Raw genomic sequence first — 274,427 nt, forward strand, 5'->3', positions numbered from 1 at the left:
CTCATTCAGTATGTGATGTTGTGGCGACACACGGTCATCAGTCAGATTAGCACCAGATGAACGCATTACACAGTAAACAAGGGGAACGAATGGGCACTGCCACGAAAGCCCTGCGGCTCAACACCTATTTTTAATTCCATATTTGTACACTTTTGATTAAATCGATTTGAAAGGCCTGCTCGAAACCACACAATGGCACATCACACAATCCTAGATGTACTTACAGCTAATTGCACAAAAGCCCGTCCAAGAGCAGCGCTTCAGTGCCAGTGCTTGTTTTAATGCCGGCCGGAGACGCAGCGAAGCCCCGACAAATGTTTTGACGGCCTGTGGGAGCCGGAGGAAGGGCTGCTTGTTTTCCGAGTGGGGAATCCAACACTACAGATAAGATAACGCATATCGACTGAGCGATTGGCAACACATTACCACACTTAACAGATCATATGGGAATGTAAGTATTAAAGTCTCCCACACTTTAAATGAAGATCATTCTGCTACTAATTACGACCACATGTTAATTTGAGTTGCTCAGGGTTTGTTTGTGCATGTGTGTTGGTGTGTGTGTGTGAGCTGAAGGAGGTGGGACTCAGTCGAGCCTCCTCGGCTTTAAGACCCTCCCAGCAGCGACCACATATCAGTTTCTCTCTCATGGAGCAGAGAATCAGTTCTGCATGGGACCAAAGCGCTGTGAATGCATGCGGATAGTGTGTGCTATGAGACGCGGTTGATGCTTTGACACTGGAACACAATGACTCTACTGGGATCTGAACATTCCATTCTGATTCGCAGCAAGTTTAAATCAGGTGAGATCTTTGTTTCACCTCCGAAACAAAACAACTTATTAGGAAGTGTTGATTATTTACTAATGCATGATGAGTTACAATTATCAACGAATGTCACATAAGAATGACACATACACTTTACTATTTTTGTTTTGTACCTGTCGATCGTTGCATACGCTTTTAGCCGCACTGCTTCAAAAGCCTCAAGTGCTTTGATACAGGGGTCAAAGGTCATCAGGTATCACTTAACCTGTGCAAAAACATGATTTTAAGTATTTTTGTCTTGTTTTAATACAAATATCTAAACATTCTTAGAAATATTTACTTGGGAAAGAACAAATGCATCAAAAGAGTTTATGCTTAAAATAAGAAAACAAAATATCTCAGAAATATATATTTTTGTTTTCCCTTTGAATTAGTGTATTTTTTCTGAGAACATTTGCAGATGTTTTCTTGTTTAAAGCATAAACACATCATTTTGATACATTTTTTCATTCTCATGTAAATGTATCTTTGTTTTAAAAAATGTTTAGATATTTGTACTGGAAAGCAAGACAAAAACACTGAGGAAGGAAATCATTCGGTGTAAACATAAACTCTTACATCTGGGCTTTATTTACTTCACACTTGTACTGTTTGCTACTATTCACCCTTTCTGTTTCTTTCAAACTCATCTGCCTCTCTAAATCTTCTGAAGCTGTTCAGTGTAACATGTACATGTACTGTGAACAATGCTGCCACCTTTCTGATGAAAGCGTTACTGAATAACCACAATGTCAGAGTCTCTGAGAATCTTCTTTGCTTCTGTCCGCCAAACATCAAGAATTATGGCCCAGCAGACAAACTGTAGCTCAGCTTTCCTCATTTGATTTCACAGCAGCGCTCTGGTTTGGCACAGTAATGGCTTACCACTCGAAATTACAGACAAAATTGAGCTCTTCCTTCAGCTAGGGGAAATGAGCCCTATGCTCAAGGGAAGTGGACACATAATGCTGTTCGACACAGTGGCATGATGGGAGAACTTAAACATTGGCGTGTTGTGAGCAGCACACATTAGCGCTCTGATGCAGCACAGATGTGAAGTTTGTAGCCGTGTGTGTTGGCCAGTCGGCGAGCAAGTATGTATGTGTGTGTTTGTGTGACTGAGCTGTTCTGATAGGAATCATACAGTATGTTCCCTGCGGACGTGTTTGGCTCATTGAGGTTCTTCAACAGGACATGGGCGGCATGAGATTACATAACCCGTTTAAACTCTTTCTATACTCATGCATCTGAGGTCAGGGTTTTGAATGGTGTCATTGTGCTTTTAAAGAGAATTACAGACACGTTTAACCTGTTAAAGCTCACGGGCTACCAAAAGCTGTAAATGTTTTTGGGTGACAATAGAAGTTTTTAATATGACTAACATACACATTGTAAGAGCTTTTGAGAACTTGCCCAAAGTGTGGTTGTGGTGGGGCAGTTTTAGTAAATGATAGGTAAAACTCTCTATTGTCTTTCCATAGTTTTCATTGAATGGGTCTATAAAGATCAAATTGCCATATGTAAACCATTTATATGTAAAAACACTTTTAAAGATAAATGCAAGTGTTACTGGGTTAGATTAATGTAAATAGAAAACACTTTAAGTGTTACTTTTTAACATTCAAAATTGCACATTCATATGGAAAATGGCAAACAGTGAAGAAATCTGGGCAGTAATTGGTTAATTTCCTGATGCGAGAAAGAGTCTGTACAATTTTGATCAATGCTGCTGTAAACTATAGGTAAAAGCCCTTTTTATCTTCTATTATCTTCTATTTCTATAAGTGTATGTGCTCACAGGTCACTAAAATCGCCATATTTATATTGTCTTTATGTGAAAAATCTGATCTAAAAGATAGAAACACACTTAAAGTCTCATCACATGCAAAACTCACTTTTACATGTTGTTTGAACATAAATGTGTGCTGGCAGTGTGTGTACACAACCACCCTATTATGATAAAAATCCACCCAGTGGTATTTTTGTAATCTTCATAAGAAATCAAGCCATTCTCAGCTTCTCAGGCCACTCCCATGATAGTTGATTGACATGACCATCTTACCTTAGACCCGTCCTGACTGAGCTGTAACAGTCCGACTGCCATTGTGTCTACTCTGGTGCAAGGAAAGACAAAAACATCTCTGATTGAGCGATTGAGGTGTTCTCATTTACTCCCGACATCTGAGCCACTGAAGACGCAGAGTATTAGCGTTACTTTTGTTTTAGAAGGAAATGAGCCCAGCAATCTACATAAATGCGTCTATGTTTGCGTGAATCATTCGTGATGCAGCTTCACCTACAGCAGAAGTGAATATAAGGGTTTTTATGCATCTTTGCAAATCTCCTTTCTTAATAATGTGCTAGTTTAGCTAGTTTCACGTCGAAACGCGGCTAAATGCGGCTAAAGTAAACAGACCGGCTTGTCACCCCACAGTGGGGTAAAGGAACATGCAATAGAACGTCTATTTCTGAACAGGGCTGATTTTGACAAGGTAAAAAGGGTGTTTTTTACACTACCACTGAGACATTTTAACCAAAGTATGTTATAGACTTCTCATTAAGACCCTAATGAATCATATCAGCTTGTGGAAAATGGGCATCCGATGACCCCTTTAATGCATCGGATTAGAAAGGGTCTGAGCAATGGCTTTGATAAATAGTTTGATAGGCCATTTTCCGTTCTGCACGAAAACAGAACGGAAGTTAAAGAGCCATTGGTGGTTCCTGATTGCTCTGTGTTTGTGTATGCATTAAAACTGAAAGTGTTTGTACTCAAATCTCCCAACATACCTTACGATCCCTCCTCACTCACAGAGAATCAACGTGATGATCTTCAGAGCTGAAATTCATTTTAAAAAAGCCAATCAAACAGGTTTTCTTGATGGACATATGACTATTTAATGCAGACACTCTTAAAAATGGGTGTTTTATCACAGTGATGTCAAAGAATAACCACTTTGTGTTCCCCAAAGAACCTTTTAGTGGTCAGTTCTTAAAAAGAAGAACCATTTTTGTTCTAAAGAACCCTTTCCACTATAAAGAACCTTATGTGGAATGAAAAGGTTCCAATCACCACGATGCCAAAGAAGAAACCATTTTGGTTTTTCTTAGTGTGAAAACATTTTAATGATTTAAAGAAGCTTTAGTGGATTGTAAAGGTTCTTCAAGGAACCACAGATGCCAATGACAAGCTTTTATTTTTAGTGTATATAAAGTGCTTCATGTCTGAACTCTGCTCCATGTGCCTCGGAGTCTGTCTGAACGTGCATGTGTCACGGCTGCCTGTGTCATGTCAAGATTACAGCCTTGCTATTTACAGGCAATGGAGTTAACATCAAAGTTCAGGGCGTTTGTCATGCAGTGCCTCTGATACAGCTCATGACATTTGAGTTTAATAGACTTGCGCAACCCAAACAAGACGAAGTGTGCACGCTAATTTGTCCTGGAGTTTAAATGGGGATATTCTAACATAGCATGTGTATTGTGCAATTGTATAATTAATACGTAATTGCCCTCATTAGGACAAATTATACAGGGTACAAGTTGTTTTTGCAGGTATGTGCCTTGAAGACAACGGCTGCAGCTATTTTTGTGCTATTGAGTCAGATCATCTGGTTTTGATTGTGGAGGGTTATGTGATCCAGTTTGTCTGCAAAGCTGTGATAATTCTTATTGAGGGGCAATCACTGAGGGCAATCATGGGTCTGGTGCTTTCGTTTGCCCTGCTAAAATGTTTCACGTTGCCAGAAGGCATTTTTCCCACTTGGGCCTTTTATGAACTCACCTGTTTCTGGAGAGCAAGCGTGAGGTCCAGTGACTGTTCTTATAGCGAACAAACAGCATTAAAAGTTTGATCTAGATTGGTCCAGATTAAGTTTCGTTCCATCTGCCAAAAAACAGACTGGCACTGCTTGTCTCAGTTCATATCGGCGATCGCGAAAAAGCTGCTAGTATTGTTTGTGCGTGCGAGGTCGTGTCGGTGTGCCAGAGCTTAACATCATTAGATTTCTCTTGTTTGTCCACATACTTGCAGTGCATGACAGTTGCTGGCGCTGGACACAGAAGCGCAGGTTGAGTGACCTAAACCAAAGCAGATGTATGCAGATAGCTGGTGCATGATCTCAGCGCTACGGAAACGTGGCCATCAGTCAATCCGCCTGCTTGTGTGTCGACGGCACAATTATGCAGCCGGTTGATTGATTGCGATGATAAATAAAAGAACGAATGGAGGATCAAATGAACATTGACTAGTACAAGAACCGTTGCATGTCCACACGTAAACTAACACTTGTACTTCGGGACTGGATCTAAACAGTATCTCATGATCAAGAATGTTATTTAACTGTAATTGTAAATGATGTTGTTGTACAGTTCAATAAACATCACTGAGTAACTTACATTTTTAGACACAATATTACCATTTATTTTGTTTATTTTTTTTTCTCTGCCAATGAATATAGTTCCAAACGAGAAGAAAATATGAAATATGAGGTGAAAACCAGGTTTAAAATGAAAAACAAGGCAAAAATACAGTCAACAGTCACCATTTTCTACCAACACGCACAGTAATTGAATTAATTGCTTGAGTGAATGATTTAATGACTCACTCATAAAGACAATTACTTGTTTTGTTTCTGAATAAATAAGGGTTTTGAAGAAAAATTGCTTGAATAATTGATTCAATGATTCACTCACTCATCAAGATGAGTACTTGTTTGATGTTTTGCTTCTGAATGAATCAGTGTTTAAACAAAACACTGTGATACTCATAAAGATGATTATTTGTTTCTGAATTAATCAGTGCTTTAGAATAATCGTTGAAGTGAATGATTCAATGATTCGCTTATAAAGACAGTTATTTGTTTTGTTCCTGAATAAATCAGAGTTTTGAACAAATCGATTGAGTGAATTATTCAGTGACTCACTCATAAAGGCGATTACCTTTTTTCTGAATTATCAATGCTTTAGAAGAATAAAGCGAACTATTCAATGACTTTTATTAAGACAGCTACTTGTTTTGTTCCTGAATGAATCAGTGTTTTGAAAAATCGCTTTAATGAATGATTCATTAACTCTTAAAGACAATTAATTGTTTCTGAATTAATCAATACTTTAAAAGAATCGTTGAAGATTCAATGACTTGCTCATAAAGACAGTTACTTCTTTTGCTTCTGAATGAATCAGTGTTTTAAACAAATTGCTTGAGTATGATTCAACGACTCTTTCATAAAGACTTGTTTTGTTCCTGAATAAATCAGAGTTAGAACAAATTGCCAGAGTATATGATTCAATAAATCACTCTTAAAGACAATAACTTGTTTAGTTTCTTAATGAATCTGTTTTTTGAACAAATCGCTTAAGCGAATGACTCATTAACCCACTCATAAAGATGATTACTTCTTTCTGAATTAATCAGTGCTTTAGAAGAATCGTTGAAGTGAATGATTCAATGACTCACTCATAAAGACAGTTACTTGTTTTGTTCCTGGATAAATCAGAGTTTGAACAAATTGCTTGAGTATATTATTCAATGATTCATTTACAGACAGTTACTTGTTTTGTTTCTGAACAAATCAGTGTTTTGAACAAATCCCTTTAATAAATGACTTATTAACTCAGTCATAAATACGATTACTTGTTTCTGAATTAACCAGAAGAATTGTTTAAATGAATGATTCAATGACTCACTCAGAAAGACAGTTACTTGTTTTATTTTGAACAAAGCAGAGTTTGAACAAATTGCTTGAGTATATGATTCAACAACTTTTTCATTAAGACAGTTAATTGTTTTGTTTCTGAATGATTTAGAGTTTGAACAAATTGCTTAAGTATATGATTCAAAGATTTACTCATAAAGACAGAAAAATGAATACTTGTTTCTGAAATAATCAGTGCTTTAGAAGAATTGTTTGAGTGAATGATTCAATGACTCACTTATTACAACAATTAATTGTTTTGTTTCTGAATGAATCAGTGTTTTTAACAAATCACATGAGTGATTTTTTTTCAATGCCTTTCTCATAAAGACAATTCCTTGTTTCGTTTTTGAAGGAGCCAGTGTTTTGTACTAATTTCCTTGAATGAGTGACTTAATGACTCGCTCATAAAATCAGTTGCTAGTTTTGTTTCCGAATGAATCGGTGCTTTGAACAAATCACATAAGTGAATGATTTAACGACTCTTTCCTAAAGACAATTCCTTGTTTTGTTCCTGAATGAACCAATGCTCAGTGTCAACAAGCCGGTTTAAAAAAGCGAGACTGAAACATCCTCAACACTAAAGCTTTTAATAACATCTGTCTGTAACACATTCAGAGTGAAACAAACAATCAAATGCCCCATTGCTGTTGAACTAAATGTTCGTAAAAAATGTAATTTATAAATCAGCGAAGCCATTTTTCCACTCATTTTCCTTAGTCTTCCATACAGTAGATTGTGCACAGACGTTTATACACGGGCGCTCGTGCAGTGACAGCGTAGATTGCCGTGATGAGAGACACACCACCCAAAACAAAGACAAAAATGAAGCAACAGACCCACAAATATTTCTTAAAACAGGATGTAGGTCTATGATAAACACAGCTCCTGGCTTTAAACAAATCTTCCTTCAGTGTGTGGTCCTCCTGAAGTCTGAGAGGAGGGAGGCGCTCATAAACGTAAGAGGTGGCCCGTTAATGTGTGTGTGTGTGTGCGCAGCATCTGCCTGTCCGTACGGGATGATGTGTTCCTTCTCCGGACGCAGATTTCTGTCTGATTTGTCCAGCTTCTCTCATGATGATTCATTATCTGTTTCCTCCTCCACCCACAGTCCTGCAGCTGAGACTCCAGCAGAGGAGGACGCGAGAGCAGCTCGCTGACCAGGGCATCATGCCTCGTGAGTAACACCTCCACTCCTCAGACTACATCACACTGCATTATGGATATCTGACAAATGACTGAACCGCTTTCACTGCGCCGTCGGCTAGCGAGCGTCACGTGAGCTGAAGATCTGCACTACAGTCACACACTCCACACCTGTTAACATTTACATAGAAGAGCCCGGTTCACACAGCCGGATCTGGCACACACGCGCACTGGGCACAGAACACGCGCAGAGTTTATCTGCCCATTCAAACTGCTGTCAGCTGATAGGAACGATAATAAACAGACGATCAGGCAAAGCAGCTTTGCTTTATACCTGAAAATGAGATCAAGGACATTCTGAATGCTCAAGGACTTTAGTAGTTTTCAAACTATTGGCAATGACATGTAAGTCATATATGTCGTCATGTCTTCATTTTTTGGATCATGTTAATTTAGTATGGTTTTCAACAAATTCTATACAATTTTTAAAGAAAAACTTCTATTTAACAACTATTTAAAATGTACCTGTTGAGTTAATCCCGCTAATATATTGTTCACCTTACAAAAATGTGTGTAGAAATCTTTCAGTATTTTTTTTTCTCTAAGATCTCTATGACATAATTTTATTTGTATTTATTTTATTTTATTTTATTTTATTTATTTTTTTTGTTTGTTTTGTTTTTCCTGTATGATTTTGCACCACATAACTTTGTGTTAAAACTTTGTGCACAAAAGTTTTTTTCTTTGTTTCTTTTTTTTTATGATAAATGGGCCTTGGAAAACTACTTACATTTCAAGAATTTAATTATTTAATGGGCTCATTCATCATCATGATTTCAAAATATAGAAATGAATTTAATTCGGATACTACAGAAGAGGGTCTTTCAAGTCATTCTATATATGAAATGCATTTTCAATGTATTTTTTTGAACATATGTATATATTCAGTATATATATATATATATATATATATATATATATATGTGTGATGTGTGTGTGTGTGTGTGTGTGCGACCCTGGACCACAAAACCAGTCTTAGGTAGCACAGGTATATTTGTAGCAATAGCCAACAATACATTGTAAGGGTCAAAATTATTGATTTTTCTTTTATGCCACAAATCATTAGGATATTAAGTAAAGATCATGTTCCATGAAGATATTTTGTAAATTTCCTTCCATAAATATATAAAAACTTAATTTTTGATTAGTAATATGTATTGCTAAGAACATCATTTGGACAACTTTAAATGCAATTTTCTCAGTATTTTGTTTGGGGGGTTTTTTTGCACCCTCAGATTCCATATTTTCAAATAGTTGTATCTCGGCCAAATATTGCCCTATCCTAACAAACCATACATCAATGGAAAGCTTATTTATTCAGCTTTCAGACGATGATCCCCATATCCCCATATAATCCCTATATAAATGACCTTGATCCCCATCAAAAAATTTTCCCTTATGACCGTTTTTTTTTTTTTTTTTAAGCAGTGTAAGATGATTCATAGCTACACACACAAATATATTAAAGAAAACAGCTTATATACCACAGCCTTACTGGTGTATCTGAAACTTTCGTTTTAGGTTTTTATAAATATACCAGTATCTCTGATCAAATATAGTCATAATTATATTTTTCGCTTGCGATTAGGTGTTTTAATTGAACTGTTGACCAGTGTGTTGATGTAAGAGAAGAATCAGCCACTGGAGTCTGTGGATTTCAGCAGGTCTGCTGGAGATAAACCACACAGATCTGTGACTGATCAGTTCTGAGCTCCTAAAAAAGACTTTCAATGGCTGTTTATCTTTTTACGGCAGACAAAAGGTCGGCAAACTCCGATAAACACTTTTTTAAACATTTAAATAGGTGCTGGTCTAAATACATAGCATAGCTGTACTATAGTGTTTCGAAAGTGCATGTTTACTTTGGTTTTTACTGCCTGTTCGCTGCATGTTTTCTTCCTTGTGACTTATGACAATTGTTCTAGTGTTTGTTTTATTAATGTATGGCAGTATCTCGTGAGGAGTTCGTCCAGCAGAAAGCAGGAGATCTAATGCTAAGAGCTAGAACTATCTCATAAATCGTAATGCACCTTACATTTCAAAGGCTGGAATTATGCAATTGGTTACATTCTTCAGTGGAGGTGATATTTCAATCTCCACTGTGGTTTTGCACGTATGTGGTGTGTGTACATTTCTCTGAGCACATCTGCTCCTCATTAGACAGTCAGAGCAGCGGTCAGGCGTGTGTCTAAGGAGCTGCGTGTGTCTTGAGAGTCTGCTTTTCACAGCCTCTTTTCTCTGACTTGGATTTTCTCTTCTTTTACTTCTGTAGTAATGTAAGGATACTGTATGTCTGTGCAATCTTTTTAAGAACCATTGAAACAAAAACTGACACAGAAACAGAAAGTAAAACTAAAGGTGTAGCATTATAAACCTAATTATTAGAGCAAAAAGTGACAGAAGTCCAACATATCAGGATAATTTTAAAGATAAAAACATAATTTTAAATTAAATTTGCATATATATATATATATATATATATTGTACATACATGTTGATAAAATATATGCCATGATCTGCATTAAACAAATAAATCATGGAATTATTTTTAATTAGGTTTAGAACAACTGGGAGAGTAAATTATGACAATGACAGTTATTTTCATTTTTGGGTGAACTATCCCTTTAAGTTACATTGACTTGAGATGAAAAATTGCATAATATATTAAAGTTTTTTAGAGGATATATCAGATAAAAGTTTCATAGAATAGATAGTATTTATCCTTTCCCATTGCCTTTAAAAATAAATACATTTAAAAAATAAATAAAAAAAAATTGTTAGATTTATGCTTAAAAATACCCAGTCTTTAGTTAAATTAATTAATTAAATGATATTGAGTTAAAATATAATAATTGAATATTAATTCTTTAATTTTTACAGTGACACATTAATGTGATGAATAGAAGAAAGAGTGATGAAAGAGTGATGCATTGCAAAACTTGCATTGCAAAATATCAATTGTAAAAATTATATTTTGTAGGAAATTAGTCCTGTATATCGTTTTCATGTGTTTTTACAACTGACGGTACCCACTGACTTCCGTAGTATGGAGTAAATATTGAACTAAACAGCTGTTAACTTTCCATAGTATGAAAAAAAAAAAAAAACTATATATGGAACCAAACAGGTGACGGTAGCCATTGTCTTCCATATAAAAAAAAAAAAAAAAAAAAAAAAAAAGTTAGATTTATACTTAAATAATACCTGGTCTTTAGTTAAATTATTCATTAAATTATATTCAATTAAAATATGATAATTGAATATTAATTCTCTAATTTTTACAGTGACACATTAATGTGATGAATAGAAGAGTGATGCATTGCCAAACTTGCTGTAAAAATAATATTTTGTAGGAAATGTTTCCTGTATATCGTTTTCATGTGTTTTTACAACTGACGGTACCCATTGACTTCCATAGTATGGAGTAAATATTGAACCAAACAGTTGTTAACTTTCCATAGTGTGGAAAGAAAAAAACGATATATGGAACTAAACAGGTGATGGTAGCCACTGTCTTCCATAGGAAAAAAAAAAAATTGGAACATGGTAGCCATTCACTTCCATAGTATTGAAAAAAATATATAATAAATTAATATGTAAAAAAAAACAGTTGGCGGTAGCCATTGACTTGCAAAGTATGGAAGAAATATTGAACCAAACTTCCATGACTTCCATAGTATGGAAAAAAAAAAATGGAACAAAACAGTTGATGGTAGCCATTGACTTCCATAAAAAATAAAAAAGTTAGATTTATGCTTAAAAAATACCCAGTCTTTAGTTAAATTAAAAAATTAAATTATATTGAATTAAAATATAATAATTTAATATTAATTCTTTAATTTTTACTGTGACACATTAATGTGATGAATAGAAGAAAGAGTGATGCATTGCAAAACTTTATGTAAAAATGATATTTTGTAGGAAATGTGTCCTGTATATCGTTTTCATGTGTTTTTACAACTGATGGTACCCAATGACTTCCATAGTATGGAGTAAATATTGAACCATACAGTTGTTAACTTCCATAGTATGGAAAAACAAAACTATATATGGAACCAAAAAGGTGACGGTAGCCATTGACTTCCATAGAAAAAAAAAAAATATTTGGAACAAAACCGCTGATGGAAGCCATTCACTTCCATAGTACTGAAAAAATAAATAAATGAATGAATATGTAACCAGACAGTTGACGGCAGTCATTGACTTTCATAAAAAAAAAAATAATAATAATAAAAAAACATCTTAAAAATAAAATGTAAAAAAAATAGTTAGATTTATGCTTAAAAAAATACCCAGTCTTTAATTAAATTATATGAAATTAAAATAAAATAATTGAATAGTAATTCTTTAATTTTTACTGTGACACATTAATGTGATGAATAGCAGAAAGAGTGATGAAAGTGTGATGCATTGCAAAACTTTCTGTAAAAATGATATTTTGTAGGAAATGTGTCCTGTATGTTGTTTTTATGTGCTTTTAAGATGTTCTTTAGTTGTCTGAATCCTTTAAAATTGTTTAATGTTGGTTCACCACTGTCTTGTGTCAGTTTTAATTTCTTGATGTCTGTGATGTTTGATTAGTCTTAGTTTATTTGTGTTTTGCCTGTTCCATGTTTTCTGGATTCTAGTATGCAATGAGACACACCTAAGCAGAACTACTGTAGAAAACACTATAAAAATTCCCAGTAACATAACAGTAAGTCAGCCGTGTGTTGAATGTCAATGTCAGACCTCAGATTACCCAACAGCTGTGCTGTTCAACAACAGAATAGTCATACATTTTTACATTTTTTGAAGAAATCATGAATGATGCTGACCTGGGCAAAAAAATCTAATGTGGTAGTTGGTTATTGGTGAAAGTCAAAAGAGATTTTGGTCTTCAGATGAAGTGCTTATGATTTACTTTTACTCGTTTTATCATTTGCAGTAAGAAAACAACTTTGATAGCAATGAGTTTGTCTGTCTGTATCAGTCAGACGTTTGATTCAAGACTAAATTCAGCTTTAGCAGAGAAACACAGGGCAGATCAGACGCTGGCAGAGATGATTTATGTAAGATTCACTGACTGTGTGTTCACAGATAAATGGTCGCATTTACTCAGTTTCTCATTTGTTTTTCCAGCCTTGAAGAGTCCGGCTGCGTTCCACGAACAGAGGAAAAGTCTTGAGCGATCCAAGGTTAGAAGAACCAAACAACGATATCGCAAAGAATCCTTCACAAACAAAGTCACGCGGCACACGCTGTCAACGACTTCTGCCACGCGAGAAATAATTTTGACTGAGAAATAGAATCATTTTCTGACACCAGTACTTGTTAGTTGTCTTGTCCTGCTCAAATCAAGTCATATTTATTTCTATAGCACTTTATGAAATACAGATTGTGTCAAAGCCGCTTTACAGTTATGAATAACAGAAACAATGATGAAGCAGTGAAACATCATCATATTAATTTAATTTAGATCAGTTCAGTTAAAAGTTGATTGAGTTCAGTTTAACCTCTGGTGTTGTTTGGTCATTTTTGACATCAATTTTGACTTCATCGGAATGGTATGAAACTCGGTAAAGGTTTTGGCACTTGCTACGAGAACACAGCCACAATCATTTCATGTTAAAAAACTGTTTATCAGGTAATAAATGGTTTATAACTTTTCCGTAAATACAATTTAGTAGCATTAAATCCCTTAAAAATGCAAATTATTAAATTAAAAAACATCACGTTACTAAAATGTTGTACATTCGTTTCATTAAAGAAATAAATTAATAAATAAAAAGGAAAAAAATTTCTGAAAACAGTCTTTCAATTATGAAACTAATTTGATTCAGTTATAAATCAGCTCTACAGAATTATTGTGAAAGTGTGTAGAAATCCAACTCATTAAATGTAATGTTTTATAATATTTGATGTTGCAGACTGGAGATTATTTAAAACACAAAATCAGAAGTCGACCAGAGAAATCAGAGCTTGTCAACATGCATATTCTACAAGGTAAGAGCTTTAAAAAATAAAAATAACATTTAGAAACTCAGAAATTGCTTGTAAATTTCACAACTACAAAGAAATAGCAAGTAACACATTGAATTGAATAGTATTTTACTGTGAAACTACCTTTAATAATCTGTTTTACTTACAGTGTAAATAAATGATTCAGATAACATTATAACATTGACTTGATTGCATGCTGTGAATGTATCATGTCATCAGTGTGTTGAAAGCGCATGTTTTCTGGCCGTCGGACTGTTTGCAGTACTGCGTTTGACGCTTCGATCTGAGCGGCGTGTGACACGATAACTGGTTATTCTCAGCGCTGCATCATGTGTGTGTTTGACTGAAGAGCTGCAGTACTGGATTAATAGTGTGTTTACTGCAGAACCTGCCACTGAAGGTCCCGCACACGACTCGCAGACGAAACTGAAGCGAGCCAGACTGGCCGACAACCTGAATGAGAGAATCGCTCTCAGACCGGGGCCACTGGAGCTGGTGGAGAAGAACATCATCCCTGTTGATTCCACCGTTAAAGAAGCGGCTATGAAAGGTATCAGAGCAAAACTCATTCATCTCATGGTCTTCACTAACCACTGCTATACTGCAAAAAAATCGGTTCTTCCTCCAGTATTTGTGTCTGGTTTCATCTAAACATTCTTAAGGTATAGTTCACCCAAAAATAAAAATTCACAATTTTGACAATTTTGCATGTTTCTGTATGAATTTCATTTTACTGTTGAACACAAAAGAAGAATGTGGGTAATCAAACAGTTGACAGTAGCGACTGACTTCCATAGCATGGGAGAAAAAGAAAAGAAATGAAATGGTACCAAATAGTTGACAGTACCCATAGATTTCCATAGTATGTAAGAAATATAGAACCAAACAGTTGTTAACTTCCATAGTATGGAAAAAATATATATATATGGAACCAAACAGGTGACGGTAGCCATTGACATCCATAGTATGGAAGGGAAAAAAAAAATGATATGGAACCAAACAGTTGAGAGTAGCCACTGACTTCTATAGAAAAAAAAATGTATGTATATATATGTGGAACAAAAATGCTGACGGTAGCCGTTCACTTCCATAGTATTGAAAAAAAAAAATATATGTAACCAAACAGTTGACGGTAGCCATCGACTTTCATAGTATGGAAGAAATATTGAACCAAACTTCCATGACTTGGAAAAAATATAAATTTATGCTACCAAACAATTGACAGTACCCACTGACTTCAGTAGTATAGAAGAAATATTGAACCAAACAGTTGTTAACTTCCATAGTATGAAAAAATATCTATCTATCTATCTATGTATATATAACCAAACAGTTGATGGTAGCCATTGACTACCATAGTGTGAAAGAAAAAAAAGAAATTATATGGAACTAAACAGTTGACGGTACCCATTGACTTCCATAGTATAGTAGAAATATTGAACCAAACAGTTGTTAACTTTCATAGTATAGAAAAAATATATATGGAATCAGACAGTTGACGGTAGCCATTGACTTCCACAGTATAGAAGAAATTTTGAACCAAACATTTCTTAACTTTCATAGTATAGAAAAAATATACATTTTTGCTACCAAACAATTGACGGTACCCATTAACTTCCATAGTATGCAAAAAAAACCTATATATTTATGATACCAAACAATTGACGGTAATCAATTACTTCCATAGTATGGAAAAAAAAAAAAAAAAAAAACCTACATATAGAACCAAACAGTTGATGGTAGCCATTTACTACCATAGTATGGAAGAAACATTGGACCAAACAGTTGTTAACTTCCATAGTATGGAAAAAACTATACATGGATCCAAACAGTTGACGGTAGCCATTGACTTCCATAGTATGTAAGAAATATTGAACCAAACTTCCATGACTTCCATAGTATGGGGAAAAAAATGGAACCAAACAGTTGGCGGTATATTATTACCAACATTATTCAAAATATGTTCAAAATTTTCATTTTTGGGTGAGCTGTCCCTTTAAATCAAGATATATTTAGTGTTAATTACAACAGTACCCACTGACCTACAAAGTATGAAAGATAAAAAAAGAATTTGATTGAGCCATTGACTTCCACTAGTTGGAAAAAAAAATATTTGAAAAAAAAAAAAGTTGACGGTAGCCATTGACATCGATAGTATGAAGGAAAAAAAGAATTTGATTGATGAAATATGAAATATATATATGAAGGTCAATGGCTACCGTCAACTGTTTGGTTCTATATATAGTTTTTTTTTTTTTTTTTTTTTTTCTTTCTCCATACTTTGATCACCAACATTCTTTCACATGTGTTGACAATTTTCATTTTTGTGTGAACTATCCCTTTAAATCAAGATACATTTAGTGATAATTAAGTCAAAATTAAGTTGGTTTTTGCTTAAAAAACCTGTCTGTGGGGTTGGAAAAATAAACTTAATTCTTATATAATATTTAAGAAATAAACTTAATATCTAAACTTAATTAGTTAAGTTAATTGTTTTTTAAGGCCTGAGCACTGCAGTGCGAGAACCCTATTGGAATTGCTCCGTTTATTGATTTATTTTTTTACTTTTTTTTTTGCTGTTACATCACTGACTCCTGAATTCACATCATGACTTTTTGTTGCATCTTTCTGCATCTTCTTTGCATGAGTGCATTCCTCACTAGTGATGTTGAGCAAGATTCCTCACAATCCTCCCAACCTCTGGCTCAACAAACACAGCTTGATTTAGGAGGCCGTCGGCTCTCGCTCACGGGCATTAACTCGCGCTGTGTTTACTATGTCGTCCGACCGCAGTATGTTGTGCGCTGAGATCCAGTGTTTTCGGACATGCCGAAAGTAAACATGTCCATGTTTCCCCTGAGGCTGCGACTGAATGTGTTGCATAAGCCGCGTGAGGCTGGGGGCGATGGTTTATATTACCTCTGCTGGAAGAGCAGCATGTTTTATTGAGACAAACAGCAGCTGTATTTAGATCCACCCTGTTCGCTGGAGATCAAATGAATGTCCCCCTCATTCTCTGTTTTGACTCGACGTGATTTATGTGGCTCCGTCGAACCACCTACAAAGGTGTTTGAGCAGACAGAGCCGATGTGACCGTCTGAGACGCCCTGCCCAGAATGCTCAGCTCACCGTTAGGACGGCTAGACTTCTGCCGTTTCAATTTAAAATATATATATGTTGAACAAACTTCTCTCTGCAGTCTGCTGTGTTGTCAAATCGACTCTGAACAGTCTCTTTTCAAATGTGCATGAGATGCATGACATCTGCCTGTTAGTGCACAGGATAAAACTTTCCATTAGAGTTTTTTAAAATTGCTTACACACGAGAAGTCGTAATTGAGGCTCATTTAGTGAAACCATTCACTCATATAACGATTCTACAAACCAAGTCTGCAAACAAATTATCTGCAAGCAAATTATCTGCTTTAACATTTAATTTGCAGTTATAAAACCGACCTTTTGCAAAATGTTAAACACAGTTCTCTACATTAGACACATAGTTCAAAACAAACAGCTCTTGTGTTTCATTTGGGGAAACACTGCGTTTTAAAAGCCATGCTTATTTACTGATTACCTACAGCCAATGATAACATGTCAAAACATTCAGACATCATTTGTCACTCAGAAATCAAAACTCAATGTTTTGAAGAAGAGATAAATGATTTTTACCCCCTTGCATTTCTTTTTATAGAGCTAATATAGCTATATTGATCACTTAGAAATCAAAACTGTTTTATGAGAAACAAATACACTTTTTAGCGTTGCATTTTTGCATGCAAGTCAAGTAACCTTTATTTTTTATCACACTTCATACAATACAGATTGTTTGAAAGCATAAGAAATTCTGCTTTAAAGCAGCAGCTGTAAAAATGATTCATATGTGCATACATGCTGTTAGGGGTGTAACTGTACACAGAACCCACGGTACATACCTCGGTTTTGGGGTCGCGGTTCGATACGAGTTCAGTACTACAGGAAATGTATTTGTTCATTTATTTTGAACAGACAGTAGCACTACATACATGTAGCATGAGCAGTTGTTTTTTATTTGAATTACTCGAACAGTAAGATTTTTAAAGAATTCTCTTATGCTCACAAGTCTGCAAATTTCTGATTAAAAAATACAGTAAAATAGTAAAATATTATTTAATTTAAGATAAGTGTTTTCTATGTAAATATATGTTAAAATGTAATTTATTTCTGTGATCAAAGCTGAATTTTCAGCATCATTACTCCTCACATAATCCTTCAGAAATCATTCTAATATGCTGATTTGCTGTTCATGAAACATTATTATCATTATTATTATTATTATTATTATCAATATTTAAAACAGTTTTTCAGAATTCTTTGATGAGACAGATCCAAAGATCAGCATTTATCTGAAAGAAGTCAGTATGTATATATATATATATATATATATATATATATATTATTTATTATTATTATTATTATTTTTTATTTTTTTTATTTTTTTTTTTTTTGTTCGTTTGTTTGCTTTTTGGGAAATAAATTATAGAAATTAATACTTTTATTTAGCAAGGATGCTTTAAATTGACCAAAAGTGATGATTAAGACGATTAAGTGATGACAAATTTATAATGTTACAAAAGATTTCTTGTTCAGATAAATGCTGTTCTATTCATCAAAGAAACCTGAAAAAATTGTACTTGGCTGTTTTCAACATAGTTTTCAACATTTTTTTTTTTTTTTTTTTTTTCTTGAGCACCAATTCAGAATATTAGAATGATTTCTGAAGGATCATGTGACTGGAGTAATGATGCTAAAAATTCAGCTTTGAAATCACAGGAATAAATTACAATTTAAAATATATTCAAATAGAAAACAGTTATTTTAAATGGTAAAAATATTTCAAAATTGTGCTGTTGTTGCTGTACTTTGGATCAAATACATGCAGGCTTGGTGAGCAGAAGAGACTTTAAAAACATAAAAAAAATCTTACTCAAGATTCAAACATTTCTGACTGGTAGACTGTATTACTTAAGGATTTTAAGCAAAAAACAGAATAGACTTCCGATTTGTGATATTATGCTACACTGAACACCTGCACGAAACAAAATCAGCAGACGGACTGAATGAAAATGCAATTTTGTTCGCTGACAGCAGGTGGTGCTTATGGAACAGCTTTCCTGGTTACCACTGTAAACAAATCAGCTGTGCTGAAACACTACTTTAATATGCATTATGGGGAGGAAAAGAAAGTACCATCTAAACATTTCTGAAGATGGTCAGTTCCTCGCAGAGGTACTTTCATATCAACCCCCACATATTTGTCTGCATAGTACAGTATTTTCTCCTCTTTACAGATTTCATAAAAATTCTGCACAAATTAAATTTTTGGGAAATGATTGCAAATCGAGTTTGTGTGCAATTCAAGGTCAGCCAAAATAAATCTAAAAACTGGTTCCGAATTATAGCCAGTAAACTGGTGCATCTCTGGCCATTCTTGTTCTCGTGGCCGTTCTTGTTTTTTAACCTGAACCGAACTATGATGTCTGTACTGTGACGGTTCGGGGCGAATACATGTACCATTATACCCCTGCATACTGTATAAACAGTGTATTTTTGCACATACATACACTGCCACTCAAAAGTTGGTCATCAGTAAGACTTGTAATGTTTTTTAAAGAAGTCTCTTATGCTCATCAAGACTGCATTTGTTTATTGTGATTTATTTGATCAAAAATACAGAATAAAAACAATAATACTGCAAATTGTTATTACAATATAAAACAATGTTATTTATTTTAATATACTTTAAAATATAATTTATTCCTGTGATACAAAGCTGAATTTTCATCAGCTGTTACCCCAGTCTTAAGTGTCACATGATCCTTCAGAAATCATTCTAATATGCTGATTTATTATTAGAAATGTTGGAAACAGTTGTGCTGCCAAATATTCTTTTGGAACCTGTGATTCATTTTTCAGGATTCTTTGATGAATAACAAGTTAAAAAGAACAGCTTTAATGCAAAATATAAATCTATTCTAACAATGTAAATCTACGGTATCATGTTTTATTAATTTAACACATCCTTGGTGAATAAAAGTTCTGAACAGTAGAATAAACTTTTGAACAGTAGTGTATATTGTTAGAAAAGATTTCTATTTTAAATAAATGTTGTTGTTTTTTTACTTTAAAAAATCACAGGTTCCAAAAAAAATTAAGCAACACAACTGTTTCCAGCACTGATAATAAATCACACTTAAGACTGGAGTAACAGCTGATGAAAATTCAGCTTTGCATCACAGGAATAAATTATATTTTAAAGTATATTAAAATAAAAAACATTATATTATATTGTAATAACATTTTTTCTGTATTTTTGATCAAATAAATGCAGTCTTAATGACGGTAGTGTACGTGTTAGTGCTGTGACAAACACCTGTGCACTAAACAAACACATTACAGATAGTAGTGGTTTACATTTGTTGTATCGATGTGTAGTTTGGCATGTGTATGGCTAATCATTCTATGTTTGTGTATAGAGTTACTATGCAAAACACCATTTTTATAAGAGTTTGATAGATTTGAAAGTAGTAGTTTTTTGTTTGCAAGAGATGCGTAATGTTTTGCATCTTGTGCAAGATGGTTTTTGCAACTGAAAGCAAAAAAAACTGTAAATAAAGAAATGGCATTACACAGATGAGGCATTTTCAAAGGGCAAACACTGTTTCAGATGATCTAAGATAGAGTAAGTGGGCAGTGGGGAGCTCAATGGACCTCATCAAAACACTACAACCGTCCAACATCAACATGAGAAGGAAATAACTCACACATTAGAGTGAGAGAGTGTGTGTATGTGTGTGTACCCGGTATTCCCTACATTATGGGGACCAAATGTCCCAACAAGGATAGTAATACAAGCAAATTTTGACATTGTGGACACTTTTTTTTGTCACCATGAAGAAACAAGCTCATAAATCATACAGAATTAATTTTGTGTGAGATGTAGGTTTAGGGTAAGTGGATAGAAAATACAGTTTGTACAGTAGAAAAACCATTACACCTACAGAATGGACCCGTAAAACATGGAAACCAGTGTGTGTGCCTGTGTGCCTAACTGAGAGAGAGCTTGTGCTGATTGAAACCAGTCCCTGCACTGCTGCTGCCAGCTCACATGCTCAGATATCACACACACACACACACATACACACAGTGACCTCTCGTGACCCCTTGTGTGACCTGTGCTCTATCAGGCTCCTGTCACTGCATCACAAGTGTTCAACTCTGTGCACATGACAAACGGTGACGCACTTTCAGCACTGGCACACGCATCGGTGTTCTGGCACGCGCTTAGCACACACACACATGCATCAGACACAAACAGACTTTCAGTCAAATATTTACACAGACACGGAGTTCAGAGGCTGTAATTCTGTCAAACACTGCTGGCGTTGAGATGTTAATCAGTCTCGTTCACGTTCGCTGCTCTCTGTGCATTTGTTTTCCTTATCTTCTCTTTGTTTTGCTGTTGGATTGATCTTCTCTGAGTTTATCTGACTGTGTTTGAGTCTGTATCTCCCCTCTCGTATCTCCGCAGTGAACCATGGGAAGTTCCCGCAGCAGGAGGACTCATATGCGTTTGAGGAGGACAGCAGCAGTGAGAGTCTGTCTCCAGATCAGCCACACAGTGAAGAGTCACAGAGTTCGGCGGAAGCGCTTACAGAGAACAAGAGCAGCGGCTCGAGCTCTCCGACACTTACCAACACTGAGCACGTGAGTCACCGTACAAAGCACAGCAAAAACAAACAACGAGGACACCGCAAACAGCTGGAATGAATGAAGAAATTTAAAAGTGTTATTATGTTGAAAACAGCTGAGTAGAATTTTTTCCGGTTTCTTTGATGATGAATAGAAAGTTCAGAAGAACAGCATTTATCTCAAATAGTTATCTTTTGAAACATTATAAATGTCTTTATCACCAATTTAAAGCATCCTTGCTAAATACAAGTAAAAAAAATACTATACTCACGCCAAAGGTTTTGAATGGTATAGTGTATAATGTTACAAAACCTTTTCATTTCAGATAAATGCTGATCTTTGGATCTTTCTATTCATAAAATAATCAAATAAATGTATTAAACTGTTGATAAATTGATAATAATGTTTCTCGAACAGCAAATCGGCATATTAGAATGATTTCTAAAGGATCATGTGACACTGAAGACTGGAGTAATGATGCTGAAAATGTATCTTTGATCACAGGAATAAATTACATTTTAAAATATATTCAAATAGAAAACAAGTATTTTAAATAGTAAAAATATTTCACAATTTTACTGCTTTTGCTGTACTTTGGAACAAATAAATGCAGGCTTGGTGAACAGAATAGACTTCTTTAAAAACATTAAAAATCTTACTGTTCAAAAACTTTTGACTGGTAGAGTACCAAATAAATAAATAAAAACATATAATAAGATATTGTATGTTATTATATGTTCATAAAACATATAATTACCGTTTTATTGCTTTTTTTCTTATATGGTTGAATACAGAAGAAAACAATAGCAACAAAAAATATACATATAATAAATTATAAAACACTGTTGGTCATATGTGTGACCCTGGACCACAAAACCAGTCATAAGGGTCAATTTTTGAATTTGAGATTTATACATCATCTGAAAGATGAATAAATAAGCATTCCGTTGATGTATGGTTATGATAGGACAATATTTGGCTGAGATACAACTATTTGAAAATCTGGAATACGAGGGTAAAAAAAATAAAAATATTGAGAAAATTAAGAAAGTTGTCTTAATGACGTTCTTAGCAATGCATATCAAAAATTACGTTTTGATATATTCACGGTAGATAATTCACAAAATATTGTCATGGAACATGATCTTTACTTAACATCCTGATGATTTTTGGCATAAAAGAAAAATTTATATTTTTGACCCATACAGTGTATTTTTGGCTATTACTACAAATATACTCGTGCTACTTATGACTAGCTTTGTGGTCCAGGGTCACATACAGTAGTCAACATTTGAAGTGGATCAAAACCAAAACAATACCTGTTCTTGTCTTACGACATCTTTGCTGAACTTTTTTGATCCACTTCAAATGTTGACTACTGTATAGACTGCTGGTTTAAAGTTTGGAGAGTAATTGTTTTGAAAGAAGTCTGTTCTGCTCACCAGGTCTGCATTTATTTGATGAAAAATACAGCACAAATTGTGAAATATTATTAGAATTCAAAATAACAGTTTCTAAGTGAATATACTGTAAAATGAAATTTATATCTCTGATCAAATCTGAATTTTCAGCATCATTACTCCAGTCACATGATTCTTTAGAAATCATTTTAATATGCTGATTTTCTGCTCAATTTCTAATTATTATCGGTGATGGAAACAGTTGTGCACCTTCATATTTTTGTGGAAACGTTTTTTTTTTTTTTTCCCAGGATTCTTTGATGACTAGAAAAAACAGCATTTCTTTAAAGTAGAAATCTTTTGAAACATTATAAATGTCTCTTTTGATGAATTGAATACATCCTTGTTGAAATAAAACAATTAAAGCAAACTTTTAAATGGTAGTATTACTATTCCAGTGGAAAAAACAACTGTTTGAGATTTTAATAATATCTCACTATTACTGTATCTACAATATTACTGTGTCTCTGATCAAATAAATGCATTTAAAAAATCTTAACTTTTCCAAACTTTTGACTGCTAGTATATATTGTAAGTCTAATCAATTGAATTGAATTGAAACAAATGAGTTGAAGTCTGAATGCACTCCTGACTGCTGATAGTGAGTCCAGCAAGTGTATGCGTGTGGTGTTAGTTGTGTATTTTAGTCTTTTAGTCTTCTGCCCCCTGTGGTGATCCGGTGAACTGCAGTGTTCTGCTCAGGCTCTGGAGGAGCCGTTATTTTCTGACAGCTCTTTTGACTCAGAGCCCAGATCAGCATGCCAGCATGTTTCTTACACACTCAAAAGTGTATTGTGCTCTCTGCTGTTCCAGTGTTGCTCCAGGCATCAAAATGATTGCCCATTCTCTGGCAGCAGGAGTAATAAACCATCGGCTGAGGCTGTCAGGAGACCTGGCATCAAATCATCATGACCTATCGCTTAGATCACGTGGAGCAAAAGCGTGTACAAGAAATATTTATTTAAGCTTTGTGACTTGTGAAAGTTGTAAATTATGTACATGTTTAATAATAATCACCTTGTGTGTGGGGTTTTTAAATGCAGAGTACTTGGGAAATATATATCGATCTTACAAACACTGTCAAACTTATAGAAACTCAAAGGTTTGGAGTTTGCAGAAATGTTTAACAGAGTGTTGCATTTGTTTAACCCTACATGAACTGTATCATTTTTGATAAGCAAATTCTAAACTTTGCTGGATCAAATATGATCAAAAATGATGCAAAACATAACATTCTCACTTTTTTTTTTGTCTAAAGGTTCAATAAACTGCAGTTTTTCTAGCTATTTTTTCATATGTCAAGCTTTACAGAGTTAACACAGGCAAAAACAATCAGTCATAATGAATGATTTAATCATAGCATATTCATTTGTTATTCAGGGGTCTCAGAATAAAGACAGCAGTGCTCAAAACCAGGAGGAGAACATGACAAACAGCCAAGAAACTCCACCGATTCCCGTTCCTGCAATAGTCAAGGTAAGACTAAACATCTCGTCCGTTTCAAATCACTAAACACAAAGCAGACGATAGTAAGCTATTGTAATACTAACATCTGAAGCACTCACATAAATCTAATATCAGCTCGTTTCATGAAGTCATTCAATTACTCTGCAGTCCAAAATGTCTGAGAAGAACCGCCACAAGAAACCCAAAGATATCAAGCCTAAAGTGAAGAAGCTGAAGTACCACCAGTACATCCCGCCGGACCAGAAGGCGGAGAAATCTCCTCCGCCGCAGATGGACTCGGCGTACGCGCGTCTCCTGCAGCAGCAGCAGCTCTTCCTGCAGCTGCAGATCCTCAGCCAGCAGAAACACCAGCAGAATTCACATTCACACTCGCATTCGCATCAGCAGCAGAGCTTCAGCTACCAGACCCTAAACCAGAACACGCTCAACAAGTGAGTCCAGCACAATGTCTCTTTCAGCATTTACCTCAAACAATAAAACATGTTCTGACTATATACACTCTCTTCACTGACTCTGATAAAGGGGAAACTTGAAAACATTTTGGCACCTTCACCTGAATCTCCTCAGATTAAAAGTGAAATTTTGTTATGACTTGACCTCACAAACCTCAAGTATTTGAATAATAGTGTGTGTGTATATATATATATATATATATATATATATGAGGTCAGTAAGATTTAAAAATAAATCAATAAATGCTTTTTTTTTTTTTTTTTTTTTTTTTAAATCCACTTGCTTAAGATGTGGGCTTGTGTGCGGGGGTGTGGGTGTTTTTCCTACAGGTTATCTTAAGGTTTTTGTTTTCATTGTTGTAATTTTTTACCTTTTTTATATTTAAAAAAGAAACTATATATAAAAAGGTGGCATGCAGTGCTTCAAACAATAGCATAAAGCTATTCAAAACATCATTAAATGTAAATTGTGATCATCATAATTAATAATCGCAATTATAATTTCAAGGGAATCATCGACAATTATGATTTTTGTCATAATCGTGCAGCCCTAATCAAGGATACATTAAACTGATCAAAGTAAAGGCAGTAAAGACATTTATAGTGTCACAAAAGATTTCTGTTTCAAATAAATGCTGTCCTTTCTATTCATCAAAGAATCCTGAAAATAAAAATTTATCACAGTTTCCACAAAAATATGAAGCAGCACAACTATTTTTAACATTGAATTAATCAGAAATGTTTCTTGCGCAGCAAGGACCATGAGACGCTGAAAACTAGAGTAATGATGCTGAAAATTCAGAAAATAAATTACATTTTAACATATATTCACATAGAAACAGCTATTTTAAATTGTAATAATATTTTACTGTTTTCACTGTATTTTTGATTAAATAAATGCAGCCTTGGTGCACAGAAGACGCTCAAAAACATAAAAAAATCGTACAGACCCCAAACTTTTGAACAGACGCGTATATAAAGATGTTTTTAAAATTCCATTTTAATGCTATTTTTATTATTTAGTCAATGTTTTGACCATGATATGTGTGTGTAACAGGGCGTCCAGTGAACAGCAGTCATCATGTGCATCCAGCGTCCAGACCAGCAGCAGCTCCTCATCTCCAGTGAAGAGCAGTTACTGCAATCCGTCCATCAGCCCCGTCAGACCCGGACCACTGCCTGCCAACCTGGATGACCTGAAGGTCAGTGCTGCGCTTTTCTACGGTCATGATGTGATGAAGGGGTTAAAGATCTGGAATGGAAACCAAAAGTGTGTCGTTTAAGGCAAAACACTATAGGTCTAACTAATAGATATCTAAACCAGCTGATTAATCACAGTACATTAAGACAAATGTCTTAGTAGAAGATTTCTGAAATGTTGTTTAAATATGCAAATGATGCACCGTCTTATTAAATATGCACTAATTTGCATACATTTCCAGAATAGAAATTTGATTAAATTCAGGTTCAGAATTCTGGTTTGATTTTGGTGACGTTAAAGGGATAGTTCGCACAAAAATTAAAATTCTGTCATTAATTGCTCACATTCATGTCATTCCAAACCTATAAGACTTTTTTTTATCTACTGTAAACAAATTAAGGCATTTTTCAAGTAATTCAAGAGCTTTCTTTGCACACAAAAAGTACTCTTGTAGCCTTATAAAATTAAGGTTGAAACACATGGATTAATTTAACGATGTTCTTTCTACCTTACTGGGCCTTGATTGTGGTAATTGTGTTGCTGTCTATGCAAGGTCAGAAAGCTCTTGGATTGCATCAGAAATATCATGAATTAATTTTTGTTCTGAAAATGACAGAAGGTCTTGTGAGTTTGGAACGACATGAGGGTGATTAATTAATAGCAGATTTTTTATTTTTGGGTGAACTATCCATTTAAGATTTCAAAACTCAAAACCGACCAGTACATAAAAAAAAACAAAACTTGGCAAAACTTATTTATTTAATTATGTTCGTTTTTTACACTTATTTGTAGGATATATAACAATTTATATTTTTTTGTTTTGCGTGTTTATGCAAGTAAACTTAATTTATTTTGTTTACAAACTTTTCAGAGTAATATTTGTCGCTCTGTTAGAAATAAATATGTAGATTTCATACATTTGGACTTTTTTTTTTAGCAACCATGAGTTGTAAATTCAAAGGTATTTAATTAAATCCCATTGTTGTTTTCAAATGTAGCTACTACTGGTAATTTTAAGACTATATACTCTTATAAATTACATACAATGATATATTCAAACTAAATTTCTTATCAGTACTGAAAAAAATGCTGTTGTTAATGTGTAATTTAAAATTTCAAAGAATTTCTCAATTTATTTAATAAAAGAGGGGTAATAGATGGTAATAACATTCAAAGATGCAGTATGATTAATGCATTTAAAATTATTCTTTTGGACCCAGAAAGTGAAAACAGTATCCAGATTTCGAATGCATTATGAGGACTGAACATTTAACGCAGCAACAAAACTTAAGTTTTGTTAAGGACTTAAGGAACCCTGGGTATTAATACTTGTATGGCTAATATAATGTAAATGATATCTCTTACTAAAATATAAAGTAGAAACCCCATTAAAAATGTACATTATTTTAAATATCCACATTGTTCTAAACATATGTTTGAACTATGAGGGGCATCATTATCTTGATGACATGAAATTGTTGCACTTGTTGAGCTTTTGACACTACCTGTTGCTGTTTTTACCGTAACACAAAAAACCCCAGACACAAATAAAATACTGATAGGATGCCCACAGCTAAGCACAGGCTTAACTTAAATGCCGTACCATTGATTTTTCCCCACAAGGAGTCTAAACGTCAGATATTGAGTGAAAACCACGCTGAGAAACTCCTTTAGTGGCCGCAGCGTCATGACAAGTGTCGGCATGTTTACATCCTGCCAGGATGGGATCTAGCATTTCTTGTCTCTGCCATTTGTAAGATCTTTCAGTAGCTGTTGTCTACTAAAAGCATCAGAACTAAAGTGAGAGAGAACAAAGATGCAGGTCTTCAAGAAGTTTTATTTATCCACAGGCATCTTCCCATTCTTTTCTTCAGTGAAGACTTACATTGTTTCTCATGTTGCCCTTCGACTGAAAAGTACAACCAAAAGCCACACTATGTGGCATTGTGTCAGTATTTTATTTTCTGAGTTGTGTTGTGGCATAAATAGCAATAGGTAGCGCCAGTAGCTCACCGAGTGCAACCATTTGACGTCATCAAAATAATATTGAGTGAAATCAATAGTCCGAAATATGTATAAAATGATGTGGACATCTTTTATGGGTTTTCTACTACAGATTTCAGTAAGAGAAGTCCACTTCCAGAACAAAAATTTACAGATAATATACTCACCCCCTTGTCATCCAAGATGTTCATGTCTTTCTTTCTTCAGACGTTTTTCTCCATATAATGGACTGATATGGTGCCCCGAGTTTGAACTTCCAAAATGCAGTTTAAATGCGGCTTCAAACAATCCCAAATGTGGTTGTAAACGTTTGGTTATTTTCATAAAAATAATACAATTTAAATACTTTTTAATCTCAAACACTCGTTGTGTCTTGCTCTGCCTGAACTCTGTGTATTCTGGCTCAAGACAGTTAGGGTATGTCAAAAAACTCCAATCGTATTTTCTCCCTCAACTTCAAAAATGATTCCAAAATCATCCTACATCGCTGCAGAAGTACCGACCCAGTCTTTGCAAAGTGAACATGCAAAGATGATCAAACACTCTTAACAAAAAAGGTAAAACAGCGATATAAGACAATTTTGAAGATGAGGGAGAACATGAGATGGGAGCTTATCGACATACCCTAACTGTCAGGGAGAGTAAGACAAGACAAGCGTTTGAGATTAAAGAGTATATAAATTGTATTATTTTTATGAAAATAACCAACCGTTCCGCTAGATAAGACCCTTCTTCCTCGGCAGGGATCTTTAAAAACGCATTTGGGATCGTTTGAAGCCGCATTTAAACTGCATTTTGGAAGTTCAAAATCGGGACACCATAGAAGTCCACTATAGGGAGAAAAATGCTGAAATGTTTTCCTCAATTTCTTTACGACTGCAGAAAAAAAGACATGTTGGATGACAAGGGGGTGAGTACCTTATCTGTAAATCTATGTTCTGGAAGTGGACTTCTCCTTTAAGCCATACGAGTCTTAATCCCCAGGGCTCCCTTTAAGTTGAGCTAGTTGGAATTTTTGCTTTAAAACACACTCCACTGACTGTTTTGTATGTTGTCAGGTATCTGAACTCAGGCAGCAGCTGCGTATTCGTGGTCTCCCTGTGTCTGGCACTAAGACGGCGCTCATAGAGCGACTGCGGCCCTTCAAAGACTCCAGCTGCACTTCTCCAGCCACTTCCACAGATGTCAGCACAGCCGCATTCCCCGTGACGCCCACCGGATCGCTGTCGTCATACCAGTCGCACGGTGCTGGCTTCTACCCCTTCTGCAGCAGCGGCTCCACACCGCCCATCTCTCCAGCCTCATCCGATCTCTCCGTCAGCGGATCACTGCCCGACAGCTTCAGTGACGTCACCATGTCCTCGCCGCAGTTCGGCCTGCAGCCGTCGCCGGCCCAGCTGAGCGCAGACGAGGGCGCGCTGGGACCAGACGCAGAGAAGGACAAGATGCTGGTGGAGAAGCAGAAGGTGATTGAGGAGCTGACGTGGAAGCTGCACCAGGAGCAGAGGCAGGTGGAGGAGCTGCGCATGCAGCTGCACAAGAGGAAGCGTATGCAGGACTGTCCCGCCCCGCCGCCACCACCGCCGCAGCACATGATGCATCTGCAGCCTCCTGTGCAGATGCAGCAGTTCTACGGCGTGTCCGTGAAGCAGGAGCAGGTGGCGTCCAGCTGTCCTCTGGCTGCCAAGCAGATGAAAAGCAGCGCGAGCAGCAACTGCATGGCTCACTGCGATCTACACACTGCGCCGCACTGCATGGAGCCGCCGTCGTCTGGAAGTCCCGCCGGGCTGTCTGCGTTCCTGAGCCCTCAGTGTTCTCCTGAAGATTCGCCTGTCACCAAACCCTCCAGCAGCCCCTCATCACCCGGCCAGCCGTACCTGCTGAGAGACTCACACACGCTGCCTCAGAACGCAAGCAGAGCCACACGCAACATACAGGTGATCATGCACACATCTGCACACGCCTCTTTATACTCACATTGAGTTCTATAGCAATTTATACAATACAGATTGTTTCAAAGCAGTTATAGACAAGAAAATAGTGATTCAGTAATGCAAACAGAATTCAATTTATCTGTTCATTCATTCACAACATGATTATTATAGTTAACTACAACTAAAACATTACTTGAAATAAAATAAATCTTAACTGAAAATAAATATATAAAAAACTTCAGAGTGAGTTGCCAAAACATTTCTCGTTTTTATTCAGTTTAACTTAATGTACTAAAATAAAAAAAATAAATTAAATTAAATAAAATGAAAAATAAAATTTGCACAACAAAAAAGGGCACAACAAAACTATTAACATTTTAAATAAAAGTAACATGAAAACAGAAATGATAAAAATCTAATTCTAAATAATAATCTAATAAATAAATCAAAATAATTTATTATAAAAAAATTATGTTTAAAATAAATGCTTATTATTTGACAAACTATTGTTTGCTAAATCAGTCATGACTGACATAAACAAAATTATAATATTAGAGATTATTGTATACATTATTATACCTATAGAAGCAAGGTTAATTCAAGTTGTGATATTAATAAATTAATTATTTAAACATATTTATATCTGCTAAAATACTTAATTTTGAAAGTGTATTTATTTACTTGATATAATATTGTTTAAAGTTTAATAACAATAGTAATAATATAAAGTCAGTTTAATTTCACAAATGCTTAGTATGCCTTCCTGAAAACATGACATTTTTAAATTATTAATATTATGATTTTTTATTATTCATATATATTGTTATTTAAACATTTTGATGATATTTAAAAAAAAAAAAAAAAAAAACTTTTATTATGAAAAATATATTTAAATCATTTTGATGTGTACTTTCACGTGTTGAAGATTTAACCAAAACAAGTTAGTTTTAACATAATACTTGTGCAACATTTTATTGTAAAAGTCAGTCAAATTTTAGTTAAACATATCTGTATAGCACTTTTCACAATATACATAATTTCCAAAAAGCTTCATGTGAAATCATGAATGGTTATAACATCTTAATATTATGCCTTATAGTCGCATTTATCCAATTAGAGCTGGACAATAATATAGTTAGAAATGAAATTAGATGAATTTGTAAAAGATTCTTCCTGTTCTTCATCATGGATACTGAGGTTTGTCATTATAATGACTGGAGTCTCTTTTAGTTACAGCAGAAGAGCGCAGGACAGCCGGCGAGTTGCTCGTTTCCGTCAGATCAGAGAAACCTGCAGCCGCTTTACCATCACAGTCCATCAGAGAACAACATCAGCGCCAGAGGATCCACCAAAGCCAAGAGCGGCAGCATGCAGCAGAAAGTATGTGAAGAAATCAAACTCGCTTATCTAATTCATCACTCACAAAAACTCGCCTCAAAATAAAACACATTCTGATCTGCTCCTGTAACAGTAAGTCTCAATTCCACTGGGCTTCTGTTAAAAGAGGTTTCAATCATGTTTTATTACATCAGTCATCCGTCTCAATCAATGAACAATAGATTTTTAATGTTTCTCAAAGAAGTCTCTTCTGCTCACCAATGCTGCATTTATTTCAAATACAGTAATATTGTGAATTATTTACTACAATTTTAAATATATGCTTATTATGTAAATATATTGTAAAAAGTAATTTATTCCAGTGATCAAAGCTGAATTTTCATGCATTACTATTCAAAAGTTTGGTGTCAATGAAAAAATAAAAAGACAAGGATATAATGTTCTATTTAAGCTATTTTAAACAGTAATAATATTTTGCTATTTTACTATATTTTTGATTAAATAAATGCAGCCTTGGTGAGCAGAAGAGATTCTTTCAAAACATTAAAAATCAAATGATCATGTGATGTCTGCACATGCCCACACACAGACTCTCTCACAGCATCTGATGTGTTTATTGTCATTGGGTCAGAGGTCATAGGTCACGCCGTCCTGCTGAGGAAGCGTCTGATAGATTCGGTGCTGCCGCACACACACACACACACACACTGATCAGAGAGCTGGGCTCCTCTGGCTCATCAGAGGTGTAACGTTTGGCCCTGTCTCCTGTAGGAGGCTCTGTCTCTCTCTCCGCGGCACGTTGAGCCCAAGTCTCCCACATCCAGCACTGCCTTCTGTAGCGCAGATCCTCCTGCCTCCGGCAGTAAAGGGCCGCCGTGTTATGAGGATGCTGTGAAACAGGTAAAGCAGCTCAGGATCGGCTCATGCGCTCTCACGCCGCTCACGCTCTCAGAGCTTCTGCCTGCGTCTCTACAGCTTTACTGACAGCGGTCGCTCCGTCAAAACACACAGAGCTGCATTAGTGCACTGCAGGGATTCCCAAATGCTTCTGTCAGCTAATTTATTATTATTAAGTATTATTATTAAATAATAACAGTCTTCTGATGCATGTTAGACTCACATACAGTGATGATGAAAACACCGAATCATGAGCTGATGGCTTGAACACAGGGCCACACTTCACTCTGAAATACGCAGCACATCACAATATGCACATATTGAACTAAATCACAGATTTTGATTTGATGCAATCACTGATTATCATGCAGCCCCATTGATGTATTCTGATTTTACATACAATATAGCATTTTATCAACCCAGGATCTCTATTTGGGAAACCCTGTTGTGCTTTCTAGAGATTATTGTCCTTGAAATCGCCTGCAAAAAGAAACATTTGCCAACAAGTCTGAGCATAGCCAATTTTGTATGCACATTTGAATGCCGTCAGCTACAAAATCTGTTCATACATTTAACACTCAAATAACCCTCATAATGCATTCAAAATCTGTGTACTATTTTCATATTCCATGTCTGTTGGGACCCAAAGAATTTTTATTTTATAAAAGTGTCAAAATTTAGTATTTTTCAACTAAAACTATATTAGATGTGATCAGCAATGTCTCATTAATTAGTTAATGTAAAAAAAAAAAAAATCAGCATTTTTTGTTATGTAATGTTATTACCATGTTATTACTGCATTTACCCGTTTTTAAATTAAAAAATGTTGAAAAATTCTTTAAAATATTAAATTACACATGAATCACACTTAAAAAAGAAGATATATATATATATATATATATATATATATATATATATATACACAACATCAAAACAACAAATGAAAATGCTGCAGTGGTTCATTAATAGACATACATATTCATTTCTAGCAACAAAATGCAGTCCCAAAAGTGAGAGAGATATCAGGAATTACAAAAATTACTAAAGTTTTCACACACTAAAATAACTTCATAGATTGTTTTACAAAAAGTATTTTTGACACTAATGGTACTCCATATCAGAGGTCGCGTTAACCGAAAATTGTCCGTTTTGACGGAATTATTTTATCAGTGACAGAAAAAACAGAAAGCCTTCCGTCACTTTGACAGATTACACTGAGGGTGATCTATTGTAACTTGTAACTGTAATTCCCACCCCTGTCCAGTTGGTGGCAAGTGCGCTCCAGTGTGTCAAAATGCATAATCCTATCATCCTGTAGGTTTATAATTAAAAATGAAAATGTGATCAAAAATAAAAGCAATTAAATGTGTTATTATAATTACAATATGAAAATTAAAATGACAGGAAAAAATAGATTATGACAAAATTTTTACAACCGTCAGTCAAAATGACGAACAATGTTAAAGTCTAACGCAACCTCTGCTCCATACATACCCGGATCAAAATGACCCGAATGTGAAACGTTTTTTTAAACAGTTATATCTCTTTAAAAAAAAGGACTGTATTCAATCTGGCACACATAAAGGATGTATATGTTGAGGGTCTTAAAGGGACAGTTCACCCAAAAATGAAAATTATCCCATGATTTACTCACCCTCAAGTCATCCTAGATGTATATGTATATGTTATATTAAAAAAATGTCCTGGCTCTTCCAAGCTTTATAATGGCAGTGAATGGCCGTTTTAAAGCCCAACAAAGTGCATCCATCATAAAAAGTGCTCCATATGGCATTTATTGAGACTTCAAATCTCAACAGCCATGCACTGCCATTCTAAAGCTTTGTCAGAGCCAGGACATTTTTTAATATAACTGATTGTATTCATCTGAAAGAAAGCCATACACGCCTAGGACGGCTTGAGGGTGAGTAAATCATGGGGTAGTTTTTATTTTTGGGTGATCTTTCCCTTTAAGGCATTTGAAAACTTTCGATTCCTTTCTAAAAACGATGCCTATTTTTATGCATCTCTTTCGGATCAAAGCAGACCTGAATGCGTTATGAGGGTTAAAGCAAAGGCATGGAATGTGTCACAAATGTGCTGACAGCATCAAATACTAACACGACTAATTGATCCTATGATGTTGTTACAGCAAATGTCACGCAGCCAGCAGATGGATGAGCTTCTTGACGTCCTCATCGAGAGCGGAGGTGAGTCGCTCCTCATTAGCTCATAGAATAGTTCACGCAAACATTTAAATTCTGTCATCATTTACTCAATCTCAAGTTGTTCCAAACCTGGATGAGTTTCTTTCTTCTGTTGAACACAAAAGATTATGAAGAATATGGGGTTACCAAACAGTTGATGGTAGCCACTGATTTCCATACTAGTCAAGTCAGCAGGGACCATAAACTGTTTGGTTACCAACATTCTTCAAAATATCTTCTACAGATTTGGAACAACTTGATGGTGAGTAAATGATAACAATATTTTCATTTTTGGATGAAGTGTCCCTTTAACCCTAAACGAAACTTTAACAAGGCCTCTTATTTCACCCAGTAACCGCCCAGCTGTTATTGACTATTAAAGTCACTGTTTCTGGTGTCATTGTCTTGTTTTAAAGAAATGCCAGCTAACGCCAAAGAAGAGAGGTCTCCTGTAACCAAAGTTGTGCCTCACCTTACAGTTTCGCCCAAGTTCCACCGACACTACAGTCACATGTCGCCCTCCATGCTCGCGTACGATCACGCGGCGGCTCACGGAGATGCTCATCTGGAGGCGCTGCTGAACCCCATGAACCGGACGCAAGGAGACGCGCCGATCCTGAAGATGCCCGCTGAGGACGGACGCTTGGAGGAGCCGGGCGACGGATTCAACAGCCGCGACATGATGGACACGCCCGTATCACCCACGGCCGGAAAGATCTCGGCGGTCGCCGCCGAGGGTCACGGCCTCGGAATGACCTTCGCGGAGTCGCCGTGGGAGACGATGGAGTGGCTGGATCTGACTCCACCCAGCTCCGCCACCGCCTTCCACAACGGCCTGCCTCCGTCCGGGCCGAGTATCTTCAACACGGAGTTCCTGGACGTGACCGACATCAGCCTGAACTCGGCCATGGACCTGCACCTGGAACACTGGTGAGGAAAAAACATCACGTCCACATCCAGATCTCCAGATCCAGCTCTGACGCTCCAGCAGCATAGTGTTTAATACTGTTTATCACGTTCCATCAAAACTTGAATTGTTCTGACTGTGGATTCTGGCAAAGAATGTTTTGATTACTGGAAACAGAAAGACGCTCCAAGTGGAATTGGATTCAAACAGAGACATCCGTACCATCCGTCTGTAAATATACGAAAACAACTCAATACTTTTTTTATTTTGTCTGCACATTTGTGGTGTGGGAAAAACACGTATTAATGCATCACACTAGTATATCACGTGTACTCTCTTGTGCTGTTGTAAATATGAATTCACACTTGCACCTTGAGCTTACCATAGAATGTGTCACACTTTTTATGAACATTTCATTCCTTCCTGTCATCGTCAAGTCATTAATTTATTTAGAGAGCGCAAACCTTTGGCTTTTACATGTGATATGGAAGCATGTTTCCGTCATGAGATTAAAAAAAAAAAAAATTGTGACTTTTTCTCTAAAGTCTGAGTTTACAATTTTTCTCGTAATTGAGTTCATATTTACAATTCCAACGTTGCATTTTGCAGTTCTGTTCTTTTCATCTTGTAATTCCGACTTATATCTGGCAATTCCCATTATCTCACAATTCTAATTTTCTCTCATAATTCCAAGATTATATCTTGCAATTCCAACTTTCAATCGCTTATATCTTGCAATTCTGACTTCCCATCTCATAATTCCAACTTTCAATCTCACAATTCCGAGTTTATATTTTGCAATTCCAACTTTCTCTCACAATTCCAAGGTTTTATATTGCAATTTCGACATTGTCTCGTAATTCAGAGTTTATGTCTCGTAATGCAGAGTTTATATCTTGCAATTCTGACATTTTGTCATATAATTCCATATTTATGTTTCGCAATTTCCACATTGTCTCGTAATTCTGAGTTTATATCTTGCAATTCTAACTTTCTATTGCATATATCTTGCAATTCTGACTTTCTCACTATTCTGAGTTTATACCTTGCAATTCCGACTTTATATTTCGGAATTCTGACTTTCTATCTCATATTTCCGAGTTTATCTCTCGCAACTCTGTATTTATATCTCATAATTCTGACTTCCTATCTCAAAATTGCAAGTTTATGCCTCGTAATTCTGAGTTTATATATCACAATTCCGACATCCGGTCTCATAATTCCAAGTTTATATCTCACAATTCTAAAATTGTTTTGTAATTCCGAGTTTATATCTCACAATTTCGACATTCTGTCTCATAATTCAAGTTTATATCTTGAAATTCCGACATTGTCTCGTAATTCCAAGTTTATGTCTTGCAATTCTGGCTATCCTGGAATTGTGACTTTCTATCTTTTGGATCTTGCCATTCTGACATTCTGTCTTGTAATTCCGAGTTTAAATCTTGCAGGTTCCGACTTTCTATCTCGCAATTCTTAGGGAAAAAAATTACAAATTGTGAGAAGTAGCAAATACCTTTTTTTTTTTTTTTTTATTTCATTTCAGAAACAAGCTTCCATAATGTGATGCTCTACACAAAATCTCAACTCTTCAGTCATTGAAAAATTTGAACTGTATTTTAGAACGATCAAGCCTTGTAATCTCTGGTCAAAAGATCAAAGCAGATGAAGTACTTAAAGAACTTTCTCATATTTCGCTCATTTCTTTCCCCAAAGTCTGTTTTGAATTCTAGATTATTATTATTACTGCCACTTTTGTTATTTTGAACGTTCATTAGCTCTTTTTTTTATTGGTTGTTTTTATTATTTTTGGATCTTACTCTTCTGATGTATTTATTTCAACCTTTTCTTTTCATTGGCATATTTATACATATTTATGAGACATTCCTTTTCATTAAAAACAAAAGTTAGAGTAAACTTGCTCGCGAAAAGAAAGAGTGATTAAAACAATGTGACACCAGTGTGAAAACAAATCATGTTTACTATAGCATTCGGATCCATCATTTAATTGTATAAAATCATCCTCCCTTATCGATAGTTTTCAAATGACATGCACTGGTGACATTTTCTGACACACAAACAGTAGATTTTTAATACTGTCTGATTGATTTGTTGACTTATCGTCCCTGTTTCTCATTGAAACCTCACATTGTATAAATCGTAAATGACAATCAAAACGTCCTGAAGCAGAAGCAATACGTCACTAACTGTGATGCCCATTTTTACCAGCACTTGTGAAGAATGAAATCTAATATATAACTGTGAAACTGTACTGTGGCAAATTTGGGACCTGACTTTTTTAGATCTTTTGTTTTAAATAAAATCTTTAGTTTTAGATTTTAATACTGGTCACTGATTTCGCAGAGCAATTTTTATAAATAATATTTAGCTCACCAAAAGCTGTGAATAGACTTTTTTTTTTTTTTTTTTCATTAAATGTTTTTATTTTCTGGTTTCTAATCATATTTTGCGCCACTGAATGCTTTTGTACAGATCTTTACCGTGCCTTTTCTAGAGCCGTGAGGCCTTACAATAGAAATGAAACTCAAAGCATCATTCAGACAATCCATTTTTATATAAATACACTTTTGTAAGAAATAAACCCTGGGTTTTAGTTCACTGAATAAGCATTAAGGGCATTATAGACCAAGAACAAGCTCTGTTTTATATATTTAAGACACAGTAGAGTATAAAAGACTCTATTTTTACACATGAAAGTTTCAAACAGTACCTTTAATACAGCCAGCTAAGATATTAGGTCTATAATCAAGATGAATTGTGTGTAAAGTTTTATGTTGTGTAAAGAATGTCACATACTCCTGTAGATTTTATTTTTTTATGTTTGATATTGGCCAATGAACGGAGCAGCCCGGTAGAAGTGACTCTGCAATTTTGTATTTTTTCCCGTTATATAGTTTTGTTTTTTTATCGAATGTAAGCTGTGGTTCCTCCGATCCTAATGCCGCACAAATGTTCACTATTTCTCTTCACCTCTGTGGAAAATGGAGGTTTTGTTTTATTTCTTGTTCTTTCGTTTCTCCTGGGGAAAATATATACGTATGACAGAAAGCTTTTGTATTGCTTGGCCACTGAACAACGTTACAATATAAACTGTCCCAGTATTTGTCTCCACCGCTGTATTACTCTACCAGAGTTCAATAAACAAACATAAAACGAACAAACCGACTCCATCAGTCTTGATGACTACCAAAAAAACTCTTCCTTTTGAGCTTTTTAATGATTATTGTTTATACTGTCAGACTGTGTGCACTAGTAAATGATTTTTCGAAGAATATCAGAGTACGTTTTACAATAAAATGCAATATCGGTCTTCAACATTTCACATTCAATTCCACGTTTACTATAAATTTCTGAGTGATGAATAAATGTGAGACGATGAATGGCTGAGTATTGGTTTTATTCTAGCATTGAGCCCATCGTGTGTTCAGATCTAACAGAGCAGAATGACAATAAACCGCTGACCTGCAGGCAAACACGCTCATCATATTCATAACACCAGCTGATGTCCTCGTTAACCGTGACGTGTATAAGACAAAAAGCTGTCAGAGGTTAATATATATATATATATATATATATATATATATATAAACCTGAACCTGAACATATAGTACGCTGTATCCCTGCACATTTCCTTTTACAATTTTTACAGATTACTCTTCTCACCGTACACGTAAAATATTTTCACAGTGATTTTTTTTCTGTACATAGTTTCCACTCTGGATACAATATAATAATACACATCGCCCGTAAAATTATTTCACCCCACATTCGTGATTTGCCACGTGCACACTATTCTTTCTTAAACTGCATTTGAGGATTTTCTGCCGTGAAACCGGAGTAAGAAAGACTATTAACGAGGAAATGACATCAGCTTAGCTCAGACCTGGGCAAACTTGGTCCTGGAGAGTTTAGCTCCAACCCTGATAAAACTCACCTGTTTGTAGCTTTCTAGTAAACCTGAACACACTGATTAGCTTGTTCAGGTGTGTTTAATCAGGGCTGGAGCTAAACTCTGGAAGGACACCGGCCCTCCAGGACCGAATTTGCCCAGGCCTGTCTTAGATCAAAACATGACGCTCTCTGAACACTATCCGGCGCCTTATTGTTATCATACAATCAGATGTTTGATAAACGTTGTACGTAAGTGACCTATGGATGAATTATCGGCCGTATCCCACGCAAACTCATGCCAGATCCTCTGATAACATGCCGAAAGCGAGCTTGTGGGAACTTTGTGAATCCTCTATTTTGATGACGTGGAAATGAAAGGTCTGTATAAATACACATTTACAGTGATGAGCAGCGCCTGCATTCAGACACCAGACTGGATTCTCTTTGACAAAGTGAAAACCATTTGGATCATCGTGACATTATATTGCATATTGAGCGAGTAAAGCTACTTTAACACACGTCATTGATGCAGAACAACACCTTTGCATACCGATTCATTAAATAAAGAGAGAGTAACGTGATGTGTCTGTACACGTATGAAGAAAGACACCAGTACGGATGCGTTTCCTCTTATGATTCATTTTGGTAAGCACATCAACTTTATCTGATGGTCTTTGTCTTAAATGAGCAAATTCAAGTTTTGCTTCTTAATATTTTGAAATGATTCCACACACTCACTCACACACACATGCACACGAACGTAGCATGATGCAATGAACCCAAAAGGCTGTTTTGCTAAATCTGAAGCTTGTTTACACACCATGATGTAAATGGCTTTTAAATGAGAGCCGATTCTTATTGCACAAGATGTTTTTGGGGAAGTATTTCTCTTTAAACGCAATCACTTAAGTGAAAGTACAATTACGGTGTCTTGCAGAAATACTCAAGACCCTTAACCAGGACTCTCATTTCACAAACGAGGAACAAATCCTACACACAACGTTTGTTCTCCGACTCCGATTTTGCAAAAGCCACATTACAGCACAAAAAGTGGCACGAGTGTTTTAATGTGGCACTTTGAAATAGAGTTTCAGTGCTTTGAACTCTAGGGTCAAATGTTGAGAGCAGGATGTGCTGCAGTAAAATGCAGTGAAATGAGAGCTGGTGAAGGGCCGTGTGTTTCGTGTGAGGCGCTGTATGTACACCAAATGGTGGCCGGACCGTCACGTGTTCCCAACAGGCCGCTCACCATCAGTCCACATACATTGGCGAGCTGGGAGACGCCGGCATTTCACCCAGAATCCTGCAGACATAACTGGCCACGTCCACGACCCGCTCTTCATACATCAGGATGAACGGATGCTTCTGCAGGAAATACAGAAGCACAAACACATGTTTAGGGAACAAATCACTATTACAGTTCTAGACAACACAGATCATTATTTTCATGCTATAGTAAATACCCGATAAATCGCTGATTTTAAAATGCTACACTATTTTGTCAAATCACATTTATTTCTACAGCGATTTATACAATACAGATCATTTCAAAGCAGCTTCACAGCATTAAACAAGAAAATCACTGTTAATGTCAATGTTAATTTAATAAAATCAATATAATAATAAATATTATTAATACAATGCATCTTTTTTTTATTATATCCTTTCTAGCATTATTTATAATAATCAAAGAGTGAATGATAACAATAAAAATAAAGATAATGTATTGTTTTATATGTTTTATTGTAACAAAAACATCATCATTATGCAGAATAATAAAAAATTGAACAATAATAATAATAATATAATGCATTGTTTTTTCAATTCAGCTGAAAGCAGCTCTACAGAAGAAAATATTAGCATTATTGTTTAGCGTAATTCAATTTAAAGTTGATTCAATTCAGTTCAATGACTGTCAATGTTGCAAAATATTCTGAAATCTAATATTAAAAAAGTTAATTAAAAACAAACACTTAAAAAAAATGTTATTTGTTATTTGATTGTGGTAAATAACAGTAGCAGTATACATCAAATATCAGTGTTATTAAAATTTTTGATTATAAAAATTTTATGTAAGCAGCAAAGGTCAACAATGTGAAACAAGGATTTTGTAAATTAGCATGTACAATTAGCTGTAGTGCAAAAAACAAAAAAGACATAATAATAATAATAATAAAAAAATTAGGGCTATGAAAAGATTAATCGCATACAAAAGTTTGTCTAATATATGTGTACAGTGTGTAATTATTATGTGTATATATAAATAAACACAAATTAATGTATATAAGAGAAATATGTACAAAATAGTTTTATTTTTATATAACAAATTTTAAAAATATATAAGTAAATACATATACTTCTTAAATATATATATATATATATATATGAATGCTTATTATGTATTTACATATACATCATAATTACACACAATACACACATATATTAGGCAAACTCAAACTTTTATTTTGTATGCGATTAATGACGATTTATCTTTTGACAGCCCTATAATAAATATTTTATGTATTATTAGTTTTATTATAACAAAAACTGATATTTAAAAAAAAAAAAAAAAAATCTAAAATTGACCAATAACCAGATATTGGTCTAATATAGCATCCCTAAAAATTAAGTCAGGCATGCATTTTCAATTAAAAACTTTTTTCACATGAAATCAATATGTTCAAAGGCTGTTATTTAAACATTTAAACAAACGCAGGTTTGACATACCAGCAGTTCTCTGTACTTTGGCCTTTTTGACTCGTCCTTTGTAAGGCTGGAAGACACATGATCAAACAAATACATGTCACATGACCAGGTTAGCAAAGAAACATGCTTGTTTTACACTCATATTCCTTCAAAGCACAGGAAAACAGCTCAGCCACATGTGAACGCACCATAGATTGACAAACTGGATGAATTTGGGTGAAAACTGCCTCTCCTCAGAGTTGCTGAGCTGCGGTGGGTCTCCCTTTACCACCTGCGTCAGCTGATCAAACACGCTGTTCCATTTGGGGTACGGGAAGCGTCCTGTCGCCAGCTCATACTGCAACACAAGCACATGTTGGAATGAATCGGTTGAGTGAATGATTCAATGACTCACTCATTAAGAAAGTGACACACTGCCACCTACTGCCGCTTTAGTATTGCTTTATTTAAAAAATAATAATAATTTCAATAATAATCTGAAATAGCATTAATTCCCACTTATTATCATTATTTATGCTCAATCAAAATATTTACTTCTAAAGCTTTCTGTAATCTCTATTCAATACTTTTCTCATTTAACAATAATAATTAAATTAATTTGCAGTTAATTCGATTTTGTAATCGGCACATTATTTAATTAATTTTTTTTTTTTTTATTTAATTGCTTGACAGTCCTAATTATTACATGATATATGTATGTGAGGGAGAAAAAGAGATAAGAGATACGAACCAGCGTGATTCCCAAACTCCACACATCCGAGCGGACGTCATAACCCTGTCTGGAGGCGCTGGGGTCAATCCGTTCGGGCTATAAAAACACAATAACATCATCATATGCTGTAAGTGCACATAATGTTTATTAGAGGAGCAGAATATGACGCTCACAGCCATGTACGGTCTACAGCCGGCATCTCTGGTCTTGGCGATGGAGTCGACCAGCTGCCCGCTGATGCCAAAATCGCACAGCTTAATGTTGCCGTTTCTATCCAGGAGAATGTTGGAGGGTTTGATGTCTGAAAAACACAGTAAAAGAACATTTCAAGCCTTCACTTCAGATTCTGACACCGAGCCTCTGAAAACTCACTGCAAAACCTGTATTCAAAATGCTAAAATTGATTTAATGGTGTAATTGCTTCAGCCAGCTGTAAATGTGTTGATGCTTGGCCACTCACCTCTGTGGATTATTTTCAAGTTTTCTTTCAAGTGATTCAGTGCTTTCACAGTCTACAAAAAAAAAAAAAAAAAAAAAAAAAAAAATGTCAGCTGAATGTGACTACAACAATAACAATAATAATAATGATGATAATAATAATAATAAACATATGATTTGTACAATCAATTATATTTAGGGGTGTGACGAGACACTTATCCCACGACACGAGACAGGGTTCATGAGACCGAGACGAAATGAGATTTTTAAACTTTTCTTAAGAAATCCTCAATGATGACATATATAGGGAAAATAGGGATAATATATTAATATGTTTGTCTTTCCAGGCGGAAGAGGATAAGCGTTACTATACATACAAATGTTAAGACACTTTTGTTTTGGGGTGTTTATACCCAAACTAAAAACTTTTATCCCAGTGCTTCTATTATTTAAATGTCTGTTACACAGAAATAATGATTATAATGTGGTTGAAAAGACTGTTTGTGTTGCTCTTTCTGCGTTCACATTTACCCCGACCCTCTGATTCATTAACATGGGCAGCAACAAAACGTGCTTCTCACGTGCAGCTCTAATGTAAACACCGCAAAACGTTTTGGGAGGATATCGTCACGAGATCTCGCGAGATATGACTGGTCTCGTCTCGTCACATCCCTAATTATATTAATAACAAAATTATTTATTATGTTTAATAAATTTAATTATAACAAAAATATTACAATAATTTATTATAATCATTACTTATAATAATTATTATCATTGTAGTTGTTAAAATTATTAATAAAAGTATATTATATATGTCATTATAAAACGTATTATTGTTATCATTATTTATAATAATAATAATAATAAGTATGTTTAATAAATTATTATAACAAAACAATATACATGTATTACATTTCATAAATTATATGTACATTTTGCTCTAATAACAAAAATATTATTATAATCATTATTTATTATAACAACAACAACAATAATAATAATAATAATATAATCAGTATTATAGTTAATAATAATAATACAAAATAAAATATATTTTATTAATTTTATTAAGAAAGTATTGTTATTATGAATAATATTGTTTTTACTACTAATAATAACCATTAAATATAAAAATAAAATGTTTGTTACATTAATAATAATAATAATAATAATAATAATAATAAATGTATGTTGTAAAAATCAGTTATATTATATTTTAAACATTTAATTATAACAAAATATTTTTATAATTGTTCATTATAATCATTACTTATAACAATAACTACTATTATTATCATCACTGTTTTTTTTTGTTGTTAAAATTATTATTATTATATTAGGTTATTACAAAAGTATTCTTGTTATTATGATTTATAATAATTATAAGAATATTATGTTTTATTAATTAAAACAATTATTATAATTATTATTTATAACAATATTAATGATAATAGTAATATGTATATTTAATAAATGTTTATAAAAATATAAACGTTTAAAATACTACTACTAATAATAATAAAATATGTGCATTATGTGTTTAAAATTATATATACACATCTTGTTCTAATAACAAATGTTATTATAATAATTATTTAGATTATTAGATTATTAATAATAATAAACAGTATTAGTAATACTTATATATTAATAATACAAAATATTTTTTAATTTACTATAAATGATGATCATTATTTAATATAATAATAAATTAATTTGTATTCATTAATTTTATTTAAAAAATACTGTTGTCAGTCTATAATATTGTTATTAATATTAATGATAATTAAATGCAAATTTGATTTTTTTTTAGCATACAATTTTGTTACAATAATAATAATAATACATATGTATGTATTATGTTTTATACGTCTCCTTATAAAAAAATATTATTATTATTATTACAATACATAAGCTTTTGTTAATATATGAGACCGGTGACTTACTGCTAATGTAATTTTGCCTAATATTTCCTCTGGAATGACATCATCTAATGCACAATATACATATTTGTAGAATTTGTCGAGGGAGGTAGACATTAGTTCCATACATATCCAGCAGTCACCCTGAAGACACAAATACAGTCCTGTTAGCAAATAGCAAATGCAAAAACAATCAATCAAGCATTGATGATGAGAGAAGAGCAGTGTGTTTGCGTCACCTCTCTGAACAGGGCTCCGTAGAACTGGACAATATACGGGCAGTCGCTGCTCCTCATCACTACATCTAAATCCATCAGAAGCTGTTTCTGCTCCTTCTCATCCACAGTGGAGCGAATCCGCTGCAGTGAAGGCAAGAAGACTGAGGTCAGATTCATCACAAATACCTGCTGACAGATTTAATGCGTGGATGATCAAACACAACCGACGCTCCTCAGAGATCCTCGTCATGTTTGATCCATGCAAGTATTTCTTAGCAGAAAATGGTCGAAATTATAATGAAAACCAGATCAGATTTTAATTGCTTATTTTCCACCCTAAAATTCTAATGTAGGTTTTTCTGAGTCTCACTCCAGCCACTGCAGTGATGCCTGTCTGACTCTAGGTGGTGCAATCACACATTTGATAATATTATGACAAACACATGGACTTGGTTTTAGTTCTATCAAATCTATTGGCCATGGTTTTTCTATAGTGCATTAGTGCCATCCACTTTTTCAACAACACTGGTTCCCAAAGTATTGTTCTGTTTTGCTTTATCAATAAGGATTAGAAAAAAACTCTTTGTTAAAGCGTAAAAGCCATAAACCAAACAGCTATGAGAAATTTGAAAATTGAAAATCAGACAAAAAGACAAAGATACCAGACTGTGAACTTTTTTGTGAACAGTTTCAGCAAGGAAAAGAACTACAATCTCATGAAGCATTGCAAACGACATCATCTATATATATATATATATATATATACATACATACATATAAAATATATATCTAAAATGTGTGTATGCATAATGAAAGGCTGTGGATCCTCTTTGCATTGTATGTATTATGTTTATTTATATCTCAGTCCTTTGTTTTGGATTATATGTTCATCCCTGTTTTCTTCTCACTCTTTTCTGTCTTTTTTTGGCGTTTTTATGCTGTTATTTAGATAGGACAGTGTAGTTGGACAGGAAGCGAAGTGGGAGAGAGAGAAGGGGGTGGGATCGGGAAAGGTCCACGATCTGGGATTCGAACTCGGGATGCCCGCAGCGCAACTGTGCTATATGTCAGCACACTAACAACGAGGCTATTGGCACCAACACTCTTTTCTGTCTTTAATCTTATCTAATTTTTATCTCAATTAAAAAAAAAAAATTAAAATACCGTAAAGAGACTGACTCAGTTACATCATTCATGGTGCTTCATGGGAGTGGGCAGAGCTAAAAATCTCTTTTAGTGCACTTTGCTCACCGTGACACTGATTGGTGGAATTTTCGGTACAACATTATGGGTAATGTAGTTTCTGACCATGAATTCTGCTATTAAACAATTATTTAAACAGAAATTAATTTTATATGAACTGATGGGTCCTTTAAAAGTTTATCACTTACTGCTAAAAATTAGATTCCCTAAGGAGAAAACGAATGGAGTTTCGGTACCAAAACATCAGTATCTAAAAGACTTTCTACTGTTTTATCATTTTAATAATTACAAAAAAAGGTGTATGAATTATTCCATTTTGATACTTCAAAAAGTGATTATAAAGCACATATAATGTAAATCACCTTGACAGCCATGATCTGTCCACTGGGTTTGTGCACCATCTTGTTGACGGATCCGTACGCTCCTCTCCCAATCTCCCCCAGGTCCTTGAGGTCCTCGGCCGTGAAGTCACAATGCTGCTCTGGAGAAATCTTCAGCTTCCCTGAGGACTCGATGCTGTGTGTCCGCAGCCGTTCTCTGAAACGCAAAAGTGGCACTTTTACACAGAGAAAAACAGCATAAATTGAACTGCCAAAATAATGACTGTTGCCACACAGTTTCCCAAACTCTGCCTATCTGTCATTGGTTGGTCAAACAGATAGTCCCACCCCCAATATCACACCATTGGCTGAGCCAGTGCTGGAGTGTCAGACTACAAACAGCCATGATTGATCCATGTTTTTAACACATTACTTACAGTTTCTCTGCATATTTAACATAAAAATGACACACGTGACCTTTAACGAAATATTAGCAGTGAATGAAATCTTAAATGCGATGCACTCACATGTGTGGATTCTGGAACGGAGGGTTAGCCGTCGTGATGGGGAGTCGTGCGGTCGGTTTGACTGGCGGATTCGCAAAGTTTAACTTAAGTGCTTTGCGTTTACCTGTAAAAGAGAAAAACGTTAACTTCAGATTGCTAAGGGTAATGAATACCTTTTTATGATTTGTATTTAAAAACAAAACATTTAAAGAATTTAATTTAACAGAAAACATGCAGAAAGAAAAGAATATGAATATAACTGAGAATCAAAATATGAGATGATTTCAGAAAACAGCTCAAACTGTGTGGCTTTTTAAAGAGAAGTCTGTTTATCTTCTGCAAGGACAAAAAGAGTAAACTATTTAGGGTATTTTATTTGTATGTCATTTTGGTCTTAAACTGCATCTGTAGCAGAAAGCACACTGGCGTTAAATGAAACAAATCATTATAACAGCACAGAAAATCTGCTTACTTTGGGTTACTCCAGACAGATTGATCTGAAATCCTAAAGAAAAAGAAAAAAAAAAAAATGCTGAAAATCCATGCAACTGATGATAAAGTTATGGATGCTTATTTGTGAAACAAAATAAAATAAACATTAAATTAAAAAAATAAAAAGGAAATTGTAACTTTTTATCTCATAATTCTGACTTTGTATCTCACAGTTCAGACAATTCTGAGATATAAACTCATTACATTTTAAAATACCTTTTTTTTTATGGTGGAAACAATATATATAGATATAAACTCGGAATACTCAGAACTGTGAGACAAAATGCAGCAATGACCTTTTTTTATTCTGAGGTGGAAACAAGCTTGCACATAAACTGAACTGATGATGGTGTAAATAAGTGTGTAATGTGTTTGTGAGCTGCTTTACCTGTTTCATTCTGACACCTCCAGCATGTATTGGAATCTGAATGAGGAGGGGAAATCATTCACTTACTAATAACACAAACCACCAGACCACAATCAGACTGGACCTGACCTGTTATGATCATCTTAAACCAAATACATGAGATATAAACGGCCACTATTAAACAGTCTTTGGGCTCCTGTAATACATTAGTATGCCCAAAATTGTCAAAAACTGACTAAATAAATAATAATAAAAAAAAAATCTAAATTAGAATTTGTCACATACATAGTATCAGGGTTATTATAGTTAACTGAAACTAAAATCATAAAAAAATAATAATAAATAAATGCATGCATACATACATACATACACACACACATAAAAAATAAATGCTTGAAATAAAATAAATAAATAAATATAAAAAATAAAATATAAAAAATAAAATTGATTTATTTCAGCTAGCATTAACTAAAATAAAAAAATAATTATAGACATATCTAAAAATAACAAAAAAGAAAACGAAAAAAAAAAAAATCACATCATAAAATACTAAAACTTTAAAAAATTAACACACGTAAACACACGGAATATAAAAAATTTAAATCAAATCCAAAATATTAACAAAAATATAATTAATAAAAATGACAAAACATATAAAAATACAAAAACTTCAAAATTAATATGGAAATAAAACATCAGTGATATTACACTAACACTGAATAGAGTGCAGTGAAATACTTTTTTCACTTAAAGGAGAAGTCCACTTCCAGAACAACAATTTACAAATAATTTACTCACCCTCTTGTCATCCAAGATGTTCATGTCTTGAAGAAATTATGGTCTTTGAGGAAAGCATTTCAGAATTTTTCTCCATATAATGGACTTTGATTGTTCCCCCCCATTTTGAACTTCCAAAATGTAGTTTAAATGTGGCTTCAAAGGGATCCCAGCCAAGGAAGAAGGGTATTATCTAGCGAAACAATTGGTCTTTTGGAAAAATAAAAATTTGTATACTTTTTAAGCACAAAAGCCTGTGTAGCACAATGCTCTGGGATGCGCGTTCATTACGCTACGAATCACGTCTAAGTTCATTGTTTGTGTACTCTGGCTCAAAAAAGTAGAGTATGGTGAAAATCCATCTCATTTTCTCCTACAACTTCAGAATCGTCCAACATTGTTGTACCTTTTTGTTTGTAAACAGCGTTTGACTTGCTTGCACTTCCTTAGTCTTTGCGCGTTCGCTTTGTAAACACTGGGTCTGTCGTGACCTTTCAACATGATTCAATAGTATGTAGCGTCGTGGACGCGCATCCCAGAGCCTGTGCTACACAAGCTTTTGTGCTTGAAAAGTAAACAAAATTTTAACTGCATTTAAACTGCATTTTGGAAGTTCAAAATTGGGGCACCAATGAAGCCCATTATATGGAGAAAAATTCTGAAATGCTTTCCTCAAAAACCACAATTTCTTCAGGACTGAAGACAGAAAGACATGAACATCTTGGATGACAAGAGGGTGAGTAAATATTTAGTAAATTGTTGTTCTGAAAGTGGACTTCTCCTTTAACCTACAAACGAAATATCCACAACTTATATATGAATATCAATTAGAACTATCATTTATCTATAAAACATCAGTACTGATTCTATTACAGTGGTGATAAAGAGCAAGAGTCGTGTAGAGAAGCCTAGCGAGCTGTCTACATAGCGCTTTGGGCCACCAGAGCAGCACATCTAGCATGGATATGATGCCTAGAAAGGCTGCATGAGCCACTGCACAGGCCTACAGCCTCAGTACAACACACCAGCTCAAACACCAGCAGTACAATCTCATACAGACGCTTATGAGAGACATTATCATGGAGCTTCGCGTTCATGTGACACTGTAAACACTGAAGCATCGGCGCGGGAGCGCGCGGCCTAAACGCGTTCCGCTGCGTTCGCGCCGCACCAGTGAATAACGGCTCATTAGCCGCTTCACACTGTATTTGTGTCTCTTACCCTGCATGTTGCTCATTGTCGTTAAGTGTTGCGTGTGTAAGGCGGATCCCGCAGCGCTAGTTGGTGAATTGGTGCTGGGACTGGGAGTCGCCATTGTGGATCTGTTTGATTCCAGCAGCGGCTCTAGCGGCTGCAATGAGGCGGATTGACCCTTCGGACACTGGATTCACGCTGGACACTCAACACACGCGACTACTGCAGCGAACCGACAGGCTTTCCGCACCCCATTCGGTTAAGTTTAGAAGCGAGGGGGTTAAACGGTCGTAAGGCGGGACAGAACAGCCAGCTTCAGTTAGCAGTAACGGCACCTCAGTCTTTCGCTGCTGAGCGCCAGCGCTGGCTTTGGGGTTGCCAGGTGCACGATAACTCCCCGCTCAAGGGGGATTCGTGAATCGAGGGTCATCCAAGAATCACAAAAAAATTACATTTATGTGAAATAATAAAATATTAAATTAAAAAATAGACGTTTATATGTCAAAATACAGTATATAAAAAAAATAATATACATACATATATATATATATATATATATATATATATATTAATTAAAAACAATTTTACATCGATTTCCTCCTCATATAGAATATATGCAATGTAAAACCTGTTTTATTCATTGCATATTATATTATTTTTCCCATTTTTTGTTTTGATTTCTGTTGCTCTGAAAATCTAAAATCTAAAATTATACTAATAAAGAAGTATACATATATAAAATTAAATTTTATTTAATTACATACATACACTACGTATATAATAGAATAAATTGAATTATTTAATTCATATTTATGTAATATTTATATACTAAAATTACATGCACATTTGGTTTTATATTTAAATTGTCGCTGATGAAATCTATATATAATTGATTTTCTATTTATTTCCTCTTCGTATAGTCTATATACAATGTAAATGTATTCATTGCGTGTTTCGTGTTTATTGTCGCACGTTTCTAATATTGAAGTAGAAGTTCGCCGATTTTCAGCCAGCTTTGCACTGTTACAATGTCGGTATAAGTAAATGAACAATGTGTATTATCTGCACCAAATTATTCCCGTTTATTTGTCAGCAAACGTCTGCTGGATGACGTAAAACGCGTCACTTTTGACAGCTCCAGGACTTTTGTGAAAACTACAGATCGTACTTCCGCATTTTTGTATCCCGCTCACGGATCGTCAGATCGACCCCAGTGCATTATGGGTGCTGTAGTTTTCCTCGCTATGGCCCTGTTTTATGTTTCTATTGCATAGATGGCCAACTTTTATTAAAATCCCAGCTTGTCAGCAGTGAATTACCCCATTATGTTTTGTTGTTTTTCATTTAATTTGTCAGTATTTATGTAGCTTTTGTTGGTAACAGTGTTACATATGAAAACATCTGAATAGGTTTACAAATATCAGATTTAACATTAAATGGAAGCAGAAACTAAGATGATCATACAGAAGAGTGCTTGTTTATTATTTTCCATTCCATTCTTCATTGACACTAATCTTCTCCCCTGTCAGTTCATAAATACTTTCCACTCATGGATACTTGAGAACCTTGTCTGATATCCTTCCGCTGCCCTTCAGAACCATCTGGTCCTCATAGACATAAACTGTCCCAAAGGCATTACTGTCTGGACGTGTTTCAATCACCCCCTCCAGCGTGATGTGGTGAACGCCAGACTCATCAACGTAATATCCTCCATCATGATCGTGTCCCGCCATGAAGCAAACCACACTCTTATGAGAGCGCAGCATGGACAGCATGGCCTCGTAGTTCCACGCCAGACAGATGGGGTCTGTGGCATTCGGATGAACGGGAAGATGACCTGCACAAATGCACAATATACAGTATTAAGTTCGGGAGCATGATTTTTAAATGGCTTGAATGACGTTCTGCTCACCAAGGCTGCATTTATGAGCAAAAACACAGTCAAATTATAAAATATTACTGCAATTTAAAATAACTGTTTTCTATGTGAATATATGTTAAATTGTAATTAACTGCTGTGATCAAAGCTGAATTTTCAGAATCCTTACTTCAGTCAACAGTGTCGTCGTGATCCTTTAGAAATTATTCTAATATGCTGATTTCTAAATTTCCTAATTATTAACACCTCTTTTAAAACTGCAATAATATTTCATAGTTTTTACTGTATTTTTAATCAAATAAATGCAGCCTAGGTGAGTAAAAGACATTTGTTTTGCAAAAGGTTGATTAGTAAAGTTACTAAGTACTGTAAAGACCTGAGAAGATTTTAAAAGCATATAAAAAGAGTATATACTTACTAAAGACGGTTACTCTCTCCTGTTTCTGGTCAGCAAGAGTTAAGACTTCATCGAGCCACAGCAGCTGCTCTCGGCTGAATCCGCCATTAAATTTCACAAACCTTTGTTCCAAGCCATAAAACACTGTAAGAAAGCACATAAACAAGCTGTACTCAGTGTGTGTTTAACTGGCTTTAATTCACCCCAACAGCACTAGTTGTTTGTTTACACACTGAAATGTTTCACCATGACTATGTAAAGTAAACGTGATAAAATTGCATGTCGAGCCGCTCCAAACAGTCTTTTCTGTAAAACTGATTCGACATCACTCACTAATGTACTTCTGAAGTCACGTCTTGATCACGCATTTTTTCCAGGATCTATATTCGGCATTCCATCACCTGCTCACCAATGTATCCTCTGCAGTGAATGGGTGCCGTCAGAATGAGAGCCAAACAGCTGATAAATACATCACAATAATCCACACCACTCCAGTACATTATTTAACGTCTTGTGAAGCCAAAAGCTGAACGTTTGTAAGAAACAAATCCATCATTAAGACATTTTTAGATAAAAAGATGAAAAGTCCATAATCCATAAAAATGCTTTGTGTAGTTCATAATGTTCTCTTATTATGACGGCACCCATTTTTAGTGCAAAGGATCCATTGGTAAGCCAATGATGGAATGCTATATATATATATATATATATATATATTTTTTTTTTTTTTTTTTTTTTTTTAATGGACCAGCATATGCTTCAGCTGTGCATTTCCCAATGCAATTCTTTAAAATATAATTCACATGTTATCTGTTCATTTTTTGTTCTTTGTTTAATTTTCTAGTTTCACTGTCTTTCACTAATCACACACAGGTTTGGCTGCAGCACCTGGCGGGTGGTTGAGATCAGGGTTGTCGTTGTGTTCCTGCAGGAGTTTCAATGATCGTTTGTATTTCTCGCTGCTCTCGTCTCTCCCGATCAAGCTGACGTCATACGAGTCCAACACCACGAACCGAAACCCAGGGGCGGGGCTGAACTCGTACGCGTAAATGTCGTCAGCCATGAGGTCACTTCCGCATCCGGCTTTCGCCGCGCTGTTGAGCGAGGAAGCGAGTAGAGTTTCCCTGCAGAAGTTGTAAAACTCGTGATTCCCCCATACGTGATGTACATCCGCCGAGCTCTTTTCAAACTCCTTGATAACTGTGTCTAGAGCCTGTTCTGAAGCGTCATGACGCTTATTAAACCCATCAATAATGTCCCCCAGCTGAAGGACGCACTTGACGCGCTGCTCTTCCCAGCGGCGCGTTGCGTTGCGCAGCAGCTGAATGCTGTTCCTATAGAAGCGTTTGCGCGTTCGTAGAAAGTTTAAACCGTCCTCTATATCCGCGTACTGTATGTCCGCGATGATCCCGAACGCGAACACCGGCTGCGCGCCATCCTCCATCGCTGCTCTCCTGATGGGTTTGTGCGCAGTTCCGCTGGATAAATAGATCAATAATTTCCTAGAAATCCTGAGCATACAGTTTAAACGCAGTCTATATAGTGAGAGTTGTCATGTAACCATAACTAGCGCATGAAAGCGAATGCTTGGCGTCCTTTGACAGCTCTTGGATCGTACCATCACGTGTTTGCGGGGGGGTTTCAAAACAAATACTGTAATCCATACTGTAAGCGAACTATAGAAGCCCAAGTAATAATAATAATAAAAAAGAAAATAACGGGGATTTTTTTTTATCTTACAAATTGGACTGTTTTTTTTTTCCCTTCGCAGATCTGAGGGAAAAAAAATAATTACGAGACATAAAATTTCGACATCGAAGAAAAGTCAGAATTGTGAGAAAGTCACAATAACTTCTTTTTTTTTATTATTTCGTGGCGAGATGCAAACTCAGAGAAACATAGAAAAATCCAGAACTGCGAGATATAAGCTCAGAATTGTATTTATTTATTTATTTGTTATTCTGAGACAAAAAAACAAAACAAAACAAAAACAATTGCGATAACAGACAACCGAGATCAAGCTGTCCACATGATTAATATATTTCCATTCTGTTTTTCTCGCAGTTCTGAGGGGAAAAAATAATTGCAAGACATAGAATTACGACATCGAAGAAAAGTCAGAATTGTGAGGTAGAAAGTCACAATTACTTTTCTATTTTTTTTTATTCTGTGGCGAATAAAATAATTGTAAGATGTAAACTTATGAACTCTGCGGGGAAAACTTATAATTGTGAGATATAGCTCAGAATTGCAATATTTTTTTTATTCCGTTGAGACAAAAATAAAAAATAATAATAAAAAAAGTGAGACAAACTGAGAAGAAAGTCACCATTTGTAATTATGTGGAGGTAACGAGCTTCTATACAACACAAAGCCCGACGGTTTTATTATTTTTTAACGCGGACGTAAGCCGTTTTCTCTGAATGTGCGAGACTTCCGGTTTATTGGCCGCTGTAGAGAGATAGGGAGAAGAATAACAAAGTGCAGTAAACAGTAAAACTGTTTGCACTACAAATCACTGTGATCATAAATAAGATAATACACTAAAATAATAAGACATTCTAATATATATCAAGCAGCAAAACGAGCTGTTTTGTACAGCTAAAAATAGCTGGAAGCGGATGGGACCGGAAGCCGTCCACATAAAATTTACAAATCCCCGCGCCCACTCAGGAAAAATAAGGTGGATAACACATCTGTAACACAATACGTCCGCTTTAAAAAGTTCAGAACTCGTGGTGTAGGCCTATGTCACAAGAACACTACAGTTCTCTGACCAAGCTGGCAAAGTGATTAATATATTTCCATTCGGTTTCACATCGGTAGCTCCTGTAGGCTAAGTGTGAGTTAACTTACATCATTTGGACTTTTCCAACAGATGAATATTCATTTCGTGAGCAGGAAAGTACGTAATGCTTCTCTATGACACACAATAACCATGAAAACCCATCACCCACATCACAGAAACTTTATAGATAGTCCTTCGTTTAAAGTAAGCCATGGTCTATTAATAGCCAACAAGACTAGAAAACCACATGGCTACAGTAATGTGCAAAATATGGTAGCTATTGTCAACACTGTGAAAGTGTCTAACACTTTTTAATTACAGATAAATGGAGCTGAAAATCAGTTTGAGTTGTGTTTTCAATTCATTTATATTGAAGTGAATGTTGAAATTGCTATTATTTATATTGTTTATAGTATATTTTATAAATATTTGTTTTTCTTCAGAGTTGCAGTCCATTTTGCCCATGTACTTAAGAATCAGTGCATTAAATCTATTCCAAAGGCACAATGTTGCGTTTATTTAACGCAAGCAGGTTGAATGTATTCAGTTACTTTGATGTTTGATGTACACATGCTACATATACGCAAAACATATGTAAACGCCTTACCCTAAACGTCACCCTAACTCTGAGTGACCTGTCAGTGATGACCAGCTCATAATAAGGGCATCCCCATATTTCATTTGGAGAAGTGTCTGAACTGTCGCAGTTCTTTGTGATCTCCTGTATTAGATAATACAGATATTTAGTCACATTCATCAGGCTTTTCGGAGTGAGGCAATGCGCTGAATGAGCTCTGCTGTCTCTAAACATGACGATGTGTGTGAGTGGGTGTGTTCACTCCAGTGCCATGCGCTGCGATCCTTACAGCATTCACATTACAGTCCACACCGACCATGAGAATGACAAACACGGCTTAAGCTCTCGGGCGAGTTTGGAGTCATTCGGATTACAATTTGGAGACCTTTTGGAGATTTGACTCACCACCTGAGGAGTTTACGATGTCAGGCTCATTTTGTCGAAGTTTATACGCCTATAACGGGGATCAGCATCAGCAGGGACTAAAGTTTGAGGCTGGGGAACTGATCAGAATAACGCAAGCTCTGGACGGAGGCTGGTGGGAGGGAGAGAAGGACGGAGTCAAGGGATGGTTTCCCTCAACTTACGTGCAGGTGGAGGTAAGATCATCATCACAGGTGTGCGTGCGTTTATCGTGCTCTAAATGAACCATCGTGTCTAAACACGTTAACTGTATCGGCTACCTTACAGGTGTCACATTGGGGTTATAAAAACGTTGTGGGAATATTGTTTCGAAACGTTGAAATGTCCGCGTTTCTTGTCGTGGTTAGAACGTTGTTTAAATGTTACAGTAACGTTTCTTAGAACGTTCGGGTAGGCTACAAATAACATGTTTACAACGTTCCAAGGATGTTCTGTTAAGAGCGTTCGAATAACATCATAAGCAAGTTCCAAAAATGTTGACATCAGAACGTTTTCTCTAAACGTTATGTCGCATGTCAAATATTAATAAAGTTCTAATAACGTTAATAATCAAGTTCTAATAACTTTTAAATATTCTTAGTGAAAGTTGTGAGAACGTTCCCGTTAGCTGGGCAGTTCTTCAGAAATCCTGCGAAAAATCTTCTGAGTAATTTAGGGTGTTCAGTGTGAAATCTGGTTTTCATACACGTAGGATTGGTGCGAAATTTCACTCGCACATCGAAACGTTTCAAACCGGTTCTGAATGTTCGCGTTTATGTAAGACGGGCATGACTTCAGTTTCTCTCACGATGGGCATCTCTCTCGTATTTTCTGTTGAAGTGATACTGCGTTATCTGCTCGAGACTTCCTCGTTTCTCAAGCTCTGTCTTTTCATATCGATAGTGTTTTGTGTAAAATATCATTGAATGTACACTTAACATGTCAGTTTTGTAGAATAAGATGTTTTAATCTACACTGTAAAATCTAATTAGTTGGGCTTACTTAAAAAAAGCATGCAAACCGATTGCCTTAAAAAAACTAAGTAAAGTGAAATAAGAATAGTATGCTGTACTGACAAATGCTTAGTTAGTATAGTTTACTTACACGAGAGTTCTAGTAACTAAAAAAGAACTGTAGGGGGTACTTAATCATTTACTTTAGGCTTACACTTGACTTAGTATAGCTACTCACTGACTCCCAGAGTGCATTGCGGCATGAATAAATTATGCAATTGCTTTGTTTTGCTGTTGTTGTTTTTATTTGCTAATTTTATTTACTGACTTGTGTCAGCAGTAACACAACAAAAAGAGAAAATAAAATAATATAATGGTTATTGTCACAATTAATAAAAATAAATAAAATTGAATTGTTACCATTGTTGTGATTCATGTGCTGAATGTTCAAGTTCGTGACTTGAGCACGTTATCACAAATATTAAAGGACTGTCTCAACCCAATAACGTTTCTCAAGGTGTTTATGAAGAACAATAAAATTGTGAAAGATCATTAATAAACATAAAAAATATATTTGCTAAAGAATTGGAAAGATTTAGCTAATTGAAATATCAGAATTTGAAGGTTACCTTCTAAAAGCAACCTACTTACTACTTTTCTTCCCTTGAAATCAAAAACTATGACTTCTTGTTGCATTGCTGCATCAATAGGAAGAAAATTATAATAAGAAAAGCAAAGTTCCAAGTGCCCAACCAAACGGAACATTAATCACTATAATGGTAAGTAAAAAAAAAAAAAAAAAAAAAAAAAAATTATAATAATAATAATAACAAAAAAATAAATAAATAAAATAAGACACACCAACAACATTTTACGAAAATCAACATCAATTTATGAAGTCAGCTTATGTGATGTTCTCTCAAATATATAGTTGTATTGAAACAACATTCAAGATGACTTTGGGAAATGAGTGAAGGTAACTAGTGAAAAATAACTGCATATTAACAATTGCCACCTCAAAAAAAAAAAATATTTTCTTCTTCTGTTGTTATTTTGCAAATTAGCAACATATTAGTGCACTGATGCCTCTCACTGGTTTATTAATGTCATTGGTTTCTTTGTGGCTACTTGAATATTTTAAGTAAGCATCATTCAAAGTAGTAAGTAAACTGTTTTACTCGCTTGAAAGTAGCTGTAACTTAATAAAACCTAGTAAGTATAGCAACTAAGTAAAGATAACTAATTATATCTAAGTAAGGTAAACTATTGGATTTTACAGTGTACTTGGAGAGCCCATGCCATCACCTGGGCTTCACATTATGTTGTTTAAAAAGTTACCACTAATAACAACAACAATAACAACGCGCTCAAAACGCTTTACAAAAAGCATAAGTGCATTTAAACACTTGTGTAATTGGAACGATAAGTCAGTCTTCATTTTCTTTATTACAAGACCCAATTATGATTCATAAGGTAATGCTTCAGTTATTAATCAATTCAAGTTGTTTTCAAACAAATATTGCATTACATAACTGCAGCACAGGGTAGGAGTGAAAGATATGACCAAGACAATGAGACATATCTTATTCACAATATGAGATAATTTATTTCAAAACAACTATAAATATCACTTTATAGTTTTGTTACAAAAAATAAGAACAAAGATGCAAACAACAAACAATAGGGCAAATGCAAAATAAGATACAAATGAAATAAACAGTGCTTTATGTTTTAGGTTTAACAGTAGCATTTAGGTACAAAATGCTACAGAATATCAATATCTAGTATGATTAACATGCCAACCCTACTGTACTTCACGCTTGACTAAGGGACGCTAACTCATAGATAGATAGATAGATAGATAAGATTCAATTATGATTCATAAGGTAACGACTCAATTATTAATCAATTCCAATTGTTGTCAACAAACAAATATTGCATTACATAACAACATGTCTATTTTTCAAGTTACTCAGCAGTATGTGTAAAGACATAAACTGCAACACAGGTGGAAGATATGACCAAGACAAGGAGACATATCTTATTCTCAGTAGGGGATATTTTGTTTTAAAACAACTATAAATGTCACATTATAGTTTTGTTATAATGCAAACAACAAACAATAGGACAAATACAATATAAGATAAAAATGAAATAAACAGTGCTTTACATTTTCGAGAAACAGTAGGTTTAACAGTTGCATTCCAATAAGAAATGCTACAAAAATTAATCAAATGTAAATAAAACATTGTATTCACTGTAAGAATTAAATATAGGCTACAGATTCTTGTTAAAGCTTCTAAAGTTTTTCAGTCAAGATTAGTGATTCTAATTCTTTCCCTGTTTACACTGCCCACCAAAAGTTTGGTGTGTTTTTGGACGTGTCAGCATAAATCCTTATCATTTTTTGGTGCAAATGCATTAAAGTAACTTGACATTATCATTGACGAGCAGCAATAATAATTTTCATTTTGATTACATAATACTGGCAATATATACATGTCAAAGTCAGACATGCCCCTTTGCCAGCTGTGATGCCTGGTTACTGGTTTAAGCTTGGCCCAGGTTTTTAAAAGATTTTTGGGTCAGCACACCTTAATAGCTTCAACAATTGATTGCCAATTAAGTTTAGAATACAATGAATTTAGGCCCAGATTATGCAGAGCTGTAATAGCTGCTAATGGTGGATATTTTGGTGAATCGGAAATGTACGTTTTTTCTATGTATAAACTGTTTATGTAATAAAATATGTTCGTAGTTTGTGTTGTCCCTTATCAGTGCAAAATTATCACAAATTAAAATGGATTCATGCCAATATTGTCCAAAGCCCCACTTTTCTAGGGCGTTTCCAAACTTTTGGAGGGCAGTGTGTGTCAACTTTAAAGTTGTTGGAACTAATGAGGCAGCTAGAGTTGCATGATTTTACTTTCACTAAACCAGTTCAGTGCAAACCCATCTGAAGATATCAGTGGTCATGCCAACCACAGTGCTGATTGTCTACAAAACAATTCTAAACAAATACTAACGCCTAACCCTAACCTAAAACAGATCCGCTAATCAGTCAGTTCATCCATGATTTTCACAAACTATGAACTTTTCGTGACAGGTGACCATGTGATTAAGCTGACCAATGAAATCGCCTGAGGGGCAGAGTTTGGTAGATAGATAGATAGATAGATAGATAGATAGATAGGTAGATATAAATATCTAGTATGACTAACATGCCAACTCTACTGTATTCACGACTAAGGGACGCTCACTCGTCTGACGTGTTTCTCATTCTTTAATCTCTTCCTCTTTTTTGGCTTTCATTAGAATCTAAACATCTGAGTGTGTATATAGTTCCTCTGATCTGTTCACCTATACAGCATCAGTGTACTAAGGTGCATCACCTCACTTTCTCACTTCCTGTGTTTGGTGACAAAACAAATGTGCAAATGCTGTGATAAGTATAGAATATCTATAAATATATGCCTTAAAGTAATGCTACCCTGAGAAATATACACTACACCAAACAGTGTTGACAACTAACCCCACTCTCCACTAACCTCTATATAACAAATCATGCATGTTTTTAAATGGTGTGAACAGCAGATTCACATACAGTATCACTGTACAAGACAGTGAGAAAGTTCACAGCAGACCAATACATCAACACCATATGAACGGCAATGTTATTTTACATTGCAGTGCATTAAAAAAATAGTTTAGGCCAAAATGAAAATGTGCTCAACCCTCAGGGCATTCAAGATGTAGATGAGTTTTTTTCTTCATCACATTTGGAGAAATTCCATCACTTGCTCACCAATGGATCCTTTGGAGTGAATGGGTGCCGTCACAATATGTGAGTGCAAACAGCTGATAAAAACATCACAATAATGCACAAGTAATCCACACCACTCCAGTCCATCAGTTAATGTCTTGTGAAGACAAAAGCTGTTTGAGTTTAAGAAACAAATCCATCATTAAGACATTTTTAACTAAAATACGAATCATAATCCATAATGACGCTTCCTCCAGTGGAAAAGTCTGAAATCTGCACAGGTCAAGCACTGTTTACAAGCCTAAACAAATGTTTTAATGTGGTTTTAATGTAATTTTGACAACAGGAGATGGACTTTTTCACTGGAGGAAGGCATTGTTATGGATTATGGATTATGGATTTGTATTTTAGTTAAAAACATCTCAGTGTTGGATTTGTTTCATACAAACACGCAACTTTTGGCTTCTCAAGACGTTAATTGATGGACTAGAGTGGTGTGAATTACTTGTGGATTATTGTGATGTTTTAATCTGCTGTTTGGACTCTCATTCTGACGGCACCCATTCACTGCAGAGGAATGAGACACATACTTGTTTCTCAAATCAAACAAACTTTGAGCAAATACATCAGCCAGATGATCTGCGAATAGATTGATGATGTTCTAAATAGCTTTCATGTTGATAATAAAGTTGCTCACCTGCTATAACAGATTAATTGATAAAGCATTAGTGTCAGTGACTGACGGTGACAAACACTGAATGAATGTTTAGTGAGTAACAGCATCGCTCTGGAAAGATTACAGAATGGCTGACAGGCTGTAATTAACAATGGAAATGTTCTGCTAACCAGAATGAATTTTGTCAGACATTCGTTCACTGGTAGAGCTCAAAGAGAACGATACAAGCGAGTTGAACATGAGGTGAAATACAGAGGGAAACTGTACAAAACAGGCCTTGTTATCAGTGTAGCCGTGGCTGGAGTCACACTGATAACTATTGTTTGCCATCTCAGTCTGTGGGAGTTTCATGCTTCTCATCTGAGATCAGCTGTGACGCTCCAAGTTTTACATCTGGAGAATCAAAATAAAGTCCAGAGAGCCGTTCAGTCGTGCAGGAACATGTTGGTTTACATGTTTTCAGTCTCTGGCTGCTCTGTTTGGGTCTGGAAGGGACGTTTTACCCTCAGCGTCTTAACCTCTGCTCTTGGCGCTCTCGGAAATTAGTTTGTAAGCTTGCGTGAGAAATTACACTCCACATACAGTGTTCTTTCGCAGACCACTGACCAACTGATCATTATCCTCTTCAAGATCCTCTTTTTCTTTATATACTGTATATACATTTTTTTTTTTTTAAAGATGAGCATAACAAATTATGCGGGTTGGTCTGTCCACAAAATCTGAGAGGTGTTGAAGTGTAAATGTGAATTCAGAGTTAAAGCAGTGCTCTGTCACTGAAGGCTGTTAATAAGCATGAAAGTCAAGTAATGGATGAGTGAATAATAGGAAACAGACACTTCCCTTATTTGCCCTGATGGCCTGAAACTGCTGACAGCGTAAAATAGGGGGGAAAATTCCTGGCTTAAACACACTGTGTGAGTTTGCTTTCTAAAGCAACTATTTTTGCACAATTTTGGAGAAAACTTTAAACTCATAAGGAAGAAAGCCTGGCTTTTAATTATAGCAGTAAAGATGTTTTATCTTTATGAATAAATTATTGTTTTTTTTTTAGATCATTATTTTATTACTTTCAGAAAATAATATTAGTATTAATTTGTTATTATTGTTGTTGTTGTTATTAGGAATTGTTATTAATAACAAGATTATTGATAATCACAACGTTTTTACTAAAAAGTTGTGTAACTTTTTATTAATAAGGATTAATAAGACAACAAGAAAGAGTTAAATTTTAATTATATTAGGATTTATAGAATTTATATATTTTTTAATTATGAATAAATCATTTTATCACTACTACTACATTTTTATTTTTAATAAATAATATTAGTAATAATATTAAACAGCAGAAATAATAATAATATAATATATAATAATATAATTAATAACAATAATACATCTGTATAATAAAATAATTATTATACAAATATTAAACATTTTTATAAATAAAAAAAGACTAATGAAAAAAACAATAAAGATCTGGCCTTTTAATCAAATTGGAAGTCTTTTTTTATTATAAATAAATAATTTTACTGTTATTACTACATTTTTATTTACAATAAACAATATTAGTACTATGAAGTTCTTATATTATTATTTTGGTTAATAATAACAACAATAATAAAAATAATACAATCTTGTCATAAAAATTTGAATATTTTTATTAATAAAAAAGATTAATTAGAAAACAAGAAAGATCCTTTAAATTTGATTTTTATTATTATTTTAATAAATAATTTTATCGTTATGAATAAAATTTATTTTCAACACATATTACTACTATTATTTAGTACTTATAATTATGGCTAATAATAATATTATAACAATACAACAACAACAGTAGTACATCTTTTTTTATTATCAGCATAAGAATCTTTTTTTATTAAGAGGCAAAGCCTAGGTCCCTTTAAGGGAAGTCCTAAGCTCATTCAGCAGCATCTCAGCAACACCCATCAGGCCCTAGAGTGCTCTGTGTTTATCCAGTGCTGTCACACACTCACACACATATGTTGGGTGGATCCACATGGACGGGTGCTTTTCATGAGGGTCAGGAAAGCCTGACTCACACAGAGCTCATTCATGACGACTGTGATTCTCTGAAATGAAACATGCGGATCTGGACTGATGGAGTCACACTGACTCACAATCACGTCTGACTGCGGCCTTTCTCAGCAACACTAGAAATGTCTTAATGTTCAGCAGAGTTATGAAATTAAGTTCCCGTATGAATGAGTGCAGACAGTAGCCAGTCAATATAATTCAGATCTGTCAGATCTGATGATTGACACACATATATACAAAATGTTATATTTAAGCAGCTGTTAAATCAGACTGAATGCATCCGACGAAGAGAGAACAGACCCAATGAAGGTCATGACAGCTCAAATCCACAAGATTCAGTACTCCAAGCATTCTTTCCTGAAGCGCTTGACGGATCATTCCTGATTTTCCGAGCAGGACGCCAGAGTCTGAATGAGGCGTGAAGAAGCGTGGCTGTGGGAACCGTGTGTCTCCTCGAACAGACACAAAAACAACACAGCACGACTTCTGCATACACTTACAGAGAAACACCAGAGGCGTCTGGTATCATACCGCTATCATATTCCATAGGGATTGAAGGCATGTATGTTGAGAGCATAACAAAGGGTCTATATTTGCCATTATTGATCAGGGTTGATGAGGTTCTGGAGATGCAGGCCGTCTGTTTGTGTCCACAGGCACATTTGGCGTCATCTGAACCATCCATCTGAAACATGCATTATTTAATCATACATATGTCAGGACAAGCCAGCACATATGTAACCCAGATCAGAACATGAACCAAAGCATGAGTTTGAGCAACATACAGCGTTAGGGTTAAAGAACAGGTCATATGGGTTTTCAAAAATTTTTTTTTTTTTTTTGCAATTTGTTACACATGACATACTGTCTCTCAAAAGACAAAGTTGACTGAGAATCGCCTTAACGAGTCATCATATTTTCAAATCTTTAACCTGTTAACGATCTGTGTCACTAGGTCACATATTAGCATAATCCCCACCTGCCCATGAAATATGATTAGTCTGACCTGCCCACAAACACTTCTGCTAGTTTTGCTTTCATTGCTGAAAGATGATGTGAAGAATCAGTGGTTAAGTTCTTTCTTTCCACCATACCACAGCAATACAATTCGAAGCTTTTGTTGTGTGCTCATCATTTTACTGAGGGCTGCTTGTCTAATCTTGACTTTTATCTTCTTTGGCTTCTAAAGTTTTTTATTTGGACTAACAAGCGTCTTCGAACCACATGTACATTCTCAATGGAGTGCTCAAAATACCGTTTTTTTCATGCTAATATGTGATACATACCTAGTGCAGCTTTAAGTTTCCAAGTAAACCACAATTGTTCTGACTACTTCGTTTAATAATAAAGAATGTAACTTAGACATATTTTGTTTTACAAACTGTGTTGTTTCATTGGTTAGTCATGTTAGCACTGTGCTAATGTATCCACCATTATTGTTTTGTTAGGTGTTTACAGTTTAGCAGCTAAACTTTAGCTGTGGGCACAATTTGCTTGCAAAAGTGTAATACAAAATGTTCTTATGTCATTATGTTAAAGAAGAAGTCTACTTCTTCTTTAAAAGGGTCATCGGATGCCCATTTTTCACAAGTTGATATGATTCTTTAGGGTCTTAATGAAAAGTCTATAATATACTTTGATTAAAAATTCTCAATAATAGTGTAAAACAACACCCTTTTTACCTTGTCAAAATCAGCTCGCCCCGCCCCTCTCTTCTCTCTGTGATGTGACGAGTCTGTTTAATTAGCTGCATTTAGCCGCGTTTAACTAGCACATTATTAGTAAAGTCGATCGCAAAGATTCATAAAAAAAAACCTTATGCTCACTTCTGCTGTAAGTGAAGCTGGATCACGAATGTTTTGTGCGAACGTAGACGCATTTATGTAGATCGGGAGGTTCATTCCCTTTACAAACAAATGTAATCTACTGCATCTTCAGCAGCTCAGATGTCAGGAGTAAATGACGTTATTATATAAATATAAATGTCATTATTACATCCAACAACACAACACCTCAATCGCTCAGTCGGAGATATTCATGTCTAATTTACATCATTGCTCCGGCATTGAAACAAAGAGGGCGGACTGTTACAACTGATCTGAGGTAAGACGCTTATGTCAATCAACTATCGTGGGAGCGGCCTCTGTGGGTGTGACACACCGACAGGCATCTGAGAACGGCTCAATTTGAAAACGGGGATATTATTTTTACAGATTTAAAAAAACACTCCATGGATTTTTATCATTATAGGGTAGATTTGTACATACACTGCCAACACATATTAATGTTCAAACAGCATGTAAAATTGAACTTAGCATCCGATGACCCCTTTAAGATTCGCATATAATACACTCACCCCCTTGTCATCCAAGATGTTCATGTTTTTCTTTCTTCAGTCGTAAAGAAGTTATGTTTTTTGAGGAAAATATTTCTGCATTTTTCTCCATAAAATGGACTGATATGGTGCCCGATTTTGAACTTACAAAATGCAGTTTAAATGCGGCTTCAAACAATCACAAATGCGGTTGTAAATCCCAGCTGATGAAGAAGGGGCTTATTTATCGAAGCGATCGGTTATTTCAGTAAAAATAATACAATTTATATGCTTTCAAATGCCAAACTCTCGTCATGTCTTACTCTGCCCGAACTGTTTTTGTTCTGGTTCATGACAGTTAGGGTATGTCCAAAAGCTCTCAAGAACTATCTCATGTTCTCCCTCAACTTCGAAATCGTCCTATATCGCTGTTTTACCTTTTTCCTTAAGGGTGTTTGATCTTCTTTGCATGTTCACTTTGCAAAGGCTGGGTCGGAACTTCTGCAGCAATGTAGAATGATTTTTAAATCATTTCTGAAACTGTTCAGGGAGAGAAATGCAAGACGAGCATTTGAGATTAAAAAGTATTTAAATTGTTTTTTTAAAATGAAAATAACAGATCATTTCGCTAGATAAGACCCTTCTTCCTTGGCTGGGATCGTTTACAACCGCATTTTGGATCATTTGAAGCTGAATTTAAACTGCGTTTTTGAAAGTTCAAAATCGGGGCACCATATCCGTCCATTATATGGAGAAAAATGCTGAAATATTTTCCTCAAAAAACATAATTTCTTTACGACTGAAGAAAGAAAGACATAAACATCTTGGATGACAAGGGGGTGAGTGCATTATATGTGAATCTTTGTTTTGGAAGTGGACTTTGGACTCCTTTAATACTACTAAAATAACACTGACCTAAAGCTGCCTTTTTTAACAATTTACTGTTTACATATACAATTGTATATTTATTTCATATTTTAAATTATATCAGGACATTTATCAAAGCAGTGTTTTTAATAGTCACTTTATTGCAGTCATATTGGTCTGTGACATACCATCTGACAGACATGAACTGAACAGAGTCTCAGAAAATGAATGAAAGTAGTTACATGTCTGCTTTACAGGAAGCAAACACTTAATTTAATTTAATTCAATTTAATTTAATTTAATTTAATGCAGCTGCATCCCAGAGAAGCAATAATTATTTACAATAGAGATCCATCAAACTATGTGTGAACTATGTGATAAAAAATGCTTGTTTGCATCTCAGAGGAAAACCAGTTTCAGTCCGTATCTCTGACATAAGTCGTTTCAGTCAAGATTTCAGTGATTTCAGTGATCCATTTCCCGTTCCTGAGTGAGTGAATGTCTTTCTAACCACAAGAGACTTCTGCTCATCATTTCCTAAAAGGCAAAGATGTTTCTCAAAAAATATTAATTACTCCACAATCCACTTACTTACTGTTTCCTATTATCATACTTATTGCATGGTCTGATATAAATAGGTACTGTAATACTACTCTAATACTCTAATAAATGATGAGTTGGTACTGACTCCACAAGTTGGTATGATTCTTGGTATGAGGGCGTTCATGTAATGTCTGCAACATACTTTGGTTAAAATTCCTCAATGGTCGTGAAATAAAACACCCTTTTTTCCTTGTCAAAAATAGCTCTATTTGCTGCAACCTGTTTTGGTGCCTGTCTCTTTAAATGATAATGAGCGACTGCTCACTCCACCCTTCTCTTCTGTTTTTTGTATACTGAGTGGTGCGTTAACATCAAAAACCAAAAAGTCCACTGTGTCCTCAGTGGCTCTGATGTCAGGAGAAAATGAAGGCTTTTATGTTCACGGTCCAACTACAAAACACCTGTGTTGCTTACAAGACATTATTGTCGCTACAGCTGCTTGAGCGCAAAGAAAATAGTAGTGTTCAACTGGCTGAGGGTGGAGATATGCTAATACAGAAGAGTCTGTCAGTGATTGTGGGCGGGGCTTGAGCAGTATGACGTATCAAAACGGCTTGATAATTGAGTCTGTTCAGGTGGGGATTAAAAAAAAAGAGAAGTAAATGGATTTTTGTGATTGTAGTTTGGTTGTGTCCACATACTGCTAAGACACATTTATATGTTTATATAACACCTTGTAAAAGTAAATTTTGCATCTGATGTCCTCTTTAAGATGTCAAAGTCGGCTCTGGGATGGGACGGTCTGCTTCTACATACCATGTTTGATTTAGTATAATGAGATGGAGAGCACGTTGACATCTGGCACCAAAGCCTTCCCACACATTTCCAGCATTCTCAACTGGATGAAATTACGAGTGAGAAAACCTCAATGATCTAAATGCTGGAGAAACACTGCCAGCGGCTTCAACACAGCAGAGATTCAGATCCAACAGACACACAACAGCCAACAATACACCCTGTATCCCTCATGTTCTGTGTGACAGAAGCACAAAAACAACTGACTCATCTCCAACATGAACATTTTTTACCCAAACTCATAATGCATTCAAAATTTCTATGCTATCCATTTCAGTGAAAACCATGCTGTATCTGATTAGCAACTACTCATTAATGAGTGACTGTGAATTTTTTATTAATTTCTTTTATTAATTTTTTTTTATTAATTAGAAAATCTTTTAAATTTCAAATTCCAAAAAGGCAGATGCCTTATATATATATATATATGTGTGTGTGTGTGTGTGTGTGTGTGTGTGTGTGTATATATATATATATCCAATATTGATGAGAAATTTTATTTAAATATATCATTGTATTAAATTTATAAGAACATTTATCTTAAGAATTACCATTATTATTAACATTGGAATGTATGGAATTTAATTCAATTTCCTCATGTTTGCTCAAAAACAGTCCTGATGTATCAGTCCTTTCAAATGAAAATCAACAAAATTCAATCCCAAAAATGTGGGATATGAGAAAAAGACTTTACAAAGGTTTTTGACACTAATATAACTTCATAGATAACTTTACAAATCATTTTTGACTCTAATGGTCATACATACCTCGGTCAAAATAACCCAAACAAGGAACATGTAACATTTTTATTTCATTAATGGTTGATGAATATCAATCTGAAATCTGAAATAATAAATTTAAAATAAAATAATGAAAAAAACTAAATAAATAAATAAATCAAGACTTGTAAAGCATTTGCAAAGTTCTGTTTGCTTACTAAAAACTATGCTTTTTTTTAATGTTTGTTATCACAACATAAAGAACCATTTCTGTGGAACATTTTTATAATATAAAGAACCTTTTTCCACTATAAAGAACCTATACTGGTTTCATGGATGTTAAAGGTTCTTTACAGAACCATCGATTCTAATAAAGAACCTTGATTTTTAAGTGTAGCAGTCGGAAATCTTTTTGAATCACTATATTTTGTGCTTTTGAAAGGGTGTCAGTGGAAACAGACGAAACAGACAGTGTATTTTAGCACTGAAGTGAAGCCTCTTCTAAAGCACTGACATCATTTATTCCCCTTGTGTTGCAGAAACTGTCCTCAATGTCTCCTCTGGACGAACCGCTGCCCAGAGACTGGAAGTGCTACATGTCACCACAGGGACGCAGATACTACGTCAACACCGTCAGCAATGGTAAGAACCTCCAACCACCATGCAATCAAACAACAACGCTGCTAAATCTACACAAACTTTTTAACACAAAGGGCCAAAAATCCAACCTGAATGAGGACTGTGGGCCATAAGTAAATGTTGCATTATATACAACTATATTATATATTAAGATAAATTAACTTATGTATTTTTATATTTTAGCTTATATATTTTTAAATAATCTAAAAATTGTATTTAAAACTAGTTATTTATTTAAAATTATGCAAAAATAAAACAAAAAAATTAACGCATAAATATATATATTTTTTTTCTGCTCGTCTTGGCATGGCCAGTGGCCAAATCAAAGGTGATCACGGCTATCTGCACTAGACCTACAGTTGTGCAGAGTTTCTCTTTGGTTGTACATGATGATGCTGTTATGTGCAAGACTCTGAGACACACTTAACAATAGCTGTGAATGTCTGCAGACAGTCGAGCAAGTCTGGCACAGGCTGGTCTGATCGGATCAGAGGATCGGTACTGATATCTCCACTTCTCATTGTGCCCAAACAATCAGCATTGTTCCGATCCGAGTTTACGTCCACAGTGCATTCTGTAAAGAAATGCTTTCAAAAATTGCTCTTCTCGCCTCCGTTACCTGCTATAACATCTCTGGGCACTTTTCTCACATTTTAAATGCGTCTGTGAAGTTTTCATGCCCACGTTCTGCAAAATTCACACTAGCATTCATACAAATGTGTTGCTAAAAGAAACACCATCACTTCTGCTGCGAGTATTCAGCAGCTTACATTTGTCTCAGCACATTTATACAGCATTTTCAAGAAGTCTCATTACATTTTACACTGTTTTTGCTTTGAATGTGTGAGCATATCTTAATTATTACCAAAAGAGGTTTAAAAAAAATTAAAGTAAAATGTGTTTTTTTTTTACAAATATCATAAATTAGTTTATAAATATCATGAGTTTATCATGACTTCATTCCTCCCAAATATATAAAAATAAATGATATTAAAAATGCTCATCATAGAAGTCAGTGTACAGTATGTATTAATTGGTTGTATTTTTGAATAAATAATATTGTAGGGGAAAAAAAGCAATGTCATTGATGTTTTTTTTTTTTTTTTTTTATAAAATGTAAATATATTTTTTAAATTTTATATTAGTTTAAATTAAATTCATTTATTTAGTTTTTCACATTTCAATGCAGTTTACTGTAAAAACAATATTCTGAAGTTCCACAAGAAAATACTTAGTATTTCTATTTGAAAATGTATTTAATTTAATGTGTTTCTTTGTATTTTTTGTTTTTTTGTACTATTATTTGTACAGTATTTTATTAGCGATTTCTGTGAAAATCCTGCACCAGTTTTTGGAAGAAAAATGACTTCTATACTGATTTATAGGCTTGAATATTCACATTTAGGTACTTGACATTTAATAATGAACACATTCATCTTCCCCATAATGAATTTCTTACCATTACATCACTTGCATTTCCAAGGTTGCCAGTGACACTTGAAAACAGCCCAACTCCACCTATGGAGTGGGCAGTAAAGGCCACATTCACTCCTCGTTATTACTTGAGCTAAATTGTGAAACTGAGAGAAGGCGTGAGTTGTGAAAGCAAGAAAACAAATCAGTCTTCTAACCAACCAATTACAATAATCCTACAAAGTCTGTGAGTAAGAGAAACTGGAATCCACCGAGCATTTCGTCATGCCATCCAGATCCAGTCCTGCCTGATTAATGATTATTAGGACGTTATTAACTTCTCTGGGTCCGTTACTCATTCACACACAGTCTGTCTCACACAAACATCCCGAGAGTCTTTTAAGCTCCTTGGTTTTGGCTTGATTTGTAGTTTGTGTTGAAGTTCATGTGGATGAAACAGAGGGTTGTTGTGTTGTCTGATCGCCATGGTAACATGTGCATATGTGTGTGTATGTGTGCGCATATGTGTGTGATTGTGTGCGTGTGTGGTTTCCTTCCTCTTCTTGGCTGTGGTTTAGTGAATGTGTTTTCTGCTGGGGAACACACATGAATATGAATAAATAAATAACTAAACCGCTTGTTTCAGATCAACCTCACTAACCTGCAGGTGGAGAGTTCCGGAAACCCACTGAGATCTAAAAGAGATCGATGAGAAGGACGTAGAAATGGGAGTTAAATTTTAAAAATGTATACATTTCTATTGCATTAGTATGGAAGCTCGTTTCCGCCATGGGACAAAAACTTAATTGTGTAAAAATGCTTTATATCTTACGATTCCCTCACAATTATGCATATATATCTCTCAGTTTAGAATTTTTCTCTCGCAATTCTGAGAAAATTAAAATGAAATATATAGTGAAATATAAACTGAGAATTCCAAGAAATTACCAAAGAAATGCAGAATTGCGATAAAAAGTCTGAATTGCGAGATATAAACTTGCAGTTGGGGAAAAAAATTAAGTTGGAATTGTTAGATAAAAAGTCACAATTAAGGTTTTTTTATATATTCAGTAGTGGAAACAAAAGAAAACAGAATTGCAAGATTTAAACTTAAAATTGCAAAAAAATGTAGAATTGTGGAATATAAATTTAAAATTGTGATTAAAAGATCTGAATTGCAAGATGTAAACTTAGAATTGTGAGATATAAACTTGCAAAAAAAAAAAAAGGAAGTGTGTATCATAATATTAAATATCGCAATTATGTTTTTTTTATTTCATGCTGGAAACAAAAAAAAAATAAACAAAAAAATTGAGAGAACTCAGAATTGCAAGACAAATGCAGAATTGTGAAAAAAAAGCCATAATTGCAAGACATAAACTTAGAATTGCAAGATATAAATGCAGAATTGTGGAAAAAAAGTGTGAATTGCAAGATATAAACTCTCAGTACTTAGAGGAAAAGTCTGAATTGTGAGATATTAACTTAGAACTGTGAGAAAAAGGCAGAACTGTTTTTCTTTTAGTGGAAGAAATTACTCCCATAGATTAATATCACTGAATTTTGCAAAAAAAAAGTAATAATTGTTATCAAACAGGTTTTCTGAACAGGTTTCCTGTCATTGATCAAGACAACCGATAACCCTGCCCCAAACTCACACCATTGGTCAAGCCAGTGTTGCTGTTGCCAGGCAGATTGAGATCCACAAACTCACCACAGAAATCACTACAGAAAATCACCACAGTACACACAGTATTTACACTTTCGGGAAAACAATCAAATTGTATTAATCCGGTATATTTGAATATTGACAGAAATTTATACCATTAAAGTCCCCATGAAAACAACATTGAAGTTTCTTGGCTTTAGTATGAATATGTTAGCCTTAAGGTTACCTATAAGCTAGTGTGCTCCAAAACAATGACAAAATTCGCATTTAGAAGGTATAAGCATTCAAAACTTACAGTCTCTTACTTCCACCAATATGGATCAATGATTTTAATGACATCACCCTGGCTTCAGCTTCTCAACAAACTTTCTGTCCAATCAAATGCTCTCTAGAATGTGAAAAGTCCCGCCCCCTACACTATAAATAGTGTTGTGGCTGAAATCGGTCACATGATCACAGAATTAGTATTTGCTTTATGGTGAATCAATGGTATTTTCAAGTAGTGCACTAGGGAGATAGGGAACGATTCAGACAGTGTAAATATGCACTCAGTGGACCTTTAAGGTTTTAAAAATCAGAACAAATTTCCAACCAATTTGTCCTTAAGAAGTGAATGGAATGATCAATGAAATATTTTAGATGCATTTTTAAATTTTCCAAAGTTAAACCTAAGTTTCAGGTAAAACAGAGCAGATCAGTTTGAGTACTCAGACTGAATTCAATGCCAGTAGTCAAACTGTGACGTTGTATGTGCTGCCATGTCCTAAGATGAAACCTGTTTCCTAATTGTTTGATTCAACACTCATGACTCGTTCAGTAGCTGGAGGAACAACAGAGCCGGTACAGATGGTGGTAAATTAAAGATGAACTACAGAACACAGAAACTAGGCCATTATTCATCACCCATAGAGCCGAAATACAACATTCGTCACAGATTGGAAGAGCGTGACACAGTCCCGTTCTGGCCGGAAGATCGGCCGCTGCTGAGCACAAACTACAATAATACAGTAGATGTCGAGCCCAGTCCTGTCTGTTCAAGCGCTCACGGCTCGTTTGAAGTAAATAATTAGACTAATCAGCTTCTCAGATGCTTGTTGCTTAGTAACAGGCTTCTCTGTTTCATAGTCGTAGCTCAATCAGATGTTCATCAGGCTGTTTCCCAACTTACTTCACGATTGCATATGCACAGAGGACATATGTTATGATTATCCAAGCAGGATTAAAATGCAGTTCTGTATCAATGACAACAATAAATCTAATCAGATGCATGCATTGCACTTTATTGAGAAAACGTTCTGTGCAATGCTTTATTTATGAAACTGTATATGCATGTCTAATGTGTATTATTATTTTTAATGCTTCTGCATTTGTTTTCACCATGTCATTTGAGAGTCGTTAGTGTTAAATCTGAGAAATAATAATACTTATTACTTAAACTTCAGGCTAGTTATGTATGTAATACAGTACAGTTTACCTGGAAACTTTTAAAGGAGAAATACAGTAAAATGACGTATGATTTGATTAACTGTAAATTACCAAAAATGACACACAGAAGACATCTGTACTTGCTAAAACAGGTTTTAGTAGTCGATTGGTACTGAGGATTGATTTGTGTCTGTCTGTGAATATCTGATACGCCCCTGTGAGAGCATCGTGCATTAAGTTATTACCGATGTGCCGTTTATTGAGCATTACCTCCCAACAGAAGAAAACAGATGATGTAATTAACAGGAAATGGCTTGATTTTGATTTTTCAGAGACAACATGGGAGCGGCCGTCCAGCACGCCTGGCACCCCGAAAACACCAGTGAAACACAAGAACTCCATCCCAACAGGTAGGAAACGCACCTTTCGATATGAAAATCACCATGTATAGAGGCTTACATGTTTGATGTTTAAATTCAAATAGATTGCAAACAATGCCCACACACTATGAGGTTGAAAAAAGACAAGAAAAATGCAAAACTGCAAATTTTTCAGTTACAACATGACCTTCTCCAGTGCTTAATTAATGTCCAGTTTATAACTGCTGTTTTCTGATAAAAGCAGAAATGAAAAGGCATGGATGATGTGTCCAAACTGAACTGAGAGCATTGACTGTCAGGACTTTTGGCCAGAGGCGTATTTGAATGGCAGGGAAACCACAGCGGCCTCTGATTACAGATTTCCTGTGTTTCAGTTTTATCTGTGTTTGGAATGCTGTCTGTGGGAATCTCTACCAGCGGATATCAACAACAACATATATATTTATAGTTTTGATCGCTCAGGTTACATTAAAGGAACAGTTCACCTAAAAATTAACTTTTGCTGAAAATGAACTCACCCTCAGGTCGTCCAAGATAGAGATGAGTTTGTTTCTTCGTCAGATTGACTTGAGACTTGCTCTCCAATGGATCTTCTGTAGTGAATGGGTGCCGTCAGAATGAGAGTATAAACAGCTGCTAAAAACATCACAATAATCCACACCACTCCAGTCCATCAATTAACATATTGAGAAGCCAAAAACTGCGTGTTTGTAACAAACAAATCCATCATTAAGATGTTTTTAACTAAAATACGAGTCCATAATCCATAATAACACTTCCTCCAGTAGAAAAGTGGTTTGGTCTGAATCAGGAGAGAAATATGCACAGATTGAGCACTGTTTACAAGCCAGAACAGCTCTAAACAAATATGTGTGTGGATTTTGATGGGAGAGGACAACAGGAGATGGACTTCTTCACTGGAGGAAATGTTATTGTGGATTATGGACTGGCATTTTAGTTAAAAACATCTTAATGATGGATTTATTTCTTACAAACACACAGCTTTTGGCTTCAAAAGATGTTCATTGATAGACTGGAGTGGTGTGGATTATTGTGATGTTTTTATCTGCTGTTTGGACTCTCATTCTGACGGCATCCATTTACTGCAGAGGATCCATTTGGTGAACAAGTGAAGGAATGCTACATTTCTTCATTTACAAATCTGTTCGGCCTGAAAATGTTAGGAAACACAGAAAGAACCAGTGATTGACTATAAACAAGTGCTTTTTTCAGTATCAAAGCATCTACCTCCTTAGTAAATTGTAGTAAAGCATCAACAGAAAGCAGTGTGTGATACACACTCATTTATGATTCACAACTTTGCTGTGTGAAATCTGTTGAATAGTTGAAGTTAATGATTCACCTTAGCATACAGACCTGCTCTCAACACCAGCCAATCAAACTCTAGTTAGTTTTGGCTATCTAGGAACAGCCTTTCTAGGTCAGCTGCTTTAGTTTCAGTCTAGAGATTTTGTCTAGAGACTGGTCGAATATTTGAGAAGTTGGATTAAAAAGGAAAATGAAAGTCAAAAGTTCTTAGCTGTTGTAGTTTGTCTTTTTTATTTGTTTTAAGTCTCCTGCATCATTTTGACCTTTTTCACCTCAAAACATTCTTTACATCCAGGTTTAAGTTTATCTCAGACTGACACTGTGCTCTCAGACTTTCGGACCCCACTGTAAATTACTATAGGTCAATGCTTGTCCAAAAGCTTTTCCTCCTCCATCTATCCACAAATCAGCTAATGGAGAATCTACTGTCCCACCTCCGTCCTGAGCTCCGTTTAGTACTCTAGATTTGATTTGCAATGGCTATCAGCATTTTACAATGTCTAGCAGCACATCTTAATGATAGATGGACAGGATAATCGCGTCCACCAGAGATCCAGCATGTGGACGGCACACCATAGAGCAAATGACATTATGAGCCAGCTGAAGAGAAATGAGTGTCATTGCACACGGACTGAGGGAGGAAACAGTAGACATGTTCAGGATGAGCACATCTCAGCGGAAAGCCTGTCTCATCACTCAGAAGGATCCTGCTCTACCCTTCCTGAACAAGTGACCAACTGAGACTTTGTGCTGTTTCTGATGGAGACTGATTCATGGAAAATTAGGAGCGTTTTAATGTGCTTCCTATGATGGATAACTGTAATAAAATCACACTTGAAGGGTAAATCAATAGTTCAAATAAACATTTTCTGAAAATGTCCTCACCCTCAGGTTATGCAAGATAGAGAGTAGATAAGTTTGTTTCCTCATCAGATTTGGAGAAATGTAGCATTCCATCACTTGTTCACCAATGAATCCTCTGCAGTGAATGGGTGCCGTCATCTTCATGAGTCGTTAATTGCTAGACAGGTATGGTGTTGATTACTTGTGGATTATTGTGATGTTTTTATCAGCTGTTTGGACTCTCATTCTGACGGCACCCATTCACTTCCATTGGTGAGCAAGTGATGTAATGCTACATTTCTCCATATCTGTTGAAAAAACAAATTCATCTACATTTTGGATGACATTTTCAGGTTTTTATTGTTGGTTGAACTATTGCTTCAAAGCATCTCTCAGACTTATTTAAACTAATTGTTGATAACTAGCATTGTTCTTAGGAGTTTGAGCGAGGGCTTTTTGCTCTGACATTTGAAATGACCCTCCCTTGATAAAGCAGAATGGAGCAGCTTGTTATCGCACGTAGACCATCAGCATCAGAACAGCCTCTTTTGTTCCACAAATACAGTCAGGCTGTTTATAATTAGACCGAGTGCAGGAGGTGCTGTAACACGTCTGGAAGGCTGGAGATATTGGTGTCTCAATGATAAAAGAATCATTTTCTTCTTCAGGTACTTGCTCTCTGACTACTGTTGTCCTTGGCCTGCTCACTGGAGCTATTAGAGGAATAGACTACACAAAAATGTGAAGTTAAAGTAAAAGTTGTGCCACATAACTGCTACCGATTCTGAATCTGAATGACTCATACGAGCAGATTCTTTTTAGTGAATCAAAAACATACACAAACAGTCTGATTCCTGAACGACTGGCTCTTAAGAGCCAATTCTTTCTATAGTGATTCACAAACATAGATAACCAGTGTAGTCAAATTCCTTAAAGAATGACTCTTATGAACTGATTGTTTTTAGTGATTCAAAAGCAGTGTAGTGATACACAAGCAGTGTAGTCCATTACCTGTTTGAATGACTCTTGTGAGCTGATTCTTTTTGGAGAATCAAAAACATACACAAAAGAGTCTGATTCCTGAACGATTGACTCTTATAAGCCGATTAATCCTAGTGATTCAAAAATGTATACAGCCATTGTATTCGTCTTCCTAAAAAGGAATGATTTTTTTGAACTGATTCATTTTAGTGACTCGAAAGCATACACAAGCAGTGTAGTCCAATACCTGTACAAATGACTCTTATGAGCTGATTCTTTTTGGTGAATCAAGAGCAGTGTAGTGATACACAAGCAGTGTAGACCAATACCTGTTTGAATGACTCTTATGAGCTGATTCTTTTTGCCGAATCAAAAACATACACAAAACAGTCTGATTCCTGAACGATTGGCTCTTATGAGCCGATTAATCCTAGTGATTCAAAAACAAATACAGCCACTGTATTCGTCTTCCTAAAAAGGAATGGCTCTTTTGAACTGATTCATTTTAGTGAATCGAAAGCATACACAAGCAGTGTAGTCCAATACCTGTACAAATGACTCTTATGAGCTGATTCTTTTTGGTGAATCAAAAATATACACAACTATTTAGTCTGATTCTTGAACGACTGACTCTTATGAGCTGATTCTTTTTAGTGATTCAAAAACATAGTCAACCAGGGGTGCATTTCCCAAAAGCAACTATGGTCACAAGTTCTGTTTTTAAGAATCGAGTTCAGTGGAACTTGCGACCACATTTAACCAAACAAGACTTTTGGGAAATGCACTCCAGTGCAGTCTAATTCCTGAAACTCTTTTGAACGGATACTTATAGTGATTCAAACCATACAAAACAGGGTAGTCCAATTCCTGAACTCATGACTCTTATGACCCGATTCTTTTTAGTGATTCAAAAACATACACAACCATGCAGTCTGGTTCCTAAACGATTGACTCTTATGAGCCGATTCTTCCTAGTGATTCAAAAACATAGACAACCAGTGTAGTCAAATTCCTGAAAGAATGACTCTTATGAACTGATTCCTTTTAGTGATTTAGAAACATACACAGGCAGTGTAGTCCAATACCTGTACAACTGACTCAAATTAACTGATTATTTTTAGTGATTCAAAAACATACACAAGCAGTGTAGTCCAATACCTGTACGAACGACTCTCATGAGCTGATTCTTTTTGGCGAATCAAAAACAAACACAACCATGCAGTCTGGCTCCTGAACGACTGACTCTTATAAGCAGATTCTTCAAAAACTTCACCAGCAGTGTAGTCTGATAGCTGTTCGACTGACTCTTATGAGTCGATTCTTTTTAGTGATTCAAAAACATAGACAACCAGTGTAGTCAAATTCCTGTTCAAATGACTCTTATGAGCTGATTGTTTTTAGTGAATCAAAAACATACACAACTGTGTAGTCTGAATGACTGAGTCTTATGAGCTGATTCTTTTTAGTGATTCAAAAACATATTCAACCAGGGGTGCGTTTCCCAAAAGCAACTATGGTCACAAGTTCCGTTTTTCACTGCAGAGTTTAATGGAACTTGCGACCACAGTTAACCAAACAAGGCTTTTGGGAAATGCACCCCAGTGTAGTCCATTTCCTGAAAGCATGACTCTTATGATCTGATTCTTTTTAGTGATTCAGAAGCATTCACAAGCAGTGCAGTCCGATACCTGTACGAATGACTCTTATGAACTGATTCTTTTTAATGATTCAAAAACATACACAACTTTGCAGTCTGATTCCTGCACGATTGACTCTTGTGAGCCAGTTCTTTTTAGTGATTTAAAAGCATAGTTAACCAGGGGTGTGTTTCCCAAAGACAATAGTTAGCTAACAAGGCTTTTAGGGAATGCACACCAGTGTAGTCCAATTCTTGAAAGCATGACTCCTATAAACAGATTCTTCTTAGTGATTCAAAAGCATACACAATCAGTGTAGTTAGATTCCTGAACTCATGACTCTTATGAGCTGATTCCTTTTAGTGATTCAAAAACATACACAACCATACAATCTGGCTCCTGAACAACTGACTCTTATGATTTCTTCCTAGTGATTCAAAAATGTAGATAACCAGTGTAGTCGAATTCCATAAAGAATGACTCTTATGAACAGATTCTTTTTTGAGAATCAAGAACATATGTGGTCTAATTACCGAACGCATGACTGTTATGAGCCGATTCTTTCACTGATTCCAGTTCCTAATCGCATGACCAAATAAGTTGGCTCTTTTTGGTATATCAACAAACTATATGTGTGAATTCTTCTTTTAAGGCAGTGTCATCTAGAAAGCCGCCTTGGTGCAGTCAATTCACAAGCGGAGACTTGCATTGATTCTGTACACAATAGTTCAGCATTCTGTTAATTACACACTGGTTTGTGTCTTTGTTAAATGACCTTGCGAGAGGAAAAGATGTTGATCTCTCCTGGCTCTAAATCAAACTCATCTCAGTGTTTTCTTCCTCTCCAGTGAATGGATTTCACGGTAACGGCAGCCCGTTGCATCAGACTGAACCATCGCATGTACTGATGCGAAAGACCAGCACAGATCAACAGGTACGGCTGATCTCTCACATATGGACTAATCCTCATGTATTCATTTAACAGATTCCCCTGGACAAGAAATCTGATTTAATGCAATAGCTCAACCTCAGCTTCCAAAAGTAATTTTTTCTCCATCTCTCCATCTGCATCACTGGCATTAAAACAAGGCATTAACTGAAACTCAAGCTGAGACTTTATGAACTAGTTAAATTTACTGCATATTGATTTACTGATGATTCAACATATGATTGATATGATTTTTTTGGAGGGATTATAAAGCATTTTCTCAATCTGCCAAAATCTTACATAATCTGACACACAGGTGCTTTTTATCAGTCCACCAGGAAATGAGTCACTTTATCGTAGCAAAATGACTGTTTTTCAGGATGAACCTGAATTTAATTTATCCAGTTTGTTCTCTGATCATCAGTATGTTTTCGAGGCAGTCTGCAGAAATCAAACTAAATATCCATGATCAAATCTGATTATTCATTTTTTTCTTAAATAAATGAATGCTTTTATTCATCAAGGATGTGTTAAAGTGATCAACAGTGACATTAAAGAGATTTCTAATCTTATGAAATATTTCTATTTCAAATGAATGCTGTTCTTCTAAACTTTCTATTCATAAAAGAATCCTGAAAAGTAAAATGTATCACAGCTTCAACAAAAATATGAAGCAGCACAACTGTTTTTTACATTGCTAATATTTAGAAATCTTTCTTGAGCAGTACATAAGCATATTAGAATGATTTCTGAAGGATCATGTGACAATGAAGACTAGAGTAGTGATGCTGAAAATTCAGCTTTGATCACAGCAATAAATTACATTTACCATAATATTCACATAGAAAACAGCTATTTTAAATTGTAATAATATTTCACATTTTTACAGTTTTTACTGAAAAAAATGCACTGCAAAATCTTAATTATTTCAGATGTTTTTCGGTGAAATAATCAGCCCTTATTATTTTTCCCCACGCCAATCTGTCATTGCTGAGCTTGAGTGCTCTATGGGTTGGTCAGGCATTTTCTTCCTGTTTAAGTGGGCGATTTTTGGCCAGAATCATCTGTAATTTGCTTATGCTGTTAATCAAAGGTCTGGCTTTACAAGACTAACTATTAGTAAGCCATTCGAAGGCTGATTCTCCTGAAAACGCCTGTGTGCTGCTCTCAAAACATTGCATCCCGACACAGCAACATCCGCTCAACCAATAGCATGCATCTGGGGGCGGGCCTATGTCAGTCCAACCAATGGAAGATGGGGGAAGTGTTCTGAAAAACATGTTGCAGTGACACAATATCACCTTTTACTGAAGGTGCGGCAGATGCCATCTGTGAAACCCAAACACGAGAGAACCAAGGGACTTTTCTTTTCTCTCTCCCTCTTCTCCTTTTGTTCATCCGCCCTTGCTTCTGATGAGCACAGGGTGGAGATGACAACTCTCATCACACAAACAAACACTGCAGCATTACTATGATGTCTGACGCTCAGTTTTGTGTCTTCTGTCAGAGTCCCGGCTCGACTTCACCCAGCAGGAAGCAGGAGTGTGAATCCACAGTAACTGTGAGTATGATAACTAAACAAACACACACACTGATCTCAGATGCTTAAACTGCATGACAGCAAAGCACATTCAAGTAAACAGGAAACCCAAGTGGACACTGTTTACATTGCTAAAGCATGTTTTTGGTTTTATTTTGAACAAATTTTTGGTGCATGCTTTTATAATGAAAACAAAATGTTATCTTGAAACAATTTGTTCTAACTTGCGCTGCCTCTGCAATGACTTTCCTTATCTTCTGACATCATGCAGGCCATTGGATCATGTTAACCAATAGGCAGATAGTTACAGTTGAGGTCAAAAGTATACAAACACCTTGCAAAGTCTGCAAAATGTTAATTATTTTACCAAAATAAGAGGGATCATACAAAATGCATGTTATTTTTTATTTAGTACTGACCTGAATAAGATAATTAACATAAAAAAAGTTTACCTTAGGTTGAATTTATACAAATGAGCCTGTTCAAAAGTTTACATACACTTGATTTTTAATACTGTGTTGTTAATACTGTGTTTTTTTGTTTGTTCATGAGTCCCTTGTTTGTCCTAAACAGTTAAACTGCCCGCTGTTCTTCAGAAAAATCCTTCAGGTCCCACAAATTCCTTGGTTTTTCAGCATTTTTGTGTATTTGAACCCTTTCCAACAATGACTGTATGATTTTGAGATCCATCTTTTCACACTGATGACAGCTGAGGGACTCAGCTTTTCTGTCTAAGACTCTTGGACAGCAGATGCTAAAGTGAAACCAGGATAAAGTGAATTATCCTGAATATATTCAGCAGATGATTTTACAGTGGTTTGACAGCTGAATATATTGATTTGTAGACTAATAATAATAATAATAATAATAATAAGACAGTGTTCACACTTCAAGATTGTGTTCACACTCAAGTTCATCAATCTATAGCGATGGCTTTTATAAAAACACATTAATATGTGTCTGAAAGGACTTATTCACCAGTAATGAACTCATGTATGATTGATTGGCTTGTCACATTAGGATTTCTTTTTTAAAAACTATTTTTTATTTTAAAACCAGCCTGAGAAGATTTAAGTCATGATGAAATATGGCACTTGCACTTTGTTCTGCTACCTATTATTTTCACCTTGTAAGTGTAACAGAGTAAAAGTACACATATTGGGTTTTAACAGACCTCAAAAGTACAGCAGTGCATTTAATAATCCAATCGATTCATAATTCCCATTTCTTGTCATTAATATACTGTTTGACTATATTGAATATATATGGCACATTATAGTATTGTGCCCAGTGTTGGGGGTAACACATTACAAGTAATGGGAATTAAGTAATCAGATTACTCTTTCAAGTAACTAATAAAGTAACACATTACTTTTACATCAAAATATTTGAGTTTCTTTTTCAAATAAGTAATGGAAGTTACTTTGTTTTCCAATTTATTCACTGACAGCTCTCCTGTCTCCAAGTTAAATTTGAAGTGAGGTGCAGACACACTTCCTTTAGCATGAGGCTTATTATTCTCATTTTTAGTGTGAAAGGGAAATATAACTTTTTTTTTTTGTAAAAATAAATAAATAAATAAAATAAACAAGCCCAGCCCAGGTGACAAAAAGTAATGCAAAAGTAATTAAATCCATTACTTTCCATATAAAGAAAGCAAGTAAAACAGTTAGTTACTTTATTATGGAATAATGCAATATTCTAATGCGTTACTTTTAAAAGTAACTTTCCCCAACACTGTTTGTGCTATACAAGAATTTGGAGCCCCAAAGTGATTTCATTTTTGCCTGACTAAATATACTGATTATTAAAGGAGAAGTCCACTTCCAGAACAACAATTCACAAATAATTTACTCACCCCCTTGTCATCCAAGATGTTCATGTCTTTCTGTCTTCAGTCGTAAAGAAATTATGGTTTTTGAGGAAAGCATTTCAGGATTTTTCTTCATATAATGGACTTCAATTGTGCCCCGAATTTGAACTTTAAAAATGTAGTTTAAATGCAGCTTCAAAGGGCTCTAAATAATCCCAGCTGAGGAAGAAGGGTCTTGTCTAGCGAAACGATCGATCGCAACATCCTATTAGGTTTTGTACTGGAATTAGTTCACCTGTTTCAAATCTTCAGGTTTTTTGAGTCGTTCGTTCATCTTATGGGGCTGTCAGATGATGCTGATTTTGCTAAATGACTCGAAAAAATGATTAGTTCATTTTGCTGAACGAGACTCAAAGGTCAGAGTCGGTAAAATGATCCCAACTCCCTATCACTGCTACGAATCATGTCTAAGTTAATCGGCGGTGTACTCTGGCTAAAAATGGTAGAGTATGGCGAAAAACTCCATCTTATTTTCTCCTACAGCTTCAGAATCGTCCGACACATTGTATCTTTTGGTTTGTAAACAGCGTTTGACTTACTTGCACTTTGTTAGTCTTTGCGCGTTCGCTTTGTAAACACTGGGTCTGTGGTTCCGCCTACATTCGGCGTGACCTTTCGACAAGATTCAATAGTATGTAACGTCGTGAACGCGCATGCCAGAATCTGTGCTACACGAGCTTTTGTGCTTAAAAAGTATACAAATTTTTATTTTCCAAAAAAAATTACAGATTGTTTCGCTAGATAAGACCCTTCTTCCTCAGCTGGGATCGTTTAGAGCCCTTTGAAGCTGCATTTAAACTACATTTTGGAAGTTCTAAATCGGGGGCACAATTCAAGTCCATTATAGGAAGTACAATCCTAAAGTGCTTTCCTCAAAAACCATAATTACTTTACGACTGAAGACAGAAAGACATGAACATCTTGGATGACAAGGGGGTGAGTAAATTATTTGTGAATTGTTGTTCTGGAAGTGGACTTCTCCTTTAACACCAAGCTTTTAAATATTAAATATGACAAACAACAAAAGCTAATAATAATGAATCAAAACATTTCTCTTTCTTTGTTTTCATGTAACCAATTATTGCAAAACACTAAATCTGGGTTGCAAATGTACTGGTGCGACTACATCCACGTTCCTCTGCATCTGGTGTAATTATCATAGTTGCATCTGTGTTGTGCAACACAAACAGATCAGAAACGCACACCTGTGACGCATTACAGATCGATGATGAAACCACATCCAGCAGGAGGATGCTTTGAGTGCTATGACTGTTGTAATCGATGAGATGAAAACAGAGATGTATGTGCTCAGTTAGCGTGTTATAACGGGACAGCGGTGCTGTTTCACGAGCATCAGAACGGCAGAGACACACTGTGAGATGTTCAGTGTCTCTGAGGATACGAGTAACGTCTTATGACTTACAGAAGCAATATCAGCCATGCAGCTTTGATAAGCATATTTCTTATGTGAAGTTTTGAAATTACATAAACTACAAGGCAGATTTGAATCTTATTTGATGTGTAACTATTAATGGATTTTTAAGTTGATCAATTTGCACTGAACAACCATAAGATGCAGCATTACAGCAATACAGTGTTACAGGAGCCTAAACATGGTGAAATTAAAGGAGAAGTCCACTTCCAGAACAACAATTTACAGATAATGTACTCACCCCCTTGTCATCAAAGATGTTCATGTCTTTCTTTCTTCAGTCGTAAAGAAAGTATGTTTTTTGAGGAAAACATTTCAGCATTTTTCTCCATATAATGGACTGATACGGTGCCCCGAGTTTGAACTTCCAAAATGCAGTTTAAATGTGGCTTCAAACGATCTCAAATGAGGTTGTAAACGATCCCAGCCAAGGAAGAAGGGTCTTATCTAGTGAAACGATCGGTTATTTTCATAAAAATAATTCAATTTATATTTGCTTTTTAATGTGAAACGCTCGTCTTGTCTTTCTCTCCATGAACTCTGTATATTCTGGCTCAAGACAGTTAGTGTATGTCGAAAAACTCTGATTGCATGTTCTCCCTCAACTTCGAAATCGCCCTATATCGCTGTTTTACCTTTTTTGTTAAGGGTGTTTGATCTTTTTTGCATGTTCACTTTGCAAAGACTGGGTCGGAACTTCTGCAGTGATGTACGATGATTTTGAAACAATTTTTGAAGTTGAGGGAGTTTTTTCAACATACCCTAACTGTCGAGTGTTTCAGATTAAAAAGTATTTAAATTGTATTTTTTTAATGAAAATAACCGATTGCTTTGGCAAGACCCTTCTTCCTCGGCTGGGATCGTTTACAACCGCATTTGGGATCGTTTGAAGCTGCATTTAAACTGCATTTTGAAAGTTCAAACTCGGGGCACCATATCAGTCCATTATATGGAGAAAAATCCTGAAATGTTTTCCTCAAAAAACATAATTTCTTTACGACAGAAGAAAGAAAGCCATGAACATCTTGGATGACAAGGGGGTGAGTACATTATGTGTAAATTGTTCTTCTGGAAGTGGACATCTCCTTTAACTGACTTGTTCTTCGGTAAACAAACTGAGATTTATTATTGCAGGCTAGACTAGTATTAGCCTGACTGTCAGACATGAGTCACTGTCTGAAACGTTATCAGGGACACAAAGAGCTGTTCATAAGAGTTATCAGGACTTTCAACAACGTTAACAACGGAAAAAAATCACAATTAAATGTTAGAGAAATGCTGAAAATGACTCTTGACTTACTGCAACATACTTGACTTTAAAAGTTAGATGTGAAACTCTCTAATTTGTTACACCTTCATATGATTGACAGAATGAGAGTTTCTTGTGCAAAATTCTAGTTATTCAGGTTTAAGTTTAGTATCTGCATATCAGTATAGTTAGGTTTTAGGTACAAGTATTTATAGATTCTCATAAGACTGCTATCATTATGCTGATACAAGCAAAAGTTCATGGGGGAAACTGAAGTGTCACACACACGCATTCATTATATGTGTAACGAAGCGGAGATGAGACGAGGATCTATGTGCAGGAGTTTATTGAACATCCAAGGAAAACAACAAATAATCCAGAACGGGGAACACTGAGAAACCAGGCAAGAACAGGGAGCAACCATCACAGACATTAAACAACTGACAAAATACAGGGGAAAGACAAGGACTATTTATACACAGGGTGAGGTAATGATCTAATTGGTAACCGGGGTAACTGATGAGGGAGTGGGTGTGGTTCAATGAAGATCCATGGCAACAAACAAGGGAACAGAGGTACAGGGAAGCAGGGAACAATAAGACACAAAAACTACAAAATAAAAGTCCTTAAACACGAATACAGAAGACAAAGACCAGGCACATGACATAACCCCCCCTCAAAAGAGTGGCTTCCAGACACTCCAAACAGAAATACCAGTCCAGGAAGGGGGAGGAGCTCAGGCAGAACTGGGGAAGGGATGGAGGGCCAGGTCCATGTAAGGGGAGATAAACAAGGGACTGAAGCAGAGCAAGAGGCCAGGGTGGAGTCGGCCAGATGGGAGGAGCTGAGGACCACCAGATCATGAGAGAAGACCTCCACGGCGGAGCAGGCGGTACCCAGCAGGGCGGAGCAGGAGGCTCAGGAGCCCTCCAGGGCGGAGCCGGAGGCAGAGCAGGTGGCGCTAGAGCCCTCCAGGGCGGAGCCGGAGGCAGAACAGGTGGCACTAGAGCCCTCCAGGGCGGAGCCGGAGGCAGAACAGACGGCGCTACAGCCCTCCAGGTCGGAGCCGGAGGCAGAGCCAGCGATACTAGAGCCCCCAAGGGCAGAGCCGGAGGCACAACAGCCCTCCCAGGCGGAACAGGAGGCGGAACAGGAGGCGCAGCAGCCCTGCGGGGCGGAACAGGAATCTGCATCACGCTCTGGGACCTGGGGAGAGCAGGGACAGAGGAGGCAGACAGAATAGAGGGAGAAGGCGCAGCAGCCCTCCAGGGCGGAACAGGAGGCGGAGCAACCCTCCGGGGCGGAACAGGAGGCGGAGCAGCCCTCCGGGGGAACAACAGGAGGCGGAGCAGCCCTCCGGGGCGGAACAGGAGGCTGCGTCATCGACTGGGACCTGGGGAGAACAGTGACAGAGGATGTAGACAGGGAAAAGGGAGAAGCAGAGAGTTTGGTGGTTAACGCCCCCTCCGTAAGAGGTTCTACGGCTGGCGCCGACACCTCTGGAGGCATTGGCGCAGCTTCTCCGACGGGGAAGGCCTCTGGAGCAGACTTGAGACCAGACGGGGCCTCTGGGGCAGACTTGAGACCAGACGAGAGCTCTGGTGCAGGCTTGTGATCAGACGAGAGCTCAGAGGCTGACCTGTGAACAGGCGTGACCTCAGGAGCACAGTGTGTAGCCCACACACACCACATGGCCACTGCCATTAAGGGAAGAGCAGCAGCGATAACGTCACTTGGCTTGTGAAGATCTGCTGTAACGTGGCTTGACTCGGGAACAACATGGCTTGACTCGGGAACAACATGGCTTGACTCGGGAACAACATGGCCTGACTCGGGAACAACATGGCCTGACTCGGGAACAACATGGCCTGACTCGGGAACAACATGGCTTGACTCGGGAACAACATGGCTTGACTCGGGAACAACATTGACTTGGCTTGACTCGTGGGGAACAGCTGCTGTAGCTTGACTCGGCCCTGTAGCTTGACTTGAATCAGGGGTAGCTGCCGCAACAAGAGGGAGCGCCATCTTAGCTGTCCGTACAGCCATTAGGGGTGAGTCCAACACGTGGGTCATCATGTGGCGTGACTTGGAGACAGCGACCATCTTGTGGACTGGCTTTGGCGTGGCGGCCATCTTTGCGACAGGCTCTGGCGTGGCGGCCATCTTTGCGACAGGCTCTGGCGTGGCGGCCATCTTTGCGACAGGCTCTGGCGTGGCGGCCATCTTTGCGACAGGCTCTGGCGTGGCGGCCATCTTTGCGACAGGCTCTGGCGTGGCGGCCATCTTTGCGACAGGCTCTGGCGTGGCGGCCATCTTTGCGACAGGCTCTGGCGTGGCGGCCATCTTTGCGACAGGCTCTGGCGTGGCGGCCATCTTTGCGACTGGCTCTGGCGTGGCGGCCATCTTTGCGACTGGCTCTGGCGTGGCGGCCATCTTTGCGACTGGCTCTGGCGTGGCGGCCATCTTTGCGACTGGCTCTGGCGTGGCGGCCATCTTTGCGACTGGCTCTGGCGTGGCGGCCATCTTGTGCAGTGGGTCTGGGCTGGCGGCCATCTTGCAAGGAGACTCAGGAGTGGCGACCATGCTGTGAATTACCCTCTCTACTTCCTTAACAGAAAAAGGGGATTCACAGAACAGCAAAACAAAGTCTATATACTGTGACAGGGTCCAGCTGGGGTCCTCATCCGGTAAGTTTAAACTAACCTCTGGATCGAGTCCACTCCAGAAACAGTCCTTTATTTTGGTGTCATCTCCAGGCACTAGCTGGCTGTAATAAAGGAACTCCTCCACATAATATTCGATCGGTCGGCCGTTTTGAAAAATTGAGCAAAGAGTGCTCAGAGGGTCGCGATAAACTCCTGCTAGATCCATAGTTGGTCAGTTGTTCTGTAACGAAGCGGAGATGAGACGAGGATCTATGTGCAGGAGTTTATTGAACATCCAAGGAAAACAACAAATAATCCAGAACGGGGAACACTGAGAAACCAGGCAAGAACAGGGAGCAACCATCACAGACATTAAACAACTGACAAAATACAGGGGAAAGACAAGGACTATTTATACACAGGGTGAGGTAATGATCTAATTGGTAACCGGGGTAACTGATGAGGGAGTGGGTGTGGTTCAATGAAGATCCATGGCAACAAACAAGGGAACAGAGGTACAGGGAAGCAGGGAACAATAAGACACAAAAACTACAAAATAAAAGTCCTTAAACACGAATACAGAAGACAAAGACCAGGCACATGACAATATGAATGCAGAGGGGAATATTTTTGTACACTTATTTTTACTTCACTGTCACCTTTAGGTACTAAACAGCAAGGCTCATCATTCTGTCAGCTCCGGCACTGGAGAAAGGGGCAGACAGACTAGAACATACAAGAAAAACTAATTGTAAATTTGTTCTGTACTAAAATACTATTTAAATTGACTACATGCAATGAAATGAAGTTATTAATGACTAGGAATTATGTTGCATTAACTCACTATAATGAACTAAACAGAACAGAAGCAACACAAATCATTTGTTTTGAGTGTACCTGCATGAAAGGGATGATGATACTAGCAGATCTCTTTCTGTCATTTTCTCATTCTGAGAGTAAACTAAATCATGAGAGAGGAAGGACAGAGGAATTGTAAAGCCCTGAATAGCCAAAATCGTAATGCGCTCAAAAGGGTGACGTCTTCATTTAAACACAAACCGCCATCTTCCCTTCACATTACTGGGATATTTGCTGACATGGAGATCAGATAGTTCCCATCATGCCGACAGTGACGCAGACTCTGACCGGTTTGAGATTCATTACTTCATCAGAGTCAGTGCAAACACATGTGGAGGCTCGTTCTGCTCCTCTGTTTCTCCTCACATCTTCCAGTTTCAGCATAATAGCATAATAAGCCTTTCAAAGTTTCAGAAGGATCAGTGTGTGGATCCTGAGGAACTTAAGATTGTTGTGCAACCAGTCAGTGCACACGTTTGTTATGTTTGTCCAGAAAAATCCAGTTGCAGATAAACCAGAAGTGAGACAATAGTTGCACTATGAGGCCAATTTTGTGCCATTTCCTCATTTGCTGTGATGCAGATTCAAACATTAGGCAACACAGGAGTGATATGAGCTCATTCAAACCGAAAGGGAATTTCCTTCGCCACCAACTCAGAGTCAGCATCATCCTCTCCAGGACAGCATCGTCAGACCTCAGAAACGTTCATGCATGTCATTCTGCGTCTATACAGAGTAATAGCTGTGTATTAGGAAACACTAATGGAAAATTACTGCTGAAATCACTGTATGTATTGCAGCAGTTAAGTTTTAGTTTTTACACTAACTTTAGTTACTTTAGTATTTATATATATATATATATATATATATATATATATATATATATATAATTTTAGTATTTCACGTAATTATTTATTTTATAGTTCTAGTGTTAGTTTAAATTAACAATAATAAACCTGATATATATAAAATAAATGTCACTTTTAATATTTTCTTAATGCAATGATGCTTAGATAGTTATAAGCCTACAGTAGGCTAACACATAAAAATGTAAGCCCATAAACTGGTGTAGGCTTTGATAAGCATCAATTATTAGATGGTCAGTAGGTTTTTGAGTGTTACAGTCCTCATGTTTTCTTTGTTTAAAGTGCATAAACAGCTGCTGGAGCTCCACACTAATTGATCAACAGCTGCTGCTTATTGAGTGTTTACAGTACAGGACAGATCATCGCACACAAGCTCATGCATTAACATTACAAGCTGCTTTAACTCTTAAACTTGCACAAAGTACTTCACACTCCACACTGTATTATCATACATAAGGGGAAGGACGTTGACATCATGTGACCAGATACCTTTGACTCAAAATGAGTTACTAAAGTATGACAAAAATGCCTGCATATTGTATTAGTATTTCTACATAAACTTACAGTCCATAGCACACAATCACATCCTAACGGCCAGCGACAAATAACTACATTTATTTGATTCAAAGTACAGCAAAAACAGTAAAATTTTCAAATATTTTTACTATTTTTAATAACTGTTTTCTATTTGAATATATTTTAAGATGTCATTTATTCCTGTGATTTTAAAGCTGAATTTTTAGCATGATTACTCCAGTCACATGATCTGTCCGAAATCATTCTAATATTCTGATTTGCTGTTCAAAAAACATTTATTATTAATATTATTATGTTAAAAAAAAAGCTGAGTAGAATTTTTTCAGGTTTCTTTGATGAATAGAAATTTCAGAATAACAGCATTTATCTGAAACCAAAACCTAACATAAATGTCTTTACCATCAATTTTGATAAATTTAAAGTATCCTTGCTAAATAAAAGTATTAATTTCTGTAATCCCCCCGCCCCAATTATACTGACTCTAAGCTTTTCAATGGTATAGTATATAATGTTACAAAACCTTTTTATTTCAGATAAATGCAGATTTTTTTGTATCTTTCTATCAAAGAATACTGAAACTCAACAGTTTTAAATATTGATAATAATAATAATAATAATAATAATAATAATAATGTTTCTTAAACATCAAATCAGCATTTTAGAATGATTTCTGAATGATCATGTGACACTGAAGACTGAGTAATGATGCTGAAAATTTAGCTTTGGTCAAAGCAATAAATGACATTTTAATATATATATTTAAATAAAAAGCAGTTATTTTAAATAGTAAAAAATATATTTAACAATATTACTGCTTTTGCTGTATGTTGGATCAAATAAATGCAGGCTTGGTAAGCGGAAGACAATTCTTAAAAAAAAAAAAAAAAAGCGAAATCTTACTGTAAAAAACTTTTGACTTGTACGTTTTTCACCTTTGAAAAGAATTTTCCTTCACACCTGACCCCAACCAATAACGGATAAAAACGATCAATGATTGCGATTGTAAAACAGCAGGTAAATACGAAATAGGTGATACAGAATGTAAACAAGCAAGTTAGTACTGAGTAACTTACATTTCAGATGCAATATCAGGTGCTTTTTACAAACGAATTCTACAGAATCAACAGTCGAGTGTCTCCGAACACCTCTGGTGAATCATTCTTAACGAATCAGTTCAAATCAATGATTGAGTGGCTCACTCGCCACTTGCCTGTTTCGTTCTGAATGCATCAGTGTTTAGAACGAGTCAATTTCAATAAATGAATCAATGACTAACTCACTGAAGCCACTCACCTGTTTCATCCCTAAGTGAATCGGTATTTTGAACAAGCGGCAACCTCTCGGTCTCCCTCTTGAAGCCAACACGGAAGTGACTAAAACTGCAATTCATCGACTGGCGCCAAGAGACTGGCTGTCAATCCCATAGACTCCCCATGTTAAAATGCCCAACTTCACAGCAAAAAAAAATATGTTTACAGCCTGGTACAAAAAATGTTTTTGGTCTATATAGCTAATTTTGCCCTTCATGTCAACTGTGAGGGGGGTGATTTTTTTTTATAACTCATCCGTTTAAATTATATTAAGCCTTGAAGTTCTGCATAATTTAGGGCGTGGCCACTTGAGTGACAGGTGGATTGCCGCTGCTGTCACCACCGTCGCGCTAGGCGGGCATGGTTTCAGCAACCAGCTCCACCCACGTCCCGCCTCTTTGCCCATTTTCGATTTTTTAAGTCTTTCCTCAGCAGGCTCACTTTCTCTAAAATAGTCCTACAACAAGAGAAAATGGAAACGCTTATAATATAAAGAAAGGTTTGCAGTCTTAACATTATAAAACATGACAAAGCAGGACATGTATACAAAATGCTAGTGCTAAAGTTTGTTTACTTACATTTCAATGTGAATTCCCCAACAGAACTCTCACCCGTCAAGTTCTTTGAATATAAATTCCATCGTCATCTGCGCGCAAGTGATTCTGGGATATGGTAGGGTGCGAAGTGTCCATCAGATGTGGGCTGCGTCCGAAAGCTCTAAAATGCTGCCTTCGAAGGCAGCATTCCAAGGCAGGAAGGCATCAAGGCACGTCCGAATTCTAATTCTGCTTCACTTCCTGTCTCCGGAGGTACCTTCTTCTGATGGAATTTTGAAGGCAGCATAGATGTATCCTTCGCTGCCTTCGATTTCCCACAATCCTGTGCGTGTGCGTCATATAGTCTATATAAATTGTTCTGTCTATATAAATTGTATATAAAATGTTCTGGTGAAATTAGACTTGCTACTTTATATAATAGATGAGATCTTGACCATGATATACTTTATGAATCGTAATAGTGTAAAAAGCATAATAAATAATATTGTTTGTAGTAATAGTATTTAATAAAATGTTAAAAGGCTTCAAATGAGTAGTGAATAAGAATAATATTTACAATATACTACCAATAATAACGAAACAGCCACTAATAACAATGACCTGTTCTGCAATATTACTTGCATCAGTGCTTTTATTTTTTTTAAGCAAAAAGTAACTGCCAGTCGTCTTCTCCGATGCACAGACCTTTGGTGGGTAATGACATTGAGGTCTTTATGTATTATTATATAGGCTTTCGGACGCAGCCGTACACTTCATTTTCCTGGGAATCGGAGACCGCATTTGAAGTCGCCTTCGCCGCGCTGCGGTGACGCATTCGGCCTTGGAATGCGCACTTCGGAGGGTGCATTCTGAATTGGGACAGCTTACGTCGTGACGCTGTGACGCATTCGCACTTAAAATACGCACTTCGGAGTCCGCGCACTCCACTTTGGGACACAGCTTATGATTTTGAACGAATCCGTTCAAATTAATGATTCAGTGACTGAAAGCCTGAATGAATCAGTGTTGTTGAACGAATTGGTTGATTTAGTGACTCATTTGTCGCCACCTATTGGCGTAGAATTGTAACGGCAGAAAGATTTATATTTAAAACTTCCTCCACTAACTGTTTAAACAGTACAAATTAACTAGGGTGAATCCAGGTAAAAAAAAAAAAAATTACATTTGAGTATGGATGATTGTGTTTGTTTATGTTTATGGGTTTGGATTGTTGACTGCTCCTCTAATTTGGAAGTTAATGATGCCCGTTATATTATACTGTTCATCACTGATGGCAGCAATAAATTAGAACATGTTCTAAAGCTAAACTTTTACAGTTTTGTAAGTTGCTCTGTATTAAGGCTTGGAAATGTTTGTCAGTTTCTCGTTCTGTTCTTCACGTCCTGCTGTGATCCGATGTCTCTGGATGATTTCTTTCTCTCTGTAGATCAACTGTGTGACGTTTCCTCTTCCACTCCACATGTCTGAACAACAGCTGCTCAAACCAGATGAGTGGAGCTACTGCGATTATTTTTGGGTAAGCAAGTACATCTAACCGCTGACAAACCACAAAGATTTACTCGCATAGTTTAGAAAAGCCTCACAAACACTGCGAATGGCAATGCTTTTCATACTGTTTAACAGCATGAATGTCATCAAATTCATCAAGTCATCTGGTTCGGCTTGTAGTTTTGATTGGAGAAGATCCTACTGAATCCTTGTTCTGACACTTTCTCACGCTTCTGTGCACATGAATCCGCCTTGTGTTTTGTCTGTGGATCCAGGCAGACAAAAAGGACCCACAGGGAAGCGCCACCATCTCAGGATTCGAGGTGCTGCTACAAAAACAGCTGAAGGGAAGGCAGATGCAGAAGGAGATGGCCGAGTTTGTGCGTGAGAGGTAAACGTCAGACTGTCATCCAAAACTGAGAGCTACAATATTCCCCTTTAGAAGCTGATACTAAATTCACAATCACAATCACAAACAAACATCAAGTAATACGTTAAATTAAACATGACTTTTGAAGTAAAACAAAGCTGAAATAGTATTTTCCTGGAAGCCTGTTCTTTTTATTTATTTAAGCTTTATTTATTTTTTTCTGTGTAAAAGATGAAAAAGAGGATAAAAATGATCATTCATAATTCATTCATTTAAATTCATTTATTCACTTGTTCATTCATTTGTCGATGTATATATTTATTTAGTTATTTATTTATGGGGTCAGTGTTTACTGTAGTAACTATAATTTGCTATAGTAACTGTAGTACATATAGTATTAATTTTTAAAAATTGTATTTTATTTATTTATGCAAGTGTAGCAGTTGTATTTTATAATTTCATTTTCTTTTTTGCAGTGTAAAAGATATAATGTTCAGGAAAAAGTGGACAAAATTGTGGATAATAATTCAATAACTTTAAAAAATGTTTATTTATTTATTTATTTATTTATTGGGTCAGTGTTACCCTACAAACATTTACCATGGTTTTACTATTAGTAACTGTATTATTTATAGTGTTTTGTCAAAAATATACACTTTATTTATTTATATATTTATTTATTTATATACGTATGGCAGTTTTAGATCATGTAAACAAATTTCAGGCTACAAATTCAGGCTACTGAAAAAGTTTAAAATAGGAAATGAAGTCACAATTGTGACATATAAGGTCACAGTTATGAGAAACAAGTCACAGTTGTGAAATATAAAATCATAATTGTGAAATTTAAAGTACCATGTCACAATCGTAAATGACACAGTTGAAGTCTCAACTGCAAGACATAAATTCATAATTATCTCATTTGTAGAAGTGGACGCAGCTATAGTTTCTGAATGTCTTTATGTTACTATATTTAATAGCACAATAGCTGATCGATGTCCAGAGAGCATCGTCACACTGATCTAGCCATGACAGTAGTTGTGTGTGTGGTTACTAAGGTCTTACAACAAATATGGTTATGGTTATTGCATTATCTATGTTGGTGACATTGTGTAATATCTTGATATAGCAGCTGTTATTTCTGTTGCCTTGACTAAAAACTTAAAAACACAACAACATAGCACATGTTGCACATAACAACATGACTTCCTGTAGCTTATTTCCTCTATTTCATGAATAGTTTTTAGAAAGCAGAAAAACAAATGATCTCAAACACATTCTTTTTTTAATGTTACGGCTCTTCTTCGGTTATGTTTGCGGAGAGCTTTGGACTGAATGAGCTACAACCAGGGTTCACATGAAGTCTGTCTGTCCCTGAGGAGAAACATTTGAGTCTGGGAAGGAAATGACCTTAGTGTGTGAAAGTCAGGAAAGACATCTGCGCTCAGCCTCTTCACATGCTCTACATGTGTCACTGATCCATGTGCTTTGCTCTATCACTCCAGCACAACTAAAATTCATTTCTCTATGTGGACAGGATCAGGATTGAGGAGGAGTACGCCAAGAACCTGTCGAAGCTCTCTCAGATCCCGCTGGCGGCACAGGAGGAAGGGTACGTCACCCAGGAACAATGGCAGACGGGGAATAATACACCCTCTTTTCTTCTTACAAACTCAGAACCTCCTAGAAATCTAATGCAGTGACCTTCAGAAGAATATAATGCTTTATAAACTGACTACAGTCATGACTGAATGGATTCGGTTATGTTCTTAAAGGAATAGTTCACCCAAAAATGAATGTTTTCTGAAAATGTGCTCACCCTCAAGCCATCCAAGATGTAGATGAGTTTGTTTCTTCGTCAGATTTGGAGAAATGTAGCATTTCATCACTTGCTCACCAATGGATCCTCTGTAGTGAATGGGTGCCGTCAGAATGAGAGTCCAAACAGCTGATAAAAACATCACAATAATCCACAAGCAATCCACTCCAGTCCATCAATTAACATCTTGAGAAGCCAAAAGATGTGCTTTGTAACAAATAAAACATTTTGATCATAAGGACATTTTTAATCTCTAAAATATGAGTCCGTAATCCATAATAACGTTTCCTTCAGAGAAAACCTCTATCCTCAGTTGTCTCTCCCATAAAAATCCACTCACAATTTTGTTTAGAGCTGTTTTGGCTTGTAAGTGCTTGATCTTTGCAGATTTCTCTCCCGATTCAGACGTTATTATGGATTATGGACTCATATTCAGAGCTGGGTAGATTACTTACAAATGTTTACCTGAACCGTGAACATGCAAATGTGATACTTAATTATTAACACATTTAATAAGTGTGAATGTCCGCAAAACTGGACTTTCTGAGTGTATATAAGCGGTAGACTATTTTAGAAAGGAAAATTTAAAAGATAAAAAAAAAAGAGGAATTAGAGAGAATCAATAAATGATGAATAATTTACTGCTATATCATGTAATCAATAAAATAGTAACTGTAGTCTGATTACGAGTATTTTAAAATGTATTACAATACTTAATTTTTGGAATCTGATTACGTAATCTAGATTACATGTAATCTGTTACTACCTTGCTCATATTTTAGTTTAAAAATTCTTAATGATGTGGAGTGGTGTGGATTACTTGTGGATTATTGTGGCGTTTTTATCAGCTGTTTGGACTCTCATTCTGACAGCACCCATTCACTGCAGAGGATCCTCTGGTGAGCAAGTGATGTAATGTTACATTTCTCCAAATCTGATGAAGAAACAAACTCATCTACATCTCATATGGCCTGAGGGTGAGCACATTTTAATTTTTAGATGAACTATCTCTTGCGTCACAGATCAAGTATATCAAGTGTCCATGTTTTTTTGTAAATTACCGTCAGCTGCTTCACTCTTTTAGGGTTTGGTATAAGCACAACTGCCAGTGATTTTTTTTTCAGCAGCACGTCAGTCTGGTAGAGAAGGCTAATTGTTTCATATACAATGCGAAGCGTGTCATCGAGCGCCGCCCACCGTCCCACAGGCAGACCGCACAATCCCGCCATTCTTCTGGCTCTCAGCCCCCTCTGTGTCGTCGCTTGTAATGACCATTGTTTTTTTTGTCCAGCTCCTACGTCTGCGCTCACAACCTCTTGTTTATTCCTGAATTTACCGCTTGTGTGGCTGCTCTGCAGAAATCATTGTTGCAGAATTGCAGGTCGTGACCTTTTGGCTTTGCATTTTTGCCGGTGTATGACTGGCCTCTGGATGTGCCATTAGTGTTGTATGCTGTGTATATATTATATACACTATTGTTTTTTTTCATCAAGGATGCATAAAGTTGATAAAAAAGTGCCAGAAAAGACATTTATAATGTTACAAAAGATTTCTATTTCAAATAAATGCTGTTCTTTTGAACTTTCTATTCATCAAAGAATCCTAAAAAACAAAATGTATCACAGTTTTAACAAAAATATGAAGCAGCACGACTGTTTTCAACCCTGATAATAATCAGAAATGTTTCTCGAGCAGCAATATTTAATGATTTCTGAAGAATCATGTGACACTGAAGACTAAATAATGCTGAACTAATGATGCTGAAAATTCATCTTTGATCATAGGAATATATTACATTTTACCATATATTCACATAGAAAACAGCTATTTTAAATTACAATAACATTTCGCGATTTTTACTATATTTTTGATCAAATAAATGCAGCTTTGGTGAGCAGAAGAGACTTACTGCAAAAACAATGAAAACTCTCAAATAGTAGTGTGTATGTGTGTGTGAATAATAATTGAAAACATGCTCAATTTTTAAACAAATAACTAGATTTTAATCTAGAAAGGCAATTCTAGCTGTTCCAACTGAAATGATGGCTCCTCTGGTACATCAGAAATAGATAAATATGAAAAAGTCAAAATCCTGAAAAATATATTTATGTATAATAGCTGAATTGCCCACCTCTCAGTAAACAGGAGATGCAGGTCCAGGCCGAATCAGAATTAAAGGTGAACAGGATGGAATCTGATGTCTGAGGAGCAATGACTCATCAGATGTATTTTTTTTTTTTTAATGTATTTTTATATTATTCCCTTACCAACAGTGGGAAAGAAAAGTACTGATACTGAGTCTTGTAGATCTGACTCAGCTAAAGTTTAGATTGTTAAATTCCACCTACGTCTTTTATTGAAAGTGCTCCTTTGAATCGGTGCGTCAGTCCGAAAGGAAAGGCCTCAGAACGGCTCAGTCTAAACATCCGAAGCATCTCAGGAATGAGGTGGTCGAGGCTGATCTGCTCAACATTCAGCACTCATCACTGCGGCATTTATACGCAAGCAAAGAGAAAAAAAGTGCAAGAAGGATTATAAAAATAATTTTAGAAAATGTTTTATTTAATATAAATTTAAATACATTTAATTAAATATATTTTATATGTTTTATTTAAAATGTTGTATTCAGGTTTTGCATATATATACATATATATAAATACATTTTATTAAATATATTGTCCCTTGTTATCTTCTCAGCACGCTTGGAGAAGCTTGGGCTCAACTGAAGAAAAGCCTGGCAGATGAAGCAGAAGTTCATGTCAAGTTCTCCTCCAAGGTAAGATAAGAGAAAGACTGCATTCAAACACAAGCCTGTAAGATTCATTCTGATCCGGGTCTAAACGCACAGCTGGTCTGGAGGAATGTGCTTTGTGCTGATGTTTCGCTCTCTTAAGAATATGAGAGCAGATGTTACACACGCACTGTCAGTACGGTAGAGTTACAATGCATCACTAACAGGAGAGTTACAGTCTGATACTGGGGCAATAAAAAGACATTATGCATGACAGTCCTTCTTACTTTTGTATTTAGTGTCTTGCAGCCTTCTACAATAACTTACTGTCTACATTCTGAATGACTACCTGTAGCTCTGTATTTACCTGTTTGCCTCTAATATCATTCAGCTTCAGAGTGAAGTGGAAAAGCCTCTGCTTTTATTTCGAGAAAACTTCAAGAAGGACATGAAGAAGTTCGACCATCACATGGCAGATCTCAGGAAGCAGCTGGCCAGCCGAAACGCCGCCGTGGAAAAGGTACTGACTGCAAAACATGATTCATCCCTGATGTCATAAATATGTGGCCATATTTAGTCTTCATATTTAGCCACTTCTAAAGTTACAGGGATTTTTCTCATGCATTATTAAAAGTCCAGCATGTTTTCTGAAGAAGTGGACCGTTTCCGTCTCTGGAGCCCGTTGGGTTTCTATATATAATCTCACGCCCTTCAAACCAATGACCTTCTCATAGAGACCTTCTATTTACTGGGCAACAGGAACAAAACAATTTGCTGTCTTTTAAAGAGACAGCGCACTCAATACAAACAGTCATTATTTACGCATTCGCACTATAGACCAATTATAGGTTTGTAAACATTCGGGATCCGCGCACATCATGGTTGCAGAAAACCCCGGAGAGATAGCCTTTATGGCTAGAGAATTACACGGACATGGTACAAAATAGTTAAACTTAAAAAGATTATAGCCCATTTTGATTAGATGTCATTTTAAAAATGTTCTCTGCGTATTACAAGAGCTTCTCACCCAGCGATAAGCACTGTTATTCAACGAAATTGACGAAACAGGGATGACGATTTTTGTGGGTGGAGCCTATCTGGTGACAGAAAATGACGGTTTTCAAGTGGCAGTCTATAGAGCCATGGAATAAAATAAAAAAAAAAGGTACATTTGATTTTATATTTCAAAATTCTGACTTTATTCTTGCAATTCCAAGATTATATCTCACAATTCTAAAAACAACTCGTCATTCTCTCTTTTTCCCTTGGCTCAGATTAGGAGTTTATATCCCACACTTCTGGCTTTTTTCCCTCACAATTGACAAACTCACTAATTTTGAGTTAAATCGTGTTATAAAGTCTAAATTAGGAGATAGAAACTTATATTTGCGAGATAAAATAAATAAATGTTATGTAAAAATATTAATAGCAATAGGTTTAAATAATATTCATGCTGCAACTGCAGGGCTAATACAATACGTCACCTGTGAACAGCATGTGTGAATATTATGTAGACCTATTGTTTAAATCAAATTTATGCTTTTAAAGTAGAGTAATCATAGCAGTTCTCAGCTTCAAATGGTGTCTTTGATGACAGTATTCAGTAGAAAATATTTGCATTCTGATTTTGATATCAAAAGGCACAGAAACAGTTTTCTTCTACTGTGAGTAAACTCAGTAACTTTCAGTTTTTAGACAAATAATTACAGATAATGTACTCGCCCCCTTGTCATCTAAGATGTTCTTTCTTCAACTGATAAGAAATTATGTTTCTTGAGGAAAACAAATTCAGAACTTAAATGGTGCCCCCAAGTTTGAACTTCCAAAATTAAGTTTAAATGCAGCTTCAAATGGCTCTAAGCCGATCCTAGCCGAGGAAGAGTGGTCTTATCTAGCAAAACAATCTGTCATTTTTGAAACAAATTAACAATTTATATACTTTTTAACCTCAAACGCTCATCTTGTCTAAGTCTGCGTAAACTCTGTTGAGGTTAAAAAGTATATACATTGTCAATTTGTTTCAAAAATGACTGATCGTTTTGCTAGATAAGACCCTTTTTTCTCAGCTGGGATCGTTTCGAAGCTGCATTTAAACTGCATTTTGGAAGTTCAAACTTTAGGGCACCACTACATGAAGAACACTCCTGAATCTTTTCCTCAAGAAACAATTTTTTTTATTGACTGAAGAAAGAAAGACATGAACATCTTGGATGACAAGGGGGTGAGTAAATTATATGTAATTTTTCATTCTGGAAGTGAACTTCTTCTTTAACCAGCATTTTTTGGAATATCGTGAAATACGTGAAAACAAAATGAGGGTTATTATTAGAGTTTATTTATCATCAAAAATGAAAAAGTAAATATATATCTTTGAAGTGTCTTAATCATCCACATCACTGTACAATGGCAGCTCTGATTTATTCAGGAGCATCTGGATTTCAACATGCAACAGCAGATGTTTATAAACTCGCAGCCTGATCCAGCTCTAGATTGACATATGAATAAAACACATCATGCTCATCTCACATATTCTCACGTTCTTCCTCAGGCACGTAAAGCGCTTGCAGATCGGCAGAAGGATCTGGAGTTAAAAACCCAGCAGCTGGAGATCAAACTGAGCAGTAAGATCGAGGAGGACATCAAGAAAGCGCGCAGGAAATCCACACAGGCCGGTCAGTGCAGCTTCAGCAAAACTTTGAACCGTCCATTTCAGTAGACACCTTCTTATTGAATGTGACACATCTCTGAGAGCAACATGAGGGATTATCGGATAATAAACGAACACCAAAACACACCTGCAGAGCTAAAGCTCTTCCACAGATGCATTCAATCCATCAGACCACCAAATTACAAGATATATAAGGCCTGTTCACACAAAATGTTACAAATTTAAAAACTCACCCAAATTAAACATGCAATGTCATAACACAGCAGTGAAATACAGTTTCAAATGTTTACCCTAGAATAATGACTACTGATTCACATACTATTTAAAAATAATAATAGGCAATTTTCAGTAAGTAGTAAGTGAGAATTCTATTGTGAACACAGACATACTTTCTAGGAGTTGAATAGACAGCAAACCTGGAGGAATATTTGAATTTGCTGACATCTAGTGTTACATTATGGTTATTAAAGAAAAAATGAAAATAATAATCCATGGGACATGATGTATGATGTAGTTCTGTTACTCATCAAACATCACATGCAAAGTTTTTCTTGTTTTTAAATATTTAAGATTGCATTTGTTAAATATTACATTTACTACATGTACTACTAATTGTTACTAAAATTATCGACTTTAGAATAGGAATGACACAGATCCTTTCTGACAGGAGAGTCAAATAACTGTCTTCAGAAAAAAGTAAAACAGAAAGAAATCTACATGTAGTGTTTGCACACTGAAAAACACATTTGGAGTTGTTCTATAGAAATATATAAGTTTTTAATATACAGTATTTTCCTTCTCTTTTTCCTTCATAGTGTTTTTTTTCTTGCAAATGAAGTACATTTTAACATCCTCCTGTTATCCTCATGAATCAGACACGTGCATTCAAGGCACATTAGAGACAGATGAATAAAATATTATATATGTTACATAAAATATTATTTAACTGGAGCTGATGAACAGAGTGAAAAAAATCCCAAATGTTAAAACATTCCAGAGTGATTGTATGCATTTTAACACTTTTTACTGATACAAATGTACTGATGTGAATTTACAGATGTGGATTATTACTGCACAAAATCAATGCTGGCTAACATTCATGTGACGGAAAGGAAATATAAATGAAATAAAATCAGAAACAGATGCCAGTGAACTAAATCATAAGCTCATGTGTTCAGTGCTTCTGTTTCTTGTCACTCTGCACATTCCCTTTATTCATCAGTTCAACACAGAATCTGTGGAAACTCTGGATTGAAACAAAAACACTTTAAATTTAGTAGTATTAAATTGTCCTACATTTGCTTTACCAGGTATAATAACAACAGGTCATGTTCAACACCACCATCATGAGTTTCCTTGTTTGTTAGTAGCAGAAGCACAGACAAACACCAGTTTGTGCTTCAGCTTCTGACAAACAGGGAAACTTTTTAGCCCAATGAATTAAAATGCAAAATATGAGTTGTAGCCATGATGATGTGTAACTCACACTCTGTATTTTCAGGTGATGATCTGATGCGATGTGTTGATCTCTACAATCAGGCCCAGTCCAAGTGGTTTGAGGAGATGGTGACCAGCAGTCTGGTGAGAGATTCACTGCATAAACAAGCACACTTTCACAAATGCCAATAATAGTTCTGGATATACACATATGTGACACAAAACCAGTCATACGGGTCATTTTTTTGAAATTGAGATTTATACATCATTTGAAAGCTGAAAAAATAAACTTTTCATTGATGTATGGTTTGTTAGGATAGGCCGAGATGCAACTATTTGAAAATCTGAAATCTGAGGGTGCAAAAAAAAAAAAATCTAAATATTAAGAAAATCACCTTTAAAGTTGTCCAAATGAAGTTCTAAGCAGTGCATAATACTAATCAAAAATTAAGTTCTGATATATTTACAGGTAGGAAATTCAAAAAATATTTTCATGGAACATGATCTTTACTTAAAGAGGTCATCGGATGCCCATTTTCTGCAAGTTGATATTATTCTTTAGGGTCTTAATGAAAAGTCTATAATATACTTTGGTTAAAAATTTTCAATAGTAATGTAAAACAACACCCTTTTTACCTTGTCGAAATGAGCTCTGCAAAAATCAACCCATTCTGATGGATTGTTCCTTTAAATGCAAATGAACTCTGCTCGCCCCGCCCCTCTCTTCTCTCTGTGGAGTGATGAGCTGTGCTCGGAGAGATTGTTTACTTTAGCTGCATTTAGCCGCAAAACTTGCTAACTTGCACATTATTAGGAAAGGTGATTGCAGAGATTCGTTAAAAAAAAACAAAAAAAAAAAAACCTTATACTCACTTCTGCTGTAAGTGAAGCTGGATCACGAATGATTTGCGCGAACATAAATGCATTTATGTAGATCGGGAGCCGCATTCTCTTCACAAATAAACATAATTCACTGCATCTTCAGCGGCTCAGATGTCGGGAGTAAATGACGACCACTATGTTCATTATTACATCCAGCAACACAACACCTCAATCGCTTAATCTGAGATATTCTTGTCTAACTTGCATCCCTGCTCCAGCAGCGAAACAATGGAGGTCAGACTGTTACAGCTGATCTTAGGTAAGACGCTCATGTCAGTCAACTATCGTGGGAGCGGCCACACACATCTGAGAATGGCTCGATTTGAAAAAGGGATATTATTTTTACAGATTAATTAAAAACTACTGCATGGATTTTTATCATTACAGGGTAGATTTGTACATACACTGCCAACACACATTAATGTTCAAACAACATGTAAAAGTGAACTTTGCAACCGATGACCTCTTTAATATCCTAATGATTTTTGGCATAAAAGAAAAATCTTTAATTTTGACCCATACAATGTATTATTGGCTATTGCTACAAATATACCCATGCTACTTAAGACTTGTTTTGTGGTCCAGGGTCACATTTATGGATCATTCTTCAGATATTGCCACTTCTGACTGCTTAAAATAGTCAAATGAGAGATGGCAATGATGAGTTTTAGTTTTTTGTAGAAAAACGATGGATAAAGCCATGGATTAGCTACTGTCAATTCACTTTAATCTTACAAACATAAAAAGAATTTCATTTCATTTCAAGTGTCAAATACAGGTTTGGTTAAAAAAAAAAGCTACTCAATGTAATAACTTTTACACACTTTTTTCCTCTTTTGTGAGTCGGTTTGGATAAAAGCATCTTCTAAATGCATAAATATGAATGTAAAATTTGTGCTATCCTTGTTTAAATGTAATTACCTTATGTTATCTAATGGGACCATATTGTAAAGTTCTAGCATTTGTATAATAAAGGAGAAGTTGTGCAATGTAGGACACAGTACAAAATAGAGAAATTCTGGCAAACTTGGGCCCGGTTTCACAGACAGGGCTTAGCCCTGGAAATCAGGATTAGGCCATACACTCTTAAAATTAAAGGTGCTTCACAATGTCATAGAAGAACCTTTTTTGTCTAAATGGTTACATAAAGAACCTTTAACATCTGAAGAACCTTACTGTTTCAAAAAAGGTTGTTTGTGGTGAAAGAAGGTTCTTCAGATTATAAAAAGTTAAGAGATCGTTCTTTAAAGAACCTTTGACTGAATGGTTCTTTGTGGAACCAAAAATGGTTCTTCTATGGCATCACCTTTATTTTTAAGGGTGTAGTTTAATTAAGACAATTAAGCAACACTTTACTGGTGTGCATCTTCTGACAAAACAAAGGCACTGATATATTTTAAGATCAGTCAGTGCATGTTTCTTTCAGCTGAAACAGCTCAGACGTACATTTTAGTGTAGGACTAGGCTTAAGCCTCGTCTATGAAAGAGATCAAGGTCACGTCTCTGGTTAAAAAAACAAAAGCATTTGCTCTTAAAACTCAAATAAAATAGAGAATCTCCATATGTCTTGGTTCTGACAGGAGCTGGAGCGTCTGGAGATGGAACGTGTGGAGATGATCAGACAGCATCTGTGTCAGTACACCACGCTACGACACGAGACTGACATGTTCAACCAAAGCGTGAGTCAAACAGCCTCATTCACACTCATTTATACAGTATGGTTTGATGTAGATCATGAGTAATGACAGCCTGCTGTTTGATCTCAAGACCATAGAGCCGGTGGACAAACTGCTGCGGAGCGTCGACCCCACCAGAGACAGAGAGCTGTGGGTCAAGGAACACAAAACGGGCGAGCTGAGACCGGTGGACATGAACATCTGAGACTCGCTTTTGTTCCCTCGTCTGGCTGCTTTAGAGACGCTGTAACGCAGCACTGGCTGGAGAGAAAGCGCTCGTGTTGTCCTACTGTGGGTTTGAGCTCTCAAAAACCCTCTGAGGCCTAAATCAGTGGAGAACGATCATGGCTCAAACCAAGCAGAGAAAGAACCAAGGTCATACACCATGACCTTCCCACAAGCCAGACTGAATGGAGCATCTGACGTGTGGAAGAGACTGTGTGAATATCTGCAGGAATATGACTTGGGAGAACAGACGTGTTTGTCAGTATCTACTGATGCAATCATGTCAATAGGATTCAAGATTGAACTGAGTTCATATATGTGAAATAGTACTAATATATACTGTAAATGCTGCTGCTGCATAAACTATTACAACTGGTTTCAGTTCTGTGACTAGTCAAAGCGGTCGCTTCCCTTAAAGGGACAGTTCACAAAAAAAAGTTAATTTACATCAATGTTATGTTGTTTCAAACATATATGAGTTTCTTTATTCTGTTGAGCCCAAAAGAAGATTTTCTGAAGAATGTTGGTAACCAAACAGTTGATGCTAATCACTCACTTCCATAGAATGGAAAAAAAAATAAAACAATTGATGGTAGCCATTGGCTTCAATAGTAAGGGGGGAAAAAAATGTAACTAAAGACTGATGGAAAAAATGATGGAATCAAACAGTTGACGGTAGCCATTTACTTTCATAGTTTTGAAAAAATATATATACTTATGGAACCAAACAGCTGACAGTAGCCATTTACTTTCATAGTATGGAAAAAATATGTAACCAAACAGTTAATGGTAGCCATTGACTTACATAGTAAGGAACAAAAAAATATGTAACCCAACAGTGGATGGTTGCTATTGACTTGTATGAAAAAAAATGGAACCAAACAACTGATTGTAGCCATTGACTTCCTTGGTTTGGAAAAAAATTACTTATGGAGCCAAACAGTTGATGGTAGCCATTGACTTCCATGTATGGAAAAAATGTGGAACTAAACAAGTGATGGTAGCCATTAACTTCCATGGTATGGGAAAAAAAGTAACACTTTACAATAAGGTGTCATTTGTTAACATTAATGTATTAACTAACATGAATGAACAATACATTTATTACACTATTCATTAATCTTAGTTAATGTTAGTTAATAAAAATACAGTCGTTCATTGTTTATTCATGTTAGTTCACAGTGCATTAACTAATGTTAACAAACACAACTTGTGATTTTAACAATGCATTAGTAAATGCTGAAATTAACATTCACTAAGATTAGTAAATGCTGTAGTAGTATTGTTCATTCTCAGTTCATGTTAACTAATGAACCTTATTGTAAAGTGTTACTGAAAAAAATAGGGAACCAAACAGTTGATGGTAGCCATTGACTTCCATAGTATGAAAAAAAAAAAAAAAAAAATGGAACCAAGCAGCTGATGGTAGCCATTCACTTCCATGGTATGGAGAAAAAAATAGGGAACCAAACAGTTGATGGTAGACTTAATAAAACAGAAAAAACTATGAAACTAGACAGTAGACGGTAACCACTGACTTCCACGGTATGAAAAAAAAAAAAACTAAAGAAGTCAATGGCTACCAGCAATTGTTTTCATGTTCAACAGAAGAAACAAACTCACACAGTTTTGAAATAGCTTAAGGGTGATAAATGATGACAATTTTTAATTTTTGGGTGAACTATCCCTTTAAAGTCAACATGAACCAACATAAAGCAACATTTAACTGCATAATGTGATGTAATTCTGAATAAAATCAGGATATTCAATGAGAGAAAAGAAATGTACCTGTCAGGAATTATAAAAAAGAAATGGGAGTTACTTACCAGAACAAACGTAGAAAGGAAAGCTGATTCAGGTGAGAAACTCATTACATTTTGATGAAATTACCCTTTTTTCCTTTGGAAAAACATTTATGAGTCGTGCAAGACCAGAAACTTGGATCAGCAAGTAAAGAGGGTCAGTGCTAATTTCAGCTTATGCAGGATATTATACAAGTCAATGCAAAATCATAAACATATCCATGTCTGGAAGGCAAAAATGATCTGGTATATCAATATATAGTTTGAAATGAGTACAGCTGCTCACAGTCTCACACTGCCTTGACGGACTCAGGGTTTACATCACTTCATACTCAATTAACAAATGAACACAATCACATGTCAGGATGTTTTATTTTCTGTCTGTTTGTTCAAATATACAGAAGTCTCAAACAGGCATTTTTTTTGGGCCCAATATTGTTTCCCCAAACCATTTACTTGATAATGAGAGAGCTACAGAGAACACATGTAAATGATTCTGCACAATGCTTATTTTTATACCAAACCAATTAACACATTTTCTAAATGTTTAAACTGGATTCCATTGTTTTTTCTGAAGGTACCGGCTTATGCATTTAACACATTTGCATTACTGATGTACATGCTCAAATTATTCTTATCTCCCTGTTATACAAGGATGTAAATGAAGAATAACTGCTGAATATTATCCATTTATTATGTTTTCTGTAATATAAATGACATTAAATTTAATGTTTAACTAAACAGGATTTCTCATTTGCACTATTTATGTAGCTGTCATCAATAAATACAAACTAATGCAAACGTGACACTACTGAGCAAAGGAATAATGATTATAGTGAACAAAGTTTTACTCGTTTCTTGATAGTAAAATCATGCTGATGATACCAAATGTAATACTGAACATAGATACTTGCTGTAATAAAAAGATTTATACGTTTAAAATTATTTTTAAGACAAATCCAAATTGATCCAAATGATTCTAATCGATCATGAGTTTCTTGATTGAATTCAAGTACGTGGGAATGAGAGAGCTGATGGACTCGTCGTCATCAGTGACCTTCTCACCTCTGCCCTCTGACCCCACAGAGCTGGGCGACCTCACCAGGCCAGGGTAGGGAGTGCTGTAACCCTGTGTCAAACACACACAAGAGCAGAACGTTACTGACGCCTGCTGGAGACGGATGGCGTAACATTTTGCCTCACAGACACTCACTGATGAGTAGCCTTTGCCAAAGCTGCCTCTGTGCTTGGTTCTGATCTTGGTGAGCGCAGACTCGGCGATGTCGGCCCGCTCTTCTGCGTCGTCCAGCTCATGAACCGTCTTCCTGTACTTGGCCAGATTCACATTCGCCTGCTCCTCCTGTGCAGCAACAACAGCAGATCAGAGAAATACATGCCGTATGAGTGTTTCACTTAATAATTCACAGTTACACTTCAAAATAAGCTCAGTTTAACATTAATTAATGCATTCATTTTTGAATTTGTATTCATTAGTTTTCATTGCCGTATCAACATCAGAGGCCATATTCATTACAATAATAAAACACATGCAAATAAACCAAATACAATTAAATTCCTTACACTACATTTTAATTGTTACAAAATGCATGGAAGCTCATTTAGCCACATATGAAACAAAATGCTTTGGCAAATCATGATTATAATTACATTACAAAGTTTAAATTAAAAGTCAAAGTTGCAAGAGATAATTATGACAAAGATTTTTTCTTTTTATGTCATAACTATAACTATACACAGTTTGTCACAATTAGGTTATCATATAAATGACTCCACTTTGAAATTCTCATAAATATGACAATGTCAATTTTGACTTTTTGTAAACTATAATTTGTCCATTTCGACTTTTAAACTCATAAATATGACTGTCAACTTGTATTTATGACATCATCATATAAATGGCTTAGTAAGTCATAATTTTGACTTTTTGCCATGATTATGACTTTATTAACTTAATTAATAAAGATGTCATCATTTTTACATCATTTTGATGTCATAGTGCGTCCTAACCCTAATATGACTTAGTATGTTATTATTTTGAGTTATTTCATAACTATAACTTTTGTCATAAGGACTTTATCTCAGAATTATAACTAGGTCGTAATTCTGACTTAGTATGTCATAATTTCATCACATAAATGTCTTTATGTCACCAGTATGACTTTTTTGTCTCATAAATATGACTGTGAGATTATGAGATGTCATTATTTTGAGTTGTTTATTTCATAACTGTAAATTTTGTAACAATTAAGAATTTTATCTCATAAATACTCATAAAAACCTGTCAATTTCGACTTATGTCAGTTATGATTTTTCATATATTTTCATTTGTCTTGTCATAATTATATAATTATTTTTATCTCAAATGACTTAGTATGTCATTATTTTGACTTTTATTTCATAACTATAATTTGTCTATGTTGACATTTTATGACTGTCAATTTACATATTTATCTTTTGTCTTGCTGTCATAATTATATATTATGACTTTTTATGTCATAAATGACTTAGTATGCCATTATTTTGACTTTTTATTTTGATAACTATTTGTGACATGATTTTATCTCATAATTTTAAATTAGTATGTCAATTTTAACATTTTGTCAAAATTATGACTGTCATAATTTACATAATTATTAAAATTTTTGTCATAATTATGACATTTCCATCATATATATGACTTAGTATGTCATTATTTGTAACGTAACTGTAATGTTTTGTCATACGACTTTATCTCATAACTTTATCTCCTGACTTTTATGATTAAAAGCCATAACTGGCTTTTAATCATAAATCCCTTTGTCATAATTATACTTAATATGTCATTATTTTGACTTTTTATTTCATAACTATAATTTGTCTATTTTGACTATCTCATAATTACAGTATGTCAATTTTGACATTTTGTAATAATTATGACTGTCAATTTACTTAATTATTTATCTTTTTGTCTTGCTGTCATCATTATATACTATGACTTTTTATCTCATAAATGACTTAGTATGTCATTATTTGGACTTTCTATTTGATAACTATTTGTCAAATGATTTTTTCTCACAATTTTAAATTGGTATGTCAATTTTGACATTTTATATCATAATTATGACTGTCAATTTACTTAATTATGTATATGTTTTTGTCATGTTTTAATTTGTCTTGTCATAATTATGACTTTTTATCTCATAAATGACTTAGTATGTCATTATTTAGACTTTTTATTTGATAACTATTTGTCATATGATTTTATCTCATAATTTTACATTAGTATGTCAATTTTAACATTTTGTCAAAATGATGAATTATGTCATAATTTACGTAATTATTTAAGTTTTTGTCATAATTATGACATTTACATCATATATATGACTTAGTATGTCATTATTTGTAACGTAACTAACTTTTTGTTTAACTTAGTATGTTAATATTTTGACTTTTTATTTCATAACTACAACTTTTAAGTCATAATTAAGATGCATTTCATAATTATAACTTCTCATTTTTTAATTTTGTCAATTATGATTTTTCAACAAATAAATATTTTAATGTCATATTTCTGGCTTATCTCATAATAATAACTTAGCATAATTATGATTTAACCAAAGCAGGAATTGTATTCTTACGTGGCAGAAATGGGCTTCCAAAGCAAGGCATATTAGTAGGCCTATATGTAGAAATTAAAAAAAGTTTTACAGGGGCCAAAACTATGTAAAAAAAATTAAAAAGTCAAATCTAAGTTAAAATCCTTATAAAAATCCTAAAGTGTCTGGTTATGCTGGTTTGCAATGAGTCCTTAAGACTTTGCATGGCTTTTGCGCAGAAACCCCATGCTGGATTGACTGGTAGTGAAGCGAATGTGTTTATACCAGCACTAACCAGCATAACCCACACTTATGTTAACAGCAGCAGTGTCTTACCGCCTCCTCCACTTGTCTCTTGTAGGCTTTCATCTTCATCTGGAGTCTCTCCACCAGCTCCTGCATGCGATGCTGATTCTTCTGGTCCTCCTCGGACTGGAAGAGCAGCTCCTTCAGACGCCGCTCGTTCTTACGCAGACTCTTCACCGTCTCAGTGTGTCTCTTCTGCTCGCTGTCCAGCTCCAGCTCCAGCTCCTTCACCTTAACATTTACAACAGAGACCATGTCAAAGAGTTCAATACACCAGAGACTCAGGATCAGCGCTGGATAAACCATATCATATGGAGATTAAATGTATATGGAAAACAATGAGAACCTCTGGACATTTTTGCAGTATATGGATGAATCTATCAGGCAAATCTAACATGAATCAGTGACGACAGCAGCAGTCAGTGCATGTGTTCAATAAGTCTGCATGTTCTACTAGACAAACTCAAACACACGTGGAACCAATCACAAGCAGCACAGGTATATTTGTAGCAAGAGCCAAAAATACATTGTATGGGTCAAATGCTAAATTTCCTACCATAAATATTTCAAAACGTAATTTTTAATTTGTAGTAATATGCTTTGCTAACATTTTCATTTGGACAACTTTAAAGGCAATTTTCTCAGTATTTTGATTTTTTTGCATGCTCAGATTCCAGATTTTCAAATAGTTGTATCTCAGCCAAATATTGTCCTATCCTAACAAACCATACATTGTTATCATTAATTATTTATTCAACTTCTTTCATGATGTATAAATCTCAATTTCAAGAAATTGACACTTATGCCTGGTTTTGTGGTCCAGGGTCACATTTATACATTTCTGATGTACAGAAAAAAAATCCAATATTTTGTTGTAAATTAATTGTTATATTTTCACTTGATTACATTTTAAAAGACTGATTAAATTGATAAAGCTGTATTAATTCGTTAAACACTATTTTTGCATTAAATTTGTTTTAAATCATAAAACAGAGTTCATACAAATTAATACAGCTTAATTTAGCCTGAAATATTGAAATGTATGGAAGCTCATTTTAGCCACATAAGAAACAAAATCACACTTTGGCAGATCATAATGATTCATATGATCATATGATTATATGACATTAAAAAAGTCGAAAGTATGACAGTAATTCATGAGATAAACAGGTCATAATTATAAGTCTTTGTATGTCATAATTATGACTTTAATCATATAAATGACTCAACTTTGAATTTGTCTCATTTTTGACTGTTTGTCGACTTATAAAAATGACATAATTTTGTCTTAAATTTATGACTTTTCAACATTTAAATGATTTAGTATGTCATTATTTTGACTTTTTATTTCCTAACTATAAGTTCTGTTATAATGAAGACTTTATTTAATAAATTAGTATGTAATAATTTACTTTTCTTCATATAAATATCTTTGCCATCATTATGACAAATCATCATGATTATTATCGCATAAATACAACTTGGTGTTTCATTACTTTTTTTTTTATTTCATTACTATAACATCTGTCATACTCAAGACTTTTTATCTCATAATTTTAACTTTGTATGTCAATTTTGACTTTTTGCCAATTACGAGTTTTCATATAAATGTCTTTTTAAGCCTTATTATGACTTTTTATCTCATAAATATGACTTATGTCATTATTTTTTGTAACTTTTTATTACATAATAATAACTTTGGTCATAATTACGACTTTTTTACAATCAGAAATATTGACTCTTTATAAGTTCAGACTCAAGTCTCACTTGTTCAAGCTTGCATACCTTACCTAACTCTATTTTACTTGTACTTTACTCTGTTTTAGTCTTTTGTATATGGTATTTCTTGTTTTTCTTATTGCCTTGTAATTTTATTGTGCGGTGTCCTTGAATGCTGAAAAAGGCGCCTATAAAAAAAATATGCATTTATTCATTGTTTAATCTCATAAGCACAACTTAGTATGTCAACTTCAAATCATAAAACAAATAATGCAGAAAAATAAAATGGAAAACACAAAGTTTGGTGGAAATAAAATGGTTTCATGGGGCCCAAAATGAAAAGGAAATCTACTCTGCGGAGTTTAATTGTGAACAGTGTTTGCATGTTATTTACCCGTCCCTCCAGCTTCTGAATGATTTTCTTCCCTCCCTTCATGGCCATCTGCTCCGCCTCCTCCAGTCTGCCGCTCATGTCCTTCATCTGGAGCTCCAGGCTCTTCTTGACGCGCTCCAGATGCATGATGTGCTCCTGCTCCACACGCAGCTCCTCCAGCACACGCGCCGTCTGTGGAACCGGCAGCACAGCGTCAGACTCAAAACAGTCACAGGCCTTTCTCTCAGTGCTGTGTGTTTGTGTGTCTGTACCTCACATGCAGACTTCTTGGCCTTGTCGTTGGCTGATCTGAGTTCAGTCTGCAGCTCCTCGTGTTCCTGTGTCAGCTGTTGGACGTCCACTTCCAGCTTTCGCTTCCCACTGGACACACACTGGTACTGAGAGCACAGAACATCTCTGTTTAGTTCAGTTCACTTCAAACAGTAGATAGTTCCACATTAGCAGGTAAAAACAAACAAAAAAATAAAAAGGCAATCATTTGCATATTTAAAAAAAAAAAAAAGACAAACAATCTGTTTCTTGTATTGCAATTCAATTCTTTAAAAAAATATAAATACAAAAAAATGGTACGGCAAAGTTATAGTTCTGTAATAAGCACTGAATTATGTATAAAATACCCACACGTAAACACACACAAAATAAAATAAAATAAAATAAAACAAAACAAAATAAAATAAATAGATTGAGGCACTGCAAAGTACAGTTCTATAAGAAACACTGAACACTGTTTCTTGTATTGATATTATTCTTTAAAAAATATAAATACATAAAAATGGCACGGCAAAGGTATAGTTCTGTAATAAACACTGAATTATGTCCAAAAAAACAAACAAAACACAAAAACACAAATAAAATAAAATAAAATAAAATAAACAGGTTTTAGGTTGGTAATCCACGTTAGAAATTAAAGTTTTATATTTGCCCTGGAAATAAAAACATTTGATTGTCGCAAAATCATTTTCACTACATAATTATTGTGGCCAAAGAATTCATGATAGCAATTTTATTATATTTACAGAAAAAAGCAAATTATTAATAAATAAAAAATATTTATTTGATTTATTATTATTGAGTACTCAGTGTACCAATGTCATTTTAGTATCATTACAATACTATTAGAGTTTTTGATAATATTTTGAATTAGATTTTATTTGAATATTTTCTGGTTCATTTTACTTTAAGCTTAAGTCATTCTGTTGTTAGTTTTATTTTATTTTTTTCAGCTTTTTGTTGGAATATGTCTATATAATTTTATTCACTTTAATTACAATTTTAGTTGTTTTAGTAAGTTAAAATACATCAAAATGAGAAATGTTATCTTGGAAACTAGCTGAAATAAAAAGTTTTTTATATTTAATTTCAGTTAACATTTATTTTATGATTTTATTTTATTGATTTATGGTTTTAGTTTTAGTTTACTATAATAACCCTACTTTGGCCTTGTTCATTTCTGAGTTTGTGAAAGTATTCCAAGGGATTCACTGAGAAGAAACAAAGATTATGAAAGATTCAGAGGCATGAAATTTCTAACTATTTGAACGAGCATCATTATAATAACATTTTAAATGACTGATATGATAGAGTTAAGTGTGTCATCGTGTCGAGTCCATCAGCACCTGGCTGTCGAGTGTGTTGTATTTCTCTGCCGTCTCATGCAGCTCTGTCTCCAGGCTCTTGCGAACTCTTTCTGCTGCCTCCAGCGCGGCGCGGCTCTCCTCGCCCTCAGTGACCAGCAGGGTGCAGCGGCGCTCCAGCAGCGTCTGCTCCTCTCTCAGCTCCTCCTGCACACGCGCCTCCTCCTCCAGCTGAGCCTGGAGCTCCTGCAGGAGACACACAGAACCTCCGTTCATACATGTGCATGTAAAACACATACATCAGCATGTTCTCCTGCAAGAACTTGCACCTTGATCTGCTGCTGCATCTTCTTCACGGTCTTCATCAGCTCTGCATTGTTCTTGTTCAGCTGGTCCACCTGAACCTCCAGTTCATTCACATCACTCTCCATCTTCTTCTTGACCCGGGCTGCCTCCGTGCGCGCCTTCACCTCCACATCCAGACTGGCCTGCAGAGATTCCAGAGCCCTCTGGTGGCTCTTCCTGAAAACAACAAACTGTTTGACTGCCTGAACTGGATGTTTTGGAAATGCTTTATTGTTACAAACACTGCTTAAAAAAAAAAAAACAGTCTAAGCTGGTTTGGTGTTCTTAGTTGGTCTGAAGGTCGTTGCTGATAGATTTTAGGTTTTCAGAACTGAGAATTGTAACATTGAAACCATTTTTATGTTGCTTTTGAATTTAACTAAACTGAATTAAACTGAATTGAAATGAGAACTAACCAACCAGCTAAACAAACTGGACACCAACCAGATCAAGCTGGGAGACCAGTTTAAACCAGCAAAGTATTTCTAGTAGGTCTGCAAAATGATTAGTTGCGATTAATCGATTCAAAATAAAAGTTTGTTTGCATACTATATGTGTGTGTACTGTTTGTATTTATTATGAATATATTAGTGCTATTAGTCAAATCGATTAATCACGATTAATTGCATCTAAAATAAAACATTTTGTTGACATAATATATGCAAATGTGTGTGTACTGTGTATATTCATCATGTATATATGTATATATATATATATATATATATATATATATATACACACACACACACACACACATACATGCATGTATATTTAAGTAAAATATGTTCTTTATATACTAAAAATATTTAAATATAATATCGAGTATATGAATATAAATATACACATGTAAATAGATGTTAATATTTTCTAAACATATACTGCATGTATAATGAATATACACGGTATAAATCACATATATGATGTAAACAAAAGCTTTTATTTTTGATGCGATTAATTGCGATTAATCGTTTGACATTTATATGTAAAATACTTATATATAATATAAATTATATACAAGTGTTTACATACAAACACATACAATACATACAAATAATGTATTAAATATAAACATATATGTGTGTGTATTTATATATCCATTATGTACAATGTACACAGTACAGACACATAGTATGCAAACAAACTTTTATTTTGAATTGATTAATCTCGACTAATCAATTTACAGACCTAATTTCTAGCTGGTTTTAGATGCAGAAATAGAATTCTGTAGGAGACCATGAATTATGTGAAACAAAACCAAACCAAACCAATATATATATATATATATATATATATATATATATATATATATATATATATATTACAATATATATATTGCTGTTAGAATGGCCAAAATAATTCACATTAACAATATTATCAATATCAATAATGTCTATAAACCTTTTTTTAAAATAGAATAAAATAGCATAAAATAAAATCAAGCAATTCACAGTTAAATTTATATTTAACCTTGTTATTTTTTTCTCCTTTCTCCCCCCAATAAATCACACTCAGAATACTGTTTTAAAAACAAAGATTTGGAAGCTGACAGGTTTAAGTTGCATTAGAAGAGAAATTCGCAATGTTTTAGGAACCAGATAAAGTTACTTACCATAGGAGTTATCCCATGTTAGTTAAAAGCAGGAAATAAAGGATGAAATGTGAAGATGACATTGCTGATTAAAGGCAGAAGACATTTTTTCACAGAGATCATATCATGCAATTTTCCGAACTACCACCATCTGCCAAACCCTTTAACACACACTCATCTCAGTGATATCTCAGTGATATCATGATATCATGTTGACAGAAGTAGGAAGCACTGATCATACCTGGTGGCCTCAAACTCCTCTTCTTTTTCCTGCAGTCTGCGCTCCATGTCTGATTTAGCCTGAGACACTTCCAGCTGAAGACGCAGAACCTTCGTCTCCTCGGCCTATAGAAACGCACAGACACCACACCTGAGTCTTCTCTGAACCACTAGATGGCACCAAACTCACAACAAAACTTTTCCTAAACGCATGCTTTTCACTTTTCAGGTGGAAATTTGCAGACAGATTCTGTGCTAATTTGATCTGAGACTGAATGTTATAGATTTATGTGAAAAATTCGAATTTTTCAAATTAATTAACATATTTCTAGACAAAGGTTGTTCAGTTTTGTTCAAGGTAATGTAAATAAAAGCAAAAATTAAATAAATAAATAGAATTTAGTATGCAACTTGATTTAAAAAACGCAATCACAATTTAGTCTGCAAATATGATCATTTATAATAACAAAATGCTGAATTATTTCTAAGTAATATTACTACAATAATTCCTCTCAGCCACTGCCTATACTTTTAGAGGCTGAAAATGACTACACTGCAAAAAATGCTATTCTTACTTAGATGTTTTTGTCTTGTTTCCAGCCAAAATATCTAAAAATTAAATCAAGATGCTTTTCTAGACAAGCAAAAATTATTGTCTTGTTTTCAGAAAAAAGAAGACAAAATTGCTTAGAACAAGCAAAATAATCTGCCAATGGGGTGAGCAAAATAACCACATTTTAAGCAGAAAACAAGATTATTTTGCTTACCCCATTGGCACATTATTTTGCTTGTTTTAAGCAAAAATGTACCTAATTTTGAAATCTTTTTTGAAAACAAGACAATAATTTTTGCTTGTCTTTGCTTGCTTGTCCTTCTTGATTTAAGAATGAGCTGGAAAGGCTGGAAACGACAAAAAATCTAAGTAAGAAAAGCATTTTTTGTAGTGAAAAAGAAAATATAATGAATTAATTCCTACATATGTTCAAATCTACATCTTCAAATGGATAATAAACATATCAAGAGTTTCTTAACGGGTTCCTCTGCAAAAACACACACGCTTCTAAGTGAGACTCAAGCAGATGTAAAGCAGCGCTCCTCCATCTGCATGACCGTCATCCATCACTGCTGTCAGCTGGACGGCCGACAGACCACACAAGCGGAGGTCGCGGGGTCAGCGGCCACGTCATGACATGTCATTCTCAAAAACACAGACTTACCACAGCTCCACTTATCATCAACTGGGATCTTAAACCTAAGTCAGAAGGTGAACGCTTCTGCAGTAAAAACATGACAAGCATGACAGGATTCTTTCATATTTACTCTGGAGACTCGCTGGTGCACATCCTGGTGATTAAAACTGCTTAAGACTGCTTTGGTTGTTGGAAAATAATGCCAGGGCTTAGTAGTGGTTTTAATAGTGCCATTATCGCTGGTAACAGTGTGCTGTTTTAATGGGTTTTTGTAGGCCAAAGATCATATTAGCTCAGTGTTTCTGAACACCTAGTGAGTTGAAATCAGTCTTTCTGATTAAAATAGAGACTGTGGGTAAATCTCATGAACATATGTGTGGGTTATTTTTCACCAAAAAAAAAGGGGAAATTATATTTTAAATAAACTTTTGTCTTTTTAAACAAATGCAATGAATATGTAACAAATGCAAATTTGATTATAAACTGAAAGAAGTCTCTTCTGTTCACCAAGCCTGCATTTATTTGATCGAAAACACAGTAAAAATTGTGAAATATTATTACAATTCAAAATAGCTATTTTCTATGTGAATATACAGTAAAATGTAATTTATTCCTGTGATCAAAGCTGAATTTCAGCATCATTACTCCAGCCTTCTGTGTCACATGATCCTTCAGAAGAACTAATTTGCTGCTCAAAAACATTTCTGATTATTATCGATGTTGAAAATGTTGTGCTGCTTCATCTTTTTGTGGAAACCGTGATACATTTTAATTTTCAGGACTCTTTTCGTGAATAGAAAGTTCAAAAGAACTATTTATTTGAAATAGAAATGTATCCTTGACGAATAAAAGTATGTAATTCTTATAAAAATGTATTTACATTACAGTAATGTATAGCGTAATCATCGAACAGAAAAAGGAAAATCAGAGTATTTCTCCAGACCTCTAACGCTGCCTCTGACTCCTCCAGCGACGCCTGCAGCTCTTCTTTCTCCATCTCGATTTTCTTCTTCATTTTCTGAAGCTCATGGACGCTCTTCCCTCCATCTGACAGCTGGTCGGTAAGATCCGCAACCTCCTCTGAAACACAAATGCACAGAAAAATCAAACACAACACGATAAGGCAGAATTAGTTGATTTAGTATTTCAGGAGAATTCTGTGCAGTTGCTGAAGCATCCATTATTGAGCCATTCTCTCCATCCATTATTGAGTCAGCTTGTTTCTGTTGGACTGTCTTCCTCAACTAAATATGGTCTGAAAGCCACAGCTATTCAAACCGAACCCATAATGACAGACAGAGACTGACAGTCCCACATTATGCTGGCTCAGCTGTACCGTAATCTGTTTATATGAGCTCTGTCATGTTTGCACAGACCGTCACACATGCATCTTCACTAAAAGTTTGAAACAAACATATTGGGTAACAATGAGACGGTGACAGACATGTCAGCGTTACCCTGTAAAGCCTTGTTTTCCCTGCGGAGAGCCTCGCTCTGCTCCATGGACTCCTCGTAGGCGGTTTTAAGCTTGAAGAGCTCCGCGGCATGTTGTCTGCTCTCCTTCTGACAGCTCTCCACCTCCGACACCAGCTCCTCACACTTCTGCCTCCAGTCGCTCAGCTGCTTATCCAGCATCCGCTGCTTCTTATCCAGCACTGCGGCCACATTATTCGCCTGCAGGAGGAACAGTGCAGAATTGCTTGTCAAAACCTCCTGAAAGTCGACGTTCATAAGACCAGTTAACAGCTGAGGTAGTGAGGTCTTTCATGAAAAACTATCTTAACAAGATGTCTTTCATGAAAAACTAACTCGTGACTGTCTGGAGTCAGGTCTCTTATCAGACTATCAAACCTGTTAGATCCCTATATAAACAAACCTTAAAAATTTTAGATAAGAAATCAATCAGATGGCATCATTGTAACATTTTACAAAAATACAGTTTGCTTAGTTTTGACAATTTTATGAATCTGTCTCTTGTTAAAATGGTTTTTAAATGTGTCAATAAGCTTGCTCCAGATGTTATATGCCAATTAGTAGTAAAACAGAGTAGTAGAGGGATCTCTACAAGAGGTGCAACTACACAGAACTGTATGGTGCCTAAAAGAAAAACTAAATTTGCTCAATCCACGTTTTCAGTTAAAGGGACACTGCTCTGGAACAGTTTGCCACTTGAACTGAAAATGCAAACAGAGTTGAACATTTTTCTGAAAAATATCAAAAAATGGTTCAAACAAAAACAGGTTTGTGAACATTGATGGCGTTACACAGTCTTCGATTTCTGTTATGTTTATTGAATTTGTAGTTGTTATTTATTTATTTTTTTTAAATTGTATTTTAAAAGCCTAACCAGGCACTGGGGCTGCAAATTAGCCATTGGCTAGAAGCCTGTATGTAGAGCATCTGTAATGTTATTCTGCATTGTCCCTGTTAAATAAACAACTAAATAAAAAAATAAATATTGTGTTTTAAGTAGAGTGGGATGCCCACCTGGTTTTGGCTGCTGGTAGATTCACTGAAAATATTGATTTCTCAGTTTTAACTGATTCTCATTTTGATGAACTAATATTGATTCTTAAACTCCAATTTATGCCATTTTTAGTGGATGCATGAACAAAACATGTTACTTTTAATATGAAACAGTCTCAGCTTTCATATATTATGTCAATTTGACAGATGGCTGTAGTAAAGTGATCATCTCTTCCTCTTTACTACTAGTTATAGTATGAATGAGCATCAGAAGAAACAGAATAACTTAATGAAATGAATCATGAATCATGTAATCGATCAATCAGTGATTCAAATGCCGAAAGATGTCAATAAAACAGCTTGAGATCAAGCGTAATGTCACCTTTACCTCAGAAAAGACATTTAAAGGAGAAGCTCACTTCCAGAACAAAAATGTCTTTCTTTCTTCAGTCATAAAGAAATTATGTTTTTTTGAGGAAAACATTTCAGCATTTTTCTCCATATGATCAATTAATATGGTGCCCCGATTTTCAACTTCCAAAATGCAGTTTAAATGCGACTTCAAACGATCCCAAATGTGGTTGTAAACGATCCCAGCCGTGGAAGAAGGGTCTTATCTAGCGAAACGATTGGTTCATTAAAAAATACAATTTAAATACTTAATAATCTCAAACGCTCGTCTTGCCTTTCTCTCCCTGAACTCTGTGTATTCTGACTCAAGACAGTTAGGGTATGTCAAAAAACTCCAATCGTATTTTCTCCCTCAACTTCAAAAATCATTTCAAAATCATCCTACAAGCTGCAGAAGTACTGACCCAGTCTTTGCAATGTGAACATGCAAAGAAGATCAAACAAAAAAGGTAAAAGAGTGATATAGGACAATTTTGAAGATGAGATGAGAGTTTTTCGACATACCCTAACTGTCACAAACTGAAACAATTTTCAGGGATCATTTGGCAGTAAAAAGTATATAAATTGTATTATTTTAATGAAAATAACCGATCATTTCGCTAGATAAGACCCTTCTTTCTCAACTGGGATCGTTTTACAAGAATAATGCTGAAATGTTTTCCTCAAAAAACATTATTTCTTTACAACTGAAGAAAGAAAGACATGAACATCTTGGATGACAAGGTGGTGAGTAAATTATTTGTAAATTGTTCTGGAAGTGGACTTCTCCTTTAAGGTGGTAGTTCAGAGAAACTAAAAATCTGAATGCATCAAGTTACATTGAATTCAGTTATTCAGTTCCTTTTTTACAGTGTATGTGTGCAGAAAAGGTGTTTGCTATTAAAAAAAATGTGAATATTTCACCAGTGTGCAATTATTTCTGGAGGGCTTTTGTAAGCATGGCACTGCTTAAATTGCATTGACGTGTCATATTTATGCGTGACAGTTTTGTGTTCATCTGTGACGGGCTCATACCTTCTCCAGATCCACACACAGCTCCTCCACCTCTCCCTGCAGTCTCTGCTTGGTTTTCTCCAGACTGGAGCACTTGGCCTGCGTGGCCTCCGCTGCCTCCTCGGCCTCCTGCAGACGGGCCGACAGCTTCTTCCTGCAACAGACACTCGTTACACACATGCTCTGTCTGAACAAACTGAAGGTGTTTGGTGAGTGCTGGTCAATTTAACATCATCTACAGAAGAACGGCCTGCGCCTAGATGTTCAAAAGAAATCTGACTGGATGTTGTCTACTGGATTTTTTTTTTTTTTTTTTTTTTTTTTTAAATCATGCAGCCCTTCCCTATTCCCATCCATATTTTTATTCTCATATCCCTGAACCATTCTAAATGTTCCTACAGGAACAACAAAGAAAATCACTGTTGAGTAATGCATACTTGGCTTCTTCCAGCTCGTCGCTGTGCTGGATGGCATCAGCCTCATGGCGGCTCCTCCAGTGTGTGACGTCGCTGTTGAGTTTGGAGACGAGACGCTGCAGCTCCTGTATGCTCTCCTGCTCCTCCTCCAGCTGCTCCTTCAGCGTGTCACACTCCTGCCGCAGCGCGGACAGACTGCTGCTCAACAGCGCTTTAGCCTGACGACAGACCGAATGTCACATAATCACTCAGGCATCTCTGCAAAACAAATTTGCTTCATTTGAGTTAGATTGGTTAACTGCACACACCTTGACCTCCTCATCAAACTGTTTCTTGAGTTCCTCATGTTGGGACATCAGCAGAGCTTTGGTTCGGCTCAGGTTGCTGCCCTTGTTGTCCATCTCCTCCATCTGCCTCGTCAGCTCATTGTTTTCAGCTGCAAAAGCAGGTTTGAACATTTCGAAAGCATTTTTTAAAAAAAATAAGTACAGTTAACAACTGTTTAACCAGATTAAACAGCCCATTAAATCAAAGTTGGAGTGGTTTGCGGCTTTAGTTTGTGTGTGTTACTTCTGAGGCTATACTAAAAGTGGACAAAACTGATTTTACACTAATTTTACACAAAATTTTGAGTCTTGTCGGTGTCAATAGCCAACCTGGATCGAACACGTCCCATTCTCTTTTTATTGTCTGATCATAATAAAGGCTAAAATGGCCAAAAAAAAAATGTAGTCTTTATGTTTTGTTAAAATGTTGATGACTCATGTTGCACTCAGGGGCGTGTCTAAATTGTTGTCCAATCAAATCATAATGAAAATGTCCCCTCCTCCTAAAATCATCAAGCAACCGCAAATTCATTTTGCTGACTGTGTAGACTAAAGTACATAAAATAAGTAAATAAATAAAATGGGTAATTCCGGGATATAGAATTACATGATATAAACCTGCAACTGCAAGACATAAAGCCATAAATAAAAGAAATACAGTTGAAATTGAGAGATACGAAGTTGCAGATACATGAAATAAAGTTCAAATTATACAAAAATATTTTTTTAATTTAAATTCTCTAATTATATGAAATTGTGGTATTCTACCATTCAAAAGTTTCTGTATGATTTTTTAAATGTTTTGATTAAAGCCTCTTCTATTCAGCAAGGCTGCATTTTTTTTTATCAAAAATATTGTAAAAATTGTGAAATATTATTACAATTTTAAGTAAGTGATTGCTATGTGAATATATTATAATCTGTAATTTATTCCTGTGATCAAAGCTGAATTTTCAGCATCATTACTCCAGTCTTCAATGTCACATGATCCTTCAGAAATAATTCTAATGAGCTGATTTGCTGCTCAAGAAACATTTCAAATTATTATCAATGTTGAAAACAGTTGTGCTGCTTCATATTTTTGTGGAATTGTGGAATTTATTTTTCAGGAATCTTTGATGAAAAGAAAATTCAAAATTTATTTGAAACATAAACTATCACTTTTGATCACTTTTAATGCATCCTTGCTGGATGAAAGTAAGTATCAATCCCAACATGTGAAGTGTAGAGTGAGATCTTCATTAGTGACCTGTGAGTCTGTTCTTGGCTGCTGTAACCTCGTTCACAGTTTTCTGCAGGTCTTCATTTCTAGTGTTCGCATCACAGAGCAGCTCCTCTAGTTTCCTCATCTGAGTGTCAGTCGATGCCTGATGTTACATAAGATCATACAGCATGACATTAGCTTTGATCAGTGGCTCAGCAGCTCACCCATGGTTTACCTGCTCATGTCACACAAACCTATGAAAGGCCTGAGATGAGACCAAACAAATCCTACAGCAACGATTTACGGAGATTCAGGTATAAGTTTAGTGGTAGACATTTATGTCTTTCAAGCAAATGAAGCAAAATGAATTTAAAATTGTCCTTGCTGAATCAAAACAGATTTGAAGAAATGTAGCATTACATCACTTGCTGCTCACCAATGGATCTTCTGTAGTGAAAGGGTGCCGTCAGAATGAGAGTCCAAACAGCTGATAAAAACATCACAGTAATCCACAATTAATCCACACCACTCCAGTACAACAGTTAATATCTTGTGAAGCCAAAAGCTGCATGCTTGTAAGAAGCAAATCCATCATTTAGAGGTTTTTAATTAAAATATGAGTCCTTAATCTATAATAACACTTCTGCCAGTGAAAAAGTCTGACATCAAAATCCACCCACGTATTTGTTAAGAGCTGTTTTGGCTTGTAAACGGTGCTTGATCTGTGTAAATTTCTCTCCTGATTCAGACCAGACCACTTTTTCACTGGAGGAAGCGTTATGATGGATTACGGACTCGTATATTGGTTAAAAACGTATTAATGATGGATTTGTTTATTGTGTTGTTTTTATCAGCTGTTTGGACTCTCATTCTGACGGCACCCATTCACTGCAGAGGATTCGTTGGTGAGTAAGTGATGAAATGCTACATTTCTCCAAATCTGATGAAGAAACAAACTCATCTATATCTTGGATGGCCTGAGCATGAGCACATTTTCAGCTAATTTTCATTTCTGGCTGAACTATTCCTGTCTTCCAGCCAGGCCAAGCTGGTGTATTTGGTTCAACAGCTGACATATCCCAAAACCCCTTTAAAACCAGTAAAACAGTCCAACTTGTCAAGATAAGTTCTCATAAAAGATTTTTTATTGTGATTTTTGGTGCTCAGAGCATCAGGAGAGTCTGAACGCTGTACATCTGCAGCAGTAAATGCTCTCCTGAGGAACTGAGGGTGTTTAGAGCTGACCTTGGCTTTCTGCAGCGTGTCCAGTGAAGCTGCCAGATCATCCACCTCCAGCCTCAGACTCTGTTTTTCTTTCTCCAGTTTGGCCCTGGTTCTCTGCAGGCTCTCGCACTGCTCTCCCAGCTCCGACAGAGCATCGCCGTGACGTTTTCTCAGTGCGGCAGACACCGCCTCGGCCTGCACCGACGACTCCTCCAGCTCCCGTCGGAGACGCTGCAGCTCCAGCTCACGTTTCTTATTCATCTCCATCTACACACACAGAATACGACACAAAAAAGTACAACTGCATGTTTTATACTAGCGTTCAAAAGTTCGAGGTCAGTAAGATTAAGAAATGAATACTTTTATTCATCAAGGACGTACTAACTGATCAAAAGTGACAGTAAAGACGTTTATAATGTTACAAAAGATTTCTATTTCAAATAAAAGTTCCTTTGAACTTTCTATTCATCAAAGAATCCTGAAAAATAAAATCACTGTCACAGTTTCCAAACAAATATTGGCAGCACAACTGTTTTCAACATTGATGATAATCAGAAATGTTTCTTGAGCAGTAAATCAGCATATTAGAATGATTTCTGCAGGATCATGTGACACTGAAGACTGGAGTAATGATGCTGAAAATTCAGATTTACATCACAGGAATAAATTACATTTTACACCGTATTCACACAGAAAACAGCTTTTTAAATTGTAATAATATTTCACAATTTTTACTGTTTTTAAAGTATTTTAGATCAAATAAATGCAGCTTTGGTGAGCAGAAGAGACTTCTTAAAAAAAAAAAAATAAAAAGTAAAAAGTAAAAATAACAAAAATCACACTGACCACAAGCTTTTGAACAGCAGTGCATAAAACAAATCTTACTTTCATATTTTCATAAGTGAAACAAAAATGTGATTTTATTATGAAATCCAATTTCTGCCTCAACAGAGTATAAAAAATACTGAAGAATTGAACGGGTGTGTGTTTGAAGCATGTAAAAATATACAATTAAATTTGATTTACTTTAAAAATTGGTTCAAATATTCCATTTATGCAGCTATAAACAATCATAAACAGTGTTTTCTGTACCTGAGAGGCCGTGGCTCCTCCTGCTTCCTCCAGTTTGTCTGTCAGATCGTCCAGTTCACGGTTCAAATCAGCGCGTTGCTTCTCCACCTATGGAAAAACGCTGTACATTCACTCCCAAGCACAACAGTCAACAGTCATCATTATACAACAACATCCAGCTTGCATATGTAATAACTGCAGGTACAAATACTAAATCTATATGCTCTTCTTTGAACAGAGATGTTTTAGAGACGATCCACATGCAGGTCGGAACATGAGTGTGTATGAAGAGCTAAAGCAGCCCTGATGATAGATGTGGGGAAGTGATTAGAAACAACCATAACAGAGTCTAGTCTAGACCCTCCTAGTGTCTGGATCACTTACATTACATTACAGAGGGCAAAAATCAAAAACATTAGATCTTTAGTGGATCCAAGAGCCTAAAGGCAAATTCATAACACTTTAACAAAACACACATGAAGGTTTGTTTGTTTTCAAATCTAGAGCTGAACTTGTTGTTTAACAGCAATAAAAATCCTCACTGCTGTTCAACAGATGCTTAAAGCGAACAAACAACACATTTGTTTATGCTACAACACATGAAAGCATATCTTGAACGCAAAAACAGGTTTCTTCATTTATTCTCCAGCTGCTTGCGATATAATAGCCTGCTGTGTCAGCTCAAACGACGAGAATGAGAATAAATATAAGCACGCAAAAGTGATTAATGCGCTAAAAGAGACAGAATCTGTCAAAGGTGAAATGGTGAGAGGAATCACAGGCCAGAACAGAAGCTGGTGATTTGACATATTTCACCGCAATAATGTAGGTCAAATAAAACAATTATGTTAACACGCTCAGCTTTGAGATACGAGATAAACGCTGCACTCCAAATAACTAGCACAGCCACTGAGTGTCCAAATAAGTTTATTATAAATTAACTTTGGAATATATTAGTTTCTTTATCATTTCGAAACAATGTTTTGCTTGAAATGTGTGTTTTAAAGTGCCTCTATTATGCCATTTTGAATACTGACTGAATCTTAGAACTGCTTTGAAGACTCCCAAACCAATATTTGGAACCTTAAAAATGGCATAATAGGGGCACTTAAAAAAAAGCCTTTTTTGTGGCAGATTTTAGATATAGTTTATGTTATATATAGTGTTTCCAAAGTCTTGGAAATATCTGGGAATATCTAAAATGTGATTTCCAGGCCTGAAAAAGTCATGTAAATTATTACAAATCTTAAATCCAAATCTAAAATCAAAACGTTTCTATTCTCAGTTTCAAAATGTTACTGTTTACTGGAAATTACTGTTTGTGAGAGCTAAAAAAAAAAAAAAAAAAATCAAAAAAAAAAATAAAAACACTGGAAAAAACATTCGTTAGTCAGGGTTCTGTCAGGGTTTCTGCAAGTTTTATCAAGGTACATTTAAGACTTTTGTCAATATGTTCTTGCTCCGAAAACCAGTCATTATCTGGTGTGACCACCATTTGACCACCATTTGACACATCTCCTTCGCACAGAGTTGATCAGGTTGTTGACTGTGGCCTGTGGAATGTTGGACCACTCCTCTTCAATGGCTGTGCGAAGTTGCTGGATATTGGCAGGAACTGGAACATGCTGTCATATACGCCGATCCAGAGCATCCCAAACATGCTCAATGGGTGACATGTCCAGTGAGTATGCTGGCCATGCAAGAACTGGGATGTTTTCAGCTTCCAGGAATTCTGTACAGATCCTTGCAACATGGGGCCGTGAGTTATCATGCTGCAACATGAGGTGATGGTCGTGGATGAATGGCACAACAATAGGTCTCAGGATCTTGTCACGGTATCTCTGTGCATTCAAAATGCCATCAATAAAATGCACCTGTGTTCGTTGTCCATAACATACGCCTGCCCATACATAACCCCACCGCCACCATGGGCCACTCGATCCACAATGTTGACATCAGCGAACCGCTCACCCACACAACGCCATACACACTGTCTGCCATCTGTCCTGTACAGTGAAAACCGGGATTCATATGTAAAGAGAACACCTCTCCAAAGTGCCAGACGCCATAGAATGTGAGCATTTGCCCACTCAAGTCGGTTACGACGATGAACTGCAGTCATGGCGAAACCTCGATGAGGATGATGAGCAGGCAAATGAGATTCCCTGAGATGGTTTCTGACAGTTTGTGCAGAAATTCTTTGGTTATGCAAACCGATTGTTGCAGCAGCTGTCCGGGTGGCTGGTCTCAGACGATCTTGGAGAGGAAGATGCTGGATGTGGAGGTCCTAGGCTGGTGTGGTTACACGTGGTCTGCGGTTGTGAGGCCGGCTGGATGTACTGCCAAATTCTCTGAAATGCCTTTGGAGACGGCTTATGGTAGAGAAATGAACATTCAATTCACGGGCAACAGCTCTGGTGGACATTCCTACAGTCAGCATGCCAATTGCACGCTCCCTCAAAAAAAATGCCATCTCTGGCATTGTGCTGTGTGATAAAACTGCACATTTTAGAGTGGCCTTTTATTGTGGCCAGCCTAAAGCACACCTGTGCAATAATCATGTGGTCTAATCAGCATCTTGATATGCCACACCTGTGAAGTGGAAGTAGTCTTAGATCTTTGAGTTCAGCTCATGAAAAATGGGGGCAAAAACAAAAGTGTTTCGCTTATAATTTTGGTCAGTGTAGATAGATAGATAGACAGATAGATAGATAGCATATTGTTAGCATGTTGCTAGCATGTTTCTAGCATTATTAACATGTTGTTAGCATGGTTTAACATGAATAGCATGTTGCTAGCATGTTTCTAACATGATTAGCATGTCACTATAGCATGTTTTAGCACGACCAGCTTGTTGTTAGCATGTTTCTACCATGATTAGAATGCTAGCATGTTTCTGGCATGATTAGCAAGTTACTAGTATGTTGCTAGCATGTTTGTAACATGATTAGCATGTTGTTAGCATATTTTTATATAGCACATAAGTCAGATCAGTTTGAAGATCTAGGCTAAGTTTGGAGTTTGTAGAGTTAAAGCTCTGGAAGGAGTTAGAATAATAATTATATTCTAGAATATTCTAGAATAATAACCTAGAAGAAAAAGAATAACAATAATAAGTTTAAATAGAATTTCAGTAAGTAATCTTTCTCATTTTTCAGTGCAGACATCAAAAATCAGAAATCAATAAATGTTTTACTTGAGAAGTGCAATGACAGACAATAAGAAGTCTTGTTTTCTGAGAAACTGATCCAAATGAATGAGTTTTTGATTAAAACAAGAACAAATATCTGCCAATGGGCTCAAGTTTTCATTCCCCATTGACATATTTTTCTTGTTTTAGGCATAAACTCGCTTCATTTTGATCAATTTCTCAGGCTTCATATCTTCATTTTGCATCTCAGGTAAATGTATCTTAATTTAAAAATGTTTAGATATCTGCATTGAAAAACAAGGTAAAAATATTTTTTTGCAATGCATGCAGCATTGCTATAACTTTATGAATTTAAGCCTTTCTGCTCTGATTTAAGATCTTCAATTGTGAAAGACTTTTTAAGCCTTGCAGAACCCCTGTCTGTATATGTAAAGACATTCATATTGTAAACATTCTGAAGCATCATACTGTATGTGTTCGGTCTAACAGTGATATATATGTGTCAGGACGCACATGTGTGTGTTAGCAGTAGATGAGGGCTTGAATTCCTCTGTGGAAACCTCTGGAATACAATGCGATGCGACTGATGCTATCTGAGAAAACAATGGCGCGTCTGTGTCGGATCCTCTGGAGTTCTATGGAGGCAGACGTGTGATAAACGCACGCATGTCGGTACTTGACTCTCACACTCGCCACCCAACATGAAGACATCTTCACATCCACAGCCACGGGCCATGTCACTCCGTCAGACAATATTCCTGCTCTGGTTTATGAGGCTTTCTGTAGCTTACAGCAGAAGATCACAGTGCTGAATAATGTGACCTTTAACAGGTTTCTGTCTCCGGGAGCTCAACACGAGAGGCTGTGAGTGCTGGAGTCAAGCCATCGCTTCCTATTGACATGAAGCCCGTATGTGTATGAGGTACAGTGCTTTTATTTTAGGACATGTACAGGCATCACTACCCTAGAAACCGCTGAATGAAAATTAATAACTTCAATCAGGAAATAACAGCCTTCAAGGAGTCGGAAATATCATATTTATGAGTGCACAGAACATGAATGATCAAACGAAGTCAATTTACGAGTAGGAAATTTGAAATTCTAGATGATACACAAGATGTGGTGTAAAAGTGGTGTGTGGATGTGAAATGTGCTGCAAATTAATCTGTAATTTTTATTCTGCAAAAAATATCACTGATACAAAATTCTTGATTATTTGACATTATAAATATTATTTTTCTGAGTGTGTAATGTCATAATAACGTATAATATTTTTTCTAAAAGAATAAATTTGTAATAATAAATATTGTTTTTTTTTCTGTGTGATGTCATAATAATGAATACTTTTTTTATGTGATGTCATAATAATGAATATTATTTTTCCTGAAAGTGTGATGTCATAATAATTAATAAGTGTGATGTCATAATAATGAATATCATTTTTTCAGAAAGTGTGATGTCATAATAGTGAATATAGTTGTTTTTTCTCAGTGAATAATGTCATAGTATTATATTTTCTGAGTCTATGATGCCATTATAAAGATTTTTTTGAGTGTGTGATGTTATAATAATGGATAAATATGGATATATTGGATATATATTTAACAAATATAAATTTTATTTGAGTGCATTACGTCATAATAACGAATATTATTATTTACAAGTGTATGATGTCATATTAAATATCATTTTTCTGATTATGACATCATACTAATTTTTTTTTGTGTGTGATGTGATGATACTAAATATTTTTTTCTGAAAGTGTAGTCATAATAATAAATATAGTTTTTTTCAGAGTGTGTAACAAAGATTTCTTCTTTGTTTTTCTGAGTGTGTGATGTCATAATAATTTTTTAAGTGTGTGATGTTGTAATATTGTATATATTTTATAGCAACATTAAACCATATTTTCTTTTGAGTTGGTGATTTCATGTCACCTCAGTGACAAAGGTCAAAGATCAGAGTTCAACTGCATGCAAATGAGCATCACTGCAATACAGCAACTGTGCAGTCGAGTTGAAAAAATAGACTGAGCAACATAAAGCCTGAGACCTTCAGTGCATTTTTCATGCTGAATGCGATCATACGCTGACAGACTGCTTGAAGAGTTTGACTGACAGGAACCAAGCGTTGATAACGCTCGATAACCCTGGGCTGATCTGTTATTCCAGGTGCAGTTGATTTATACTGAAGCGGAGGTGCCTCTGCCCCGAACACAACACAAACCAATGCCAGACTCCGTCCACATGTGCCCTGACTCCGGCCGATAGCTGATACTCGACAGATCTGCTCAGGATTACACACACACACACATATCACCGGATCACAGCACAGACCTGCTGTCCAGCACGTTTCATTCATTTCCACACTGAGTTCAGGCCTTCACGAACGAATCGTTCTTTTGAGCAGACTCACAGAGATTCTCAACATTAAACTGAATCGAACTTTAGTTCACTTCCAAAACAAAGATTCACATATAATGTACTCACCCCTTTGTCATCCAAGATGTTCATGTCTTTCTTTCTTATGTCGAAAAGAAATTGTTTTTTGAGGGAAAAATTTTAGCATTTTTCTCCATATAATGGACAGATATGGTGCCCCGAGTTTGAACTTCCAAAATGTCGAGAAAGAAGATTCTTATCTAGCGTAACAATCGGTTATTTTCATAAAAATAATACAATTTATATACTATTCAATGCCAAACGCTCGTCATGTCTTACCGTGCCTGGACAGTTTTTTCCAGTTCATGACAGTTAGGGTATGTCCAAAAACTCCCATCTCATGTTCTCCTTCAACTTTAAAATCGCCCTATATCGCTGTTTTACCATTTTTGTTAAGGGTGTTTGATCTTCTTTGCATGTTCACTTTGCAAAGACTGGGTCGGTACTTCTGCAGCAATGTGGGATGATTTTGAAATGATTTTTGAAGTTAAGGGACAAAATACGATTGGAGTTTTTCGACATACCCTAGCTGTCTTGAACCAGAATACACAGAGCTCAATGAAAGCAAAGCAAGAAGAGCATTTAAAAATAAGAAGTATTTAAATTGTACTTTTTTAATGAAAATAACTGATCGTTTCGCTAGATAAGATCCTTCTTCCTTGGCTGGGATCGTTTACAACCGCATTTAGGATCGTTTGAAGCCGCATTTAAACTGCATTTTGAAAGTTCAAACTCGGGCCACCATATCAGTCCATTATATGAAGAAAAATGCTGAAATGTTTTCCTCAAAAAAACATCATTTCTTTATGACTGAAGAAAGAAAGGCATGAACATTTTGGATGGTAAGTACATTATCTGTAAATCTTTGTTTTGGAAGTGGACTTCAATGAAGGTCAGTGGCAGTGTGACTTAAAGAAATCAAATGATGTTGTGATGTTAATAGTAGCCAAATAAAACATTTATAATCCTACAGATCTTTGTTTTTGGGCTATTTTGTCAAAATTTTGAGATTCACACTAGAAGTAGCCATTTTACTTGACGACATTACTAATTGAACGTATTAATAACATACACAGAATGTATGGAAGTTTCTGCCACTCAATAAAAAATGAAAAAAAAGGTAATTAAAACTGACTTTTTTTTTCGGAATTGCATGAGATAAACTTGCAACTGTATGTTATAAAAGCAAGATTTGTGAGATATAAACTTGCAATTACAATAAAATGTCAGAAGTGTGACTTTTTTTTACTTCACAATTGGACTTTATAACTCACAGCTGGAAGAAAAGACAACAAGCTACTAACAAAAATAGTTAACTATACTGGAGCTACTTAAGAGGTCATATCTTTTAAATTTCCTGCATAAACTTATCATCTGATTTATAACTTAGAGAGGCCATTTTATGGCTCAAAAAACATTAATTAATTAATTTTTAATTAAAGAATGATATGAAATGATAAATTAACTAGAAAAAAACAGGAGAAACTAATAACTACACACTCAAATTTACTAAATAAAGTCAAAAACAGCCATAAAAGCTGCATTCAACTAAATATTTATCTTTTAAAACTTCTGCATTCACTTCCATGAATCAATTCTGTACAAATAAGACTTTCTTATTGTGTTTGATTATCAGCTCAACTCACAGCGTTTGTCAAAATACACTAATACTTGCTGAAAAAAACTACAGTCATGCTATTAAAATATGTAGTTTAGTTAAGAACTGAAGTTTGGCCTGTAATTGTTTGCAGGTACATTTAGGTGCCACGATCAGTCAAACTCCCAGATAAGCTAATGGAGTCTCGCTTATCTGGCAATCCTTTGGAAAAAGATCTAAGCTTGTGTGTTTAGGGGATGCTGGTCATTGAGGGCCGTTCACAGTCAGCAGACGCTCATTATGTTAGATTTCTGTGTCGTACCTTTGCTCGTAAGGCTCTCTCAGCCTCCAGCTCTTCCTCCAGCTCCTCAATGCGGACCTGTGGGGCGAGATAAGCGTTACAGCGTTACAGAAACCAAATACAATCATACATACTTGGTATAGTGGACTAAAATGAATAAAATAAATCCATACTCTGTTAACCTTAAAAAGAAAATAAACTTTTATTTAAATGTATATACAGAAACTACTGTTTCTGTTCTGTGTGATGTTTATTAAAAAGTGATTTATTGGATTAAAATACTGAATAAATTGTGAAATATTTTTCAAGTTCAAACAGCTGTTTTGTATGATGTAAATCTAATTTTCAGCATCATTACCCCAGTCTTCAGTTTCACATGATTCTTCAGAAATCAATCTAATATGCTGCTCAAGAAACATTTCTGATTATTATCAGTGTTGAAAACATATGTGCTGCTTCATATATTTGTGGAAACTGTGATACATTTTAATTTTTCAGGATTCTTTGATGAATAGACAGTTCAGAAGCGAAGGACTTATTTGTCTTTACTGTCACTTTTGATTAAATTAAATTAATGCAGCCTTGCTGATTAAAATTATTTCTTAAAAAAAAAAAAACTTACTAACTTTTGTAAAGCTGTGTGTATAAATATTTTTACTGTTTAATGAACAGAATATAATCAATTTAGCATCAAGATCTTTTAAAATGAAAAACATTTAAAGACATTTTAAAAACATTTGAAATAATTGCATAGTATTCCATTTTTCATGTTACATTACAATAAAGGTTAAAAAGAAAAAAAACCCTCCTTTGGCTTTCTTTCCATAGTAAATGTGTCCAAATCTAAGATAAGCTCTCCAATCAGTGTGACGCCATAATCACACAGTAACAAACCACGGAGGAAGAGCGAACGTCCAACTAGATGGGACACGCTGGAATTCTTGTGAAAATATCACAAAGCAAACACTCTGGGTCAAAACCTTGAACCTTTTTCTGTGCACACGGCTGAGACAAAAACGGTCAAGTTGTTTAACAAATCTAATGATCTTTCAACTTCCTTAAGAGTTATATAAACCACAAAATACCACAGTGTCAAAAACATGACATTAGGAAATGTAAATTGGCCAATGCAATTCCTACTGACAGAAATTTATGACTGCAAGTGTGGAAACAAAGATGAACTCCTCATCCGCATGTCTTGTGGCACATTATATCTTATGAATGATCTTGTCTCTGTCACGGGAAGGAAGTCAGTCTGAGTTGAATCGCTGGAGGACACACATGCCGACAACCTCAGATCCAACACACACACGCTCTGTAAGACATTCAACTTGAACCCAAAGGCCTTAATGACTCACTTCCATTAAAAAATTGCTGAATTAAAGGTTACTTTACAGATCAAGCTATTGATGTTCCACACATGCAGGGGCAAGCAGAAATGTGAGAGATACAGAGAACAACAACCGCAAGCGAATGCAGTGAAGAAGAAGAGCTCAGGAACTCACATGCCAGCGAAGGACTTCAGCGGAGAGAACAGCCATGAGCAAACAGAGACCGAAGCAGACTGACACACACGCACACACACACCACCTCACCTCAGACTGAAGAGAATCCACACCCCCTTCACACACACACTGAACAAATCAGCCTTCCCTCCAGACACACACACAGACTCACACACTGAAAAGATCAGCCTGCTCTCCACACACAATTAGTGATAGTTTATAACAATTAATCATCATTTACTGTCTCTCATGTCACTCCAGATTTTATTTCTTCAGTGGAACTTGAAAAGAGTTCTGAAGATTGTACTGCCTCTCTGTTCCATGCAATCACACTGAACTGAAGCAATAATAGTACTGGATCACAAATCATGACGATTTACATTTTGCAGCACAGAACATTGTTTTGAACAATGTCAATGGCTGGCAAAAAGTGTAAATGCAGACAGTATCACTGGAATACTTCACATGCATAGTTTACTCCACGATGGACTATTAGGGATGTAATGATGCACCCTCAGCCAGCTGTAAATCAATAAAAATATCTGATGATTCAAGTCGGTTGAGATGTTAAACGAATCGTTTATCTCAATGTGCCGTATCTCTGCCGGGAACTGACTGTCTTCTGTAATTTCGATATTTTTTTTTTCATCTTGTCTCTGTATAATGCATTTTAAAGTAGTATAAGTACAGCAATGCTTTGTTTACACTGGTAACCATGGAAACACTGTATCACTGCTGTTCCATTAGCACCACCTGCTGTCAGAGAGAGAATGGACCCTTTTCACAAGACTGTGATGACGCGTTTTAATGGTCATCATCATAAATCTTTGAAATTGTTTTAGATTTTGATTTTTAAAGGGTTCACTTTTACATGTTGTTTGAACATTAATGTGTGTTGGCAGTGTATGTACAAATCTACCCTATAAAGATAAAAATCCATGCAGTGGTTATTAATTAATCTGTAAAAATAATATCCCCTTTTTTAAATCGAGCCATTCTCAGATGCCTGTCGTTGTGGCGTCACACCCAAAGAGGCCACTCCCACGATAGTTGAATGACATGAGCGTTTTACCTCAGATCGGCTGTAACAGTCCGACCTCCATTGTTTCGATGCCGGAGCAGGGATGTAAGTTAGACAAGAATATCTCCGATTGAGCAATTGAGGTGTTGTGTTGCTGGATGTAATAATGAACATATTGGTCCTCATTTACTCCCGACACCTGAGCAGCTGAAGATGCAGTAGATTACGTTTGTTTGTGAAGGGAATGCGCCTCCCGATCTACATATATCCGTCTGTGTTCACGCGAATCATTCGTGATCCAGCTTCACTTACAGCAGAAGTGAGTATAAGGGTTTTTTTATGAATCTTTGCGATCGTCTTTCCTAATAAAGTGGCTAAATGCGGCTAAAGTAAACAGGCTCATCTCTCCACAGAGAGAAGAGAGGGGTGGGGCGAGCAGAGCTCATTTGCATTTAAAGCAGCCTCGACCAGAATGAGATGATTTTTGCAGAGCTGATTTTGGCAAGGTAAAAAGGGTGTTGTTTTACACTATCATTGATAATTTTTAACTAAAGTATATTATAGACTTTTCATTAAGATCCTAAAGAATCAACTTGTGGAAAATGTGCATCCGATGACCCCTTTAAGAAAATGTATGTACATTTATAACACTATTCTTTGCATTACGCCACCTTTTCATTAAGTTACAAAAAAATAGTTAACACTAATGCAAGGGTGCTTCTAATGCCACGTCTATGGGAGGGACGATAAAATTGACATTGTTCTCTCTTCTGACTTCCAATATCAGTCTCTCTCTATTTTATTCCTTTGAATGAAAGTCGTGAAAACACTATCGTTTTTCTTTTGTTTGTTATTTGAGCAAATGAGAACGCTAAAAATATATTTGTGGTACTCTCCCGTACACTGCTCTCGGATTTTACCCAACTATGACGACTTCCGCTAAGAGAATTCCGGAAATGTGAGGTCCACTGGCGTTTTCATTTAGCACATTTGCTGTTTTTGTTTCATGCAGGTGTTTTATGTAGTATAGTGTCACAAAGCTACTGTCACAAAGTCAGACATTCTGTTTTCGATTCAAAATCTTATTAAAATCAAAAACTGCTCATGCTGCATGTAATCAGCATCTTTGTTTTTGGATCATGATTAAAATGCCGTGGTTGAATCTAATTTTAAAGAGCACAGGCGAAGCCCTTTTTCATTTATATGAAGACATTTCTTTTATTTGCATTATTTATTTGATTTAGGATTTTTTTTCTAAATTTCAATTTAGTTTTATTATTTGACATATTTCAATTTCACAAAAAAAAAATGAAATGTGACCTTGGACCACAAAACCAGTCATAAGTGTAAATTTCTTGATATTTAGTTAGCATCTGAAAGCTGAATAAATGAACTTTCCATTGATGTATGGTTTGATAGGACAATATTTGGCCAAGATACAACTATTTGAAAATTTGGAATCAGATGGTGCAAAAAAAAAAAATCTAAATATTGAGAAAATCGCCTTTAAAGTTGTCCAAATGAAGTTCATAGCAATGCATATTACTAATCAAGACTTATGTTTTAATATATTCACGGTAGAAAATTTACAAAATATCTTCATGTAACATGATCTTTACTTGATATCCTAATGATTTTTGGCATAAAAGAAAAATCAATAAATTTGACCCATTCAGTGTGTTTTTGGCTATTGTTACAAATATACCCGTGCAACATAAGACTGGCTTTGTGGTCCAGGGTCACAAATAAAAAAGCACAACCTTTAATTTATAATTTTTCTTAGATATCATTTTGTTAAAAAAGCATGAAAATTACATCCCTAATAACTATTTTTACAAAGCATTAGAATCATTAATTTCTCCTTTCAAAATATTGTTTTTCTAAATTAGTGAATTGTTATTTATTTACTCTTGTTAATGTGTACTTGCGTTTTGCGTTAAAAGAAAAAGATTTACATTTTGATTCACACAAAGCCATTATGTGATTTCAAAAAACTTGTAATATAGTGAATGAGTCATATGGACTACACTTATGGTTTAGTGGTATTTTTGCACCCTCATTCGCTGTAATTGCATTAAAGAGAGTGACCAGCAAACTCTTGATTATGTTCTCTTCTGTCTTCACCTGAAGAAATAAAGTCACAAGTTTGAATCGAAATGAATAAATGACAGAATGATCAATGCATTCCTAACAAACCTGATAAAAAAAAAAATGATTGCAGACAGTTTTTTTCTGAAACACCCAGTCATTTCAGTGTCAGTTTGCAAGAATACACATTCCTTGTCTTTCATTCTTAACCTTTCAGAGATTTCTCAGCATCATGAAGGACTATACACTACCATCACATGTGAGACACAGAAAGCAGCAGATTACTAACTATCTGCAGCTATCTGGCAGAGGTAAAAAGCTCAAACACCATTACTGTACACAGTACCAGTCCATCTCAGTTCACCCTAACCTCACTGTATCTACTGACCTCCTCACTGCCTCCTCTGGCTTATGATGCACACAAACTCAACTTTCATAACCTATGAGATCTACCACTGCCACACTCTATACAACATTTTTGCTTATTATTTATATACACACACAGATAGATTATAGTTGTCATACTCTATGAGTGAAGCTAACAATCTCTTAGTAACTGTGTAGTGGACACAATCAAACCACACATTCATCAGGGCAAGGAGTGCCTATACATACACTTGAACCGTGAGGTTAAACTGTGTTCTCAAGGTATTTTGTCAGATTTTTACTGAGACAAGTTGCCACAAGCCACAATTTGTACTAATTACAATGTGTTTGCCAAAACCAATATAATCTTTATCCTGCTCTTTATTTATATTAAGTGATGCATGAATTGTCATGCATTTCATAATTACTTTAAAATTTACACTACCGTTCAAAAGTTTGGGGTCAGTAAGACTTGTAATAGTCTTTAAAGTAGTCTCTTATGCTCATCAAGGCTGCATTTATTTGATTAAAAAAAAACAAAAAAAAACAGTAATATTGCAAAATGTTTTTACAATATAAAATAATGTTTTTTATTTTAACATACTTTAAAATAGAATTTATTCCTTTGATGAAAAGCTGAATTTTTATCAGCTGTTACTCCAGTCTTAAGTGTCACATGATCCTTCAGAAATCATTCTAATATGCGGATTTATTATTAGAATGATCAATGTTGGATAATATCAACAGTTGTGCTGCCAAATATTTTTTGGAACCTTTTTTTTTTTTTTTTTTTTTTTCAGGATTCTTTCATGAATAACAAGTTTAAAAAGTACAGTGTTTATTCAAAATATAAATATTTTATAACAATGTAAATTATTTATTATTAACTTTTAATAAACTTTTAATTATTAACTAACATCCTTGGTGAATAAAAGTATTAAAAAAAAAAAAAAAAAAGAAACAATAAAAATGTACTGACCCCAAACTTTTGAACGGTAGTGTATGTGAAAGGCCTGCCATAGGTTGTTTAATATAACTTACGCCTTATAGTACTTTTGCCCATTGGGGCATGTTGTCACAAAAAGTCAAGATGTGTTTTTCAAAAGTCAACTTTATATTTTTTTGTGGAGCACTAATGAAACTTAGAAAACTCAAAATGTTGTTTTATCAATACTTTATGGAAGGGTTTTTCAAACAGGGGTTTGTGAGCTGATGCAAGATAACAATTAATTTAATTGGGAGAAAATGTAAAATTAAAATAAATAAATAATTTTAAACTAAAAACAATCAAAATAACACTGAACACAGAAATATGAAATATTTTATTTGTTTACCTGCATGCCATGTGACCATTAACTATCATCAGAGAACTGTGAACATGCAATTATATTGTGAAATTACTGAATAATAACTTAAAACCTCACTGGGTTTTTTTTTTTTTTTTTTTTTTTTTTTTTTTTTTTTAGGACAAAGGGTGTTTAGCTGACAAAAATGATCTAGAGCCCTAAAATAATAAACATACCCTGAGAAATGTTCACTCAATCACAGTGTGACAACTAGCCCTGGTTACACTCTTAAACAAAAAAATATTCATAAAGATCAAGAGACTACGTATTAGTTTTTTGCAAGGACATTTAGGAAATATTTTTAGAATTTTTTTAAATCATGCCAGTTTGTTAATGAAAACAGATTCTTTGATTGGTTGTGTCAACGTGACATGAGCCAGATATTTACATCATGTTATTACTTGGCTAAAACTGACCCTCATTAAGATGATCTGTCTCTCTACCCACAAAAGTTGCCCATCTCATAATGCTCATCTTCTGATTAACAACAATCGCCAACCAGCACATCAAAACTTCACCTGAAGCGACCCTACAGAATAACCCAGTGCTCTTCGGCAGGCATGTCACATTTGTCTTCATCTCCACCTGTGTTGTAATTAACGGGCAGACGGAGCCATAAAGCATGCTTTGTGTGATACGCTGAATGCCCTAGCTGAAAGTGAAAACATGTCCACCCTCACCAACACAAGGATCAACTTTCAACTTCATTATAGCAGACAAGCACGAGAGACAAAGAGCGACTGTGTTCTCTAAACAAGCTTGAGTCCGTGGTGAAACTGTCTCCTGTCTTGTCCATCTCAAGTCTTTTAGCTTTGCTGAAGCTTGGGAAACAAAAGGAAACTGAATTACCATTACTTTTATGTGCAATGATTGCAAATGCATTAGATCAGAAATAAATCTGTGGCAAAAGATAAATTTCTATTGTATGCAATCTCCTGATATTGTCTCTGAAATGGCCTTCAAAAAAGAAAATGTGCTCATTCTCAGGCCATCGACGATGCAGATGAGTTTATTTCTTCATCAGATTTGGAGAAATGTAGCATTCCATCACTTGCTCACCAATGGTTCCTCTGCAGTGAATGGGTGCCGTCAGAATGAGAGTCCAAGCATCTGATAAAAACATCACAATAATCCACAAGTAATCTGCACCACTACAGTCCATCAATTTATGCCTTGTGAAGCCAAAAGTGGCATGTTTATAAGAAACAAATCCATCATTAAGGTGTTTTCAACTAAAATACAAGTCCATAATCCATAATAATGCTTCCTCCAGTGAAAAAAGTCCATCTCCTGTTGTCCTTCCATGTCAAAATCCACCCACCTATTTGTTTAGAGCTGTTTTGGCTTGTAAACGGTGAAATCTGTGCATATTTCTGTTCTGTTCATATCTCCTGATTCAGACCAGACCAACTTTTTCACTGAAGGAAGCGTTATTCTGGATTATGGACTTGTATTTTAGTTTTAATGATTGATTTGTTTCTTACAAACATGCAGTTTTTAGTTTCACAAGACATTAATTGATGGATTGGAGTGGTATGGATTACTTGTGGATGATTGTGTTGTTTTTATCAGCTGTTTGGACTCTCATTCTGACGGCACCCATTCACTGCAGAGGATCCATTGGTGAGCGAGTGACGGAATGCTACATTTCTCTAAATCTGATGAAGAAACAAACTCATCTACATCTTGGATGGCCTGAGGGTGAGCACATTTTCATTTTGGGGTGAACTATTCCTTTAAATGCATTAATATCACACATTTCTAAATGCTTTTAGGTCTGGCGAGGGCGTCACACCTACTTGGCATGAAGCGGGAGTGACAGAGGTTAAACTAACATTGCTTTTCAACAGCTTTTAAATGCCTCAGACATGATCTAACTCTCTCTTTCTTTTCAAATATATCATTCTGCTGTCACTTTCTGAGTCCCGTGCAAAAAAAGCCAACAGAGCACAGGTTAAACAGACTCTGCTTAAAAAAGCAGTGTGAGGTTACAACCGGAGCCTTCCTTCCCTCTCTAGAGAGATCGTTATCAGCTCCTGAACTCCTCAGCTATGTTTTTGTCATCTCTGGCTCGCAAATCAGAGCCCTGGACCCCCACGGCGCTGAAAGACAGGAATGCTGCGGCTCTCCCACGAGGCCTCACCTGGAGCTCCTTATTCTTCCTCTGCAGGCCTGCGTTCTGTGCCTCCTCTGCCTCCAGCCGGCTGCTGGTGCTGCTTATCTCCACATCTTTCCTGACAGAAGACAGACGAGAGAGCGAGCGTGTAAGGACGGGAGTGACAGGGCTAATTTAGCAGGCGTGCTGTGTTGTTTGTTAGTCGTGTCCGATAAACGTCAGCCGTGTCTCAGATTATTAAACGTGCCAGTCAATTCCAGCACACTGTTTGATGATCTCACTGATTGACTCTGTGATTTGTATGTTGTTGTTTTAACTAAAGTACCTTTAAGGCAATTCAGTTCACTCAAAGGCCATCTTAGTAACACCCCGCATAGATATTTTCTGTTTTTATTAGGCATGCAAGTACAGCTCATATTTACATAAACCTGTTTCTATGGAAGAGGAATATGGTGATGGAAAAAATATGGGATGGAAGAGAAATGTATATTTTAATGCCTTTACTGTCACGCAACGGTGTGGGATTAGGCAGGACGACGAAGAATTCCAATAACACTTTAATAATTCCACAACAAGTAACATCCAGACAGAGCAGTAAAACACACACACACAAGAAACCTTCACAATACCAGACAAGGGAAGACAGGACAGACTACACTTTAAATACTGGAGTAAATTGGAGATAATTAACAAGACACAGGTGAATGGAGGTTGACTAATGATGACTACACGAGAACAGAAACAACCAAATATGGGCACATGAGCGAGAAAACACAACAAAACAGGTCCATGAGGTGTGACATTTCCGTTCTCTTGCAAAACATTTGCCTTCTTATGAGAAACTTTGCCTTTGTTTACAAAACTTTTGCATTCTTCCAAAGAACTTAGCATTTACTCACAAAATGTTAGAATTCCCCCAAGAAACTTTGCAGTTTACCCACAAAATTTAAACATTCTCTAGTAAAAGTTTTGTGTTCCCCCAAGAAACTTTACATTTTCTCATGAAAGTTTGCATTTCCCCAAGAAACTTTGCATTTAGTCACAAAATGTAAGCACTAGCTAGTAAAAGTATGGCGTCCCCCCCCCCAAAAAAACATTTGAATTCATTTGAGAAACGAAACTTCTGCATTCACACACAAAACGTAGTGTTCTCTAGTAAAAGTATTGCCTCCCCCTGAGAAACTTTTACATTTTAAATGAATGCAAAGGTTTTTTTGAAGGAACGCAAAAGTTTAGTGAAAAACGTAAAATTTCTTGGGGAAACAATATTTTTACTAGAGAATGTTTACATTTTTTTTTTTTTTTCACATTTTCTCGGTAGAACAATGTCTTGTGTGCGAACACAAAGTTTCTTGGAAGAATTAAAAAAATTCTTGAGCAAATGCTAAATTTCATTTGGAATTAAATAACATTTTGTGAGTGAAGACAAATTTTTGATTGGGAAATGTGAAAGTTCTGAGTGCAAATTTTCTTGGAGGAACGCAACCGTTTACTAAGCAAACAGAAAGTTTCTCGGGGGAACGTAATACTTATACTGGAGAACGCTTACATCTTGTGAGCGAAGGCAAAGTTTCTCAGGGGGACTGCAAACATTTTTGAGTGAACGCAAAGTTTCCTGAAGGAATGGAAAAGTTTTATGAGAAAGCGTAAGTGTTCCGTCACAAAACTTCTCCAAGAAACTTTTTGCATTCTCCCAAAAAGTTCTTAATTCAGTCACAAAACGTTTGCCTTTTGCCAAGAAACTTTTGCGTTTGGTCAAGAAACTGCTCAAGAAACTTTTGAATTCTTCCGAGAAACAAAACTTTTTTATAGAGAAACTTTGCATTTGCTCAAGCAGTTTTGGAATTCTTCTGAGAAAGTTTGCATTTTGTATGTGAATGAGAAAGTTTTGTTCCACAAGAAGAATTTGCAAAAGTATTGTTTTTCCGAATATTTTAGCTCATTCAAAAAACTTTTGCATCCCCAAGAAACTTTTCTTGAGAAACTTTTAATTCACACACAAAAAGTAAGCATTCTCTAATAAAGGTACAAGAAACTTTTGCGTTTGCTTGAGAAACCTTTGAATTCTTCTGAGAAACAAAACTTTTTCATTCACATACAAAATGTAAGCATTCTCTAGTAACAGTACTGCGTCCCCCTGAGAAAATGAACGTTTTCTTGCAAAACGTTTGTGTTCTACTGAGAAACTTTGCATTTACATTTATTCCAGTGGCAATTGCAATAAATAAAGTCACTAATAATTTTAGGTGGAAACAGGCTTCTAGTATCACCTTAAATGAAAAATTTCATTTCATTATCATATGTCATCAAATAAACAATAGGTAATCCCCTTGTCAGAATTCTGACTGGTTATTTTAATTGAAAGACGGAGCTGCCATTCATACATAAGGAGCAGTTCTGATCTTTTTTCTCCTCTTCATACTATCTCTGCTTTTAACCCTTTCACCATTACTCATATATTAAAATAAATAGGAATTTCCTACGTTTTTTCTTCTTATGGGGGCCTCAATGAAACAGCTGGTTTTGCTTTCTAGAGAATATACGGCATTCTGCATACTAACAAGCCTGAACGGCACTAGAAGCCTGGAGGCCTTTAACTCATCAAAGCAGAGATAGCGGCGCTCCAAGCACATATCATGTTATAGACAAGAGCCGTCCAAACATCTGTTTTGCTTCGAGACCTTCACTATTTTTAAATCTTTGCTTGGAGACCTCAACGGCTTCAGGAGAGCATTCATTTTTATATTAGTTATTATAACATTATATGGATGTTTACCCTCCATCAGGGACACCCTAACATTTTTAAAAGCAACACCATTTTGAGCTAAAATATCTACTTTAAGTGCCCCCCTAAGATTTTAAGATATTATTTCAATTATTCAACAACAAATTCACATTATATAATGAATGTAAATGTTCACGGATCTCTGATGTGGGTTAAAACAATTTTATGATTTCATTCATTATTCAATTTTCTTTGAATCACACACCCCTTTCCGTTCCTGTTTCTAGTTTATTAGCTTAGTTTGAGACTAAACAAAGAAAAAAAGGACATGTTAGCAAACAGAACAACTATTTCAGAAGCAAGTTATGTAACTTCTTTTCATCATTTGCATTTGTGAACTAAACATCTCCTCACCTCCTGATCATCTCCTCCAGACTGGCTCTCATCTTGCCCATCTCAGTCAGGTTGTCCATAGCGTTCCTACCGTCTCCCTCCAGCCTTCGCCTGCTCTTCTCCAAATCCGTCCTCTGTTTCTTCTCCTGGTCCAGCAGATACTCCAGCTAGAACATCAAGCAGGTTGGTGTGACTTCATGAACTATCGGCGGCCCGGACCGCAGCGATCTGCTGATCTACTCACATCCTCCGCCTGCAGCTTCAGCTTGGCTTTCTCTTTGGTCAGGAGGTTCACCTTCTCCTCCTCGCACTGCAAGTCCTCGATGGCCTGCTGCAAAAATAAAACAGAGACGTGTGGGTCTGTCGAGCAGATGTGGCATACATTTCCAGCCAAGAACGGCCCGCATCTGACCGGGATGCTTTTGTTCGGACGATCACAGAGGAAGCATGATGGCTTAATCAAATCAGATCCTAAAAGGCACATTCATTCTCGTCTAAAGAGAAGTCAACTAAACTATAAAGCACACCACGCCATCACGCCAACTCTTGGTTTCGACTCCTCAAATGAAGAGCTCACAAATCTGGCCATAGTTCCTCTGCTCTGATGAAGATCGTAAATCACAGAGATGAGCTGCTACTGTTGGACATCTGGCTTACGTTACTGCACACCGATCGTAGAGTTTTATGGAGCACAAAAGAGATGGTGAGAGGAAAATAAGACACTTCTTGACTTTCTAAGGTGAACTAGACTGTGATCTAAGGTGCTCTGCATCTACAAGACAAATTATTTAGAAAGCAGTTAGTTCCAAATTAGCTTAAATTGCTGTTCTTTTCTCCAGGTCAAAAACGCATGAATAATTCATCAATTTGAGGACATGCAGTTTTGCAAAAATGAGTAAAAACCATATCAGTTTCTGGAGAACTGACAGACACAATACTGGAGCAACACTTCAATCAGTAATGAAGAACTGAGAGCAATTCACAGCTGTAGTTCATTAGCAGGGTCAATGACAAATTAGAATGTCTACAGAAACAATAAAATATTTTAAAACCAAGTTGGAAATCGACTCTCTGAATTTATGTCGGTTTTAAGAAAAGTCTAAATTTAAAATATTTTCCACACACTATGAATGTAACTATACACAATAATTTAAAACATTTTTAAATGTATTTTTTCAAGGTAACACAGAATAATTCGTAAATATCATTATGTTTTTTTAGGGGTTGCACCAAATGACAATTTACAACTTGCCACAGACAAACTAATCTTGCCTTGGCATAAAAGGTTAAGTTATCTGATACTTCTAGAATGTAATTTCTCATTTTATAATTTTTTTCCCACAGGTTGGTTGCATTTATGTTTTAATGCTTTTTATTATTACTCAATAGTACTTAATAGTACTCAATACTCATATTATATTCATTATGATATCAGGACAGTTGTATTACCCTGATATTTCTGTCATGCCCACAAAAAAAATATCCAAATGAACTTTAATTTATAAATTGTTGTTCAAAATAGTTATCACAAAAAAGTATATGCATGAATTACATTAATTTCTGAAATAATAATAAATCCGGACATCACAACAAAAAATAGCATCATGACACTTATGCATAAAGACGGATTGTTTACAACAAAAGTACTTAAAATATTTAATATTTAATATTTATATTATTGCACATTACCATCTTTTCAACCGGGTCAAAAACACATAAATAATTCATTAATTTTATGGCATGCAAAAACTGTATTAATTACTAAAAAGTGCAGTATTAGAGTCACAAACCGTGTTTTGATTGGTAATTAAGATTTCAGAGCAGTTCACTGCTGCAACTCATTATAAAACATTTTGCAGAAAATATTTTTTCATTATTTAAGAAGCAATCACAGCAGTGACCTGAACCCTCTAAGTTACTTTCCAGATTAAGGTTGGAAACGGCCTGTTGTGCCAGAGGGATGAACGCTAACCTGTTAACGACCTTCAACTTGTCTTCCAGATGGGTCTGTCCCATTTAAAAGAGCAGCCTGTGCTGATTGCATTAGTTACCTCGCCTCATGACTGACCTTTACACTGCAGCATCCCTGGAAACCACCGGTCAAAACTGTGCAACATCTGTCTAAGGCTATTGGTCTGAGTGATGGATTCTGGAACATGAACAAATGCACGCAGAGAATGTGATCCCATGTCATTTCAGCAGCACTCACCTGGCTTAACTCCACCAGGTGCTCCTTTTCTTTCTGCAGCTTCTGAACCAGCTCGTTCTTCTGGGCGAGATCCTCAGAGAGCTTCCTCACCGCAGAGTCTGAGGACTAGACAAAGTTCAGATGCATCTGAATTAGCAATATTTGTAAGATAAACATTTGCAATTATGAAAAATCGCTTCAATTACAGCCAAGACTCAATTGCGAGAAATACAGTTGCATGTGCAAGAAAAAAAAAAAAATCACAATTATGAGAATTACGAACAAATAAAGTTGATTGCAGTTTCAAAATATAGTATATATATACAGTTGCAATCACAAGAAACAAAGTTGAAATTACAAGAATTTAAAGTTGCAGTTACGAGAAATAAAGTTGCATTTATGAGAAAAAGTCACAATCTGAAGAAAAAGTTGCAATCACAAGGAATTGTCACAGTTAAAAGAAATAGTCGCAATTACAAGAAATAAAGGTGCAATTACAGGAAATATTCAATTACAAGAAATAAAGCCCCAATATGAGAAAAAATAGCAATTAAAAGAAATGTAAGAAATAAAGTCACAATTACGAGAAAAAGACGCAATCACAAGGAATAGTCACAATTACAAGAAATAAAGTCCCAATATGTGAAATAAAGTCACAATTACAAAAAAATGTTGCAATTACAAGAAAAAGAAGCAATCACAAGGAATAGTAACAATTACAAGAAATAAAGCCCCAATATGAGTCGCAATTACAAGAAATGTAATTGTGAGAAAAAAAGATGCAATTACAAGAAAGTCACTATTACAAGAAATAAAGCCCCATATGAAAAACACATAATTACAGGAAAATAACATAATTGTGAGAAAAAATTCGCAGTTAAAGGAAATAAAGTCACAATTACGAGAAATAAAGTTGCAATTACAGGAAATAGTCAATTATAAGAAATAAACCCTCAACAAGAGTAAAAAAAAGCAATTACAAGAAATACAAACAGAATTGAGAGAAATGTCGCAGTTAAAGGAAATAGTCACAATTACAAGAAATAAAGTTGAAATTATGAGAAATAGTCACAATTACAAGAAATAAAGCTCCAATATGAGGAAAAAAAATGACAAGACATAAAGGCGTAGATTCGAGAAAAAAGTCACAATCAAGGGAAATAAAATTATAACTGTGAGAAAAAAGTTGCAATTATAAGAAATACTCACAATACATTCACAATTACAAGAAATAAAGCCCCAGTATAAAAAACCTACAATTACTAGAAATAATAACATAATTGTGAGGAAAAAAAGTGACAATTAATGGAAATAAAGTCACAATTACAAGAAATAAAGTTGCAATTACGGGAAATCGTCGATTAAAAGAAATAAAGCTCCAATATGAAAAAAATAGCAATTACAAGAAATAAAAACTTAACTGTGAGAAAAAAGTTGCATTTAAGGGAAATAGTCACAATTATGGGAAATAAAGTTGTAATTATCAGAAACAGTCACAAGTCACAATAAACGTGTAATTGTGAGGAAAAAAGTCACAATTATGAGAAATAGTCACAATTCCAAACTAAATTGCAGTCATTAAAAATAAAGCTACAATTACAAGAAATAAAGTCGATATGAAAAGTGAAGTTGCAATTTTAATACAAAAAGAAAGGGCTCATACTGACTTTGTATGTGACAGATGTGATTTGTTTCAATAATGACATGAGGCACTAATGGAACACACGTGTGTGGGGGGGTTTGGGCCTGTCTGAGCTTTGAGGAGCAGATGTAGACCAGAAGAGTAGAGAAGCTCCTCAAATACTTTCATCCTGATACCAGCTGTCATTGTTCCTCTGAACTCATACAGACATAAACTAGAACTATGAGCAGACAAATAACCCCACACATCTGCACTTACTGTAAATTGGTAAGAGATGAGACAAAATTATAATTGGAAAAATTACAGACTGCGTGCTGTAATTGAAAGGCAGCACACCTAGCTTGAATAAGAAGTCAGCAGTGCTTTATGCAACACAGTTAAGGTAACAATTATTTCTACCATGCCACAACACCTAAGGAACTGATTATATTTTAAAATATTTTTACAGTTTTGTTTTAAATTTTGAGATGAAAGCTGAATTTAATGCTCATAAGACTGGAGTTAAGGTCACAAGTGAAGTCTCCCATAGTTCTGCTATGGCAACAAATGGACTTTAAACCATTTCCCCTTGAAGTGTAAAAGAGCAAACAAGTGGTACAGGTCTGGTCTTGTGTATGTTAACGTTAGCGGCAGATCTTACACATCTAGCATGGATAGTATGTCACCTGAATTCTTGGGATCCTGACAACAACTGCCAGAACAACCCTTACCAAATTTCACTGTCATGTCAAATTTCATGTGTATACTCTTAGATAAAGTTAAGGAAAAGTCGAAATTATGAGAAGTAAAGCTATAGTTCCAATTTTAAAAAAAAATAAAACCCCAATGTGAGAAATAAGTCACAATTACAAGAAATACATTTGCAATTATGAGAAATAAAGTTACATTTATGAAAACTAAAGTCACAAGTACTAGAAATAAAGTCACAATTATGAGAAATAAATCTGCAGTTACAAGAAATAAAATTGCAATTATGAAAAATTAATTTTAAATTGCAAGGAATAAAGCTGCAATTATAATAAATATTTGCAATTCCGATGAACAAAGTTGCACTTACAAGTAAATAAATCACATTTACGAGACAGTGTGGCAATCGTGAGAAATAGCGGCAATCATAAAAAATAAAGTGCCAACGTGAATAATAAAGTCTAAATTACTATAAATAAAGTTGCAATTATGAAAAATTTATTTAAAATGACAAAAAATAGAGTTGGGTTTATAAAAACTAAAGTCAAAGTTACAAAGTCACAACTATGAGAAGTAAAATTGCAATTATGAGAAATGAAGTCACAATTAATAGAAACAGTCACAATTACGAGTAATAAAGATGCAAATACTAGAAATAAAGTTGCAATTCAGATTAACAAAGTTGCAATTACAAGAAAAAGTTGCAATCATGACAAATATATGCAGTAATAAAAAAATAAATTGCCAACATGAGAAATAAAGTAACAATTATGGGAAATAATGTTGCAAAATTGCAATTATAAAACATAAATTTGCAATTATGAGAAATAAAGTCACAATTAAAAAACAAAGTTGCATAATGAGAAATAGGTGCATTTACAAAAAATAAAGTCCCAATATGAAAAATTAAAGGATATATGGGAAATAAAGTTGCAATTATGAACAATAAATTTGTATTTACGCAATATAAAGTCTCGATTATTAAAAAATAAAGAGAGAAATATGAAAAATGTCCTTTTTTTACTGCGCCACAAAAAATAACTTCTTTAAATTTTCCGTAATTTTAGTTCTACCAGAATGTTTATAAATGCATATAGTATTTACCAGTGTAAACCAGTGCAAGAAAATACATGATATCTACTTATTATCTGAAATTTAAAGTGAAAATCTAGATTGGTCCCAATACGAACTGTAGGACTTCTGCTCCAAATCGAAGCATGAAATATTCCAATACACTTTCAAATGATATTCTCCAGACTACTAATGATGCATGACTTACAATGTGGAAAAACCTCATAAGAACAGATATGGCTGCACTCCCTCTACTGTAACGGGTCAAACGCGTGTCAGCCAGCGTGTGAACCTCATTCCTACCTGTTTGTCCTTCTCCACTGAAGTCAGCGTGTTCTCCAGCTCCTCCAGGTCTCGGCGCAGACCGCAGCACTCGGCCTCTAGCCGGTGACGCTGGGAAGCCAGCTGAGCGGCGGCGCCCTCCTCCTGCTCCAAACGCTCCTCCAGTCCCGCCACCTGCGCCTCCAGCTGCACGCAGCGCTGCTCGGCCTGATGGAGGCTCTCCTGCTCCTGCTCCGGGGAGGAAGAGAGAGAAAGAGGACATGGATGAGTCTCCTGCTGCATGTCAGCCTCGGGGGACGAACTTTAGAGGGTGACGACAGGAACAAAACAACCAAAGACACTAAAAGCAGCTGAGCTCTTCACAAACGTCCTGTGATCAGAAGCTTCCAAAACGTGAGAAGGACAAAGTGATCTTCCCTCGATGAAGTGGATCATTTAACAAACTAGTCCCGACAGGACATAAAAAGCTCTGGTTTTACAACTTGCACTTTGATACATGCCATCAAGTTAAAAACACACAAATATGAGGGTCCTTGCAAAGTTGGCAGTGGATGTGTTTTCCCCATAAGCATATTTTTCCATAAATGTGCATATTCTGCTCTGAATTCTGACAGGTGCCCCACTCATTCCTGTTTGACTTATTACTAAAGCATCTGTTTTTAACACTCGCTTATCAGTTTAGACATTAATGGCAGTGTTACATCACCTTTAAAGGTTACAGGACCAACTGCAATGTTTTTGTTTGAGCAGCTCAATTGGAAGAGACAGAGCAACACTGACTCAACCAATGGTGTGAGTTTGGGGTGGGGCCTTCTGTTTGTCTGACCAATGGGAGATGAGGGAAGTGTTTGTGTAACAGACTCAAAAAGTGCTTCCACTTGCTTGTGCAGTTATAAATAAAACAAAGATTATTAGAAAATACCATTTCAGTCTTTCTACTTCAAAACTTGCCATTTCTATGTAACTATTTGTGAAATTCACTAGCAATTTTTGAGTTAAAATGTTTCAAAGTAAATCCTATACCAGTGTTTTTCTCAATGTATGGCCCTTTAATTATTTTCTAACCATACTCTCATTTGATCATCTTGTTCCAGAAGACCAACTAGTTATATTAAAGACCTCAATGTATCATCAGAAGCCACAGGTATTCATTTTGTGGTTACTGGTATGTATATTTTGACTCTCAAAGTGCCGGTATCCATTGAACTACATTTTATGAATCACCAAGAACCACAGTTTCAGCTAAAAATCATCTTTACAAGAAAAAAAGTAAACTACAGCACATCTCGGAAGGCCTGAGGGTGAATAAATTAACAGCAAATGTTCATTTTATGGGTGAACCAACCCTTAAAGTGTGTTATATCTTCATTATTCATCAATTTGTTTATATATTTGGATGCTTTGTCATGTATAAAAGTGTGCTACTTTTTATTTCTCATGGCATTTTGTTCCCCATGTCTCTGGGACTGAACAATGTAGGGCCTTGAAAAAGAAGATTCTAAAAGAAAAGTTTATTAAGAACTAAAATCTAAAAATCAAACTGAGATATCTGTAATACTCCTTAAGTTACAGGCGCGCAAACTTTGGGAAAAGATTATTTAGGACACTCAGGTATTTTCAATCAAGTTGTTTTGACAGAAGGAAACGAGATACGTTTCTAGTCTCAATATTATTTGTTCTTCAGGCATTCTTCTTTAGAAGAAAAGAAGTATCTTCTTTATACAAAGTGACCCACATTTGGTTTTTGACCACTGAAAATCTGTACAATTGAACAATTTACTCTTGGAGCCATATGTGACCCTGGACCACAAAACCAGTCATAAATCTCATAAAACTGAGTTTTATCATCTGAAAGCTAAATAAATAAGCTTTCCATTGATGTATGGTTTGTTAGGATAGGACAATATTTGGCAGATGAAAATCTGGAATCTGAGGGTGCAAAAAAAAAATCTAAATATTGAGAAAATCACCTTTAAAGTTGTCCAAATTATGTTCTTAGCAATGCATATTCCTAATCAAAAATTATTTTTTGATATATTTACAACAGGAAATTTTCAATATATCTTCATGGAACATGATCTTTACCTTATATCCTAATGATTTTTGGCATGAAAGAAAAATCGATAATTTTGACCTATACAATGTATTTTTTGCTATTGCTACAAATATACCCGTGCTACTTATGACTGGTTTTGTGGCCCAGGGTCACATATTGAAATTGCAATATCTCTGGAACCGAACCATACAGGGCCTTAAAAAATAAGAGATGCCAAAAGGAAAGTTTGTTAAAGCTTCAAAGGGCTCTAAACGATCTCAACCGAGGAAGAAGGATCTTATCTAGCAAAACGATCTGTCATTTTTTTTTTTTCAAAAAGTAAAAATTTGCATACTTTTTAAGCTCTGGGACGCGAGTTCACGACACTACGAATCACGTCTAAGTTCATAGTCTGTGCACTCTGGCTCAAAAAGGTAGAGTATGGTGAAAAACTCCATCTCATTTTCTCCTACAACTTCAGAATCGTCCAACATCGTTGTACCTTTTTGTTTGTAAACAGCGTTTGACTTACTTGCACTTCCTTAGTCCAGTTCGCTTTGTAAACACTGGGTCTGCAGTTATGCCTACGTTCCGCGTGACCTTTTGACATGATTCAATAGTACATAGCGTCGTGAATGTGCATCCCAGAACTAGTGCTACATGAGCTTTTGTGCTTAAAATACAAAGTATACAAATTTTTATTTTCCGAAAAAAATTACAGATTGTTTCTCTAGATAAGACCTTTCTTCCTCGGCTGATCGTTTAGAGCCCTTTGAAGCTGTATTACTACATTTTGGAAGTTCAAAATCGGGGCACCAATGAAGTCCATTATATGGAGAAAAATCCTAAAATGTTTTCCTCAAAAAAACATAATTTCTTTACCACTGAAGACAGAACGACATGAACATCTTGGATGACAAGGGGGTGAGTAAATTATTTGTAAATGATTGTTCTGGAAGAGGACTTCTCCTTTAAGACCCAATATCTAAAAGGGCATTATGATATATCTTTAATACTCTTGAGTTACAGGCATTCAAACTTTGTAGAAGAAACTTGAAAAGTGCTTTTCCCCATTTTTGAATGGTCATTGATAGCACATAATATAAAACAGATTGCTAAAGTCAACTGATTTTACTATTAGACCTACCAATCTCAGTATAAAAAGATCATGATGAAGCTGCCATCTTTCTGAAGTCATTTTACTCCCCTATAATTTGGTTCTGAATCTCAAGTGAAAATTGTCATGTTGACCCTCCTTGTACAAAATAAAGGATTACTCAGTAATATTTTGGCTTTCATCACTATACATGTTTGTCTATAAATACTGACAAAATCAAACATATAAGCTGGGAAAGTTTGTGAAATTTGGTTGGTTTGACACAGAATCACCCACCAGAAACTTTTGCAAACATGCACACATTTTATTCTGAACATTCAAAAATCTATCTTATACTGCAATTCTGAAATTATTCACTCTCTTTTTAATAACAAAAATGATCTATCTTATCAAATTGTCAAGCCAATTCAAAGAAGGACCCAATTAGTAAATATCACACTTTTTAGCAATGTTCACATCCTTGGAACCATCCACAACATCCTAGCATCATGGCAGCAATTTCTGCACTGGCAAATACACTCACGTTTTCTCCAAAACATTTAAAAAGTTATTTTTCAATGCTGAAATTATGCACACATTCTATAACAATGAAAATGTTACAGTTTATCAAATCAATGCAAGGATGCCGTTTACAATACTGGGTTGAAATACAGTATATCCATTTGGCAGATGCATTCACCCAAGGCAACTCAACAGTGAATTGAAAGTAAACATGCACAGTTCCTCTAGGTGTTTTCTAGGAATAAAAGCATGATTGGCATCATTATGCACATGCATTATCATAATAACAAACTCATGCTGTACCTGATGGAGTGGGATGGACGTGGTAAAACTATCCCAATCCAAGTCCTCGTGCTCAGCTTCTACCTGTCGCTCATCCGAGAGCAAATGCCTGACAGACACGACCTGACAAACACCATCCATCTCTGAGCAACAGAACATGAGCGCCTCACCCTCCTCTAACAGCTGGACGCCTCCTGTGTTTCTATGCAATCGAGGGAGTAATTCATGCACCGCCGGCGTCTTTCAGAAGTCCTGCCGCGATCGGACAGAAACAGGTGCACAGATGATTCCCTGATGTCGAGGTGTAGAGTAACAGACTGTGTGAGTGTCTTTGTGCCGTCCTTCTCTATCCGTCACAACAGCGCTCGTATTATTCAAAAGATTAAAGCGAAATCTCTGTACTGGACGAGGCGCAAAGCAGCCGACGATTTGCGGGCCGTTTCGTGCATTTATTTAAAAAACCAATCCATGCCTACAGTCTGGAAAATGTCTGTGAGTGTCAGAACAAAGCTATTATTGTAATCTATGTAAAATCTGTTTGCCATTCATTTTTTACAGACAAAACACTCTATGCTCAGACATCAGACATTTACATCTACAACAGGTGAACCGAGACCCATCACTGGCAGAGGCTGATTACATCTCAACAGGTGTGACTGAATCAACACACGGCATTGACATGCTGTATGTACGTTGTTTTTGGTGAATTGCATACTCAACCGCATACCATAGCAGTGATTTGTGGCCTCACACCCACTGGATGAGATTCAACTGCTCAGAGTTGCAGACTAAATAATGGTGACCATTATGGTGGCCTCTTTATGAAGCTGAATGGTAATCATCCCACACTTATGATGCACAGACACAGACAGTGACCCGACCTTTGTGCACAACACACACTAACGCCTTCACAATCTGCTTCAAATATGACCATAAATTATAAGCAAACAATAAAGTAACATTTCAAGCTTTCCACTTTGACATGAATGAATATTAATAGATTTTCTTATGCATGTTTATAGTATGACAAAAGCTGAGAAGCAGCTCCAGCGGGTGGTATAAACACCCAAATAAAATGAATACTTTTATTCAACATTATTTATTTTATTTGTTTATTTATTTATTTATGAATAAATAATAGTTTTATTAATAATTGTATTTATTTATTTAATTATTAGTAGTAGTTTTATTTATTTTATTATTATACAGTTTTGATTTTTATTATTTAATATTTTTAGTATTATAATATAAATTATCTATTAGATAATAATACAAATATTTAAATTATATTACAAATTAATACTTTTATTCAGCAAGAACGCATTCAGTTGATGAAATGTGACAGTAAAGACAATTATAATGTTACAAAAATATTTTTATTTCCAAAAAATGCAGTTTTTTTTTACTTTCTATTCATCAAAAAAATCCAGAAAAATAAAATGTATTATGGTTTCCACAAAAATATAAACCAGCAAACTGTTTTCAACATTGCTAATAATCATAAATGCTTCTTGAGGAGCAAATCAGCATATTACAATGCTTTCTGAAGACTCATGTAGCACTGAAGACAGGAGTAATGATGCTGAAAATTCAGCTTTGATCACAGGAATAAATTATATTTTAACATATATTCACATGGAACACAGCTATTTTAAATTGTAATAATATTTCATAATTTTACTGTATTTTTTAGCAAATAAACACAGCCTTGATGAGCAGAAGAGACTTCTTTCAGAAACTTCACAAAATCCTACCAACCTCAAACTTTTGAACAATTATTGGCTCTGTATATGTACTCTGCTCAACGGTAGCTGATTATTAGTTATCTCTAATCTAATTTTATTTATCAAACGTCATCTAAATCCATGGCATGAAACCCAACCTTTTGTCCTCTGCATTTCAAAGACACACTCTTTTCAGGAGCAAGAGAAGCACAACAGCATAAACCCTTTTTACTCATGTATGTCTGCAGAAAACAGATAAACATCACTAGACATCTCTAGATATAGTTCTTCATAACAGCCCTCATTCAACACCCTATAACCTTTCAAAGCACAGCGTCCAGTCCAAAGCGAGCAGCACTCAGATGTTCACTGAGAGGACCGACGTTTCTCTGAATCCAAGAGCACATGGTTAGGATTGCATTAGAGAAACAAGCTCTGACTCGACCTTATGAGCTTCAGAAAACACAGATCTGTTAAACCACATGCTACCTATCTGTATGATACAGCCGTTCCACACTTACTAATGCAGAAAACTAGTGAAAACAAACAGAGTCGTGTGGAGAAGACTTCTGACCTCATGGTAATATTTGTTGTGTTTACGGTTTACGATTTGGTGGCAGTGCAAAACAGAATTATTAAGTGTGGAAAAAATTCTAAAATGCTGTAAATATTTAGAACGTGTGGATAAAATGTGGTCTGTTAAAACAAAGAATTACTCTAAACAATAATTCCTCAGTTTATATCTCATAGGAAACACTGGAGCAGCTGTGATTACAGCGCATCTGTGATATCAAACTGCTGTTTTATGAGGTCGTGAGACTGGAAAACATTTGATATATGAAATGCATTGATCTATAGAAGTTTAGCTCTAAACCATAATGAGCGTTTGAACATTTCTGCATTTAACTGCGCAATATAAAACATCAGTAAATAGATGTTTATGTCTTGCACTAGCAGGCCTATTAGGATTTTACCGTATCTAAATCTGCTTTCAATTACTTCATTCGATTCTTGGACCAAAAGTGATGAGTTAATGACTGATAATGGGCATTTTACTGCCGTATAAAGCGCTGTCATAGCAGTGTATTTCCTCCTCCCGAGACAGGCCTCATTCACAAATCCAGCCCTGCGCCTCAGGACCCGCACTAGCGTCCAGACCGTAAAGCTTTTCCACATGCGTAAGTAGGGCATCCCAGTGTTCCACTTTCATTTCACATTATCAGTCATTATTAGATGGTAAACAATGTGCAGTCAGCACTTTTATTTCTCTTTTTGCTGAGAACATTTTCTTAAGTTGGAAAAAGCTTGTTTCCACCACAGAATAAAAAAAGTTAATTGCAGCTTTTTATCTCAGCTCTGACTTTTTTTCTCTGAATTCTAAGTTTGCATCTTGCACTTCTGATCTTTTTTTTTTTTTTCGCAATTTAGAATTTACATCCTGCAATTCTGACATTTGATGTCCCAAACAAAAAAAAATTTTTTTGTGCCCCCAATCTGATCCAAGTCATTGAATACTGAGTATCTGCCGTTATCGAGTGTTGATCCGATACTTGTATATTCCTAGCGTTTGATGCACAGTTCAAGAACATTAAAGTGAGATAGTCTGAAAACAGATAAACATAAACAATAAATGAATGAGTGATCGTTACAAAAGTGTGCATCAAATACACTGAACACTGTGTGCGAGGTCCTAGAATAGACCTCACTGTTTTTCGCAAATCATACATGCACATTTGTTCACATGAACACGGTATTCTCAAAACCACAGCTTTTGCTGTATGCGGTTTGGCCGTTCGTCCACACGCAAACACAGTATCCGTTCTCTGAATCCAAAACCTTTTTGAAAACTACTGCCAGGGTGAAGATTTTCAGAAACTCTGGTTGCACTGTTGTTGTGAGATTTTGGCTTGTGACATCAGAGTGTGTGCTTTTTTCAGGCTTCTGATTGGCCAACATGGCTTTACGGTTAGGGTTAGGGTTATATCCTGATCCTTGAGATCAGCTCAAGACATCTCTAATTCCAAGTCTGCATCTTGCAATTCTTTTTTCTCACAATTATGAATCTCACAATTCTAACCGTTTAAGCAATTCTTTGTTTTTCACTTTTCGCAATTACGCCAGAACACCGACTGAGTTAACATCTCGCAATTGACGTTTTTTCCCTGAATTCCAAGTTTACATCTCGAAATTCTGACTTTTTTTGTGCAATTCTGAATTAACTATACATCTCACAATTAAAACTTTCGCAATTCTGAGTTTACATCTTTCAATTTTGACTTTTTCTTTTTGATTTTATTTTTGCAATTCTGATTTTCCATCTCGCAATTCTGAATTTTTCTTGCAAGTCTGAGTTTACATCTCACAGTTCTCAGTTTGCAGTTCTGAGTTTACATCTGGCAATTCTGACTTTTTTCTTACAATTCTCAGTTTACATCTTGCTATTCTAACTTTTGCGCAATTCTGAGTTTACATCTCGCAATTCTGACTTTTTGTTTACATCTCACAATTTTGACTTTTTCCTTGCAATTCACAGTTTACATCATGCGTTTCTGCCTTTTTCTATACATCTTGCAATTCCGTCATTCTTCTTGCAATTCTGAGTTTACATCTCGCAATTCTAAATTTTTCACAATTCTGACTTTTTCTGTACAATTTGTCCTGCAATTATGAGTTTACCTCTCACTATTCTAACTTTTTTCACAATTCTGTCTTTTTCATTACATTTTGCAATTCAGAATTTTTCTTGCAATTCCGAGTTTACATCTTGCAATTATGACGTTTTCTCTAAATTCTGTTTACATCTCACAATTCTGACTTTTTTGTGTAATTCTGAGTTTACTGTACATTTCACAATTAAATCTTTTTCACAATTCTGAGTTTACATCTTACAATTCTGACTTTTTCTTCACATCTAGCAATTTTGATTCTTTTCCTGAGATTCATAGTTTACATCATGCGTTTCTACCTTTTTCTCTACAGATCACAATTCCAACTTTTTCTTGCAATTTACATCAAGTTTACATCTTACAATTGTAATTTTTTTTCCATTTCTGAGTTTGCATCTTGCAATTCTGACTCATTCTTAACATCTTGCAGTTTTGACTTGCAATTCTAAGCTTATATTTCGCAGCTCTGCATTTTTCTTTATATCTCGCAATTTTGACTTTTTTCTTACAATTCTGAGTTTACTTCTCACAATTCTGCCTTTTTCTATACATGTTGCAATTCTGAGTTTTTTCCTACAATTCTGAGTTTACGTCTCGCAATTCTAACTTTTTTCATGCAATTCTAAGTTTACATCTCACAATTTTAACTTTTTTTTCCAATTCTGAGTCTGCATCTCGCAATTCTGACTTATTCTTAACATCTCGCAGTTTTGACTTTTTCTTGCAATTCTGAGTTTACTTCTAACAATTTTGCCTTTTTCTATACATCTTGCAATTCTGAGTTTTTTCTTGCAGTTCTGAGTTTACATCTCACAATTCTATCTTTTTCTGCAATTTTTATTATATATCTTGTAATTCAGACTTTTTACAACTCGCTATTCTAAATTTGCAAATTCTAGATTCATAGAACTAAAACAGAAAATTTATAACAAGAAACACAAAATAAATGAGAGGGACATAAGCTGTTTAAGAAAACAAATTGCCTCTTTTGAACTGCATTTGATTTGGAAGTTATTGGTGATAATAAGAGATTACAATCTTCTGTCCACCTCATAGTGGAAGAAACGCAGCTAGAAGTTTTTGGAAAAAAAAAAAAAAAAAAGAAAAGAACAGTGCTCAAATCAATGGCCTCAACGTGATGTTAAAAAATGTGAAGTGTGGTTTTAAATAACATACTCTCTGATAAGACCCAATTAATCTACTGTTTCTTACCCAGCAATCAGTGGCTGTGATCTGGCAGCAGAGGACAGATGAATTATGCCTGTGTGAAATCTAGATCTGCTATAATTACAGCAGGGGAGAGAGATTTTCTATGACAGGGAATGGAATCAGGGAAAAAGACTCATTTTCCAAGCACACTGGAAATATACAAGATCAGCCAGAATAACCACTGGGTCAAACGCATGATTCATAAACACCTGACATAAGATACGCATTTCTTCTGTGGCGTCCCGTTTGTGCTGAATTGATATTCCTGCACACAGAACAGGACAAAACGCAAACCCCTTCTGATACCTGCCCAAAAGAGCAGTAAAAAATGAAAGCTATCTGTGTCTGTTTCATCATCCAGTCTAACCTGAGCCAGAAACTGATGATGTGTATTCTGACCTGGCAGCACAAAGATGTATTACACATAAATCACATGTTTTTATTGCCAGTTAAAGGTGCAGAAAAGTCAAAAGACACCAGGTCTTTCATATTGAGTAAAAAATAAATGGCAATAGACTTGTTTGGCAAAAGATGGCGCTGTATCAATATGTCTTTTAAGTTAACAAATAATTCATACTATAATAGTTTAGAAAATTAAAAAAAAAAAAAATCTAATATATACAATCTTAATAATATATAATTTAATATTTTTGTTGAATTTTTTTTTTTTTCTTTTTTTACTCTTAGAAATAAAAAAATAAATTTTGAAACTCTGAAAACTGCTACTGGAACATATTAATGCTTAGCTACAAACTGTAAAGGTCACTGCATAAAAACTTGTTCACTCATCTGAGCCACAGCACAATGATTTACCGAAACAAAGAGAAGAATACGAGAGAACTGAGGCTTGGACTGGAGCGTCTGCTAATGCAATCAGCTCAAATAATCCTCTATCTTGGCCCTGCTGCACCGTGGCATTTCTGCAAGCGCTGGCAATATCACCACAATCCCAGAGCCTCATACTGAGCCGTATTTCACCCCAGCGGGCGACAATAAAGCTGCAGCTCTACTCACTTCCTATGCTTGTGTAAGGATGGGTGGGCTGTAAAGACACACAACTACGCCACCCTGTCTCTCCATCACAATAAAACTGAATCAGATTTCTCTGTGAATTGTTTGGCCAGAGCTCAGTCAACAAATAAAAACAGTCCAAGAGAGTATCAGATCACAGAAGGAAGGCGGATCTTGCACATTTGCTGTAGAACTCAGTCTATGAAACCATATCATTATGCACTGTAAACTGTCTACCGGCAGAGTAATAAATAACTACCTTAATATGAAACAGCAGGAATAAAACCATAAACAGCAGAGTCCAAAACTCCAAGAGTGCACTGAAAATGTGGAAAATAAAGTTTTAGAATTTTGAAAAATGTAAAAAAATAAAAGTATTATGACAAATTATTCAGTATAGAAATAAAATTATTTTGTTATTTTGTTAATTCAAATAATTAATTTCAAGGTCACTAATAATATCATTTATAATATAATTTATGAAATATATTTTTAAATAATATTTATGCTACTAATTAGCAATATTATTTCATTAAAAAGCATGTGCATTAAAGTAGAATAATGCAAAACAGGCACATTTAATGTATATTTATAATAATATTTTTAAAATATTACTATTTTTAAAATATGTAAAAAATATCTACTAAATAAATTAATTATTTTTATTTAATTTTAAATAAACAGCATATGCATACGTCAGACTATAATATATTAATGTATATTATAGAATTAAATAATATTTTATTTATATATATATATATATATAAAATACATTTTTTTAAATAATATTTTTTAAATATTTTTAAAAATAGAATTTTTAGTATATTTTTAAATATACTTTAAAAATATACTAACTATATTTAGCATATTTTATCAATATATTTTTATACTTTAAAAAACATGTGCATTCAAGTACAAAAATGCAAAACAGAAGACTTTTCACTAGTGTATGTGAAACTAATCGTATCATTTGAACGTATTCTCTTATATTTATATTTTAGAATAATATAAAAGATTAATATTCAAAAATGTAAAAAAAAAAACATTTAAAATATTACAAAAATATATATATAATATATATTTTAAACTAATATTTATATTACTAATTACTAATATTTTTTTAAATTTTAAAGCATGTGCATTAAAGTAGAATAATGCAAAAGAGAAGCATTTTCAGTAATTGTCTTAGACTTGGACCCCAAGTAAATGCCACTAATCATAATTCTTATATAATTTATAATGCTTATGTTATAGCAATATTTGCAAGTTCATTTCAAATGAAAAGCATGTGCATTTAAGCATAAAAATGCAAAACAGAAGTGCTCTCAGTTATCTGGACCCTACTGCATGTGACACCATATTCAATTAACCTTCCCAGCAGATCCACAGCAAAGAAACATTTCCTGCAGATGAAGTCTACAGCATCAATGTCAGTGAGCAGCAAGACTTACAGCACGCATCCGGATAAAAATGTCATGTTTCTCCCTGCACAGCTCTGAATTTTCCCCCTCCAGCTGCCGGACACGGGACAGCAGGCGATCCGTCTGCTCGATGGCTTTCTTCAGCTCCTCTCGATCCCTCATCCCTGCCTGTGGATGAACCTGAGCAGTGCAGAAAGAGCGTTTCTTCAGTCTGACTGCCGTCTGGAGCCCCTCCTGTTTCTGGGGCCTTTGGCCCAATTCAAAACAAGCCCGACTTCTTCCACTGATACGTTTCCACTACAATAACTCTCCCGGATCAAACACACACACAAAGAGAGACTGCTGCAAGGTTTATGCCTCAATGTACTGAGTTTCAGATAAAACGGCAAGAGGAAAAATCATTAATAGGACTGCATTAAACAGTCATATGAGGGAAGAGAGTCTGTCTGTTAAAGTAATCATATGCTATTCATCATGAATCACAGTATATACATGATTACAAAGAGACACAGCTGAAACTTCTATAGAGTCGTCTTTTCGGAAATTCAGAATCACGCTGGCGTTAAGTGACACTCGTTATACAAAACAACTGACTGGTGGTGTATATATGCAACATCATAAAGCAGGTGCAACTCAGTGTCCGTCTCTATGAAGCAGACAGATGATTGGGACAAAAGATGAGTTTTACATTGCTCTAGGCCCAGGTTAAAGGTTTTTGCATTAATATTTTCTCACAGATATGGTAAACAAATCATAACTGTATGTGAGTTGAATGATGAGGGCTTTAAAACTACATTTTTTTAAAACATCAGTATCACTATATCCACCACATTTTGCAACTTAAAAGTTATTTTTATTTATTTATTTAGCTAGAATTTAAAAACTATTTGGGCTTCGACCACTTTGTTTATGATTCCGATAATTAAAAAAAACATCATAACAAATACCAGTTTGCAATATCAAGCAGAAAAATAACTGGAAGGGATCGACACCGGAAGTCTCACACATTCAAGTTACAAATGGCTGCGCCCACTCTTAAAAAATTTAAATAATGGATGTATTGTTATGTATATGGCAACTGCTCTGTTATAGTATCATTAGATAGTCCAAAACAGCAGGACTTCAGATGTGAGTAAGTAGCTGCTTGGGTACAAATCATTACTAACGTTACAGTACGAACAAAAATTGTTGCAGTTCAATAATATTAAATAACTTACATTTTAGATATAATACTGACAGATATTATTGCTCTTTCAACTAATTTAATTCCAAACAAAGTCTTCGAGCAACTTTTTTCGAACAGCGGTGTTTTCCTTCTGAATGAATCAGTGTTTTTGAACGATTCAGCTGAGTGAATGATTCTATGACTCGCTCATATGATACACGAAAGTCCCTTATCACCACCTACTGAATGCATGTACTGAATAGCTTATTTCTCTCTCCGTTCTTTATACAAATCCAAACACCTTTATCTAAACGAAGCAAAAGAAGAATCATTTCACCAGCCATGATTCCTTCTGAATGAATCAACGTTTTTGAACAATTCGGTTGAGTGAATGATTCTATGACTCGCTCATATGACACATTAAAGCCCCTTATCGCCACCTACTGAGTGTACCAGGTATTTTAGCTGGATTCTTTACAAGGTTTTGTAGTGTTTTATCACACACGTTTTATTTTTCATTATTTCATTATGCAGTTCTCTTGTGGAGCTCATTGTCCAATTACATTAACAGAATAACTTACTTACAATATAAGTTGGATATACAGATTCTTTCTTTACCCGTTCTTTATTCAAATCAAAACGAAGCGGGGAAAAAAATAATAATTTCACCAGCCGTTTCCTTCTGAATGAATTAGCGTTTTTTAACGATTCGGTTGAGTGAATGATTCTATGACTCGCTCATATGAGCCTACACAAAAGACCCTTATCGCCACCTACTGACTTTACCAGGTATTTTAGTTAGACTCTGCAAGATTTTGTAGTGTTTTATGATATTGTTTTTGACACAGTTTTGTATTTTATTATTGCATTACGCAATAATCTTGTGGAGATCAGCACATTGTCTAATCACAATAACAGAACTTGCAAAATAAGTTCGATATACAGGTTCTTTCTCTCTCCCTTCTTTATACAAGTGAACATATAGAAAGCTCACAGCCTGTATTGTACATAGCCTAATATTTCATTATGATTTCAACAACATTAATCTGTTTAGTTGCACATACAGGTGTTTGGCAACACCTTTTTCACAGGGTTGCCAACTTTTAAGTTCAGCTTTGTTTTGGAGTGGGGGGGTTGGGTTGGGGCGGTGGCGATCTTGATTCCATATCTATTATATGTATATAATATACATATAAGGGGATAAAAATGCAGCTGAATGCTTTTTTTAGCACCATTTTAAACTTGGTTTAAATTCAGCATTTGCTTGCATTCATGTACTTAACATTACTTAACATACGTAACATAAAATAATATGTATATATATTTTAAGTCATTAATGGACCATAATTATTGGACAAATAGTATTTAGTACTAAATGATCTCCTTAAAATATTTAAAAAAAAAAATTTGAACTAAAATATAGATTTCTAAAATACATTTAACTGAAAAATAGTTAAGCTGTATGGTCACATTATAAGTAAACAATACCTGAAAATACGCAATACAAGAAAAGCAATACAAGAAAACCATATTAACCCTTACGAAAATTAACCATGGTGTTATTATAGTAAAAGTGTAGTAACCATGTTTTTTGCCGCTTTGATTACCATTTGTCTAACCATAGTTTTACTACAAATACCATGGTTAAACTATGGTTAGTGTAGTAAGACCATGGTTAATTTGTGGTTACCATGGTTTAAAGGTGTCATCGGATGCAAAGTTCACTTTTACATGTTGTTTGAACATTAATGTGTTGGCAGTGTATGTACAAATCTACCCTGTAATGATAAAAATCCATGCAGTTGTTTTTAATTAATCTGTAAAAATAATATCCCCTTTTTTCAAATTGAGCCGTTCTCAGATGCCTGTCGTTGTGGCGTCACATCCACAGAGGCCGATAGTTGCCACGATAGTTGATTGACATGAGCGTCTTACCTCAGATCAGCTGTAACAGTCCAACCTTTTTGTTTCGATGCCAGAGCAGGGATGTAAGTTAGACAAGAATATCTCCGATTGAGCAATTGAGGTGTTGTGTTGCTGGATGTAGTAATGAACATAGTGGCCGTCATTTACTCCCGACATCTGAGCTGCTGAAAATGCAGTAGATTACGTTTGTTTGTGAAGGGAATGAACCTCCCGATCTACATATATCTGTCTATGTTTGCACAAATCATTCGTGATCCAGCTTCACTTACAGCAGAAGTGAGTATAAGGGTTTTTTATGAATCTTTGCGATCGCCTTTCCTAATAATGTGCTAGTTTAGCAAGTTTAGCGGCTAAATGCGGCTAAAGTAAACAGGCTCGTCTTTCCACAGAGAGAGGAGAGGGGGCGGGGCGAACACAGCTCATTTGCATTTAAAGCAGCCTCAACCACAATGAGATTATTTTTGCAAAGCTGATTTTGGCAAGGTTAAAAGGGTGTTGTTTTACACAACCATTGAGAATTTTTAACCAAAGTATATTAGAGACTTTTCATTAAGACACTAAAGAATCATATCAACTTGTGGAAAATGGGCATCCGATGACCCCTTTAACTATAGTAGCAAATATATTTTATTTGTAGTAAAACCATGTTCAACTTTCATAAGGGTTGCCTCTCCGTCACTCTCCAAAATAAAATTATACTGTAAATGTCATTGATGTAAAAATCAATGCATAATGTGCTGTAATGTTTACCAAAATTGCTGCAAATAGCTGTATAGTGAAGCTTTCGTCTCTATCCTACTTAAACACATTCAAATGTACTGTCAACGCTGGTTTGTTTTGAGAGCTCCGTGAATCACGTGACCTCGTGGCGGCGAGATCAAAGCTTGTCGCAGCTCTCAATGGCTAGTCTGGCGTTAACAGAAGCGCTACATTTTTTTACGATTTACGCCACATTAATTGTGCCAAAACGGTATTTATCGTTTGAATTTAGTGTTAAAACTTCAGCATTGAAAGCTGAAACTTTGTTTAAAATCGCAAGCAGGGTTGCCAATTTGGCATGAGATTTACATAGGAAGAGTGAGAGCGTGAGACAGAGCCTGAAAGCATGTGTCTCACGCCAAATGCGTGAGAGTTGGCAACCAAAGTGTCACCATTAGCTTATTGCCTACGAAGTCTGATGAATATCATCAGCATACCCTTATGAGAGCTTTTACAGTAATATCAATCATTCCTCTCACCTCAATTTTACAAGATTCAACAAGCAAATCTGGGATTGCCACCAAAGCACAGATTTCTAGTTTCTTGGATGGAAAACCAGATGTGAACTAATTTTCCAAAACATACTCAAAAGCTGTTTTAAAAAAAAATAATAATGAAAGGAAGAATTTCTGCTGAAGCTCGAGCCAAAATGTCTGTGGAAAATCTCTGTCATTAAGAAAAGCAATCCCAGTCTTATCTCTGAAAAAAATCTGGTGTATGATGTGTAGATATTTTATTAACAAGGGCAATTTGAACATTATCAAAGTGCATTTAGTGACTCTATGCACTCCAAACCAAAAAAAAAAAAAAAAAAAAAAAGCTCCACAATTACAATTTGTGACCTAAAAACCTTATTTTTCAAGCATGTCAGCAAAATGACTGGTGAGAGTGCTCTTCAAACAGCTACAATGTACAAGCCGTTAAATCCTCATGAATGACACTGTTTGTGTGGTGAAGATTCCATGTTTCAACTTGAGAGGACAATATACGTCAGACCGGACCGTCAAAATGCACAAATTGCCAAATTGCATTATTTGTGAGATGTAGTACCTGAAATAAGCCTCCATTTGCATTAAATACTGTGTTAAATACAGTCCCTCTGGCAAAAAGACTTTCACATTCCTGCTTTCACAGTCAATTGTTCAAGGCCCAGATCATGAGCAGCAGTTTTCCAAATAAATTTGTTCCCCTACACTGCATTCCAGCTCTACAGAGGTGACACACACACACACTCACACACACAGGACTCCAAGCATTTGAACAGCTGTAGCAATTTCACCATTTCACAAAAGCATTATTGATTAATTCATTCAGTATGAGAATGCATGTGACATTTGCATTTCTGTAGTTCAAACTGACCAAAAAAGCATTTTAATAGACTTCATATTTACAGACATTTTACATTATAATGGCATATTTTGCTTAATTGTAGACAGTGGTACTGAATTCTCATCCTGTAATATCAGCTAAAACTATTATAATGCTTACACATTTGCTAAAGAGCTCTGAACTACCCATCATCCTCTCTGTATGTATTTTTATTAGATCTCTTTCAAGGGCAGCAAAGGCAGAGAAGATTTGTGTTCGCTCTAGTTCAGAAAAGTAACGGATATTCAAAAATCCATATGTTTGTTGTTAGAATAGACTTGTTATGTTGTGTATTGCAGATTACAATGTCTGTTGCAATTTTGTTGCACTAAAAACAGATGTTTTATGCGTGATTTACTGGACATAACACATATGACATAATATATGTTGCATGCACATCAAAGGTGCCCGTAATGCATTTGTGCTGCAGATGCTGGTAAATCGACTCCACTTACATGTTGGCAGGACAAAAGTTGACCTAGATATAAACCAAAACAAAACGAAAGATGCTATCGCAACTCTGACAGTGAATCATTGGCACAAAAAAAAGACTGAAAAAATAAAAAATAAAAAGTACCATTATATATATATATATAATATGTGTGTATACATGCACACATACATAATTTTATGCAATAAACAGTTTTATAATAATTTATACAAATATTTTATAATAATTGTAGAATAATTTATATAATATTACAAATATTAATTGTAAAATATTATTAAATATTTATAGTTCTACAAATTTATAATTTATAAATATATATATATATATATATATATATATATATATATATATATATATATGTATAACCATAACCTATTTGTGTGTAAATTAAATGTTTACTAAACAACAAATCAGCATATTAGAATGATTTCTGAAGGATCATGCGACTGGAGTAATGATGCTGAAAATTCAGATTTGATAATAGTAAACAATTACAAGTAGAGTTCAATTAGAAATAAAATGCATATTTTAAACTGTAATAATATTTCATCATTTTTACTGCAATGTTGATCAAATAAATGCATCAGTGGTGAGCAGAAGAGACTTCTTTCAAAAACATCAATAAATCTTAATTACTCAAAAGTTTTGCCCCCACTACTGTGTGTGTGTGTGTGTGTGTGTGTGTGTGTGTGTGTGTGTGTTGTTTGTATACGTAATGGGGCAAATGGGGCTGAAGGCACATCCTAAGAAAAAATGTGCTTTTAACTGCGCCCAAAGTGTATGATTGCAGAAAAATATATGCGTTTGTAATGATCATTTATGGAGCAACGGATTTTGTGTGAAAATAAATCATACAAGTCGTTTATTTTGTTTAAAAATCTTATAAATGTATGAGGTGGTTTACCCCACACATGGGGTAAAAGGCTCACCAGCATGGGGTAAAAGGCACACATTCATACAAATAGTCTAAGTTATTACTTGTTCAAAACAATCACTTTAGCAAAGTTTGTACTATTTTCTGCTTGTTTTGCTAAATAAAATAATTATTTTTTTTTAAATAAATTTACTGTCATTAAAATATGCTAATGTAAAACATATATTTTAAAATAAAGAAACAAAATCATTTTCAAGGTAAAGATTCTGAAAGCACTGAAGGAGATCCCATAGTAATTTAATATAGATACATATTCTTATATTGTTACATGTTCTTTCGTTATTTAAAAACTGCTGTTTTAATTATCTTAAACAAAACTGGAAATCATTAAGAAGACCTTTGTCTGAAGGTATATTCAAGAATTTTATTTTTCTTAATTTGCTACTTAAATCTACAACTTTTTAAAAAATATGAAATATTAGATCAAGTAAGCACAGAATCGACTTTGTGCTGCTGCCCGCTATCGCATCAAGGATCCATCAAATTTGCACGTGTGTCTTGAAAAGCGGATGTTTTGGAACGTGCTACGCCAAGTTTTTTCTGCCATCTAGTGGTTTAGAGGAAAATTATATCAAAGGCACCTTTTAGCACTGTTGTACCCTATAACTACATTTTTCTAAATAATCTAACTCTAAAAGCATTAATATAATATGTGAAAATCAGCATCAGTTTAAAATCATTCTTATCTGTCATTATTGAAATCTGTGGCAGCCCAACTGAAGACTCTTTGAATTGTGGGACTGTAGTTTTGTTCTAATGTTTACATTCCTGAGGTACACGCGTGTGTCTGCATTTACCTGCACATTAACTCCCATCAATCTAAAACTCACAAAGAAACACTGATCCTTCACACACATACAGCAACTAAAAGCTCAGACCCCCATCAGAGCAAAAACACTGGTGGGGTTCTGTGAGGGTGTGTCTAACTAACACAGGTCGTGTGTGAGTGTGATTGTGTGTGTGTGTGAACATGAGGCCCACAAAAGCACACAAAAAGTAGAAAATGCCAGGTCTTACGTGTTGACTGTGGATGATGATGGGCCGGTACTGGTGGAAGTCAGTCTGGATCACACACACTTTCTTCTCCATCCTTAGCACAGGCTCACGCTCCCATCCTGCTGTCTCCTCCACGAACGTAGAGGAAGTGAAGCGTCTGTTACCTGAGCCGCACTAAACACACACACACACGCTCGCAGGGGGAGGAACTCCAGCAGGAAAAGAAAACATCAAACTCCCCCTGACACTCTCCACCTCCACACATACACACTGTCAGCAGGGATTCACAGATTTACTCTTTCTGTCATTACTAAACAGCATTGTTTGTAAAAGAAAAATAGACACTACAAGGTTTGGGGTCTGAATGATTTTTTTATGTTTTTGAAAGAAGTCTCTTCTGTTCACCTAGGCTGCATTTATTTGATCAAAAATACAGTAAAAATAGTTAAATATTATTACGCTTTAAAATAACTCTTTCTATGTGACTATATGTTAAAATGCAATTTATTTCTGTGATCAAAGCTGAATTTTCAGCATCATTACTCCAGTCTTCAGTGTCACATGATCCTTCAGAAATCATTCTAATATGCTGATTTGCTGTTCAAGAAACATTCTGATTATTATCAATGTTGAAAACAGTTGTGCTGCTTCATATTTTCATTAAAACTGATACATTTTCTTTTTCAGATTCTTTGATGAATAGAAAGTTCAAAATAACAGCATTTCTTTGAAATATATATATATATATTTTATAACATAATACATGTCTTTACTGTTACTTTTCATCAATTTAATGCATCCTTGATAAAAAAAAAAAAAAAAAAAATTTAAGAAACTAACTAACTCACTGGAAAATAGTTTTTCCTTGTTCTGTGCAGAAATCACATAAAAAAAAAAAAAAAAAAAAAACATATAATTCAAGATTTGTACCCTGATTAATATTAATGTTATCTTAATGCATTTAGATGTTTTATATCTGTATTTATGATATAATATTATATAATATAATATTATTATATCTTAATACAAGTAATTTTATTTTACATTTTTGTATTTATTTTTAATGGAAAACACTTAGTGTCTATAGCAGTGTTTGGTTTTGATTTTCAACCTAAAAAAAGTTTGTGCTGCAATAAATAAAGAAATACTACTATTATAATTAATATATATATATATATATATATATATATATATATATGTACGTTTATATGTAATATGTGTGTATACACGCATACATACATCATTTTATGTAATAAAGAGTTTTGTAATAATTTATACAAATATTTTTATACTAATTGTATAATATTTTATATAATATAAAAATTTCAATTGTAAAATATTATTAAATATTAATATTTATAAAAATGTAATAATTGATTAAAAAATTGTAAAAAATTTAATTATTGTATAACCATGTAAATAACATATTTGTGTGTAAATGAAATGTTTATTAAGCAGCAAATCAGCATATTAGAAAGATTTCTGAAGAATCATGTAAATGCTGAAAATTCAGATTTGATCATTAGTAAAAAAGAAAAAACATTTTACAGTTCAATCAGAAATAAAATGCATATTTTAAACTAATAATATTTCATAATTTTCACTGAAATGTTGATCAAATAAATGCATCACTGGTGAGCAAAAGAGACTTCTTTCAAAAACATCAGTATATATTTTTTAATGGAGATATTTTTAATGGAAGACACTAAAATAGGTTGCTAACTAATAAGAAAATGGTATTTTGAGTTCTAAAATATTTCTGCAGTCACTGTTAAGACTGCAGTTTCATATTCAGCTGTAATAAATGCAGTTTTTGTGAAGTTTGTAGCTGATCAGTGTTGTTCGTGAGAGTATTTGATGAGCCTCAGTGCTGACGCTGCTTTCCAAAATTAAAAATCCCACTGGGCTTATATGAGAGCTGACAAGAAAGGTCCATCTGGCACCAAACCATATTTACCTTAGATGTGGAAAAATGTCAGGTAAAGATCTGCAGCCTTTCATGAACACAACAGAGAGAAATGGCCTGAGGAGTTACTAATCCTTCAAATGGAAAATATGAGGTCACTGAGTATCCATGTGGTCTGATACTCAGTGACCTGATCATCTCCACTCGAGCCACAAACATCAGCACTAAATAATCACTGATGACACATGAAGTCCAGCCGATCATGGCTGATGCCAAAACTAGTCCGTTTTATCCATATGGAAGCATCATAATCCTCCCTGAAGGAGTCTTAAATTAATAGTTCAATCTGTAAATAATCCACATGTTTTAGTACTTCAAAAGAAATCCAAAACAGTCAAGGTTTCTTCATCCTAACGGACCGTCCCATTCCAAGCTTGTATAGGCATGTACTGTATATAAGGAAGATTGGGGCATGTTGTCACAGGGTTCATATCTCAGTTCATCTATACATACACTGAGCTTCTTCAGCAGTGTTTGGTGTTGATTTCAAACATCCAGTCTGTCACAGTGAGGCTCTTAGAGAGACTTTTTATTATAAAAATTACTCTTATTTTGACATGCGACTGTGAACGTACAGGCATATGTTTTTCATATCTGTTTTGAGCGAGTTAAACACCAATTATCACAGATATGTTTGTCAGTGATTATGTGTGATATAATGTTGTTCTTGTCCTTGTGTCATTTCTTCCTCAGTTTGACGTTTAATGATTCATAAACTTCACTATATTGTCTTATGTATTGTGTTGTGTTAAGAAGTAAAGCAGGTTAAATGTTTATTGTTTCTGTATAAAAATGTACATATCATAAATAGTCATACTTACGTGCTGGAACATTTTCCATTGCTAAACAGACAAAACTCAGGCACAGTAGACGCTCGCCATTTTAAAGATCCCATTCCCGCCAATAGCTGGCATGGTGTATTGTACACATGTATGAAAGGGGAGGTTGATTGTATATATAATTCCTGGCTGAAAATTTTTAAGTATTAATAATTATCTGACTTTGCTTTGTTTCAAATTTCTAGATTTTTCATATTGTTGTAACAGTTTTTTTTTTTCTTTCCAACTGTTAAAGCCCATTTATTTGACTTTCTTAAGTTTTTTTTATTACATTTGGATATCAAATGGTTTAGTCCAAGTAGGAGTAGGTGGGGGACTCAGAGAGTAAGTTGTGGGATGGTTTTGGAGCATAATCAATCATAAACTTTTGGGTCAATTCGTTTGTTAGCTTGAACGTATTTAGTTTTTTATGTGTGATTTTGAACTTTTATTGTAAATACTTTGACACACCAGTGTAAAATCTTCACTTTTGCACTTCTGGGAATAAACGTTCTAAACTTTTGACTCCATTGTCACGTCACCTCATTTTTACGCCTCCAGCTGCCAGTACATTTGGAGCAGTGGCGCTTATGCTAACATCATTGGGGCCCTTTTTTCTGCAGTTGACACACCAGTGGCTCCCTTACACACTCCATATAATACAACTGAAAAAAAAAATGTTTTAACCTAAAAAAGTTTGTGCTGCCTTAAACTTTTAAGTTCACTCAACTCAAATATCCAAGTTGCCAGATAGTACAACTTAACATTTCATGTTAACTAAACTTAAATTTTTAAGGCAGCATGAACACTTACTTTTTTAAGTTAAAACAACTTTTTTTCTTTAAAGTGGCATCATTACATTGTCACTATGTACAGTAGTTTTCAAAATCAAGATAATAAAAAGCACTGATGTACATTAAGACAAAAAAATGAAGATTTGAAGGATGATGGTATTTTTTTTTTTTTATAAATGTTATGTTGGGGCAAGTTGTGTTTTTTATTTCAATATATTTCATATATTGTTATTTAATGCAATCTAATAATTAACTTTTTTTTTTTTTTTTTTTTTTTTTTTTTGCCATAAAAAGGTTTGATTTTCTATGCAATGAGTGATTCATGAATTATTTTGTTTTTGAAATGGTTGAAAATTTGTCAAAAGCCAATAATAGATTCCAATTGTGGCAAGCTGTCACATATATTGTATATACTGTTATTTAATGCAATCAAAAAATAATAATAATACTAATAATAATAATAATAATTGTTGTTGTTGTTGTTATTATATTTGCCGTAATATTTTTTCCTTTTTTATCTTTTACATTATTTCCTGTTTCATTGATTATTTTGTGTTTTAAATGTTTACATTTTGTTTGCAGATTCATGTTGGGGCAAGTTGTCACGTACGTTGTAAATATATACATATTGCCATAAGAAAATGGTTTAATATTTTTTATCTTTTACACTTTTAGTGTTTAATTTATTATTTTGTGCTTTAAATGTTTACATTTTGCTGGCAGCTTGCTATTGGGGCATGTTGTCACATGTTAAATAAATAGTATATACTTTTCCTAAACGGTTTTCTTGTAGCCTAGACTCAATGTATATGGCAAACATAAATGACTTTCAGAAATAGACCTACCCTGAGAAATATTTACTGAAGCAAAAGCGAATATTTCCTCTATATATATGTACAATGTGGATATATAATAAATATTTATGACGAACACCGAACACACAGTCTGAAACAGGTCAAGAGTTCAGTGTGTGCGCTGAGGTAAGATCAGTGTGATGTATTACAGCACATTTTTAAGTTGCGCTCTCTACCAAGTGTTTACTCTGTAGTACATCGCCAGAGATTTATGTTTCGAGAGCAATATTCTCCTTCACAGCTTGTGTTCAAACAACAGCTACCGGTTGAGGTGAAGCCCTTTATTCCATCAATCAAAATACCAAAACAACAGGCAGAATTTAGCGTGAAGTGGTTAGATAGAGCAGCTCATCAGATTGCTGTCTGGATTCATGCCAGCTCACTCTGAATGCTGCTTTTGTTTGGTCACTATATTCATATTAAACGATAACCCACATTTCACTTTGTATGTGAGTGCCAGAACTCTTGAATATACAATCCTTTCACTTAAACTTAAATTACTATTTAAGTTGCTGAGAGGTTTCCTATGCAAACAGACATGCTTTGATATGATTGTCATCTTAAGGAATCTGGGATGCTTTAATTGATGCATGTTTTCCATTATTATTGTCACGTGATATTTTATTAAACCTAAAAAGCTCAGAATACATGTTCCCACTGGCTTACTTAAAGAAACATTTGGACACATGAGGTGGAATGTAATGACTGATTTATCAATAAAGCTATGCATTAAGACATTTTACTACTAATTTGACTCCTTTCATACTAAAGTCTTGCAGTTAAAGGAATAGTTCACTTAAAAATGAACATTTGCTGAAAATGTACTGATGTAGATGAGTTTGTTTCTTCGTCAGAGCCTGTATTCACAAAACAGGCTAAAAGTAAGGCTAAAAGTAGCTCATAATTTGCCAATTTAGGAGAAAATTGTAAAAATAATGGGCATGTCAATCCTAAATTTAGGACTCCTACATTTTTGCTCTAAGAGTATTTCAGAAAGCATTTTAGCGCTAAAACTTGCTACTACTAGCTTTGCGAAATGTTAGGAGTAGTGAAGAGGACTCCTAAGTCACTAAGACTAAATGACAAATAATTTGTAATTTGTACAAATGTAGAAAGACTTAAGTATAATTTCACTTTGAACATGAGTTGCACATTAGAGGTCTTCACGGAGGACCCGAGACCCGAAGACCCGTACGGGTTCCGTGCAACAAATTTCTGGGTCTCTTCGGGTTCGGGTACAAATTTTTGGACCCGTGAAGACCTCTATTGCACATTGTTACCTTCGACCCCGTTGGTTGGGTCAAAAGTAACACAGCAATACAAGCTAGATTTTTTTGTGTTTTTATTAAATATACATGACAATGACCTTGTTAATATGTAACTGCAAACATATTTTGTCCTTTATCTTTGCAAAAAATATTACATTTTCATTTTAAATTTAAGTTTCATCAAATCTTTCAAAACCCAAGTGTACAAACTTGAATTGTTTAAAATATGTATTTATTTATTCAATTATTTTTATTAAACATTTTTTAACAGAACAATATGAAAAATCAGTACAATATAAATTCTCAACATAATGTAACAGTAGGCCTATTCATGTTTCCATCCAGTTGTTTGTATGCATACATTTGAAATGTGCATAAAAACATCTGGAAACACTGCATATGTGGAGATGGAAAAGCTAAGGCATGGCTAAAACCTAAATATGACGTAAATGGTAAAAAAAAAAGTAAATGTGATGTAGCAGCTGCTCTGAGACTGATGTTCCTGACAGATAGGCCTATGTACAGAAACACACTCTCATGAACATCTGATTGAAACAGACCTTTGTCTGTCTTTCTGACCCTCACTCTTGGCATATTCTTTTGATATAATACAACCTAAACATGTTATATAAATGATCTAAGACACAGAAAGTCACCACATTAGCATGCAGCAGGACAAAAGAAGCACTTGTTGTCACTGTAGGGGGACAAAAGTAATAAGTGTTACTTTCGTCCCGACAGGAACTCCTGACATTTAAACCTGATTTACTATTATACAGAAAACCTCTGAACATTCAAACTTCAGGATGTGTTACAGCACTAAATAACCTGTAGACTGATCATTACTGTGACACATGAAACGAGAAACACAACACAACTAATCTGAAAAAATTACCGCTTCCATAATTTACTTATTGTACTCGAAAACTGCTTTCCAGACCTAACTGTGGGAAATTATGACAAAATCATGTGATATTTCTCATCTCCGTCAAGGGTTGCGTGCTAAATGTGCTGGCAGAGCTTGGAAAGCAAATCAGGGCTCTGAGAAAAACGCTTTGTTGCTTTCGTCCCACGTCCCACCACTCTCCCCTACAAACTGTGTAATGGTTCCTATTTTTTTTGTTTTTTTCAGCAGGGCTAAAATGGTTGTTGCCGGCAATCTGCCTCACAGTGTAAACATTTTAGAAACACGCTGCATTTATTTGCACTCATATGTTTTCCCATGCATCTTTTGGTTTTGGAGGTCATCCCAACTCCAAATTTTCCTCTGATTATATCCTTGTTTTCATTAACAATCTATTCTTGCGTCCTGATTGGTTTTCTTTTACGTTTGCACGTCTTACTATCATCCATTTTTCTACTCTGTTAATTAAAAGGGTGTTTACATGCATATCCCCTAATTGTTTACGAGAAGCACACATGTAAGAGGCTGACAATTAGCAGAACATATAGTTGTTTAATTAGTGACACTTAGCCTGCATTTTAAAATCTATATTTGAATGTGCATCATTTTTTATTTTTAAAACTTTATTTGAATATGGCAACATAACATAGCGTTCTACAATATTTCTGACCCCTCCCCTCTCAGCCAATTAATGTGTGCATAGTTAATAAGCAGGCTGACATCATCCATAGCAATGAGGTCAACCCCGCCCTTACTCTTAGGTTAAAGGAGTCATCGGATGCAAAGTTCACTTTTACATGTTGTTTGAACATTAATGTGTGTTGGCAGTGTATGTACAAATCTACCCTCCATGCAGTGGTTTTTAATTAATCTGTAAAAATAATATCCCCTTTTTTAAATCGAGCCATTCTCAGATGTCAGAGGCCACTCCCACAATAGTTGATTGACATGAGCGTCTTACCTCAGATCAGCTGTAACAGTCCAACCTCCATTGTTTCAATGCTGGAGCAGGGATGTAAGTTAGACAAGAATATCTCTGATTGAGCGATTGAGGTGTTGTGTTGCTGGATGTAATAATGAACACAGTGGTTGTCATTTACTCCTGACATCTGAGCTGCTGTAGATGCAGTGGATTACATTTGTTACATTTGTGAAGGGAATGCGCCTCCCGATCTACATATATCCGTCTATGTTAGTGTGAATCATTCGTGATCCAGCTTCACTTACAGCAGAAGTGAGTATAAGGTTTTTTATGAATCTCTGCGATCGCCTTTCCTAGTAACGTGCTAGTTAGCAAGTTTAGCGGCTAAACGCAGTAAATGCGACTAAAGTAAACAGGCTCGTCACTCCACAGAGAGAAGAGAGGGGGCGGGGCGAGCAGAGCTCATTTGCATTTAAAGGAACAATCCCTCAGAATGAGATGATTTTTGCTGAGCTCATTTTGACAAGGTAAAAGGGTGTTGTTTTACACAACCATTGAGCATTTTAAACCAAAGTATATTATAGACTTTTCATTAAGACCCTAAAGAATCATATCAACTTGTGGAAAATGGGCATCCGATGACCTCTTTAAGACTTCTCTCTATTCCTTAGTAAAAGTTTGTCTCAGCAGCTTTGTGAATAGGTTTTAAGGGAAAACTCTTAGCTAAAACTCTTACTGCTATTTAAGAGAAATCTTAGTGATAAGATAAAATGTTTTGTGAATACGGGCCCAGATTTAGAGAAATGTAACATTTCATCACTCTGCAGTGAATGGGTGCCATCAGAATAAGAGTCCAAACGGCTGCTAAAAACATCACAATAATCCACAAATAATCCACACCACTCCAGTCCATCAATTAACATCTTGTGAGGCCAAAAGCTGCATGTTTCTAAGAAACAAATCCATCATTAAGATGTTTTTAACTGAAATACAAATCCGTAACCCATAATAAAGCATAAAAAGGTCATAATGATGGATTTGTTTTCTCTACGTTTTTCCAAATCTGATAAAGAAACAAACTCTACATCTTAGATGGCCTGAGAGTGAGCACATTTTTATTTTAGCTGAACTACTCCTTTAATTGCAATGTCTTGGTCTGGCAAGTGATGCAAGTGATGCAAGTGATATAAAACATTTCTGTGTCAAACTTTACACCACATTAATGGTGATCCTGGCCAGGTGTTGTAGCTGTGTAATGGTGTAAACACACATGCATGCATGCCAGGGTCTTTACTGATATATCCAGTCAAACAACCAGCATGAATTCCACCTGGACAGATCACCCCCCAAAATTAAATGCATGACAGGACAAGCATAATATTGAACTTACATGGACTTGGGGATTTAAGACCAAATCAGTTTTCTTTGCTGCCATCCGTGTCTTGTAATGTTTGAAGAGTGCACGTAAATCAGATTTACTCTTTATCGCTGATAATCCTCACGTCAGTGAGGGAAATATATCATGCAACATTTATTACTTAAAGCATTTTTGAAGCATTCTCTGCCAAGCATTTTCTCAAATATAAACCACAGACATAGACATAGCAGGCTGCTGGTTTAGTGTTTAAATTCCAACACAGAAGCACAGACAAACATTCAGAATGACAAAATATTAAAATGTAAAGAATAGTTTTCTCAATTACACAGATATTTCAATCTTCATATACAGGTTTTGACAGCAAACTTTACTGGAATGAAATCTGACACACTTGTAGCGCCATCTATTGGAAGTACAAATAACCCAAAAACATTTTCTCAGCAAAAGCACTGAAAAAAGGATACATAAAGAGTACTGACAAAGGATACATAACTAAAATGCATTAAAAAAGATTTAAGTATTAGAAATATTATTAAAATATTTTTATTATTCATTAATTAAAATATATTTTGAAACAGGCCTGCTTCTATTCAAACAGGCTTGATTTGAAAATGAATATGGCTCCTTATAGACAACAGGCGCTGAGGGAAAGACTGCTAATTAATTTGGAAAAAGATTTTGTGTGTGTGTAATCTCTCTGTGTGTAATAGGATCAATCTCATGCTGGACAGCTGAGCCAAATTCCCAGTGACTTACATTAATCCCATATTGCAGTGAAACACAGCAGGTGCCGCTCTCACTTAATATACTTTCTCAAATCCATTGCGGGTTGCTGCTGTACTTTGAGCCACCGCATGAAGACAAGCAGCAGCGCAGCTCAATATACTCTATTCGCCTCTGTATACCACAATATTTTTGTCCGTTTCATATATTTTAATCTCATACAGGCTGTCGGGTGGGAGAAGCTTCACCATACTGTCCCAAATAAACACAGCCAGGTTTTCTGTGGTGCTGCATGAAACAAATAAATTAAACATTAAAAGGACTGTATTTTGACAATGAGAGAAAGAGAAACAGAGAGTCATACCTGACAACATCAGCAAAATATGGCACATCCAGATCTAGATTTTTATGGTCAAGAGGTTTCATGATGGCCTCCTAAAAAAACATAACTTATTAACAGTGTTTACATATTCAGTTCCTGTACATGTGCTCACAATTTTGTACAGGAGGTGAATTATTAACCAGACTTTCTGGAATATTTCATGCATTATATTTGTGAGGTTTTTTTTGTTTGTTTGTTTGTTTTTTTAAATAGTCTCAAGTCACTATAGAATGTTTTTTTAAGAAAGCAAGTCCAATACAATGAATTCAGAATATATATATATATATATATATATATATATATATATATAGATAGATAGATAGATAGAGATAGATAGATAAAATTTATTAGTAAAATCAGTGTTTAATTGTGTATTTGTAATTATTGTTTTTATAATAATATAATATAATATATATATAGAGAGAGAGAGAGAGAGAGAGAGAGAGAGAGCTAAAATAAAAATTACATTTAAAAATGTAAATAAAAAAATAATAATTAACAAATGTGACAATTATTTAAAATAAGTCAAAGGTAAAGATAGAATTTATTTGTAAAATCTGTTTAGTTATGTTATATTAACTCTAATATATATGAAATTTGATTAATATATTGTTTGTATAAAATAAAAATTAAATTTTAATGTAAATAAAAATAAATAATAATAATAATAACAAATTTAACAATTACTTAAAGTAACTCAGTGTTAAAGATAGAATTTATTTGTAAAATCAGTGTTTAGCTGTTATATTAACTAATACATATGAAATGTAATTTATTTATTGTTGATATATATATAGCTAAAATAAAAAATCAGAGTAAAAATAAATATTTATTATATTTATTTATTATATATACATTATTTATTTATTAATATAATAATAAAATCTCAAAATAAACATTAATAATTACTAATTTAATAATTACTTAAAATAAGTCAATGTTTAAAAATAGAATTTGTTTGTAAAATCAATGTTTAGTTTTGTTATATTAACTCTAATATACATTACATTTAATTCAAGTATTTTTAGTTATTGTTAAGTACACATTAGACAGTGCAGAGACAGCCGTACCTCAATATACTCCTTCAGATCAGTAAGATTCATTACCATTCCTGTCTTTCTGTCAATCTATGAAAACAAATCCAATGATAAACCATTTTATACATGTCCAAATTCACAATACACCAAATTTCTCAGTATTGAAATGTGCATTCTGTGACCTAATATGCGCTCTCAGAAATAAAGGTCCAAAAAGAGTCCATTTGGTACCTTTAAGGTACATAATAGTTCTTACGGTGTACATATGAAAACCTAATAGGTACAAAAGTGTACCTTTTAAAAAAAGGTACTGCCCCAGTGACAGCTTTTGTACCTTTATTTCTGAGAGTGTGGTTGTAACGTACCTTGCCTCGAACTGTCACTTCAACTAGAAAAACACAAACAAGAAAAACTTGTTTATTTGTTTGCATGAATGATATACAAACACAAGCATTATTAAGGTTAACGATGTATGTGGTCATAATTTATTGCCACATGTATAATAACTCACCTGTGTAGTTATGACCGTGGCCATTAGGATTGTTGCATTTTCCAAATATTCTTTTGTTCTCCTCATCACTTAATGCTTTGCTAAAATAAATAAAAATTAAAAATAATAATAACAAAAATAAATACTACAACTAATACTACTACTACTACTACTACTACTACTATTATTATTATTATTATTATTATGTCAACAAACACATTTGGCAATGATTTAAAGGGATAGTTAACCCAAAAATGAAAATTTGATGTTTATCTGTTTACCCCCAGGACATCCAAGATGTAGGTGACTTTGTTTCTTCAGTAGAACACAAACAAAGATTTTTAACTCAAACCGTTGCAGTCTGTCAGTCATATAATACAGTCAATGGCTACCAAATCTTTGAGAGTAAAAAAAACATACACAAACTCGGTAAAAAAAAAAAAAAAAAAAACGGTAAAAATGATATAAACACTGTTCAGTTTCTCGCACAAACCGATCGCTTCGTGTCTTAGGTCATCAGTGTATCGTCACGAGTCGCAGAGTTTAATTTGGTTTTGTTTGTGTATGTTTTTTTTTTTTACTCTCAAAGATTTGGTAACCATTGACTGCCATTATATGACTGACAGACTGCAACGGTTTGAGTTAAAAATCTTCGTTTGTGTTCTACTTTAGAAACAAAGTCACCTACATCTTGGATGTCCTGGGGGTAAACAGATAAACATCAAATTTTCATTTTTGGGTGAACTATCCCTTTAAAGTAAGCCGCTGCTAACGTTCAGTCAGGCTGGTGAAACTACATTTCCCATAATTCCGTCGTGTTGACGCAGCATCCTTCTGTCTTCCTGCGAAGTATTATTCATAATTCAGAATGATAGTTGGACAAACGTGCTTGCATTTACCCAAACCTCTTTCTACATTTAACCTGTTGAATTAAGAAAGGTTCACGACGCTGTACTGCGATATAATCAGACAGATTATCGACCACAAAGCGCGTTAGTGGAAGTGAGAAGGCAAAACCGAGTGGAGGTTTGTTTGCTCACAGTACAGTACCTGTGTAAGCGATGGCAGGCGCTGAAACTCTGCACACGCGTGATGAAGCCGATGCGCTCAGACATGATGATGATGATGTTGATAATGTTCGGGACTGCGTGTTTGTGAGGCTTTATAATCACAGCTGCGCTGCACTTTCACGCTACCATAGTACACATTTCATGATTTTCAGTTTACTAGAGGCGTGGCTTCGTCAATCCGCCCCCTGTCTTATTGACACATGTTAATCGATTTAGTTTAACATCAGCAGTTTCCACGTGTATGATTCCGCTCATGAGCATCATGTGTCTTCCAACATTCTGTGACTAATGTCATATTGTTCACGTTTTTGTGCATATTATAATAAAAAGAATATATCATTAAATTAATATTACATTAAAATTAAACATAACATCTAAATAAAAAGTCTACATAAATTTGATTAATTTATAAATTATTGTTATAAAATATATTCATTATTATTAATATATAAATTAGTTACCACTGTGCAAAAAGCACAAATAATCTCACTGCAAAATATAGAGATTGATATAAATATAGCCTACATATAGGCAAACATCACCACAGTAAATTCATTTTGTAACAGCTACCATATTGTGATTAGAGATTAAATATTTTGTTGTTGTTGTTGTTGTTGTTGTTATTTTGTTTTTTGTTTTGTTTTGTTTTTTTTTTTTTGTGTGCAGTGGATATAAAAATTAGTGAACAACCTACATTTTAAGGTCACTGCTTAGTCTTATTTAAAGTTATTCTAATAGGAGAAGAAGGGTAGTTTTTTTAAGCATATTTCAGTAAATTAGCTGTATTCTGATGCAGAGTACACAAACTTACATGAGATACACTGCTAGTCAAAAGATTTATATATAATATATATATATATAATTCTTATCTGCTCACCAAGCCTGCATTTATGTGATACAAAGTATAGCAAAAACAGTAACATTTTGCAATAGTTTTACTACTTAAAATAACTGATTTTGATTTGTATATATTTTAAAATGTAATTTATTCCTGTGATTTCAAAGCTGAATTTTTAGGATCATTACTCCAGTCATGATCCTTCAGAAATCCTTCTAAAATTCTAATTTGCTGCTCAAATAAAAAAAATAAAATAAATAATAATAATAATATTATAATTAGAATGTTGAAATTTTTCAGGTTTCTTTGATGAATAGAAAGTTCAAAAGAACAGCATTTATCTTAAATCTTTTGTAACATTATAAACTATCAATTTAAAGCATCCTTGCTAAATAGTAATTTCTATAAGATCCAAGATTTTGAATGTTATAGTGTATAATGTTCAAAAAACTTTTTATTTCAAATAAATGCTGATCTTTGGATCTTTCTATTCATCAAAGAATCCTGAAAAAATGTACTCAGCTATTTTATATATTGATAATAATAATGATAATAATGAGAAATGTTTCTTGAGCAGCAAATCAGCATATTAGAATGATTTCTGAAGGATCATATGACACTGAAGACTGGAATTATGATGCTGAAAATTTAGCTTTGATCACAGGAATAAGTTATATTTTGTAACAGTTATGAATAGTAAAAATAGTAAAAAGCAGATGAGACTTCTTTAAAAAACATAAAAAAATCTTACTGTTCAAAAACTTTTGACTGGTAGTGACTGGTATTTAAAAAATAATGCTAATTTCCTTAATTATATGACAAACCCTATTTAACTGGCAGTATTCCTCCATTTTTCATTGAGATTGCAAGATTTTGGGCTGCTGTAAGGTGACTCAAACCCTGCAGCAGGAGGTTGTCCAGATGAAGGGATGACCCTTTTAACCACTGAAAGAACAGTTGGCCATTCCAAATCTGTCATTTCTTGAATATTGCAAGTTTACAATGACACTAAATGACTCAAATCCCCCCAAAAGGCTGGTCGTCCAATGTAAGACAAATGCACAAGAGGAAAGAATAATGCAGAGACTCTCAATAAGGAATCGGTTCAGCACTGCAGCTGGAATTGCTTGCCAGTTCAGTGCTGGACAGGGTAAGAATCTGTCTCAGCATTTTTAAGAGAAGTCGGACTGAAAGCACACTCTTTAGAAGAATCAAATGGCTAAGCTCTCCTTTGCTGTCTGGAGTGAGGAGAACTGGTCCTACATTTACATGCAGTCACTGCAAAACAAGACCTTAGGCAAACATCACCCCAGTAAACTGGTTTTGTAACAGCACGCTGCCATATTGTGGTTTTATCCGAATGCATCAAATAAGATCAGGAGGTCTCCTGCTGTTACATAAGCTCATAGTCTTTCGAGACTAACTCCTTGTCTAGCAGCTATCAAATCAAAAGATGCTTCAGCTGTAATCACCCGGTCCACTTTAATCCTCAGTTGAGTTTAAATAGCAGACACTGTCTTTATCCCGGACACTCAAGTCACAGGTCACAAAATGGGCAATGCTAAAAGCGGAGCGCTTTCCAAAGAGCTTCTCGAGGAGCTGAAGATGTACACCAAGTACAGCGAGGAGCAGCTTTACGCCTGGTACCAGAAGTTCCTGAACGAGTGTCCGACGGGCCGCATCAGCCGAGAGCAGTTCGAGAGCATCTACGCCAGCTTCTTCCCCGACGCCGATCCCAAGGCTTACGCTCAGCACGTCTTCAGGAGCTTCGACGCCAACAGCGACGGGACGCTGGACTTTAAAGAGTACATCGTGGCTCTGCATCTGACATCCTCGGGGAAGACCGTGGAGAAGCTGGAGTGGGCGTTCGCTCTGTACGATGTCGACAGGAACGGCACCATCACCAAAAACGAGATTCATGAAATAGTGAAGGTGAAAACTAGCGCAGATTGATTTAGAGGATTGAGTGGATTACTTGCAAATTGTAGTCTGTTACTGATTACAGATTACACGTTGAAAATTGTGGTTTGTAATCTACTGGATTACACATTTATTGTGGATTACTTTCGATGTAACACCTGAGAAAAATCACCTGTGTGTAGTTCCCTAAAACTGGAAGGCTTTCCAAATGTACTGTATATAGAATGTTTTAGAAAAGAAAATTACCGGAGTAATCCAGATTACAAGTAATCAGTTACGATGCAGCACTGATTGAACATTTACAGTCTCTTTGCTCTTCTTTGCAGTCAATATTCAACATGATCTCCAAAGAAGACCAGAAAAACCTTCCGGATGATGAGAACACTCCTGAAAAACGAACAAATAAAATTTGGGACTTTTTTGGGAAAAAAGAAAACGGTGAGTTTTAGTATGTTTTGCATTATAAACAGTGTTGGGGGTAACGCATTACAAGTAACGCGAGTTATGTAATATTATTGCTTTTTCCAAGTAACTAGTAAAGTAACGCATTACTTTTTAATTGACGAGAAAATATCCGAGTTACTTTTTTCAAATAAGTAACGCCAGCTACTTTTCCCCCATTTATTGATTAAAAGCTCTCCTGTCCACGTGTTGAGAGAAATCTGAAGATGTTAGTTCTAGAATAAATGTGAACATGCATTAATTCATTTCACTAACAAAAAACTGATTCAGTATTCCTCAAAATGAATAACAACAGTGAAATTCAACTCAGAATATGCCGCAAACCTGCAATAATTAAATATGTTAAATAATACAAATATCCTTTATGCATTGAATCCCATTTTATTAACCGATGACTTTGCTGCCGACCTTCGATGTTTAACCATACTAATAAGCAAAAATTACTCATGATAATCTAACATTTGTTTTCCTTTTTTTATTGCTGAAGACTTGACATTTTTTTCTTCTGCAGTCTACTGTACAAACGTGAATTTAATCTTCTCAAAGCCTGAGGATTTTGGTGTGAAAAGGCTTTTACATTTGCCAAAAATAGAACTTTTTATATCAAAAACAAACAAGCAAGCCCTGCCCAGATTTAAAAAGTAACGCAAGAGTAAAGTAACACATTACTTTCCATAAAAAGTAACTAAGTAATGTAATTAGTTACTTTTTTTAGGGAGTAACTCAATATTGTAATGCATTACTTTTAAAAGTAACTTTCCCCAACACTGATTATAAATGCGTAACAAAGATACTGAATATTGATACCTTTAACAGTATAAGCTTTATTGAGTTTTGACGAATGCATTTTCTCCGTATCATCAGGTAAAATAACAGAGGGCGAGTTCATTCAAGGAGTTATGGACAATAAGAACATCCTCCGTCTGATTCAGTTTGACGAACCACAAAAGGTCCAAGAGAGGCTCAAAGAGAAGAAGCAATAATGTTTTGTGTTTTATTTTGATCTGATTCTTTTGTTTCATGTGCACTGCATTATTTTTGATTCCTGCTGTTATGTGTTGACTGAGATTCCAATTCAATCTGTGCCATGAAATATACATGTAAAAATGCTGCAGTAGTATGAAACAAAATTGAGAGTTAAAAATGAAAAAAAACTGGATATGTAGACACTAAATTACAGTGAAATACACTGATACAAGAAGTCCATTGGCAAAGAGGGTCAAAAACACGGTCACGTTCACAATCATCGCCAATCATTTGCTGTGAAACCACATGCAAATTCTGTAAATAATCCACAACTTTGCTTCACACTCATTTGCTCATGAATAAAACAGTAACAGTCATGCAAACGGTGTTATTTTAGTAGTCTACTAGTACTACTTATGTTTTACATTGAGTATTGTTCTAATATTACTAGTGTACATACATAAAAATGAAGTCACCTTTTGAGGGGCTTTCCAGACTCTGGGATTTTTCCAATGGCTCATTTGTCCAAAGGTAGATACAAAATAAACACAAAATGAGGGAGAAATCTGTTGGTAATTGTTCAGTTTAAACACATCAAAGATGCAAATCAATGTATAAGTTAAAAAAGTGGCTATCAACTGGCTCATTTTGACAAACTAAATGCATATATTAAATTGCAATTATATTTGACTTAAAAATGCAAGAAAAAATACAAAGCTAAATGCATGTAATGAATTGCATTTAACAATACTATCTAGCATAGTTAAGAAAGCAAAATTGATAATTTAGCATATTGTTGGATCTACGGCAACATGAATGATTTTTAAGATATTTCTGTTGCTTCTGTACATCAGTTTTGGTTCTGTATTTTGAATCATCACCACTTGCATCATATACACATACAAAAGTCAGGTATCAAAAACATCATGGAAGCCATTTACAGTGGTGTATATGTACATCCGTAATTACATATTTATAGAAAAATAAATCCGAAACGGGGCTCGACGACAGACGTTAAAACTCACTCTCCTCTAAGATCTCCTCCATTGTCTCTCCTAAAGTCATTTCCCCGTCGCTGCTCGAGAGGCTCTTCCTCATGTAAAATTCTAGGCCGGAGCTCCGCCCACACATCACGTCCTCTGCTGATTGGACGGCCACCTGCTGCTGATGTCTTTGTGTGGGGGCGTGGTTTCCCTCCTCATTGGATTCGCTCTGTTCTGTGGTTTGTCGGGGTCTATTTTGCGAGCACTTCCACAGGTGTTTGGGGTGAATGTCCACAAAACAGTTGTGCACCTCAAACTGATTGGAGGAAATGAACAGCTGCCACCTCTTCTTCAGCTCAGCCTGGACCTGGAGGACATGTTTCCATAGTTAGGTCTATCATGAAAGATAAGTCTTGTAACATATACAGGTCTGTTCTGATGCAAAAAAATAAATAAATAAATATTTTTAAAAATTGCAATTGTCTCACATTCAGGTCATTTTGACCTAGGTATATATGAAGCACTATTAAATCTCAAAAATACTTTTTTGTAAAATGATCCATGACGTTATATTAATGTTAAAATGTTTTGTAAAATATATTTCACCTATTCCACATATCTCACACACTTTTAGGACTGAATTTTGTTAATAAACATGAATATGTACAAACTATTGCAGCATGAAAATTTTAGCTTTTTTTTCATCTGAAAGTGAAAGTTCATGGTAGTAAAATAAATTGATTTAATTTAATATTTCAGAGTAATATTTATGCTGTTTTAATGCTGTTTTATTAGAAATAGCTAAGTTGGTTTCATACAGTTGGACTGTTTTTAAGCAATCATGATAAAAATTAAAAAGATAAAAATTCAAAGGAATTTAATTAAATTCCATTCATTCCAATGGGGTTAATACTAGAAATTTTCAGATTATAATATTCTTATAAAAAAAAAAAAAATATATATATATATATATATATATATATATATTTTTTTTTTTTTTTTTTTTTTTTTTTGGTTCATGTGTATGCAATTTTAAATAATTCCTCAATTTTTTAATAATACAAAAAGGGGTTCATGCAGTAATAACATGGCACTAACATGGTAACATTTAAAATGTTGTTTTTGTTCACATTCACTCATAAATGAGAAGTTGCTGTTAAGATAAATTATTATATATAAATGCATTATAGTTGTAATGTCTTCGCCAAACATACCTCTCCGTTCGCAAAGCAGTACAGCACTGCAACTAAAAGACCCTGTTGAACAATAAAACGCACAATTAGAGCTTTTGTTTAGAACTTAAAAAATGATTTTTGAAAATTTTAGTTTTGAAATTTTTCACACACAAATCAATGCACTACTTGCTATTACTTTGTAATCATTGGTGAAATTCACAAGCAATTTCTGAACAAACCATTTTCTTTTTTTTTTTCTAATTTCAGTGTTCTAGTCAGCAAGAAAAAACACCTGGAAAGAGCTCAGGGTCAGATTGATGAAGTTTCGAGCGTAGCGGCTGCTTCCCTCGACCGATTCGTCTATTATTAAGGTAAAGACGATCTCATGGACCCCAAGCAGAGGAATCAACACAAGCGTCGCTCTGGCTAAACTGAGAAACAGATGCAAATCACATGAAATAAGTCTTGTCACCATCAGTTTTATACGGACAAAGGTGTTTCAGATAAGCAGTGACAAACCTGTATCTGTAGTCAGTGAACTTCACCTGGTCAGCCTTTAACTTAGACAGCAAAAGTCTGATGATTTTGAGAAAAATGCAAAAAATGACCTGAAAGACAAGTGAGTGTATGATTATACCAACATTTTACTTGTGTTTGATTCATATTTTTCTTTATAAGTATCTTTTTTTAACTTGGACTTGAGTGGTGATTAAGTGTTGGTTATTTTGTATTATATTTAATCAAAATTGATGTAATTTCACTGAAATTTATTACAAAGGATTTATTTGATTTTACATGCATGTTTATCAACTGATGAACTGACAAATTTTTGAGCACGACTGGTGTTAATGAAGTGTTAATTTTATTTTTAATACCCTATATTTCATCAAAACTGATTTTTTTTGCAAACTTATTTATTTGATTTTACATGTATGTTTATCAAGCACCAATCTGCCATAGTTTTTTGAATTTGAGTTGAAGTTTTGATTGTAGCAAAATTCTCAAAAATGCATTTTGAACTTCGCTTGTACAGAATCAGCAGTGATGCAGAACGACTGGTTTGATCCGTTGTAATTGTCATGTTTTCCAGCTCGTTCTCGTGAGCTCGTGATCAGCATGAGATGTGATGCACGAGGAACGGCTTCAACACAGTGAAATCAGGATTACAGCATGACAGAATGTAAACCAACTGACCCTGCTTTTCTCCTACAGTCTTCATATTACAATACAATTACAAAAGAGAAACAAGTCATTTTAAATTAAATTCATAAGGTATCATACTCACAATCACGGATAATGTTATTGGGCCTCGAATTATCCACCAGATCCAGCTGATGTTATTAAACCAGCAGCTTTAAAAAAAGAAAACACATTATTGTTTATAATGCATTATACATAAAGGCTTTAAGTGTTACCAAATTTATATCATTAAATCTATATATCTTTAGTTATAATGATATATTAAGAAAAATAATGTCATTGTATAATTTAAACCTTGTGTTTAGTTTTAAATGTATAAGAACACTGTTATGTATGGTTATGTACATTTAACAAGATTTTTTTTTCAGTCTTTTGACAATAACTCAAAGTGTTACTTGCTGTTTTTTGTAACTATTTGTGAAATTTTTTATAGTAATTTCTGAGTGAAAATAGTTTTAAAGTAAATGCTACACCATTTTTTTTTCAAAGCGTATCATTACCAAAAAATACTTCCCCTTTCATTCAAAAGTTTGGAATCAGTAAGATTTGTAATGTTTTTTTAAAGAAGTCTCTTATGCTCACCAAAGTTCCATTTATTTGATAAAAAAAAGTTAAAAAAAATATTATTGCAATTTAAAATAACAGTTTTCTATTTTAACATACTTCAAAATATAATTTATTTCTTTGACGCAAACCTGAATTTTCATCAGCCATTACTCCAGTCTTCAGTGTCACGCGGTCCTTCAGAAATCATTATAATATGCTGATTTATTATCAATGTTGGAATATTTCTTTGGAATCTGTGATACTTTTTTCAGGATTCCTTGATAAATAAAAAGTTAAAAAGAACAGCATTTATTCAAAATAGAAATATAAGTCTTTACTATCACTTTTTATCAATTTAACACATCCTTGCCGAATAAAAGTATTAAGTATTGTGTTAATGTATAATGTTACATAAGATTTCTATTTTAAAATAATATTAAGCACCACAACTCTTTCCTAAATTGATAATAAATCAGCGTATTAGAATGAATTCTGAAGGATCATGTGACACTGAAGACTGGAGTAATGATGCTAAAATTTAAATTTGATCACAGGAATAAATTCTATTTTAAAGTTTATTAAAATAAAAAAACACAATTTTAAATTGCAACAATATTTTACAATATTACTGTTTTTTTCTGTATTTTTAATCAAATAAACGCAGCTTTGATGAGCAGAAAAGACTGCTTTAAAAATCAGAAATCTTACTGATCCCAAACTTTTGAACGGCAGTGTATTCCACCATAAAACATCTCCTCACACAAATGATTTTCTGTATTACATGCAAAACTTCTTTTTGAAGTGTCAATCAGAAGCAAAACAGGCACGTACCTTTTATTTTCATACAGCGTCTTTACAACAGTCCAGGGAATCACAAACAGTAATGGAGTTCCTGAATGGATAAAGTTGGAGAACTGATGAGTCATAGTCAGGAGAAGTCCACTTCCAGAACAAAGATAATGTACTCACCCCTTTGTCATCCAAGATGTTCATGTCTTTCTTTCTTCAGCCGTAAAGAAATTATGTTTTCTGAGGAAAACATTTCAGGATTTTTCTCCATATAATGGACTGATATGGTGCATTTTGGAAGTTCAAAATCGGGGCACCATATCAGTCCATTATATGGAGAAAAATGCTGAAATGTTTTCCTCAAAAAACTACTTCTTTACGACTGAAGAAAGAAAGACATCAACATCTTGGATGACAAGGGGGTGAGAACATTATATGTGAATCTTTGTTTTGGAAGTGGACTTCTTCTTTAAAGAAAATGAGAAGAAAAGAGTATTTTTATGTATTAAATACAAGCCTCACCCCATCCTATAATCATATATTTCTTCAGAAGTCTTTTCCTGGTCAGAACTGCAGTGAACAGCAGCGTGTGAAGGAATATCGCCTCCACTAACAGCCAGAAGTAATTACACCCCACAAAATACTCCAGCGACACCTTTGAGGCCTTACAGATGAATGAAATCTGGAAGGTTGGCATTAATATTACTGCATTTGTCTTGTCTTTTTGTTTATGTAGACTTGTTCAGATGAAATAATTCCACAAAACAGACACATAAAGAAATGTTTCTGTACCGTAGACTTTGTGTAGCTGTTCCATCCAATCTCATCCCTCGGCATGTTGGTATACGCGACTTGTAATATAACCTCTTTGATTATTACTGCTGTTGCTCTAAATATGAATGATACAAAGAGATTCATGTGGATGTAGTTCCTCGTACAGTGAAGCTTCCTGAAAACAACAGGTAAAAATAATTTATTGCTTTGTCATGGACAAATAAAATTAGGATATCAGATATCTGGAGCCAGCTCCGGGCTGGGACAGAATAAATGACCGGACAGGACAGAAATGATCCTATTTGATCAATGAAAACAAAGCTTGGAAACGCAAGTACAAAAATAAATCCAATTATGTAAGTACAATGACTGGGAACATTGGTTAAATGCAAACATAGTGAACAGGAGAGAACGCCTACATTCTAAATTAGTGAGATTATGATTAAAGTACTATGAGAAATAGTTAAGGAAAGCTTAAAGGACCAAACACCGAGCCCTGCAGAACACCACTCACCTCAGAAGACCCATGATCAGAACAGCCAAGCAAAGAGAGGAAAATGACAGCGAGTATCCTACAATGGACAAGACTCTCAGCACAGTTTGCCGAAACATTTCTTCTTCCTGTGTATGCAGGATACTAGTGTAAAAATGATTCTGTGACGGACACCACACTTGTAATGTATGGTAGCAATATTCACCTTGGATTTGAAAAAATAATCATGTTCACACTCTGACTGATTTCTCCATATGGTGCTGGAATTCTCCTCAGTTTTCCAGGTCCCGTTGACCGTGCATTCCTTGTACACGTTTCCAGTAGCACCTGAAAATGACCACCATAATTTCTTATGTTTAAAGTTTAGATAAAATTATTATCGAAAGTCAAAAGTTTTGAAATAATTAAACATTTTTAAGTCTCTTCTGCTCACCAAGACTGCATTTATTTGGTACAGTAAAAATAATACTACTATTACATAAAATATTATTACATTTCAAAATAGCACTGTTCTACGTGAATAAATTGTAAAAGGTAATTTATTCATGTGATCAAATCGGAATTTTCAACATTATTACTCACTTACTACAGTCTTCGGAGTCACATGCTGACTTGGTTCTTCAGCTTTGTCATCACAGATGTAATATTCATTTTAAAATATATTCTAATATAAAAACAATTATTTTATATTTTAACAATATTTTGCAATATTATTGCTTTTACAGTATCAAATAAATGCAGCCTTGGTATGCAGAAAAGACTTATTTTAAAAACATAAAAAACCTTAGTATACACTTTTGAATATATTAAAAATAAATTAATTAAAGGAGAAGTCCACTTCCAGAACAAAAATTTACAGATAATTTACTCACCCCCTCGTCATCCAAGATGTTCATGTCTTTCTTTCTTCAGTCGATAAGAAATTATGTTTCTTGAGGAAAACATTTCAGAAATGTTCTCCAAGTGGTGTCCCCAAGTTTGAACTTCCAAAATGCAGATATAACGCAGCTTCAAATGCTGGTCTTGTCTCTGCATGTGTAGTCTGTGTAATCCGAGTCAATACAGTTAGGGAATGTTGAAAAACTCCCAACTCGTTTTCTTCTTCAACTTCAAAATCGTCCTGCTTCGCTGTTTTACTTTTTTTTTTCTTTCTTTCTTTCTTTTTTGTAAAGGTCATTTGATCATCTTTGCATGTTCACTTTGTAAACACTGTGTCGGTACTTCTGCAGCGATGTAGGATGATTTTGAAGTTGGGAAGAAAACGAGATGGGAGTTTTCCGACATACCCTAACTGTATTGATCCGGAAAAAACACAGACAAGACGAGCATTTGAGGTTAAAAAGTATATGAATTGTCAATTTGTTTCGAAAATGACCAATTGTTTCGCTAGATAAGACCCTTCTTCCTCGGCTAGGATCATTTAGAGTAAGGGTGTAACGGTACACAGATGTCACAGTTCGGGGGCCACGGTTCGATACGATTTCAGTACAACAGGGAAAAACAACAACACATCTACTATGCTAAGTTTCTTTTCGTTAATTTTGAACAGACTGTAGTACAAATTACATTTTTTCCACCTAGATGTGAAAATACTAAATATTATATAAAATTATAATGTTTTGCTGGTATAAGGAAACAGTTTAAGTAATTGCGCCGGTGCACACACACAAAACATAAGTTACTTATGTTTTAACGTTACTTTGTCAAAAGTAGCCTCATTCTGGCACCGTTGGAACGCGACTAAAGTACAAAGCCATTTACATAATAAATAATAGTTTACCATATAGATACATCACAAATATGGAAATATTATGGAATATTTGGATTTGTGCCGAATGAGAGAGGTAGGACACAAGAGCACAAAGCTCCATTTCGCAAACAGTTGAATGCGCAAGCCTTTAAAGTTACGTTATACTAAAATCAGCACATGGTCACTGTCTAGTGGTCTTTGTTTTCAAGTGCACAACTCCTGGCATTCGCTGTTCTTCTGTTATAAAACAGCGTTGCATTACTGTAGGCGCCCCCTTCTGGATTAAGGTGAATTGCCTGTATTCCTTGTAAGTCATGCACCGAACCAAGATGTCCATACCGTGACGGTTCAGTACAAATACATGTATTGTTACACCCCTAATTTAGAGCCATGGAAGTTCAAACTTCGGGGCACCATAGAAGTCCACTATATGGAGATCATTCCTCTTCATGTTTTCGTCAACTTGAAGAAAGTATGACATGAACATCTTGGATGTCAAGGGGGTGAGTAAATGATCTGTTCTGGAAGTGAACTTCTTCTTTATTATGTATTATTTTATTATTTACATCAGAAAATGGCAATAGATGATGCAATGATACAACTCAGTAAGTTTTTAACTATAATAAGACAAAAAAAGTGTTGAACTAGAATAGAATAAGCAACCTTCTTTGATCCATGGTAAATATGGAGGGCAGGGTACAGATACGATCCCGGGAGATGAATGTGGCCAACAGGCAAAAACATCAAATGTTCCATTGCAGAAAATTCCTATAGGGTGATTTGTACAAGGAATAAATATAATCTGTGTGTGTATATATATATATATATATATATATATATATATACACACACATTGAAATATCTACACATTTAAATTAGTTTCACTTACCAGTTCCAGTAGGGAAAGTGGCTTTCAGGAATCGTGTGCAGTTCTCTTGATATTCACTACGTTTATAGATCAGGTCATCCAGCGTGGAGCCCATGACCTTTACAAAACCATAATACATGGCATTTACTTCCTGTTAATGTGTGGACTAAGTGTGAGTATTGCACACTGAGTCATATGAGAGCTGATGCTTTCGTTGGGCTGATGTGCGATTAATGCTACATTTTAAAACACTAGATGGCAGTATTTATAAATGTTCTTAAGGAAAAGTCTATGTTGTTCTCTTAAACATATCTTTCTCTCTTTTTAGCAATAACCTCACCAAGCTTTTAGTCACCAACTTTACATTTTTTGAAGTCTCTAGTTTGAATCTTGTTTTATTAGGACTAATATCTAATAACACCGCAGAGTGCCGTGTGTTTGCCATTGGAGGTGATATTAAACACACTTTCATTTCTGCTACAATGAACAGATAAATATTTACATTCTTTCCAATTTACAATGCCAACTGCTAAATATCAGTTGCTTGGATGCGTTCTTGTTACTCATTTGCAGATACTCTTTATACTGGGTTTAATGTTTCTATGGTGTATTAAGTAGGACTATAGGTAATAAAACACAGCTAAGGATTTTAATATATTAACATAATGTATTAATATGAACAGTGTAGCTATATTAAATAATATTTTAGATGAGTAATGTGCAATAAAATGTATTTAAGCTACTATTTTTCAATAGAAGAAAGTGTATGTTTTACAAGAAACACACTTACATTTATCTAAAGAGCTGTCGGGCTAGCAATTTAAGAGCAATTTAAACACATAAAAATCTATAAGCTAAAGAGATGAAATCACTATTATAAATGTCCACCATCCTCCTTATCTGACAGCAGATGTACAAATATACATGAATTTCAAATTCGAAAATCAGTATCTTACTTACTTACTGTTTTATAATATGATTTCCAGTCAAAATACTGCATACTAACTTAACTGGTGCATCTGATTCAGCATAATGTTTAATTTTATATATACAGAACGTTCACCTAAATGTTAAAAAATCCTAGAAATATCATATCTGCACAGACGGGGAGAGTTTTTCCAATGTACTGTAATTCTACTAAACTCACAAGGATTGCACAAAACTGTATATGCTGACATTTGACACAATTTTGAAAGTGACCAACATGCACACTTTCGTATTTTAAAGTTGTTAAACTATCGTTTGTGCAATGGTTTAATCATTTCAATAGTTGCATTTAAAAAAAAAAAAAAAAAAAAAAAAAAAACATTTTTTATGTTACATTTTTTAAAAGAAATGTGGTGTCACTTTATTAACAGTACAATAAGTCTATAACTACTGATTTGTTAAGTGTGTGAAAAATATATCAGATTCCTCTTACTTAAACAGTTACTACGAAAGCACTATGCTTTAATTTTATATGAGCTATAATGGCAACTTGCAAAACTGTCCACCTTTTTTAGACTCTTTTATACCTTTTAATAAGTTGCGGTGCATTGTAAATGTTTAATCACACCATAAATGTTTGAGAGACCTTTACACAAATCACATTCAGATTATCATGTCTGAAGCATATTTTGCAATGTTTCTCCAACGATGCCGAACTCTCTGTGCGCTAATCTCCAGAGATTCATGTCTGTCTGCTAAACTTTCAGAGTATGTGGATTTATATGAGAGCTTAAACAACAACATATGGGCAGAGATATGACTAGGCAGCTGTTCATAATAATATCAAGATATAGCATTTGATATATGATACAAATTTAGTGTGCAAACAATTTTGACATTAATATTGGTAGTAAATTTGTAAATAATTACAAAGAAATGGCAAGAAACACTGCAATTTTGAAACAGAATAACTGAAATCATATTTTCTTGTAAAACATATTAATGTCTGGGTAATGTATAATGTTCCGATAATATACAGCTTTGAAAAACTAATAACTTATAATTTTATTAGGTTGTTTACTATGTTACACATATAATTACAAATCAATTTGAATTAAACATTACATTTTGAAGCAGAAATAGAATAGTATTTCTTGTTAAAATGTAACATTTTTCATTTATAATCTTCCAATAATTGCTTTAAAAATATTCCGCCAAAATCACAGAATTCTTCTTTTTTATCGTATTTACATAATAGAATAAGAAAAAATCTTATTTTATTATTCCGTTTATTTTTTTTATTTTTTTTTTATTTTACGTAAAGTTACTTTTTTAACTAACTACACTGAAAAAAGTTGGTGTAGGATTTAATTTGAAATAATTTTGCGAGTAGATTTCACAATTAATTACAATGCACTGAATTGAAGTGGAAAGACTGAAACAGTATTTTCTTGTGAAACAGTGTAATGACTGCAGTTTGCAAAGCTAAAAACTACAAAATGAAACATTTTCTAAACACTTCTGAAGTCATTTGACAGTGATGTGTAGAGGTGTATGTGTGAATGAATGTCATTGACTCACCTGACTGCTGTAGAGGAGCACAATAAGAGTCCAGCGCTGAACTCCGAGCGCCGCTCTTCTCCCCGCGGGCAGCATGAACACCATGAACACGGCTCAATATTCACCTGCCCATGAACAGAGCTCCAGCACGTCACGCCGCGTCCCTCAGGCCACCGCAGCTCGTCTCACTCATAGTGTTTCCTGTCCTTACGCTGGATTTCCTGTTGACCATCCGATGCGGCTGCTCTGGTCTGGATGACAGCGAGAGCCTCAGAGTTCACAGACCCGGTCCTTCTGTTGCCTAATCTCCAAATGAGAGCGTCTGCGCTGTTTCACTCAGTCCTGCTTCACTTCTGGCCCTTCCCAGCCAATCAAGATAAGGCAAGAGATGGGAACTTCACTGTTACGGCTTATGAAATGCAAAGCAAATAGAGACTTTAAAGACAATTCAGTTACAGTATCTGAGCATTTTCAACAGTTTTATGTGTTTTATTACAGTAGATCATCAAAACAATGGGAGAGAGAGAAATAAATGTCAAAGAGTCAACTTTCATTAATGTTAACCAATGTTAACACGTTCCACATAGGGCACAAAACAGGGCTGAAAATAAAGTCTTTTTTTTTTTTTTGGAACATTTAGGACATTATTGCTATCATTATTACTATTATTAAATTAATAATAATAATAATATTTTAATGCAGACTGCAGAAATGCAAGAACAAAATTATTTTAAAAGGCTTTATAACTATAATTAAAAATAAAAATAACAAGTAACACATTCCACATAGGGCACAAAACAGGGCCTGAAAATAAAGTCATTTTTTAGCACATTTAGGAGCATATTGCTATTAAATAAAAAAAATAATAATAATAGTAATATTGTTTTTTATCCAAAGCATTTTTTATTCAATAACAAAAAAGCGAATAAAATAAATACATAAAACAATAACAATAATGAAAATAAACGTAAAAAATAAAAAGACCAGTATTAGAAGTGCTTAAACTTAAGAAAAGTGATATAGTTAAATATTATATGAGCTGTTTTGTTTCCTATTTCTTAAAATGATGGTTGAATTTGAAGACTTTTACTAAAAAGTAGGAGATTTTAAACCCTGATTTGTGTGATTACATAATGTAAAATTAAACAAAAAATTAATTAAAACAACAGCAACAAAAACTATGCCAGAAACATTTAGTCTAAATAAAACTTTAACTTTATTAAGGGCATGTTTTGAGAGCGCATGTTTGTTCGAAGCTACTGATAAATTTATATTTGCAATAAATTGAAGAAAAATATTAGTTTTAACATTTTTTCTTACAATAACTTGGGCAACGTGGTTACATTTTTGAACTAGTGGACTGCAGTTAACACTAAATTTCTAAATATTTAATACTTTTAATATGTAACAAAATTCTAACATTTCTAAATATTCATAAAATGGAAAATCTGTCAGAATTTGTAATGTAGTTTTCCTATTATCCTGTATGTCACGTAATATAATACTTCAAAAACACACACATTTATTAGTGCAATGCTTTAAAAGCATTTATAGGACATCAAGCCGTACCACGTTAAACACATACACAATAAAACACACAAATCACAATAAATCACTGTTATGAGCCAGCCATCATCTAAAAGCCTGTGGGTTAGTCTCTTTAAACTAAACTCACCTTGTTATGTGCCAGCCATTTGTCAAATAAAACTAATAAATAACACCAGACGCCTTTGCTCTTATTGTACCGCAGCCCAAGCTAATAGAAATTAACTTCACTAGACCTTCAGCAGCATGTAAGCACTTCATTTGTTAGGATAATTACCTGCCATAATGTATAATTATCCAGTCTTAACACAGTCTGCTATTATGGATAGGAATTTAATGTTCTTCATTCAGGAAGTCAATTACGGTGCATTAACAAAATGGAAGTGAATTGACTGGCTTGAGCTTCTAATGCACTAATGCAACATTCACATCATCATCAGACAAACGTACACATTTAATGACATGCACATTATGCATATGTTAAAATATCATCATCTATTAAGTTTAATATCTAAATCTCTTTGTAAAGACTTTATTAGCACTTTGCAAAAGAGTTACTAATGCAAATAAAAATGCCATACTTACATGTCAGAGCTCGTCTAAACTGTGAAGAAGACTACTGAGAATTTGAGGAACATCCTAAGCATTTTCTGCTGAGATATTCAAATGATGATCCCTGTGATTTTGTCATTTAGAAACCTAATAGTTTAATGAGCAAACTCTGCTCAAAAATTGTTTGATTCTGAATTCCCGTGACAAAGCGTCTGCTTGTATGAAAGTTAATCATGAGTGCTGCATGCATATGTCCGGTCAGCTTTCTTGCGTTTGATGCTACGTGTCCCGCAGATGTAAACAAAATGGGCAACGAACTCGTGCAGTCTGACAGTCTGAAGTTGAAGTGAGTTCTCATGATCTCTCTCGCAGGGTCAAGATGAGCGACAGATATACAAAACAGAACAGATGATAAACAAATGCAACATCGAACTTACTCTTACACCACTGACGGCCCGTGTTTAACATCAAGAGAGTTAAAAAACTGCCAGATCAGAACTGCTATAGGATGAAAGATATGCACTACTGCTCGAATAATTGTAGTTTTAATTTTTTTTTAAGAAGTCTCTTCTGCTAACCGAGGCTGTATTTATTTGATCAAAAATATAGTAAAATTGTAAAATATTATTACAATTTAAAATTCCTGTTTTCTGTGTATATATGTTAAAATGTAATTTATTCCTGTGATCAAAGCTGAATTTTCAGCATCATTACTCCAGTCTTCAGTATCACATAATCCTTCAGAAATCATTCTAACATGCTGATTTGCTGCTCAGCATGTTAGATTTCTGATTATTATCAATGTTGAAAACAGTTGTGCTGCTTCATGTTTTTGTGGAAACTGTGATACATTTGATTTTGTCAAGATTCTTTGATGAATATAAAGTTCAAAAGAACAGCATTTATTTAAAATAGAAATCTTTTGTAACATTATAAATGTCTTTACTGTCACTTTTGATCAGTTTAATGCAGCTTTGCTAAATAAAAATATTAATTTCCATAAAAAAAGTACTTATCCCAAACTTTTTAATGGAAATGTATAACGGTTTCAAAAATATATGCACTGTTGCAAGTTGTTTCAACTTAAAAAAGTAAGTTCTGCCTTAAAAATTTTAAATTTACTCAACTCAAATATCCATGTTTTCACATAGTACAACTTAACATTTCATGTTGACTAAACTTACAATTTTAAGGCAGCATGAACACTTACTTTTTTTACAGTGTGAAGCAGCACAACTGTTTTCAACAGTGATAATAATCAAAAATGTTTCTTGAGCAGCAAATCAGCATATTAGATTTTTTGTTTTTTGAAAAAAAATTCTGAAGGTTCATGTGACACTGAAGACTGGAGTAATGATGCTGAAAATTCAGCTTTGATCAGAGCAATAAATTACATTTTAAAATATATTCACACAGAAAAAACTTATTTTAAATTGTAATAACATTTCACAAAAATAATGTTTTTACTGCCTTCAAATAACGCTTTTTTAGTTTTTAGTTAGTTCAGGTTTAAATAGTTTTTGACTAGTAGTATGTGTTTAAGAAATACACAGTCACTTCATTTCATCAATACTTCCACTTACAGCATGCACTACACCAGGGGTGGCGAACTCCGGTCCTGGAGAGCAGCAAATCCTGCAGAGTTCAGCTCCAACCCTAATAAAATCTCACCTGTCTGTAGCTTCCTAGTAACCCTTCAGACCTTGATTAGCTTGTTCAGGTGTGTTTGATTAGGGTTAAAGCAAATCTCTGCAAGGCTGCGGCTCTCCAGGACTGACGTTCGCCACCCCTGCACTACACTGTAAAAAGTGAACCTGTGTAGTTGTTGCTTTAAGGAAGTATTTCTGTCTGATACTACCTATAATTCTAATTTTGTTGTTATAACCTAGTTCAATCAAGATGATGTAACATAAAATGAGAGAAAGTTATTTGCTCAGAACAAACACATTCAAAACATGCACACCTGCTCCATGATGATTAGTGAATGTTGGTTCAATGAGAAATGATTTTAAATTATTATATATTTTAAGTTGGAGCAAAGTGAAAATCATAATGGACAGTGCTACTCTTCAGCACCACTGTAAAAAAAAATGTACAATGTACAATTACAATTACTGGACTAGAATCCAGTCTGACTTTATTTCTTTCGTGAGATTCTTATTGAGAATTGAGGTTTAGATGTTGATGTTTTATTAAAAATAATCAAGTTTTTGAAGAAAGCATTTCAGGATTTTTCTCCATATAATGGACTTGATTGGTGCCCTGATTTTGAACTACCAAAATGTAAGTTCAGTTTAAATGCAGCTTCAAAGGCTCTAAACGATCCCAGCCGAGGAAGAAGGGTCTTATCTAGCGAAACGATCTGTCGTTTTTTTTTTTTAAATAAAAATTTGTATACTTTTTAAGCACAAAAGCTCGTGTAGCACATACTCTGGGATGCGCGTCCATGATGATACGAATTAGTAATGGGTCGTTCCTCAACGATTTTTTCATTTTGAACGAATCTTCAATGTGACTCGGGAAGAACGAGGCGTCTTGGGGAGTGATTCGTTCAGTCGCACATGAACAACATCCTATTAGGTTCTGTACTGGAATTAGTTCTCCTGTTTCGAGTCTTTGGGTTTTTTCAAGTCGTTCGTTCATCTTATGGGGCTGTCACGTGATAAACGAACGACTCAAACCTGAAAACTTGTCAGATAAGAGGTGAGGTGAGCTAATCATAGACTAAAGACCCAGGTAAACAATGAATGAATATTTTCTGTTTCTTATAGCATTATAGTTTTGTCTTGTTTGTAGTGTCATATCAGGAGTCTGATGTCTGAGAATGTTAGCTTTTAGTCTTATGATGTCATGACAATAAGATATTGTGATTTTTGTCTTTGTGTTTTGAGCTGTGTTTTTTGACTCACACAAAGATCAAGAATCAGCGCACGAATCTCAACAATGGTGACAATTTTATCTAAATGGAGAAATCAGGTTACATCTAATGACTTTTATTCTTCAATAAAACTTGTTTTTTTTTCCAGGTTGACTGAATTCGGTAATCTTAAATCATTTATTTCATTTAAACAAAACCAGTTATTGTAGATGTTACCACATGAAGTACAATTTCTAGGTTGAACCAACAAAAAAATTTTTTCAGTGTATATGAAAACGCAGGGGTTGTTGATAGAGAGAGGGGAAGCATGTATAACAGCACGACTCACACTCATAAATCTCTCGTGTTGAATTCCAAATGACCTTGAGAGTAATTTTTCCTGTTTTTTTCCAGGCTATTTTACTTCCCATCAGGACATGACCAGGGCAGCTATGCACACAGTGCTTGTGTGTTCATTTCAGCCACACGCCGCATGCTCATCTCCAGCACATCACTGAGATAAATGACCGCATTAGCACCGATGAGGTGTGTGACGCTGTATGTAAACACTGAGCAGCGAGCATGCTAACAACCACATCTCAACTTTAGAACGACTTCAATGAAATATCACTAACGAATCACCCAACCAACAGCACATATAAAATGAAACCATTAGGTTTACTTCGCATTATGTGAACATTTCACTCCACAACTTTAATGCTAAAATCCTGTGTTGGAAGCCATTAGCTTAATGAGGCTAACGCTAACTAATTTGCTCTGTGAGAATAGGAGCTTCTCCAGTAGTTTTCTCTTTTGAAACCAACACTTAAAAGCTTAGTTACACAATGCACATTTATTTCGGTGCTCATATTACATGCGAGAAACGTAATTCCAAATACATTTCTGGCATTGCAAAAGACTGATTGAAAAAGCACTATAAACCTATTTATCAGCAAAATATTTCACAATATAGGCTTTTATAAAGTAACCTAAAATATCGGAGCGAACTACTCACTCACCCATTGTTTGACAGACACACAAACAGCACTTTCTATTCTGTAAATCTGACTGAATCCAGTGATTTAAGTGGTTTATAACTGCACTGTGGAGTTTGGCGTCCATTCCAATGGCCGATTGTATTATTAATGGATGGTATTAGAGAAAAACTAGATGTGATAATCAAATCACTTTATTTTCTGATTAAAGCCTAGGTTCCTTAGAAGAACTCTTTCCATTGCACAAAAGGCTCTTTATAGTTGAAAAAGGTTCTTTAGACCAACTTGTCATTGAAAGGTTCTTTGGGTAATTCATCACTGCAAAAACCCTAATTGTTTAAAAAACATTTTAATAACCTAAAGAACTTATAGTGGAATGGAAAGGTTCCACTGATGTTGCAGGTTCTTCCTGGAACCATCAATGCTGAAGCAAAATTTATTTTTTTAGAAGAATACACTTGGCCTCCTTAAGCTACATACATCAAGTTCTGGGAAAGCATCACAGTAATCATTTCTGATCAGCAGAAGTCCATGGCAAGTACAATTTGCGTGCCAAACTATCAGGCTTTTTCTAGTCGTTCTTCCACTAGCGATGTAACATTCATCAAGATAATGATCTAAAGCTCATCAAATGTTGTGCAAGAACAAATAAACATGGAAAACACTCACAAGTAGCACTCAGTAATGACCCGGACCAGCCCACTCCAGACCTCGATTCCCTAAAACTAATACGAGACAAACTGGACAGACATGCCACAGGCCACTCAGAAGATTTGAGAAGAGATTTCCTGCTGTTAGGAGAACGTGGTGTTTGTAAAACCTTTTATAGTGACCCTTACAGTAATGGTGGTTAGATAAACCAGACTTTTACTGCATCCGCATTAAAGGAATAGTTCACCCAAAAATAAAAAACTGCTGAAAATGTGCTCATAAAAATGGGCCATTCAAAATAGAAGATTTTAAGAAATGTAGCATTCCATCATTTGCTCACCAGAAGATCCTCTGTAGTGAAAATGCGAGTCCAAATAGCTGATGAAACCATCACAATAATTCACATGTAATTGTTTTTAACTTCAATCCGTTGCTAAAATCTGAGTAATCCATTAGAGATGTTTTGGCTTAATCTGTGCATATTTCTCTCCTGACTCAGCACAGACCACTTTTCACTGGAGGAAGACCTATTTTGTATTATAGACCCATATTTTAGCCAAAAGCAATGGTTTGAAGTTAAAAACATCTTAGTGCTACATTTGTTTCTTATAAACACACAACTTCTGGGTTCACAAGACATTAAATGATGGACTGGAGTGGTGTGGATTACTTGTGGATTACTGTGATGTTTTTAATCAGCTGTTAGGACTCTCATTCTGATGGCACCTATTCACTGCAGAGGATCCATTGGTGAGCAAGTGATGGAATGCTACATTTCTCCAAATCTGATGAAGAAACATCATCTACATCGTGGATGGCCTACGTGAGAGTACATTTTCATTTTGGGGTGAACTATCACTTTAAAATTGTTTTTTTGGGAGATAAAATTCACTTTTCTTTTTCTTGTTTTGTGCATTTTATCAGCCGTCTAAGTGGAGAGATGACAGGAACATTTCTTACCACAGGACTGTGCAATTTTACAGGGACATCTCTGCGTCTCTCCATTTTCAGTCTGGCAATAAACATAAACCTCTCTGTAATGCAGTTTTAAAACTGCACACCATAAGCTCTCCACTGTAATGTTCTTTTGTAGTCCTAAAATCTAGTTTATGTGTAGTCTGTTGTCCTGTATATATTTGAAATGTTCTGTGAAGAGTTTTATCTGTGAAACTAGCTGATGTGTCCATGTTATGCAAGCTTTCGTGCCTTGGGGAAAATATTAAGAAGTGCATCTGAATTATTCATGCCTGAATTTTTCCTCAGGTTTCAGCTTTATCATTCTTATGTTTAGGCGTGATGCTTGGTAAACACATGACTTTGTCGGGGAGAATCTTTTCAGCTCTTGTTTCAAACTGTTTATGGCCAGCTGTAAATGGGTTAAAGTGTGTTTGGTGCTCAGGACAGGTGGTATCTGGGAAATGTAAACAGGTTGCATGATAGATGCATAAATTGTTTGGTGCACAAAGTCATTAAAATGCGGTGTGTGTGTTTTGATCTGAACCTTTTTTTCCTTTTCAGCTCCATGTGTACCAAGTGTGTTGACAGCATTATGCATCATATATTGCATGCAAGTGAGCAAACTGTTATCCATGTGTGTATATAATACCACACTAATGACGTAAACAGCTTCATTTCAGAAAGAAAATTAAATGCAGCTTTTCTTAGAAAGCTTGTGAATGTCTGTAATAGTTCAAGGAAGAGTTCATCCAAAAATAAACATTTGCAGAAATTCACCCTCAGGCAATCCAAGATATAGATGAGTTTGTTTCTTCATCAGATTTGGAGAAATGTAGCATTTCATCACTTGCTCACCAATGGATCCTCTGCAGTGAATGGGTGCCGTCAGAATGAGAGTCCAAACAGCTGATGAAAACATCACAATAATCCACAAGCAATCCGCACTACTCCAGTCCAACAATTACCATCTTGTGAAGTGAAAAGTTTTGTTTGTGAGAAACAAATCCAACTTCAAAACGTTGGCTAAAATACGAGTTTGTAATCCATAATAACACTTCCTCAACTAAAAAAGCTGTCTCGACTGAATCAGAAGAGAAATATGCACAGATCAAGCACCGTTTACAAGCAAAAACAGTCCAAAACAGCTCAAAACTAATATGTTTGCGGATTTTGATGTGAGAGACAACAGGGAATGGACTTTTACACTGGAGGAAGTGTTATTATGGATTATGGACTCGTATTTTAGTTAAAAACATTTGGTAACGCTTTAGATTACAACCCGCAAAGAACTACGTAAGTGAACTGAATTTACGGTGTATGTTTCTGTAATTATAGTGTACCTATAAAGAACGTACATGTAGGTATACGGGAACAATATGTTATATTTGGGTAATAAGGGGATAACAAACCAGATATTCAACCTGCAAAGAACTACATAAGTATTGTAACGAGGTGAAGAATCACACAACAAGGTTGACGTGAAAGACCCCCCGGAGGGTGGATTTAATGATATTTGAGTGAAAAAATAGAAGTGAAGTGGCAGTGATGGGTGACCAGTGGTGGTGGCTTCCGGGTGCTCGTCCTCGCTAGTGCTCTCCTCAGGTGCAGTGGTAAGGTGCAGGAAGGTCTGGAACGGTGTGTCCAGGGCTCAGCTGCTATCTGCGGTAGGGGAGAGAGAGAGAGAGATTAGGCGTCTTGCTGCATTGGGAGTTGAAGCTCGTCTGAGGCGTCCTCTCCTCTCTCTCTTATGCGGCTCCGGCGATTGGCAGCAGCTGAGCCGAGTTGGGCGCTGATGAGGTGCGCCAGGTGTGTGTGATTCCGGCCAGGGCAGCGGTGAATGGAATGGACACCCGTCACACTCCCCCCCCCAAGCGATGTCCTGGCCCGCCCTAAAACACACAAATTTTGGATGAGGGGGAATTAGGGGAGGGTGGGGAGTGACCCCCCGACAGACCTGAATATCCAGCCCAGATCCGAGACAGTCCGTCGGCGTTGGCGTTGGCCACCCCGGCTCGGTGGCGGACTTCAAAGTGGAAGTCCTGGAGCGCAAGGAACCAGCGGGTCACCCGAGCGTTGGTCTCCTTCGCTCTCGCCATCCACTGCAGCGGCGCGTGGTCAGTCAGGAGGGTGAACCGCCGGCCCAGGAGGTAGTACTTCAGCTCCAGGACTGCCCACTTGACGGCCAGGGCTTCCATCTCGACCGCCGCGTACCTCGTCTCGGCTGGGCTCAGTTTCCTGCTGATAAAGAGCACAGGATGTTCCTCACCTTCCTGAACTTGAGACAGGACTGCTCCCAATCCTGTGTCTGAAGCGTCGGTTTGGAGCAGGAAGGGGCAGCTAAAGTCCGGCGCTCGCAACACTGGCTCGGTGGTGAGGGCCGCCTTGATGCTGCGAAAGGTTTCCTCTAGCTCCGGACTCCAGGCCACCTTTTCCGGCTGCCCCTTCCTGGTAAGGTCTGTCAGGGGGGTGGCTAAGGAGGAGAAGTTGGGGATGAAACAACGATAATATCCCGCCAACCCCAAAAAGGCTCGTACCTGGGTTTTGGTGCTGGGCCGAGGGGCCTCCTGGATGGCCGCTACCTTCCGATCCTGGGGGCGGATCATCCCCCGGCCCACTCTGAATCCCAGGTACTGGGCGTCGAACTGAGCCAGGTGACATTTGCGGGGGTTGGCGGTCAAACCTGCCCGTCGGAGCTCCGTGAGCACCCTCCGCAGACGGTCAAGATGTTCCTCCCATGCCTCCGAGTGGATCACGACGTCATCCAGGTAGGCGGCAGCGTAAGCCTGGTGGGGGCGGAGCAATACGTCCATCATCCGCTGGAACGTCGCGGGAGCCCCGTGGAGCCCGAAGGGAAGACGGCAGTACTGCCAGTGGCCAGTAGGTGTTGAAAAGGCCGTCTTCGCCTTGTCTTCAGGGGAGAGCGGGACCTGCCAGTAGCCTTTGGTCAGGTCCAGAGTGGAAATGTAGCGGGCTCTCCCCAAACGGTCCAGGAGCTCATCCACTCGGGGCATGGGGTAGCCGTCGAACTCCGAGACTTCGTTCAGGCGCCGAAAGTCATTGCAGAAGCGGAGGGTGCCGTCCGGTTTTGGGACCATTACAATGGGGCTGGACCACGGGCTCCGGGATGGCTCGATGACCCCCAACTTCAGCATGTGCTGAATCTCCTCCTCTATGGCCCACCGACGGGCTTCTGGTACTCTATAGGGTCGCTGCCGGACAATGACTCCGGGTTGCGTTCTGATAGAGTGTTGCACCACGTTGGTCTGCCCGGGGAGATGGGAGAACACATCGTCGAACTGACTGACCAGGTGCTGCAGCTCCCTCTTCTGGGCAGCCGAGAGATCGGAGTTGACATCGACCACCACCGGGGAAAGGGAGGTGAGTGCAGCAAGCTGGTCTCTGGTCCCCACCCACTTCTTCAAGAGATTAACATGATAGATCTGTTCGGGCTGTCGCCTTCCAGGCTGTCTCACTTTGTAGTTCACAGTGCCTATTTTTTCAGGATGGTGTATGGCCCTTGCCACTTAGCCAGGAACTTGCAGGTGGAGGTGGGGACCAATACCATCACTCGCTCTCCCGGCTGGAACTCCCGGGGCTGGGCTGCCCGGTTGAAGTGACGTTGTTGGGTCTGCTGCGCTTTGACGAGGTGTTCCCGGACCATGGGCATGACGCGCTCGATCTTCTCGCGCATCTGGGTCACGTGCTCGACCACAGAGCGGAGCGCTACCGGCTGCTGCTCCCAGGCGTCGCGGGCCACGTCCAGTAGCCCGCGAGGCTGACGGCCAAAAAGCAACTCAAATGGAGTGAAGCACGTTGATGCTTGGGGAACCTCTCGGATGCCGAAGAGCACATAAGGCAACATCTGGTCCCAGTCTTTGCGATCGTCAGCGGCCACTCTCTTCAACATCCGCTTGAGTGTTTGGTTAAAACGTTCGACCAAGCCGTCAGTCTGTGGATGGTAGACGGACGTCCGGAGCTGTTGTATCTTCAGCAGCCAGCAGAGGTCAGCCATGATCCGGGACATGAACGGTGTTCCCTGGTCAGTCAGAATCTGGCTGGGGATACCCACCTGGCTGAACAGCAAAAAGAGCTCCTGCGCGATGTTTTTCGCCGTGGCCTTGCGGAGGGGAACAGCTTCCGGGTACCGGGTGGCGTAATCCACGATAACCAGAATGTGTTCGTGGCCCCGAGCAGACTTCGGCAGCGGCCCCACTAGGTCCATTCCAATACGCTCAAAGGGCACCTCAATAACGGGCAGCGGAATGAGCGGACTGGGGGGAGGTATCCGTGGCGACGTCACTTGGCACGTTGGGCATGCACGACAGAAAGCCTTGACTTCTCCCTCGAGACCAGGCCAGTGGAAGCGGTCACGGATCCGCTGAACCGTGTTAGCCGCTCCGAGGTGTCCAGCCATCGGGTGCGCATGTGCCAGCTCCAGGACTGTCTCTGTCTTCATCTTGGGGACCACTAGCAGATGTTTTACCTCCCCCCTTCGCTCAGCGACACAATAGAGCAGACCATCTTTGATGACAAAATGCGGGAGAGGATGGGGTCCTGGCTGGAGCTCCTGTCCCTCAGCCACCCGCACTTGAGTCCAACAATGTTTCAGCCGGTCATCCTCGTGTTGCTCGCGGCTGAAGGACCCCCCTCGTCTCACCTGCTGGAAGACATCATAAAAAAGGTTAGCGGAGGGGGGGGCGGACTCACCATCTCTCCCGCTGTCAGTTGTTAGCAGCGCAGGCTTGTGGGTGGTTCTTCTCCTCGGTGTCCTGGAGGGGCGGCTCCTTCCCGGGCTGACGGGCCGTTGGGCGGCAGCGGTGAGGAGGCGCTCAAATCCGGGAAAATTCCTACCGAGTAATACAGGCACAGGTAATTTTTTTATTAATCCTACCTCAAGCGGCCAGGTCCCTCCAGCGGCACTGAGTTGGATCTGTCGAGCTTTCACTTGTCTTGTATCTCCATGAACGCATGTGATGGGTAGCACCGCATGTGCATCAGGCCGGGGAGGTAGGATGTCACTTCTCACCAGGCTGACCGCGCTTCCTGAGTCCAGCAGAGCTTTGTACACCTGTCCATGAATCCTCACCGCCGCTCCTGGAGTGCCTTCTGGCAGGTGGTTGTGCATACTGCAGCCCGCCAGCCACTTCTTCTTCGGGGGTGAATTCGGTTCCGATGGCATGGGTTCATCCGCTGGGTAAGGAGCCGCCGGTCTGCTCTGGTGTCGCGGGGTGCCCTCTGGCGCCCGCTGCTCCTGGACCACCCTCCGGGTGTACGGTGGCGCACGCTCTCCGGGCTCTCGGTGGTGGGCCGCCTCCGCCAGCTCAATCGCCTCCACAACGTCCCAGAGTGTGGCGGGATTCCTCATGCTCACGGCTTGGCGGTGTGTTCGGGGAAGAGCTCTCACCAGACGATCCATGACCACACGCTCTACAACCTGGCTGGCGGAGGGGTTTCCGTCCAGTAACCATAGGCGGGCGAGGCGGAACAGGTCGGCGGCCTGGGCACGGGCTGGCCGGCGAGGGCGAAACTTCCAGTCTGTGAACTGTTGGGCAGCTGCAATGGGTGACAGCCCCAAGCGGGCCAGAATCTCTCTCTTCAGCTCTTTGTAATCGTCAGCGGAGGATGGATCTAGGGAAAAGTAGGCGTGCTGCGCCTCGCCAGTCAGCAGGGGTGCCAGCGCCCGTGCCCAGTCTTCTCTCGGCCATCCTTCAGTAGTCGCAGTGGATTCAAAGAGTTGAAGGTAAGATTCCACATCATCATGGGGAGTGAGCTTCTGTAGCAGTCGAGCAGCTTGCGCTCTCACATCTGGTAACGGGACTCGCTGGGCATGGGCGCCTTGTAGATCAGTGATCCTCCTGTCCGCCTCGCCCTGTTGTCTCGCTAGATGCTCGACAATCTGCTGCTGTCGAATGCTTACTTCTGTTAAACGCTGTAGCAGGTGGTCCATCTCTCCGGAGGCGTGCGTGCACCGTACGTGATCTGAAAACCGGAAAAACAGAGGAAAAAAAAAAAAACGTCAGTTTGGGACGGGTCCGGGGTGGTGAACACTTGTGTGTGATTCTTTCACAAACACGCCTGCATTCTCCACCAAATGTAACGAGGTGAAGAATCACACAACAAGGTTTTGACGTGAAAGACCCCCCGAGGGTGGATTTAATGATATTTGAGTGAAAAAATAGAAGTGAAGTGGCAGTGATGGGTGACCAGTGGTGGTGGCTTCCGGGTGCTCGTCCTCGCTAGTGCTCTCCTCAGGTGCAGTGGTAAGGTGCAGGAAGGTCTGGAACGGTGTGTCCAGGGCTCAGCTGCTATCTGCGGTAGGGGAGAGAGAGAGAGAGATTAGGCGTCTTGCTGCATTGGGAGTTGAAGCTCATCTGAGGCGTCCTCTCCTCTCTCTCTTATGCGGCTCCGGCGATTGGCAGCAGCTGAGCCGAGTTGGGCGCTGATGAGGTGCGCCAGGTGTGTGTGATTCCGGCCAGGGCAGCGGTGAATGGAATGGACACCCGTCACAGTATACTGAATTTACGGTGTACGTTTCTGTAATTATAGTGTACCTATTAAAGAACGTACATGTAGGTATACGGGAACAATATGTTACGTTTTGGTAATAGAGAGTAACAACCAGATATACAACCTGCAAAGAACTGCGCAAACTAAAGTTACGGTGAATGTTTCGTATTTATATTGTACCTACGTGTAAGTATGAGGGAACAATAGGTTACGTTTGGGTAATAAGGGGGTAGCAAATATCCTACAAATAATTTATAATGGATTAATTTAAAAAATTTAACAGGTACCTGTTCTATTAAATCGTACGTTTGGTGTATCTATACGTAAGCTTTTTAAAATTACTGGGAAATTATACTCTTGTTCCATGTAATTACAGGGTAATTGTGCCCTCTGCGGGCTGTAAATTAAAGTGGCGATTGTTCCCCTCTTGTTCAACGAAGTTACAGGGTAGGTTCAATACATATAACAACGCGACGTAAAATGTGGTTCTACAAAATGTACATTTATTTACATTTTTACAGACACTAAATGTACAATACTGACATATTTACATAATCTAAACATTTAACGTTTACTTCATATGAAATTATAACATTTCATTCTGTTCTGTGTGATTTCTGTTGCCAGCTCGTTTCCAAGAATAGGTCTACATAATGTTATCATGACTACACGTTAAACCCTTAAAATAAATAATATTTCTGCAATCGTTTAATCTAATATTAACTTCGTTTGCCGCGGTGGAACACAAAGGCGTTTTCTCTAACATGCTGTGACTAACAATAGAACCATTAAATACACCGAACACGCATCATAATTACAAATTAAACAATTTTATTTGTGTGCTGTAACCCAGATCTTCAGAATCCATACGATTTGCGAGGACCAGAACCAAATTCAAGGCTTTGTCCGGCGATCTTCATCTCCATCTCTAGCAGCGAGTCCAGCAGCAACAGCCATAAACCCGTGCTAAAGTGCATTTTGCGACAGGAAAATCGGACGTTCGTTGGCTCTTGCCTGCATTCGTCACAGATTACGACATGCCGTGTTTCTGGTGAGATGTGTTGGAATGACGCGCGGGCGCCTTCGAGGAGTGGATCAAGACAATAATCTGGATAATATTTTCAGCGATTAACAATTTAAATTCTGCTCTCATCCTACTGCACCTCAAACCTACTGTATTCCGCCAGAGAGGACTGCGGCTGCAAACGCATCGTTATTTGGATTACGTTTTTGTATGGCTGTTGACATTTTTGCAATAAATAAATGATTGTGATTGCACTTTCCTGTTTTTTATATTTTTATTACTGTTCAGTCATAGTTAACGTTAGGTTTAGAGGTAGAAGTGGGATTAGCGACTATAAAAAATACTTTTAGATATATTTTCAGATTGTGTGTTTATGTATTGTACCTACCCTGTAACTTCGTTGAACAAGAGGGGAACAATCGCCACTTTAATTTACAGCCCGCAGATGTTACACTTACCCTGTAACTACATGGAACAAGAGTATAATTTCCCAGTGATTTTAAAACGCTTACGTATACATGTAGATACACAAAACTTACGATTTAACAGAACAGGTACCTGTTAAGTAATTCCATTATAAATTATTTGTATATCTGTTTGCTACCCCGTTATTACCCAAACGTAACATATTGCTCACTTATACTTACACGTAGGTATATGCGCAGTTCTTTGCAGGTTGCATATCTGGTTGTTACCCCCGAATTACCAAAACGTAACATAGCCTATTGTTCTCTTATACCTACACATACGTACTAATAGGTACACTATAATTACAGAAACGTACACCGTAAATTCAGTATACTTATGTAGTTCTTTGCAGGTTGAATATCTGGTTTGTTATCCCCTTATTACCCAAATATAACATATTGTCCCCGTATACCTACATGTACGTTCTTTATAGGTACACTATAATTACAGAAACATACACCGTAAATTCAGTATACTTATGTAGTTCTTTGCAGGTTGAATATCTGGTTTGTTATCCCCTTATTACCCAAATATAACATATTGTCCCCGTATACCTACATGTACGTTCTTTATAGGTACACTATAATTACAGAAACATACACCGTAAATTCAGTTTACTTACGTAGTTCTTTGCGGGTTGTAATCTAAAGCGTTACCAAACATTTAAATGGTGGATTTATTTCTTACAAGCATGCATCTTTTGGCTTTTCAGGGCATTAATTGATGGACTGAAGTGGTGTGGATTACTTGTTTTTTTCAGCTGTTTGGACTCTCATTCTGACGGCACCCATTCGCTGTAGAGGATCCATTGGTGAGCAAGTGATGGAATGCTACATTTTTTTCAAAATCTGATGAAGAAACAAACACATCTACATGTTAGATGACCTGAGAGTAAGGACATTTTCATTTTTTGGTGAACTATTTCTTTAACATACAGCCCAGTGTGGTCTTTTGAAAATTTTCATCAGTTTCTCCTTGCACAGAATGGTGAATCTCTAGGCTTACATGTGTAACTCATCTGTTTACATTCTCCAAGCAGCAGAGTGTGTCAATGGGCCCCCGGCGGTCAGACCACCGTATATGTCCAATCCAAGTAGGAAAAACAAACAAGCTGCTGAACATCCTGTCCAGCCTCAGTCAACAACACACTCCAGATCACCTGAGGGCACGGGTCCTCTCCATCTCCACCATGCTTCATTCTTGATGAGGTGCTCCTCTCATCATCGGTTTAGGGATGGCCGTTTCTGTGGTTACAATCAACAAAAACTTCACTGAAATATTGCTTGATATAGAGTGGGATATAATAGCCTCATGCATTCATTCACCCAATGGACCCTTTGACATTTCTGGGTTTGAAACTATAACAGGATAAACTTCTATAGAGATTAATGGAAGACTCTAGCAAATACAATTCTTGTGTTCCCATGTACTTGAACAGAAAAACAAAAAATCCACTATTGCATTTTCAAAATTACCCAAAAGAAAATGGATTTTTTAGAAAAGTTATTCCTCAGCATTAGTATTAGAAGCATTGTGTACCAGAAGGTGAAGTATTAGCATAATAGTGCTTAATTTGGGGAATCTGTACTTTACTGGAGTTATTTTAAAACTGAAAACTACATCTAAGTAATTACGATTTCATGTAGACTTAAAAGTTCAAATTACATATGTAGTGTGACCTAAATCAATTCTCAGTTGCTTAAAAGTAAAGATTTCTTTATTCTAATGTGATTTTGTAAGATGATGGTGATTAAATGATGACAGAATGGTAATTTTTGGTGAACTAGTCCTTTCAGACACAGACTTGACTGATGAACTTGTGTCAAGTGTGAACACGGTTCATTATCAGTCTTCATTATTAGTCTAAAAAGCATCATATTCAAAGGTCAAACCACTGTAAAATAATCTGCTGAAAATTTTAGCTGCTCAGTAATTTTTGACAGGTTTCTTTACAAAGATTTTGCATCAAAAATACCAAAATGAGAACATTTCTACTTCCTTATGTTTTCAAGTCGATTTATAAAGCCTAGAAAAGTGTTTAATAATTCATATTTTAAATACTTAAACGCAATTTCAGTCAAGTAGTCTGTTTTTGCAGGTAGGTACTTAGACTTTTAAATACATTTTTTGACATAGCATCTATACTTTATTATGGGTACAGTTTGTCAATACTTTGTTTCACCCTTTTGAAATGAAAGCTATTTGAGTAGTTTACCTGAGACTCTGTGAATCCGCGATCTGCACAGTTCCCAGTCCAAACTGTGCCTTCATGCCGTGTCAGACTCCGAAATATGAAAATTACGATTTTGTTTGTCAATTGACAAGTTCCTTGGTGGCCGTAAGTTTCTAGCATTCATTTTTCTAGCAGTACAAATTACTATAGGCCTCACAACAGCTTTTCCCGCGCTTCACTCACGCAAAGAAGTGCTTCCGCTTCAGCGGCGCTCCGCACAAGCTAAAAACAAAAACATACCTACAGCACAACATGTTAAGTTTGATTCCCGAACAAATGACTCTTATGCTCAATGAATAGTTTTTAACTGAGTCATATATTCAGAAATCACCGGTTTGAATCAGTATGACAAATATTTTCCATCAGAGCGTCTAAAATGTATTCTGTCTTTATTTAAACAGCCTACTTCAAACTATTTGTTAAACTGTATGGTGATGTAATGAATTTGAAAAGTCTTATCCAATAAAACATTTTTACAATGGAAAAAAAAACTGAAGGAGAACAAATGTATGTTTGGTGGATCTTAAGACTATAAAACAGCACTATAAAAAGCTATAAAGCTATACTGTAGAAAAGTTTTTGAACCCCAGTGAACTCCAGTAAAGTTGTCAATAGAAATTAATGCAATCCATCTTAATATATACTATTAGTGATGTATATTTAGCAGCTTTGTACACGTATGTTATAGCCATTTTTATAATATAATGCATTGTTTAAAGCAATATTTCATGCAAAAATTACAATTTGCTGGAAACTACTTACTCTCAGAGGCTATGCAAAATGTAGATGAGTTTGTTTCTTCATCAGCTTTGAGGAAATGTAGAATTCTATCACTTGCTCACCAATGGATCCTTTGCAGTGAATGGGTGCCGTCAGAATGAGAGTCCAAACAGCTGATAAAACATAATAATAATCCACAAGTAATCCAAACCACTCCAGTTCATCAATTTATGTCTTGCTAAACCAAAAGCTGTGTGTTTGTAAGAAATAAATCCATCATTAAGAAATTTTTAACTACAAATGGTTGCTTCCTTGGTTGCTAAAATACGAGTTCATAATAACACTTCCTCCAGTGAAAAAGTAGTCTGGTCTGAATCAGGAGAGAAATATACACAGAGCAAGCACCATTAACAAGCCAAAATAGTCTTAAACAAATATTGTTTTGTTTTTATCAGCTGTTTATAATCTCATTCAGACAGCACAAATTAACTGCAGAGGATCCATTGGTGAGCAAGTGATGGAATGCTACATTTCTGATGAAGAAACAAACTCATCTACATCTCGGATTGTCACCGAATAACCTGCTTTATGAAAACAGCTCGCAGACAAACCCAAGTGGTGCTCTGTGCATTTCAAGTTTTGGTAGTAAATCTGAAGGGATGCTTACTTTAACAACACAGTGAAACAGACGTCTTCTCCGGAGTCATTACCTAGATACAGTGGTAAACAGAAGCTGTGAATATCAGTGCTTATGACGCAAGTGTAAAGAAAAGGGACCAGTGGGGCCAGCGAACGGAGAAGTGTGAAAACAGTCCAATTCACACATCAGCTCCTCAGGCTGACTCTCTGGATGAGGGAGAAGATGAATGCAGTTCTACAGGCCAATAAAGCAGTGATGGGAGTCCTGAGGTGCAATGATTGGCAGCCTGTGTCAGAGAAAGACTGAGTGAAGCATTCACAAGGAATTATCCGGCAGTGACACGCCACTCACCTCTCAATAATCCTGTTAAAGGACATGCCCTCGAGTCCCTGAGGCCAGAACACGGCTCGTACTCTCTGGGTTTCATCTGCTTTCACATCAAGCGATACCCACACTCACCATTAACTCACAGATGGTGACTGAGATGTATTTCTCCATGGATATATTGGCAATTTATTATTCCCCCAATGGCAAATGACTTTGCTTAGGTCGGACCCTGGATCCACGGCGGCCTGCTGTGGATATTGCAATTGTGTTGTTGGTTTGGAAATGATGAATTAAGGAAAAATGAATTCTTGGAAGAGGGTGTGTTCGTGGCTAACAAAACACGGAATGTCTTAGGCAAGATCTTGGCTGATGGATTTTATATTTAGACTGTCTCGCAGTCGTACTAAGCTCATCTAAACACTATGCGCAGATAAGTCAGCCTCATTAATTTTCATCCCAAAAGACCTTTCTGCAGTATACTGAGAGTGAGCTGAAATGTCAAGACCCGAGTGAAAGCAGGATCAAAAAGGTGTGCTAGGTTCAAATGATCATGCAGATTTCCAATTCTTACTGACAACGTTCTATTAAAAGAGGCTTCATCTTAAATTATGTCTTACCTTTTTTTTTTTTGTAATTTAAATTTCATATTTTTATAGCTTAATTTTCCAACAGTTGTATATAATTTAATATAATTAATTAAAATGTATTATAATTATATATGAATTGTATATATTAACTAATATATATATATATATATATATATATATATTAAAGCTTTGGAGGGAAAAAGTCCATTACAGTATTTAAAAATATTGGTCCAAACAGGGTTATTATTATTAGCTAAAACTATTTTTGTTAATTGAAATTAAGCTGGAATAAAATAAAATATAAATATTAGATTTAAAAAAAAAACTAAAACTAAAACTCCAAGTTGAAGCTCTAAATTACTGAAAGGAAAAAAACTAAAAACTAAAATGTTACTGAAATTAAAATTGAAATAAAAAATAAAAACAAAACTAAAAAGTGATATTAAAAAAATAAAGAAAAATGACAAAAGCAAATCAAAATTACTAAAAAAAAAAAAAAAAAAAAAAAAAAAAAAACTAAAATTAAACAAAAAATCCAAAGTATAACAAATAAAAGTTAATTCTAAATATGAATAAAAACCATAACAGTATATAAAAAAAACCTAAAATAACCAAGTTTCAGTTACCCGGGTAAATTAACAAAGAAAAAGCTGATTTATAAATTAAAATTAAACTACATTAACATAAAGAACCTTACTGTAAAGTGTTACCTATAATTTCACCTTTTCATTCATGTCATGTTTGTATAATCATCCTTTAATATTTAAAACATCTATTTGTAGCATCTAGTTTATATATATACTGTACACATTAGAAGCATTTCTGTGACGCAGCATTTCTTCTGGTTAAATACTAAATCAAAGCACAGAACAAGACGTGCACACTGCCTATTTTCATCCGCAGATGCTTGAGAACCATCTGGTCATTACAATTCCTCAACCGAGACACACAGACCCACACAAATTAGTCTGACACAAAAGTACACAGATGTAAGAACTGGGAAGCGCTGGAGCGAATTCCACAGAGAGAAAAAGATGCTGCTTTGCATCAGTGAATATTTCTTCTTTATTGAAACAGAGCCAGGGGACAAAATGCAACTTAAAAAGCCAGAAAAACCCAATTAGTCTTGTATATTTACTAAATGAGCTCAAACTCAAACCTTGCATTCGGTCGCATGATGTACGGTATGAAAGGAAGGTACTGTACAGTATGTTCTCGGTGTGATTCTGTAGTGTCATTGCTTATAAGACCATGGCGTGGAGTAAGTATTTTTATAAACCTTCTATTTGCCCCCAACAATGGACTGAGATAAACCAGAGACGCTCACAGGATGAAACGCAGTCCCAGCTGGCTTTATTCACACATATACAATATCCTTCATCGCACACAGTCTGCTGAAATGCTACAGATAAAAACATCCAGACATGCAGCCTTATTTTTAATGTCTGGTGAATCAAAGCAACACAAGCGTCTGAGAATGTGTCTAAACGTACCTGGACATCTGGCTACTGGACAGTTGATCTCATAGGGATGTTAGTTATGAAAACATATATAATTAATCACAATTTTATAGTGGAAAAAATGTTTAGAGAGCTATTTAACAAACTATGTGTAAGTGTGAGATCAAAAAGCACTCAGATACTTAAGATAAACAAGTATTTCTGTTAAACAAGTTAAGCCCAATCAACATAATTTGTCACAGTGTTGATTACCACATGATAATCACTTTAAATAAAGGTCACAATAGGTCACTTATTACAATAGTTTTGGAGAAATTTAAAGCAGAAATGTGTTGTACTTAAATAATTCTTTGGTTCAAACCGGTGTACTGTATCATTTATCATAATTTTTAGTCATTTTAGAGTTTTAGGGCATTGTCAAGTTGAATGATTGCAAAAACAACTTTGCACAGAAAAGACTGTAAGTGATTTTTTCCACACCGAACACATATCGTTTACTTCTTTCTAAACTGTTTAAACAGTGAATATTATAATGTTGAGAGACTGGCCCTATTCACTTGCTTTCCTTAATTAATTTGTGTGGTAATTAACATAATGCCTCAAACGCTGTTGATTGATCTTAACTTTCATTGAGCCTGGATTTGGTTTTCAAGCACACACAGTGAAGTCGTTTTAGTTCACTTCCATGGAATTACACGCCTTCTCATTCTTTTTATCTCACGGTTCTCGATTGTGACTGATACGGCACCCGATCGAGAGCGAGAAGATCAGACACACACATCCACCATCTTGTCAAAAAATGCAAGCCATGTATTCTCCCATATAAACACTATAAATTCTGCTTGTCTTTTCTTGGTCTGAGTCCAGCCGGAGGGAATCAGAGGGTTTGTGATCTTTCTGCTACTGTATCATGACCAGATTTGGACACACGTGTCTGTCGAACAGGAGAGTCATGTTTTGAAGAATGAAACAGCACCTGGAAACCTCTGCGCCTCGCTCTGTTTGGCCAAATTATGCTGGAAGATGGAAACTCGTGGACAGCGGAAAACCATCAGCTAAAGTTTATACAGTAAGTGCAGACAGAGAGCTTCTCGGGCATTACATAATGCCAAATAGGATTAACTCAAGAAATACTTTAATCCAAAAGTACATGGATAAACTACAAACTTCAAATGGACAAAGACCTAGATGATAAAAAAAGAAAAAGAAAAAAAAAACATCTGCATCTTTTCAAGACTTTTTGTCTTTGGCATATTTATAAATCTTAAACTTGGTACATTGGTAATAACTGGTCAAGTTTTGCAATTGTTCCTGATGCACAGATGAAATCATTTAATTCCAGACAAGCCTTGTGAATTGCATGTGAAATATTCTAATAATCTTTCCTATAAACACCTTGTATATCACATCACTGCTGGGAATAGCAGATGAAGTCATGGCACTGTGTCTTCTCTTAGTGTCTGGATTGTTAAAATGCTCGAGGTCAGAGTGTGATGAAACAGCGCTGCCCAGTGATGAGCTCAAGACATGCACATCAGTGTTTCATGCTACAAAAAATCCAGCAGCTAAATAATGCATTAGCATTTCCATTTAAATGATGAATGTGTTGCTATGCATTGCACATTTACTAAAATATGATATTCCTAAGCTAACCATTTTAACTTAAAGCCTCATGTTGGATGGCAACTGCCACTTAAATGATCAAATTATGACAGAGGATGAAATATTGAGTGTAAAGCAGTGTCTCCCTGCCAAACATGAACAATCTGATAGTGTTCAACAGGGGGCAGTGCAATCCAATAAACAAATCAAGTCTAGCATTTAAGAACTAGGTTTTAACAAGCGGTGTTTGCTTGCACCGTAAGAAAAGTCTGTAAAATAGGGCTTAGTGTACCGTGTTAATATGAAGGAATTGACCGTTTTCATTTTTCAAAGGTGTTTTACCTGTATTTTGAATTATGCATGCGCTGTCAACTTAACAAATGATGTGCTGGCAGAAAATAACCTGCACCTTTTCTGTTTTGTGTAACCTCACCACCACAATTCAGATTAAACTGGCTTCTACCTGGTCTAAACTGGTCAATAATGTTCCTCTAGGGTGAGCATACATCCTGTTTTTCATGGACACACATATCTGCATTGCTTTGACCATTCTCTGTAGATCCAGCCTTCTCACACACCATGATTGGTCGATTAGGTGCAATGCCTGCATGCTATTGGTCAAACTAAGTATGTTGTTATGTGGTTGCTAAGGTGCTCTGTGCATTGTTGAGGGGTGAGTGGTGTCTGACTGTTTTTAATGTATTGTTATTGGTTGCTAAGATCTTCTGACTGTTATGTGGTTGCTGTGGTCTTTTGACTGTTTTTAGTGGATTGTTATGGTGTTGTTAAGGTGTATTGACTGTTTGTATAGCATTGTTTTTGATTGCTATTCTGATTGTTACGTGATTGCTAAGGTCTTTTGACTGTTTTAGTGGATTATTATGCTGTTGCTAAGACATTCTGGCTGTTTTTAGTGTGTTGTTATCCTGTTCCTAAGGGGTTCTGAATGTTTTTAGTGCACTGTTATGCTGTTGTTAAGGTGCACTGACTGTTTTTAATGCATTGTTATTGATTGCTAAGGTATTCTGACTGTTATGTTGTTGCTAAGGTCTTTTGACAGTTTTACTGGATTGTTATGCTGTTGCTAAGGCATTCTGGCTGTTTTTAGTGTGTTGTTATGTGGTTGTTAAGGTGTACTGACTTTTTTTAGTCAGTGTTCTGTGTTCTGTAGTCAAGTGTTCTGACTGTTCTTTGTGCATTGTTATGTGGTCACTAAGGTGTTCTGACTGTTATGTGGTTGCTAATGTGTTTTGACTGTTTTAAGTGAATTATGCGGTTGCTAAGACATTCTGTCTGTTTTTAGTGCGTTGTTATCGTGTTGTTGAGGTGTTCTGACTGTTTTAGTGCATTGTTATGCTGTTGCTAAGGCGTTCTGATTGTATTTAGTGCATTGTTTTTGGTCGCTGAGGTGTTCTTACTGTATTCAGTGGATTGTCATGCTGTTGCTTAGGTGTTCTGACTGCTTTTAACTGGTTGTTATGTGGTTGCTAAGGTGTTCTGATTGTTTTAGTGCATGGTTATATGGTTTCTGAATGTTCTGACTGTACGTAGTGCATTGTTACGTAGCTTCTAGGCTATTCTGATTGTTTTTAGTGCATTATTATTAGTTGCTACGATCTTCTGACTGTTATGTGGTTGCTAAAGGGTTTTGACTGTTTATAGTGCATTATGCGGTTGCTAAGGTGTTCTGAATGTTTAGTGTGTTGCTATGTGGTTGCTAAGGTATTATGGCTGTTTTATGCTTTGTTATGCAGTTGCTAATGTGCTCTGACTGTTTTTAGTGCATTGTTATAAGGTTGCTAAGATATTTTAACTGTATTTAGTGCATTGTTATGTAGTTTCTTGGGTATTCTGGCAGTTTTTAGTGCATTGTTATGCTGTCGCTAAGATGTTCTGACTGTTATTGGTACATTGCTATCTGGTTGCTAAGGAGTTCTGTTTTTAGCGCATTTTTATGTCGTTTCTAAGGTTTCAGACTGTTTTTAGTGCATTGCTTTGTGGTGCATTGCTTTGTGTGACGTAATGTGGTTGCTAAGGCATTCTGACTCTATTTAGTGCATTGTTATGTGGTTTCTACGATATTCTGACTGTTTTTAGTGCACAGTTATGCTGTTGCTAAGGTTTTTTGACTGTTTTTGGTGCATTTTTGTCTGGTTGCTAAGGTGTTCTGACTGTTTTTATGGCATTGTTATACAGTTTCTGAAGTATTCAGTTTATTATTGGTGCATTATGTGGTTGCTAAGGTATTCTGACTGTTTTTAGTACACTGTTATGTGGTTGCTAAGGCATTCAGACTGTTTGCAGTACGTTGCTATGAGCTCATTAAGGCGTTCTTGATGTTTCTAGTGGGTTGTTATGTGGTTGCTAAGGTGTTGTTTTAGTGCATTGTTATTTGGTTGCTAAAGCGTTCTGACTGTATTTACTGCTCTGTTATGTGGTTTCTCAGGTGTTCTGACCCTTTTCAATGCAAGGCATTCTGACTTTTTTCAGTGCGTTGTTATGCGCCTGCTAAGGCATTCTTAATGTTTTTAGTGTGTTGTTATGTGGTTTTCAGCATAGTTGCTGGGGTGATCCATGTCTTTCTAATGATAATTGTCTTAATGTAGCACTTCACATCAGTACTGTAATTTATTTCAAATATAAACACTAAAAAAAATCGGAAACCTTTAAGTCACGTTTGAAATCAAATTTTAAACAGATGTCATGATGGATTCGTCCACATTGATAATTACTCTGACTCTTTATAGAACTACAAGCAGCGCAAGATGTTATTGCGTTGACAATCAATAAACAAAGGGCAGAAGGCATATTGTAACTCATAGCAAATCCTAGATTCGATCAGAGAGAGTGCTGATGTAATTAATGAAAGCAGAGTCCAAATGGACAGCCTTCAATTAACACCAGGGCCTGTGGTTGTAATTGAATGACCCTGATGGCAGACGACTGAAATGAAGGGATGATTTATAGCGTCGGGAGAGGACAACATGGGCAAGAGCTCCATCACTCAGATTTAAGAGTGTCATGGGAAGAGCATCTCGACTCATTAACCCAACATGGCTTTTGTGTGGGTCCATGCTGCATCCACACTCTTTAATTGTAGATGTGTGATTAGCGATTCTGATTGACATCCAGGTTGCCCCGCCCACTCTCAAACCACGCACAGTATTTGAAAAGCCTTTCATCAAAAACGTGAGTCATGCTATGAAAGGAGCATCATTTGTGGCCAACAGTGCACTAAACACACAAATGTATGTTTTTGTAATATTTGTTTATACAAATAATTACCTTGTGAAATGTACTTTGAGGAAATAAATAAAAATAAAAATAATAATAATAATAAAATGCTGTATATAAATATATGCTGTAGGCACAAATGCTGTAGAATATAGTGACAGAATGAAGAAAACCTGGGGAACAAGATGAAAGGAGTAGGAGTTTGTTAGAACATATCAAATGAAACAGAATCGTATGTTTCCTGACCAGGTTTCCGCTCTAGTTTTGAAGCAGAAATGGTTTCCAGGACAGGTTCCAGATGTGCAGGTGTTCTAGCATTGTGAATCCTGTTATAGAGACATTTCCTGAGAGAGAGGATGAATGAATAGTCTCTCTGAGACTGATTGCTGTGGTGTCCTTGCTCTTTATCCCACTGACAGCTGCTGATTCCTTCAAATAGGATGAGAGAGCGCGAGTGCTGTAAGGTGGGCTGAGAGTGGATTGTGTGAGAGGGTCAGCAGGACGAGCGGGACGAGACGGCAGCCTCATCAACCACGGTTAGTCTGTATTAAAACCCTGAACCACAAGAGATTTACTGATGCAAAAAAATTATTTGATCTAGGTTTTAATAGAAATAGTTCCAGACCTGTTTTTTGCTACAGCACATAAATGAAATGTTAGTGAATGGTGAAACCAAGACCTTTATAAACACCATTATTCTGACCTACTTGTCATAACAGAGGAACTTGCTAGAAGAAAATGCACAATGATGCAGCACTTTGTCAAAAATAGACAAGATATTTCAAGAAATGCTTCAGGAATTTAACCTGAATTTAATTTTTGTGTTTTGTCATTTTACAAGTTAATGTCATCGCACTGGACTAAAACTTAGCTGAAAATGTGCTGTTAATATAGTCACCCTCAGGCCATTCAAGATATAAGAGACTTTTTTTTTTCTTAAACTTTCTAAAACTTTTTTACATTTCAACTGTGGTTCTTGGTGATTCATAAGATGCAAGCCCACGGCTGCCCATTATTGAGAATGAAAAAACATATACAGGCAACACAGAATTAATACCCTTGTCTCCTGACAATATACTTTGAGGTCTTATGAAGTAAAACGATTGGTCTGTGCAGGAGGCCAAATATTATTTACAACGTTATTAGCTATAATCCAGAGCCTCGGGCGAGTAGTCCGGAGTGATGTCCAGTGCGCAAATGAATCATTCTTCTGAATCAGTTCTTTTTAGTGAACTACAGAACCTGTTCACTAAATCAAAATGAATCAACTGTAACAGTTCACAGCTTGAGCAGCACAGATCTACAAGTTACTCAATCAAAACTTAAATTCAGAAGCCTGAAAGTCACTCAGCCAAAATATCTAATCCTATGATGAATGAATCATTCAACACATTTCCTTCAACAGCCACTGAACTCATGCATGAACCGAACACTTTAATGAAGGAGCCAAATGAAGCTTTTCAAGATTTCTCATTGTTTTTCTAAAAAGAAGACTCATTTATTTACTTTACATGCTTTAGCCATGTAAAACATCCACATTTCACATCATTATTGGGTACTTTATTTAATATAATTGTGTAAATGTTATGTCATTGCATGGTTATGTAAACAAACTAGTGAACTGAATCAGCTCATGGAATCTAACTGGTCAAAAGAATCAGTTCAAAGTAAAGAATCAAATTTTCACGTTTGTCTGAGACTCTAGATTATAGGTAATAATATTGTAAATAATGTTTAGTTTGTTTGGACAGGCAGATCGTTTTGCTTTATAAGAACTCAACATGTTGTCAGGAGCCATGGGTATTTTGTGATTCTTGCTCTTTTGTATTCTTAAAGACTAAGGACTACAGTTTCAGTTAAAAATCTTTTTTATTTTTCTACTGAAGAAAAAAGTCACCTACATCTTAGATGGATGAGTACATTTACAGCAAAATTTCATTTTTGGGTGAACTATTCCTATAATGACTTTGCACACACACGGTGTACCAATCGCACAAAAACATTTGGACAATTGTTTTTTTTTTTTTTTTGTTTTTTGTACTCAAAAATGACCAAGCTGCAAAAACTTGCTTGGAAATTAATTTCTTACAAAAAAAAAAAAGAAAAGTGTGCTAATAGAAAGAAAACAAGTTGACAAAAAGACTGAATCCAGGATTTGTGATAATATAGTATAATGAGAAATGTATTTACCAATTTTTTTTTACTTTTTGTAGGCTAGTCATTTTTGTGGTGGAGAAAGTCCCAATTGAAAGAGCAATTTTTTGGCTGGTGATTTTTGAACACTGAATTAGGTATAGGATTTTCAGTGCAGCTTAAGGGTTAATACTGTATGGCACGATCCTGACTCTGAAAACATGCAGTGAGTTACTACGGCTGATGTATGAGAGCACAGACAGGTGTTGGAGTGATGGATGCACACATCAGCTTATCACGCTGAATCCGTCACGTGTTCGACCGGACTGCCGGTGCTAAATGTGTATGTTTGAATAGTAATATTTAAATGCAACAGCCACACATTTTTTATCCAATCCCTGCACTATGGGCTGATGGGTTTCTGATGGATGAAGGTTTGTCGCAGTTGGGGATACAGCCGCATCTTTAGCATCAATCATTGACAGTGTACAAATGAATGGGCACTGAGGAAACACCAACAACACAGAATAAATATTAGACTTGAGCTTTATAGTTTATTTGGAATTAATGGATATTAAGCTCTTGATTTGGTTTATTTCTCTCCCAAAATATGCAAAGATGTAACTCTTGTGCAACCTTTTGGACATTTTTGTCCTTTTCAGTCTTGTTTTTTGTGATCATTTCGCCTGTGTTATTGCCAGCTGCATACTTTTTGGCACAGGTGTGTATTTCATTGGAATTTTACTATTTCACCTCTATTTCCTTTAATAAATCTGTTTTGCACTAGGTACAAAAAAGTGTAACACTCAGCACCATTTGGACAAAAATGTCCCCATTGAAACCCATTAAAACTGCAATTTTTAATCACAGTGCCATTTAACTGTAAAATGATGCAATTTTTGTTAATAGACATTCATTCTGTTGGCAAGGCTTCAAAATGACATTTTTCACCATTTTTTACCAGATGGGGCAATTTTTTTAGGTTTGGCCAATAAAGCAAATACTCGCTTTATTCCTGTTTTCTGCTTCTGCAAATTGTTGAACCAACTGGATAAATAATGTAGCTATAATTGTGTGGGTGTGTTGGTATGGATGTCAGAGTGTGGTTTGTATGTGTGTCATAAAAAAAAAAGTGTGTGTGTGTGTGTGTGTGTGTTCTTGTAATATTTGAGAGAGACAGACTCTACTGCAAATCACAAATCCAACCACTGTGTGCATCAGCAGAGTTTTGCCGGCATCTTATGGAGAAAATTGGACACTGCGCCCAAACAAAGTCTTACTGAAAGCTCATTTTTTGAGATATCAACCTCAAATTTGCAACACAGCTTGTTTAGATTTATGGCTTTGGTTTTCTAGCAGGTTTAGAGTTCAGTATGTTTCATAAAATATATATTTGATATAAAATAGAAAATATGCTTTATATAAAAGCATTTTCATAAACCTCTGTAACTTTTTTTATTTCACTTTTTAAACTTTTTCTACTTCATCAGTAATCTGCCGTGGGTCTTCTTTAAAATGAGACCAAACTTATGTCTGTGCTCCCATGCTTCAAATTTTTTATGACACTTTTTTTGACATATACATTTTTGACCTATGTGTAACTTTTTTTTTTTATTAGTGCACAAGGGTTAAACATTCCAATTCTTTTGTCAATTCATTATTCGTCATTTCTTTATTAGTCAATTCTTTATTCGTCAATTCTTCAAGTTTTTTTTTTAAATGTATCAAGATTGGCAGATTTTGCTTGTCAATATTAAACATTTATGCATGCTGAATGAAAATGAATGCTCACTGAAAATGAATCTTAAAAAATATTAATTTAATAACACTGTTATATGTAATTGAAATATTAAAATAAATATTTTCATACTATACATTGTTATGTTGTTATATCTAAATTCACTTTTATTTGAGCTTTTAATGCTTTAGTTTTGTTTATTTACACAATAGTTTAGAATTTATATTTTTTTGTTATTTTTCAGTAACATGAGTATAATTATCAGTTAATAAGTGCCTATTTTTAAATCAGTGCATCCACATCCATACCATTATTATCTTTGAAATATTCTTAATAATCAGTAAATTTGTGTATAAAAATATAGGAGATAATTGTTCAAGGAGCTGCAGACTGTTTAATAATAGCATAACTCTGGAGTCAGATTGGAACTGGATCAATAATAAATAAAGACTTCTCTGGGAAATGTGATGATCATCTGATCTGTTCAATCAGGGGCTGAATTTTGAGACTCGGCTTATAAATTTTGTATTACTGCTCAACAAGTTGGCACCTCATATCACATTTATTTAGCAGAGAGTGGCAGTCAGTCCTGACAGGAATGTCTCCAGTAATGGTCATCATATATCATATAGGCTATATATATGGCCATGACCAATAGTGGAGACATAAACTTTTTTTTTTTTTTACAAATTGTATTTACTCATTTTATTGCACTGTATTTGTTATAGCACAAGCGTTTTAATCGATAATGAATTCCTATTATTATCTGAACCAATCAGAATAAAAATTTTAATAACGCAACATCATATGCTCCCGTTCAAGCCAATCAGATTTCAGTTCCACTTTACTGTGTCATCAAGCCTGTGTGCGGTTACGTCAACAGGTGTACAAACGCTTTCAAATGCAGCTAAAATATCTCAAAAACAAATGAGATTGAATGACACAACCATACTCAAATGTTGTCATATGAAGGATCGGAGGATGCGGAGTAATTCTGCTCACAGGTTAGTTAGTTGGAATTGGCCTCTCAGTTCATGAATAAATGTGAAATATCTGCATATGATGCTCTGAGATTCGTTCACCCCCATCCTTTACGCCCGTCTCCTCTTTTCGCAATAATTTTTGTCGTCAGTTGGTGCTGCTTTTTGTTCACTTACCTCTTGCTTTTCAGCAATTTATGACTGTGAATGACCAATAGTCGCTGATACTCAAGATCGGCGCCAGAATCAGGTCAGGAATGAACGAAGCAGTGACGAGTATTTATTTATTTATTTTATTTTATTTTTTGCGAACAGAATCAAATGATTCGAATCTTCAGTGGCCAAATTAATTCCCAGCGTATCGAAATTGATTCTTTTCCCTCACAGTCCCAATAAGCTGCAAGATAATCAAACAAAATAATGCTTCTTTTAAACACGAGCTAAAGTTATATAAAACAAGAAAAATAACATTGGCCAGTGGGCTAACAAAAATAAACATACATTCTAATATACCTAGATATTTTCTGAAAACAAGTCTTATCTTTCACAATTTTGCTTCTAAAGTGCAGTAAATTGTTGAAAAATGTATTATTATTATCATCATCATCATCTTTATTTATTTATTTATTTATATGCAGTAGTTTTACATATTTTATCTACATATTTGTGCTTGTTCTCTTAATGTTGTTGGGTCATTTGCTGCAATAAATCAGTACTGCAGTTTTTCCGTTCCCATATGCCTAAAGCAGAATTTGTTATTGATTGCTATAAGTCTGTTTCAGTCTCTTGGTGCAAGCAGACTGATGTCAGTGATTGTTATAAGTGGCCAAAGACAACATGTTCCTGTTCATACAGATGTCTATAATTTGAGAAGTTGAATTCCTGTTATGAATCACGCTCATTTCTCAAGCTTTCGCCTATTCTACAACAGAAAAGCTGTGAAAATTGTTATCGATTTTCCAAAGCTTTGTGATACACTAAGAAAAAAAAATAAAAAATAGACTGTCTCAGTCTCAGCTGTTGAATTTATCACTGTTTATGAATCATTAGAAAAACATTAAAAATCATATTCAACACAGTAGGAACTGTTACTCTAAATGTGAGTTGCATGCATCCATAAAATGAATTTGTACTGAAAATCTGTGTTGTGAAATGAGTAAGTATCATCTTAGTGTATTAGCTTGAAAGATTTGATGACACTTCATTGGAAGCAATTGCCATATATTGCATCAGGAAACGCTGAAGTTACACGTACAGTATGCAAGAGTGGATCAAAATGAAGGTCTGATGGCATCAACCTACACAGTCCAGCACTGTACTAATGGGTCAAGAAATAAAGGTGGGCCAGACTGACAAGGCAAACACAAAGGTTGATATTTTGCCTAGCAATCTGACAGAGACAGGATATGCAGTGACACTAGCGCACTCATCAGCGTTATCCAAAAGCATGAGTCAGTCTGCAGATGTTGCTTGAAGCTAAAGTACCTGTAAAGAGGCAAGGAGGTGAAACTCCTGGGGATTCTGTTGGGTTTGCATAAGTAGATGCACGCTCAGGTTGGTAATTAGCACTCTGAACGGATCCAGGGGCATTTCTGAACTAGAAGCAACCACAACACCTGTAATTACATGTGGATCAAAACAGGCAGATTTCTGTGAAGTCCTCAGCATCTAAAGCACTGTCTGACAGGGAGCAGGGTTGAACGCCCACAACCTGAATCGCTGCATCACAGAGGAGAATATAAATAACCAAATTAGTGGATGAATTCAAAGAAGGAGCTGGGAAAGTTTCATAACAGCTGATTGCTTAAAAACCTCAAATGAAATTGAAACTGTTCTTATGAAGAAAAAAACTTTTTTTTTTTGTTAAAGCTACCAATGTCACTGTCAAATACAGTAAGTAACTAACTAAATTGTTGACAAAATTTAGTGTTAATGTGGTGGGAAGCATTTTGTGGTTTGAAATCCTTGAAAAAGTGCAAACATAGTGTATCTCAAAAAGTTTTAAAACTTATCTTTAAGGATTAGTTCATGCAACAATGACAATTAGCTGAAAACGCACTCACCCTCAGGTCATTCAAGCTGTAGATGAGTTTGTTTCTTCATCAGATTTGGTGAAATGTAGCATTCCATCACTTGCTCATCAATGGATCCTCTGCAGTGAATGGGTGCCGTCAGAATGAGAGTCCAAACAGCTGATAAAAACATCACAGTAATCCACTCCAGTTCATCAGTTAACATCTTGTGTAACCAAAACCTGTGTTTGTAAGAAACAAATCCATCATTAAGATGTTTTTAACTTCAAACTGCTGCTCCCGGTTAAATATGATAATTCATAATCCATTATAAGGATTACTCCAGTGAAAAAGTTCATCAGCCATTTTCCTCTCACATCAAAATCCAACTACATATTTGTTTAGAGCTGTTTTGGCTTGTAAACAGTGCTTAATATGTGCAGATTTTTTTCCTGATTCAGACAAAATCACTGGAGGACGCATTATTATTGATTATGGTCACAGCGTTTGGTTTCACAAGACGTTAATGGATAGACTGGGGTGGTGTGGATTAGTACTGTGATGTTTTTATCAACTGTTTGGACTCTCATTCTGACGGCACCCATTTACTGCAGAGGATCCTTTGGTAAGCAAGTGATGCAATGCTACATTTCTCTAAATCTGATGAAGAAACAAACTCATCTACATCTTGGACGACCTGAGGGTGAGCACATTTTCAGCACATTTTCATTTTAGGTAAACAATTCCATTAACTTGAGCGCAACGCTTTTTAGAATGGCTTTTTGGAAAGTTATGCAAGAGATGCTGCAAAAGACATGAAGCGTGAGTGCGCCGGTATTAGATGTCCATTTAGCATCTTTGAATAGACAAGCAATGGAAAAGCAGTGCAGTGAAGTGCAAAAACAGCCTCTTAGATGATGTCCATTAAAGATTTTACAGTAGTATTCAGTAATTTTATTGCGTTGCATGTTATTTTCATTTTATAAATATTTATGCAGTTTAGTGAGGCCATTAATAGACACATCTATTAACAATTGTTGTATCATAGATAAAATGAGCAGAATCACATTGTGAAAAACAGGAGTAATAGAGGCAAAAGAAAGCGAGTGTTTGGCCAAGTACTGGAGACAATCAGTTCGGTCATTTGAACGGTGCAGACAAATACTATTGTGATCCATAATGAATAAAGTCGCAAGAGTTGTCGCTTTTGATTTGTCCATGAACGTGCAGTTGTGCTCGGGTAGGTGAGAGCATTTGTATGGGTGACTGGGTTAAAGTCAACACAGATTGCATTGAAGGCAAAACCTATTGTTGTTTCATCCTGAAGTAAAAACAAAAGACCTGGCTAATGTTGCTGAAAAGAACCTGCAAGCCCTTAAGCTAAAGAATAGGTTTGCATTGCTTCTCTGTGAGGGATGGCGTTGGGGCCACATAGTTTTTGAGACATTTTTCTGTAATGGAAAACACAAAATATTGATTTACGGTAAACACACAAGATGAAGACACAAATTGCTGAGCCTCAGAAACAGTTGTAAGGTCATCGATCCCTCTAATCCTCCCTAAAGCCCTCAGATAAATTCAGGAATATTTGAGGAAAAACATGACATTTCCTGAAGGGCTCCTGGAGGGTGTAATCAAATCTCAGTTTCTGCAGACATTTTAGTCCCTAGTGTGGTATATGCTCATGTAAATACCAACGCTATCTCACGACCAATTCGTACATATTTTATCGTCATATCGTATGACCTCACTTGTACAAGGTTAGGGTTAGTTTATTTGTACGAATTCATAAGAGTTGGGGAACTTGTAAAATACGTACGAGTTACGAAAATTAATATGAGTGAGGTCGTACGAATTAGCCACCTTGTAAAATATGTACAAATGGTTAAATACAGGCTTTTGGCTTGGATAGAATAGAAAATGGGTTTGGCCATGGGAAATAAATACTCAATAAAGAAAAAGAAAAGGTCCTTTCAGAATCTCACATACAATTCACCACCGTTTTCAGCTGAAATGAACACTAGTGGTGGTAAAACACCAACAACAGGCATATTATTGATTAATAAAGACTTATTTTCACCTTTCCTTGCACAGTACTATGCAATGAACTCAAAATACTTTTACCATAGTGCATGATTTGTAAACTAATACATTTTGATGTTTGCAAAACATAGAAAGCTCCATATGTTTGACTTTTCTGATGCAGTAAACTTGCTTGCATTACAGCATTGCACTTGTGAATTGAAGTGTTCCTGTGAAACACAAGTCATGATAAAAGAGTTCTGACTTGTAAAATCAAGATACAATGACACGGTTGCTTCAGCAAATCTCACTTTTGCTTTTGTTGGTGAGGTTTAGGGTTGGGTTTAGTGTAGTTGGTACATTATTTCTAGATCGTTAACTAGATTTATGTAGCGCTATTTATGTTTTTGAATTTCTTTAGTATCACAAATTGTAAATGTTAATCACAAATATTAATTCAAATAAATAATCAAGTTAGGGAGTTGCACCAAAGAATAGTTTTAGAACTAATCTTGACATAAAATGGTCAAATGATCTCATTTTTTAAAAGACTTTTTGATCTTGATACACCTTGTTTATATACTTTGTTTTTCAAATATTAATAAGCAATGAACCATTTTTTTTTTTGTAGTTATAATATATTTAGCTAAACTATATATGAAGAGTTCAGATGCAAAAGCCCCTAAATCCATCTGACGTATTTCTTTAAAATCAGCATTTCTTTCTGGCTACTTTGTATAGGTTTCTATGTAAGTACTGGTACTTCTGATTGGGCTGAGGCTGGAATTTAGCGAGTTTGAAGTAAAAGTATTTGATGGACGTATACTATATGTCAGGAGCATTCACTCAGTATCATTATCTAATTTTTGACCGAGATAGCTGGTTTTGCATCTGAACACTTCATATATTTTTTTCTCATAAAAAACAATCAACCTTTTGCCTCCTTTGCTCTTCATTATGAAATCAGATATCACCCTGACTTTATGAGCCCAAAATATACCAATCACATTTAATTAAATACAGACATACTCGCCATAAAGGATGTGTATTTTAGTTGTTGCATGAATGAACCACATTTGTAATGTATTTTTGGCTAAATGAATAAATCTGACACAAAAAAAGACTTATGTCACTGACCCAGATTCCAGGAAATTCTGTTACTTGAACAGATTATGTGAAGATGATTTTTCATGCTACAGCCAAGTGCAGCCACTCAAACACAGCACAGCTTTTGATTATAAAACAAAGGCCATACACTGTTCGATATATTATTATTCAAAATCAGCATCAAAAATAACAGTGACTATAAGTTCACATTGTGCATGTCACCAGCCTGGCCACATGAAGGAATATTATATATGAGATTAAGGGGTTTTTACTTATGCAAGCTCCTCGTCATTTGGGATTCACCCTCAGAAACCTGGAAAAAAGTTGAGTTGAAAGAGAATCTCCTCCTAAGTGAATTTCTGCAGTCCCTGAGCGCTGAGAGAAAGACGAACAGAAGCGCTTCATTAACAGCGGCGACATGATTCTCTTTGTGTGGGGGTTTCCACTGTTTCTCTGACATTTTTGAAAACTCAAGCCACATCGCATACACACCCCGAGGATGCTCTTTAAAGTTTCAGTTTTACAGTGGGTTTCAAACAGAGGAATAAGGAAGAAGAATATTCTCGACTCTATAGTCAGTATGGCTGAATCGTGCTCTAAAATGAATAAATAGTAGGAAGTTGAAAAGTAGAGTGGAACACATGGAAATCTTTAAGAAGGACTAGAGGTCAGCATGGAAAAAGCCCGACGAGACAGTAGTTGATGTGGTTTAATGCTTATAGTAACACCAATGTTATTGCACTTACAACAGGAGACATTATTAGATTTCTGAGCTGGAAAATGTAGTTTCTGTATATGAAAGAAATGTCCTTATAAGATTCAGAATCCAAAATAAAAGCAGTATTCTGTTACCTGCAAACTAACTGATATGCTTTTGGAAAAAATAATAATTCACAATAAATAGTAAAAACAAGGATGGAATTGGTTTGGAGCTTTTTCAATATGCTGTTGTTTGTCTTTGGTAGGACATTTTGCCAGCTTTTGATAGGATGATGTGAAACAAGTACAATATATCAAAATGATTTGTGTTGCATAAAAGACAGCATTTCAAAGATTTCTATTGTCTGCTGGCTTGGATGTAAAGGCTCAAATTAATCTTTACAAAACAACAGTGATTTCAGAAACCAGACAGACCTGTCAACGCTCCAGATCCCTTTTGACATATACATATATTCTGTTTTCTACCTCTAATTTCCTTAAGAAAGAGAAAGAAAGATGGATAGAATAACAAATACTGTTAAATTTAACTGTAAGCTTGCAATGACTTCAGTCAGGGAGTTATCATAATGTTCGCCTTAGAATACTTTTCCAAATAATTAGTAATTTCTTCTGAAGGATTTAGGAATACTTGAGTTATTACTAGTGGGTTACCATGACCTTCACTTTAGAATTAATTATACATTATGCATTAATTTGAATAATTATGAATTGATTAGCTAATAGTGAACTACTACATTGGACTAAGCACTATTGCTTACCAATTCAGACTTTCTTGTTAGTTAATAGTGATTACTATAGTGTTAATATTGTGTTGTTTCATTTGTTCCTGTGTCAATGTTTATTAATGATGGAATAGTATTTTAAAGATGGTTTTTCACTCAAAAGTTGAGGTGCATAAGCTCATGTTAATGAGGCCTACAGTCAAGCCATTCCAAAAAGAAAACCTGTGCTGATTGAAAGGAAACAAGCTGACAAAAAGATTTTGTGATAATATACTGAGAGCAAAATAGGAGATTTGCAAGCAATTTTTGACCAGGAACACCAAATTAGGTAACACAGCACAAGAGTTAATGAAATATCATTATAAAAATGCCTTCCCATAAGGCCTAAAGTGTTTTCACCATATATCTTGAAGTGAATTTCATAGAGAAGGAAATAAAAGAAAGAAGCATTGTCTGACATCTGCCACTACTGCAGTACATGATCATTTGTGTCATTGTGTCAAACTCACATTGTGTATTTCAGTGCCTCTGAATGGCTTCGATGCAACACAGCTGCCGTTGAAGTCGGTCTAGTCATAAAGCACATCTCCTTCCAGCAAAGCTCAAGTAGGTGACAGGTATTACCAGGGATGATTTAACCGAAGAATAATTGAGCATGCAAGATTGATGTTTTGCAGATGTGTCCCCTCACGTTCATCTGTATGCATTCTATCACGCTGTTATCGGATGCGTAAGCGATAAGCAGCAGAGCGCAGTATTCCAGCAATGCGACTCCGCTCACGTCTTCAGTATACGTGCTTACGTTGAAAGCGAATGGCCTAATTATAGGCGTGCGGCGGGAACGTCTGCACAATGACAAGGTGTCAGCGCATATTGACTGCTGGGCTCCTTCGCCCTTTTTTTTTAATCAATTACAATTTCCCTAAAGCCGCTTGTCTCCTTAGTCTGCCGGTTAATAGAGAAGTCACTTCAGACGAGGCCATCTGTTGCATAGCTAAACAGACTCTACCTGAGGCTCATTTTGCACCATGCTTATGCTCTTTGTCTCTGACATTTTAGCATTCATTACAATGCTGTGGCGTACAGATGACTTAAAGGTGCTCCGAGTTGGATTAAACCCAGAGAAAAGCACTCACTGTTATTTTATAACCTACTTTCTTTGATTTATTTTTATGCACTTTTAATTGAATAATGCACACTAGCCATGGCACAATCTATTGTATGCGTGTTGACATTTTGAGTGTGCTTTCAACACACTTTAGACGTCCAACACAAGGTCAGTAAGTCTCTTAAAATATCAGATAATTTGACATTGTAAAATATTGTGCAGTGTGACAAGACCACACACTTATGAATTAATATGATAAGTGATTTTTTTTTGCAGTCTACCGATATATCACCAATTGTAAAATGTCATGCGGTGTGACAAGAACATATTTAGTGGTCAACTGATATATCACCAAATGCCGATCTAATGACTGATATTGGCCTTTTTGACATTGAAAAGTGTCATGTCGTGTGACAAGACCATGCACTTATAAATTAATATTTTAGTGGTCAGCCAATATATTGCCAGTGCCAATCTATTGGACGATATTTGCCTTTTTTTTGACATTATAAAATGTCACGTGGTGTGAAAAGACTTCAATAGTTAGTGTTCAACAAATATAGCACCAATGTCAATACGTCAGCCGATATTCGCTTTTTTTGACATTGTAAAATATCATACAGTGTGACACGATATGTAGTGATCAACCGATATAATGTCAATGCTGATATATCGGCCGATATTTGTAGTTTTTTGGCATTGTAAAATGTCATGTGGTGTGACAAGGCTGTGATATTTAGTGTTCAACTAGTATAGCACCACTTGCTATATATCAGCCGATACTTGTCATTTTTTTTTGGCATTGTAAAATGTCATGTGGTGTTGCAGCACTGAGATATAACTGATATATCACCAAATGCCAATATAATGGCTGATATTTGCCTTTTTTGACATTGTAAAATGTTATGTTGTGTGACAAGATCATGCACTTATGAATTAATATGATATATTAGCCATTAACCGATATATTGCCAGTGCCGATATATTGAACGATATTTGCCTTTTTCTGACATTGTAAAATGTCATGTGGTGTGACAAGACTGTGATATTAAATGTTCAATATACATAGCAGCAATGCTGATAGAACAGCCAATACTTGCCTTTTTTAACATTGTAAAATTTATCTTGCAGGACAAAATAATTCACTTATGAATTAACATGATATTTTATTGGTCAACCGATGAGCCGAAAGATTGGCCAGTATTAGCCGTTTTGACATTGTAAAACGTCATGTGGTGTGAAAAGACTGTGATATTTAGTGTTCAACCTATATAGCAACAAAGCTGATATGATGATTTGACATGTCATGTGGTGTGGCAAGACTGTGATATTTAGTGGTTAACCAATATATTACCAAGGCTGATATATATATCAGCTGATAGTTGATGTTTTTTTTTTTCATTTATTGGTATTGACAATAAGTTTGTCTGTTTGTCCAGTAAGTGTTGAGACTAGGACTGTTATTTTGAACACCAGCAAACACACAAAAACAGATTTAAATCATTTAAACATGTCTTTAAATATATAATACATATTTAATTCCACAAACCTCACAAACTTTAGTGAATCTAGCTACCCCCATGTCGTTCCAAACCAATAAAAGCTTAGTTCATCTTCGGAACAAAATTTGAGATATTTTGGATGAAAACTGGGAGGCTTCTGACTGTCCCATTGACTGCCAAGTAAATACCACTGTCAAGGCCCAGAAAAGTCAAATACATCGTCAAAATAGTTCATCTGCCATCAGTGGTTCAATCTGAATTTTATGAAGCTATGAAAATACTTTTTTTACTGCATACGCTGTTCTGTGTCAGCCGCACTACAAGGATACGTCTTCTATGTTTATTTACACTTTGACTTTAACGAAAACAGCATATCCGTATGGTGCGGCTGACAGAACAGCGTACGCAGTTTGCCTCCAGCGTATATTCTCCAAAATGGTGCTACGGTGATGCAGATGAGACAAATTGTTGAATAAAGTCATTATTTTTATTTTCTTTGCATACAAAAAGTATTCTCGTCGCTTCATAAAATTCAGATTAAACCACTGATGGCAGATGGACTATTGTGACAAATACCTTTCTGGGCCTTGACAGTGGTATTTACTTGGCAGTCAATGCGACAGTCAAAAGCCTCTCGGTTTTCATCCAAAATATCTTAAATTGTGTTCCGAAGACGAACGAAGCTTTTACTGGTTTGGAACGACATGGGGGTGATTAATGACAAGATTTTCATTTTGGGGTGGAGTTACCTTTTAAACCCGCAATTCTGAGACATAAACTGCGGGATATTTAAAAAAACAAACAAACAAACAAAACAGTTCATTTGTCATAAGTTGCGAGACAAAAGTCTGAATTATAAAATAAAAACAGAGAAATTAGTTTGAAATATTTGTTGTTTTAGAAGTATGTTTATATGGTAAATTTATATGGTATAAAAGGTTATAAAACCACCATGAATACAATGAGTATGTTTCTAAGAACTTGGCATATATAAATGTTTTTTCCTAAAGATGTTTCCTTTTCTTCCTTTTCTTTATTATGTATACTCTTCTTTGTCATTAATCCATTAATGAAGAGTGGAAAATGGAGTTTATATTATTATAATGGTGACTAAACAAGAATTGTCAGATATGTTGTATTATAATACAGTGAAACTATTTAAATACAGCAATTATTCAGAGTGCAGATGCGTGATGAATGAATATTACATACCCCATATTGTTGTATTATATCGCTGCATAATTAAGGATTTATTCCTGAACACTCTCTCTCACACAGAAACACACAAAAACAAAGATCTTTTCATGAATGCACACACATTTTTCACTCTCCTTAAAAATGTAGTAAACATCCAGTGAGTTCTGTTTGGGTCTAAAGGAGAATAATATGTATGAATATGAATAAGCTGAGAAGAGAACGGAGGATTGATCACACATTTTTCTACAGCATTATGGAAATATTCTTGCAGGACAAAGCAGAAAATCTTCTATCTGACATTAAAGTGTTCGAAGAACCATTTTAGCCTACAAAATCCTTTTTATAGTACCAAGAGATGCTTTTCCAGCCCAAGGCATTTGTCTGTGTGTGACATCTCTGATCAATCAATGGAAATTTTCCATCCTCTTGCCAGGGAGGAAATCAGGGACAAAGTTTATGTTAAATTCTGCTGGTGTACTCAGAGTCAGCACAGCGTGAAAGTGCAGGTCCGACCTTGTGTTTCGACCCCATTACTTTACAGACCTTCAAACTTACGGGACTGACGGCAGGAGGCGTTGCATTCTGCTACCATCCTCTCCTGCTCAGATACACTTACACTACTGATGGAACTGTTGAAACTCTCCATCACCCTCGTAAAGCCGTTAACCCCAGGTCATTCTTTACCCTGGGGTACACCCGAATCTGGGTTATCATTTTCCATCTCATACTGTCATCCTTGGGTAGTTATTAATCTTGAGTAGTCAGTTCTACAGATTTCACGCTGTACTATTTTTTAAAAAGTGGTTTAACATTTTTAATCACTGTACAAAGGAGGTATAACTCAGGGTTAAAAGTAACATTTACCTGATCATAATGTATCATTCAGAACTGAATGAAGAATCCTATTAAATTCAAAAATCATAATCCTAAATCTTGATGTAGCAAATAGAATGCAGAATGGACAGACAAATTAATTGATGATGGTAGGATGGATGGATGAATGGATGGACGGATAGATGTGGGATTTCAAATCAGTTTCAGTTTCAAAAGCTTTATTGTCTACCTCCAATGGGGTAGAATATTGTCTTTAGACAAAAGGCTCAGCACACAAAACAATACAAATAGACCTCACAACAACAATTTGCAATAAAGGAAATAAAAAGAAAAAAACATTCATTTTAAATATTCATTTTAAAAACTTATTTAAAATACCAATGGCAGTTAGGATTCTTTTTAGACGGACAAATGGATTGATGATGAATGGATGGATGGATAGATGTGGGATAGATGGATGATGGATGGACTGACAAACGGATTGATAATAGATGGTCGGAACGATGGATTGATGGATGAATGAACTAATGGATAAATGGATGGATAGATGCACGGACGGATGGACAGGCAAATGGATTGATGATGAATGGATGAAGAAATGGATGTGTAGACGGATAGATGTATGAAAAATGGATGGATGGGTGGATGGATGGATTGACCAACAAACCGATTGATGATAGATGGTAGGGTGGATGATTGGTTGGATGGATGGATGGATGGATGGATGGATGCTTGGATGAACTAATGGATGGACGGACGGATAGATGGATGGATGGTTGGACGGGGGATGGATGGATGGACCGATAAACGGAATAATGATAGATGGTTGGGTGGATGAATGGATAGATAGATGGATGAACCAACAAACGGATTGATGATAGATGGCAGGAGGGATGAATGGATGCTTGGATGAACTAATATATGGATGGATAGATGTAGGATGGATGAAGGGATTTAGAATAGATGGATGGATGGTTGGATGGGGGATGGATGGATGGATGGATGGTTGGATAGATAGATGAACCGAAAAACGGATTGATGATAGATGGATGGTTGGATGGTTGGATGAACTAATGGACGGATGGATAGATGTAGGATAGCTGGATGGAAAGTCAGATGGGGGATGGATGGATGGACAAACAGATTGATAATAGATGGTTGGATGGGTGGATTAACTAATGGAGGGATGAACTAATGGACGGATGGATGGATAGATGGATCGACAAACAGATTGATGATGGATGGACAGATGGATGGATGATGGTAGGATAGATGAATGGATGATAGATAGATGGATGGAAAGGTTGGATGGGGGATGGATGGATGGATAGATGGACAGATGGACGAATGGATGCATGATGGTAGGATAGATGGATGGATAATAGATGAATAGATGGATGAAATGTTGGATGGATGGATGGATGGATGGGTGATAGTGGGATAGATGGATGATAGACAGATGAATGAATGATGGATGGACAGACAGACAGATAGATAAGATAGATAGATAGATAGATAGACATGTCTCTAAATGTCTCTGGTGTAACTTAGTTAAAAGCACTTCTGTAATTTTCAGCGAATCAAATTTAAATTCAGCCCACAGATTATTGACAAGGGCTAATCCAAATTAACGAGTCTCCAATATGGAATATTTGCGAGAGAGATGTGCATCAATATTGCATGAGGTCATTTTAACCTCCTTAACAGCACTGCCCTCTTTATGTCTGAAAACGGAGGCTATTTTCTCCTGCTCACAGGAAATAGAAAGCTATTCTCATCTTGGTATTTCCTGGGCTGATACCTATGGACAAACCTGTCTGCAGGTGTCATGTGTTCCTCTCAGCAGTGGACAGCTGATGTGCTGGAGGCTGACATGCTGAATAATTGATGCTCTTGAGTTAGTATGTTCTGGTAAGCCAGCGGAGTATTAAAGGAGGTCTGGGCTCCTGCTGCCTGTACATGTAAAGGATAAGAGGACTAAAGCCGTGGGGGACATTAGCATTTCACAGATACATGAAGGCATTACTGGTAGCCTACTAGTGGATTTTTCTCTTTTTTTTTCCAAGTTGCCTGCATGAAAAATGTATTAGAATGTGCATGTAAAACTCGGTGGGATTCGCTTTTGTTTATGGCTGTCAATGACCATGGGATAATGATAAAAGCTAATGAGAAAAGAGTGTTAAACAGCTTAGAGGCTTTTTGAAATGAGTTCCTACACGACAGTTCCTATTACATTCCCTTACAAATGCACACTCATTTTTTATTCATTTAGTTTCTTCTTTTTATTTATTTATTTATTTATTTATTTTTGCAATTGCCCATTCTTCATCTTTGAATGCTTGTGTCTTCCAAAAATTCTTTTTTCAGGGTGTCTGATGTTTCTTCAACTTTATGGACAGGAAAACAAAATGCCAAATAACTAGAGAAAGGGCTGTGGCACTCCCTTTTGCCAAAAAAATCAACACCCATAATGCACAAAATGCTTAGAGCTGTCAAGAGTCCACTGGATCATGCAAAATGAAGAGTTTTGCATCATCCAGTGGACAAATAAATAGGAATATCTGCAGGTAATGCTGAGAAAGAGTTTACTGACATTGCAGCAATACTTAGCTGGTTGAAAATCAGCAAACTTTTCCTTTAAAATCCATGCATCCAATTATGCATTCAAGTATTTTGCCACAAATGCATGCAGTATGTCACTTGGTAGAAGTAGCCAATTTAAAAATATGCAAATGCAAATATTATGTGTTACATGATCTCATCCTTAAACCATGTATAATGCTACACCTGATTATAACTGTGCCATATTAGTATTTTTCATGATTGCCTTAGTTTTAGATGATTGCATTTCAGCTGAATATGATAATGAGTTTTTGTCCTTATAATGCAATGGACCCAAATGACTTTCAAAAAAACCCCAGAAAAAAAGCTCTTTCTTTATTTCTTTATTGCTGTTTTTATTTTTTATGTCCAATATAAAATTTGATGTTCAATTTAAATCCTGGAGAAAACCACTGATCTATGGCCAACAGCCAACTCAGTGAACCCATGCAAATTGTTCCTGGGCTCTGACTTTTTACAAACACAATGAATCTGGATACATCAGATTTAAAAAAGAAAGAAGAAAAATGATTCAGATGTCCTCTGTCATAAACAGATGTGTGTTATGTCTCAGCAGAAGCTCTGAAGGAGTAGCCTATAGGCAACTGTGTCAGGTTACATTCGAGTACAGTCTAGTTTAATTAATTCGAAACAGGTATAAATTGATTGTCCCGGGACAGGTTAATGGAATCATCATTTCCTGTATGAAATCGAATTTATTATTAGGAAGTGCAGTGTGATTACATGACTTGCCTCAGGTCTGAAATATGATATTTTTCATAAATCTTGCATAATATTTCAAAAGAGGAACAAAATTTCATTTTGCAGCCATTTGCATCCCATCTGAACGCCTCATTATTTAAAGAGGTCATGAAATGCATTTATTTATTTATTTATTTAGTTATTTTTGCACCAAGAAAGGTCCAATATTTGTAAAAAATATATATATCATTTTTTTTTTTTGTTCTGTTCTGTTTTGTTCTGTTCTGTTCTATGAAACACTTAATTTAAAAGGGTGTTTCCTCTTCCAGAAACAGTGAACACCCACTGCTGTGATTGGCTGACCACACACAATAGCCACGCCCTCCTATAAAGTATGTCAACATAAACATAATAAAATATCTATATTTCTTAAAAGACAGTGACAGTAAAACACTAGCTACACACTTTGTGACGGGTTAATAATAACAATGGTAACATAAACTAGAATTCATATATTGAATTTACATAATATTCATCTCAAGCATATATTACTGATGTTTGGTCCGATTTTATTATCAACACTCAAACAATGATACGCATTTGACGTTTATTACAAACACACTTTAAGACTTAAAATAAATGTACTTGTGATTCCTTGGAGGATTAAATGCTCAGCACTGCCATATCTTTTGATAAAAGGTAACAGATAAAAACTTTATCTTTCAGTCACTCAGGCACATCATTAAAAATAACCTTGCATATCTACTATCTCTATACTCTCAGAAAAAGGTACAAAAGCTGACACTGCGATGATATGCTCTCAAAATGTACACATTTATACATTATTTCTAAAGGGTGCATTTTAGTACCTTAAAGGTACATATTGGTACCTACAGTGTACATATTTGGTACATTTTAGTACCTTTTGAAAAGGTACAATCACAGTGACAGCTTTTGTGCCTTTTTTTTTTTTTTTTTGAGAGTGTAGGAAGGTTGTGCAGTTTGAATTTGACGCTCTTATTTCACATCATTACGGCTCTTGTAATTGACGGACAGAGATGAGTTTCTCCTCCTTGATTACTTTTGGAAGGGTTTGATTCTCCATTTCATGATCTCTTTAAGTTAAAACACATTTGTGAAGCACATCAGACAGTCTGGCTAATGGTAGACAGACAAGATAGATTTGTACTACAACTTCCCACTTGCCTATCGATGATTTGTTCACGTCTGCTGGGCACGAGACGAATGCTGGAAGAGAAGAAGAGTTGAATTCTGTGTCGCAACTGTATATAATGATGATGAACACGGGTATCAATCGCGGGTCATCGGAGACACATCCAGACCCTCAGAAATGGCAGCATATTGATTTCCTGTTTTGAAATGTCTGTGGCACTTAGCACTCCCAATTTAAATTAGGACCTGTCATAGCGTGCAATGGATCGTCCTTGCGGGATAGTGGTAGTAAAGCGAAGCCGTCTGACTGTTGACTTTGAAACTTTGTTTTCAGGGAGGGATGTCATCCTCGGCTAGGTCAGAAAACACATCAGAGGGCTCTGGTGCCTCTATGGATGATTAGCTCCGGAATTGGTTAACTGACATCCATTTTGTAAGAGATCAAACCGGCAGATTCCCTCATTAGCGCCGGAGCTGTATGGCCTGTGTGACTCTGGGTTAATGTTGATGCTCAGAGGCCGGTTTTCTTCCATTATCATGTGGTTGTTTATCATTAGCCAGACCTGCCTTGTGTTTAAAACCCAGCCTCCATTTATAGGCCAAACAGCACCTCTACCTTGTGCTCTGATGACCTGGAAGCTATAATGAAAAGTGGCTGGAGGTAAAAGAACTCGACTTCTTTGCTAGAGAAAACCATTGGGAATTCTGCACGGTTTCAGCTTTAACCAGACGATGATCCCATTAATTAATGACTTTTAATTTCCATGACCTAGTACTGTAACACCACTTAGTATGTGCTACTGATCAATGCTGAATCAAGAACACTAATAAAAGAGCTAACTTTGGTGAATAAACCATTCAGTGATGACCATTCAAACATGTATTCTGATGAAATATTTTGCAAGCAACGTGTACATCGCTAATATTTCAGTGTTGTAGATGTTTTTCCAGTGCCTGGTTTTTAGAAGGCTTTTAAAAGTGTAGAACAGGTTTATATAATATTTATGTCATTTGAATAATTAATTTTATATAACAAAAATTAGTCACAGCTTGGGAAAGCTGCTTGAATATATGTTCCGGTGTTTTCATCAGTCAATGAATGCTACCATGCAGCTCAGAATAATTAATCACATGACATTTATGTCTTCCTAACAATTATATTTTCCTCGCGTCATATAGACATTACAAAACAAGAATTATGTTTTTGAGAAGTTTTTTCTGCTCACCAAGGCTGCATTTGTTTGATCAAAAATGCAGTAAAAATTGTAAAATATTACTAGAATTTAAAATATCTGTTTCTGTGTGAGTATATTGTAAAGTGTAATTTATTCCTGTGATCAAAGCTGAATTTTCAGCATCATTACAGCAGTCTTCAGTCACGATCCTTTAGAAAGCATTCTGATATTCCAATTTTCTGTTTAAGAAACTTTTCCTATCATCACTATGCAAAAAGAATGAACTGTGAACTTGTTTATTTGCATGTGCTTTCTGCATTCCCTCAATACTGGATTCACTAAAGGAATGATGCAATATTAAATAAGGACAAAAATGCGCAAAGCAACACAGCAACTGTGCCTATTTATTAGCCAGCAACAACAAGCCTCAGATATCTGAATGCTGGTTTTGTGCCATTTAGCTCATTTGCTCTAATAGTTTGCGTGAGCTTTGCTGCGTCTGGTTTGGTACACCATTAGCGCAGTGAGTGGACAGTGAGCTGCAGTTTGTTTGTGGGCTGATGCCAGTTAATTGCTGAATGTCAGGGTCTTGTTTTAATGGTGCTGGAGCTCTAACTGGATGGAGTCCACATAAAGGAGTCATTGTGATGTGAACCACATTACAACACATAGTAACGAGCAGAGCAGCCAATCAGAGCTTTCTGAACTGGTCACATGCTCAGTTCTGTCTCATAATCTGCCATTTTACTGTTTACTCTGAGTCAAATGATTGTAGCAATGAATTATTCAGAAGAACATCATTGCATGAAATAACAAGGATCACATTCTGTTTTCAAAAAAAGTTAATTGATTAAAAAATACAGTTAAAATTGTGAAATATTATTACAACTTAAAATAACTGTTTTCTATGTTGAATATATAGAAAAATGTAATTTATTCCTGTGGTGAAATCTGAATTTTCAGCATCATTACTCCAGTCTTCAGTGTCTCATGATCCTTCAGAAATCATTTTAATTTGCTGCTTAAGATACATTTCTGATCATCAATTTTGAAAAAAGTTCTATTTTTGATATTTTTCTGAATTTTTGATGAATAGAATGCTCAAAAGAACAGCATTTATTTGAAATAGAAATCTTTTGTGACAACTGTCTTAACTGGCACTTTTTTATTTAATGCATTCTTTATTAATAAAAATATTAATTTCTTTCAAACTAAATTTTATTGTATTCTTTGAACTAACACCAGTGTGCTGTTAGATTTCCCAGGTTGCTCTGATGACAGGCTTTGTATTATGACAGTAATGATGCTGAGGAAATAACGACCAGGGACTTTGATCCTCCGGTCATGATACAACAGCAAACGTGAAAGCAGTAAATGGGGTTGAAGGAGAGGTCTAACTCCTGCTCCTTTTGTGCATTGTGAACATTTCCTACTTTTAGTGTGAGCTGTGCTTTGTCCCTTGAGTCTGAATCTTCTGAGGTATGTGTTTAAAGTCATAAATCAAAGGGAGAAATATATGGAAGCCTGTTTCTGCTTCGTTGTAAAATAATAAATAAATAAATACATCCAAAGGTTTTTACAACTTTATATCCACCAATTCTAACTGTACAGTATATCTCACACTATATGTCTTGCAATATGACTTTGTGACTTTTTAACTTACAATGTTTCTCAATTTTTTTCTCACACTGGAGTTTTTCTTATTTTAAATGATATTGTATATCTCACACTATCTATATCTATATACATATATATATATATATATTATGTGGAAACAGGAATCCATAAAACTGAATTTTTCAGATAATTATATATCATCTCTACTCCACTACTACAGACGGTTGAAATGTCATTGTCATTTTTACCTCAGCAATCTGTATGTTTACATAATTACAGTATCTATGTACTCTATATTTAGCTAACATTCTAGAAACATGGAGTTCAGGGTATTCAGAATTGACTACTGTAAAGGGGAATATGACTAAATAACCATGTATTCTGGTGAATGACTTCCTGAATCTCTTTGATGGAGATAACACAGAATAATCTGACCTGTAACTTCCTGTGGCAGTGAGTGGGTCAAACACAAACCAGATATGAGAAGCACACACTGTCTTGAAGGAGGCTTTAATGCTCCATTTTTATTACCACTGAGGACACCGGCAGCCTAACAGATCCAGAGTTTATGCTGGTAGAACGCTGGATCAGATCCAGGCATGCCTTGAAAAGAAAGCTTTGTTTCCTCAGTCTAGCTGGAAATATTTATTACTTAGCGGAGTAAAATCATATGTGCACATCACTCAAGCTTTTGAGAGTTGGACGTTGTGCTGAGCTACTATAAATGAGGATGGAATAGAGCTTGGTTTTGTGCTGGTGTTATGAGGTTTATGGACCAGATGGAGAGTGGACTAGAAAGGAAATGTTCCTCGCTACTTTTAGGAGGTCATGCAGCTAAGATGACTTATTAATATTATATTACCTTATGTAGAAGGACACTCAGTGCTGCCAGAGGTGATCAGACAAATGACATTAGCTTTTTGGTTGTGCTTTGAGATTTGTAATGTAGGATGTGTTGCTGTCTCACACGGATGTGTGATGAAACGTAGCATCAAGAATATATAGGCTATATATCAAAAGAGATTTTGTGATAGTAAAAAATGATATTCCGAAATTAAAATATTAATTCTACAGACATCAAAAAAACTCACTGGAAACCATGTCATGGGACAAATATGTATAGTGGAAGAAATCGTTCAAGATGTTTACTACTTTGCATTTTTAATTACCAATGCAAAACATACTAGAGGAAGGCAAATGCGAGTCAGTCATCGGAACGGATATCTGTGGGTGATGAATGAGCTGTCATGTCCAATTGTTCCAGGCCCTCGCTCTCCCTGACACCCACTCCATCTCCTGAGTGCTGAGCCACACGCCTGGGGTCAGAGGTCATCTGAACACACTTATCTGGGAGGGGCAGCAGGTGAGCGCTTGTCCAACCTGAGCTGTCTTTCTGTCTTCTGTCTGTCTATAGTCCCTCTGTCTGTCGCTCTATCTAACAATCTTTCATTGTGTCACTCTCTTTTGTTCTATCATTCTATTTGTCTGTCGCTCTGCCTTTCATTCTGTCACACTCTTTTGTTCTGTCTGTCACTCTATCTGTCGCTCTGCCTTTCGTTCTGTTACTCTCTTTTGTTCTATCTGTTACTATATCAATCTGCTGCTCTTTCATTCTGTTTGTCTTTCTCTTTTGCTCTATCGCTCTACAGTATCTGTCTGTCGCTCTGCCTTTTGTTCTGTTATTCCCTTTCGTTCTGTCACTCTTTTTTATCTCTCACTCTATCTGTTGCTTTGTCTTTCATTTTATCACTCACTTGTGTTCTATTTATCGCTCTGTCTTTTATTCCATCTATCACTCTTTTGTTCTATCCATCACTCTGTCACTTTCATTCTGTCATTTTTTGTTATATTATTGCTATGTCTATGTGTCCCTCTGTCTTTTATTCTATGTCATTCTGTTGCTCTATTTCTATCACTCTGTCTATAGCTCCATCACTCTGTCTTCCTTTCTATCAACGCTTTCTGTCACTCTATATCTATCATTTTTGTCTGTCTACAGCTCCACCGCTCTGTCTTTCATTCTATCTATTGATCTGTCTGTTGCTTTATATCTATCACTTTTTCTGCCTATCACCCATTGCTCTGTCTGTTGCTCTATTTGTCTGTTGCTCTGTCTATCTCTGACTATCAGTCTGTCTATCGCTGTCTTTTGTTCTGTCTATGGTTCTCTTTTGTTTTATTTTTCACCCTATCTATTGCTTTATATCTATATCTGTCACTGTATCTGTCTATTGCTCTGTCTTGCTCTATCAATCGTTCTATCTGTCTTTCGCACTGCCTTTTGTTCTGTCACTCTTTTGTTTTATCTGTCACTCTGTCTCTTTTGTTCTGTCTGTTGCTCTATCTATCAATGTCTTTCATTTTGTCACTCTTTTATGTTCTATCTGTCTCTCTGTCTGTTGCTTTGTTTCATTTTATCACTCTCTTTTGTTCTATCACTCTCTGTCTGACGCTCTGTCTTTCATTCCATCTCTCACTCTCTTTTGTTTTATCTGTCGCTCTATTTGTTGCTCTGTTTCATTTTATCACTCTCTTTTGTTCTGTCCCTTTAGTGATCTGTCTGTCAATCTGTCTTTCATTCCATCTATCACTCTCTTTTGCGCTCTCTTTCTGTCACCTTTTCTTTCATTCTGTCACTCTTTTTTGTTCTATTGCTCTGTCTTGCTCTATCAATCACTCTATCTGTCTGTCGCACTGCCTTTTGTTTTATCTGTCACTCTGTCTCTCTCTTTTGTTCTATTTACCACTCTCTTTTGTTCTGTCTGTTGCTCTATCACTGTCTTTCATTCTGTCACTCTCTTATGTTCTGTCTATCACTGTCTGACACTCTGTCTTTCATTCCATCTCTCACTCTCTTTTGTTTTATCTGTCGCTCTATATGTTGCTCTGTTTCATTTTATCACTCTCTTATGTTCTATCGCTCTATCTGTCCGTCACCTTGTCTTTCATTCTGTCACTCTTTTTTGTTCTATTGCTATATCTGACCCTCTGTCTTTCATTCTATTTTATTCTGTCACTCTATATCTGTCACTTATATGTGATGGCTATAGCGCCATATCTTTATCTATATCTTTTTTGTGTACAGTCTTTTATTCTCTGTATCGATCTCTATCGAGCTCTATCTATCACTGCTTTTTGTTCTATGGCTCTGTTTTGTTCTTTCACCCTATCTGTTGCTCTATATCTATCACTCTGTCTATCACTGTTTTTTGTTATATCACTTTATCTTTCTATCGCTCTATCACTATCTATCTATCTATCTATCTGTCTGTCTGTCTGTCTGTTGCTCTGTCTTGCTCTAGCTATCATTTTATCAATTATTAGTCTGTCTTTCACTCTAAGTATTGTTCTATCTATCTGCCTAATGCTGTTCTATTTATGTCTATCATTATTTTTCATGTACCCATTACAATAGCGTGACTTATTATTCACCTAAAGCTTCTTTGTTTGTGAAAGAGTGAAAGAAAGAAATACAAAAAATCACTGCACAGAGCATTTCACTTCAGTCTCCGAATATTAGTTTTCTATGTGTGAATCAGACAGTCGATGTAACACTGACTCTCCAAGGCCATAGACGAGAGCAGTCATCTTTTAAGTGTTCGGGAGTTTGAAAGAGCCATTTCAATTTTACTGTTAAGCTGCTGTATATTAAAAGCGAGCCATTCCACTATTGTGAACAGTAAAGTGGAATCGATCCCAAATGCATGCAACAGTTGAGGGATTTTATGCTTAACAGAGAATTACAGAAGGCTGCTATGTACAGCATTACCGAATAGTACTGTCTCATATAATCCTTGCAAACTGGATCCAGAGCTCACAGCTACACATTTAATAGCATGCATATTTTGATAACCCTGTCCTGGAAATCCCTTCCGATATGACAGTTTTGATACTTCTACATTAATTGAATCCTGGGATCATTTGTGTCATCTGGATACAACGCAAAGCCAGTAACTTTCATTACTTAGATACTGAATCCTGACATAACCTGACAGTAATACATTTCTCTGTCCTGGAAAGGTGTTTCAGAGATAGATTTCTTCTCATAGCAACAATATATTCTCAGTGGCAATACCCTATGAGCTGTTGCGTAACAGTAAAATAAAAGTGATTTATATATATCAGTACCTATTAATCATTCGTTCTCATGATATATTATAGAGTCTTATATAATGTGTTGTAAAGATGCAGCTGTTATTACAATTAATTTGAAGTGCACAATAGGCAGTGCTTTATGAGTTTCACCCCTAGACAGAAACAAAAGCAGATTCATTTTGAGCCATTGATCATGTGTCTGGTTTTAATTTTATAAAGCTCAGCTGTACACTGAGATAAAGCTAGTTAGCACTGCTTATTGAAAACAAAGGATGAAGCAAAAGAAACGGGGCAAGAAATGCAATGACCAAAACATGCACAACATGAGGATAAAGCAGTCTGCAAGCGCAGAGTATAACAAAATGGAAATATATCTGTATATCTACCACCTTGTCTATTCTTCTGTCTGTCTATTATTCTGTCTATCATTTTATCTATCACGCTATCATTCAGTCACTCTTTCTACCACTCTATAATTTTAGCATTCTAGCGCTCTGTCTGTTGCTATCTACTATCTACCACTCTACTGTATTATCATTCTATCAGTCGCTGTCACGGAGTGCACAGAGATGAAGCGTGAAGCGGGCGGATCCAATTGCATACTTTTATTCAAAGGACGAGACAAAAACATGGTCAAGGCAGGCAGGGTCAGACAGCAGCAGACAGGTGTATAGACAGCAAGACAAAGAGTAGTCCGTAACACAGGCAAGGGTCTTTCCACGGCGAACGTTATCCGAAGGGCGATGAAATAGAATAATCCAGACAGGCGAGAGTTCCGATAGGCAGGCAGCGAGACAGACAAGACGATATAACAATGCAAGGGGTCAGGACACGGATGACTAGGAACTAGACTAGACAAGAAAACACGACTGACTACGGCTCCGTACAGTTGCTAACACTAAGCAGTGATAATCGCAAAAAAATACTCGGCAGTGACTGACAGGAAGACCGGGGTTTAAATAGTGTCTCTGATTGGTACAGGTGAAGGCCACAATGGCTGATGGGGAACGTAGTCCGGGGTGTGGTGTAACAGTTAGTGAGATAAATGTCACAGCGACCTCTGGTGGCAGACAGACTGACGTTACGGTGTGGGTTCGTGACAGTCGCTGTATCCATCTGTCACTCTTTGTCTATCTGTCTATCTATCTATCTATCTATCTATCTATCTATTACTCTATCTATTGCTCTGTTGCTCTGTGTACCACTCTATTGTATTATTGCTCTATAATTCTATCTGTAGCTCTATCTGTCTATCTATTGCTCTGTCATCTGTCACTCTGTCTATCTATCTATCTATCTATCTGTTGCTTTATCGCTCTTTTGCTCTCTGTTGCTCTGTCTACCACTCTATTATATTATTGCTCTGTGTCGCGATTTAGCTCAAAGGGAAATGTATATAAATAATTACAATTAATTATGATTAATTACAATTATTTATATCAGCTGCCAGTAGTAACTGTAGCAGAATTAATTTTCCATCAACTAATCTGTTCGCCCAGCGAACATTCAGTATAATTGTAAAATCAACTCTAAGAAATGATATTTTCTTGGCCACAGAAAATAACTTTCTTAAAGTACCATTTCATTAGAGCATGTAGCTCGAATCGGAATCGTAAAGGGACATTAATTCGCAAGGCAGAGTCAGAATCAACGCTCATGTAATTGAGCACTCTTGTGCACAAGAGTTTTATTAACGAAGGACTAACACATAACTAACCTAAACAAACAAACATGAAGTCACTCATACATGGGGGAATGGTCAGTGAGAAGCAGTTAGAGAGAGACAAGGAAATGAAGCTATGAAAAGAGTCAGTTAGCCACCTGAGTGAAACCATCAGTGCTGTCTACAGCTTATACTAAACCTCTGTTTGTTTAGTTAAATGTACGATACTTGCATTGCCTTGGTCGTTGAACAAGTGTCCAAATGCAGTCTCTGGTGAAGGTCTTGATGGTTTGGAGCAGTGGTGGTTTTGGAATTGCAATCACGTTCTTCCGGGTCTGAAGAGGGATGAATTCCAAAGATGTTCTGACTCGATGGTAACTGGGAGTTTCTTCCCATGTGAAAGTGAAGAAGAACCAAGAGCTGAGAGGGACTCAGCTGAAGTCCTGTGATCTTTGGGGAACGGAAAGACAAGGCCGCAAGGCCTGGCGCACGCTTAGGGAAGTCCTGAAGAGTTCTAGCTCATCTTCTTAGGTTCTCCAAGAACCACTGACTGGCTGAGGCAAGTCATGAAGATGAATTCCAGGGTTGAGTGGAACTGTCTGGCTCTTTGTGGTCGAGAGCCACAGCTCTGTATGTTGGGCCTGTTGGGCCCGCCGGGCACGCCCTGTGCCGGCTCAGGCTCCCCGTGGGTTCCTCCACACGGGCAGCAATCCGAAGATGTTGCAGACGAAGAAGACAGAGAAGAGTAAGAGAAGAGCCTGGGAGAAGAGGGAGGCGATGCCTTTAAGCTCTCTGGAGGCTGTGCCTCCAGGAGGTCCACGAACCAATGGTAACTTTCACCTTTGGAGGGAAAGTTTACGACTCTTTGTCTGTGAGCATGGTATTTTGCATATGTAATTCGATTGGGTGCTGATGCAAAAACTACTAAGGTTTCCTAAAACACTAATATGTTGCATAGGTATCAACATCTAATTTACACCATCTTTTAGATCATCAAAATACAAATTCAAAGAAACCAAACATGACATATGTGGTTTATACAACTAGTCATCTATCATAACGCATGCATAAAACAGTAGAAAGACAAATACAAATACAACAGACAAAAATTAAAATACAATGCAGTAATACTGTACACAATAACCTTCTGTGTAGGTTTGTCTGTGAATGAATAGGAAAGAGTCTATCTCTATAGGCATTGTGTCTTTCCTATGGCAAATGTAGCCTGGGCAGATGTGCATTCCTTGAAGCAATAAAACCTGTGATATCAGATCGTTGTCCTGGCAACTGGGCCCTTTTGGGGTGTTAGTTGCTTTGGGGGGGTTGTCTCCAGAACTCCAGCATATAGCTGGGTTGTTGGTTTTAAAGATTATTTGTTAAATGTAACAAATAACTGTATGTCTGATTGGTCTGTCATTCTGTCTGTCGCTCTATCTAATGCTCTATTATCTGTCACTTTTTGTCATCTATCTATCTTTCTATTTATCTATCTCTCTTTTGCTCTCTGTTGCTCTGTCTACCACTCTATTGTATTATTGCTTGGTCATTCTATCTGTCGCTCTATCTATTGCTCTATCATCTGTCACCTTTTGTCCATCTATCTATCTATCATCTATCTATCTATCCATCTATCTATCTATCTATCTATCTATCTATCGCTCTTTTGCTCTGTTCCTCTGTCTACCACTCTGTTGTATTATTGCTTGGTCATTCTATCTGTCCCTCTATCTATTGCTCTATGATCTGTCACTCTGTCTATCTATCTATCTATCTATCTATCATCTATCTATCTATATCTATCTATATCTATCTCTATCTATCTATCGCTCTTTTGCTCTGTTGCTCTGTCTACCACTCTATTGTATTATTGCTCTATCATCTGTCACTCTATCTATCTATCTATCTGTCTATCTATCTATCTATCTCTCTTTTGCTCTCTGTTGCTCTGTCTACCACTCTATTGTATTATTGCTCTATCATTCTATCTGTCGCTCTATCTATTGCTCTATTATTTGTCACTCTTTGTCTATCTGTCTATCTATCTATCTATCTATCTATCTATCGCTCTATCGCTCTTTTGCTCTCTGTTGCTGTATTTACCACTCTGTTGTATTATTGCTGTCTTTCTGTCTGTTGCTCTATCACCTGTCACTCTTTGTCTGTCTATCTATCTATGTTTTATTGCTCTAACGCTCGTTTTATCGCTCTATCCTTCTGTCACTATATCTACCCTGTCTATTGTTCTGTTGCTCTATTTGTTGCTCTATCTACCTCTCTGTTGCATTATCACTCTATCATTCTATCTGTCGCTCTATCCATCTGTCGCTCTGTCTTTGTCTGTTCTCCTATCTACCACTCCATACATCTACCATTTTATTGTTCTGTGTACTGCTCTATCTTTTGTTTTATTGCTCTATCCATCTGTTGTTCTGTCTTTGTCTGTCCTTTGTCTCCTATCTAAAATAAAATCATTTTTAGATCACTACATAATATAAGATAAAGAAACTCACATTTTGTGGAGAGTAATGTTTGCTCTAACTCCCACATTCCCAGAATGCCTCACTGCCACACATTTCATATTTTTCAAGAGGATGCACTGGCTAATTCGTCATGGATGATTGTTTGGATATTTGGCATGGATAAACACAAGCTGTGTCGCCTGCCTTGCTGCTTATGATCTGGGTTTGTTGGAGGCTCAGATCCAGGGAAATATTCCACAGTAAAGGCTTAAAGATTGTCTCTTGATTTCCATTCCTGCATAAACACACAGTCACTGAGAGAATGTGAGCATATCCCTTTACACCCAGGGTTAATCCTTCATATTTGCCTAGAATTTGCTGAAAGGACACACTAACACAATGCAGCATGCTTTTGTAACTTTATTTGTTCAATTACAGTGACAGAAGGTCACAGAAAATCATTTAGGTGGCAAATACAAACAAAGCTTGGATGTTACTCTGATAAGACATGGCTTGTAAAGGAAAGCAATTGGCCTTTAATGGCAAACTGTATTTATATGTATGCATTTAGAAGACACTTTTATCCAAAGTTCCTTATAAAAGAGGCACAAAAACAATTTGTTGTGTACATAATTATTGTACATGTATATTATGTACAAAGGAGTCAACAAAATATCCTGAATATTTTTTCAATAATTAATTAGACCTATTATTTAGCATGGACCTTTTCCATTTAAACATGTTAAATAATTTAAGTTCATATCATATTTATTATTTTGGATTCTGAATTAGATCAAAGCTTTTATTCCCTTTGATCAGCTTTCTTGATTCCCATGTAAGACTAAACAAATTTCCAAACCTATATACAGTGTTTCTTTTCCCTTAGTAAATTGACACAGCCATTCATTCATCTCACATCTGGATTGAGATCACCTACAGTCATGACTGACCTATTTTCCAAAAAAACAGAGAAGTGTCCTTTGAGAGAAGGTAGTATGTCGGGTCTTTGACTCTTCCCCTGTTCCTATTGAAAGATTACGCTCCATCAGTAAGCGTCTGGCAGGATTTGTAATCTGAACATCAGCCCAGCTCTCACGCTGATAAATGAGATGAATGGCGATTTGCGTCTGTCTGAGAGTGCTTGATGGGAAAACTGTGGCTGGACCTCACAACATCTCTCATGCCCGCTGGACAGGCTGTTTGACAATAACCCTCCACAATTCACTACAGCTGATTTGCATGCAATAAATGAGTGTGTTTGTGTGTGCATGGGCAGCTCTTCATGCATTTAACATATTTTTAAATGTATTTATTGCACATAGGAATAACAAAACAAGCTGATATGAAAACCTAAAAATTAAGGCAACATGATGCATGTCTCAGTCAACTAATAAATTCTTGAAATGTAACAGTTTATTTAACATTTAGATTAAATAATTTTAAAAATCTAAAATGTTTGCATATGTTTTATATATGTGATTGTATCATATTTGATCCATTAGGATTTTATGGCTCTTATATTCTGATATAGTGAGAATATGAAGGAAAAACAGTTCAATTTTATTCAGACTCAAACTGAGCAAAAATGTAAATACGATCTTAATAACGGTTTAACAGATACTTACTTAAAATGATATACAGTGCACTCCATAAGATAATATTGCTCTGTTTGCTGTGGAGTCAAGAAATCTGTAAATATGATTAAAAGATGAATATGAGACTAAACTACAGAATGTCACATTTTATTATTGGGTGTTTCAACACATAAATGTTTTACCAGCTAAGAAGATCAGCACTTTTAGAGTTAATCCCACTATCTGATGTGAGAGTTTGGAGACCACCGGAGACATCAGCAGCCAACAATGACCAGGGGTGTGTTTCCCAAAAGCGTCGTTAGCCAACTATGGTCGCAAGTTCCCTACATCCCTACAATCGTTACCTACATAGTTCAATGATTCAGTGTTTCCTGAAACCATAGTTCAAACAAACATTCGCAAACAGCATCACAAACTTACGTGGTTGGAACTACAGTTCTCGGCCTGTGGTTAGAAGCATAGTTCCTTGTTAGTAAGACATGTGAGCTCAGTAATTTATGGTCTTGGGGCACAATAAGCAAGCTAACATGCAGTACAATCTATATCTTTCACTTTATCTAAATATTATTTGCATTTTAATCTATGCATTTTTAAGCTTCCTCTGTAAGCACCGTTTTTGAATAGTCCAGAGTATGACGTAAGAGGGAACCCTCGATGAATCAAACATCAAATAAAGTGAAATGAACAAAAAATTAGTCATCAGGTGCCATATTCAATATAGCTGCATTTTAGAGATCTTCAGTCAGTTAAATAACATAAGTTATTACTCTGTGACGTCATTAACAACGGCCCTACATTGTTAAACTAATGTGGTTCAAACGATGAAGATTCGGGAAACAGACGTGACTAACTAGTTCGTTTCACCGTACTGTGGAGGTTAATCAGCGAGATACGTCGTTGTACGGGAAATGCACCCCAAATCAGCTGAGAAAAACAACTGGAGTTAATGACAGGTAAATCATAAAAGCTGTGAAAATGAACCCTAAAATGCATGTCTGTAAAATCACCAACAACCTCCAGGAAGCTGGGGTGATGCTTTGACAATCTACTGTCCACAGGAGACTTTGACATAGAATTACAGTAGCTACACAGCAAAATGCAAACCTCTGACCAGCACCAATAATAGAAAGGCAAGATTAGAGTTTGCAAAAGCCAATAGAGTTTTGGAACAGAATTTTATGGACAGATGAGACAAAGATCAACCTTTATCTAAGTGATGGGAAATCAAAAGTGTGGAGAAAAAAGGGAACTGCAAATGATCCTAAGCATACAACCTCATCTGTAAAGCATGGTGGAGGTGGTGTCATGGCGTGGGCATGCATGGCTGTCTCTGGAACAGGTTCTCTCAATTTTCATGATGACATAATGTATGATGGCAGCAGCAGCATGAATTTGGAAGGGTACAAAACGATCTTGGCGACCAATATTCAAGAAAATGCCACCAGACTCATCAGAAAGCGCTTCACATTGCATCAGGACTAAAACACCATCGCGTCTATTCTTCTCACAAATCAACCACTTTGCTTCGGAACCCTTGGAATATCAATAGTTTTTGAATAAATTATGAATATAGTTGTGTCTGCCTGTTATATCTTGTGTTTTGTTGACAAATGGTTCGTTTTAGGGGCAGGGGTTGGGTTAAATGTGTAAATAGTGTAATATAAATGAAACTGTTTTGACTGTTTGCATTGAAAAAAATCACACTCCAACATATATGCAATAATATTATTACCCAATATATAATTTAATCATGACGATAAAATTTCCAGTGCCTTTCGCGTCAGCACGTTGATGCCAAGGGTTTCTTATGTAAAGTACTGGAGGACCCTGCGAGTCAAAAAATGACACTAAAGGGGTCCTGACCAAGCCTCAATATGTGACGAGTTAGGAGTGAGAACGTGTTGGATTTAAATCCGACTGAACGTGAATTTCACCAGCTGAAGAGGAGACTAAACACAGAAACTCTGCAAAACAAGCAACAGTTGGAATTGGCTGCATTAAAGGCTGGGAAAAGCATTTCAAAGGATGAGACCAAGAGTCTGGTGATGTCTATAGGTTGCAGACTCACTGCTCCGATTGCACACAAGGGATCTGCAACAAAATAATAGCTTTTAGTCTTTTATATCTGCCTTAAGTTCAACTGTCCCAATACTTATGCTCACATCAAATAGTGGGATAAACTCTACAAGTGCTGTCCTTTTTATTTGGTAAACATGTATGTGTTGAAACAGCTAATAAGAAAATATGACATTCTGTAGTTTTGTCTCGTATTCATCTTTTAATCATATCTGCAAATGTCTTGACTCCACAGCAAACAAAGCAATTTTGTCTTTACTGTTCCAATACTTATGAAGGGCAACGGAATATATATCATGTATATGTCATCACTCTACATCTCCAATAATATGTCTTTGTAAGATGATGTTTAAATGATCGAAACATATAATGCAATGCAATACAATGATTATTGAGAGATGAACAAATAAACGTTCCTCAAAAATGTGAAATGTTTTGGAGGCTTGGGAAGATCATTCCTCCACTGAGGAAAAGTGAAAGTAAAGACTCACTGATTTTTCTACAAATGGAGAATCAAGTAAAGCAAAGCTGCTTCAGTCCAGGTAAGTGCTCATCTGGAAATATTACTAACAATATCAAAGTTATTCTTACATTTACAGCAAAAAGACACGTGAAGCCTGAGCTGAAGATGGATGTTTGTACAATTATACTAACAGACCTTAACTTGCTAAAAAAGTTTAAACTATCAATCAGACGACAGAATGTAGCAGGTTGTGTGCGACAACAAAGTTTAGAGGCCTTCTGTGCAGTAGGCTTTATAGGGTTAAGATTTATTAACGGTAAGAACTCCCATAGAGGGACAAAAGAAATGACAAATAAGTGAGCATGTTCCCATAGGGTGCTTGATGTAAACGTGATATGAATTTGATGATTTCCCATAATTTTTTCCCAAACCTGTACTTTCTCTTCCGAGTTCCAGAAGAAAATACAAAAGCCCTCGAGTTAGTCCTTGACTTAGAAATAATGAGTTCACCAACAGCAAGTATCGGTTTCTTCCGGCACGGCAGAAAAATCTCTCAGATGAAGCTGATGTATTTTGTTGCGTCCCAAGACTCGATATATCTGGGTCATGGCTCCCGACCTCAGGTAATGTTTAATGAAGTCTGGTGCTAAACTCATTAAATGACTAGTCTTTGATGTAGAAGTCAGAGTTTAGCAGTAATTACCGCTATGGATTATAAATCATGATTAAATGCGTGATGGCGGTGAGGTGCGGCGTGGAGCGTGACGCGTGTCGGCGGAGAGGCTGAATCCCTGCGGCGTGGATGGAGGCTGGAGAGCGGCAAATTAAAGGTCTCAGGCAATCAGCCGTTCTCCACACGGCAGCCGCTTCAGGAATCCATTTCATTCCAGTGATGGACCGCGGCCACCAGCAGATAGTTGAGTCTGATGAAGTAGGTTTCTCCAGGCTGCTTGTGACTGCTCTCACCCTGAGGTGAAGGTTCGAGCTCCGTGTTTGACTGATTTGACTAGCGGTTTTAATATATCATGACTCGCGACGGTTTCTGTCGTCTGTCAGTGGCTAGTTCCTGTAAGATCAATGGCTGCGACGTCTCTGGTGCGTCTTTGTTTCTGTCTGAGTTTTCCACATCGAACCCCTCCAGCATTTGCTCTTGATCTTGACCCACATAAAGTCTCTTTTGTCAAGTTTCAGATGAGCGGCTTTGTCACCAGCCAATTTAAAGTGTGAACCGAACCTCAGAAATAAAGGAAAGTTTTATGTACATTACACACATCAGTTGCTTTTACATATATTCTTCTTCAGTCACAGTGGGATTTAGACAGTCTTCTCATTAGTATTCAGAGCTCTTCTTAAGGGTCTCGAAAGATTTTTGCGGCTTGTGCAATTTACTTAATTAAAATGCAATACAGTTCTGCCACATTTGGCCAACTTAATTTCTTTTCACGCATTTAAGTTCATAAAATAGATGTTTACTTAATCCATTTGTGTTGGGACTACATGAATTATTTTTGTTGCATTAACAGAAACTAAGCAAAAGCAAAAGTTCTCAGCATGCTTTGCATGGGACTAAATGAGAGAAGGAAATGCTGAAAAAAGGCTTAGTGTTTATTGTTCTGTGTTTTGGCTTTGAAGTTTCTGAAATGGTTTTGTTTTAAGGGTTTCCCTTATGGCGATGAATGGAGCATGTGCTTCGGCTGAGTTTAGGTACAGTATATAGAGAGATTTATTCAAAAAGCAATTGTTATGTAAATGTAAGTGCAGCATCAAAATGTCTCAAATATTCAGGCTATTTTCAACAAGATTTGTAAAAATGTGCTGTTCAAAAGTTCAGCATTTTATTCATCAAGGATGCAAGTTATCAAAAGTGACAGTGAAGATGTTTATAACGTTACAAAACATTTCTATTTCAAATAAATGGTATTCTTTTGAACTTTCTATTCATCAAAGAATCCTGAAAAATAAAATTTATCACAGTTTCCACAAAATTATTGGGCAGCACAATTGTTTTCAACATTGATAATAATCAGAAGTGTTTCTTGAGCTGCAAATCAGCATATTAGAATTTCTGATGAATCATGTGACACTGAAGACTGGAATAATGATGCTGAAAATTCAGCTTTTAACACAGCTATAAATTACATTTTACAATATATTCACATAGACAATGGCTATTTTAAATTCTAATAATATTTCACAATTTTTACAGTAATTCTGGTCAAATAAATGCACCTTGGTGAACAGAAAAGACTAAAAACATTTAAAAATCTTACCAACCCCAAATTTTTAAACAGTAGTATATACATCTCTGGTGACAACACATTGATATTGTGCTTTTTTGTCTCAAATTTGTACTTTACATAGTTATACCTCCAATTACTGCAATTACACTGATTGGGTTGGGTATCGTTTAAATTTTTCAATTCCAATTCCAAATCTGCTTATCGATTCCGATTCTTAACAACTCCTAGTTTCCATTCCAACAACATAAAAAAGTCAATAAAAAATGAGGTCAAACATTTTATTCTGTATTTTTACAAAGTTTTCTGTTGCAGCTGAATAGCATGAGCAAAAATCAACAGCCTACTACAGAACACTTTTTTAGTGTTTTAACAAAAAATACCACCGCAAAAACAATTAATAAACGACTAATATAAGTTTCAAACATTAAATTGCTAAAGGCAAGTAATCAGTAATAAAACAGAAACAAGCAAATAAATTAGCAATAGTATAACTAAATACAGTTGAACAATTAAAGTACAGAAATTTATACCTAAAGCTTAAAAACACTGCGTAGTTTTCTTTTCATAAATAAAATACTGATTAACTCATTAAAATTCCGAAAGATATTCAGTCAAGATCAGTGAATGATTTTTTTGTTCATGCATTAATATTAATGACAGGCAGCATGTTTATTAGGCTGCTGTATCTTTAATACCGAACGCATGCGGATCTAAAAATACTGTTGCACGTGCATTTTCTTTCTCATCTGTTTACTTTCACTTTCAAAAAAAACGTCTGTGTTTATGATGATATATTGACGTATATTGGTTGGTAAATCTAAAAAGAGAAGTCAGATCTGGCCCGGAACAACCTTTTCTGTGGTGGAAATGCACTGAACGGTTCGAAAACGTACACAGGCCGTTTGTTAATAATCTGCCTCTGTTTCAAATAGAGAAAATCATTCACAGTAAAATGTTATTCATTTACAGCAGCATGAGGCTGCAATACACTTTCAAACCATCCATATGTTTCAGACCATCCAGCAACATAACATGCATCTATTATCCCAGACGTCTCATGTCATATATCCTTTAATAACGTGACATCTGTTATCGTCTAGCTCATGGCGAATATAAAACAATCAGTTGCTCATTCCAAGTTTGAAGTCTTGCCTAATTGAAGCGTTTTGACAGTCTGCTGTGATTGTTTTCCACCGCAGGTGTGTTTATCTCATCTGCTCCTCTGCCATCAGTCTTCAGGTGTCTCTGGCGCTCTTTGGCTCATCCGTCCAGTGCACTGACTGCTCTTCATCACCGCTAACATGCATTATTTATTTGCTTGGCCCAGTCCTTAATCCAGCATGACTTACATGGAGTATACACATTTGCCAAGGGCTAACAGCGAGCTTTTTAACCCTCTTATTCATGAGTGCGGCTGTTGTGACTCACACTGATGCTCTGAATAATCATTTCATGTGTGTTAACATTCAGTCAGCACAAAACAAAGAAGCAGAGGCACTGCAAACTGGACTCCAAATGTTCAGTAAAACATTTATTGGTGTTTAATGAAGCCCATATTGTCTCATTTTAATGATGTTTGCAATAAAATGAGTTTTTATTCGTTTTAATCAGAGGCCCGGAACACCTCTAAGAAAACAGTCCTCATGGGAAAGATAACTTAGCAATTGCATTGTACTAAAACATGCCTTGTTTTCACCTGTGTTGCTAAGCTCAGGATGAAATGAGCTATTAAGCAGGATCAAAAAATGTAAAAACGTGCAGCAGTATTAAATTCCACAGACTCCTCATTGGCTCCATGATCTTCACAGCACTGGCTATTTCTCACCAGTATGAGTCTGGGTGTCAGAGAATAGTACCTATTTACTAAATCAAACTTTAGCCCAGATATGTCAGTCTGACATGCAGCCTTTAGTAGCAAAGGTCTCTTTTGAAAATGAGTTCCTGACACGATTCAACTGAGACGTTTCAGAAGGAGCCTGATGTTAAGATACAACACGTACTGGCAAAATGTGAAGCTCAATAGCATTTCAAATTGCTTTGGATAAAAGATGTTTCTATATTTTGATATTTTTGAAAACAAATGTGGAAAAAAAGAGGAAATGACCTGCAGTCAGTGAGAATTTTCTTTTAAAGATTTCCAAAAGAAGTCTATTCTGCTCACCAAGGCTGCGTTTATTTGATCAAAATACAGTGAAATTTGTGAAATATTATTGCAATTTAAAACGACTGTTTTCTGTGGGAATATATGTTAAAGCATAATTTATTTCAGTGATCAAAACTGAATTTTCAGCATCATTACTTTAGTCTTCAGTGTCAGAAGATCCTTCAAAAATCATTCTAATATGCTAATTTGCTGCTCAAGAAACATTTCTGATTATTATCAATGTTGAAAACAGATGGTACCGTGACACATTTTATTTTCCAGGATTCACTGTTACTGAATAAAAGTATTAATTTCTTTAATTTCTCAATACCTTTGAACATTAGTGTATTTAATATTTTAAAAAGCTCACCTATGTTCAGATGCATCATTGCACACATGCATTTCTCTGCAATTTTTATTACATTCAGAACTTCAATGTACCTTGATATAGCGAAGTCTTTTCATTCCCACTGGAATAATATCTGTGAAGTGATTGGGAAGTCTATTCAGCCACCTGTGGCCCGCTGTAATGTAAGAAATCTTTTCCATCCTCTCTGAGCAGAGGTTCATCCATTCAAACTTTACAGGCCAATGTTTTCAAAACAACCCAGCGTCCTCACGGTTCACTGTTGTGACTCATAAATCATATTCAGATTAGTAACCTTAAGCTGTTTCGCCTGCCTGGCGGAATGCAATAACAGTCCCATCCAACCTAAATTCAGTCTATCGTATTCTCCGAGGCCATCTTGTAATTGTAACTCACCATAGAAGATTGATAAATGGCATACTTATTGTAATGAGCTTCTATGATAGCGGGACATAATAATGAGCTCCATGGCTTGCTGTGAAGGAGACACAACTAGGAGCACGAAATGTCTCCATTATTGTCAAAGTTAACGAGTAAATAATGCACTTTTGCCTTTAGGGGACACAGTTAATCAGAGTTTTAGCGTAGATATTGCGGCAGAAGCAATTACACAATACGGATTTTTCCTGATGAAACGCACTATGGAAGCAGGTCTTTTTTCCCAAGCAGTGATGTGAGAATCCGTATTGTTTTGTTATGATATATAGCCAGTCTTATGTGACCTTGAGGTAAATTGAAGGACACTGAGCGCAGGTGTGCAGCATCATCTCCAGCGACTGCAGCTCATCACAAGAGCGCTGGACATGAGAACTAATGCTAGAATAGAGGACGCAAAGACGCTCTGACCTCCACCTCGTCTCGCCGGGCAGAACAATGTGTGTGTGCTGTCAGCAAATGCTGCTGTTCTCATAACGAGTGTGAGAGCAAACTTTGGCGGACAATTAAAGACACAGTTGCTGCGACTCAGTGTGCAAATGTTGTTCGGCTCTGTCTGCATTCCCACAAGCATTCAAAACAACACATACAGGCCTTTTGGGGGGGAATAAGAGAGCGTTGCTTCTGTTTTTGAAGATTTATGGAAAAATTGTTTCTGTTATCTCCCAAAAAAATCTGTCATCCTCTGAGATGTTTACTTGCTATGAATACACACATACAGCAGACAAACACGGTGGAGACTGTGGAGCGGCACTGGAAAACAATTTCCACCTAAAGCAACTCAACTTCAAGAAATTGTTCAGCCAAAAAAATGAACCCTTGCTGTGCTGAAAATTGTTACTTAATTTACTTTAAAAAAGTCTGAAGTTACTTGTAATAGGCTCTATTTTAATATATGCTATATATTATCTTTTTTTTCAGTTAGCATAGGTTTTGTATTTCTTTTTGAAACTGGTTGTTCGTAGCCCTCATTGATCTGAGCTCATGCACCTCAGTTTTTGACCACTGAAGCTCAGAACAATTAAAGGAGAAGTCCACTTCCAGAACAAAGATTTACAGATAATTTACTCACCCCCTTGTCATCCAAGATGTTCATGTCTTTCTTTCTTCAGTCGTAAAAAAATTATGTTTTTTGAGGAAAATGTTTCAGCATTTTTCTCCATATAATGGACTGATATGGTGCCCCAAGTTTGAACTTTCAAAATGCAGTTTAAATGCAGCTTCAAATGATCCCAAATGCGGTTGTAAACGATTCTAGCCGAGGAAGAAGGGTCTTATCTAGTGAAACGATTGACTATTTTCATAAAAAAATAATACAATTGATATACTTTTTAATGTCAAATGCTCATCTTGTCTTACTCCTCCTGAACTCTATTTTTTTCTGGTTCATGACAGTTAGGGAATGTCAAAAAACTCCCATCTCATGTTCTCCCTCAACTTCAAAATCGCCCTATATTGCTTTTTTACCTTTTTTGTTAAAGGTGTTTGATCTTCTTTGCATGTTCACGTTGCATAGGCTGTGTCTGCACTTCTGCAGCGATGTAGGATGATTTTATAATTATTTTTGAAGTTGAGGGAGAAAATACGATTGGAGTTTTCGACATACCCTAACTGTCTTGAACCAGAATACACGAAGTTCAGGCAGAGTAAGACAAGATGAGCGTTTGAGATTTAAAAAGTATTTAAACTGTATTTTATTATTTATTATTTTTGTATTTATTTTTTTAATGAAAATAACTGATCGTTATGCTAGATAAGACCCTTCTTCCTCGGCTGGGATCATTTACAACTGCATTTCGGAAACGTTTGAAGCCACATTTAAACTGCATTTTGGAGGTTTAAAATCTGGGCACCATATCAGTCCATTATATGGAGAAAAATGCTGAAATGTTTTCCTCAAAAAAAAAAATTTTTTTTTTACGACTGAAGAAAGAAAGACATAAACATCTTGGATGACAAGGGGGTAAGTACATTATCTGTAAATTTTTGTTCTGGAAGTGGGCTTCTCCTTTAATACAGGTTTTTACATTATCAGTGTTTGCTGATAATAGAGCATAATGAGACATTTAAGCAATTTGTATAGTCATTTTTGAACAGGAATTGCACAAGTGTAAAAAGATGAGAGAAAAAAAAAACAAATATGCAAAAATTATTGCATTTTGGGAAGTTGTTATACCCTGTATATGCAAAATCACCAAGTTTTATACTATTTTGATAACATTAACTAGCATTTTTGGGAAAATTAAAATCTTCTTTCAAAATGACCAGAACACAATATGGGGATTAAATCTGTTCATTATATAAAGCATTCATTTCTCTTTGGAAGACATGGATTATATCGCTTGATGAATATGGATTGTTTTTTGCAGTGCCTTTATGATGCCTTTATTTAGTTTTGGTTGCCTGGATCTTTAATAGAGAGACAGAAACAAGTCAGGTTTCATTAAAAATATCTTAGATTGTGTTTTGAACATTAGCCAAAGACTTATGTCTGTGAAATGCAAGTAAACAATTACAGAATTTTCATTTTTAGGATGAACTTTCCTTTCAAGTTGCTGCGTTAAATTTAAGTGTATGTTACTAACAAAAAATATGGTGTTTTATTGTAATATACTCATTATTTTATTGCATTTATATTCTCTGTTCATTTACTACTTCATGCAGAGTCATCCTGATGGCTATCTTTGCATAAGTTCAACAACATCCCAGAACCATTTAATGGACACAAAAAGAGCATTTTGGGGGAAATAGGAGAGATTTTATGGAAAATAGAAACTTTATATTCAACTTTGAAAATGAACCAATTGGCTGCACAAGTTATAGCTGAATGTTGTTTAACTTTACACTGATATTTGTTCAATTATTTTGATGAGTTGAAGTAATGAAAAAACATATGTGACCCTGGATCACAAAAACCAGTCTTAAGTGGCACCGGTATATTTTTAGAAATAGCCAAAAATACATTTTATGGGTCAAATTTTTCTTTTTTGCCAAAAATCATTAGGAAATTCAGTAAAGATCATGTTCCATGAAAATAGTTTGTAAATTTTCTTACCGTAAATATACAAAAACTTAATTTTTGATTAGTAATATGCATTGCTAATAACTTCATTTGGACAACTTTAAAGCTGATTTTCTCAATATTTTGATTTTTTTGCACCATCAGATTCCAGATTTTCAAACTGTTGTATCTCGGCCTAATATTGCCCTATCCTAACAAACCATACATCAATGGAAAGCTTAATTATTTGACCCTTATGACTGGTTTTCTGGTCCAGGGTCACATATGTTGATTTATTACTCATATAATTTTTACAGTGTACCACACCGCATTAGTATCTACATACATTCTGCAGAATATAAAGCTGTCAACATAGTAATAAAGTAAAAGCATTCAGATGGTAACCACCCACCATTTTAATAAACTATCCTCTGTAAATGGCTAAGCTGCACCTAATTAAACAAACAACTGTCCATAAGACCCTCAAGTCATTTTATATGACTGACGAAGAGTTTTACCATTCATTAATGCTCAGTCTCGTTCAATCACTTGCGCTGTCTGTTCTCCTTAAAATATTGATCCTCGTGTCACATGTGTATGTATGTGAGTGTGTAAACCTTCCCAGCTTCTCCCATATCCACTTATGATGGGTCTGCTGTGATTTCCCGAGGGTCAGGTAAACCGTAATCTAACTGGAACATTCTTCTCGCTGATAGTTTGTGCCGTTCTTGCTGCTCGTTGCTGGCCTAGTGGTCTCTAGGCCACAGATGCATCAACCTAATGATAGCAATAATAAAACACAATTATGTTTTCAGCAACAACTGTACGTACGGTGAGCAACTGCGCACTGAAATCCACTGCATGTTCCCAAATCACAAATCTTGCTTCACTCCAACCTGTTTTCAAATAGATGCTATCCAGCTTTTTCTTAGCGAGTCTATGTTTTAGACTGTTTATACTGTGTTTTAGATTATGGGAGTCATGTTTGGACAGGTTCTCAAAAAGACTGAAAGAAATCATAAAGTTATGCTACAAATAATCCTTATTCATCAGCTTGAAAGAATGAGCTGTACATGTTCCTTCATATTCTGTTTTCAGATGTCAGAAGAATAACATAACTGGTATTTTATTGTGACATTAATAACAAGAATATCTGCATCTGAATAGCTCTGCATCTTTTCCTCCTGATTTTATTTTTTTTTTTTTGTATCCTGTTATAACAATGTGAAAAAGACAACATTTGTTGCGCATTTGTGGTTTAATGCACAATATATGTTTTTCCTGGTTTGTTTTCACACAGTTATCATTTTCTTTCACTTCTAATCCCTATTAGCTGTGTTTACTAAAGCAGGTAAATACAATACTTGTTATCTAAAAATGATGGAAATCATTGAAATATTATCACTCAGTGGTTCAGTTAATGAACATTTTTGATTAAAGCAATGTATGTTACATAATACAGATGTTTTATACAGCAATATTAAATACGTTTGTAATATTGCTGCATAGTTTTGGGGATTATTCATGGTCTTTTGTTGTCAGTTGTTAAAATGCTTTTACACTTTTAAATTTCCTTGTAATGTTGGATGGTTGAAGGGTAGAATAACATCACTTCAAAATGAAAAATGGTTATTATTGCATTCATACAGCAAACCTCTCACTGTTTGTTTATAGTTTAACAGAAGATACTTTCAGAATTTGTGAAAAACATCATGATGCATAGGAAAACAGTGGATTTAAGATTTAGGAAGAGTCTGGGACTCTAAACGACGTTCATCACTGTATGGACACCGCGTGCATAAAGCGTGACGCATCTGTTACGCACCGTTGTAAGTTTTCTGCCCTTGGGTGTCAGCTTGTCAGGACGAGGACTTGTGAGCTCCACCGATGTGACGCTGACTACATTCTCCAGAGACGTCCAGTCGGCACGAGGGTGTTTCAGATCCTTCAGCGCTCTGTCACTAATATTGATCAGCCGGTCTCATATCCAACACAGAGTAATGAATTAGGTGGCAAATGAAGCAGTTTGTTTTCCACAGCGTCCTTCATGAGAACCTGTAATCAAACACCGTCCCACAGTTTCACCAGCCAGCAGTTTTTCCACTTTAAAATGAATCAGATTTGGTAGAAATGCAAATAAGACATTAGATTTGTATTCTCTACCTCTTAATCCTCCATTCCTCTGTCCATTACTTAATTCTTCACACAGATTTATTCTAATTGTCCTCTTTCCACATCTCCAGATGCATTCAATAGACACAACCCTTTGAGGGGAATAATTATGGAAAATGAGTCAGAGATGGTAGCTAGAACACTCTTAGTGAAAATGTATGGTTTCATTGTAATCTTCTAGTTTTTCTTGAAATGATGACATTTATTCATAACCACTTCAACCTCCTGGCCTCTGTGCATTATTCAGTACTTTTTTACTTCATATAGATTCAGCCTGATGCTCCTCTTTTCATGGTTCACCTGAAATCAACTACATCTCCAGAAGCATCCAATAGACACAAAAGGAGTTTTTCTGAGGGGAATAAGATAGTGTTTATGAAAAAAATCCACACTTTTACATTTCCACTTTTAAATGAGTCACATATGGTAGAAATAGTAGCTACTTATTATCTGTGCAATGCATGTTTTTTTTTGTTTGTTTGTTTTTTTGTTAATTTTACAGTGAAAAGCTAGCTGTGTCTGTTAACTGTAAACATACAATGAAAATGTTACAAGCATTATGGAATGGCTTTTTCATGACTGTATGTTGTACAGTTCATAACTGTACACTGTCAAAAATGTTATTTTTTAAGTATTTTATTTATAATTTTTATCTATTTATTTAAAAGCTGTAAATAAAGATTATTGTACTATATTTTACAAGAAAATACTGTTTCAGTTTTAGTTTTTCTACTTCAATTGTTTTAATTTAGAATTAATCATAGAGTAACAATTTACCATTTAATTGCAAAATTGCATTACTTTTTTATTCTCAAAAAACTTAAACCACTATGCATAACATTTAATTATTATGAGCTCAAGAACATCACACAGATTCTGGTGAGTTTGTAGTTTTGTGTGTGTGTGTGTGTGTGTGTGTGTGTGTGTGTGTGTAATAACTATTTTGAAATAATTGAAAGTGATTGTTTTTCTATGTTCTGTCATAACAATAAGATATGAACGTTGTCATGCAGAGTTGCTTGGGATTTTGTGAAAAAAAAAAATCTTCTTTTGTTTAGGTCCTACTAGCTTGCAACACCAGCGAAATAAAATGGCTACTGAATTTAATATGTGTCATGTGTAAAATACGATTATTTTGTCATCCCTGTCAGACTGTGGTGACATTTCAATAGATGGAGATGAAATCAGTTTGAAACCATCCTGAAATCTCAACTCATTCATTCATCAATGTGAACGGATGTGATTTGTCAATAATTTGACATCACAGTACACACTGCTTCTGTGTCTGACAGCGCTGACCCATATTGAGAGATTACAAGGCGGGGAAATACTTCAAATATGAGATTAATTCAAAATCATTTCTTTTTTTTCCCCACTTCTGTAGCCTATTTTGTTTTTCCATCACCTACACTGTGTACATAGGGAAATAATGGAGTGCCTTTCCAGCTAAAGGAATGTTTTTGCAACATTCATTTTTTTTTTGTTAAATGATAGGACAAAATGCTACTAAAGTAATGTTTATGGAATACTCTAATAACTTTACTAATACTTAATACTTAAAATGTTCTCATAACATTAAGAAAATGTTCTGAGATCAACATTCTCAAAGCATCCTTATGATCCTACTTGTACTACTTCTCATAATGTTAAGTGAAAACTTATGGTGTGCGGGATGTATTTTGTATCACTTGTGCAAATAAAAACATTGCATAATGCTCTCCTCCATTTTCTGATATAACCTCACGTGTCAAACCAGACGTATCAATAATATCTTTGCTGACTGGCTTGTGCGACAACATCTCATGCAAATTTTCCACACAATTTGCGTGGAAGACATGATTGCGGCCTATATGTGCATGTGTATATGTGTTCACGGCAATCGCATTGCCCAGTTTGTGTCTATTTGCATTTTGCATTGACTTTGTATGTAATCTACTTGTATGAATAATTTAATTTGCTTTTGGCGTACACACACCATTAGCATATTAAAAATAGAAGTTCAAATAACATATTTTGGCTGTAAGTAAAGTTAGTAAACCATTGTATGGAACGTTTTTATAACCTTCAAATAAGGTTCAAATAATGACAATAAAATGGGCATTGTTGGCAAATATTTTTATCATGTTACTCGGTCTAGTTTACTTGCGGGATGTTTATCCTATCACTCGCACACATAAAAATACAAAAACAATAAAAACATATTCTGATAAAACTGGACGTATGGGTCTATGTCAGGGGTGGCGAACGTCGGTCCTGGAGAGCCGCAGCCCTGCACAGTTTTGCTTCAACCCTAATCAAACGCACCTGAACAAGCTAATCAAGGTCTGAAGGGTTACTAGAAAGCAACAGGCAGGTGAGTTTTAATTAGGGTTGGAGCTGAGCTCTGCAGAGCTGCAGCTCTCCAGGACCAAAGTTCGCCACCCCTGGTCTATGTCAATAAATTCTCTACTGATTGTGCAACAATGCATCATGCAAATTTTCCGCTCGAGTTGAAATTTTTCAGCTTGCGTGAAAAACATGATTGAGGCATATATCGGGCATTTGTGGCAACTGTGCAGCCCAATTCATGTCATTCGCG

The 274,427-nt window shown here is 35.8% G+C and overlaps 8 protein-coding genes across 16 annotated transcripts; 3 read left to right on the plus strand and 5 right to left on the minus strand.

The window, feature by feature from the left end:
• The first annotated feature begins 643 nt into the window (after positions 1 to 643).
• On the plus strand, positions 644 to 35,817 carry myocd (myocardin). Of its 4 annotated transcripts, none has more exons than XM_051124003.1 (14): positions 644 to 803; positions 7,614 to 7,679; positions 12,830 to 12,885; positions 13,618 to 13,693; positions 14,076 to 14,240; positions 21,257 to 21,432; positions 24,258 to 24,353; positions 24,492 to 24,775; positions 25,854 to 25,998; positions 29,060 to 29,938; positions 31,166 to 31,315; positions 32,045 to 32,173; positions 34,320 to 34,377; positions 34,791 to 35,817. In XM_051124003.1, exons 1-14 carry the CDS (start codon positions 749 to 751, stop codon positions 35,306 to 35,308), a joined length of 2,853 nt encoding a protein of 950 aa, XP_050979960.1. In that variant the 5' UTR covers positions 644 to 748; the 3' UTR covers positions 35,309 to 35,817. The 4 variants fall into 4 exon arrangements, with proteins under 4 accessions (XP_050979960.1, XP_050979961.1, XP_050979962.1 ...); XM_051124004.1 differs by having other exon boundaries at positions 34,854 to 35,817; XM_051124005.1 differs by lacking the exon at positions 32,045 to 32,173.
• Positions 35,818 to 37,693: 1,876 nt separating this feature from the next.
• Positions 37,694 to 50,411, minus strand: map2k4b (mitogen-activated protein kinase kinase 4b). 2 transcript variants are annotated; one of them, XM_051124007.1, is made up of 13 exons: positions 50,079 to 50,411; positions 48,102 to 48,137; positions 47,694 to 47,726; positions 47,243 to 47,345; positions 46,758 to 46,932; positions 45,214 to 45,333; positions 44,999 to 45,118; positions 43,072 to 43,123; positions 42,785 to 42,912; positions 42,630 to 42,707; positions 42,088 to 42,236; positions 41,921 to 41,966; positions 37,694 to 40,558 (listed from the first exon to the last, which is right to left on the minus strand). In XM_051124007.1, the coding sequence occupies exons 1-13, from the start codon at positions 50,170 to 50,172 to the stop codon at positions 40,445 to 40,447; spliced, it is 1,248 nt and encodes a 415-aa protein (XP_050979964.1). In that variant the 5' UTR covers positions 50,173 to 50,411; the 3' UTR covers positions 37,694 to 40,444. The 2 variants fall into 2 exon arrangements, with proteins under 2 accessions (XP_050979964.1, XP_050979965.1); XM_051124008.1 differs by lacking the exon at positions 47,694 to 47,726.
• Positions 50,412 to 51,512: 1,101 nt separating this feature from the next.
• adprm (ADP-ribose/CDP-alcohol diphosphatase, manganese-dependent) lies at positions 51,513 to 53,936 on the minus strand. Its single transcript, XM_051123702.1, has 3 exons — positions 53,216 to 53,936; positions 52,349 to 52,471; positions 51,513 to 51,888 (listed from the first exon to the last, which is right to left on the minus strand). The coding sequence occupies exons 1-3, from the start codon at positions 53,844 to 53,846 to the stop codon at positions 51,599 to 51,601; spliced, it is 1,044 nt and encodes a 347-aa protein (XP_050979659.1). The 5' UTR covers positions 53,847 to 53,936; the 3' UTR covers positions 51,513 to 51,598.
• A 1,891-nt stretch (positions 53,937 to 55,827) lies between these two features.
• LOC127173816 (growth arrest-specific protein 7) lies at positions 55,828 to 107,828 on the plus strand. Its single transcript, XM_051123819.1, has 14 exons — positions 55,828 to 56,291; positions 69,382 to 69,484; positions 74,321 to 74,398; positions 80,007 to 80,092; positions 81,594 to 81,647; positions 94,383 to 94,472; positions 94,720 to 94,835; positions 96,352 to 96,426; positions 99,331 to 99,409; positions 99,756 to 99,884; positions 101,913 to 102,036; positions 103,534 to 103,613; positions 105,932 to 106,030; positions 106,119 to 107,828. The coding sequence occupies exons 1-14, from the start codon at positions 56,115 to 56,117 to the stop codon at positions 106,230 to 106,232; spliced, it is 1,404 nt and encodes a 467-aa protein (XP_050979776.1). The 5' UTR covers positions 55,828 to 56,114; the 3' UTR covers positions 106,233 to 107,828.
• A 579-nt stretch (positions 107,829 to 108,407) lies between these two features.
• LOC127173814 (myosin-16-like) lies at positions 108,408 to 171,715 on the minus strand. Of its 3 annotated transcripts, XM_051123816.1 has the most exons (24): positions 171,603 to 171,698; positions 164,013 to 164,162; positions 152,038 to 152,244; positions 148,356 to 148,460; positions 146,391 to 146,477; positions 146,168 to 146,313; positions 143,056 to 143,146; positions 134,608 to 134,664; positions 127,118 to 127,204; positions 126,047 to 126,292; positions 124,847 to 124,964; positions 123,580 to 123,707; positions 123,293 to 123,489; positions 122,877 to 123,009; positions 120,443 to 120,659; positions 119,929 to 120,065; positions 117,818 to 117,921; positions 115,973 to 116,165; positions 115,686 to 115,889; positions 114,321 to 114,446; positions 114,070 to 114,240; positions 111,987 to 112,187; positions 109,268 to 109,414; positions 108,408 to 109,183 (listed from the first exon to the last, which is right to left on the minus strand). In XM_051123816.1, the coding sequence occupies exons 1-24, from the start codon at positions 171,672 to 171,674 to the stop codon at positions 109,034 to 109,036; spliced, it is 3,474 nt and encodes a 1,157-aa protein (XP_050979773.1). In that variant the 5' UTR covers positions 171,675 to 171,698; the 3' UTR covers positions 108,408 to 109,033. The 3 variants fall into 3 exon arrangements, with proteins under 3 accessions (XP_050979773.1, XP_050979775.1, XP_050979774.1); XM_051123818.1 differs by lacking the exon at positions 164,013 to 164,162 and having other exon boundaries at positions 171,603 to 171,715; XM_051123817.1 differs by lacking the exons at positions 164,013 to 164,162; positions 171,603 to 171,698 and adding an exon at positions 155,973 to 156,211.
• Positions 171,716 to 180,831: 9,116 nt separating this feature from the next.
• pts (6-pyruvoyltetrahydropterin synthase) lies at positions 180,832 to 184,357 on the minus strand. Its single transcript, XM_051123597.1, has 6 exons — positions 184,168 to 184,357; positions 183,139 to 183,218; positions 182,993 to 183,015; positions 182,661 to 182,717; positions 181,573 to 181,643; positions 180,832 to 181,496 (listed from the first exon to the last, which is right to left on the minus strand). The coding sequence occupies exons 1-6, from the start codon at positions 184,230 to 184,232 to the stop codon at positions 181,373 to 181,375; spliced, it is 420 nt and encodes a 139-aa protein (XP_050979554.1). The 5' UTR covers positions 184,233 to 184,357; the 3' UTR covers positions 180,832 to 181,372.
• A 1,783-nt stretch (positions 184,358 to 186,140) lies between these two features.
• rcvrnb (recoverin b) lies at positions 186,141 to 188,390 on the plus strand. The gene is made up of 3 exons (XM_051125107.1): positions 186,141 to 186,957; positions 187,272 to 187,383; positions 188,272 to 188,390. Exons 1-3 carry the CDS (start codon positions 186,577 to 186,579, stop codon positions 188,388 to 188,390), a joined length of 612 nt encoding a protein of 203 aa, XP_050981064.1. The 5' UTR covers positions 186,141 to 186,576.
• On the minus strand, positions 188,213 to 201,872 carry LOC127174602 (glucagon-like peptide 2 receptor). Of its 3 annotated transcripts, none has more exons than XM_051125106.1 (14): positions 201,569 to 201,872; positions 199,460 to 199,847; positions 196,973 to 197,069; positions 196,747 to 196,851; positions 194,539 to 194,660; positions 194,355 to 194,461; positions 193,859 to 193,955; positions 193,589 to 193,748; positions 193,109 to 193,169; positions 191,817 to 191,883; positions 191,051 to 191,139; positions 190,824 to 190,962; positions 190,571 to 190,612; positions 188,213 to 189,723 (listed from the first exon to the last, which is right to left on the minus strand). In XM_051125106.1, exons 2-14 carry the CDS (start codon positions 199,541 to 199,543, stop codon positions 189,388 to 189,390), a joined length of 1,506 nt encoding a protein of 501 aa, XP_050981063.1. In that variant the 5' UTR covers positions 199,544 to 199,847; positions 201,569 to 201,872; the 3' UTR covers positions 188,213 to 189,387. The 3 variants fall into 3 exon arrangements, with proteins under 3 accessions (XP_050981063.1, XP_050981061.1, XP_050981062.1); XM_051125104.1 differs by having other exon boundaries at positions 193,859 to 194,015; positions 201,569 to 201,871; XM_051125105.1 differs by lacking the exon at positions 201,569 to 201,872 and adding an exon at positions 201,261 to 201,310 and having other exon boundaries at positions 193,859 to 194,015.
• Positions 201,873 to 274,427: the final 72,555 nt, after the last annotated feature.

This window comes from Labeo rohita, chromosome 12 (genome assembly GCF_022985175.1).
Source record: "Labeo rohita strain BAU-BD-2019 chromosome 12, IGBB_LRoh.1.0, whole genome shotgun sequence".
NCBI classification, from domain to species: Eukaryota; Metazoa; Chordata; class Actinopteri; order Cypriniformes; family Cyprinidae; genus Labeo; species Labeo rohita.

What these genes read in the sequence shown, in the direction of transcription:
- myocd (XM_051124003.1), top strand. Translation starts at nt 749, where the DNA reads ATGACTCTACTGGGATCTGAACATTCCATTCTGATTCGCAGCAAGTTT. An exon ending in CCGTTCCTGCAATAGTCAAG is followed by an intron (nt 24,354 to 24,491) that starts GTAAGACTAAAC and finishes ATTACTCTGCAG; the next exon opens with TCCAAAATGTCTGAGAAGAA. An exon ending in AACCAGAACACGCTCAACAA is followed by an intron (nt 24,776 to 25,853) that starts GTGAGTCCAGCA and finishes TGTGTGTAACAG; the next exon opens with GGCGTCCAGTGAACAGCAGT.
- map2k4b (XM_051124007.1), bottom strand. Translation starts at nt 50,172, where the DNA reads ATGGCGACTCCCAGTCCCAGCACCAATTCACCAACTAGCGCTGCGGGA. An exon ending in TAGGCAAAATTACATTAGCA is followed by an intron (nt 43,124 to 44,998) that starts GTAAGTCACCGG and finishes TTTTTTTTGTAG; the next exon opens with ACTGTGAAAGCACTGAATCA. An exon ending in CAAAGTACAGAGAACTGCTG is followed by an intron (nt 40,559 to 41,920) that starts GTATGTCAAACC and finishes TATTTCCTGCAG; the next exon opens with AAGCATCCGTTCATCCTGAT.
- adprm (XM_051123702.1), bottom strand. Translation starts at nt 53,846, where the DNA reads ATGCTCAGGATTTCTAGGAAATTATTGATCTATTTATCCAGCGGAACT. An exon ending in TGATCTCAACCACCCGCCAG is followed by an intron (nt 52,472 to 53,215) that starts GTGCTGCAGCCA and finishes GCTTTCTTACAG; the next exon opens with TGTTTTATGGCTTGGAACAA. An exon ending in GGAGAGAGTAACCGTCTTTA is followed by an intron (nt 51,889 to 52,348) that starts GTAAGTATATAC and finishes GCATTTGTGCAG; the next exon opens with GTCATCTTCCCGTTCATCCG.
- LOC127173816 (XM_051123819.1), top strand. Translation starts at nt 56,115, where the DNA reads ATGTCAGGCTCATTTTGTCGAAGTTTATACGCCTATAACGGGGATCAG. An exon ending in AGTGTGAATCCACAGTAACT is followed by an intron (nt 81,648 to 94,382) that starts GTGAGTATGATA and finishes TTCTCTCTGTAG; the next exon opens with ATCAACTGTGTGACGTTTCC. An exon ending in ATGTCAAGTTCTCCTCCAAG is followed by an intron (nt 99,410 to 99,755) that starts GTAAGATAAGAG and finishes AATATCATTCAG; the next exon opens with CTTCAGAGTGAAGTGGAAAA.
- LOC127173814 (XM_051123816.1), bottom strand. Translation starts at nt 171,674, where the DNA reads ATGGAGAAGAAAGTGTGTGTGATCCAGACTGACTTCCACCAGTACCGG. An exon ending in AGTTTGATGAGGAGGTCAAG is followed by an intron (nt 123,490 to 123,579) that starts GTGTGTGCAGTT and finishes GTCTGTCGTCAG; the next exon opens with GCTAAAGCGCTGTTGAGCAG. An exon ending in GAGGAGTTTGAGGCCACCAG is followed by an intron (nt 116,166 to 117,817) that starts GTATGATCAGTG and finishes TGTTGTTTTCAG; the next exon opens with GAAGAGCCACCAGAGGGCTC.
- pts (XM_051123597.1), bottom strand. Translation starts at nt 184,232, where the DNA reads ATGTCTGAGCGCATCGGCTTCATCACGCGTGTGCAGAGTTTCAGCGCC. An exon ending in ATCTGAAGGAGTATATTGAG is followed by an intron (nt 181,644 to 182,660) that starts GTACGGCTGTCT and finishes ATGTTTTTTTAG; the next exon opens with GAGGCCATCATGAAACCTCT. An exon ending in TATTTTGCTGATGTTGTCAG is followed by an intron (nt 181,497 to 181,572) that starts GTATGACTCTCT and finishes TGTTTCATGCAG; the next exon opens with CACCACAGAAAACCTGGCTG.
- rcvrnb (XM_051125107.1), top strand. Translation starts at nt 186,577, where the DNA reads ATGGGCAATGCTAAAAGCGGAGCGCTTTCCAAAGAGCTTCTCGAGGAG. An exon ending in AGATTCATGAAATAGTGAAG is followed by an intron (nt 186,958 to 187,271) that starts GTGAAAACTAGC and finishes TCTTCTTTGCAG; the next exon opens with TCAATATTCAACATGATCTC. An exon ending in TTTTGGGAAAAAAGAAAACG is followed by an intron (nt 187,384 to 188,271) that starts GTGAGTTTTAGT and finishes CCGTATCATCAG; the next exon opens with GTAAAATAACAGAGGGCGAG.
- LOC127174602 (XM_051125104.1), bottom strand. Translation starts at nt 199,543, where the DNA reads ATGGTGTTCATGCTGCCCGCGGGGAGAAGAGCGGCGCTCGGAGTTCAG. An exon ending in CTGATCATGGGTCTTCTGAG is followed by an intron (nt 194,016 to 194,354) that starts GTGAGTGGTGTT and finishes TGTTGTTTTCAG; the next exon opens with GAAGCTTCACTGTACGAGGA. An exon ending in TTCACTGACTACAGATACAG is followed by an intron (nt 190,963 to 191,050) that starts GTTTGTCACTGC and finishes TCTGTTTCTCAG; the next exon opens with TTTAGCCAGAGCGACGCTTG.